Source organism: Phyllobates terribilis, unplaced genomic scaffold (genome assembly GCF_046119375.1).
Source record: "Phyllobates terribilis strain yellow unplaced genomic scaffold, ASM4611937v1 Scaffold_7__3_contigs__length_470593459, whole genome shotgun sequence".
Taxonomy (NCBI): Eukaryota; Metazoa; Chordata; class Amphibia; order Anura; family Dendrobatidae; genus Phyllobates; species Phyllobates terribilis.
The window spans coordinates 267,820,691-268,062,906 of record NW_027362767.1 but is presented as its reverse complement, the minus strand read 5'-3'; the positions used below and the strand labels follow the sequence as shown (position 1 = coordinate 268,062,906).

At 47.9% G+C, this 242,216-nt stretch overlaps 5 protein-coding genes and 2 non-coding genes across 28 annotated transcripts; 5 read left to right on the top strand and 2 right to left on the bottom strand.

The window, feature by feature from the left end:
- Positions 1 to 49,426: 49,426 nt before the first annotated feature.
- On the top strand, positions 49,427 to 97,232 carry PRRC2B (proline rich coiled-coil 2B). Of its 9 annotated transcripts, none has more exons than XM_073640695.1 (32): positions 49,427 to 49,646; positions 69,553 to 69,718; positions 69,878 to 70,055; positions 70,190 to 70,292; positions 71,131 to 71,203; positions 71,353 to 71,520; positions 72,409 to 72,653; positions 72,928 to 73,055; positions 73,150 to 73,298; positions 74,753 to 74,843; positions 74,932 to 75,130; positions 76,239 to 76,566; positions 76,676 to 76,839; positions 77,430 to 77,637; positions 77,885 to 78,086; positions 80,026 to 81,972; positions 82,180 to 82,355; positions 82,429 to 82,541; positions 82,618 to 82,741; positions 82,957 to 83,033; positions 83,309 to 83,497; positions 83,738 to 83,932; positions 84,064 to 84,150; positions 84,455 to 84,559; positions 84,762 to 84,954; positions 85,647 to 85,744; positions 86,302 to 86,429; positions 86,517 to 86,757; positions 86,832 to 87,011; positions 92,275 to 92,366; positions 92,888 to 92,963; positions 93,850 to 97,232. In XM_073640695.1, the coding sequence occupies exons 2-32, from the start codon at positions 69,604 to 69,606 to the stop codon at positions 93,988 to 93,990; spliced, it is 6,513 nt and encodes a 2,170-aa protein (XP_073496796.1). In that variant the 5' UTR covers positions 49,427 to 49,646; positions 69,553 to 69,603; the 3' UTR covers positions 93,991 to 97,232. The 9 variants fall into 9 exon arrangements, with proteins under 9 accessions (XP_073496796.1, XP_073496799.1, XP_073496797.1 ...); XM_073640698.1 differs by having other exon boundaries at positions 49,429 to 49,646; positions 69,549 to 69,718; positions 71,353 to 71,496; XM_073640696.1 differs by having other exon boundaries at positions 49,429 to 49,646; positions 69,549 to 69,718; positions 83,738 to 83,920.
- Positions 83,087 to 83,170, top strand: LOC141155678 (small nucleolar RNA SNORD62). The gene has a single exon (XR_012247582.1). It is a non-coding gene; the product is annotated as a small nucleolar RNA SNORD62 (small nucleolar RNA).
- LOC141155679 (small nucleolar RNA SNORD62) lies at positions 85,209 to 85,286 on the top strand. Its single transcript, XR_012247583.1, has one exon. It is a non-coding gene; the product is annotated as a small nucleolar RNA SNORD62 (small nucleolar RNA).
- Positions 97,233 to 99,506: 2,274 nt separating the features above from the next.
- Positions 99,507 to 135,187, top strand: POMT1 (protein O-mannosyltransferase 1). Of its 5 annotated transcripts, XM_073640691.1 has the most exons (20): positions 99,507 to 99,610; positions 113,697 to 113,882; positions 114,249 to 114,355; positions 116,733 to 116,783; positions 116,876 to 117,022; positions 117,446 to 117,557; positions 119,282 to 119,347; positions 119,420 to 119,513; positions 119,586 to 119,741; positions 131,318 to 131,448; positions 131,557 to 131,652; positions 131,731 to 131,823; positions 131,891 to 131,987; positions 132,204 to 132,296; positions 132,440 to 132,560; positions 132,638 to 132,735; positions 132,831 to 132,944; positions 134,227 to 134,353; positions 134,444 to 134,621; positions 134,694 to 135,187. In XM_073640691.1, exons 2-20 carry the CDS (start codon positions 113,761 to 113,763, stop codon positions 134,863 to 134,865), a joined length of 2,175 nt encoding a protein of 724 aa, XP_073496792.1. In that variant the 5' UTR covers positions 99,507 to 99,610; positions 113,697 to 113,760; the 3' UTR covers positions 134,866 to 135,187. The 5 variants fall into 5 exon arrangements, with proteins under 5 accessions (XP_073496792.1, XP_073496794.1, XP_073496789.1 ...); XM_073640693.1 differs by lacking the exon at positions 119,586 to 119,741; XM_073640688.1 differs by having other exon boundaries at positions 119,420 to 119,741.
- A 669-nt stretch (positions 135,188 to 135,856) lies between these two features.
- UCK1 (uridine-cytidine kinase 1) lies at positions 135,857 to 142,717 on the bottom strand. The gene is made up of 7 exons (XM_073640687.1): positions 142,480 to 142,717; positions 140,636 to 140,795; positions 140,436 to 140,532; positions 140,103 to 140,245; positions 138,147 to 138,241; positions 137,635 to 137,683; positions 135,857 to 137,557 (listed from the first exon to the last, which is right to left on the bottom strand). The coding sequence occupies exons 1-7, from the start codon at positions 142,567 to 142,569 to the stop codon at positions 137,376 to 137,378; spliced, it is 816 nt and encodes a 271-aa protein (XP_073496788.1). The 5' UTR covers positions 142,570 to 142,717; the 3' UTR covers positions 135,857 to 137,375.
- Positions 142,718 to 147,056: 4,339 nt separating this feature from the next.
- On the top strand, positions 147,057 to 159,940 carry PRRT1B (proline rich transmembrane protein 1B). 4 transcript variants are annotated; one of them, XM_073640685.1, is made up of 5 exons: positions 147,371 to 147,622; positions 152,556 to 152,724; positions 155,377 to 155,708; positions 157,527 to 157,658; positions 158,716 to 159,940. In XM_073640685.1, exons 2-5 carry the CDS (start codon positions 152,718 to 152,720, stop codon positions 158,860 to 158,862), a joined length of 618 nt encoding a protein of 205 aa, XP_073496786.1. In that variant the 5' UTR covers positions 147,371 to 147,622; positions 152,556 to 152,717; the 3' UTR covers positions 158,863 to 159,940. The 4 variants fall into 4 exon arrangements, with proteins under 4 accessions (XP_073496784.1, XP_073496787.1, XP_073496786.1 ...); XM_073640683.1 differs by lacking the exons at positions 147,371 to 147,622; positions 152,556 to 152,724 and adding an exon at positions 147,057 to 147,160; XM_073640686.1 differs by lacking the exon at positions 152,556 to 152,724 and having other exon boundaries at positions 147,296 to 147,433.
- Positions 159,941 to 160,127: 187 nt separating this feature from the next.
- On the bottom strand, positions 160,128 to 224,587 carry RAPGEF1 (Rap guanine nucleotide exchange factor 1). 7 transcript variants are annotated; one of them, XM_073640681.1, is made up of 26 exons: positions 224,300 to 224,587; positions 196,178 to 196,320; positions 193,286 to 193,464; positions 192,977 to 193,133; positions 191,711 to 191,799; positions 191,461 to 191,610; positions 190,104 to 190,227; positions 187,325 to 187,508; positions 185,779 to 186,252; positions 184,906 to 185,108; positions 184,237 to 184,395; positions 182,024 to 182,275; positions 179,566 to 179,658; positions 176,552 to 176,637; positions 166,454 to 166,577; positions 166,175 to 166,250; positions 165,331 to 165,415; positions 165,039 to 165,131; positions 164,703 to 164,891; positions 163,871 to 163,955; positions 163,702 to 163,796; positions 163,535 to 163,613; positions 163,051 to 163,152; positions 162,877 to 162,974; positions 162,608 to 162,736; positions 160,128 to 161,508 (listed from the first exon to the last, which is right to left on the bottom strand). In XM_073640681.1, exons 1-26 carry the CDS (start codon positions 224,322 to 224,324, stop codon positions 161,358 to 161,360), a joined length of 3,624 nt encoding a protein of 1,207 aa, XP_073496782.1. In that variant the 5' UTR covers positions 224,325 to 224,587; the 3' UTR covers positions 160,128 to 161,357. The 7 variants fall into 7 exon arrangements, with proteins under 7 accessions (XP_073496782.1, XP_073496776.1, XP_073496778.1 ...); XM_073640675.1 differs by lacking the exon at positions 179,566 to 179,658 and having other exon boundaries at positions 224,300 to 224,586; XM_073640677.1 differs by lacking the exon at positions 182,024 to 182,275 and having other exon boundaries at positions 224,300 to 224,586.
- Positions 224,588 to 242,216: the final 17,629 nt, after the last annotated feature.

Below are 242,216 nucleotides of genomic sequence, written 5' to 3'. Positions count from 1 at the left end.
ACACAGCACTGAGCCCACAGAACACGGTACCGAACCCACAGAACACAGCACCGAGCCCACAGAGCACGGTACCCAACCCACAGAACACAGCACCGAGCCCACAGAACACGGCACCGAGCCCACAGAACACAGCACCGAGCCCACAGAACACGGTACCGAACCCACAGAACATTGCACCAAACCCACAGAACATGGCACCGAGCCCACAGAACACAGTACCGAACCCACAGAACACAGCACCGAGCCCACAGAACACAGCACCGAGCCCACAGAACATGGTACCGAACCCACAGAACACAGCACTGAGCCCACAGAACACGGTACCGAACCCACAGAACACAGCACCGAGCCCACAGAGCACGGTACCCAACCCACAGAACACAGCACAGAGCCCACAGAACACGGCACCGAGCCCACAGAACACGGTACCGAACCCACAGAACATTGCACCAAACCCACAGAACACGGCACCGAGCCCACAGAACACGGCACCGAGCCCACAGAACACAGCACCGAGCCTGCAGAACACAGTACCGAACCCACAGAACATTGCACCAAATCCACAGAACACGGCACCGAGCCTGCAGAACACGGCCCCGAACCCACAGAACACGGCACCGAGCCTGTAGAACACGGCACCAAACCCACAGAACACAGCACCGAGCCAGCAGAACACGGTACCGAACCCACAGAACATTGCACCAAACCCACAGAACACGGCACCGAGCCTGCAGAACACGGCACCGAACCCACAGAACACGGCACCGAGCCTGCAGAACACGGCACCAAACCCACAGAACACAGCACCGAGCCCACAAAACACGGTACCGAACCCACAGAACATTGCACCAAACCCACAGAACACGGCACCGAACCTGCAGAACACGGCACCGAGCCCACAGAACACGGCATCAAACCTACAGCACCGAACCCACAGCACATGGCACCGAACCCACAGAACACGACACCGAAGCCACAGATCACGACACCAAACCCACAGCAAATGGCACCGGACGTTTTTTTTTACGTCAGAAATCTGTAGCAAAACTGATCTCTGGCATGAAATCAGCTGCGTCAAAAACGCAGGTTTTGCTGCATTTTTTGATGCATTTTTGTGCGTTTTTTCAGCGTTTTTTTTTCACTGTCCTTCTGTCTCTATTTATGCATGTACATAAGGGTCTGTGAATCTGTGAAGAAAAAGAACCCCATTGTATTCTGCCAGCAAAAACGCTGAAAAAAACGCTGAAACAATTTGCATGCGTTTTTTGGTGCTTTTTTCAGCGTTTTTTTATCACCACCTGTTACTACCTATGGGTGAAAAAACGCTGAAAGAAGTGACATGCTCTATTTTCCAAAAACCCAACAAAGGCATAAAATACACAGGAAAAAAAAACAAGATTTGTGAACAGAGAATTATGGTTTCTCATAGACTTTGCTGGTACTGCAAAACGCAGCTGAAAATTTGCATAAAAATCTGCAGCAAAATACGCTGAAAAACCCAACATGTGTGAACATAGCCTTACAATAATGAAACTGTATGGGAAGGGGCACTAGTCCCTCTAGTGGAGAGGTCTGGAATAGACAGGTTACTACATGGGTAAACTTACACTTAGAGCTCTTTCACACATCCTGATAGCCATGTCCATGTGTCAGTGTGCACCTGTGAATCAGCGTACAGTTAGCTCTGTTCCCAAGCGCCGTTTGCTGAACGCTGCCCTCATTATTGTTCCCCGCTGATGCTGCGATCAGCACCAGCAAGGACAATGATGAGAGTAGTATTCTGCTCCCGCAGTGTCCAACTGTAAAAATAAGAATAAAATTAAAAAAACCTTATACTCACATGTCCTAAGTGTCCCCCACTGTAATCCATGCAACGATTACGCCGAGAAGCCAGGGAGAATGACTCCTGCAGCGAGCGGACCCACGGAGCTGCACTGAGCTCAGTGAGTGACAGGACACTGCTCACTGAGCGCATCTCTGGGGCCGCTCGCTGCAGGAGTCATTTTCCCCGGCTCCTTGGCGTGATTGGTCGCATTGATTACAGCGGGGGGCACATAGGACAGGTGAGTATAAGTTTTTTTTTTTAATTTTATTCTCATTTTTACACTGTGTCATCAGTGTGGGACGTTTTGCGGCCTGTGGAGTGGGTAAAAAAACGGACATGTCAGCGTGTGGAGCACACGGCCCGTGGAAACACACTGACATATGTGCACAAACACATTCATTTGAATGGGTCTGCGTGTGTCAGTGTCTCCGGTAAGTGTGGAAACTGTCACCCCACATACTGGACACAAGGACGTGTGAAAGAGCCCTTACAGATTGGGTATTATCTAAATAGCAATACCATAATATACCAAAACAGCAGCAGAGCAGGACAGGATTCACCATATTGTAAGCCCATTACAAGTAATAATAAACCCATATATGCATCATACACCGGATATTGCAGACATTATTATTAATAATAATAATCCCATATATGCACCATACACCGGATATTGCAGACATTATTATTATTAATAATAATCCCATATATGCACCTTTCACTGGATATTGCAGACATTATTAATAATAATAAACCCATATATGCACCATACACCGGATATTGCACTCATCACATGTCTATTGTACATTATACCAGAAAATGAACGTTTTGAGTAAAGTTGTACTTCACTATTATTAAGTCAATGTTTTATTTCCACCAGAATCCAGCAGGTGGCGCCATGTGCATGTGTTTCATGGCTCTCATTCTACCCACTTCCACCATCTACAGGCTGAAAAGGGGATTTCACCCTTTAAAAAAAATCCTAACACCATATACCTGCACTGATACACTGTAACAAACTCTCAGGACAAGAGGTCATAGGTGATAAAGGACTAACAAAAAATATAAAATGGAAAAATATTATCCCTATATAAACATTTTTCCCATAATGGGTTGAATAATGGGTGAATAATGGGAAAAAAACGAAAACACTAGAACTGCAGTATTTCAGTAGACACAATTCCCTCCAAAATGCATAAAAAAGTGATCAAAATGTTGTATGAACCCCAAAATGATATCAATAAAAACTACACCTTTGCACGAGACGAACAAGCCCCTATATAGCTAAACCAAGGGAAAAATAAAAAGTTATGAATCTCAGAAAATGGAACACATGGGGGAAATGATCAGGTTTTGTACTCCAGTCTTCATCCTCTGGCATGCTGAACTGAGGTGCCAAATTTATTAAGGGATGCCTGTTCAAAAAGCTGACGCATCTTTTGGCCGTCCGTTATGCTAGAGAAGGAAATTTACACGTAGATTTTAATTACGGGACTTTATGATAAAGTGTCAAAAATTGATTTAAAAGGGGCAAAAAGTTGCACAGTTTTTTGCATATGCCACTTGTGAGGCATTTTGAGATTTTTTTACATCAGTTTTCTGGCGTAAAGGTGAATATTAAGTTTCTCCGCAAAGTATTTAAAAAAAACCTTCCAAACACTTAGAAACTGCAAAAAAAAAATCTGTAATGGCGTTATCCTAGGCTGTAGATTGCAAATTATAGGGGGATTCTTACCTTTCACTTTTTTTTTAGAAATAAAAAACAAACATGTTCCTACCTGGACGATTCAATAGCGGCTGATAACAGAGAGCCTATCTGAAGACAGAACTGAAGAGTTCTGGAGGATTGTGACAGCAGAGTCTTTCAATTTCATTCAAATCCACGGACTGTGCAAAATCTGCCGAAACAGAGACGTTCGGAATAGAGTGTATGGACGGTTGTAAGTGCGCGTGGGCTGCTGTGTGGACAGTTCTTGTGTCCTTAGTTTAACACTGTTCTACAGCCAAATTGGGTCAAAGACTAAAACAGTTGAACCCAACTAATTTTGTTGTGCTGAAAATAAACATAATGCTTAAATTTGCTGATTGGGTCTAATTTTCAAGATCCAGAGGAGGTTGTAATTACTTATGTCATCTTTCATGCAGGCTTATAGACACATTGTGTCTTTATTATTTCATCATCATTATTGCATTATTAGTAGCTTGTCTATTACATCATCTATTTAACCTGTTGAGCCTACGTTTATAAATGCTCTTTGTGTAAGGTATACTGTTTTAGGATTTCTTAGATTAGTTTCTTAGCATATTGACATGTTTCTATGTTTTTCAGATATGCCTCATTCTTGCATTAACAAAGCGGATAGTTTTTGCTACATTTGCGGAGAAGTAAATTTTGCGTCACAAAGGCGAAACTTGACTACCATGATAAGGAAAGCCTACAACCTGTATTTTGGCTGCAGAATAAGAGATTAGGAAAACAGTTGGGATCCATATATATGCTGCAATAGATGTGCCTCACATCTTATCCAGTGGATGCATGGGAAGAGGAATCTATTCCTTTGTAGTCCCAATGATCTGGAGAGAGCCAACCGATCACACTACCAATTGCTATTTCTGCATGGTGCCCCCTTATTAGGAAAGGAGTTTCAAGGAAGAAGTGTGTAGCGTCGGCGTCTTTGCCTCCTGCCGGGCAGAGACGCCAGTCCCCTCACCGCAGCGGTCCCGGTCCGGCGTCCTCCAGCTTCCCTGCTGCTGCCCGGGGTGCGCGCACCTCGCGCAGTCTTCCGGGCACTGTACTTAGGGCGCGCTCGTGCTCCCTCCCTCTTGAAGGGGTCGCGCGCGCCGCCCTAAAGAGTCCCCGGCCAATGGCCGGAGGACTATCCTATTTAAAACACCTCCTCCAAAATGGAGGTGCCTGTGCAAGGTTGTTGTTTGTGTGCCAACACTCTCCTCAGCCCTCAGGTTCCAGTGCCCGCCAGTCTGTCTATTAGCTGTGCCCGCCAGCTTGTCTACCTGCCAAGCCCACCTGCTGGCCTACCCGTATCACCTGTCTGTCTACCGGCCGTGCTCACCTGCTGTACCTGTCATCTTCAGCCATCTGACCCGTGGGAGTCGCCTGCTCTCACACAAGGTCGGTCCCAGAGTGGTACCTGGGTCACCTTCCCGGTCCCTCCTTGGTTCACAGAGTCGACTAAGCCGCCATGTGGCCAGGGTCGGTCCGGGTAGGCACTTAGTTACGCCCCTCTGGTCCCTCCTTGCATCACAGCACAGAGGTTCCACCACCCAGATCCATAAAAGTTTGCACAGGCCATGGAATCTGGTGGCTCCCAGGCTCCTGCGCTCTCAGACCTGTACCAAGAGGTCTCTCGCCAGAGATCTCAACAGGATACTATCCTATCCTATCTACAGACAGTCAACTCCCGTCTGGACGCACTGTCAACCCCGACTGTGTCCGCTTCTCACCGAGCGGCATCCGCCCCGGCGACACCTCAACCCAGTGGCGCTGTGGCACACGGCTTTGGACCCCGGCTTTCTGCGCCTACACATTTTGGGGGTGATCCTGCCCTATGTCGGGGCTTCATAAATCAGTGCACGCTGCACTTTAAACTCTTGGCACACCAGTTCACATCTGACCGAGCCAAGGTAGCATTCATCATGTCTCATCTCCCCGGAGAGGCGGTGGTGTGGCTTAACCCTCTGTGGGAGAGAGGGGATCCTCTGGTTGTCCGATCTCCAGGCCTTCCTCGCGGCTTTCCGGAAGGTGTTCGATGAACCTGGACGAAGGTCTTCTACTGCCTCCTCACTTCTCCAACTCCGCCAAGGGAGTCTCTCTGTGGGACAGTATGCCGTGCGTTTCCGAACCCTTGCCTCTGAACTTGCCTGGAACAATGAGGCTCTGGTGTCCACTTTTTGGGAAGGCCTTTCCGGACGGATCAAGGATGAGCTAGCCGGTCGCGACATACCTTCCTCCCTGGACGACCTGGTGTCATTAGCTAGCCGGATTGACATCCGTTTTCTGGAGCGTTCTAAGGAGATGTCCCGTGAGAGAAAACCTCTGCGCCACGCTCCAACCTTCCTAAGTCCTGTCTCGCAACCAGCATTCCCCCGGGGGTCTTCTCCAGAGTCAATGCAAATTGACCAAACTAAGAAGGACCCGCTGCGGCGAGGGGAGTTGCTTCTACTGTGGAAATATAGAGCATCAGATCCGCTCCTGGCAGGTGAGACCGGGAAACTCCAGTGTCTAGGACCGCTCGGAGAGGTTGTCCTAGGCAAGAGTTCTTCCTCTCCGCCCTTGACTCTGTCCATTTCTGTTACCAGTGGTGAGACCCGCTTCTTCGAGACTGCTTATCTGGATTCCGGAGCCGCTGGGAATCTCATTCAACAGGCCATTGTGGAGCGATATCAGATTCCTACCATACGTCTGGCTGATCCTTTAGCGGTTTCCTCGGGGGATGAAAAGCTTCTCTCTGAAACCATCTTGCTTGTCACCGAGCCTCTGACTCTTCAGTTGGGAATTATGCACTCGGAGAGGATCTCCTTTCACGTGCTGTCCGGTCTTTCTCATCCCCTCTTGCTTGGCCTGCCTTGGTTACGGAGACATGAGCCTGTCCTGAATTGGAGCTCGGGGGAGGTGCTCCGTTGGGGTCCGGAATGCCATAAGTCCTGCCTGGTTCTGGTTCGTCCTGCTCGACCCCCGTCTACTCCTGCTAACCTTCCTGGCCTGCCAGCACCCTACTGGTCCTTTGCGGACGTCTTTGATAAAAAGGAGGCAGAGACACTACCACCTCATAGGCCGTATGATTTCCCCATCGACCTAATACCTGGTGCTTCACCTCCTCGTGGGCGAATCTACCCCTTGTCGCTGGCCAAGGCCCATGGTATGTCTGAATACATAGAAGAGAATCTTGCTAGGGGATTTATCCAGAAATCCACCTCTCCGGCTGGAGCAGGATTCTTCTTCGTCAAAAAGAAAGACAGCTCTCTTGGTCCTTGTATAGACTATAGGGGCCTAAACCAGATTACCATCAAAAATAAGTACCCCCTGCCTCTCATCTCGGAGCTGTTTGAGCGCCTAAAAGGCGCGAAGATCTTCACTAAGCTCGATCTTCGTGGGGCATACAATTGTCAGGGTAAAAAAGAATATATATTTTCTCTACTTTTATACTTTTATACGCTTTGCTTATGTACTAACCACCATTTTGTGTCTTATAACAATAAGCTTTCCTTGCTACGTGTTACTTAGATCGAAATTTATGCTAAGATGGCGCCAGTATCAGCCAGCACCTGTTTCAGAGAAATGAAACTGAATGATCAACTGACGGTTGTCTGCCCAGAGACTGAGTTAAGGAGACATGGACCAATCAGGAGTGGCCGGATACTAGACATTTATGGCTTACCCCGCCCCGAACAATGCATTTATGGCTTACCCCGCCCCGAACAACCCCTTTCCCCTCCCCATTATGTAGTGTATTTAAGTTTGTGCATGCGGAAATAAAGGGAACATTGCTGAGATCGTGGCTTGCCAGTAGCCTTCTGAGCATGCTCTGAGTTTGAACCAGCTTGTTGTCTGACTCATTATTTGAATGGTTGACCCATGCTCATAGCCTTAATTTGGAGTGACTGGAGGACGAGTGGAATGTCGCTACGACCCCGACAAATGGCGCCCAACCTGGGGCGTGGCTAGCGGTACGCCGCCCTCCCGGACCCATATTGTTGACTTCCCTGGTGGTGACCGCGGCGGCTGAATCTGAGGCCTGATCAACCTCCATCGAACACGGTAAGTCGAGATATATTTTATATGTCTCACTTGCCTGTGTGTCAGCCGCAGCGGTTCCTGTGGGGTTGTCAGTTTGGATCTGGGTGGATGACCGGTCGAGTGGTGAGACCTCGGGCGTCCCGCGCCACGTCCTGAACCAGCAACTGTGAGACCGAGTGACGTCGCATGCCTGCGCGTGCTCGTGTGCACACCACCTCCTCCTCCCCCGGTCACTGTACTTTTCTTAGATAGTTGCCTCCCGTGACTGATAGTCGATTCCAAGCCATCCCTGAATTGAAGTGTAAGGGAGAAAGAATCTGTGACGAATTGAGGAGTGCTCTTCGTCTACCACAGAGACTGCTGTAAAGTCAAGGTTAGGGAAGGGGATAGATTGAGGTGTCTCTCTATCTCACCAGTGTATTGAGGTGTGCTCTACACTGACGGGTGGTGACCTGTAATCAGGGTGCCGTGGTGAGTCACACTGTAAAGTCGCCATTCAAGGTTAGGGAAGGGGATAGATTGAGGTGTCTCTCTATCTCACCAGTGTATTGAGGTGTGCTCTACACTGACCGGTGGCGACCTGTGGACTGCACCAGTGATCTGAGTCGCGACAGATCATTGCATTCTATAAGAAAATGTTGCGTATGTTCAAATCTGAAAGACCTGGCAAGTTGCCGGATGGTGCAGTGGGAGTCATCCAGCTATTAGAGTCACGGGAAAGCAAGAAGGCTGTTAAGAATGTTAGGAATCTGTATTAAATGATAAGACTACCCAGTACGGGCAGACTTCAGCCTTCAGTGTAGAAGGAATGCGTTACAAAAAAAAAAAAAGGGGAAGTTGAGTGATGAAGGACTCCTGCACCAGGCTCAGACACATCTTAGAGTAGCAAGTGATTTATAGGTTGAGGGCTGGAAAGAAGTAGATGGTGCAGGGGGAACAGAGAATGCCGAGCCTTTGTTCGGATACATGAAAGCTGCAGAATGTGATTTGTTATGTGACCCTAAATCGGCCGTAACCCCGTTGATGCCTGTCACTACACCGAGCCCTCAACCACCACCCTATAATGGCGCCGACGCCAAATCATCGGAAGGATGGACGTGTCGTATGTGCGAAGAGCAGAACCCGCCCTGGGCGAAGTTCTGCTGTGTCTGTGGGGCGGGCCGCCCATGGCACGATGCCCAGCCTGTCTCCAAGAACAATCCCACCCCCACTCCAACTCCTCCCTCCAACGGCCATCTTACTACACCTTTTCCTGCCCCCAAGAACAATCCCACTCCCACTCCAACTCCTCCCTCCAACGGCCATCTTACTACACCTTTTACTTGTTGTGGGAGGCCCGGGAAGCCCCAATCCGGCCTATATCCACTACTAGATCCGACCGGTGTTTATTACCAGCCGCCAGCATGGGTGGAAAAGCCCGCAGTCCCAGAGCACCCATCTGAAACTAATGTGATACCCTCTGCTCCAGTCCACGATGCGGAGGCGCTCCCTCTGTTCCCCATGGGGGTCGCCCATAACTCTGGGGATATCCTCCTCAACTCCCCAGAATTTCAGGCCAGACTGATCTCGCTCCGCCAACATACTGTTACTCAAGACGATACGGAGCCAGATGAGGGATGGGCTCAAGATACTCCAGCGCCCTCCCCTTTACCCCATACGTCTCCTATGGCATCCTCCACCCCACATTCATTACCCATACTCCGGCCCTTGCTCCAAGCAACTGCTGAAAGAGCACCACCCCCCAGCCCCTCAGAAGTCTGGGACCCCTGCCGCTCCCGGAATCTAGTAGACCCATCAGGACGCCCTGTCACTCTGTCAATAGGCTATGGTGACATCCTTACACATCGGGTGGGGGCCATAGTCAACCCTGCAAATACTCGTATGAGCCATGCTGGAGGATTGGCTCGTAAAATTGCCCTTGCTGCTGGTTCCACTCTGGCTGCAGAATGCCAGGCTCACTTAGCCGAAAACGGAGAGCTTTGAAAAGACCATGGATTCCACAAAAGCAGGATCCCTTAGTACGTATGAATCCGGCCTAGAATACATGAAACAGTTAAAAGCCTGGGCTCAGGATCGCTTGTCAGATCAAGCTGGGTCTGTACAAGATGTTCAACAAGACTCTGATGAATCTGTGGAAAGATATGCTGCAAGACTCAGCATGCATTTTGAGGATCTCGGATACAGTCCTCACGTCAAGACGCAGGCCGCCCTGTTGGTTCAGGCCCTAGTAGATGGCCTACAAGACGCTCTCAGAGATGAGGTTCTGAGGGTACGCCCCGAGATTCGTTCTTCTTCTTTTAACGACGCGGTGGACATTATCAAAGCTTTCCAAAAAGCTATGCTAAAAATGGAAAAGGATACTAAGCCAAAGAAGAAAGTCGCTCCTGCCATGGTATATCAAGCTCAAGAAAGCTACCCCCTGGCAACCAACATGGAATCAAGTGGGTAATGGTTAAAGGCACAGGTGATGATACTCCTCCCACATATAGAAAACAAGACAGAAGAAATGACAGGGGGCCACCTAGAGACAAGAGACAATCTCGTGATTCTGAAGGACGCATGCTGTGTTGGGAATGTGGTAGCCCTAATCACATTCTCAGAGACTGTCCAACCCGCAGACAGTACCATGACCGCTCGTTTCATGACGGTCCACACAACCATGGACCTTCCCGTGAACCATCTCACCCACGCCAATGACGGCCCGGTCAACCAGTGTCCACTTTCCCGGCTACGCACCCCACGGCCGCCTGTGGGACTGTCACTTTACAGGTGGACCATCAACCATTGAAGTTCCTGGTGGACACTGGGGCGGCCACATCTGTCATTTCTTCCACACAGCTCCCTCCCTCGGTATCCCTATCACCGGATACCCTCACCTGTGTTGGGGTGGAAGGCCAACATATTTCCTCTCCACTCACAGTCCCTGTGTCTGCAGGACCATTCACTGGAGTACTCACAAGATTCTTGGTCTCAGAAACTTGCCCCGTTAATTTGTTGGGAGCCGATCTCTTAGAGCGGATGAAGGCAACTATTACCTTCGGAAACCATGGTATGGAGCTTCTTCTGCGAGACCCTCATTCCGAACAAGGGACTGAAGACCGCTGCGTTCTCAAAGCCTTCCCTCTCATGATGATGACCATACAACTTCACACTCTTCTTGATACCTCACAGTTCCCTCACTCTCTGTGGTCCAGCGGGCCAGAGGAAGTTGGCCTCCTGCAGGTTCCCCCGGTCCAAGTACACCTCAAGCCTGGACACAGGTACCCACGGTTGCCACAATACCCCCTCAAGGCGGCACAAGAACAAAGCTTGGGTACCCAAATCGCTTCCCTCCTGGAGTCAGGAGTCCTTGTCAGGTGTGTATCTCCATGCAATACACCCCTCTTTCCTGTAAAAAAGAAAACCGCTCCGGGAGAGCCTCCAAGATACCGGTTGGTTCAGGATCTCAGAGCCGTCAATGCAGCTACCATTTTAGAAACTCCAGTGGTACCCAACCCAAACACCCTCTTGTCTCAGGTGCCTCCAACGGCCACCTTGTTTACGGTGTTAGATCTGGCCAACGCCTTCTTCAGTATACCCTTGCATGAAGATTCGTGGTTTCTTTTTGCCTTTACCTTTCAAGGAGCACAGCTTACATGGACCAGGACTCCACAAGGAGCCCAGAACTCTCCTAACCAATTCATTCATTCTATGAAGTCTATTCTGGAGCCATGGGTTCAAGAGAACCCTCAGGTCACTCTTCTACAATATGTGGATAATCTTTTACTCTGCGGCACTGAAGAAAATTTGCCAGAGATGTCAGCATCCCTTCTCTGGTTTCTTCACTCAGCTAACTGTAAAGTCTCGAAAGGCAAAGTCCAATGGTGTCTGCCCAAGGTCATTTTCCTCGGACATTGTATATCACAAGGTGCTAGACATCTGACTGAAGAAAGAAAACAAGCCATCATGGATATCACCTTCCCAACCACCTACTCCGCTATGCAGACTTTCCTTGGTCTCATCACTTACTGCAGGCAATGGATCCCGGATGCCTCAAAGCTTATGCAACCCCTGTATGACTGTTTTAAGGACGAAGGCTCCGTCTGGTTTCATGCTGAAGATCCACGTGTCTCTCACCAATGCAGACTATGTTTTGACCGCCTTAAACAGGCTGTTGTCTCTGCCCCGGCCTTGGGCTTACCAGACTATACTCAGCCATTTCACCTCTTTGTCTCTGAATCGGAAGGTCTTGCCTCTGGAGTTCTAGCCAACGCTATGATCATAAGTATCGGCCTTTAGGCTACTACTCAGCCCGCCTGGACCCTGTCGCCCAAACTGCCCCCACGTGCCTTAAGGCGGTCCACGCTGCTCACATCCTCCTTGACAAGTCAGCTGATATCGTCCTTGGACATGATCTAGTTATACAGGCTGGCCATGATCTCTCGGCTGTTCTGCAACAAACCTCTCCGAAACATCTAACCAACCAAAGACAGCTGCGGCTGCAGTGTTCCCTATTGTTGCCCTCCAATATAACATTTACCAGATGTCTGACTATCAACCCTGCCACTTTGCTTCCACCTTCTAGGGGGGAAGAGGAACAGGTTGAAGGTCCATTGGTGGAACCTCATGATTGTATAAAAATTTTGCAGGAAGAGACTTCTGCTCCAGAGAATATGGTGGCACATCCGCTCGCACACCCTGCCTTGCACCCATGGACTGATGGATCCCGTTTCGCAGACCCTCAAGGGAAGTTCCACACGGGATATGCTGTCACAACAGACCTAACAGTCCTCAAGGCTGAAGCTCTACCACCATACATGTCTGCACAAGAAGCTGAACTTGTAGCTCTCACAGAAGCCTGCCACCTGGCAGCTGGAACAACGGCAAACATATATACCGATTCTAGGTATGGACATGGAATTTGCAATGATTTTGGACTCTTGTGGAAGTCTAGAGGATTCATCACAGCTGCAGGTACACCAGTGAAACATGCCTCATGGATTAAGGCCCTAATGAAGGCCCTGGAATTACCCATTCAGGTTGCTGTTATCAAGGTCAAGGCTCATGGAAGACTAGATTCCAGGGAAGCCAGGGGCAACCACCTAGCTGACCAAGCAGCCAAGACTGCAGCAGTGGAGAATGTGTCATCAAAGTGGCAGGAAAAGGAAGAAGAGATGGGGGAGACCCTGCAAACCGTAGCTGTGGCGCTCACTAGAGCAAGAGCCAAAGAACAGCCGGCGGAAGACCATACAAGTCCAGCGGAGACACGAGTGGAATCCAGGGGGGTCAGGATGCCTGAAGAAAAATTGTGTGAAGAACAAAGGAAGACCCTCACTGAAGAAGTCAAGCAATGGAAAGCGGCGGGAGCCGTGCTGGCAGGTCGCAAAGATTTAAAGGTCGACTCAACTCTTTATCAAGTGGACGGAAAACCTTGCTTGCCCAGGCGCATGTACTCAGCCGTGGCAGCATGGGCTCACGGGCCTACACACAGAGGAAAGAATCAAGCCTTGGCATGTATCAAGAAACTGTACTTTGCACCCGGAATCTCTTCCACTGTGACTGCATACTCAAAATCCTGCTCTGTCTGCGCTACCTGCAACCCAACGTGTACGGCACGGGTCCCTCTCCAACACCTGGCTAAACCAGACTACCCTTGGCAGAGAATACAAGTCGACCATATCCAAATGCCTAAAGCAGGAAAATATGAGTACGTTTTGGTAGCCGTGGATATGTTCTCAGCCTGGCCCGAGGCCTACCCGGTTGTCAACATGACTGCTAAAGTCACAGCCAAGAAACTGATCACTGAAATTGCCTGCAGATTTGGAGTTCCCCAAGTCATAGAATTGGATCAAGGACCAGCTTTCACAGCAAATATCTACAAAGAACTTTGGAACATGTTGGGAACAGATTTGGGCCTCCACACTCCATACCATCCTGCCAGTTCAGGCAAAGTGGAAAGGATGAATTCCACACTCAAGACCCAGCTCTTGAAAATGACCCAAGATCATCCCCTCCCCTGGCCCGACCTACTCCCTATAGTATTGTATCATATCAGACACACCCCACAAAGCTAAACATGGGCTAACTCCCTATGAAATTTTGTTTGGGACCCCACCTAACATAGGAGAAATTAGGCCCCAAGAGTTGTCTGAAACACATGATAGAGTAATAAAATTTGTGATTGCTCTGTCTAAAGAATTGACTAACACCCGCTCTACAGTATCTGCTTCTCTCCCAGAATCCACAGGTGATGCGGTACATGATTTCACCCCAGGCGACCTGGTGTACGTAAAGAAGTTTGTCCGGAAAGACTGTCTCCAACCCAGATTTGAGGGCCCCTACACTGTGATCCTGACTACTCCTACAGCTCTGAAGCTTGAGGGCAAGAGCACCTGGATTCACGCCTCCCACTGCAAGAGAGACAAAGCGAGCCTATAAAAGATGACTACCTTCTTCTATATCCTTTCCATATGCTTACTGTCTGTCCCAGGGTGGACAGCTACCACATTTTGGGTAGATACTCACGCAAAAATCCAGACGTATCGATTTGATTACTGTGACATAGTGAATTGCGCAGGAATGACATGGTATGCTGCATAGTCCCCTTATACAGGAAAGCTATAAACAATGCTGTTCCAACCCCCCATGACAGAGTCCAATTGAGAGATCTAGTTTAGGGTCAGTTGGGAGAACTCCATGTGTCATTTAGGGTAGGGCTCAATTGTTTGGGGGCGTCCCATAAGGGGGCAGCTTCTAAGATAATTGGGTGAAGAAATCCACCTCCCCTCTCCCCACACATGGACAGTCTCAAAGGCCCCGAAGCAAGGGAAAGCTTAGTGTTTAGGGGGGAATGTCAGGGTAAAAAAGAATATATATTTTCTCTACTTTTATACTCTTTGCTTATGTACTAACCACCATTTTGTGTCTTATAACAATAAGCTTTCCTTGCTGTGTTACTTAGATCGAAATTTATGCTAAGATGGCGCCAGTATCAGCCAGCACCTGTTTCAGAGAAATGAAACCGAATCATCAACTGACGGTTGTCTGCCCAGAGACTGAGTTAAGGAGACATGGACCAATCAGGAGTGGCCGGATACTAGACATTTATGGCTTACCCCGCCCCGAACAATCCATTTATGGCTTACCCCGCCCCGAACAACCCCTTTCCCCTCCCCATTATGTAGTGTATTTAAGTTTGTGCATGCGGAAATAAAGGGAACATTGCTGAGATCGTGGCTTGCCAGTAGCCTTCTGAGCATGCTCTGAGTTTGAACCAGCTTGTTGTCTGACTCATTCTTTGAATGGTTGACCCATGCTCATAGCCTTAATTTGGAGTGACTGGAGGACGAGTGGAATGTCGCTACGACCCCGACCCAATCTGGTCCGGATTCGCCAGGGAGACGAGTGGAGGACGGCATTCAACACTCGGAACGGTCACTACGAATACCGCGTGATGCCCTTCGGTCTCTATAATGCTCCAGTCGTCTTCCAGGAATTAGTAAATGACATCTTCCGAGATCTCCTGTATTTCTGCATAATGGTGTACCTGGACGATATCTTGGTGTTCTCCCCCAATCTGTCCTCTCACCGGAGGGATGTGCGTCAGGTCCTGGTGAGGCTCCGGAAGAATCGCCTGTATGCCAAGTACGAGAAATGCCTCTTTGAGCAGAGCTCCCTACCATTTCTGGGGTATATCATCTCTGAGACCGGGCTGCGGATGGATCCAGAGAAGGTGTCTGCCGTCTTAAAGTGGCCCCGACCTAAGGGGTTGAATGCTATTCAGCGGTTTCTGGGATTCGCTAACTATTACAGCCTCTTCACTCCTCATTTCTCCTCCCGGACTGCTCCCATCTCTTCTCTCACCCGTAAAGGAGTAAATCCCAGGGAATGGACTTCCAAGGCGGAGAATGCCTTTGTCTCTCTTAAACAAACCTTCTCCTCTGCTCCGGTGCTACTTCGGCCTGACTGCAATAAACAGTTCTTCCTGGAGGTTGAAGCCTCTTCCTCCGGGGCCGGAGCAGTGCTCACCCAGAAATCCTCGTCCGGGCGAATGGTGACCTGCGGCTTCTTCTCCAAACTCTTCTCTCCGTCCGAGCGCAATTACTCCATAGGAGATCGAGAACGGCTGGCCATCAAATTAGCGCTGGAGGAGTGGCGCTACTTGCTTGAGGGGGCTCTGCACTCAGTGGTCATCTACACTGACCATAAAAACCTCACTTATTTGCAGACTGCCCAAAGACTAAACCTGCATCAGGCCAGATGGTCTTTGTTCTTTGCTAGATTCTGCTTCACTCTTCATTACCGCAGATAAGAACATTAAAGCCGACGCTCTGTCCCGCTCATCTTCGTCCATCGATCAAGAGGAGGAACCTCTACACGTCATTGATCCCTCCAGAATAATGTCTGTTGCTCTGTTCGACCTGTCTCATCTACCTCCTGGTAAGACCTTTGTAGCGGCTCAGGATCTGAGGGTCTTACTCTGGGGTCATTCATCCAAACTGGCTGGTCATGCCGGCAAGAGGAAGACGCTTCTGCTCATCGCTCGACATTATTGGTGGCCCTCCCTGTGCAAGAATGTTGCGGATTTTGTCGCGGCTTGTTCCTCTTGTGCCCGTAACAAGATACCTAGGCACCTTCCAGCCGGTCGCCTTCTTCCTCTTCCCATGCCTTCCGCTCTGTGGCAACATATTGCAATGGATTTCATCACGGATCTTCCTGTATTGGCTGGTTGTACTGTCATTTGGGTGGGCGCTGACCGCTTTTCCAAGATGGCTCACTTCATCCCTCTACCTGGTCTTCCGTCCGCAACTGTGTTGGCTAAGGACTTCATCCGTCACATCTTCCGTCTTCACAGCTTACCCATCCACATTGTCTCAGACCGAGGAGTTCAGTTCACCTCCCGCTTCTGGAGAGCCACGTGCAAGCTTCTGGATGTCTCTTTGGATTTTTCCTCGGCCTATCAACCTCAGTCCAATGGTCAGGTGGAACGGATCAATCAGATTCTTACCAGTTTTCTTCGGCACTTTGTCAACGCTCACCATAGCGATTGGGTAGAGCTCCTGCCTTGGGCCGAGTTTTCCTATAACAATCATGTGAGTGAGTCCTCTGCTAAGTCTCCGTTTTTTATGGTCTACGGTCAACACCCCCGGATTCCGTTTCCCGTCTCCTCTTCAGTGGACAATCCTGCCGCGGAGTCTCTCGTCAGTGAATTTTCAGCAATCTGGGAGGACACTAGATCTGCGCTTCTTCAGTCCTCCGAGCGGATGAAGAAGCATGCTGATAAGAGAAGTCTGGATCCGCCTCTATTCCGTCCGGGAGACAAGATCTGGCTTTCCTCCAAATATGTCCGTCTCAAGATACCATCTTACAAGTTGGGTCCGCAGTTCATCGGTCCATTTGAGATTTTGAACCAAATAAACCCGGTGGCTTACAAGCTGAAACTCCCGGCCTCCTTACGGATTCCCAATTCCTTTCACGCGTCTCTCCTCAAGCCGGTTGTCCTTAATTCTTTCTCTGACGATCCAGGTACAATTCCAGCTCCAGTCTCCGCTGAGGACGACTTTGAGGTAGAAAACATTTTGGCCATCAAGAGGGTAAGAGGAAAGACTTTCTTTCTTGTGGATTGGAAGGGGTTTGGTCCTGAAGAGAGATCTTGGGAGCCCAGGGAGAACATCCATGCCCCTGGTCTTCTAGAAAAATTTCTTGCGGGCCTAAAGAAGAGGGTGTGTAAAGGGGGGGGTACTGTAGCGCCGGCGTCTCTGCCTCCTGTCGGGCAGAGACGCCAATCCCCTCACCGCCACGGTCCCGGTCCAGCGTCCTCCAGCTCCCTTGCTGCTGCCCGGGGTGCGTGCACCTCGCGCAGTCTCCTGGGCACTGCACTTAGGGCGCTCGCCATCCTAAAGAGTCCCCGGCCAATGGCCGGAGGACTACTCCTATTTAAAGCACCTCCTCCAAAATAGAGGTGCCTGTGCGAGGTTGTTGTTTGTGTGCTAACACTCTCCTCAGCCCTCAGGTTCCAGTGCCCGCCAGTCTGTCTATCAGCCATGCCCGCCAACCTGTCTATCAGCCGTGCCCACCTGCCTGCCTATCAGCCGTGCCCGCCTGCCTATCAGCCGTGCCCGCCTGCCTGCCTATCAGCCGTGCCTGCTAACCTGTCTATCAGCCGTGCCCGCCAGTCTGTCCCCCCCCCCTCAGGTTCCAGTGCCCGCCAGTCTGTCTATTAGCTGTGCCCGCCAGCCTGTCTACCTGCCAAGCCCGCCTGCTGGCCTACCCGCATCACCTGTCTGTCTACCGGCTGTGCTCATCCGCTGTACCTGTCAGCTTCAGCCATCTGACCCATGGGAGTCGCCTGCTCTCACACAAGGTCGGTCCCAGAGTGGCACCTGGTTCACGTTCCCGGTCCCTCCTTGGTTCACGGAATCGACTAAGCCGCCGTGTGGCCAGGGTCGGTCAGGGTAGGCACTTAGTTACGCCCGTCTGGTCCCTCCTTGCATCACAGCACAGAGGTTCCCCCACCCGTATCTGTAATAAAGTGGACTTTACAGTATCCAAACATTCCATCTGCAATACGCCCAGTACCACATACAGAAGAACTGCCGGTTCCAAAAGTACCAGAAACATTTTCCGCTTGGTGTCATGAAACATCTTCCTCTCATTACCCAGACTTTCTGTCACCAATAGTGTTGAGCGATACCTTCCGATATCAGGAAATATCGTATCGGATTGGATCGGGCCGATACCCAAAAAGTATCGGATATCGCCGATTCCGATACCGGAAACCAATGCAAGTCAATGGGACACAAATATCGGAATGAAAATAAACCCTTTCTTTCCTTGTAGGTTAATTCTACATGAAGTAAAACAACTAAGAATAATGTAGAATGACATGAAAAGCCGGCAATTCATCAGCGGCATACACCGGTACCCGACAATTTACAACAGAAAGAATAGAGCTTCACACATAGATTAGATAGATAGAAACATGTCAGTCACATATATATGAAGTACAGTGACAGTGTTGCTTACTGTACTTGTCATTTAGTGTAAAGGATTTATTAAAAAAAATATTAGTGTTTTCGTGCACCGTCTCTTTAAAAAAGCCGGCCGGCAATTCAGCAGCGGTACCCGACAATTTATAACAGACAGAATAGAGCTTCACACATAGATTAGATAGATAGAAACATGTCAGTCACATATATATGAAGTACAGTGACAGTGTTGCTTACTGTACTTGTCATTTAGTGTAAAGGATTTATTAAAAAAAATATTAGTGTTTTCGTGCACCGTCTCTTTAAAAAAGCCGGCCGGCAATTCAGCATCTGTACCCGACAATTTATAACAGACAGAATAGAGAATCACACATAGATTAGATAGATAGAAACATGTCAGTCACATATATATGAAGTACAGTGACAGTGTTGCTTACTGTACTTGTCATTTAGTGTAAAGGATTTATTAAAAAAAATAATAGTGTTTTCATGCACCGTCTCTTTAAGAAAGCCGGCCGGCAATTCAGCATCTGTACCCGACAATTTAGAATAGAAGGAATAGAGAATCACACATAGATTAGATAGATAGAAACATGTCAGTCACATATATATGAAGTACAGTGACAGTGTTGATTACTGTACTTGTCATTTAGTGTTAAAATAAAGGATTTATTTTAAAAAAAATTGGCGTGGGATCCCCCTTAATTTTAGGCTCTAGCGGAGGTTAAGCAGACAGCTGGGGCAGATGTTTGAAGCCTGGGAAGGGGGTAATACCCACGGAGCTTCCCAGGCTACTAATATCAGCCCCCAGCTGAATACCTAGCCTTTACTAGCTATTAAAATGGGGGAACCCCCCAAAAAAATAACGTGGGGTCCCCCCTAATTTAATAGCTAGCACAGGCTAGGCAGACAGCTGGGGGCTGATATTAATAGCCCAGGAAGGGTGCCATGAATATTGGCCCCCTCCCAGGCTAGAAACACCAGCCGTCAGCCGCCCCAGAAATGGCGCATCCATAGGATGCGCCAATTCTGGCACTTAGCCTCGCTCTTCCACGCTGCCCTGGTGCGGTGGCAGGGGGTAATAGGGTTGGGGTTGATGTCAGCTTATAATGCCAGCTGACATCAAGCTCAGGTTAGTAATGGAGAGGCGTCTATAAGACACCCCCATTACTAACCCCATAGTCAAAGTTAAAAGAAAACATAAACACCCAGAGTAAAGTCCTTTAATTGAAATAAAGACACAATTCTTTATTGTTCTAAATTAAACCATACTTACCATCACGCCCATTCCAGCTGAAGCCAACGATCTCCTGCAATAAAAGAAAAATAATAAAGCAACCTCATCCTTACCTTTCGATGGTTCCCAGGACAGCTCCAGCTCTGCTACATCGAGATGACAGGCTGGACCACAGCAGAAAGCTGCCATCCAGCCTGTCATCCCGCAGACACTGAGAAGCGCAGGCATGCTTGCGCTCCTCAGTGTCTCTCTGTGACGTCATCCAGATGAGCCGAGTTCATGTCCAATGAACTCAGCTCACCTCATGCACGTCACTGACAGCGTGGGAAAATTCTCCTGCACTCAGCGCTTCAGCGTGAGAATTCTCCCACGCTGTCAGTGACATACATGAGGTGAGGTCATGTCCAATGAACTCAGCTCACCTCATGCACGTCACTGACAGCGTGGGAAAATTCTCACGCTGAAGTGCTGAGTGCAGGAGAATTTTCCCACGCTGTCAGTGACGTACATGAGGTGAGCTGAGTTCATTGGACATGACCTCGGCTCATCTGGATGCCGTCACAGCTAGACACTGAGGAGTGGAAGTATGCCTGCGCTTCTCAGTGTCTGCGGGATGACAGGCTGGATGGCAGCGTTCTGCTGCGGTCCAGCCTGTCATCTCGATGTAGCAGAGCTGAAGCTGTCGTGGGAGCCATGGAAAGGTAAGGATGATGTTGCTTTATTATTTTACTTTTATTGCAGGAGATCGTTGGCTTCAGCTGGAATGGGCGTGGTGGTAAGTATGGTTTAATTTAGAACAATAAAGAATTGTGTCTTTATTTCAATTAAAGGACTTTTTTCTGGGTGTTTGTGTTTTTTTTAAATACTTTACTAGAAATTCATGGTGGTCATGTCTAATATTGGCGTGACCCCATGAATTTCGGGCTTAGGGCCAGCTGATAATGCCAAGCTGGCCTTAACCCCTTTATTACCCAGTGAGCCACCGCACCAGGGCCCTGGATGAGTTGGGTACAGCGCCAGAAGATGGCGCTTCTATGAACGCGCCATTTTCCGGGGCGGCTGCGGACTGCAATTTGCAGCGGGTGGGGCCCAGAAAGCTTGGGTCTCCCTGCGCTGCAGATTCCATCCCCCAGCTGCCTAGTTGTACCTGGCTGGACACAAAAATAGGGCGAAGCGCCACACATTTTTTTTTTTAATTATTTCATGAAATTCATGGAATAATTAAGAAAAAAAGGGCTTCCCTATATTGTTGTGTCCGGCTAGGTACAAATAGGCAGCTGGTGGTTGGGGGCAGCCCGTTCCTGCCTGCTGTACCTGGCTGGACACAAATATAGGGCGAAGCCCCACATAATTTTTTTTTAATTATTTCATGAATTTCCTGAAATAATTAAAAAAAATTGACGTGGGGCTTCACACTATATTTGTGTCCAGCCAGGTACAGCAGGCAGGAACGGGCTGCCCCCAACCACCAGCTGCCTATTTGTACCTGGCCAGACACAACAATATAGGGAAGCCCTTTTTTTCTTAATTATTCCATGAATTTCATGAAATAATTAAAAAAAAAAAAACGTGGAGCTTCTCCCTATTTTTGTGTCCAGCCAGGTACAACTAGGCAGCTGGGGGATGGAATCTGCAGCGCAGGGAAGCCCAAGCTTTCTGCCCCCCCCCCCCCCGCTGAAAATTGCAGTCCGCGGCCGCCCCGGAAAATGGCGCGTTCATAGAAGCTGGATGCTGTACCTGGCTGGCATACAAAAATATGGCGAAGCCCACGTCAAAAGTTTTGGGAAAAATTTATTAAAAAATAAATAATAATTTAGGGACTGCATCTTTATTAAGTCCTCAAATGTCATTTAGTGTTAAAATAAAGGATTTATTTAAAAAAAAAATGGCGTGGGATCCCCCATAATTTTAGTCTCTAGCGGAGGTTAAGCAGACGGCTGGGGCAGATGTTTGAAGCCTGGGAAGGGGGTAAAACCCACGGAGCTTCCCAGGCTACTAATATCAGCCCCCAGCTGAATACCTAGCCTTTACTAGCTATTAAAATGGGGGACCCCCCCCAAAAAAATGACGTGGGGTCCCCCCTATTTTAATAGCTAGCAAAGGCTAGGCAGACAGCTGGGGGCTGATATTAATAGCTCAGGAAGGGTGCCATGAATATTGGCCCCCTCCCAGGCTAGAAACACCAGCCGTCAGCCGCCCCAGAAATGGCGCATCCATAGGATGCGCCAATTCTGGCACTTAGCCTCGCTCTTCCACGCTGCCCTGGTGCGGTGGCAGGGGGTAATAGTGGTGGGGTTCATGTCAGCGCCAGCTGCCATGAAGCCCAGGTTAGTAATGATGGCCGTCTATATGACACCCCCATTACTAACCTACAAAGTGTTAAAAAGAAAAAACACACTACACCCAGAAAAAAATAATTTATTTGAAATAAAACACCATTTTATTTAATTCTTAGTTTACTAAAAAAAAATAGTTACCTGTCCACGTTCCTGCGCTGATCTCCCATGCACAGCTGTCACATCTGGAGATGGTGACAGCTGTGCATGGCTGCTGTAAGCTCACGCTGCCGGGAACACGTCCGCTCCCGGCAGCGGGAGCCACTGACTGAGGTCACCGGAGTGCATTCAGGCAGCGCAGCTCCGGAGACCTCCTTTACGGCAGTGCTGTACCGTGGGAATTTCTCACGATACAGCAGTGCCGTAAAGGAGCTAACCGGAGCAGCGCTGCCTGAACTCCGGTGAACCCTTACGGCCCCGTCATTCTAGCGGCGGCAGCGGTTCAGAGCGGTCACATTCTATGTGGCTGCTCTAAACTGGAGATCTTCGTGGGACACTCGTGGACTACTACGGAGGGGTAAGGATAAGGTTGTGGTTTATTATTTTATATTTTATTACAGGAGATCGATGGCTTCGGGGAATTAGGTGTCTAGGTGAGTATAGGTGTAGTTTTTTATTTTTTACTTTATTTTAGGTGGCGATCGGCGGGGACAGGTAATGTATGAACTAATTTCTTTTAGGTAACCACTGGCCACCAATGACATGTATTTAAAATTTATTGGGGACACAGTAGGGCAATTTAAATAGCAGGATCAGGCTGATGGGAACTACTGCTCCCATCGAGCTGATCCTGCTGGCACGAGTGGACGGGGGACAGACATAGGCCGATGGGAGTAGTAGTGTCACATCGGCCTATGTCTGCCTGCACGCACAGACACCGCGCACACACACCCGCACACACACACCCCGCACACACACACCCCGCGCACACACACCCCGCACACACACACCCCGCGCGCACACACCCCGCACACACACCCCGCACACACTAATCATGACGGGTCTGGGAGGAGTGGCTGACCTGTGCGGCCGTGGGAAAGTTGATGTGAGTTCATGCAGTCAAGCATGAACTCACATGAACCCTCTGAGGGCACCGCGGCGACTTCAAATGAACAGCTGATCGGCATCACCTGATACCTCAGCTGTTCATTTGAAATAACCGGCGGGAAAGCGCAGCACAGAACGGGAAAGCCGGCGGTGAAGTCTTTTCACTGCCGGCTTCCCCGCCCGGGTCCTTCGCTCCTTGGTGCTGCGCTCCCCGCCCGGTCCTAATTTACGATTGGGATTGGAGGTGGCGAGGGGAGCGGAGGATCGGGGTGGGGGGCTGCGGGGAAGCAGTATGGGGCTGCGTGATTGTTTAAAAGCCGGCGGCTTTTTACCGCGCGCCGGCTTTTAAACAATCAGGAGAATTCTCCCATGCTGGGATGGCATTCTGATGACAAGCTGGATCGCAGCTGAGCGCTGCCATCCAGCTTGTCATCCTTCACAGACACTGCAGAGCGCAGGCATTATGGGAACTTCCGATTCCGGTATTCGATATTGTAAAAGTATCGGAATTAAGTATCGGAATTCCGATACAGTGAATATCGGCCGATACCCGATATTTCAGTATCGGAATGCTCAACACTAGTCACCAACCGCAACTGAACCACACCTTATAACACAAAGTGATCAGAACGATCTTGTTAGACATTTGGATCTGCCCAAGAGTGAGGCTGAGCTCTTAGGCTCCCGGCTACAGCAGTGGAATCTCCTAGAAGACGATGTTCGGATGTCTATATTCCGCAACCTTGATAAAGATCTTGTCCAATACTTCTTCATGGAGGGCGATCTTGTGGCATGCAACACCATCAACAGTTTATTTTTCTCTCTGTCTCTTCCCAGTTCTCCTCTTTCGCTCTCTTTTTCTCTTTCTCTTCATGGTTCTCCTCTCTTTGTCTCTCTCTTTCATGCTCTCTCTTTCCCATTTTCTCTTTCTCTCTCCTCTGGCTTTGACAGTTTGTTACAATCAAAACGTACAAGAAACAAAACAAGTATATACTCTGCTGTAACTAAATAAGTAAAAAGCAAAAGTGCATTTAAATAACACAGTAACTTAGTAACACAGTTCTTAGCAACACAGTTTTTGATCAAAAATAGCATAAAAGCCATCCCACCAAGACAAGGTGACCCTATTTGTGACGTGTTACTGTTATGATCTGCAACATGTACTAAGGAAGGATATGGGAAAGCTGTCCCTACAGTAAGACTAAGCTGAATCCCTACGATGTAGCGGGTTGCCTGTTCCTAGTGAACAGATCCACCTTCGTCCTCGGCTAGTCTGAACGAAGACCTATAGAATTAAGGAAAGGGTCCCTAAAAGAACTAAGGACTGGGACAAAAATGGGACACCTCCTAAACAGAGAAGTTGTTGCAGAACACAAAAAGACAAACTGACAAAAAGTACTAGAGGTCCCAGAGGACCAAGCGAACTTGACAGAGAAAGGCATAGAAGCACCAGGCTAGAGAAACAGTCAAACACTGAAGTCCAGCACAGCCAGAAGGGCAAAGCTAGAATATAAAGGCAGATGGTCACGTGACCGCAAAACAAAAGATAGAAAAAAACAAACAGGAGGGTTCTAAGAGTACCCCCTCTTTTATGAGGATCCTCCGGATCCTCCAGGCCCAGACCTATCCGTAAACCTCCTGTGGAAAGCTTTAACAAGCCTAGGAGCAGAGACATCATCTGTCCTTACCCAGGAGTTGTCTTCGGGACCGAAACCCTTCCAGGAGACAAGATACTGTAATCTCCCTCTATGCCATCTAGAATTCAAGATACGAGAAATTTCATATTCGCCGTCTTCCACCACAGGAGGAACTGTGACAGTGGCGTCCCTATCAGATACGTCAGCCTTTTTCAACAAGGAAACATGAAACACAGGATTAATCTTCCAGGAAGTAGGGACATCCAACCTAACAGCAGACGGGTTAACAACCTGAAGCACTTTAAATGGACCCACAAACTTAGGACCCAGTTTTTTAGAGGGAATCCTCAACCGCAGGTTCTTTGAGGACAACCAAACCATGTCACCCACAGTAAACAAAACCTCTTTACGTTTCCTGTCAAAATACTTATTGGACTTCTTGTTAGCCTCTTGAAGGTTGCAACGTACATTAGTCCAAACTCTCTCCATATCACCGGAAAAATTCTCCTCCTCCGGCACCGCCGACCCCAATTTGGAGAACGAACCAAAAGACGTATGTCTCCCAGTACAACAAAAAAAAGGAGAACACCCAGCAGAGGAGGATGTATGATTGTTAAGAGCAAATTCTGCGAGAGGCAGAAACTCAGACCACACCTCTTGATTGTTCGCCACAAAGCAACTCAAAAACTGTTCAACATCCTGGTTCTTTCTTTCAGTCTGTCCATTAGACTCAGGATGATAACCAGACAAAAATGACAAATGGACTCCCAACCTGTCACAAAAAGCACGCCAAAAGCGAGCCACAAACTGAGGTCCTCTATCAGAAACAATATCCGTTGGAACGCCATGGAGCTTGACAATCTCCTTAACAAACGCCTTAGCGAGTGTCTTGGCGCAGGGCAACTTAATGAATGGAACCAAATGACACATCTTACTAAAACGGTCCACGACCACCCAGATGACAGTAAAACCCTTGGACACAGGAAGATCAGTAATAAAATCCATAGTGAGATGCGTCCAAGGCGCACTAGGAACCTCCAGAGGGCAAAGCAACCCCGCAGCAGGAGTATGTGAAGCCTTTGACCTAGCGCACACAGTACACTGACGCACCCACTTGATGACTTCCTTCTGCCATCCAGGCCACCAAAAACTGCGACTGATAAGTCTCTTAGTCTCCGAAATTCCAGGATAACCTGCCAACCGAGACTCATGACACTCCACAAACAAATCTCTCCTAAAGGCTCTAGGCACGAACAACCTCCCATGGGGAGTGTTAGATGGAGCATCATCTTGAGCTTTCAGAATCCTATTCTCCAAAACGGAGTCCAAAGCCGCCACCACAACTCCTTTCTGTAAAATGCTCTCCTCCTCCTCGGCACCGACCGTAGGAGAGAAGCTGCGAGATAAAGCATCGGCTTTAGCATTCTTAGTACCAGGGATATAGGTAACAGAAAAATGAAACCGAGAAAAAAAAAGTGCCCACCTAGCTTGACGGGCATTCAAGCGCTTGGCAGCATCCAGATAGATCAAATTCTTATGATCTGTGAAAACCTGAATAGGAAATCTAGTGCCTTCCAAAAAATGACGCCAATGTTCAAACGCAAGTTTAATAGCCAGCAACTCCCAATTTCCAACATCATAATTCAGTTTGGTTTCCGAAATGTTTTTCGAAAAGAAGGCAAAAGGATGTACTCCACCTTTGTTCTCCTGAGACAAAACTGCTCCGACCCCCACCGATGAAGCATCGACCTCGACCAAAAAAGGCTTGGTCTCATCAGGCTGCATAAGGATAGGGGCAGAACTGAACCTCTCTTTGAGATACTCAAACGCTTCAATGGCCTCAGTAGTCCACTGGACCATATTCGCACCTTTCCTGGTGAGATCGGTTAGAGGTTTAACAATTACAGAAAAATTCTTAATGAATTTCCTGTAATAATTGGCAAAACCCAAAAATCTCTGTATAGATTTCAAACCAATAGGCCTAGGCCATTCCTGCACAGCCTGAACCTTCACAGGGTCCATCTCAAAGCCCTCGCTGGAGACAATGTAGCCCAAAAAACTAATTTTCTGCACAGCGAACTCACATTTCTCCAGCTTAGCAAAGAGTGAATTGTCACTCAATAACTGCAAAACTTCACGTACACTCTGCCAATGGGACTCTAGATCTGGTGAATAAATCAAAATGTCATCCAAATACACAACCACATTCTTACCAATCAAAGGTCTCAGGATGTCATTAATAAGGTTCTGAAAAAATGCAGGTGCATTGGTAAGACCGAAAGGCATTACCAGATTCTCAAAATGACCTACCAAAGTGTTAAAAGCAGTTTTCCATTCATCACCCTCCTTCACTCGTAACAAATTGTATGCCACTTGGCTCCCACTAACTGGTTAAACAAGTCAGGAATTAACGGCAATGGGTAGGAATTGCGTACGGTAATCTTATTAATTTCACGAAAATCCAGACATGGACGTAAACCGCCGTCCTTTTTTTTAACAAAGAAGAATCCAACTGCCACAGGCGACTTAGAAGGTCTAATGTGACCAGCAGCCAGGCTAGTCTGTATGTACTCCTCCAAGGCCTTTCTTTCAGGGATAGTCAGATTAAACAAGCGACTTTTGGGAAGAGTAGCACCCGGAACAAACTCAATGGCGCAATCATAATCCCTATGAGGAGGTAAAATTTGCGACTCCTCCTCCGAAAAAAACCCTCCAAAAATCTTGAATAGGTACAGGTAATTCCCCTCTTTCCACAGCCGCAATGCGACCATTACAACATTTATCATAGCACTTCGGACTCCAAGACTTAATCACATTAGTAGACCAGTCCAGTAAAGGATTGTGCAGTCTTAACCAAGGCAATCCTAGAACAACTGGAGAGGGCAAATTATCCAAAACAACCAAGTCCAAAAATTTCTTGGTGAACTCCATTGATAGTGAGGGGAAATGCAGCAGTCTTGTGAGTAATACATTTCAAAGGAGTGTTATCAATTGCAACCACAGAAATAGGTGATGACAAAGGTTTGGATTTCAATTTAAGGTTTTCCAAAAACCCTTTATCAATCACATTAAGTGTTGAACCACAATCCACAAATACCTGAAATTCAATCAAATCTCCCTGCAGAGTAGTACTACCAGAAAGAAATACTCCTGCAGAGCGTAAACAAGCTATACGGGCGTAACTGACCTTTTTTTTCTCTTTACTTAAACGACGCTCACAATACTTAATCAAATGGTCAGCTTTACCACAATAAAGACACAATCCCTCAGCGAACCTCCGGTCTCTTTCCTGAGAGCGGAGTGACACCGCCCCAACCTCCATCGGTTCTCCTTCGTCAGAGCAGATTTTCTGGGGACTAGGAACTGACATTACAGGAGTCTTTACCTCATTGAGCCTGCACCTCAGTCTCCTGTCCACACGAACAGCTAACTGCATAGCATCCTGCAGAGTCTCAGGTGCAGGGAATGCAATTAGCCAATCCTTAACCCTTTCACTCAGACCAGCAAGAAATAAACATCTCAGCGCAGGATCATTCCACTTAACTTCTGAAGCCCATCTCCTGAAGTGTGTGCAATAATTGTCAACATCATCTGACCCCTGATTCAAACGTTTAAGTTCTGATTCAGCAGATGAGATTCTATCAGGATCGTCATATAATAGCCCCATAGCAGAAAAAAATTCTTCAACAGACCTTAAACACGGATCATTAGGCTGGAGAGAAAAGGCCCACCCCTGTGGTTCATTGCGCAAAAGTGACATAATAAAACCAATGCGCTGTGATTCATTCCCAGAGGACCTTGGTCTCAAACGAAAATATAACAAACAAGCATTTTTAAAGGAAAAAAAATCTTGCTGTTTACCATAAAAAACATCAAGCAGTCCTACCTTGGGTTTGACAAAATGCGCTCCAGAACAGCTACTCACGTGTTGCTGAATCTCGGCCACCTCCAGAGACAATGCTTGCAGGCGTTGAGCCAAATCCTGGATGGAAACCATACTGATCCCCGAATTTCTTTCCTTTTAGTTTTTTGGGCTGGACTTACTGTTATGATCTGCAACATGTACTAAGGAAAGATATGGGAAAGCTGTCCCTACAGTAAGACTAAGCTGAATCCCTACGATGTAGCGGGCTGCCTGTTCCTAGTGAACAGACCCGCCTTCGTCCTCGGCTAGTCTGAAAGAAGACCTATAGAATTAAGGAAGGGGTCCCTAAAAGAACTAAGGACTGGGACAAAAATGGGACACCTCCTAAACAGAGAAGTTGTTGCAGAACACAAAAAGACAAACTGACAAAAAGTACTAGAGGTCCCAGAGGACCAAGCGAACTTGACAGAGAAAGGCACAGAAGCACCAGGCTAGAGAAACAGTTAAACACTGAAATCCAGCACAGCCAGAAGGGCGGAGCTGGAATATAAAGGCAGATGGTCACGTGACCGCAAAACACAAGATAGAAAAAAACAAACAGGAGGGTTCTAACAGTTACACTGTCTAATATTAAAACCTTGCCATGTGTCAGAAGTGACCTCAGTGTGAATAAGGGCAGACAAAGAACTGGGTCCCGAACTCTGGGCATCTCAGCCTTGGGAAGCTTATTAATGTAATGTCCTGCTCAAAGAGGGGAGGCCAAACCCTCAAAACCTAAAAGAAACAAAATGAACCAATGACCAATGTGAACATGCGTTTATATGTTGCATGTATACCAACTCAGTGCTCTTCCAGCCTGATTTGAATATGACTACTACAGGGTCAGTGTGCAGTAGAATTGGCAGATGTTGCATTTTCAGACCATAATCCTGTAGGAAAATCAGCTGCATGAGGACGGTGTCATGCTAGGTATGGGAAGCACCCAGCATACGACAAGGGGAAAAGGAGGGGAAGCCCTGCAACTAGGGAAAGGGAGAGTGGAGACCCCTAGGTAGATCTTACAACACCCTGGCTCACCTATCATCCCTAAATAGGTTCCTCACCTATCGCCGAGCAGGATACCTTAGCCCTGGCTGTCCCTGGAGCTAGACCCTAGGTGGGGAGAGGTGAGCACTAGTCATCCCTACTGCAGCTAAAGACAAACAAGGTAAACAGACAAGGGGATACACTTAGCTTCGAGAAGACACCAGAGCGATCACGACAACAATCACAAAGGGACTCCAAGAAGAAACTAGCCGACTACTAGTACTCCAGGCCTGAACATAGGAATATACTTCTATCACCAGTGACAAAGATGCCACCTTTCATGCATCCTATGTCACAGCAACGCCTGGATCGCGATATGACCACATTCATCTACCATTATGGTGATGTGTGTGGTAGACAAATTTGCTCAATCTGTAAGGCTTGTTCACACATTATATATTTTATATGTTTTTTTTGTTGTTCAGATGGAAAAAAGGCAGTGTCTTACAGTGATGAATTGGATTTCTAAAATCTCACTAATGCACTTTTTTCACTTGCATTTTTTACCTGTAGTGCGTTTTTGAAAAAAAAATCTCTCTTACTGCAGTATTTGGCTGTTTGCATGGAGTTTTCCCAAGACGGTTTTTGGTGCAGATTCCGAGCCAAAATCCACATGAAAAAAAAAGCTTTAAATCTGCTTCGAAAAAACTTCCCATTCATTGGAATTAAAATCCGCACCTATCATGCATGTCACTTTTTTTTCCCGTGAGTTATAAAAGTGAACTGTCAATTCATTGGTGTGTTCTCCAGGTGTAAATCATGGAAAAACTTAAACTGAGTGAAATCTGCCTAAAAAAGACACCGTATGCACATAGGCTAATACGAATATTTGAATCAGTTTTTAATGTGGATTTTCAAGCCAATCTGCTCCAAAATCCACATAAATAAGCTTTTTATTAATATGAAAGCTCACCTATATGGTGCTGGGTTTATTCATTTATTTATTTTCAATGTTTTTTTACATATGGAAAAAGAAGCAACATGTCAATTCTTGAAAAGTTTCTGCTTGGAAATAAAAAAAATGCTCCAAATTTGACTACGGAAAATCAACTAAAGCAGAAAAAAAATAGTTTACATACAAAAAAACAAGTAAAAAATATCCCAACACTTTTTAAAACTTTTTTGTGTTTGTGTTTTTTTTTAGCTAGAAAATTCCATGTAAAAGAAACTCTGTGGACATAGAGTTTTCTGGAGCGGATCCTCTCCTGATTTCTCTTTAAAAAAATGCTTTAAACCACTTCTTCAGTTCTTCGTATTCATTTGTAAAGGAAATCAGCTTTGCTGTTCATTTAAGAAGGTTTTTTTTTTTTACAGTTTTTGAATGCATTTTTTGTGCTTCTGGAAACGCTCCTTTACTTGTGGAGTTCTTCATTAACGCTATGTGTGCACGTTCAGTATTTGCAGAAATTTCTGCATCTCTTGGCAGCAGAAACGCTGCAGCAAAAAAGTGCGTTTTGCCGCGATTTTGGTGCGTTTTTTTATGCATTTTTGTACAGTAATGAATGCTTTTTTGAGCTAAATAAAGATATTTGAAAAAAGAAATGTGGGACATCGCTTATAACCCTTGGATTATCTACGGACCTGGGGAGAGTATATTGGTTAATTTAAATGATTAAAGAATGTGTCTGTTTTATTTCAAATAAAGTGTTTTATTCTCAGTGTGTGTGTTTATTTAACTTTTTACTTACAGGTTTAGTAATGAGGGTGTATGGCTGACACCTCTTCACTACTAAAGCTAGAGTTAGGTGTCAGGGACATCTAATCCCATTAAACCTAATCCCATTACTCCTAATGCCGCACTTGTTTTGTCAGTACATGCGGATCCACCGCATGTAATGACATTTCAATCAGTTAAAATTGATACCTGCGTTTTTGCTGTGGATTTGACCAACTCAGTTGAAGTCAATTGGTGAAAAACGCTGCAAAAAACGCACAAAGAATTGACATGCTGCAGATTTAAATGCAATGACAATCCTGACAGGAAAATTCCTGATCATGTGTACAGCACTTCAGGAGTGTCATTGCATTAGCTGGCACAATATTCCCTAGCGTTTTTGGCCTATTTCTGTGTGGAAAAAATTCAGCAAAAGCGCAGCAAAAACACACCGTGTGCACCGTGTGCACACAGCCTTACAGTGTTTGTGGGGCACTTTTGTTGACATCATACTTTATGAATGGAATGAAAGGGGAATCTAGGGCTCCAGTAGGAGAAAAATTAGATGCACACAGTAGGAGCAGTAATAGGGACACATACGGCAGCAATGGATCAGTATTGGGGTATCAGCAGGATGAGGAGTTTGTGCAGGTTGGGGATAACGGTGCATGAAAGGTGAGAAGTCTGATGTGTCTGAGCTGTAATCTCTGAAGCCGAGTCCTGGCTGGAGAAGTTGTCATGTCGGTCTGGGCCAGATGGAAAAGACGGGAAAAGTGAACGACTCCACCAGAAAGAACGTCATCTGTAAGTCACTATCTGTAACTGTACTGTAATCTCTTATATGTTCTGCAGGACTGGTATCTACCACTATATGGTCACCATGTAAAATCAGTGTTGATCTTTGTATAGAGATTTTCTTTTAGTAACAGAGCGGTCATCTGCTGAGGTTCTCCTACATCCACTATTAGGGTGCGCCAGCACAGTTGTAATTAGGGTTACATGGTTAGGGGCCCACTTAGAAGTTTCTCCCCCCCGATCCAAACCCCTAGTTATGCCTATGTCACTTCCTGAAGCAATTTTTGAAGCGATTTCTGAAGTTTTTTCCTGACACGATCTCTCTCTTTGCAGCCTTCTGATTGGACAGCGCATATTTTGGGGAAGTGTCCCTCAGGATCCTTTTCATACTAATGACTTCCACTAAGCGATTTTTAAAATGTCTTCAGGAAAAAAAACACAAAAAACCCTCTTTGAAGGTAAGAGGATGTGTTTTCTGCCTCTTACTTAGAAACTCGCCTGTGAACCCGGAAACGTGTGAAAGGTAAAGAGCCATTGCCTATAATAATATAATAATTTTATTTCTATAGCGCCAACATATTCCACAGCACTTTATATTTCAAAGGGTACATATACAGACAATAAATACATTACAGAGTGTGACAGAGTCACTGGTATGATATACGAGGAGAGGTACAGTACAGACCAAAAGTTTGGACACACCTTCTCATTTAAAGATTTTTCTGTATTTTCATGACTATGAAAATTGTACATTCACACTGAAGGCATCAAAACTATGAATTAACACATGTGGAATTATATACTTAACAAAAAAGTGTGAAGCAACTGAAAATATGTCTTATATTCTAGGTTCTTCAAAGTAGCCACCTTTTCCTTTGATGACTGCTTTGCACACTCTTGGCATTCTCTTGATGAGCTTCAAGAGGTAGTCACCGGAAATGGTTTTCACTTCACAGGTGTGCCCTGTCAGGTTTAATAAGTGGGATTTCTTGCCTTATAAATGGGGTTGGGACCATCAGTTGTGTTGTGCAGAAGTCTGGTGGATACACAGCTGATAGTCCTACTGAATAGACTGTTAGAATTTGTATTATTGCAAGAAAAAAGCAGCTAAGTAAAGAAAAACGAGTGGCCATCATTACTTTAAGTAATGAAGGTCAGTCAGTCCGAAAAATTGGGCAAACTTTGAAAATGTCCCCAAGTGCAGTTGCAAAAACCATCAAGCGCTACAAAGAAGCTGGCTCACATGAGGCCCGCCCCAGGAAAGGAAGACCAAGAATCACCCCTGCTTCTGAGGATAAGTTTAATCGAGTCACCAGCCTCAGAAATCGCAGGTTAACAGCAGCTCAGATTAGAGACCAGGTCAATGCCACACAGAGTTCTAGCAGCAGACACATCTCTACAACTGTTAAGAGGAGACTTTGTGCAGCAGGCCTTCATGGTAAAATAGCTGCTAGGAAACCACTGCTAAGGACAGGCAACAAGCAGAAGAGACTTGTTTGGGCTAAAGAACACAAGGAATGGACATTAGACCAGTGGAAATCTGTGCTTTGGTCTGATGAGTCCAAATTTGAGATCTTTGGTTCCAACCACCGTGTCTTTGTGCGACGCAGAAAAGGTGAACGGATGGACTCTACATGCCTGGTTCCCACCGTGAAGCATGGAGGAGGAGGTGTGATGGTGTGGGGGTGCTTTGCTGGTGACACCATTGGGGATTTATTCAAAATTGAAGGCATACTGAACCAGCATGGCTACCACAGCATCTTGCAGCGGCATGCTATTCCATCCGGTTTGCGTTTAGTTGGACCATCATTTATTTTTCAACAGGACAATGACCCCAAACACACCTCCAGGCTGTGTAAGGGCTATTTGACCAAGGAGGAGAGTGATGGGGTGTATTTGGCTGTATTTGGGTGAAGCCAGAGAGCAGTAGCGGAGGACTGGTGTTTGCTCAGACTTTACTGTGCTACCCGGAGCGGGCAGAGCCTCGCTTGCTATTGGACTCTCTTATATCTTATGTTTTGTTTTCCCATTAACCCCGAGAGGGCCTGTTTATTTTTATGGGATTCTACTGGAGTTTATGCTACAGAATAAGCCAGCAGGAAGTTAACCCGAACCATGTGTCCTGTGTCTAGCTCTGGAGAGCTGAGCAAGTCGCTTTACCACAGTTGGTGTGAGAGTGCTGGCAACGATCCAGGAACACGTGTACCTGCCATAGAGAACGGTGGATGTCCTGGGTGGAGGAGCTTATTAAGCATTTAGTCCAGAGCCAGCAGCAGCAACATCAGCAGCACCTGCAACAATTACAGCAACACTGGGAGCTACAGCAGCAGCAGCAGATCCTGCAGCAGCAGCAAGCTCAACAGGAGATGACCAAACTTGTTACAACAGATCCAGTTGCAGCAAAAGACGCAGCAGCAGCAGCACCAGCAGCAACAACAGATACAGCTTCTGGCGGACGCCATCCAAGGCAGAGAGACCGCCCCAACCCCAGGGCCGACTGATGATTCACACATCATGAAGGCAGTTGATGATGTAGAAGCCTTTCTGACAGTCTTTGAGAGGGTGGCTGATCGGGACAGACTTCCTTCAGAAGAGTGGTCAGAGGTTCTGGCGCCATATTTGTCGGGTGAACCCCAAAAGGCATATTACGACTTGGCACTGCAGGATGCCAAAGAATATGCCAAGCTAAAGACAGAGATCTTGGCACACCTGGGAGCGAATATGGCAGTGAGAGCCCAACGAGTCCACCATTGAGCATATACCAGCGAACTACCCCCTCGCTCACAGATGTTTAACCTACTGCATCTCGTTCAGAAGTGGTTGCAGCCAGAGTCCTCCACTCCGGCCCAGATGGTCGAGCAGGTGGTGATTGATAGATTCGCGCACTGTCTTCCCAAGTCGGTACAGACTTGGGTTGCCCAGGGTAACCCCCAGAACACGGATGACTTCATTGGCCTGGTAGAGAGGTACCAGGTGGTTGAGAAATCCCTTGGGAAACCGGATGTAGTCACTTCCCCGTACTGGGATACCAAAAAGGGGGCGGGTTCACCACAGAAGGGAGCTAGAGCCACCACTGGGGGGTGTCCCACTCCCACTGAAAGTGCCACAAGGAATGTTGTTAAGGATATAGTCTGTTGGCGGTGTCACAACCCTGAACAAGTAGCCGCCCGATGTCATATGTCCCATGAACCCATGGACTGCAGCCTAGGCAGACGGGTCTCCTATTATGCTTATCCAGCCTGCAGCGTGGACTGTCGACCCAGTGTGGACTGTCGACCCGGCAAGGGGCCGCAGGCGTGTGCCGTATCTATTAATGGAGTAAAGGTGCTTGGACTGTTGGACTCTGGGAGTCTGGTGACCTTGATCAGAGCTACCCTTCCCCACCAATTGGTCCTTTCCAAAACTGTGGGTGTTTGGTGCATCCATGGGGACGCCAAGGACTACCCCGTGGCCACAGTGACAGTGGGAACAGACTGTGATGCCCAGTCCCAGGAGGTCGGGGTGGTTAAGGACCTGATACATCTCGTCACACTGGACTGTGATTTTTCTTTGTTTTGGGACTTGTGGGGGAAGGGAACCGGACTAAGTAGCGTGGGTAAAAACCAGGTCCCTGGAGAGGAACCCCCGACGAAGTCTCAAGTGGATGAGTTCCCACTGTGCGTCCTTGCCGGCAATGAGGGCGAGACGGTGACCGAGGAGGATGACCTCCCTGAGTTGGATGTGTCCAGAGAGAACTTTGGGACTGCTCAAGTTCGGGACATGACCTTAAAGGGGGCATTTGACCTGGTTACTGTATGTAATGGGGTTGCCCAAGAGCTGGGGGCCCGAGACACCAAGTTCCCCCACTTTGCAGTTCAGGGGGAGTTATATCGGTTTGCCAAACTAAGGGGCGGTGAGATAGTGGAACAACTGTTAGTGCTGGGGCCATACAGACAGATGGTACTGGATATGGCCCATTCATATGTTCTGGGGGGACACCTAGGGGTTCAAGAAAACTCAGGGGATGATTTTAAGAAGTTTTTATTGGCCGGGGTGTTACTGAGAAATTCTCCACTATTGTAGGTCCTACTAGGTCCTACTGAGTACTACTAGATCCCCTTTGAGAGGATTGCTATGGACCTAGTAGTACTCATCGAGTAAATGCATAGCTAGGGAACTTGTTCATATATTTACCAGGACCTGTCTGCCAAAGGAAATCCTAACGGACCAAGGGACCCTGTTTATGAGTAAGGTAATGAAGGAACTGTGCAAGGTCCTCCAGATTACCCAGCTGCGAACCTCTGTGTATCATTCGCAGACAGACGGCTTAGTAGAGCGCTTTAACAAGACCCTGAAAGCGATGCTCAAGAAAGTCGTAGAGAAGGATGGACGTGACTGGGACTACCTGCTGCCCTTCCTGTGTCACGCCAGGTGTGGGAAAGACTTGGAGCCCAGATACTAGGGAAAGGGGGAAGTGGAGACCTCTTAGACTGGTCTATTGTTACCCTGTCTCAACTACCATCCTTATATTGCCTCTTCAGCAATCGCCGCACACGTGCCTCGCCCTGTCTTTCCCTGGCGTATGGCTAAGGCTAGGGATGGGAGGAGATGAGCACTAGTCGATCTCCACTAAACTCTATAGACAACAGGGGTACACAAACAGGGGGAGAATGCTTAGCTTTAGACAACTCCAGACAAATGCGAACTCAGCCTCAAGCTCCAGAGAGGACGAAGTACTGCTCCTGCTAAGCCTTCACAAGTAGATATGAATACAGCCGGCACCTCTTGCTCAGACACACCAGGTATATATACACCCAGGCCAGGTAGCTAATTACCAGAGGGAGGTAGCCGCTAGGTCCTAGAGACAGCCTCTCATCTAAGAAGATGTCTGTAATGCCAAACGTAGAGATCTCCAGCAACCAACTGCAGGGCGACTGTCTGTCACCTCTGATACACCCGTGACATCCTGCTCTTCTCAGTAAGGGAGGTCCCACAAGCCTCTACCGTTTCTCTCTGTTCAAGCTCCTGTATGGACAACATCTGCGAGGGCTCCTGGATATCGCTAAGGAAACCTGGGAAACCAGGTTAATCCACACCGGAGCATCATAGAACACGTCGCCCAGTTGCAAGAAAGAATAGAGAAGGTGATGCCGATCGTGAAAGCGCATCTCCTCCAGCTGCAGGAAGCCCAGGCAAGGGTCTCTAACCAATTGGCGAGGCTGAGGCCATTCCAGCTCGGGGACCATTTTTGGTGCTAATCCCTATGTTATGATCTGCAACAAGTACTAAGGAAAGATAGGGGAAAGCTGTCCCTACAGTAAGACTAAGCTGAATCCCTACGATGTAGAGGGCTGCCTGTTCCTAGAGAACAGACCCGTCTTAGTCCTCGGCTAGTCTGAACGAAGACCTATGCCATAAGGGGAAGGGTCCCTAAAAGAACTAAGGACTGGGACAAAAATGGGACACCTCCTAAACAGAGAAATTGTTGCAGAACACAAAAAGACAAACAGACAAAAAAGTACTAGAGGTCCCAGAAGGACCAAACGAACTGACAGAGAAAGGCACAGCGTAGTATCGGCGACTCTGCCCCCTGACAGGCAGAGACGCAGTCCCTCTTACCCTCGCGCTCCCCGCCCGGCGTCCTCCGGCACTCCTGCTTCTGCTGCTGCCGCGTGCAGCTTCCTGGGCACTGTGCTTAGGGCGCACGCTCCCTCCCTCTTAAAGGGGCCTTGCGTGCCGTCCTAAGGAGTCCCCGGCCAATGGCTGGAGGACCTCTCATATAGAGGGCACCTCCTCCAAAATGGAGGTGCCCGTCCAAGGTTGTAGCTTTGTGTGTAAAACTCTGCTTCAGCCCTCAGGTCCCGCTGCTAGCCTGACTACCAGTCCAGTCCGCCAGCCTGACTACCAGTCCAGTCCACCAGCCTGACTACCAGTCCAGTCCGCTAGCCTGACTACCAGTTCAGTCCGCCAGCCTGACTACCAGTTCAGTCCACCAGCCTGACTACCAGTCCAGTCCGCCAGCCTGACTACCAGTCCAGTCCGCCAGCCTGACTACCAGTCCAGTCCGCCAGCCTGACTTCCAGTCCTGTCCTCCAGCCTGACTACCAGTCCTGTCCGCCAGCTTGTGTAGTCTCCAGCCCGACAGTCTGTCTACAGTCCAGTCCGCCAGTCTGTCTATGGGCCCTGCCCGCCTGCTTACCTGGAAGCACCTGCCTGTTACCTGCCGTGCCTACCAGCCAGCCTACCTGGAGGCTCCTGCTTGTTACCTGCCGTGCCTACCAGCCAGCCTACCTGGAGGCTCCTGCTTGTTACCTGCTGTGTCTGCCAGTCCGTTTACCCGGATCACCCGTTAGCCTGCCTGCCATGGAACCCGGTGGCCCCCAGGCCCCTTTGCTTGCTGACCTGTACCGGGAGGTTTCTCGTCAGAGATTCCAACAGGAAACCATCCTGACCTACCTGCGGTCTGTCAACTCTTGCCTGGACACGCTGTCTGTTCCACCTGTGCCCGCCTCGAGTCGAGCGACACCTGCTCCGGCAGCGCCGCTGCCTACCAATACCATGGCATCCAGCCTAGGACCCCGGCTTTCTGCGCCTCCTCGTTTTGGAGGTGACCCCATCCTATGTCGGGGCTTTCTGAACCAGTGCACGCTGCAATTTGAACTTCTGCCACATCAGTTTCCCTCCGACCGGGCCAAGGTGGCGTTCATCATGTCTCACCTCACCGGGGAAGCATTGGCATGGCTAAACCCTCTATGGGAGAGAGGGGATTCCCTGGTGTCCGATCTTCCGGCTTTCCTCACTGCCTTCCGGAGGGTCTTCGATGAACCCGGACGAAGGATTTCTACTGCCTCCTCAATGCTCCGTCTCCGCCAAGGGAGTCTCACCGTGGGCCAGTATGCCATACGGTTCTGTACCCTCGCTTCTGAGCTTGCCTGGGACAACGAGGCCCTGGTGTCCACCTTCTAGGAGCGTCTTTCTGGTCTGATTGAGGACGAGTTAGCCGGCCGGGACATTCCTACCACCCTGGATGACCTGGTGTCACTAGCTACCCGGATTTACATCCGTTTCCTAGAATGTGCTAAGGAGACTACCCAGGAGAGAAGATTTCCCTGTCTTGCTCCTGTTTTCCAGAAACCGGCTTCCCAACAAGCAACTCCCCGGGCACGCTCGCCCGAACCTATGCAGATCGACCAGACCAAGATGGTCAAGTCTCGCCAAGAAACACGCCGAGCCGTGGGGAGCTGTTTCTACTGTGGTAGTTTGGAGCACCTGATCTGTTCCTGTCCGGTAAAGCCGGGAAACTCCAGTGTCTAGGACCGCTCTGAGAGGTCGTCCTAGGCAAGAGTAAATCCTCTCCGTTCTTGACTTTGTCCGTCTCTATCTCCTGTGGAGAGAACCGCTTCTTTGAAACCGCACATCTGGATTCCGGAGCCGCTGGGAATCTCATTTCCCTGTCCCTTGTAGAGAAGTATCAGATTCCTACCAAACCTCTGGCTGAACCATTGGCAGTCGCTTCCGTGGATGGAAGACTCCTTCCGGTGACCATCTTGCTCGTCACAGAGCCCGTAACCCTGCAGGTGGGAATACTGCACTCAGAGAGGATCTCCTTCCATGTGCTTTCCAGACTCTCTCACCCCCTTTTGCTAGGTCTACCCTGGCTACAGAGACATGAACCCGTTCTGAATTGGCAATCCGGTGAGGTGCTCCATTGGAGGCAGGATTGCCATGAGACCTGCCTGGTTCCGGTTCGCCCGGCTCGACCTCCATCTACTCCGGCTAATTTACCTGGTCTACCGGCACCTTACTGGTCCTATGCTGATGTCTTCGACAAGAAGGAGGCAGAGACACTGCCACCTCATAGGCCATATGATTTCCCTATCGACCTGGTACCCGGTGCCACTCCACCCTGTGGGCGTATTTACCCGTTGTCGTTGGCCGAAACCCGGGCCATGTCGGAGTACATCGAAGAAAATCTGGCTAGGGGATTCATCCGGAAATCTTCCTCCTCGGTTGGAGCTGGACTCTTCTTCGTAAAAAAGAAAGACGGTTCACTACGCCCCTGTATCGATTATAGAGGACTCAACCAAATTACTATCAAAAACAAATACCCCCTGCCGCTCATCTCTGAGCTGTTCGACCACCTTAAAGGCGCGACGATCATCACCAAGCTCGATCTTCATGGGGCGTATGACTTGGTCCGGATCCGCCAAGGAGACGAGTGGAAGACGGCATTCAGTATCCGGGATGGTCACTATGAATACCGTGTGATGCCCTTCAGTCTCTGTAATGCTCCCGCCGTCTTCCAAGAATTAGTTAACGACATCTTCCGTGACCTCTTATATTCTTGCGTAGTGGTGTACCTGGAAGACATCTTGGTCTTCTCTCCGGATCTTCCTACACACCGGAGGAATGTTCGTCAGGTCCTGCTTAGGCTCAGGCAGAATCACCTATATGCAAAATTTGAGAAATGCCTCTTCGAGTAGACCTCTCTTCCGTTCCTGGGCTATATTATCTGTAAGACAGGTCTACGGATGGACCCCGAGAAGGTCTCTGCCGTCTTAAAGTGGCCCCGTCCGGAGGGGTTGAAGGCGATTCAGCGATTCCTGGGCTTCGCCAACTATTACCGTCTCTTCATCCCACATTTCTCTTCCCGGACTGCTCCCATCTCTGCGCGCACCCGAAAGGGAGCAAATCCTAAGGAATAGCCGTCCGAAGCGGAGGAGGCCTTCCTCTCCTTAAAACAAGACTTCTCTTCTGCCCCTGTGCTGCACCGTCCGGATAGCAACAAACAGTTCTTTCTGGAGGTTGATGCTTCCTCTTCCGGAGCCGGAGCGGTGCTCACCCAGAAATCTTCATCTGGGAGAATGGCAACCTGCGGCTTCTTCTCCAAGCTCTTCTCCTCGTCTGAGCGCAACTACTCCATAGGAGACCGAGAACTGCTAGCCATCAAATTGGCGCTGGAGGAGTGGCGTTACCTGCTCGAGGGGACTCTGCACCCGGTGGTCATCTATACTGACCACAAAAACCTGGCATATCTACAGAATGCCTAAAGACTCAATCCGCGTCAGGCCCGGTGGTCTTTGTTCTTCGCCCACTTCAACTTTACCCTACATTACCGCCCGGCGGACAAGAACGTTAAAGCCAACGCCTTGTCCCGATCCTTCCTGTCTTCCGATCAAGAGGAGGAGCCTATGCATATCATCGATCCCTCCAAAGTGATGAATGTGGCCCCCTTGGACCTGTCTCGTCTCCCACCCGGTAAGACGTTTGTAGCGGTTCCGGATTGTAAAAAGGTTCTTCACTGGGGTCATTCATCCAAACTAGCCGGCCATGCTGGCCAGAAGAAGACCTTCCTGCTCATTACCCGGCATTACTGGTGGCCTACCCTGCGCCAGGATGTGGTAGACTTCGTCACGGCCTGTTCATCCTGTGCCCGCAACAAGGTTCCCAGACATCTTCCAGCCGGCCGTCTCCTGCGTCTTCCCGTACCTGCTGCCCCGTGGCAACACATTGCTATTGACTTTATTACTGATCTTCCTGTTTCTGCCGGTTGTACGGTCATTTGGGTGGTCGCTGACCGCTTTTCTAAAATGGCCCACTTTATCCCTCTGCCTGGTCTCCGTCTGCATCTGTGCTGGCTAAGGACTTCATCCATCACATCTTTCGTCTCCACGGCCTACCCCTCCACATTGTGTCTGATCGGGGGGTCCAGTTCACTTCGCGCTTCTGGAGAGCTACGTGTAAGCTGCTGGATGTCACCCTGGATTTCTCCTCTGCTTACCATCCGCAGTCCAATGGCCAAGTGGAACGTATCAACCAGATCCTTACCAGCTTCCTCCGGCACTTCGTCAACGCTCACCATATCGATTGGGTGGAGCTCCTACCATGGGCCGAGTTCTACTATAACAACCATGAGAGCGAATCTTCTTCCAAGTCCCCGTTCTTTGTGGTCTCCGAGCGGACGAAGAAACATGCTGATAAGAGACGTCTGGATCCGCCTCAATTCCATCCGGGGGACAAGGTTTGGCTCTCCTCCAAACATGTTCGTCTCAAAATACCCTCCTATAAGTTGGGTCCACAGTTCATCGGTCCATTTGAAGAACATGGGAACCCAGGGAGAACATCCACGCCCCGCTTCTCCTTAAAAAATTTCTTTCAGGCCTAAAAAAGAGGGGGCGTAAAGGGGGGGTACTGTAGTATCGGCGTCTCTGCCCCCTGACAGGCAGGGACGCCGTCCCTCTTACCGCCGCGCTCCCCGCCTGGCGTCCTCCGGCGCTCCTGCTGCTGGCGCGTGCAGCTTCCCAGGCACTGTGTTTAGGATGTGCGCGCGCCCCCTCCCTCTTAAAGATGCCGCGCGCACCGTCCTAAGGAGTCCCCAGCCAATGGCCGGAGGAACTCTCATATAGAGGGCACCTCCTCCAAAATGGAGGTGCCCGTGCAAGGTTGTAGCTTTGTGTGTAAAACTCTGCTTCAGACTTCAGGTCCCGCTGACTACCAGTCCAGTCCGCCAGCCTGACTACCAGTTCAGTCCGCCAGCCTACCAGTCCAGTCCGCCAGCCTGACTACCAGTCCTGTCCGCCAGCTTGTCTACTTTCCAGCCCAACAGTCTGTCTACAGTCCAGTCCGCCAGTCTGTCTATGGGCCCTACCCGCCTGCTTACCTGGAAGCACCTACCTGTTACCTGCCGTGCCTACCAGCCAGCCTACCTGGAGGCTCCTGCTTGTTACCTGCCGTGCCTACCTGTCAGCCTACCCGGAGGCTCCTGCTTGTTACCTGCCATGCCTACCAGCCAGCCTACCTGGAGGCTCCTGCTTGTTACCTGCCGTGTCTGCCAGTCCATCTACCCGGATCACCCGTCAGCCTGCCTGCCGTGCTCATCTGCTGTACCGGTCAGTCCCTGCCTTCTGACCCATGGGAGTCACCTGCTCTCATACAAGGTCTGGCCCAGAGTAGCACCTGGTCCCTCTGCTCGGTCCTTTCCTGGTCATGGAGTCAATTGAGTCGCCGTACGACCTTGGTCAGTCCGAGTTGATACCTAGTTACGCCCCTCTGGTCCCTCCTTGCACCGCAGCACAGAGGTTCCACCAAACGGATCCGTAACACACAGAAGCACCTGGCTAGAGAAACAGTCAAACACTGAAGTCCAACACAGCCAGGAGGGCGGAGCTGGAATATAAAGGCAGGTGGTCAAGTGACCGCAAAACACAAAATGGAAAAACAAACAGGAGGGTTCTAACACCCTACAGTCGAGAGCAAGTTCCTGGCCAAATGGCAAGGTCCATAAGAGATGGTGGAGAAAGTCAGTGAGGTTAATTATAAAGTCCACCAGCCTGGCCGAAGAAGCCGCACCAAATATACCATGTGAACTTGCTCAAACCGTGGCGGGACCGGGAACCTGTGGAAACTCCTTGCCTGGGAGCCGCTCCCGAAGGCAAGGTGTAGGAGGTCACTATTGCAGAGACTCTATCGCCGGCCCAGAAGCAACAGTGTCGAGAACTACTACAGCGGAATCGGGAGCTGTTCTCTGAGTTGCCGGGTCATACTCAGGTGGTAGAGCATGACGTGCTAACAGAACCACATGTAAGAGTCAATCTGAAGTTGTACCGGATTCCGGAAGCACGCCGGGAGGTGATCTCGGTCGAGGTGAAGAATATGTCAGACCTCGGGGTGATAGAGGAGTAAAAGAGTGGGTGGTTGAGCGCACTCATTCTCGTGCCAAAACCCAACGGAGAGTGGAGGCTTTGTAATCACTGCCACCGGCTGAATGAGGTGTCCAAGTGTGACGTGTACCCGATGCCCCGCGTTGACGAACTCATCGAGAGGCTTGGACCGGAGAGGTACATCACCACTCTTGACCTGATGAAGGGCTACTGGCAGATCCCCATATCCCAGATGGCCAAGGAGAAGACGGCTTTCTCGACACCTGATGGGTGCTTTCAATACACTCGGATGCCGTTCGGACTACAGGGGGCCCCGGATCGGATCCTAGCCCCACATAAGAAATATGCCGCAGCCTACCTTAACGACATTGTGGTCTTTAGTCCAGACTGGGCTAGTCATCTACCTAAACTACAGGCTGTTCTGGATGCTCTAAGGAAGGCGGAATTTACCATAAATCTGAAAAAATGTGCCTTCGGAAAAGAGGAGGCCAAGTACTTGGGCTATGTCGTCAGAAGAAGCAAAATAAAACTGCAAGTTAATAAAGTGGAGGCAATCCAGACCTGGCCGCAACTGCTCTCCAACAAGCATGTAAGAGCGTTCCTGGGAATGGTAGGATATTACCGGTGGTTTATCCCAACTTTTGCCATGATGGCCACGCCACTAACGGATCTCCTAAAAGGCACCAGATCAACCATGGTGAAGTGGACGGAGGAAACAGAGACCGCGTTTCAACAGTTGAAGCTAGCACTGTGTAAGCAGCTGGTCCTGGTCTCACCAGACTTTAAGAAAGAGTTTGTGATCCAGACAGACGCTTCAGAGGTTGGTCTAGGAGCCGTACTCTCTCAAGAGATAAATGGAGAAGAACATCCCATTCTCTATCTGAGCCAGAAGCTTTCGTCCTATAAGAAAAACTACGCAATAGTAGAAAAGGAGTGTTTAGCCATAAAGTGGGCCGTAGATACTCTAAGACATTACCTACTAGGCCGGAAGTTTAAGTTGGTGTCAGACCATGCCCTTTTGAGATGGTTGAGGGAAAAGAGGGGTAAAAATGCCCCGGTAACTAGATGGTTCCTAGCTCTTCAGGACTTTAACTTTCACGTGGAGCATAGGCCTGGGAAGTTACACGGGAACGCTGATGCCCTCTCTAGGATTCCCTGTCTGGTATTGGAAGGTGCCCAAACCCCCGGCTTTGGGCAGAGGGGGGAATATGTGACAGAGTCATTGGTATGATATACGAGGGGAGGTATGTGTCACTCAGGGTGCTCTCATGTGTGAACTGAAACCTACTAAATTTCTGCCAGCATGTTATATGCTGGGGGTTAACTCTCTTAAAGGGTGTGATTTTATGGGAATGGCAGTGAGGGTGGGAGGCCATTCCCCTACCTCCCCTCAGGGTGTGGCTGAGCAGGGTTAAATGCTCAGTCAGTAGTTTGTTCTGTGTAGTGTGTGGCCTGGAGAGAGAAGTCTCCAGGCTGTGTTGGGCTGAAGCCAGAGAGCAACACCGGAGGACTGGTGTTTGCTCAGACTTTACTGTACTACCTGGAGCAGGCCGAACCTTGCTTGATATTGGACTCTGTTATACCTTATCTTTTGTTTTCCTGTTAACCCTGAGAGGGCCTGTTTATTTTTATGGGACACTGCTCGAGTTTATGTCACAGAATAAACCAGCAGGAAGTTAACCCGAACCGTGTGTCCTGTGTCCGGAGGGCCGAGCAAGTCGCTTTACCACAAGAGTTACACATAATTTAACAGATGCCAAGAGGAGTGAGGGTCCTGCTGCTCGCAAGCTACAATATATGAGGAAATAGGGGGGACAGGAAAGGTAAATGGTAAAAAGTGCTTGTATTATACGGTTCAGCAATCAATATAATAAATAGGGTGGTCACATTATGCTGCATGAACCGGTCACCAACCAGTGTGTGCATACCTCCCAACTTTTGAAGGAGAGAAAGAGGGACAGATCATGCAAATATTTTTGCCACACCCCAATCCACGTCCATTTACCATTTCTTTCTCCCCTGGCAGGAGGAGTTGTCATAGGGGCGCTAGCAGTGAGGGACATTCAGCAGACGCCTGAGACTGCAGGGTGTAGACCCAAATCCAGGACTGTCCACAGTATTCGGGACAGTTGGGACTAGAGATGAGCGAATAGATTCACAGGTCTCCAGTCCAGCGTTCAGGTCAGTGGTACCAGGCGGCTGGACAGGAGGCCGTGAATCTCTAACCATCCGGCGTCCCTGCCGGCTTTTAATCACCCAGGGCAGTGACGTCATCTGTGCGTCCTGCTCATCTCTAGTTGGGACCTGTGGATTATTTTTTGTTGCTTCATTCACAGTCTAGGTCGCCAGAACTTTCTCATTTTTATGTAGCTTCAGTTCATGACATCTGACTTTTATGTGTCTGTAAGGTCGTGTTCACACGGTGCAGAAATACTGTGATTTTTGTTTTCTGCAGGATCCGCACCAAACTACACAATAACAATCTTCTCGCCCTTATTTGATACGTTTTTGGTGCAGATGTGAAGCCGCGTTTTTAATGTGTTTTTTTATAGTACAGAAAAGCTTTGATTCTGCACTTAATAAAGTATCTGCAGTTTTTTACATGATTTTTTTTAGGCTCCACATAGAAGAGAAGACAGAAAAAAAACACCAAAACTGCCCAGTTCAGCAGCGTCCTTGGGCACACAGCGGGCGCCTTTTTTGTTAAACTAGTTTTTATTACGGATTTTTTACATATATGGGGTAAAGAAAACGGGGGAAACATATTATAAATACACAGTAATATAGAAAAAGGGGGGAGACATATTATAAATACACAGTAATATAGAAAAAGGGGGAGACATATTACAAATACACATTAATATATAAAAAGGGGAGACATATTATAAATACACAGTAATATAGAAAAAGGGGGAGACATTATAAATACACAGTAATATAGAAAAAGGGGGGAGACATATTATAGTAATATGATTACAGACATATTATAGTAATATAGAAGCAAACAAGAACAAAATAAATGCAAACAAGCGAAATTTAAATGGATGAAAGATATAGGCAAAATAAAGGGTGGAAAGGGTTAAGGATGCGAAGAGGGAGGGAAAAATATGGTTTAATAAGCGGAGTAGGAAAAAATGGAAAATAAAAAATTAAAGGGATAGAAGTAAAATGAAAAAGATTGGTAATATGTACAGGATAGGCAAGGAAAGGAGTTAGGATACACATATAAGATACCTTATATATAAAACATTTAAGAGGTAGGAGGGGAAGAAAAGGAATGGGAAAGGCAAGGAAAGAAAAAGGAAAGGAAGAACACCTGTAAAAACTGCTGAAGAGACAAGCATATAGAGAAATACTAACTTTTACATAATGTAAAATACTGTTTGTTGAATTCTAATAGTAGACACAGTTCTCATAACATCACATCCACTTTGCTTGGACAGTTAAACACAGCAAAATTTTTGTGCAAAAAAGGCAGCAGAAAATACGCAGCATTTACCCTATGTGTGAACACGGTCTAAATGTCTAAGCAAAGTGGATGTGATTCCATGAAATCTCCGCTCTTTGTGGTCTGAAGACGACGCTGAACTCTGCAGTTTTGGAGCATTTTCTCTCGATAAGCTTCTGAAAAAAAAATGCATGAAGAAAAAAAACGCCATTGCATTTTTAAGCGCAGAATCAAAGCTTTTCTGTACTATTAAAAAGCGTTAAAAACTCTGCTTCATATCTGTCCCAAAAACGCATCAAATAAGCGGAAAACGCATAAAAGAAACACAGCAAACACGCAATAATCATAAAAGATTGTTACTGCGTCGTGTGTTGCGGACACCTGCAGAAAAAAAGCAGCAGAAAGAATGAAGCCTTTAGGCTACGTGTGAACACGGCCTCAGCATTACAGTTTTATTACATTTTTTATGGGTTTAATGGAGAAACCCATGCCATTTTTTTACGTCAATTACCGATATCCGTAAATAATCTGATCGCTGTGTTGTGCGGATCGTTACGATTACAGGGACACCAAATGTGTCCCTGTTATGTGCTGATTTGTGATGTTCATTATTTTTTATAAAACGCATTAAAAATGACAATATTTTTTTCATTATCAAGTGTTTTCATTATTATTTTTTAGCAATTTTATAAGATGAAAAAATCTCCTATTCACCCTCTAGAATAAAAATACATACATTGTACACAGCAGTGTATTTCTATCAGAACAATAAGCCTATAGTCAGATCCTGCAGTACAGATCAAGTACACAGAATTCTCCTACAGATATCATTAGACCTTGTGGCTCTGCAGCTTAAGGATCTGTACCTGTAATGTAAAGCTTTGGAGGTTTGAGACCTGGGCCACTCACAGAAAAAAAAATACAGTTTTGTAATTGCTCATTAGTTTTACTACTTTTATAGGACCAACAAATCTTGTTCTTCACCTCAGTATACAGGCACCATAAGAATACACTGTTATACACAGGGACCTTAGTTTGGTAGCAGCACTCTAGTGCTGGGAAAAACCCCAAATCCTGAAGGAGACAGAAGGCATGCACAGAGCATTAATGAGAGCAGCATCTTTCATCATCGCGGATCCCACGGGATTTTTGCGCCTATTTTCATAGTACACAACTCCAGCAATTCGTGCCTGTGGAGCGTTTTCTGTTTTTAGGAGGATTTTGAAGAGGATCTGCTAAAAAACAACAAAAAATACTCAAAACTGCTGTGTGCTCAGAGGAAAAAATGTACTAAAAAATTAATTCAATAGATTTTATGAACCCCAAAATGACACCATCGAAAACCAAGTGCAAGAAACCATGGAAAGCGCCAGTATAGGTGATGTTATTGTAGCACCGCCAGGGGGCAGCAGTGGCCGCCGTTCCCAGTGTTGTGCTCACTATACTGTAATACCGCCAGGGGCCGCTCCACGCTGTGCTCATGCTAGTGTAGTGCCGGCAGGGGCCGCTGCTCTCTCTCGTCTCTTACTGTAGTACCCCTGGGGGCTGGCAGAGGCGGCTGCTCTCTGTGCTCTCTCTCGTCTCTTACTGTAGTATACCACTGGGGGCCGGCAGAGGCCGCTGCTCGCTCTCGTCTCTTACTGTAGTACCTCTGGGGGCCGGCAGAGGCCGCTGCTCGCTGTGCTCTCTCTCGTCTCTTACTGTAGTACCACTGGGGGCCGGCAGAGGCCGCTGCTCGCTCTCGTCTATTACTGTAATACCCTTGGGGTCAGGCAGAGGCCGCTGCTCGCTGTGCTCTCTCTCGTCTCTTACTGTAGTACCACTGGGGGCCGGCAGAGGCCGCTGCTCGCTCTCGTCTATTACTGTAATACCCCTGGGGTCAGGCAGAGGCCGCTGCTCGCTGTGCTCTCTCTCGTCTTACTGTAGTACCACTGGGGGCCGGCAGAGGCCGCTGCTCGCTGTGCTCTCTCTCGTCTATTACTGTAGTACCCCTGGGGTCAGGCAGAGGCCGCTGCTCCCTGTGCTCTATCTCGTCTCATACTGCAGTACTGCCGGGGACCGGCAGAGGCCGCTGCTCGCTGTGCTCTCTCGCCTCTTACTGCAGTACTGCCGGAGACCGGCAGAGGCCGCTGCTCGCTGTGACGTGCTCGCTCTCCTCTCGCTGGATGATTGACAGCTCGGTAAAGGGGAGGAGTTAACAGTGAAGAGAAAAAAAAAAACAGCAAGAGAGACGGAGGAGAGAGGCGCAGCCGGAGCTGAGACGCCTTGTATCCGCCGCCATCCCGCGCAGCGCTCGCCCGCCCCGACCCCGGCATCACTCCGGCACCAGCAGCACAGAGCGCTCCACCAGACCAGGTCGGTATTCCCAGAGGGACGGCTCCTGCCCCGGACAGAGGCGGGGAGGGAGGACGGGCCCAGGCCGCAGCTTTGTTCGGTCAGGCCCAGCAGCCATCTTCCTCCTCTTCCGTTTTCTTCTGTGTTGGGGGCGGAGGGGAGGCTGCGGCCTTCACCGGGGAACCGGAGAGAGAACGCCGAGGCCTGAGGCCTCCCCCTCGGTGACCGAATCCGGGGCGGCCCCTCAGTATTGTGGGCGATACCGCCCCCTCAGTGTGTAATGGTTTCTCCCGCTGTCACCCTGGGCCTGCGCTGCCAGGAGGAGTTGTCAGAGGGTTTGTGAGCGATTGTTTACGTGCTATTATGTGTATGGCGTGCAGTCCGCAGGCAGAGACTACCACCCTCAGCATCCTGACAGCTGTGCATAAAGTAGTGGAATGATCTGCAGCCAGGGCCCTGTAACTGTATTAGGATGATCACCCCCATCAGTCTGCCAGGTCTCTGAATACAGTGCAATGATCTGCAGCCTGGCACTAAAACGCTCAGCATCCTCTGATATTTTGGTGAATGATGATGTGCAATAATCTGCAGCGTATAACCTCTATACTGGGAGTAACAGTACCACCACAATTACAGTTTGCAGAGACACAATAACACAGACTTGTCAAAACGCTGAGAGTGGTGGTGTTAAAGGGCTCTGGTGGCAAATCATATACGACCTGTCAGAATGATAGGAGTGATACTCCCACTACACAGGTCTGCGTATATTGTGCAATGTAACCAGAGCCCTTTTATTGTAGTAGAACTATCACTCTCATCATCTGATAGGTCTGAAAGTGATGTAGGTTAATGATCTCTAGCCTAGACCCTCTTAATGGGACTATCACTCTCATCATCCTGCCACATCTGTTTACTGTATAGTGCAATATTCTGCATTGAGGTCCTTAGCATCTTGTCAGCTCAGTATGTATTGTGCGATGGTCTGCGGCTTTGAACGAACTACTATTCCCATCCATCCCTGACAGCTACGTTGCAGGCAGCTATATATTAGTGTCCGTTAACAAGTAAGATGCTCTGCTGCCAGTGACATCTTTTGTTGGAACTATGACTCCCAGCATGGCCTGTCAGGTGTAACAGTGAAAACACAAACGTCAGACTACAACTCTCATTACGCCCCACAACTGAGGATTGTAGTACATGAGCACGAGAGGTTGAAGCGTTGTGTAATTCTGACCTTGTGGACGACGTACCTAAAGCTTCATCGTCTCTACCATCTGCTTGTTGTCAGTGAATGGGAATGTTAAATCCCAGTCTGACATCTCACCAGGGCTGTGGAGTCGGTAAGCCAAACCTCCGACTCCCTCATACTCGGCTCATGTTTAAGTGATAAATTTACTGTAGCACAGATTCATCTCAGCTGTGGGAAGTATTCTGTTGGTTTGGGTATTCAGCCATGTTCACACTTACTAACAGCAAGCAGAGATGTTAAATAGCTGAAATACCAAGTCCATGTCAAAGTTTCGATTATATTAAAGGGATATTCCCACAATATGTTGCTATGATATGTCATCATAGGGGGTCTGACTGATGGGACCTTCTGTTAGTGACAGGCCCACATCTGCCAAAAAATATGCTGTGGTAAGGAGCGGGCACAGGAGCTAAGCCCGCACCATACCTGAGAGCTGCTGGGGGCAATCCCTTAATGCCGCTGTCCAGCTCTGATATCGGCGCCATGCTGATGTCATTGCGGGGTACCAGTGGGTTGCTGTAGCTGCTGGGGGGGCCTGCGGAAGGTCCAATGGCTGCCATGTTGGCACTGCTGGACCTCACAGAACATGCAATGGGCTTGTTACGGGGGTTGTCCAGGATTTTGATATTGATTCTCTATCCTAAGGACATCCCCTTTTAAGGAAAGAATCAAGTGTTCTTGTGTAGTGGGGATCATGCAAGCAAGCCTTGGACCAGCTGCTATCTATGGTGCAGGGCTGTGGAGTCTGTAAGCCTGACCTCCGACTCCACAGCCCGGCCTCATTACTGCCCGTGTACATAGAGTGCAGCACAGATTCATCTCAGCTAAAAGCCGAGATCAGAAACAGAACAGACATTTATAGAACATTTCATAACTTTCCCAAATTCTTAATGGAAACATTTACAGCTCATACTTCATTGAACTACTGTACCCAATTTATTATGTATTTTAGGAGTAGGTCCATTTTATACCGACTCCAACTCCACAGCCCTGGTGCAGGGGCATCTTTAGGACGAGTCTGTGTAAAATAATAGTTTCCATAGTCGCTACTATCTGTTCTAGACTGGTACTTCCAGCCACAACTGTTTGTGTACATCCTGACGGGTCGTACGGTGCGGGCGCAGTGCCTCAGGTGACAGTGCTGATATCCGCGCATCCTGGGACCTGGGTTTATTTTTGTTGCCTCGTACGGCTGGGAGTAGCAGTGATTTCTCAGCGGTTGGATCAAAGAGGACGACTGAGACCAATCCCGTGGATCTGGAGGTTTGGCTGCGGTGCTGACGCCTTGTTAATTGCCCCCCAAAGTGATTAGACAATTAGTTTTTTTTCAAGAAATAAACAAAATTCCTCGGAGGGTGCTCGGCTCTGCTCAGGTGCACAACGATGGAGGCTCCCGCGTGTGCTCAAGGTGAACGTTTTCTCAGAGTAACCCCCTTTTTTTTCCATATTTTCATCCTGGGGTCACATAATGATTTTTTTCCCCCTTATATTTTTAGTTGTTTTTTTTTTTTTTGTATTGCTGGGAAAAACCTTGTATGTTCACTAATGTAGGGACTTGAATGCCATCGCCCTCAGTCAGGTTGCCTCTGAAGGCAAATGCATTTCTAACAATTCTTAAATGTATTTCTATTACTCGATCTGAAGGAAATAGACTTCCCTGCCCTGCCATGCAGTGGGGCCAGGGAGAGCAGTCATGGGGAATATTCGTGCCTTCCCTACCCGACTCTGGGAGTGCGCTTCCTGCTCTGTTCAGTGTTTCTTTCCCCTTTGCATGTGAGGCTGAGTGACAGCTCTTTTCTAGGGGGTGTCACTCAGCTTCCAAGACCCTTGAGCCGCTGTGCACTGGCACATATCTTCTTGACTAGGAGAGCTGCATGGTAACCACTGTGGGGGCAGTAATGGCGGCCATATTGGTTGTCACCCAGCAATCTGCCGACTTTGTAAGCCATCGGTCATCCTTTCCTTGTATATTAGTAGTTGCAGTAATTGTGTGCTCTGGATACAGCAGCGTCTCCTGTTTCTGAGCTCTGGGGATTTTTGGCAGTAGTGATGTCCGGAGGGGGGACCCTGGGGTGAACACTATTGATTATACCTGCTCTGTACTCTCGGGACCTCTTTGCCCAACGTCTGATGCTGCTGGTTCTTGTACTGTTTTGTTTGGGAGCTTTTCCAGCAACCTGCCCTCTTATAGCATCACTAGCACTAAGTGTATAGAGAGGTGGCAAATTAGTGATGAGAGGAGAACCTCACGGAGGATGTGACATGTTGGGCAGTCGGTGGAGATGAGGCCACAGACTGGGCGCCCGCAGCAGATAGTGCCCTGCAGCGCTCGCCCCCTGGGGACGCTCTGGCGCCTCTTTCCTTCTGCTAATTAGATTTTTCTCTTGCTCTGTTTTCACTTACTGACATAGACATCGGCCTTGATTGCTGCGCCCAGCGCTGCATGCGTTGCAGGTGGCGTCTTCTAGGTTTTTTTTTTTTTCTTCATTGCATGTAATTAACCTTCTGCACTGCAGGGGGTGTGAACAGGCACATCCTCAGCTTTTGGGGACTGGAGGTTTGGTAATTTCCTGGGTGACCTCTAAGATGTCTCTGCTGGTTCTGGCTCCGCCATAACGGGGGTCATGTTCTGTGCCATGTACGTGTTTTGTTTTTTTTGTTGTTTTTTTTTTTTTGGTGGGAGGGGGATAATTTGCACTGAAAAATTGGTAGTTTAACCCCCAGTGTGCTCTGAATGGTCATATGACACAGGTAGGGGGAGGGGATGATGTTGGATGTGATCCATCGTTTGCACAGAGGCATTGCCTAGCAACAGCATGGAAGCCAAATATATAAGGGGTGGGGGGTATTTCTACAGTGAATCTGCTGCTATCTGGGTGCATTACATTGTTGCCCAGTCTGTATCCAATGGTATCAGTCTGGAGCAGATACATTGTAACAAGCCCTCAGATGTGGAAAGTATTGGGTCCTGCAGGTCTTCAGCTACTGGATGTAAACAAGGATGTTCTTATTCACTGACAGCAAGCAGAGGACTACAATTCCCCCATTTTCTCAGATTGGTTCTCCTGGACAGCTACTTATGCTTTTATGCTCTTCCTCTTCTAAGTCTCTCTGGCCATAAATCTGTTGGTCCAATAATCCAGGACTTGCCATGTCTCGAGTTTGCCCGGGATTGGTGGGATCAGTGGTCCTTTAAAAGATGCAGTACTTACTTCTGCTCCCTGTGTTGTCTGATCTCACTATATCTTACCAGACTGTCAGCTTCTGGACTATTGGAAGTGAATTTAAGGTCCTCCATAAGGAATTAAAAGGGAGAATGAAATTTTTAACTCCTCTGTGGCCCGTAATGTAGGAATGTGTATACTGTCGCTTTAAGAGTAGCGGCTTTCTTCAGTCCTGAGCCTCGTGTACCTGAGTGATCTCAGCCTTGCGCTTGCCGCTACCTCGGCGTGTATCGCGGCTGTGCTAGATGGAGCCGTTGCTTGGATACAGTTTGTACTTGGAGCAAGAATCCTACAGAAAATCTGTTTATGGTGTAGTTCAGATCGTGTCGCCACTTCTCTCAGGAAGTATGGCGTATTACGCAGGAGAAAGAACGTGAAAGCTGCCACAGGGATCCCCCGCCGCCACCTACACGCAGCAAACTGGTGGAATGAGTCCTTGTCAGGAGGGTTTTTTTTTTTTTAGGAAGAGGTTAGGACATGGTAACACTTTAAATTCCCTACCTGTGGCTTTGCATGATGGGAGTTGAAGTTCTGCAAGTGCTGAAGAGTTTTGGGTTGGATACCACCTACAGTGGCTTGTGAAAGTATTCGCCCCCTCGTCGCATTTTTCTTGTTTTGCTACCTCACAACCAGGAATTTCACTTTTTTTTTTTTTTTTTTTGAGGGTTTGCATCAGTTTATGTAAAGAACATGACTACAACGGTGCTTCATAATAAAAATAAAACCAAATATTCAAACAGCAAATAGGACAAAATAACTGAAAACTTCAGTGTGCATAACTATTTACCTCCCCTAAAGTCAGTACTTTGTAGAACCTCCTTTTACTTCAATTACAGCTGCAAGTCCCTTTTGGATAAGCCTCTGAGCTTTCCTCAACTTGCCACTAGGATTTTTGCCCGTTCCTCAAGGCAAAACTGCTCCAGCTCCTTCAAGTTGGATGGTTTCCTCTGGTGAACAGCTATCTTCAAGTCTGACCACAGATTCTTAATTGGATTAAAGTCTGGGCTTTGACTAGGCCACTCCAAAACATTTACAGGTTTCCCCTTCAACCACTCAAGTGTTGTTTAAGCAGTATGCTTTGGGTCATTGTCCTGTTGGAAGGTGAACCTCCATCCCAGTCTCAAATCACTGGCAGACGGAAACAGGTTTTGCTCAAGAATATCCCTGTATTTCGCATCATCTATCTTCCACTCGACTCAGACCATTTTCCCTGTCCCTGCTGCCAAAAAACATCACATCATGATGCTGCCACCACCATGTTTCACTGTGGGGATGGTGTTCTTTTGGTGCCATACATAGCTTTTACCTTGGAGGCCAACAAAGTTCAATTTTTTTTTTTTTTTTGTCTCATCTGACCACAGCGCCTTCCTCCATACATTTGGGGAGTCTCCCACATGTCTTTTTGCAAACTCGCACACAAAAATTGTAAGGCTCGTTTTAAGTAAAGGCTTTTTTTTCTGCCTACTCTTATATAAAGGCCACCTCTATGGAGTGTACAGCTTATTGTGGTCGCATGGACACATAATCTAGTCTCTGCTTGAGAACTGTGCAGCTCCTTCAGAGTTACCTTTGGTCTCTGTGCTGCTTCTCTGATTATTGCCCTCCTTGCCCGGGCTGAGAGTTTTGGTGGACGGCCCTCTCTTGGCAGGTTTGTTGTGGTACCATGTTCTTTCCATTTGATAGATTTGATGGTGCTCCGGGGATCATCAGAGATTGGGATATTTTTTTATAATCCAACCTTGACTTGTACTTCTCAACAACTTTGTCCCTGACTTGTTTGGAGATCTCCTTGGTCTTCATGGTATTGTTTGGTTAGTGGTGCCTCTTGCTTAACTCCTTTACCAATTCTGATCGGTGTCACTTTATGAGGTAATAACTCTGAAACGCTTCAATGGATCTCACTGATTCTGAGACTGTTTTTTCGTGACATATTGTACTTCATGATAGTGGTAATATTTATATGCAATGACTTTGCGAAAAAATCAGAAATTTGGCAAAATTTTAAAAATTTTCAAACTTTGACTCTTCATGCCCTTAAGTCAGAGTGATATGTCACACAAAATAGTTAATAACATTTCCCACATGTCTACTTTACATCAGCACAATTTTGGAACCAAATTTTTTTTTTTGTTTGTTAGGAAGTTATAAGATTTAAAAGTTGACCAGCGATTTCTCATTTTTCCAACAAAATTTACAAAACAATTTTTTTGGGACCACATCACATTTGAAGTGACTTTGAAGGGGCCTTTAGGAGAGAAAATACCCAAAAGTGACACCATTCTAAAAACTGCACCCCTCAAGGTGCTCAAAACCACATTCAAGAAGTTTATTAACCCTTCAGAGGAATTTTTGGAATGTGAAAGAAAGCAATGAACATTTAACTTTTTTTCACAAAAATGTTACTTTAGACCCAAATATTTATTAATTTCACAAGGGTAACAGGAAAAAATGGACCACAAAATTTGTTGGGCAGTTTCTTCTGAGCACGCCGATAACCCATATGTGGGGGGAAAACCACTGTTTGGGCGCACGGCATGGCTTGGAAGGGATGGAGCACCATTTGACTTTTTGAATGTAAAATTTGCTGGAATAATTAGCGGACGCCATGTAGCGTTTGGAGAGCCCCTGATGTGCTTCAACAGTGGAAACCACCCCCAAGTGACACCATTTTGGAAACTACACCCCCTCAGGGAACTTATCTAGATGTATGGTGAGCACCTTGAACCCCCAGGTGCTTCACAGAAGTTTATAACATTGAGCCATAAAAATAAAATTTAAAAATTTTTCCCACAAATGTTTTTTTTCAGCCACAAACTTTTTATTTTCAAAGGGGTAGCAGGAGAAAATGGAGCCCAAAATTTGTTGCGCAATTCCTCCTGAGCACGCAGATACCCCATATGTGGGGGAAAACTATTGTTTGGGCGCAGGGCTCAGAAAGGAAGGAGAGATATTTTGGAATGCAGACTTCGTGTTTGGAGAGCCTCTGATGTGCCTAAACAGTGGAAAACCCCCACAAGTGACCCCATTTTGGAAACTAGACCCCTCAAGGAATTTATTCAAATGTGTGGTGAGCACCTTGAACCCACAGGTGCTTCACAGAATTTTACAACGTGGATCTGTAAAAATGAAAAATATATATATTTTTTTCCACAAAAATGTTGTTTTAGCCCCAATTTTTTCATTTTCACAAGGATAGCAGGAGAAAATGGACTCCGAAATCTGTTGTGCAATTTTTCCTATGTATACTCCGATACCGCATATGTGGTCGAAAACTACTTTTGATGCACAGTGCAAAGCTCAGCAGGGAAGAAGCACCATATTGGAGTTCACATGTTTCTGGATTGGTTTGAGGGTGCCATGTCACATTGATAGAGCCCCTGAAGTGCCAGAACAGCAGACACCCCATCTTACAAACTACACCTCAATGAATTAATTTAGGGATGCAATGACCATATTGACAGCTCAGGTGGATCACATAATTTTATGCCATTGGGCAGTGAAGAAAAAAATAATTACATTTTTACCACCAAAATTTAGTTTTAGCCCCAGATTTTACATTTTCACACTGGGAAATGGGTAAAAATGGCACCAAAATTTGTCCCACAACTTCTGCTGAATGTAGAAATACCCGATATGTGGCTGTACAGTACTGCTTAGCCATACGGCGTGACTCTGGAGGGACGGAGCGCTGTTTGCCTCCTGGAGCGCAGATTTTTCTAGAATAGTATGTGGACTGCATATACAGAGCCCCTAAATGCTAGAATAGCAGAATCCCCCCTCAGGTGACCCCATTTTGGAAATTAAACCCCTTGGGAATTTATCTACAGGTGTAGTGACGATTTTGACTCCATGGGTCTTTTCCAGAAACAAGCAGCAGTTGTTGCTGAGTGAAAATTGCAAACTGCCGTTGTAGTGACCAGCTCATGCTTCTGGAGACGCGCACTCATCGGTCTCATCACTATAGAAATGTAAAACATGTGGACGCTAAATGTGGTTTAGGCACACACTGGAACTTAGAAGGGAGGGGGACATTTGGATTTAGGAGTGCAGAATTTGCTCAATTTTTTTTATAGGGGGCAATGAGCCATGGTGCTTCCCCAGAGCCTTTGTGCTACCAGTAATGTGGAAGCTCTTATATTTCCAATAACGGATGACGAACCTGAGTGGGGACTTGCTTTTTTTGTGGATTGAGTTGAAGCTTTTGTTAGGAACATTTTACATAACATTTTGGATCCCATTTATCCTGCGCTCTACACTGAGCACTTATATCGGGGTTTCCATCTAAATCTCCGAGTGACGCGATTCAGATGAAGCCCCGAGGGATCCATTCACTGTAATGAGGCAGCAGAGTTACTCTGGACTCCGTCTGACCTCTGTTTAGTGGTGTCCTTTTTTTTCAGAAGTGCACAAAACTGTGAGCGACGGCACTTTTATTCAAGCCTAGTAAAAAGATGGATTCCATGGGATCACAGGCCGGCGTCCACAGTGCCTCCATCTGCCTCATTACAGGGAATCTTCAGCCCGGGGGTTCTGTCTGAATCACGCATTTCACAGATTTACATAGAGACCCCGGTGTAAGTGCAGAGTGCAGAATAAATGTGAGCAGAGCCTTACTGCGATCTTCGGGAGGCAAAATGTACAAATCAGTAGCAGGTGAAGAATTGGTTCTATTTATTTTTTTATGCCGTTCTTTGTACGGTATAATTAATTAGGTGACTTTATTCTTCGGGTCGGTGCAATACCGGATTTATATCGGGTTTTTATGTTTGGCAGCTGTCACACACTAAAAAACGCTTTTTATTGCTTTGCCAAATTTTGAGAGCTACAATTTTTCCATATTCCCGGAGACAGTCATGTGATGACTTGGTTTTTTGCGGGACGACTTGACATTTTTATTGGTACCATTTTCGGGTACGTGACATTTTATGATCGTTTCTTATTCTGATTTTTGGGAGGCAGAATAAACAATAACCAACAATTCAGGAATTGTTTTAGTTTTTTGTTTCGCGTGTGGCAAAATTCTTCGGGTAAGTACGATTACAGCAGTACTACATTAATAGTGTGTGTGTGTGTTTGTTTTTAATGTTTTGGCCCTTATACACACAAACTTTTATAGAAGAAATAATTATTTTCTCCTCCCCCCATGACGGCACCATGGAGAGAGGGGATCCGCCCTTCAAGGACAGGAAACCTACAGCTAAAAAGGGCGGCACCTCTCTCCCACATCAGTTGGTTTCCTGTCCTTGACGTGAGACCTGCAGTCTTAACCGTGGTACCTGAAGGCACTAGACGTTAGAACAGGGGTCAGCCATGAACGCCACATATTTTAAAATGTAATTCCGTGAGAGCCATACAATATTTTTACAAGTAAATGTGTGCATTTTATGCAAGACCAACACTTTTAAAGTACAATAAGTCTGAATTATTTTTAATAACATTGTTATGCTGTTGCTAACCAGTGATGAATAAAGTACTTACCATTAATGTGATTTCTGGTGCTGCATGGTTTCGCTGATGGCTTTGTAGTCTGGTTGATACGTGGTGAGGTTGAGCTTCATGCAGGCGTTGAGACTTCCATCCTTTAAACGTGATCGTAGGTTGGCCTTCATGTTCTTTAGATGTGAGAGAGACTGCTTACATGCATATGTAGAGCCAAACATTGTCAGTACAGCAATACTCACGCTGTAGTGTGTGGAATGTGACGGGAAGTGGTTCCAAGTTTTGACAATCAGCTGGTCCGCGGGTTGAAGCTTTTTCATTTCTTGCCACTTGTGTTTGCTCACCAACTCTGCTTGCTGTCGTGCAAGTCTTTCCAAATCTTCATTCAGTGACTTGAGCTTATTCACCCACATGTCCGAGGCCTTCAGGTCAGCAGCTTGTAGCTCAAAATCTCTGACGGAGACACCGGGGATGTAACTCTGATCGGCGCTGTCTACTGCACACTCGTGTGGATGGGTGATTAACCTAAAAAGATGAGTGTGCTCACGAAATTCTCCAAAGCGCGCTTTGAATGACTGCTGGAGACTAGATGTGAAGCCCGCTAGCTGCTGAAGATCAAGATGTTGAGCAGGGTCACTTGCTGTGCATGAATCTTTAAACTCTCCCAGTTTTTCAAAGTGTAGTAAACGACCTGTTTCAATGTCGGCGATGAAGAGTTCTAGCTTGTTTTCAAATGCAAACACTGCTTGCTGAAGGGATAAGACTGTATTTCCAACGCCTTTTCACATTGAGCTGGTTCAGATGTTCAGTCATGTCCACGAGATAGTAGAACTTCAGGAGCCACTCGGTGTTCGCTAACTCAGGATGCTCGACGTTTTTCATTTCAAGAAAAGTCCGGATTTCGCTCAGACAAACCGCAAAATGGCTGAGCACCTTCCCTCTTGACAACCAACGCACATTGCTGTGCAGAAGCTGACCAGGATAATTATTCCCAACTTCATCCAGCAGTGTTTTAAACTGGCGATCACTTAAAGCTCGGGCAACAATAAAGTTGACCATCTGAATGACCAGCGACATCACCTCACCAACCTGCTCGCCACACATCTGAGCACAAAGCGCCTCCTGATGTAGGATGCAGTGAAAACTTAAGATAGGTCTCTTTTCATGTTCACGAAGAAGCGCTAGTAATCCTCTGTTTTTCCCCACCATGCACGGAGCACCATCAGTACACACCGAAATAAGTTTATCCATTGGTAGATTTATTTCTTTAGCAAGCTCAGTGAAAGACTTGAATAAATCCTCTCCTCTTGTCCCTTTCATAGGCAAAACAGCAAGACTTTCCTCACAGTGTGTCACCTGCAGCATACCTTTCAATCACACTGACCTGGGATAAATGGCTTACGTCTGAGTCATCCAATGCGAGAGAAAAGAATGGTGCTGCATTTATGTCCTTCACTTGTGTTGCCTCAATTTGCCATCATGATGGTTCGATTGTGAACAGTTCTTGCCGGCAGAGGCATGTCTTTTATTCATTTGATTATCTTGTCTTTATCCAAAAAATCATCAAAAAGTTCATTGGCAACATCAAGCATGAATGTTTTGGCATACTCTCCATCTGTGAATGGCTTTCCATTTCTCGCAATTGCTAAAGCACAAGCAAAGCTAGCCGAATTCCAGTCACCTTGTTGGGTCCAAACACGGAGTTGCTGCTGATTAGCTTGCACTCTGCACAGTAGCTCTTGCCATGCTTTCTTCCTGCTGTCCCCCGCAGGATATTTCGATGCAAATGTAGTATGGCGTGTGTCGAAGTGCCGCTTTATATTTGACCGTTTCATTGGTGCAATTTTATCATTCCATATTAGACACTGCAGAACCTGCTCTCTCCACAGAGGCGAATTCTTCTGTCCATTCCTGCTGAAAAGTACGATACTCCTCCATCTTTTTTTTCTTTTAGCCATCTTCTTCAATAAAAGGGTTTCTGCAATTAGCTAGCTGACTACTTGATTAAAAGGAGGGAAGTTTACTTCCATATGCTGGAGGTGTCCCTGGCTGATTCCATGTGGGGAACAGAGATGGCTCTTTGCTCTTAAGGGGAAGGGCAAACTGTACCCCCGCAGTACTGTGTATATAGGTAACTGGCGTCCCCCTAATTGACTGGTGGTATGAAGTAAGAGCATTGCCTGTATTCAGGCACTTTCTGACTGACTGATGAGGTTGACTATTTTTGCCAGTGGAGGTTTAAAATGGCGCCGCCGCTTCTGATCCGCACCACAGGAAGCAGTCACCCCTATAAGGCGCCCGCTCTCCTGACAGCTAGAGCGGCGCTTGAGCGAGTGGAGCTCAGTTGCTGCTACGCTGGGGTGAGGAGAACGATGGCTGACAGCGCGGGAACTCCCTATACCTGCTGGTGAGCTTGCCTCCGGTCTTCGCTTAATGATGACTCACCCCAGCGTAGCAGCAACTGAGCTCCACTCGCTCAAACGCCGCTCTAGCTGTCAGGAGAGTGGGCGCCTTATATCCGGGGTGATGGCTTTCTGTGGTGCGGATCAGAAGCGATGACGCCATTTTAAGCTGTCAGTGGCAGGTAGAGCGAGCCAGATGCAGCCTTCAAAAGAGCGACATCTGGCTCGCGAGCCATAGGTTCCCGACCCCTGCGTTAGAAGGTGCCTGATTCAGTATCTAGCTGCCACACAGGAGCATTGGAAGGATAGGGCTCTGTGTGCTTTCAGGGGTCGCAGAAGGGGTGGAAAGCCTCTAAAAGTACGTTGGCAAGGTGGATAAGAGACGCCATCACCCTGTCATACTCAGCAAGTGGGGAAACTGTCCCAAAGAATCTGAGGGGTCACTCGACAAGAGCAGTAGGAGCTTTCTGGGCAGAAAGAGCTGGCGCATCGATAGAACAGATATGTAGAGCCGCCACATGGTCTTCCCCCTCTACATTCTTTAACCTTTATCGGGTGGACCTAGCCTATTCCTCTGATCTTCCTTTCGGTAGAGTTGTCTTGGAGGCAGTGGTCCCCCCCTAACAATGCACTTCTCTGCAGTTCTCTGTGGTGCCGCATGGGGGAAGGAGAAAAACGAAGTTACTTACCGGTAGAGGGATTTCTCAGAGGCCATGACGGCACCTGTATATTCCCTCCCTTTTCGTGTGGGGTGCACACTCACTTCGCGGACATATAGTCGCACGGTGATTCTAATGAGCTTCATAGTAATGTTTAATTATTTTTTTGTCACTAACCCAGAGGTCCTCTCGTGCTCTCTAAACAACTGATGAGGGAGAGAGGTACCTTGAAGGGCGGATCCCCTCTCTGTGGTGCCGTCATGGGGGTAGGAGAAATCCCGTTACCGGTAAGTAACTTTGTTTTTTTGCTTCGCTATATTCAGAGAGCTATAATTTTTTTATTTTTCATCTGATGGAGCTGTATGGCGGCTTGTTTTTTTTGCGGGACAAGATGAGCTTTTAAGTGGTACAACTTTTGTTTTCATTAATCTTTTTGATCGCGTTTTATTCCACTTTTTGATCGGTGTTATAATAAAGCATTGTTTTTTGCCTCTTTTTTTTTTTCTTCTCACTTTATCTTATTTTACACTTTATCCCACTATGGGACTTTCACTAATTGCAGGCTGATCGCTTGTATAGTATAGGTATGCTGCTGCATCACCATACCATACCATACTATACAGTCAGTCAGTGCTATACTGACAGGCAAACTTGTTCGTTCGGCATCGAGTCACCATGGCAACGATCGGGACCCTGCGATGACGTTGCGGTGTTTCCGATCCAAAGGCATAGGGGCTTTCTTCCCTCTGCCTGCACGCTAAATGCAGCGATCACCGCAACATTTAGTGCCGATGTGTCAGCTATCAGTATCAGCTGACACCCGGCGGTGATCTCGCGCGCACTGGTAAGTACCAGGCCACAGGGACGTATGGATTCATCTCACGTCAGAAATGGGTTAATGGTGTTGCAGCCTCTGTGGCCTTTCAGAAAAGGTAAAGTGTATATACTGACAGACATGTGATACTTCGATTGTACACAGGTTGTTATTATTATTATTTATAAAGCGCCATTGATTCAATGGCGCTGTACATAAGGGGTTACATACAAAATAAGAATATCACTACAGTAAACAGAAAAACCAAGATAGACTGGTACGGAGGGAAGAGGACCCTGCCCTTGCGGGCTTACATTCTACGGGAATGGGGAGGAGACAGTAGGTTGGGGGGGTTGCAGTAGTAGTAGCTTCGACGTTGTTGAGGAGGCAGCGGGGTCACGGCAGGCTGTAAGCTTGTTTGAAGAGATGGGTTTTCAGGTTCCGTCTGAAGGATCCGGATGTGGTGGATAATCGGACGTGTTGGGGCACAGAATGCCAGAGGATGGGGGATATTCGGGAAAAATCTTGGAGGCGATTGCGTGGAGGAGAGAAGGAGGTCGTGGGAGGACCGGAGGTTACGTGAGGGAATATATCTGGAGATTAGTTCAGAGATGTACAGAGGAGAGAGGTTATGGATGGCTTTGTAGGTCAGTGTTAGTAGTTTGAACTGGATACGCTGGGCAATTGGGAGCCAGTGAAGTGATTTGCAAAGGGGCTTAACAGAGGAGTAGCGAGGCGAGAGGTGAACGAGTCGTGCAGCAGAGTTGAGGATGGACTGGAGGGGTGCGAGAGTGTTAGCAGGGAGGCCACAGAGGAGGATGTTGCAATAGTTGAGGCGGGAGATGATGAGGGCATGCACAAGCAGTTTAGTAGAGTTAGGGTTGAGGAAAGGACGGATTCTGGAAATATTTTTGAGCTGGAGGCGACAGGAGGTGGCGAGAGCTTGGATGTGGGGTTTGAAGGACAGGGCAGAGTCAAGGGTTACTCCGAGGCAGCGGATTGTCGGTACAGCGGAAAGAGTGATGTCATTTATTGTGATAGAATGATCAGGTGGGGAAGATATGCGAAATGGGGGAAAGATGATGAGTTCAGTTTTGTCCACATTGAGCTTGAGGTAGCGGGAGGAGAAGGAGGATATGGCTGCTAGACATGCTGGGATTCTGGACAGCAGAGAGGTGACGTCTGGGCCAGAGAGGTAGATCTGGGTGTCATCAGCATACAGATGGTACTGGAAGCCATAGGATTTTATGAGCTGTCCCAGGCCAAGGGTATAGATTGAGAAGAGTAGGGGTCCTAGGACAGAGCCTTCAACAGAGAGGAGGTGGGGTGAGGAGGTAGCGTGGGAGACGCTAAATGTGCGGTTAGAAAGGTATGAGGAGATCCAGGATAGGGCAAGGTCTTTGACGCCAGAGGAAGAGAGGATCTGCAGTAGGAGTCAATGGTCAACTGTATCGAAAGCAGAGAACAGGTCAAGTAGAAGGAGTACAGAGAATTGTCTGCTAGCTTTGGCTGTAAGTAGGTCATTGGTGATTTTGGTAAGGACAGTTTCGGTGGAATGGTGGGGGCGGAAGCCGGATTGTCGGTTGTCGAAGAGAGAGTTAGATGAAAAGTGGGAGGAAAGTTCAGCGTGAACGTGTTGCTCAAGGAGTTTGGAAGCAAAGGGGAGCAGCGATATGGGGCGATAGCTGGACAGGGCGGATGGGTCGAGGGATGGCTTTTTGAGGATGGGCGTGATTGTGGCATGTTTGAAGGCAGCAGGGAAAGTACCAGAGGATAGTGATAGGTTGAAGAGGTGGGTTAGGGATGGGACGAGTGTGGGGGTGAGGTTAGGGAGGAGGTGGGATGGGGTTGAGTGCACATGTGGTGAGGTGTGATTTGGAGAGGAGATGAGTAAGGTCTCTTTCCGTGATGTTGGGAAGGGAGGTTATAGGGGTAGGGAAGTGGTGTGGAAAACAGAGGGGTTGTGGTGGTCGGACAGTAAAGACTTGCCGTGTTTGGTCAATCTTGTTTTTGAAGTGTGTGGCAAACTCCTCAGCAGAGATGGAGATCGGAGGGGGCAGTGGAGGGCAGAGGAGAGAGTTGAAAGTGTTGAATAGTTGTTTGGGGTTGTAGGATAGGGAAGATATGAGGGTTGTGAAGTAGGCCTGTTTAGCAGAGGTGAGTGCTGATTTGAATGCGAGCGTTGCTTGTTTGAATGCAGTGAAGTCATCTTGAGTATGTGTTTTCTTCCAACGCCACTCCGCAACCCTGGACGCTTGTCGAAGCTGTTTAGTGAGGTTGTTGTGCCAGGGTTGCCTGTTGACTTGTCGCGCTCTGCCATGCATAAGAGGGGCGACCGAGTCAATAGCTGATGCGAGAGTGGCATTGTAGAAAGCTGTGGCGCGGTCTGTGTCATGGAGTGAGGATATGGATGTCAGTGGTAGGACAGAGTCAGAGAGTGTGTGAGTGTCTAGATGTGCAAGGTTTCTGCGGGGGTGTGCTAGTTGCTGGACATGGGTGACAGGTGAGGAGGACAGGGATGAGAATGTGAGTAGGTGGTGGTCAGATAGGGTTAGGGGGGAGGTTGTGAGGTTAGATAGGGAGCAGAGTCGGGTGAAGATGAGGTCTAGTGTGTGTCCGTCTGTGTGGGTGGCTGAGGAGGACCACTGATAAGTCCAAAGGATGAAGTAAGCGACAAGAGTTTTGATGCTGCTGACTGGTGAGTGTCAGTGGGGATGTTGAAATCGCCCATGATGATTGTGGGAATGTCAGCCGAGAGAAAGTGGAGAATTGATCGATAAAGGCAGTGACTGGGCCCAGGGGTCGGTATATGACAGCCAATTGGAGGTTGGAGGGAGAGTAAATGCAGACAGTGGACTTCAAAAGAAGGGAGAATAAGGGAGGGAAGAGGAGGAGTAGGGCTAAAGATGCAATTGTTAGAGAGGAGAAGACCCACTCCTCCACCATGTCTGTTTCCAGGGCGAGGAGTGTGGGTGAAGTGGAGGCCACCGTAACACAGTGCAGCAGGGGAGGCCGTGTCAGAGGGTGTTAGCCATGTCTCTGTGATGCCCAGAAAGGAGAGATGACGAGAGGTAAAGAGGTCGTAGACAAAGTGGAGCTTGTTGCACACAGAGCGTGCATTCCACAGTGCTCCAGAGAGAGGGAGCCGCGGGGTGGGCGTCAGGGGGACAGGTTTTGCGTAGGAGGGGTTGTGGTAGTTTGCAGTTGGTTTGATGCGACAGGTGGGAGATTTGGTGGAAGGTGCAAGCTGTGGGGGTCCAGGATTGGGAGATATGTCGCCAGCAGTGAGGAGAAGCAGAGAGAGGGAGAGCAGGTGGGAGAAAGAGAGTGTCCGGCTTGTTTTATGTTTTGGGAGGATTAATCTGAGGTTGAGAAGCAGGTCTGTAGATGAGGTTAGGTGGGGAGGTAGGAGGGAAGGAGAGATGATGATTTGGTTAGAGGGTGCTGGGGTGTGGGGATAGCAAAGAAGAGTGAGGATTAGAGGGGCCAAAACTGTAAAAGCATATGTAAGCATGTTGAAAGTGTAAGGTAGAATGAGAAAGAGAATCTAAGTACAAGTAGTAAATAGTTCTTTGTACCTTCTGGTCACTTCTGGCCCATTTCTGGCATATTTCTTTCCTAGCCCCTTAAAAAGCGACCCTTTGAAAGCCTGACCCGTCTGTCTATGCCAGACGTGGCTCCCTTGATTTATGTTGACGTCCTTTCACTAAGCCTGTGACTTATGAAGGGAATTGCTTGCTCCAGAAATTTTTAGGGGCTTCAATACTTGAATACTTTCGCAAGCCACTGTATATGGGGTCAGGTCAGATATATCCTGCAATGAGAGTACATGGATGACCCAACATGTAAAGGCAGCAGCATCCTGAATGCAGCTCTGGATGTGGCTGGAGTACAAGTATTCTGCAGTGAATATTTGTATCCTGTACTCCAGTTGCTTCCAGAGCTGCTTTTACAATGCTGCTAAATTTCTTGTGTAGGCTCCATTTTGTACTTATTACAGATCTTGTAATCCAGTCACATCCAAAGTGGCAAGACCTGAAACAAGTGCACACAGTTCTACAACCTTCTTAACAGCTCTGGATGAAACTGGAGTACAAATACTGGTCACTGCAGAAAATATCAGGTACCTATACTCCAGTCACATCCAGGGCTTCAGGTGTAGTAGGTTCATAATTCAACCTATGTAGAAAAACAGTAGGACCCTAAATACAGCCCTGGATGTAAGTGGAGTACAAGCACCTGACATTTTCTGCAGTGACGGCGACTTGTACTCCATTTCATCCAGAGCTGTTTAGAACGTTACAGGACTTGGTGTACTGGTTTAAGCTCTTGCAGCTTTGGATGTGACTGGAGTACAGGAATGATGCCACATAGAAGGCTAGCAGCATCCTTCGGATTATTATTTTTTTTCTCTGCTGCATGACCCAATTATCTTGAATGGAGCTGTGGTGCCGTTCTCTGCCCGGGGTGCTGCATTGCAAGTTTACTTGGTAAAGGAGATGGTGTTGTCCCTCTACATCTTCAGGACAGGCAGAGCTCCACCACAGTGATAGTGCATCTATTGCTGTTAGATCGGAGTACCCCTTTAATAAAGGGATGTGGTCTGTCAGAGTTGGATTCCAAGTAGAAGTAGTGTCTATCCTACAAGTGCAGCAGTCGCCGCCCCACAGCTCTCCAGCTATTGAACTACAACTTCCAGCATTAGTCCCAGGCTGGAGTCTTCTGGTCACCTGTTTCCCTCATGTGATGTATATACCATGACTTGATATATCCTCATCTCTGGATTGATCCGTCTTTACTCTCCGCAGCCGTAACCTGATTGCCGATGGTTACTTAGCTACCATATTGGTCCTCTGGGAGTCTCGCTCATTTGCTTGTCTCTTCCCGTCAGTCGGTCACTGGGGCGCATCCACTGCATCTTAATAGGACCCTGCTGATTATTGGATTGGTCGCAACTGCAGTTTCATATAGAGGGAGAGATAGGCGGCTGTCTGACTGTGGCACCTCTTATCCCTTCAAGACACAGGTCAGGTCAGTCCGTGCTATCTGTTGCAGGGCCAGGATATGGCTGGACACCATGCATCAGTGCACAAGACTGGGGTGCCGTGTAAGTTGTGTCCATCCAGCACTGACACCCCATCCTCCACATCCCAGGAGAAAATGCACACAGTTGTCAATTAAAGCTGTTTTTGCCGGGTCCATCTCTGTTGGGGGAGGGGGTAATTAATGCTTGGGCCGTCCCATGTATGAGCCAGAGGGTAATGTAGGTCCTGACATTCTGCTGCTGCCAGCTGCCATTGACTGATGGGCTGCAAAGACGACAATGCGGCTCCTAACCTGGACGAGTAAGTGGCAGGATCGCTGCAGTGACTGCACAAAGTAGGGGAGGTCGCTGCCATTGTGGGAGCGTAACGATTGTAGTAAGATGCCGGATTTTTATCCACTGTTACACAGCATCCACTCCGGTGGGCTGGAAGTTAATGTCTGACAGTCTTAAAGCTGCACAAAAACAAGTGTCGTTCCTCAGATGTGCAGGAGGTATGAAGTGTAAATGTGTATGAGGGAAGCGGAAGCACAGCAGTTGATATTAATGTACGAGTATCACTAATCACTGTACATAAGTTATTTATCCTGTATTATACTCCAGAGCTGCACTCACTATTCTACTGGGGCAGTCACTGTGTACATACATTACATTACTTATCCTGTATGATACTCCAGAGCTGCACTCACTATTCTACTGGTGCAGTCACTGTGTACATACATTACATTACTTATCCTGTATGATACTCCAGAGCTGCACTCGCTATTCTACTGGTGCAGTCACTGTGTACATACATTACTGATCCTGTACTGATCCTGAGTTACATCCTGTATGATACTCCAGAGCTGCACTCACTATTCTACTAGTGCAGTCACTGTGTACATACATTACATTACTGATCCTGAGTTACATCCTGTATTATACTCCAGAGCTGCACTCACTATTCTGCTGGTGCAGTCACTGTGTACATACATTACATTACTTATCCTGTACTGATCCTGAGTTACATCCTGTATTATACTCCAGAGCTGCACTCACTGCAATTTGGGCACGGTTTTAGTTATATTTGCCCCATTTTTTTTTTTTTTGCAGGCAGATCGGGAGAGGTGCAGAGAAAAATTTCCCTACTAGATGACATTTCATCGCAATGTCCGATCGTTTGGGGCAGATATCCAAGGGAAAGGATGGGAAAAGCAAGTACTCGTCTCTCAACCTGTTTGACAAGTATAAAGGGAAGTCAATAGAAGCCGTAAGATCCACAGGTGAGCGGGCTGAATACTGTGGGCGGGATAGTATTGGGGATATACTCGGCAGCTGCTTGTTGGGAGCATGTGACCCCGAGTTGTGCAGAATGTGTGGTCCCAGTGTTTTGCAGTCCCTATGCTATGCAGATGGTATATAATTTTTGTATCTTTCCCCAGTTATACCTAGACATGGCTTACAGAGTCTTGGGAAAGTTGCCGCTGCTCGGCGTATGCCTCCTCCTGCAAACTTGCCAAGCTTGAAATCTGAGAACAAAGGAAACGACCCCAATATTATTATAGTGCCCAAAGACGGGACAGGATGGGCAAACAAACAAGAACATCCAGACCAAAAGAGGTGAGTGCTGAGAATGGAGCCTCCTGCTCCTGCAGTGGGGTTAGTGAGTGTACAGCTTGGTGTCTGTTGTCTGCATGGTCCTGTGTATCCATCATGGCTACGCTGATTGTTTTACCCAGTTTCTCCTCCTGCAGTTCCAGTGTGACAGTTCCTCAGCCGCAGGAGTCGCTGCCGCAGCAGGGTTTGCCGAAATCTGTCTCCAATTTACAGAAGCCGACCACAGTGAACAGTCCGGAGGTGGGTGACCAACCCTGGCTTTCTGCTTTGGTGCTGGGATGTTCACATATCCCTGATTATCCTCTCCTCCACTAGTTCTTGTCCTTGGTGCAATCCTTCCTCTTATCTTGTGTTTTTGCATTTGGTGGCCTCAGAAGGAAACGATAATTGCTTCCAATGCTCAAACGACTGCTCCCTTGAGGCTCCTCCATGACATCATGGCTAAGGCTACCATTATTATTTTGAAAACAACCCCCCCCCCCCCTTTAATGTCAATGACGTCCCCGACACACATCAATGCCATAAAGGAGGTCAAAAGGCCTGTGCCAGAGGGTCTACTCTCTATCAATACTCTTGGCGTTGTGAAACACCATTTACATGGGGTATGTGATAAATGTCTGATTGGCGGGGCCCCAGTGGGCTAGAACGTCCCTGTTCCACCACAGTAAGTGAAGCATGCACAGTACCACTCCATTCAATGTGTCTGGGGCTGATAGAAACAGATGAGGGCCGCCCTTAGCCGTCTACATCCACCCCAGAGACAGAATTCATTGCAGGGACCCTGCTTGATCGCTGATGCCTCCTCCCTAAGGTTGAGAAACGAGGGGGGCTTGGGATCCCCTTTCTAATGATTGTGAATTCTCCCAGGAGTTTTATACTTTATCACATCCCCACTCTATTAATTTGCCTGCACATAAGGGGAAGCCGGAGCAGCGGCGATCACCTGATCATTCCTCACTGGCCTCCTTTTAAATAGGGGTCTCATATTTCACTCTATTTACGGGTTGGTGTAAATGTATTGCTCATTTACACTGTAGGCACCCGCTTAAAAACTTGATTTTTTTTTTTCCTTTTGCAGAATATAAATTTAGTGCCAGGTGGGCCAAAGTCATGGGCTCAGCTGAACGGAAAGCCAGCAGGACACGAAGGTGGTGAGTGACAGGGCTGGTGTTAATGCTTGCCTCTGCTTTTCTTGCTGTGCTGCCCAACACTAGAGTCGGTGCCGTCCATTTGTTGTGGCTTAGACTAGTAAAAGTGTGACCGCTGCTCCAAGCTGATCTCCAACCTGTCTCTTCTGCAGGTTCAAGGGGCTCAAGCCGACTGTTGTCCTTCTCTCCCGAGGAATTTCCAACGCTGAAAGCAGCTGGCGAGCAAGACAAGGTTGGCAAAGAAAAGAGCGGCTTAGATCCGTCGTATGGGCCCGGACCAAGCCTCCGCCCCCAGAGTAAGCCCCTCGCCCTGCTTCCCGGTAACCGCTCTGAACGTTTTATTGTCCGTCCTCCCTTTCCCCAGCTTTACCTGCAGCTTATGTGTATATAAGAGGAACAAATTATGTATATATGATGAACTGCATTGTCTGTGCTTGCATAGAGGTTGTGTTCAGCAGCAGATGGTGTTTAGAGGTGTATTCCACTTTTTACATATTTCGTGGTGCTTCCTCGATAATGCTTTGGCGAGGGAAGGATCTTATATACCACTGGCATCATTGCAACCCTGCATTAGCTGTGATGTCTGATGCCTGGGACGGCTGAACAGAGCTGAAGGGCCTTGGAGACTGTGGCCCTTTCTAGTAGGACTGTGCATTGCTCTTTCATGCAGCTTTGTATGTCCGCGCCCCCCCCCCTCTTTTTTTTTTTTTTTTTTTTTTTTTTTCTTAAATACTATGAATAGTTCAAAATATCTCATTTGCTGCAATTCCACTTCCTGCAAAAGCCCCATGAAGTAGGGGTGCGGCGGCATAATGGAAGAGTCACGCAGCCTTTGCTTCCTAATGGTGGCCGACTATTTAATGGGCGCAATATGGAAATCTATGACCAGTGCCCCGGAGCTTTGCTGCATGGTAATGTCACAGATATGTGTACTTTGTGTAATTATTCACCCCCCCCCCCCCTTTAAACATGGCACCAATATTTTTATGTAAACAATTTTTGCTTTTATTGAGAGCAACCAGAGATGTATTTAATAGTGATATATTGGTAGTCGGTGTGGAGCTCCCAGTTGTCTGCAGCCCTGGAGCACATGTCCATTTCGGCTTTGTAATAACCTGTAATAACCCCTCGTTGTGCAGTTCTGTTCTCCTGATCGGGCCGGGAAGCTTTGCGGTTAACTCTTCTTTCCTTTCATGCTCTTGTTGCAGATGTCACCAGTTGGAGGGAGGGCGGTGGGAGAAGCATCACTGGTGTCATCTCTCCAACCGTCTCTCCTGCTGAGTCGGGCAGCAAATCCACTGCTCCTGCAGATGGTGCCCCCTCCACAGCGCAAGCTAGTAGTGACCCCAAGGAACTTTCTCTGCGCCCGGCTCAGCCTACCCGTAAAGGGGCTTCACCGTTCATGGGAAACGCCTACCATCCACCTACATACCATGATATGCTTCCAGCTTTTGTGAGTATTAAAGTCCTATTTATGTATAAGCACTTGTTTTATTCTTCACTGTGTTATACTCCAGAGCTGCACTCACTATTCTGCTGGTGCAGTCACTGTGTACATACATTACATTACATTACTTATACTGTACTGATCCTGAGTTACATCCTGCATTATATTCCAGAGCAGCACGCACTATTCTGCTGGCTTCAGAGCTGAAATCTCCCAGCATCCCCTGCGTCTTTTGGCAGTTATTTGGCATGTTGTATAATCTCTGTACATTGTCTCACAGATGTGCTCTCAGCACCCTTCAGAACCCACTGGGACATTGGATCGAGCTTCCTTCCCCATCCTTTCCTCCCAATCTCGCCTTGAGCCTCGCGTTCCCTTTAGACAGTATCAGTTGAATAATCAGGACGGGTGAGTTTTGCTCTGGTGCATTCAGTAATCGTGACATCTTTTGTCCTGTCCATTAGATTTTCATTATCCTTTCCTTCTGTCTCCTAACCAACAGAAAAGAGATCAGGCCAAGCGGTGGCGGTTTACGACCAGTGCGTTCACAGCGCCCTCAAACGGAGAGGGCCCCTCGAGCCACCATAATCAACGCGGAAGATCTGAAAGAACTGGATGACCTAGACAATGACGCGGAAGACGGCTGGGCTGGTAGGCAAATAAGAAAAAAGATCTTCAGCTCACCTGGCCCAGCCTGCCCAGTCCTCCTTTCCATGATCTCGGTGCTCGGAATTAGTCCATCCCCATCTGGGAGAAAAATCCTCAATGAAAGTGAAAAGTAGTTTTCCAGCACACGATTTAGAAAAATTAAAAAAGCCTTATTTAATCCAACAGAGATAAAAGCGTATATGGGCCTACGCGTTTCGGATCATATTTGACCCTTAGTCATAGCATGAAATACTGAAATAAATGTTGCACTTTTCAAGGAAAACAGTCAAGGAAAGCCGCCAAGGGTAACACCCACCAAAATCAGCAGTGATATTAGCATCATTAATTCAAGGCTAGCCGTGATCTAGACACTAGTTTAACCCTATAGTACATCCATCCTCTACAAACGTTTTACAATGTGAACTGCCACTTAGTACTGCACTAATTATTTGATCACTTTTTACCCAAGTTTTTTATATATGTGAATTCATTGAATAAACAATTAATGCACTATTTAAATATATGTAACTACAAGAGCTTCTAAAGATATAATTACCTATTTTCTAAAAATTACTGTTCTAACATTTAATTTCAAGGACATACTTTTCCAATACAAATCTCCATTTTAAGACCATATGAGAATGGCTAGAAATTATTACAAAATGTAATTAGCATGTTTTGTATTATTTACAGTATCCCCTAGATTAATCGTGAGAATAAAAAACATTCTTCCTTTTGTTTGATACCTCAATTTGTCCCAACTTTATTCATATACTGTAGATACATCAATTCATGTCTTAGATTTAGTCCTGCTGGGTATCTGGTATTTAGTTTTAGAATCCATCGAGCTTCAGTCATCTGGAGCAGTTTAACCCTATCACCACCTCGCCGGGGAGCAGGAACAAATTCCAAAGCACTTACTCGCAGGCTACTTAAATCCCCCTTGTGTTCATACAAAAAATGTTTGCAAGCCCCCGAGAGACTGCTGCTAGTGACATTATTAATGTCATAAATGTGCTCCGACAGTCTTTTTCTTATACTACGGCTTGTAGATCCCACATATTGTTTTCTGCACATCGTGCAAAAAATGATACAAACACAGTGGTCAGTAGCACAGTTCATAAAAGTCTTTAGATTAAATACTTGACCCTCATTACTTATGACAGACTTGTTATTATTTATCATGAATTTTCATAAACCACATGACTTCTGCCCGCATCTAAATGAGCCCTTAGTGGACAACCATGTGCGACCTATTTTACCTGTATTTTCTCTGAGTTCACTCGGGGAGGTTACATTTCCTATTGTCAGGGATTTTTTTGGAACAAATTTACAACCATTTTTTAGAATTTCTCTATGGGTATGGTCAGTGGCTGGGCTGGTAGGTATGAGGGATTATCTGGGGCCTACGCCCCGGGATTCTTGTCCTTCCTGACTGGCGATCTCGCTGACTTCAGGTCTTCATGATGAAGTGGATTATTCCGAGAAGTTGAAATTCAGTGAAGATGAGGATGAGGACGAAGCCCCGAAGGACAGCAGAAGTAAATGGTAGGACGCAGCTGATGATTACCCCCGTTCTTGGCCAACCCCCTCATATCCCGCACAGGGTCATGTGATGATTATATGGGTTTTTCAGGAATGGCTGGGACTGCAGGAGGCAGCGCCAGGTCTCCTTCACCTCCACTGACAGCGCTGAAATGATGAAACACCCGGTGGAGGATGGGAAGGTATGGAGCGATCAAGTGGCACATCCACGGCCAACCAGAAGGGGGCAGGAGCCTGTGCAGGCAGCTCCACGGAAAGCCAACAGCTGGGCTGCAGTCGCCGAACACCCGGTAGGAAGGACAAATCCTGATAATGATGGAAAAGTAGTCATAAATTTAGGACTGCTAAAAATCCAGTCGGCTTCAACTAAAAACTAGCCAAAATCATACTCTATTATGTTTTATTCCATAGGGGGTAGTATTATAGTAGTTATATTCTTGTACATAGAGGACAGTATTAGGCTGTGTGCCCACGATGCGTTTTTTAAGCGTTTCCGCAGCGGCAATTCCGCCACGAAACGCTTAAACGCTTGGTAGAAGGTCTGCAATGTTCCATGAAATTTCCGGTGCGGATTATCATTGCGGAAAAATCCGCAGCACTACCATTAATTTTGTGTAATCACAGCGTTTTTGCCGCCACTGATTTGCATTGAATAGCATAATATCCGCATCACTACATGTGCACATGTGGATATTAAGCGATTCAATGTGCTGATGGTACCCGGGTCTGGAGAAGAGGAGGCTCTCCTCCAGACCCGGGTACCATAGAACCTGTAAAAAAATAATTAAAATAAAAAATATACACTATACTCAACTTCCAATGGCCCCCGGTCTCCGGTGCGCTGCGTCCTGGTGCGTCCTGGCTCCCCGGCGGCTCGCGATGGTCTAAAAGGACCTTCCATGACGTCATTTAGTCATGTGACAGGTCACGCGACCGCCAACGTCCTTTTAGACCATCACGAGCCGCCGGGGAGCCAGGACGCACCGGACCGGAGACCGGGGGGCCATCGGAAGGTGAGTATAATGTTTATTTTTTACCATTCTTTTTAACTATTAACTTGGTCACACTATATAAATCCATGCCGGTTGCATGAATTTTTATATAGTGTGACCAAGTTGTCAAGCACCTTTCCAAGTGATGCTAAAATCGGTTGGAAAGCGCTTGTCAACCCGCATGCGAAATCGCATGTGAAAAACGCGGGACATACTCTTGTCCCTGGCAGAAAACCGCATGTGTTTTTTCTGCCAGGGAGATGCACAAACGCTCAGGAAAAATCCGGAGCAATTCTGCATCGTGGGCACATAGCCTTATAGTACATAATATATTTTTTGCTGCATTCTTCCTTTTTGAGGTTTATCGTTGTGTTTTTAATATACACTTTTTTGTTTTCTCGTGTAGAAGTCAACGTCCGCTGCTGTTTTGCGTCAGGCTTCTGTTGAGGAGAAGGATGAGAAAGTGTCTTCAAGGCAGAAGTTTGTCACATCTGAAATATCGGAAGCAGTTGAGCGTGCTCGCAAGCGGCGTGAGGAGGAAGAACGCAGGACTCGTGAAGAACGACTAGCTGCCTGTGCTGCAAAACTCAAACAACTGGATCAAAAGACAAAACAGGTTTCTAAATCTGGGAGTGAGACGCCTAATCGGATGGAAAACAAGGAGAATGAGGACCCCAGGTCTCCAGTCTCAGACCGGAGTAGTGCTCAGGAGAACGCACAGAACTTTCAAAGAGGTACGGCCATATGGCGCAGAGGCCTGAGATGTTACATAGCCGTTGCCTTACCGAGGTAGGAGAGTGGTCATTTGTGTTATATGGCTGATCGTGGGTTTTATTCTTCTAGAGTTTTCCCAGGAATCTCCCCTTGAGTATTTAGATGAGGATCCTCCAGTAGCTCCACGAGGCGAGAGCAGCAGTGAGGATGACTGCAGAGAATCCGTATCTCCAGTGCAGGATTTCAGCAAACATCAAAAACTGATCCCACCTAGGTTCCAGAGACAGCAACAGGTAATGAAGGTAGAAATCTGTGATCAGTGGAACGTTTCTGATAGAGAGTACAGCTCTGAGGTAGAAGACTATTAGGGCTGCTCGCTCTCATCTGCATTTAAAAATTCGCTCTGATCTTGCTCCTGAAAAGTCGGAAGAGTGAATTCCATATAGCACTCATTATGTCATGCGTGTGCAATGCAATCCTGCGTTTTTTTTCTTACTCATTGACTTGCATTGGCAAGTCTCGTCCGATATAAACGGCCACTCGCAGCATGCTGGGATTTTTTTTTTTTTTTTTTTTTTTATCAGATTGCACTTGTCTGATTTATACGCAGATGAGAGAAAGCCCTTAGGCTGGTAATTTTTGGAAACTAACATCATTCTTGTTGCTATCCTCACCCATAGACTCGGAGCTCCTAAATTGCATAGGGTAGTTGCCCATGCATAATCGGATTACTCCATATTACCAGTGCAAGCTCTTGGCAGACACTGAATGCTGGGAAATTTTAAACTTTGTTGCTTGCAGAATTGTGAATGCTGCTCTGGCTCTTGAAGACGTCCATCTATAAATTCCTGCTGATATGTTTCCTTGCCCCTCTTGTCTTTAGGAGCAGCTGTATAAGATGCAGCAATGGCAGCAACAGCAAGCCTACATGGCATCTACCCACACCAACCACACGCGCCCCTTCTATTCCCACCACCCCCAGATGTTGGGGTTTGATCCTCGCTGGATGATGATGCCATCATATATGGATCCCCGGATGACTCAGGGTCGCACTGCTGTTGATTTCTATCCTTCATCTATACATCCACCAGGTAAGTGCTCTGCTTGCTCCTGCATTACCAGCCTGGTGTATCTGTGCCATGTGGGCACAATCACTGTGGGTTGATGTAAAGCTTACAAGGGACACAACAGTTGTCACCGGTCAGATTTTCCTGTGTGTGCTGCAGCAATGGGAACTGGTCAATATCTGGGTTAGAAAGCAGGGTTTTTGGTTGTAAGGTGCCTGGCGCAGGGCATACTCTGTCAGTGTCGCTTGCAAAATAAACTTTTTCTGGCTAGGTGTGATGAAACACATGATCCAGCAGGAATCTGTGGGTGGAGGCTGCCAGCCAGATGATTGCCAGCCTTCAGATTGCCGGCCTCCATCTGCTGAACCGGTGTCTGCCTGGAGCCAGGACAGCTATGTGCACCTGCAAAGCAAAGCCTACTGCCTGCCTCCACAGAAGCCAATGGAAGGCGCTGCAGATGCTGGATACAGCAGGTACTTGGCTAGAAAAAATATCCCCCCCCCCCCCCACACCCCCTGATCACCAACTTCAGCGCTAATGATCTGGCCACTTATTTCCTAGAAAAAAAAAGCTCAAATCATTTTTGTCAGGACATTTTCGTACAGTCCCCTCAGAGCCTGGATCCCCTTTCCTCCCGCACCTCAAGCTCACTTAACTTCTTCTTCCATAACAGGTTCAAAGATGGAATCAGGCTCCTGGTTTCTTCTTGCCCAATTCCCTCACAGCTCCTTAAATCTTTCAACCTGGCTGTCACTACTCGCCTAACTAAAATATTGTACCTCTTTCTTCCGCTATCTTGCCCTCTAACTGGAACGTTTGGTCCACCCTTGTCTAATCTGCTATCTTTCAGATAACTCTTTTCTTGACCCTTATCAATTCGGTTTCCGCTCCTCACATTCTACTGAAACTGTCCTCCCTAAAGTCTAATGATCTATTAACAGCTAAATCTAATGGTCACTGCTCCCTGCTGATTCTCCTGGATCTCTGCAGTATTTGACAATGTGAATTACCAGATCCTCCTCACTATGCTCCACTCTATCCACCTCAAGGATACTGCTCTCTTGGTTCTCCTCCTGCCTCTGTCCGCTCGTATTTTTTGCCGGCTTGTACTCATCCTGGTTCAACCATCACTCCCCAGCAGCACGCTCGCTGTCTTGGGGTCATGTTTGACGCAGAACTTTCCTCTAATTCCTATCTCAAATCACTCACTCATGTTGCCTGCATCTTAAAAACTTCTACAGAATCCGACGTTTTCTCACTTTTGAAACTGCAAAAACTTACGGTTGCTCTTATTCTCGTCTAGACTATTGCAACTCTTTTCTGGTCGGTCTCTCTAACCAAACTTTCTCCTTTCCCATCCATCCATCCTGAATGCGACATCCAGGTTCGTATTTCTGTTCAGCTGCTACACCAATGCCTCCACCTTGTGCCATTCATTACACTGGTTTTCAATTTGCTGCTGAATGCAATACAAACTAATCTCTCACCCACAAAGCTCTCCACAGTTCTGCACTGTCCTTCCTCTCCTCCCTCATCTCTGTCTACCACCCTACCTGTGCTCTTAATTCTGCAACTGATCTAAAATGAACTTTCTCCATAATCCGAACCTTGCACCTCCGTCTCCTAGACTTCTCTCGTGCTGCACCAGTTTTCTGGAATGCACTGCCCCAGACGATCTGATTAATGCCTAGTGCCCACACTTTTAAACATGCTTTAAAAACACAACTCTTTAGACAGGCCTGTCCCCACACTTCACTATTCTAGCTCTTCCCTGTTTCCTCTTTCTAAATTTTCCTCAGACTCTGCTCCCTCTTATTCAGCTGTCTCCACATCCTCCATGCCCCCAATAGCACACGGTAACTGCACTTAGATCCTGGCTGATGCCCTATTTATTATAGTTATGGCCGGACCGTACATGACGAGCACTTTCTACCCATTGTGCCCTCCCTATTTCCTTATAGATTGTGAGCAGGACCCTCACTCCTCCTGTAACTGGTCAACTATGTGTTACTCTGTGATGTCTTTGTCTGTACATGTCCCCGCTTAATTATAAAGTGTTGTGGCATATGTTGGCACTATATGAATTTATTCTTATATAATTATAGATGCATTTATATAGCTGGTCACAGGTGGAGTCAGCTGTGTGAGATGTATGTGCAGCATAATCATCGTATGATGAAACATTTATTGCATAGTGTAAGTTCTGCAGCTTTCTGTGGGACTTTTTGTTGTCATTCTTTACTAATTTCAAGACCTCTGCTTGTTCTCATTAAATAGAAGTATCCTCGCACGCATCCCTCCTTTTCTGCTCATGGATGCCTCTTGAAATATTGTCAGTGTTACTTGGGATGTAAATGTGAATCTTTTTTTTTTTTTTTTTTTTTTTTTTTTTCTTTCCTCACCCCTTTCAAGGAATGAAATGTCTTACTGCTCCTCAAGGGAGAGGTCCGACGCCGTGCATGCCCACCAAGAGGCTTTAGAAGAAAGAAGCGAGGAATATCTCACTGGCAATTACGAGAAGTCTGCAGGAAACTTCGGTAGCTGCATCTCCCCTCGAGGACAGGACGGTTCATACCCGCATTTGAACAGTGCCGCAGACTCTGCTGTCAGTCGGGCTCCAATGACCTGTGCACAGTGTAGACCGTCAGATTTCATGAATGAGAAGAAGCCTCAGTTTAATGGCTGGGGGTATGTGCACCATCAGAAGTCCTCCGATACCTCAAGTAGTGCAGAAGAGGAGTCTACTAAAGAAGAGCAGAATGTGGGTTGTGAAGCCTGGCGGAAAGAAGACCGAGGCAGCCAGGACTCTACTGGTGGAGCAGACTGGAGAAATGAGCCCACCACCAACTCCCTACAATCCCACTCTGAGCACCTGGGAAGGAGTCGTCGCACCGGTCCTATAAAGAAACCAGTGCTCAAAGCTCTTAAGGTGGAGGACAAGGAGCTGGAGAAAAGCAAACTTGAATCCAAGGAGCCAGTAAAAACCATAAAGGAGAAGCTGCTGGCAAAGCCAGAGAGCACGCCGAAGCTGGATCCCGCTCCTGTAAGCTCCTTGTCAAGCTCTACAACTGAGGAGAAGCCACAACCTACTGTCCAAGATTTTGAAAAAAATACCCAAGAGAAGGTGGAGAAAACATGGGGCATGAATTCGTCTTCTACTCGCGAATCAAACGCCCCACCCCAAACCAAAAGGAGCAACTGGATATTTATTGACGAAGAGCAGGCTTTTGGAAGTAGAACTCATGGCCGTGGAAGGGGCAGAGGGTTCAGAGACTTCACGTTTCGAGGCCGAGGTTCGACCGGCCCTTATAATGGTCAAAGGGTTAACAGAGGCAGAGGACTTCGAGAATTTAACCCCACTGAGGATTTCCGAAATAGGGTCCCCCGACGGCGTGGTGTTAGTGAAACGCACAGTGAAGGGTCGGAATATGAGGAGCTCCCCAAACGCAGACGTCAGCGCGGGTCAGAGAATGAACCTGTTGTGGAAAGAGAGGCTGATGACACAAGAAAAGTTGACTTCCAAGATTCCTGGCGCTCCAATAGAAATTACTCAGATGAGTCGAATAGTATGGACCCTAAATCCAGGGCCCCGAGGGCTTTTGGGAGGTCTCTTCCTCCCAGACTTAGCAACAGCTATAGCCGGCGGCCGTTCATATCCAAGGAGTCTTCACACTGGAGTGCCAAGTCTGGGGGGTCTAACTGGCAAGAGTATAGCGTACCCTCAGACTCCTATGTCACGCGGCACAATGCCGACAGAGAGCACGGGAATGACTACAGCTACTCCGACTCCTTCCATCACAGGAGAGGATTCGATGAAACCCAAGGAGATGATCGGCGGCCATTTTTCCAAGACGAATATTCCGATCGGGAGAGTCTGGATAAAAGATCGTTTGTGAGGAGACGACCTCCTCGCCAAGATAAACCCCCAAGATTTCGGCGTCTCAGGCAGGAAAGGGAATCTGCTGGGCACTGGAGCAATGAAGAGATGGGAAGCATTGTGAACAGTCATGAGGATTGGCAGACCCGTCCAAGGATGCCTCTTACCGAAAGATCCGGACCACCTGCCAGGCGGTCTCCTGACCGCTCTTACCACAACTCCGACCATGTGAACGAGGATTGGGAAACTGCATCAGAGAGCAGTGACTTCAGCGAGAAGAGGCCCGGAGAAGTGGATGGGGACGGAAACCTTTCCGGAAACGGCTTCTCCGAGAAAAGGGAACTGTCCAAAAGGAGCTTCTCCAGCCAGAGACCCCTAGTGGACCGACGCAAGGCAGAATCTTCTGGGTATGATGAGAAGCCATCAAGGGTCGGTGGGAGCTCTCGGGACTACCAGCAAAACCCCTCTTCTGGGAAGACCAGGTAAATGGGATCTACAAAGCCAGAGAGTGCTAGTGGAGGTTAGGGGAAGTTGGGTTTCGTACTGTTGATATTTCTCTATGCCCCAGGCAGATTATTAAAGGGTTATTAGACACTTATCACATGTCCACAGGCCACGAATATCTGATGGATGCATGCTTTTAGCTTTGTTTACACTTACATTTTTTTTTTCTCTCTCTATCCATCAAGTCGCTGCTCTGAAGACTCCTATACACAAGATGGTAGCCACCACCGCTATGGGTTAGAAAGGTCATCTCAGTGCGATATTGCAGAATGCATGAAGCCAGAGCGGGATTCCAGGCCGGCAGGGCTGAAAGTGGGCGACAAATCGGAAACTATGACTGCTTTTGAACTGAAATATGGAGGTAGATATTGTCTTTGTTCTGTATGACTTGCAGACAATATGAGAATGGTCATTAATGTCGCTGCTGCCTCCAGACTCTGTTATTGAGGATGACGTCGACCTGGGTGGAGAGCATTATTCCGACATGTCCAATAAACCACGACGAGCTCTGGATAAAGATCGCAGGAAAAAGGATCAGATGGTGCAGGTAAGAGATTTGTGTATCTCTAGTGTATCCCATAGGACTATTTAGGATATCTCAATCTGTCTGCTCTCCTGTATAGGTGCCCACCAAAAGCAGCAGCATACAGTCAAGGATTCCTCCTCGCTTTGCCAAAAAGCAGAACGGCATGTGCCTGGATCAAGCTGACGTTCCTGGGAAAGAGATCTGGGAAAGCGGCAGTCAAGGTTAATATTGGTCCTTTACTTCACTAATATAATTTATAGAGCTGAAGCATGTGGTGGTGACATTTGTTGACCATGTCCACGGCTTAAAGGGATCTTGTGAAGTAGCCTGTATAGTATTGCATCTGGTCTGTATATGCAACAAATGCGGCAAAACCCGTGCATCAAAATGATTCCAGATCTCAAGTGCCATGACCATAAGTTGTCCTCCTTTCTAGGCATTGCCGTCCAGTCGGGCAGTGATTCCTGGGGTAAGCCTGGCAACAGTTTCAGTACAGAGTCTGCGTCCTCTGAGGTGAGATCTCCGGCTTCTGGACATGCCTTCATCCCTGTAATAACTTTCTTTGGTCTCTATGATGTTCCAATAGATCCTGCCGACCCTTCACCATGTACTCAATAGAAGGGAAGTGAGGAGACTTATGTGCTGAGAGACTGCTCCTCCCCATCGGCCTTGGGGCTGCGGCACACAGGGATTTTCACCCCCCATTCTCATACAACAGTCATAGACTTATAGGACCCAGCAATCGTCCTGCAGACTTCTTGTAGTCTAACTTGTGACGTTATTCGTAGGGATTCAAAGGCAGCCAGGGTGACAGCGGCATTGACCTCAGTGCCGAATCTCGAGAATCGTCCGCCACTTCCTCACAGCGTAGCTCTCCATATGGGACAATGAAACCAGAGGAGCTGAATGGTGCCGTCATGGTTGAGCCGAAATCAGAGTGTCCTAAAGAGCAGGGTCAAAAATCGTCAGAAAAGAAGGTGTGTTCCATCTTGTATGATGAACTAGACTTATAAATGTGCTGTCCCAGTAGAGAGTGTGGGGATACGGAAAGTTTCTTAGTGGACTCCGTCAGTAGGGTGCTGCAACGCCATTCTCCTGCCGCTACCAGTATAGCCAACAAGGATCTGTCCGTTCTGTTACTTCCCCCCATGTCCTGGATGTGGATTCTTTTCTCCTCAGTCTATGCTTTCAGCTTATCTCCTGCTTTTCTCTTGCAGGAGCCGGATTCCAGTTCTGGAATGAACAAGGAACACAAGCCAGGCCCCATTGGCAACGAGCGTTCTCTAAAAAACAGGAAAGGTTCAGAGGGAGCGGAGCGATTAGAGGGCAGCGTGCCGCCTGTTAATGCCGTTGAGATCCACGTGGATTCTGTTCTTCCCGTGCCTCCCATTGAATTTGGAGTAAGCACAAAAGTGAGGATTGTCTTTCTATCCTTTCCTAGCCAACGTGCCCCTCCTGCTACTGCCGCGGCCATCCTGAGTGACTTCTAGCGGTCTTTTATCAATTTGTAAAAATAAACATTTTTTTTTTTTTGCCTGCTCAGGATGCCGATTACTCATTACCCCCTGGAGCTGCTCCTGGACCTGCTGCTAGCTCTGTTGCGAAACTTCAGGATGCCCTAGTGAACAAGGTGAAATATAGTTCATTTTGTCTTTTACACTTGAGAGGCATTGAGGGCAGGAGCCGCCTTTTATGATAATTATGGGGTCTTTATGTTGGATCTATTGCTTAGCAATACTTGCTGCAGCTGATGGGTGACCACTCCGTATCTCTCCATGTACAGGTGGAGGGGCGTGTAGAAAGCTGGGCAGCTGGTGCCTACTGATGCAGACTATTGTACTGGATTTATTACATCTGTAATGATAAATACTCCAGTGATGGGAATACTTCAATTGATATCGGACTTACTGTGGTTTTCTTCTTACTTATTGCAGGCTGGTCTATCACAGTCCATACCCATGCTGAGAAGAGACCACCACCTCCAGCAAGGGATGGGACTAAACCCCATGTCGTACCCCACTGCCGACCTCACACTGAAGGTAAAGATAAAATGCCCCTCCATGTGACTAAATTCCCACCACCCATCTGTGCACAACTCCTTTCTGGTGGGAGCAGACAGATTCACCTGCTGGACCATAAACCCTGTGGATTTCATTCCATCTCTCACTTTTCTATTGCTCCCTATAAGTGACTTTGGGGGTTTGCCGTGTCTGATTCATTTATTTCCTGTGTAATCTGCAGATGGAGTCTGCCCGCAAGGCCTGGGAGAACTCGCCCAGTTTGCCAGAGCAGAGCTCCCCAGCCGGCCCCAGCTCAGGGATACAGCCGCCCTCCAGTGTGGGAACTTCTACAGGTGTCAATTACAGCTCCTTTGGGGGGGTGTCAATGCCTCCCATGCCCATTGCTTCTGTGGCCCCTTCAGCTTCTCTGCCAGGTAACTTTTTTCTTTTTTTCCTTGCTTTATTTATTCTCAGTCCATATCTAGAGCTGCATTCATAATTGTGCATCCTATGAAGCAGTTTGGTTGGTACAGAATTTTACACTGTGCTGTAGGCTGATGACTCATTACACTGTATCAGGCTGCATCTATGGGGGAACCACTCTGAATGCAGCTCTAGGTGTAAGCGGAGATGTCGGGATGTTGCACTGGATCAGGCTTTATATTGTGCTGATGATGGTGATATTCTGTCTCTGTGATGCTCCAATAGAGCCTTCTGACCCTTCTAGTACTCAGAAGGGACCTGAGGAGATTCATTTACTGAGAGACTGTAATGGGAATTAAAGTTTGTTTTTTCTGGTACTGGACAACTAATTATTTATGGGTTCAGGGAGGTAAAAAAAAAACAACATTCTCCCTGCCACATCATCTGCAGTTGACCTCCACTGATCGGCTGCAGCGTTCACATTTTATCTGTGTGGTATGTGAACGCTGGTTCACTTTTGACTTTCCCGCTGGATGTTGGTCCCTGCAGACCAGTAGGGGAATGTGGCACTGGCTCAGGATGTGAATATTGTATTTTATATTCACCTGCCTGGACCCACCAATAAGGAAATGTCTGGTAATGGACAGCCCTTTTTAATCTTCTGATCTCAGGATTTCTTCTCTTCTTTCTGCATTTTTTTTAGGTAACCACATTCCCCCTCTCTACCTGGAAAGTCACATGTTTGCAGGGCAGCCGCGCCTGGTCCAGCAGACGATACCTCAGCAGCAAGGATACCAACAGGTCTGTACGGTCCATTGCTTCCTCCACTTGGCGGTTTTCTGCCTCCATGATGTCTTGATAGATCCTGCTGATTATTCACTACGTACTCACAAGAGAACTGAGGAGTTTTCGTGTCTTAGCGACTGATGCATAATGCACAATGATGGGATCCAGAAACTGGGCTGACATCCATCAGCAATCAACATGGGTCCTTCATGGACGGACTGTGGTCCTGGGTAGTGTAGATACAAGTCCTGCAGCTAGAGGGATCATTTAACACCTTTAAGTGATATATCCATCATGGAGCGGGTGGGGGTGTGTGGTGCTTGCTCAGGAGCCATTATACTGCCCGCATTTGTCCATTTATTAGGGGGTTAATATTGAATACAATTGACTTGGTGCGATGATAGCTGGATTAAAGGGGTTGAACCACTATAGATTCAGGTACTCTGTTTATTGCTTGGACCTTCAACAATTCCCTCACCTGTCCTGCCAGGAATCCTTATTTCTACAATGTCTGGTGCATTTATTCCTTCTTGGTGTATACAAAATTTTGCTTTTTCTGTGCTTTCTGACAGGCCGCAGCCGCCCAGCAGATTCCCATGTCTCTCCACACATCACTACAAGCGCAGGCTCAGTTGAGCATGAGAGGAGGACTTCCTGTATCCCAGTCACAAGACATGTACAGCTCCATGCCGCCCTTTAGGTAATGCCAGTGGCCGGTGTATGGCCCGATCCTGTCCCCTCTGTCTAATATTCTGCATGTCACACAAGCGTATCATCATGCCTCCAGGTCCCAGGTGTACATGCACCCCAGCCTGTCACAGCCCAGCGCCATGGTTCTGACCAGCGGCACCGGACTGAAGCCCCAGTACTCCCCGTTTCCCGGAATGCAGCCTCTGGAGATGGTGAAGACGCAGCCGGCGTCCCCTTATCAGCCTCTCAGCGGAAGTCAGCAGCTTGTGTATGAGAGTCCGCTGAACCAGGCGGCGGGCATGGGGGCCTCGCAGATAATGGACTCCCCTCTCACACAAGTGAGTGCGGAGGAGTCTCCTCATTTTATCCATATTGGCACACGCATGTCACACTAAACCCCTCTCTCTTATAGCTAACCATGCCCATGGCTGGCTCTCAGCTTGGGATGCCTCGCTATAACTCCGGACAGCAGCCCATGCTCCTACCGCAGTCCATTCAGATCCCACAGGGGCAGAACATGCCAGTGGGCGCTCCACGGAGGATGCAGCCCTCAGTCCTGACCGCAGGTCGAGAAGTGAGTGAGTGGCTTATGGTGGGTTTATAAACAAGGTGGGGAGGGAATCGTTATATAAACCGTGTGTGTGTGTGTGTCTGTGTGTGTGTGTATATATTATATAATATACAGGTGCATCTCACTAAATTAGAATATCATCAAAAAGTTAATTTATTTCAGTTCTTCAATACAAAAAGTGAAACTCATATAATACAGAGTCATTACAAACAGAGTGATCTATTTCAAGTGTTTATTTCTGTTAATGTTGATGATTATGGCTTACAGCCAATGAAAACACAAGTCGTTATCTCAGTAAATTTAAAATAATTAACAAAAAACACCTGCAAAGGCTTCCGACGCGTTTAAAAAGGTCCCTTAGTCTGTTTCAGTAGGCTCCACAATCATGGGGAAGACTGCTGGCTTGACAGATGTCCAGAAGGCAGTCACTGACACACTCCACAAGGTCCCAGAGTCTGGAGGAAGAATGAAGAGGCCACAATCCAAGCAGCTTGAGGTCTAGTGTGAAGTTTCCACAATCAGTGATGGTTTGGGGAGCCATGTCATCTGCTGGTGTAGGTCCACTGTGTTTTATCAAGACCAAAGTCAGCGCAGCCGTCTACCGGGAAATTTTAGAGCACTTCATGCTTTCCTCTGCCGACAAGCTTTTTGGAGATGGAAATGTCATTCTCCAGCAGGACTTGGCGCCTGTCCACACTGCCAAAAGTACCAATACCTGGTTTACAAACAACAGTATCACTGTGCTTGATTGGCCGGCAACCTCGCCTGACCTTAACCCCATAGAGAATCTATTATAGAGAATCTATGGGGTATTGTCAAGAGGAAGATGAGAGACCCCAGACCCAACAATACAGACGAGCTGAAGGCTGCTATCAAAGCAACCTGGGCTTCCATAACACCTCAGCAGTGCCACAGGCTGATCGCCTCCATGCCACATTGCCGCATTGATGCAGTAATTGATGCAAAAGGAGCCCCGACCAAGTATTGAGGGCATTTACTGAACATACATTTCAGTAGGACAACATTTCGGATATTAAGAACATTTTTCAAGCTGTTGTTCTAAAGTATTCTAATTTACTGAGATAATGACTTTTGTGTTTTCATTGGCTGTAAGCCATAATCATCAACATGAACAGAAATAAACACTTGAAATAGATCACTCTGTGTGTAATGACTCTATATAATATAGGAGTTTCACTTTTTGTATTGAAGAACTTTAAATTAACTTTTTGATTATCTAATTTAGTGAGATGAACGTGTGTGTGTGTGTGTGTATAATTTATATTAGTGTGTATAATATATAAGTATATGTGTGTGTATAACATATGTATATGTCATATACACTACTCACAGTTAGGGATATTTTGGCTTTCGGTCAAAATTTATGGAAAATGTAACAGGTTGACTCTCTAGTCATATTTTACATGACATCGGGCATTTAAGTAGAAGCAGCAATGGTGATTTCCTAATCTCCAAACAATTTGAATCAAAAGCCTACAACAGTGGTGAGACTTTGACGTTTTTTGGGATATACCCAATAACTTGTCATGTGGCCTTGAGCATCAATTACATCTTGATAATGACGTCTCCTGCTGTTCACAAGTGGTTTTATTCTCTGTTGAGGCATGGCGTCCCATCTTCTTTAAGCGCGGCCCCAGGTCATTGAGTTTTTGAGTGCAGAATTACGAGTCTCCTCCACGGCGACTCAGCTGATCCCATAGGTTTTCTATGGGATTCAGGTTTGGAGAAAGTGCAGGCTGCTCCATCTTAGGTTCCCCAGTCTCCAGCAGCTGTTCCCTAATGATGCGACCTTGATCAGCTGAAGCATTGTCAACCATGAAGATGAAATTAGACCTGTGTTGTTGGTGCAGAGTCACAATGACTGGAGTAACGATGTTATTATGTAGTAGGGGCTTGTCATTGTACTATTCACAAGGTGTAGGGCAGTTCTGTAGTGACTAGACATACCTGGCCACACTGTAGCACCAGCAAAGACTCATCTGGTGACAACAGTGGCTGATGCATAGTTCTCTCCTTGATGTCTCCAACATCTTTTGCAGCCATCATTTCTGTTCAGGGTGAATCAACTTTCATCTGTGAACAGTAAGGTGACCCACTGGTCCCTTGTCCAGCGTAGATGCTCCCTGGCCCATGCAAGATGATGATGATGATGCCTGTACCTGGTGGTGTGGTCAGGTTCCCTTGCAGGTAGTCTAGCATGCAGACCACACACACTTATGTTAATGGTTTCAAATGGTCTGACGTGACAATTGGGTGCCTCTCGCCTCCCTTATACAACCCCTGGCAAAAATTATGGAATCACCGGGCTCTGAGGATGTCCATTCAATTGTTTAATGTTGTTGAAAAAAAGCAGATCACAGACATGGCACAAAACTAAAGTCATTTCAAATGGCAACTTTAGGGCTTTAGGAAACACTAAAAGAAATCAAGATTAAAAATGTGGTACTCAGTAAGGGTCATTTTTTCAGACCAAGCAGAGGGAAAAAATGATGGAATCACTCAATTATGAGGAAAAAATGATGGAATCACCCTGTAAATTTTCATTTCCAAAACTAACACCTGCATCAAATTCAACCTGCTCGTTAGTCTGCATCTAAAAAGGAGTGATCACACCTTGGAGAGCTGTTGCACCAAGTGGACTGACATGAATCATGGCTCCAACACGAGAGATGTCAATTGAAACAAAGGAGAGGATTATCAAACTCTTAAAAGAAGGTAAATCATCACGCAATGTTGCAAAAGATGTTGGTTGTTCAGTCAGCTGTGTCTAAAATCTGGACCAAAGGCAGACATACTGGTAGACCAAGGAAGACATCAAAGCGTCAAGACCGGAAACTTAAAGCAATATGTCTCCAAAACAGGAAATGCACAACAAACAAATGAGGAACGAATGGGAGAAAACTGGAGTCAAGGTCTGTGACTGAACTGTAAGAAACCGCCTAAAGGAAATGGGATTTACATACAGAAAAGCTAAACATAAGCCATCATTAACACCTAAACAGAAAAAAAACAAGGTTACAATGGGCTAAGAAAAAGCAATCATGGACTGTGGATGACTGGATGAAAGTCATATTCGGTGATGAATCGCGAATGTGCATTGGGCAAGGTGATGATGCTGGAACTTTTGTTTGGTGCTGTTCCAATGAGATTTATAAAGATGACGGCATGAAGAGAACATGCAAATTTCCACAGTCATTGATGATATGGGGCTGCATGTCAGGTAAATGCACTGGGGAGATGGCTGTCATTACATCTTCTATAAATGCCCAAGTTTACATTGATATTTTGGACAGTTTTCTTATCCCATCAATTGAAAGGATGTTTGGGGATGATGACATCATTTTTCAAGATGATAATGCATCCTGCAATACAGCAAAAACTGTGAAAACATTCCTTGAAAGAAGACACATAAGGTCAATGTCATGGCCTGCAAATAGTCCGGATCTCAATCCAATTGAAAATCTTTGGTGGAAGTTGCAGAAAATGGTCCATGACAAGGCTCCAACCTGCAAAGCTGATCTGGCAACAGCAATCAGAGAAAGTTGGAGCCAGATTGACGAAGAGTACTGTTTGTCACTCATTAAGTCCATGCCTCAAAGACTGCAAGCTGTTATTAAAGCCAGAGATGGTGCAACAAAATACTAGTGATGTATTGGAGTGTTCTTTTGTGTGTTTTTTTCATGATTCCATAATTTTTTCCCTCTGCTTGGTGTGAAATAAATTACCTTTACCGAGTACCACATTTTTAATCTTGATTTCTTTTAGTGTTTCTTAAAGCCCTAAAGTTGCCATTTGAAATGACTTTAGTTTTGTGCCATGTCTGTGATCTGCTTTTTTTTCAACAACATTAAACAACTGAATGAACATCCTCCGATCCCGGTGATTCCATAATTTTTGCCAGGGGTTGTATATGCTTTCGGTTGTGTGGCATTCATCATTCAGTCCCGAAGGGCATTGCTCACAATGAAGTGGTCATCAGTGTGGGATGTGGCCAAAGGACGTCCACTTCTCGGCCTTTCTATGACTCTTCCAGCCTTTCTGTATCTCTGTTGCTCCTGCTGATGACACTCTGTGACATGCCAAGCTCAGTGGCCACTTCTGTCTGAGAACGTCCTGCTTGAAGCCTCGCAATGGCAAGGTACTGTGGATCAACTGTTGGGTGTCGTCTTGGTCTCATTATGTCAATGTAAACAGCATGATGAGGAGGTCTGATCAATACCAATTCTAATTGAGCCAGGCAATTTATTGGCCTATTCATGGATCAAGCGTCTGTTGTGAATTTTGCCATTACGCTCCTTGTTAGAGAGCAGCAAGTTTTTAAGAAAGTACTGAGACATTCAACAGTTAGACATGTGCCTTCAAAGGGTTAGAGAAGGTCACATTAAGTTCACCTGAAAAGGTTAGAGGGCATTTTAGGAACTTTTTGTGAGTAGTGTATATATTTATAAATGTATGTATGTGTTTTATATATAGGGTGGTCCAAAAGTAGGTGGACAGAAAGTGCAATAAGGTTATGAAAGGGGAGATTTATCAAACGCTAAATTGCAGCCGCCTGTCTGGATCATCCTCCAATAAACCATGAATTAGACGTGGACGATAAGCTTTCCACCCAAATAGATTTCAGGATTCGCATGATAGAAGCTCGTGAAATTCCCAATTCCAAACAGGCTCTTCTGTGGACTTTTTTGGACTCTGAACAAATGTTTCAGCAACAAGTTGTTTGTTATCTTCTGTACAGACGGTTTTGGGTCGAGCAGTTTTTGGAGCATTAAGGATTGAGCCAGTGGCATTGAATTTGTCACGAATGCGGTAAATGGTTTGTCTCTTTGGGGCTTGAGTACCAAATGTTTCAACCCAATTTGCTCTAACTGTTTCAGCATTTTGAGATTTCCAATACTCTGTTAAAATTCATTTTCTTTGATCTGTATTTAAATTATTTTCCATTATGTATTATCTGAAAAGAAAACAGATTTGGGGGAGATCTATCTGTGAAATCTAGATCTGTGAAACTGGCTCAGTTGCCCTTAGCAACCAATCAGATTCCACCTTTCATTTTCCAAAGAGTCTGTGAGGAATGAAAAGTGGAATCTGATTGGTTGCTAAGGGCAACTGAGCCAGTTTCACTTTACACCATGTTTGATTAATCTCCCCTTCATAATCTTATTGCACTTTCTGTCCACCTACTTTTGGACAACCCTGTATATTACACTCACTCACTCCAGATATTGGTGCAGTACTCATGTATTCATTGTCCCCTCTCCAGTCCTCTCAGATGGAGATGAAGGGATTTCATTTCACGGAAGGCAAGCAGAGTATGCAGACCGCCACCTCTGTGCCAGCACAGCACTCTTATCGGTAAGACCCCGGGCCTCTCACTTGCCTTGTGTGTTAACTACTGCGCCCCACATGGGGAGAGGGAACGGTCACAACAGAAGCTCATCTGTCTGCTCTAATTCTTCATTACTTGGTCCATGTTGAATGGCTGCTGCTTTTTTTGTGGTCTTTGTTTTTTTTTCCTTTAACATGTCTGTTATAATATGACTAGTAGCTTATAATAAGATCCTGTGTGCTCCTGCAGAATAGTGAGTGCAGCTCTGCAGACATGTTTTTCCGCAGTGTGTTGTGTGTGCGTCTGCTATTTTTGATACATGGCTCCTCTAAAGATTACGTAGCTCGTCTCTTCGCCTCATGCATTGAGCAGTGGTTTCAGGCATCTGGTGGATGTGGCAGGATTTGCCTCCACTTAGTCTTGAAGGTCGCACATCTCTGTATGTCCGCTCCATCTTTCTCCCTCCCATTAGTCCATGTTCTTCCAGGCACCAGTAGTTGTGGTTTTGCTCTTTACTTTCTCTGAACCGGTTGCCTTTCGTTTTAAGGCCAGCTTCAGCTAGCCCCAGTGGAATGTCACCCGGAGCGGGGCCATCTGCCAACTTGGGACGCTATCCTCAGCAGGTAAAACCCTGTGATCAGGTGGCCCGTACTCACCCCTACATGTGTAGACTTTGTCCATCACTGGGTTGGAAGCAGCGGGCCCATCCTATGGGGTACACGGGGCCCCTGCTGCTAGGGACATAGTGGATGGTGTTGAACAAAGCCTTATGTACTAGGCCGAGTGCTCGTATACCTGCCTGGTTTGCATGGAGATATTCCGGTGTTTTTTGTAGTAATTAGGAGACTCTTCCTGGAATGATGTCCCCGTGCTTTCTCCGCATCGTCTGCTGTCACTGTGACGTGTTTGTGGCCTGTGTGACTGTCTTATTGGCTTCTTCATTACTCATCATGTCTCTTCAGATGTTTGTGCCTCAGAGGTCTCGTCCAGTCCTGTATAAGTCAGTCTTGATCGCTGCATAATGTCGGGCTCTGCAACCTTATACCATGTGTCCCAATGCCTCAGCGTAGTCCAGATCTCTGCTTGTCGGTGCATCTGAAAACCACTGCATTCATCTGGACTATCTCAAATCCTTCTTCTCTCCCAGTATTTTGTTACAATGTGTCACAGCAGGTAAAGGGTTTTGGCCTGTTGCCTTATGATTGCTCAGGATAGATGCAACTGTAGCAGCTTCTCAGCTGTGGCAAGTGTTGGATATGTTTATTAGTTTTCCTCTCATTCTTGCACAACAAGCGGAGATCTTGAATATTTTCAGGAATTGAACCAAAGCCTTGGAAAGTTGCAGAACTTCTCATTTATTGCAGTGTATTTCCATAAAGACTGAGAACTCTGTTGCCCTCAGCTACATCCTGTACCTGGACCTCTACTCAAAGTTTGGGGTCTGCATACCCCATTGCCATTCAAGCTTTTTACCTACCTGACATTTTCCTTTGTTTTTTTTTCTTTCAGCAGGTAAAGCCGAGGACTGAGGAGACGTGCGGCCTTGTATCCCCCAATCTTCCTGATCAACCCACCGCCAGTCAGATGAAGCCGGCTCGGACAGGGGCCATAAAGCCTTCGGTTGCGAAAATGGAGGAGAGCACTGCGTGAGAAGCGGGCCACAGTTTTTCTTTTTGTAAATACCTACTTCTTATCTCTTCCCATTCACCTCCGTTTTCTCCTGCTCCTTTTTTTTTCGGGTTTCTCCCCTGGCTGAAAGCCTCTTGCGTTACCTCCGCAGTCACACTGACTGGCGGTGGATGGCGACCCCCTCCAAGAACTGCTTGAAGCAAAAAAGAAAAGTATGAGAGAAAAAACCAACTACCTGTATCTGCATCCGTAGACTTATTCTTGCTGAACGGACTCCTCCACTGACACAGGAGCGTGTTAAGCTTTTACTTCTGCTTCCCGTCTGTCATCATGTGACCACGCCGTCCGTGATTTCCACCTCGTTACTGACGCACGGCAGCGGATTTGTATCTCTTGTTTCTTAAATCTGTTTTTAAATGACACTTCCCCGACTGTATGCTTATTTAATTTTTTTGCCCCGTACATACATAGATATAATGACTTTTATCCCCTTCCTTGTATTCCATGATGGATCTGTTCAGTTTTGGGCGGTGATTGCTGCCATATGAGCACCGTTTTTAGGGTCAAGCAATTGGTCCTATGACAATTCCTCTCACTAGCTCCTGCGTCTCATAAGTGACTGTTTGCTGTGGTTTCTAACTTTTGGCTTTCAATCTTTGCAAAACTTCAAATCCCAGCATGTTAGCGGTAGTAGTTTTACAGCAGCTGCCAAGCCATAAGTTGGAGACTCAGACGTCTGTTGCAGAACTATTGCTACACATAACCCAGCCATTGCAGTCGTATATTTAATGGGACAGTTTTAGGAAACCTGTCTGAGTGCTGCATGCTGGACAAGACTGATTTACCATGTTATGCCTAGTGCAGGTCTGAGTGTGCGGAGCGTGACCTTGACATCTGTGTGTGAGCCTTGTCACTAATTCCCCATTGTAGGGTATCCTGCCATAACTTGCCAATAAAGTGCATGTTAACAACAAGGAAAGGTTTCACTTCTCATTCAGGAAGTTAGGAATATGGAAAAGAATAGATATTTGTAGGGTTTGGTGGATCGGACACTTTACTGGAGGCACAGTTCAGCCCTTTAATTTTCCGCACCCTGTGGGCCCATTCGTTTTGTGCTTTTCTCCGATAGTGGAGCCTAAGATATTGGTTAGATCGGTATTGGGCAACGTTGGCATCTCATAATTGCAGCTTCTAAGTTATACATCTGTAGGTGTCCGATGGCAGTGACAGCAGTCTGGTTTTATCAGAACCTGATACGGAGAACAATAGTCCCTGCAGATCATTATGTGGCTGAAGGAGACGTTGAGGGGTTTCTTTTAAGTTGTAATTGGAGATTATCGCACTGGGCTGTACAGTCTTTGCTTATGGTTGCATTGGTTTAGACCAGTGTTTCCCAAACCCCATCCTCACGGCCCCCAACACATCAGGTTTTCAGGATCTCCTTAGGATTGCCCAGGTGAGAGAACCTGTTGCAATGTCTGATGCCTTGATGATGATTTAATCACCTGTGCAATACTAAGGAAAACATGACGTGTTGGGGGCTGTGAGGACTGGGTTTGGGAAGCACTGGTCTCGACCATCATCCCTGTCCCGTCTGTTACAAATTGTTGGGTTATAGGGGGCATTCGTTTGGCCATTTATTGTATGTGTAGGCAGGGTGTATCAGTCTGGTCCTCTCTCCCTGTAATAGCACATCCAGGTTACACTATGTTGACATCTGAAATAACCAGGTTCCTGTGCCTTTCATAAACCAACCCTAAAGGTCCGCATCTTTCTAATATTCTCTCTCTGATTCCGTGCCTTGCCATTTTCAAGAGCTGTGAATGTGGCTGAGCTGCAATATCAGACTCGGCCTGTGGACAAGAATGGAGCTGTGCAGAATTATAGATGCCAGCAGGCACCACAAGAAACTGAGGAACCACAAGAAACAGACCGAGTCCCCCCCTCCCAGAGTAGCATAGCGTATAATATATTCGGGTTCTACCCCGTAGTTTACACATCATCCTATTTCTTGCAGGCGCTGGTGGGGTGGCACGATGCGGAATACCTCCCGTTACTTTCCAACAATCTGTTAGTTAATCTGCTGACTGTGTAGATGTCTTTCAGATATCTCCTCTGTTCCTAGCCTCCTTTGTGAGATTTGAGTCACACAGAGGCCTCCATTTGGTCCATGTGCTGGATATATAAGCTTAAACCTTTATGTACTTGCTCTACATGGTTGGTGCCAGAGCTGAAAGAATCTGCTTTTGTAAAGAATTCTGCAAACCCTGCTCCTGCCTACAGCAGACAGACCCCTCAGTTATTGCCCGTCCCCTTCCCTAAAACCATTTGCGAGATTAACCCTTGGCCCCAATCATCCCGTGCTCTGGCTCGATATAAGGATCGTAGTCTGGTTGTGTATATATGCGGTGTACAGTGTGTATGTAGTAGCAAACTGAATACTATCTGGACCAGCTTTACTTTGTTTCCGGTTCAGTCCGTGCTATGTCTTGTATATATTATAACTTTCCTCCTCGCTGGATGTCGTTGCTGCTCCTAGTTTATTGTTTAGGCATTTACATTGTGAGAGCACGGTCTACAGCAAATGCTCCGTTAAAAAAAAAAAAAAAAAAAAAAAAAAAAAGACAAAGCGTGCACCTCGTCTATCCACAGTGGAGGCAGCCATAACCCCCACCCCCAGGTATTTGTGACGTGGGTGGGTGGGTGGCCCCCTCTGGTTGATGTCGCTGAGTGGGGGGAGAGTCCTTACGGGGGTGGCCTGGGTAATGATATCATTAGCCCTCTTGTAAATGGCTCCTTCCATTCCACGCTGGTGAAGGGATGTGTACGCTTTGAAGTCAATAATTTGCAATCACATATCATATTTCTATAGTTTTACAACAAAAGTGTATTGGTTTGTAAGCCGGGGGTCCGCAAAGCAGAGCAAACACCAATGTCACTCTGAACCCAGACGTTCCCTGCAGGAGACCGCGGTGAGGTGATCGATACCAAGTGTTTTATATTTTTTTAAAAATCTATTAAAGAGAAATCTTTTTAAGTGACCCAAAAACAGAATAAAACCTCACTAGCGTCACCCACCGGGGATCAGACCAACACCCCCAACCCCTTATGTCCCCCCACTCCCCTCCAAGTTCCATTTCATTTTATCTCGGTCACCCCCTCCTTATACGATGTGATTGTACTTAGCTCTTATCATCTGGAAGAATTCTCATTTAAATAAAAATATAAAAAAAAAAAATAAAGCAAATTCTGCTTTTCTCAAATCTGTTTTTTTTTTTTACATTTGTGTGCAGGATCATTCCTTAGGGGGTATGTGAAGGGGCCATAAGGATGTAACCTCCTGGGTAGCAGCAGGCCCACAATCACACCAGTCGGGGGTTGTGTGAGCAGACAAAAAGCTGCAAAATTATTCACTTATTAATGCTGTTGTTTGCAAAATTCACAGACTTTCTGTTTTACATTGTCCTTGTTTTATTGGATTATTGCAAATAGCTGAACACACAAAATACCATTGTTTGGGACTCCTCCAGTCTCAGAATTGTTCCCCCAGGATAGAATCTCCCATAAGAGCCATTTGTCTCCAGCTCCGGATGTAATAATCCAGAGTTTATAACTGACCGTCAGATAAAACATCAAATACTCGGAGCGGCGAGGGGAGATGTGACTGCACAAGAGGGGGCTCCACAATGGATACAAGATGGCGCGGCAGAGAGTGTCAGTACAGATACAGCGGGAAGCAGAGGAGCAGCGGCTGCACTACCTGCAGGAAGAGGAGGCCGGCACCGGCTGCACTACCTGCAGGAAGAGGAGGCCGGCAACGGCTGCCACCAGATTCCTGAGAGGCCGGTGATCGAAAACCTGCAGCGAGGTCTCGGCTTGCACAGTAAGACATGTACTAAACACTGATTATCTCTGTGCCCAAACGCCAAGATGTCCACTCTATGGATCCAACAGCAAAAACAAAAAGTGGCCTCCAATGTACAAAACCCAAGGAAATAACAAGTTCTAGGATTCTGTACTGTGGAGTGAGGAAACTGGAACTTTTCATGCAAGTCTGGAGCTGGAAGAATGAAGCATCTGCTGGAAGAGCATGCCACCTACAGCCCTAAGCACGGCGGTGGCTCAGTGAGGCCTACAGCCCTAAGCACGGCGGTGGGCTCAGTGAGGCCTACAGCCCTAAGCACGGTGGGGGGCTCAGTGAGGCCTACAGCCCTAAGCACGGCGGGGAGTGAGTGAGGCCTACAGCCCTAAGCACGGCGAGGGCTCAGTGATGCCTACAGCCCTAAGCACGGCGAGGGCTCAGTGATGCCTACAGCCCTAAGCACGGCGGGGCCTACAGCCCTAAGCACGGCGGTGGCTCAGTGAGGCCTACAGCCCTAAGCACGGCGGTGGCTCAGTGAGGCCTACAGCCCTAAGCACGGCGGGGGCTCAGTGAGGCCTACAGCCCTAAGCACGGCGGGGGCTCAGTGAGGCCTACAGCCCTAAGCACGGCGGGGGCTCAGTGAGGCCTACAGCCCTAAGCACGGCGGGGAGTGAGCTAGAAACCTGCAGTGTGCGGTGGAGGACATGATGTGGTCTCTCACATAAGAGGAAATCCTAGGAGGATACGTCACGCCTTCTGTGAGGAGCTGAGGCTCGGGCATCATTGGACCTTCTGCCTGGACAATGATCCCAGCACCTCACACTCCAGCAAGACTTGGTGTCAGAAGTAGTCCTGGAAGATTCTGGAGCGGCCGTCAGTCACCTGACCTGAACCCCATACAAAATCTTTGGTGGGATGTGAAGAAGGCGACGGAGGCTGCAAACCTGAGACTATTACTGACCTGGAGACCATTACCAAGATTCCTCAGGATACCTGCCAGAAACCAGTGGCAGGAGATGTATCCTGTCTGCAGCAGGTTATAACAGCCAGAGAGGTCTATTACTAAAGTACATGAAGGGAAGGATAATCCTGAGCCTGCGGAGTCAGTAAGTGATATTTTGGAGAAACCTCCTGTAATTTTAGCTTTCTTCAGGTATTTACAGTGTTCTTGTTTCTTCGGTTTATTATAAACAGTTGGAAATTTTACTAATGAACAGAATTTCCAATGGAGGGGGGATTAGAAGAACAGATAAGTAACTGCTTTTCCCGATCAGTGATCCCTGTAGAGTTACTGTATGGACCGCCGGTGCCCTCAATATAATTTTGGGCTGAAAACATCTGGGATGTCTGCTCCAGCCTTGTGTGTAATGAGTTGCCTATAGCAACCAATCAGGTGGCTCCTTTAATAAGAAACAGCCCCAGGAGCATGATCTGGAAGATGATCTGTTGTTATGGGCAACAAGAACATTGTGTGACGATAATTTATAAAATGTGGTGCAAAAGAAGTGTGTGCCATTCATCCACAGCGACTCATTCCCCCCACTCGACCTAAGTTTGCACAGTTTGGATTTATTTCGTGCACCTATTTACTGCAGACGTAACTTGACGCCGACAATATGGCCGCTGCTCTACGAATAGGCGTCACATCACAATGTACGCCCGTGCGCGCCCTCTTGAGGCTGGATCGCACAAAGCCTGGATGAGACGTAAGCAGACTGTAGTAGCCGAGCTCCGCTCACTTCAGACCTTATGAGTCGCTGCTGGAAACCCGCCGAGTAGGTGAGAAACAGAACGAGCGCTTCAGGCAACTGTTTATACTCAGGAAGTGACCCGAGAGGAGGAGGGAGGTACAGTCACCGACATCATTCACTGCGCTGTGTGCACTTTCCACACCCGTCCAGGGAACCGTGTATATGTGTCTGTTACCCTTGTCCGGAGCCAAAAAAGGCAATTCACAGTGTGGTCACAAGTTCTACAGCTCTATAATATACTGCAATATGGCTGCACACAGTGACTGCACCGGCAGAATAGTGAGTGCAGCGCTGGAGTATAATACAGGGTGTAACTCAGGATCACTGCAGGATAAGTAATGTAATGTATGTATACAGTGACTGCACCAGCAGAATAGGGAGTGCAGCTCTGGAGTATAATACAGGAGAAAACTCAGGATCAGTACTGGATAAGTAATGTAATGTATGTACACAGTGACTCCACCAGCAGAATAGGGAGTGCAGCTCTGGAGTATAATACAGGATGTAACTCAGGATCAGTACAGGATAAGTAATGTAATGTATGTACACAGTGACTGCACCAGCAGAATAGTGAGTGCAGCTCTGGAGTATAATACAGGAGAAAACTCAGGATCAGTACTGGATAAGTAATGTAATGTATGTACACAGTGACTCCACCAGCAGAATAGGGAGTGCAGCTCTGGAGTATAATACAGGATGTAACTCCGGATCAGTACAGGATAAGTAATGTAATGTATGTACACAGTGACTGCACCAGCAGAATAGTGAGTGCAGCTCTGGAGTATAATACAGGATGTAACTCAGGATCAGTACAGGATCAGTAATGTATGTACACAGTGACAGCACCAGCAGAATAGTGAGTGCAGCTCTGGAGTATAATACAGGATGTAACTCAGGATCAGTGCAGGATAAGTAATGTAATGTATGTACACAGTGACTGCACCAGTAGAACAGTGAGTGCAGCTCTGGAGTATAATACAGAATGTAACTCAGGATCAGTACAGAATAAGTAATGTAATGTACAGTACAGACCAAAAGTTTGGGCACAGCTTCTCATTTAAAGATTTTTCTGTATTTTCATGACTATGAAAATTGTACATTTACACTGAAGGCATCAAAACTATGAATTAACACATGTGGAAATATATACTTAACAAAAAAGTGTGAAACAACTGAAAATATGTTTTATATTCTAGGTTCTTCAAAGTAGCCACCTTTTGCTTTGATGACTGCTTTGCACACTCTGGCATTCTCTTGATGAGCTTCAAGAGGTAGTCACCGGAAATGGTCTTCCAACAATCTTGAAGGAGTTCCCAGAGATGCTTAGCACTTGTTGGCCCTTTTGCCTTCACTCTGCGGTCCAGCTCACCCCAAATCATCTCGATTGGGTTCAGGTCTGGAGACTGTGGAGGCCAGGTCAACTGGCGTTGCACCCCATCACTCTCGTTCTTGGTCAAATAGCCCTTACACAGCCTGGAGGTGTGTTTGGGGTCATTGTCCTGTTGAAAAATAAATGATGGTCCAACTAAACGCAAACCGGATGGAATAGCATGCCGCTGCAAAATCCTGTGGTTGCCATGCTGGTTCAGTATGCCTTCAATTTTGAATAAATCCCCAACAGTGTCACCAGCAAAGCACCCCCACACCATCACACCTCCTCCTCCATGCTTCACGGTGGGAACCAGGCATGTAGAGTCCATCCGTTCACCTTTTCTGCGTCGCACAAAGACACGGTGGTTGGAACCAAAGATCTCAAATTTGGACTCATCAGACCAAAGCACAGATTTCCACTGGTCTAATGTCCATTCCTTGTGTTCTTTAGCCCAAACAAGTCTCTTCTGCTTGTTGCCTGTCCTTAGCAGTGGTTTCCTAGCAGCTATTTTACCATGAAGGCCTGCTGCACAAAGTCTCCTCTTAACAGTTGTAGAGATGTGTCTGCTGCTAGAACTCTGTGTGGCATTAACCTGGTCTCTAATCTGACCTGCGATTTCTGAGGCTGGTGACCCGGATAAACTTATCCTCAGAAGCAGAGGTGACTCTTGGTCTTCCTTTCCTGGGGCGGTCTTCATGTGACCCCGTTTTTTGTAGTGCTTGATGGTTTTTGCAACTGCACTTGGGGACACTTTCAAAGTTTTCCCAATTTTTCGGACTGACTGACCTTCATTTCTTAAAGTAATGATGGCCACTCGTTTTTCTTTACTTAGCTGCTTTTTTCTTGCCATAATACAAATTCTAACAGTCTATTCAGTAGGACTATCAGCTGTGTATCCACCAGACTTCTGTACAACACAACTGATGGTCCCAACCCCATTTATAAGGCAAGATATCCCAATTATTAAACCTGACAGGGCACACCTGTGAAGTGAAAACCATTTCCGGTGACTACCTCTTGAAGCTCATCAAGAGAATGCCAAGAGTGTGCAAAGCAGTCATCAAAACAAAAGGTGGCTACTTTGAAGAACCTAGAATATAAGACATATTTTCAGTTGTTTCACACTTGTTTGTTAAGTATATAATTCCACATGTGTTAATTCATAGTTTTGATGCCTTCAGTGTGAATGTACAATTTTCATAGTCATGAAAATGCAGAAAAATCATTAAATGAGAAGGTGTGTCCAAACTTTTGGTCTGTACTTTATGTACACAGTGACTCCACCAGCAGAATAGTGAGTGCAGCTCTGGAGTATAATACAGGATGTAACTCAGGATCAGTACAGGATCAGTAATGTAATGTATGTACACAGTGACTGCACCGGCAGAATAGTGAGTGCAGCTCTGGCGTATAATACAGGATGTAACTCAGGATCAGTAATGTAATGTATGTACACAGTGACTGCACCAGCAGCATAGTGAGTGCAGCGCTGGAGTATAATACAGGATGTAACTCAGGATCAGTACAGGATCAGTAATGTAATGTATGTACACAGTGACTGCACCAGAAGAATAGTGAGTGCAGCTCTGGAGTATAATACAGGATGTAACGCAGGATCAGTAATGTATATACACAGTGACTGCACCAGCAGAATAGTGAGCGCAGCTCTGGAGTATAATACAAGATGTAACTCAGGATCAGTACAGGATAAGTAATGTAATGTATGTACACAGTGACTGCACCAGCAGAATAGTGAGTGCAGCTCTGGAGTATAATACAGGATGTAACTCAGGATCAGTGCAGGATAAGTAATGTATGTACACAGTGACTCCACCAGAAGAATAGTGAGTGCAGCTCTGGGGTATAATACAGGATGTAACTCAGGATCAGTACTGGATAAGTAATGTAATGTATGTACACAGTGACTCCACCAGCAGAATAGTGAGTGCAGCCCTGGAGTATAATACAGGATGTAACTCAGGAACAGTACAGGATAAGTAATGTAATGTATGTACACAGTGACTCCACCAGCAGAATAGTGAGTGCAGCTCTAGGGTATCATACAGGATGTAACTCAAGATCAGTAATGTATGTACACAGTGACTGCACCAGCAGAATAGTGAGTGCAGCTCTGGCGTATAATACAGGATGTAACTCAGGATCAGTACAGGATCAGTAATGTATGTACACAGTGACTGCACCAGCGGAATAGTGAGTGCAGCTCTGGAGTATAATACAGGATGTAACTCAGGATCTGTGCAGGATAAGTAATGTAATGTATGTATACATTGACTGTACCAGCAGAATAGTGAGTGCAGCTCTGGGGTATAATACTGGATGTAACTCAGCATCAGTACAGGATCAGTAATGTAATGTATGTAGACAGTGACTGCACCAGCAGAATAGTGAGCGCAGCTCTGGAGTATAATATAGGATGTAACTCAGGATCAGTAATGTAATGTATGTAGACAGTGACTGCACTAGCAGAATAGTGAGTGCTGCTCTGGAGTATAATACAGGATGTAACTCAGGATCAGTACAGGATAAGTAATGTAATGTATGTACACAGTGACTCCACCAGCAGAATAGTGAGTGCAGCTCTGGAGTATAATACAGGATGTAACTCAGGATCAGTACAGGATCAGTAATGTATGTACACAGTGACTGCACCAGCAGAATAGTGAGCGCAGCTCTGGAGTATAATATAGGATGTAACTCAGGATCAGTAATGTAATGTACGTACACAGTGACTGCACCAGCAGAATAGTGAGCGCAGCTCTGGAGTATAATATAGGATGTAACTCAGGATCAGTAATGTAATGTATGTAGACAGTGACTGCACCAGCAGAATAGTGAGCGCAGCTCTGGAGTATAATATAGGATGTAACTCAGGATCAGTAATGTAATGTATGTACACAGTGACTGCACCAGCAGAATAGTGAGTGCAGCTCTGGAGTATAATACAGGATGTAACTCAGGATCTGTGCAGGCTAAGTAATGTAATGTACGTACACAGTGACTGCACTAGCAGAATAGTGAGTGCTGCTCTGGAGTATAATACAGGATGTAACTCAGGATCAGTACAGGATAAGTAATGTAATGTATGTACACAGTGACTCCACCAGCAGAATAGTGAGTGCAGCTCTGGAGTATAATACAGGATTTAACTCCTTATCAGTGCAGAATAAGTAATGTATGTACACAGTGACTGCACCAGCAGAATATTGAGTGCAATTCTGGAGGATAATACAGGATGTAACTCAGGATCAGTACAGGATCAGTAATGTATGTACACAGTGACTGCACCAGCAGAATAGTGAGTGCAGCTCTGGAGTATAATACAGGATTTAACTCCTTATCAGTGCAGAATAAGTAATGTATGTACACAGTGACTGCACCAGCAGAATAGTGAGTGCAATTCTGGAGGATAATACAGGATGTAACTCAGGATCAGTACAGGATCAGTAATGTATGTACACAGTGACTGCACCAGCAGAATAGTGAGCGCAGCTCTGGAGTATAATACAGGATGTAACTCAGCATCAGTACAGGATCAGTAATGTAATGTATGTACACAGTGACTGCACCAGCAGAATAGTGAGCACAGCTCTGGAGTATAATATAGGATGTAACTCAGGATCAGTAATGTAATGTACGTACACAGTGACTGCATCGGCAGAATAGTGAGTGCAGCTCTGGAGTATAATACAGGATGTAACTCAGGATCAGTACAGGATAAGTAATGTAATGTATGTACACAGTGACTGCATCGGCAGAATAGTGAGTGTAGCTCTGGAGTATAATACAGGATGTAACACAGGATCAGTAATGTAATGTATGTACACAGTGACTGCACCAGCAGAATAGTGAGCGCAGCTCTGGAGTATAATACAGGATGTAACTCCGGATCAGTAATGTAATGTATGTACACAGTGACTGCATCGGCAGAATAGTGAGTGCAGCTCTGGAGTATAATACAGGATGTAACTCAGGATCAGTACAGGATAAGTAATGTAATGTATGTACACAGTGACTGCATCGGCAGAATAGTGAGTGTAGCTCTGGAGTATAATACAGGATGTAACACAGGATCAGTAATGTAATGTATGTACACAGTGACTGCACCAGCAGAATAGTGAGTTTTGCTCTGGAGTATAATACAGGATGTATTCAGGATCAGTACAGGATAAGTAATGTATGTACACAGTGACTGCACCAGAAGAATAGTGAGTGCAGCTCTGGGGTATAATACAGGATAAGTAATGTAATGTATGTACACAGTGACTGCACCAGCAGAATAGTGAGTTTTGCTCTGGGGTATAATACAGGATAAGTAATGTAATGTATGTACACAATGACTGCACCAGCAGCATACTGGGTGCAGCTCTGATCAGCTGCTAGTCAGTGTGCTGACTGCAGATCCTGCTGTGAGCTCCTGATCTCTGAGAAACCAACACCTCTCCACCTGGGGACCTGCTTTCTCTCTTTCCCAGGGAGGGAGCGGGTTTCTGGGATGAGTGATGGAGCCAAGTCCCAGGCTTCTGCTTCCTGAACCAGGCCGGCGGGGGGCAGAAGAAACCAGCAACCGGCCTGCACATCAGAGGACTCAGGGGTGAGACGCTGCACCAGGAGTCGCAGCAATGTGGCTCCTACTCCCCCCGGGATTATGGAGACCCCCAGAAGCCGCAAGGCTTCCAGCATGGAGGAAAAGCCTGACAGCGGCGTTCAAGATGGCGCTCCTTCCGGAGGAAAGCTGAGTGCTCACGGAGGTGAGGCCGACCTCCCTGAGGGGGAATGGGCGCTGCAGGGACCCCGGGAGTCTGTGTCCACCTATGCCTCCCGGATCATGATCCGCCTCCGTGAGTATGAAGATGCCAGTAAGCTCATCAGGAGGCTCCGGGAGGAGCTGCGCTGCACAAGCGCCAAAGCTGCGGGGGCCTCCAAACCAAGGAAGGCTAAACGCCAAGCCGAGGTAAAAAGACTGAGCAGTGAAATTCAACGCCTGGAACTTAGGAAAGCCACCATCAGGGAGCAGAGTGGTCCTTTCAAAGAAAAACTTATAAATGAAGACCGCTACAGAGAAATGGCTGATACCAGAGAGCAAAGGCAGATAGGGCTGCAGCCTGAGAGCCAGGTGGATGATGAGAGTGATGATGACCAGCAGCAAGCCCCACCTGGCAGCCTGCAAAGTCACCCGCAGGCCACGTGCAGCGAGCTCCCTGCAGGACAGGCGACAGTGACATCCGGTCGCAGTTCTGCCGGCTCTGGGGAGGACAGTGACAGCAGCGGCCAGGGAGGGGCGCTAATGGCGGAGATTAAGCTCCTGGAGTCCCCAGTGTGCCTCCAAAACTTCCATCTTGGTGACGATCTACCAGAATAGGCACCTGGGGGCCACAAAAAGGCAAAGAAGACCAAGCCAAAGCTGCAGGAAGCGGTAAGATACGTATATGCCCCCCTCCCTGTACCCCCTGAGTCGGCGGCAGGCTCAGCTCGCTGTATAAGCCCCGTTGCCCAGCCCAGCCCGGGTTCTGCTGTGGATCCGGTGCAAAGGCGCGGGGAGATTACAGAGCGTGGTAGTGAGGCGCAGAGCTCCGTCTCTGCTTGTAGTAGTGGGGACGCAGCAGGAGGTGCATCAGCCGAGAGGCTGGACAGTGAGGGTGGCCCGGCGGCGGGCTTTCCATCAGGCCACGATGCTGTGGTGCGCTCCTCAGTGGGAGGGGGGAGCAGCCCGGTGTCGGGGGCAGCTCCGGTAGCCTCGGCACCTCTGAATGCTGTTGCCGCTGATCACTTAGTTGAGAAGCGGCGGCAGTGTGAGGGGGCAGTTGGGGCTGAGCGTTCCCGTCCTCCCACGAAAGTGCTATTTTGTGTTGGCGTCGCTGGTCCGGAAGATCCTGATGCTAAAGATCAGCGGCGCCTAACTGCAGCTAGAGATCAGCGGCACATTATACCAAATGCCAAACAGCGGAAATTACCAACCTATGATGTGGAGGGCACACATAAGACCGGGGGTGAGGTCGCCTCCAGCTCTATGGAGGTGACTGAGCCCCTTGTGCCTGATGCGGAGGTCAAAAGGTCATCCACCATTGTTACTGGTCCAGCAGGAATGAATGTGATGGTGGAGGTGAATGAGGATAATTCATTGTCTAGTGGTGTGGTTGCTGGTTTGGTGGAGGGTGAGATGGAGGTGGGTAATGGTGATACTGTTGGGGCTGATGTGGTCACGGGTCCGGTTGCCCCCCCGGGGGTGGCAACACCTGTCCAGAGTTATGCCAGTGTCACCTCCGGGGCAAATAGGGCATCCTCCTCGTCTCCGGGCTTTGGGGACAGCATGTTGCAACGGCGCCTTCTGGAGGCTCTAAAGAAGGGGGAGAGATCACTAATGGTAGAGGGTCGAGAGGTTGATCTATCCTTCTGGATAGAGAGGCATGGCCTCGGGGCCTTCCGAGAGCAAAAAGGGGGAGATACAGTGTGGTCCCTCCCAACAGCCGGGCCAGGCAGTGTGCGTAGGAATGTGGTCTGTCTTCGGTGGAGGGGCAGTGATGCCAAGGTCTAAAGTTGTGGAGCTCCTGCTGCGGATGGGCTTCAAGGCAATTGACATCTACGCCTTTATACATCCCTATTCCACGCCTGAGTTTGATGTCAGCTTTGTTCGGCCGGAGGGGCTTGAGCTCTTCTGGGCGAATTATGAGTTGGCAAAAAATGAGCCCGGCTGGCGAGACTTTGCCGTTCAGGCAGTGTCTCGCCAAACCAGATCAAGAAAGTGACCGTGATGACTCGTAACGAGTCGCTTTCTTGCTATGACATCATGACGTGGCTTGGTCGGTATGGAGAGGTGGTGGAGATGCCAAAGAAAAACCGCGACGAGTTTGGTATCTGGTCAGGGGCCTGGACGTTTATGGTAAAACTTAAGCGTTCAGGTGGTACGGTTGCCCACATTCCATCGTCTGCCTTCCTGGGTAGGGATCGTATCCTGGTCTTCTACCAGGGGCAACCGAAGCTCTGTCACAGGTGCGGCGACCCCACACACTTCAGTGCAAACTGCACCGTGCAGAAATGCGCGTTGTGTGGGGGTGTCGGCCATCTTGCCGCCTCTTGTGTGGAGATTAGGTGCCACCTGTGTGGTGAGTTAGGCCACCCATTCAGCCGTTGTCCTCGCTCCTTTGCTAATGCAGTCGAGACCCCGGTGGGAGTAAGCCGTGAGGCCGATTCTGCTGGAGAGGGGACTAGCAGGGGTGGGGGAGCTGAGGGGCCAGGGAAGAAAAGCAATAAAAAGACGCCTGCCCAGCTGAGGCGTCTAGACAAGCGCAGACAGGAGAGGGAGCGGGGCGAGCCCCAGACTACCGGGGCAGCCCCTGTCCTGGATGCCAGTGTTGCTGCTGAGGCCCCGAGGGATGATGAGTTGGATGAGGAGGTCAGGAGGATCCACAGGGAGGAAACTGCCTCTGCTTCAGAATCCTCCCATTATGAAGGTATGGATGAGGATAATAAGCGGTGGCTAGAGAACAAGCGTAAGCTCGGTACCAAAAAGAAGAGAAAGAAGGGAGATAAAACATCTTCTCCCGCTCTGACCAAGGTACCTAAGGAAGGTAAAACCGACTCCCCTCTAGTTGGTCTTTCTAACCGGTTCCAAGCCCTTGATAACATCTCTTCCTCTGAGGAGGAGGCTGAGGGTGAGGTTCCGGCTTCAGCGGAGCTTACAGGGGGCGCTGAGTCTCCTTCTCCTGGGGATGCAAGGTCCTTGGGGGGAGGGACTGGCCCAGAGTCCGGAGACGAGGACGAAAAAAGAAGGAAAAATGTGGGAATGGACACCTCTGTGTCATTAAAGAGGGGGAAGGATTCCTCCTCTGAGGCAGAGGATAAGGGGAGTGGGAAGAAGAAAGCCATCTAACTCAATCACCAATGATGGCGGTACCCACTCCGTTGACGCTGGCGTCCATTAATGTCGCCAGCATTAAGTCAAACATGGCTAGATTTGCGGCCTTTGATTTTCTCAGCCGGGTTGAAGCTGACATTTTCTTTTTGCAAGAGACCAGGCTGCCAAATATGGCAGAGGTGTTTATAGCTAAGAGGGAGTGGAGACTCGGGCCCTCCTATTGGTCTCTTGCGGCCGTGCCGTATAGCGGAGTGGCGGTCCTTTTTTTCCGCACCGGTAGAATGCCGACGGGTTATTGAGTTAGAAATGGGGAGGTGCCTGATATTAGATGTCCTCATGAAGGGACAAGAGCTTCGGCTCATTAACATCTATGGTCCCCAATCTAAATGGGACCGGAAGTGTCTCTTTATGAGGATCAAGCCCTACCTTTTTATGAGTCGGCAGGTCGTCTTTGGAGGGGACTTCAACACTGTCACGAGGCCCCGGGATAGAGGAGGTTCCAGAGACAAGCTGACTTATGATAGCGTCGCCCTTAATAGTATAGCACACCGCAGGCCACGAGGGGTTCACCTATCATAGAGGTAACTGTAGGTCCAGGATAGACAGGTTTTATTTAAAGGAGGAAGCCGTCTCTTCAGCAGTATCTGTTGTTGAGGTGGAGTTCTCCGATCACTGTTTGATTTTGTTTTCCCTGAATGTTACAGAGACCCCCCGGATGGGAAGAGGCTTTTGGAGGCTCAATTCGTCTCTCTTGGAAGAAGCGGAGATAAGACAGTCCTTTGAGGATTTTCTTCAGAGCCAGGTACCCTTACTGGATCTTTGTAGTAGTAAGTCAGAGTGGTGGGAGATGTTTAAGAAAAGGGTGGCGAGATTCTTCCGCCAGCTCTCGAGCCTCAGGAGCCTGGACAGGTATCGCCTGTATCAGGGCCTGAGGAGGAAACTCGAGCATCTTGTCTCAACTGGAGGTAGCCGCGAGGAGATCTCCAGAGTGAAATCTTTGCTAATGAGGTGTCAGTATGATAGACACGCATCTTTGGTTTTTGAGAGGGATTACGGGAAGTACCGCTCGCCCGACCCTTATAGAAACTGCAAGATGTCAGTGAATAGTAAAGTTGTTACAGGACTGGTTGACACTGCGGGGTCCCTGAAAAGATCCAGATCAGGGATCCTGGAGGTCGTCAGATCCTTCTACTCGCACCTCTTGGGGAAGAGGGATCTGGATTGGGATGAGATGTCGGCTTTTCTGGCTGAAGCCGTCCCCGAACCAGGGGTAGACCCCTCTCTTGGCGTTTTGACAGAGATGATCAGGGAAGAGGAAGTTAAGTTGGCGATTGAAGAGCTTGCCCTGAAGAAATCTCCCGGTCCGGATGGCTTAACATCTGAATTCTATAAGACCTTTAAGGACGCCTTGGTTCCCCTCTTGACTGAGGTATTCAATGAGTGTCTTTCCTCGGGCACTCTGCCAAAGTCAATGAGGAGGTCTGCCCTGATCATCTTGTCAAAGGGTAAGGACCCATCTTGCATTGAGAATTGGCGTCCCATAGCGCTACTCAATGCAGACAGGAAGGTTTTGGCAAAGGTGCTGTTTAATCGGCTGGTGAAATTTGCACCCCAGCTCCTTTCGGGGGCCCAGCATTGCTCTGTTCCGGGCCGCAGTACAATTAGTGCTGTACTCTGTGTCCGAGAGGCGGTGGAGCAGGGTAGAGCTGGCCACTGGAAGGGGTACATGCTGTCATTGGACCAGGCAAAAGCGTTTGATCGGGTTAATCATGAGTACCTCTGGTCTGTCCTTCTGAGGTATGGCCTGCCGGGGGGGTTTGTTGATTGGCTTAAGACCTTGTACTCTGGGGCAGAGAGTTTCCCGCTTGTGAACGGTTGGATTGGCAGCTCTTTTGAGGTTGGGTGTGGTGTTCGCCAGGGTTGTCCCTTGAGCCCGCTACTGTACGTGTTTGCGATTGACCCACTTCTTAGGAGGGTGGAGCGTGGACCGTTGGCTGGGATCGGGATGGACCGGGCAGCACCGGAAGCCAGTCTGAGAGTGGTGGCGTATGCTGATGACGTCACCGTTTTTGTTTCCTCTGATGGGGAGGCAGAATGGCTGATGTCAGAGGTAAATCGCTACTCGGAGGCATCCGGGTCTAAGATCAACCGGGATAAGTGTGAGAGTCTCTGGCTGGAAGGAGGAGATCCTGGTTTTGATCTCCCGGACACCCTTCCAGAACCCAAAGTCTCTGCAAAAGTTCTTGGCATCGAATTTGGCCAGGGGGATTACCCCAAACAAAATTGGGACAGCAGGCTAGAGATCGCCACTCAGAAGGTGAACCAATGGAAGGGTTGGTCTTTGACCCTAAGGGAAAGGGTAAACCTGATCAAAACTTATCTGCTCCCTTTGCTGATCTATCTGGGCAGTGTGTGCATCTTGCCAGAGCCTCTCTGGACTCGGGTCTACAGTTTGTTCTTTCAACTGTTATGGGGGAATAGACTGAACCTGGTCAAGAGGGAGGTTACTTACCGTACGAGGAGACTAGGAGGGTTGGGTATGGTCAACCCTGTGGTATTCCTTGTGAATACCTTCATTAAGATCAATATTGCAAACCTCTGGAAAGAGAGGGCTCCTCCGTGGGTATTCTCCTGTAAGGGATGGTTTCAGCCTTTCTTCCAGGAATGGGAGACAGGAGGGCAAGTGAAGGATCTCCGCACACCGCATGGACATCTCCCGGCTTACGCTACCGTGGTTCTGAAGGTAATTCGCCGGTGGGGTCTGGGAATGTGGGAGGTCAGGACTCTGCCAAGGAAGCTCCTTGACAAAAGGGTTCTGTTGATCCATTTTCAGAGGCCTCTGGCGCTCAGGGATTGCCCAAGTCGGGATCTTGGGGTGGGTCTGCATCTTTTGAATTCTATCAGGATCCCCTCGAAAGTTTGGGACTTGGCTTGGCGCTGCTTCCATGGGAAACTGTGTGTGAGGGACAATCTGAAGTGTAGGAGCTCTGAGGACAGGAACTGTCCTCGGGAGCATTGTGGTACCATGCTTGAAAGCATGGACCACTTCCTGCTTCGTTGTCCCTTTAACACAGAGGTGTACAACAGGGTGGGCGCCTCCATTGGCTGGTCCCGGCTGGCCGGTCTCTCTTATGCGGAATAGGCCTATGGAGCATTCGGGGACCTGGGTGGTCGGGACCGCTGCACCTTATTTCTAGTTAGCGCAGTGGTTAGGTATCACACGTGGAACGCACGGTGCTTAGTATCGACGCAGCGGAAAATCCTCCCAGTGGACGATGTGTTTAGGACCATACTCGGTGACCTGGTGAAGGTGCGTTCTCTGGAGTATGAGAGACTGGGTACACGGAGGGCCGCTCTCCTCTGGAGGGGCTTTTCTTTTAGTGTGCCCTAGTCTGGTCATCTCCTCTCCTGGTGGTGGGCTGCTGCTGACACCATAGATTTTTGTTTTATTGATCAGTAGACAGTGATGTAGGGCTGCAGGTGCCGAACTTGGGTTTTGTCAGTTGTGGTTATTGTATTGTTTGTTTCTGTATATATTGTATATATGGGTTTGGGTGTAGGTGTTAGGTTGGGTGGAGGGAAAAGGGGGACACTGGTTATTTGGGTGAAAAACTGGCACTGCCTGATCTGGCCTATGGACGTTGGACATGGACTGAGGCATGAGGCGCAGGACCAGCTCTCAGGTCAGTGCCGGGGAGGGACTGGTGGGCTCGAGTGTGGGGGGTTTTGTTTTGTCTTGTATATATTTGTATAGTTAGTATTTATTTTATTTAAAAAAAAAAAAAAAAAATGTATATATTAGTTTGTATATAATTTGTTGGTTATTGTTTATTATATTGTTATTATTTGTTTGGTAACCGGACCAGATGTCATGGTGTAGGTAGTTATTATTGTGTATATATGTATAATGTGTGTGTGAGGAGAGGGGGAGCGGCTGGACCAGTTTCATTACATTGTTTATTTTCTGGTTATTAATTTTATGTTTTTCATTTTTATAATAAAAGATCTACAGGATGTATTCAGGATCAGTACAGGATAAGTAATGTAATGTATGTACACAGTGACTGCACCAGCAGAATAGTGAGTGCAGCTCTGGGGTATAATACAGGATAAGTAATGTAATGTATGTACACAGTGACTGCACCAGCAGAATAGTGAGGGCAGCTCTGGAGTATAATACAGGATGTAACTCAGGATCAGTACAGGATCAGTAATGTATGTACACAGTTACTGCACCAGCAGAATAGTGAGTGCAGCTTTGGAGTATAATGCAGGGTGTATATACAAAAAAACCTGAAGGTCTGAACTGAAACGTAAGTAGATGTGCATGCAAAATGTAAATGCATGTTCACACAAGGCCATTAAACAGAGAGAAACCAAAGACAAGAAAAATACCCAAATAACTGAAAGTAAATGTATAAATCGCGACCTTCTGTTTTTTTCTTTGCAGTCAGTATGCTTTAGCGCATATAAAAGGGTGTGGCCGCCCTTTGTCTGGGCTGAGACGCCCATTCTGCCCCGGTCTTATGCTCACACTAGGGATCCAGTCTCTCTGCCCTTGTCCATATGTATGTCACTTGACAAATGGTAAGGTTTTTAATACTAGAGTTAGGACTGTCCCATAAGGGTTGCCGTGAAGTGGCGGGATGGCTTTCATATTATTTTGATCAAAATTATGTTAACTAAATACCCTTTATTATTTATCATTATTTTTGCACTGTGCTATTTATACATTTGCTTTCAGTTATTTGGGTATTTTTCTTGTCTTTGGTTCCCCCCCAGGGTGTATATACAGTATACACCGTGAAGTGTGATGGTGTTTGGCAGGTTGGTTTATATATGTGTATCTTTTTTATGTCTGTCTTCTAGGAGGTGACTGCGGCTTCCTCTCCCTGTTACACCTGGGTCCCCTGTGTACATCCCCTTCCACAATATGGCAGCTGTGAAGAAGTCTCCGTTCATAGTCACCTTGGAAATTAACCTTATCGTTGTGGCTCTGACTCTGTTGGGACTTCTGAGTCGACTCTGGAATCTTTGTCACCCGCCCGCGGTGGTGTAAGCCTTTCCTTTTCCCTCTTATATTACACGCTGAGGCGGTTTTGACGTCACCTATGACTTATAGAGGGGTCTCCAACTTGCAGCTATTGCAAAATTGCAACTATAAAATATTGTCAAAATCTGATACAGTGGAAACAAACCCTCAGCTGTAAGATGTATCAGGTCTGAGCTAATTTTCAGCCTCTGGATGTAATCCAGAATTTAACTGCACACTGACAGCAAGCAGAGATCTTATAAATGGTGTTAATTTGAAACACAAAGTCTGTGTAATAATCTGTTCTGCAGCTTTTCACCAGTGAGTCATTTCCATGGCTTCGGGGGGCTCCTTTCTTGTCTGTGATCTGTTCCCTTTCCACCCCGCAGGTTCGATGAGGTTTACTACGGTCAGTTCATCTCTCTGTACATGAAGCGGATATTTTTTCTGGATGACAGCGGACCTCCATTAGGGCACATGCTGTTGGCCCTGGGAGGTAAGAAGACACATGTTCAAATGCTGCAAGTGGTCATATAGGCAACCAGACTCAGGGGTGTACTTAGGAATCATGGGGCCCCATAGCAGAAGTTCTAATTGGGCCCCCCCCCCCCCCTAAAAAAAAATAAAAAAAAATAAAAAATCCTCCCCCATAAGGTATGATGCCAAACAAAGTGATACGCCCAAGTTGAATTCCTCCACATGCGCAGTATAATGACCCTACTGTACCCCATCTCAACTCCCAGGGCAAAGTATGCTGACCCCAACACAGTATGATCCCCTAACTGTGACCCCCTAGAGCTAGAGAGGATGGTAGGTAATAAGGGAATAAGGGAGGGTGTTATACATAATAAGAGATTAAACTAAATAATTAAGGACAACGCTATACATAATAAGTGAGTACACTATATACTAAGGGACTGTGCTATACATAATAAGTGAGTACACTATATACTAAGGGACTGTGCTATACATAATAAGTGAGTACACTATATACTAAGGGACTGTGCTATACATAATAAGTGAGTCCACTATATTCTAAGGGACTGTGCTATACATAAAAAGTGAGTACACTATACTAAGGGACTGTGCTATACATAATAAGTGAGTCCACTATATTCTAAGGGACTGTGCTATACATAAAAAGTGAGTACACTATATACTAAGGGACTGTGCTATACATAATAAGTGAGTACACTATATTCTAAGGGACTGTGCTATACATAATAAGGCTACATTCCTGCATCTGTGTGCAGTGTCGGTGTGCTGCCCTATTTTACAGACATATTGAGCATGTCCTATTCTAATCCTCAAAATCGGATCAGAACAGGACATTCTCTGACCCTCTTAGATCTCATTCTCAGATCCATGATTTTCATTGATGTGTGAATGGATCTATAAAACTCTACGAGTCCATGGACCATTCGATCAAAAAATCTGGACATTTCTCACACAAATGTGAGAATGCAGCCTAAGGGATTTTACAGATAACATTATCACTCCAAGTCAGACAGTGCAGATACAGAATAATATTTCCATCCAGGCAATTACGGCTGACGTCTCATATGATCAGAGTCGGTTTCTGCTGTTTCTTCTCCGTCTGGTTAGACCTTCATGTCGACATCTCCCAGCCACGACTTGTCGCGATGATCTCCAGCCTAGAAAATAACTAGGTCACATATATTGTATATATACATGTATCTCCCGCACTCTGCGCCCCTGAATAGAGATATGTACCCCCCACGATTAATCTACTATTAGCCACTTAGCAATCAATATATAAAGTGATAAGCAGCATTGTGCCCCCCATTAACTATAATCTCCTCCGGCCAAAAATATAAATTATTCAGTCTCTGTGACTCTCCCCAATTAACTCTAAGGCTATGTGCACACGGAAAACATACAAGGCTTTACAGTACAAGCAAAGTGAAACCCCCATGATTGCTCTGTCCCAGCACCCCCATGATTGCTCTGTCCCAGCACCCCCATGATTGCTCTGTCCCAGCACCCCCATGATTGCTCTGTCCCAGCACCCCCATGATTGCTCTGTCCCAGCACCCCCATGATTGCTCTGTCCCAGCACCCCCGTCATTGCTCTGTCCCACCAGCCCCGTCATTGCTCTGTCCCACCAGCCCCGTCATTGCTCTGTCCCACCAGCCCCGTCATTGCTCTGTCCCCAGTGCCACCAGCCCCGTCATTGCTCTGTCCCCATTGCCACCAGCCCCGTCATTGCTCTGTCCCCATTGCCACCAGCCCCGTCATTGCTCTGTCCCCCACCTCCCCTCATTCTCCTGTTACTCTCCCCAGCATTTCAGTAAAAAAAAAAATAAATACAACTTACCTCTCAGCCCGCTCCCCTGCAGCATCCTCTTCGTTCCCGGCAACTTCCTCCCTGACCCAGGCGCACGCTGCATGACGACGTCATCAAGCTGCGCGCGTCTGTGTCAGGGAGGAAGCGCCAGGCAGGAAGCAGAGGACGGATCCCTCCAGCTCCGTCGCTCAATAGTAGCCGCCCGGCAAGGGCCCCCCTGACCCTCCAGGCCCCGGTGCAGCTGCACCGGCGGTATGTCCGCCCCTGGACTGCTATGGGGCCCCCCCCGGCTCACGGGCCCCATAGCAGTCGCGTGGTCTGCCGCCATTGGCGGTACGCCACTGACCAGACTATTAGACTGTAAGCTCTTTGGCCAGGTCCCGCTTTCCTGCAGGCTATGACAGTGGTCTGGTGTAATCAGGCTTTTTCTTATGTCTGTCAGTCCCATGTAAGAGTAGTTAATGCAGGTTGCGCCTGTCAGTGGCGGCTGCTGTGTTTGTGGGCCGGGCCTCCTGTGGATCTTACAGTCCGGTCGTCTGCAGGTTCACCTTTTCTTTCTTGCAGGATATCTTGGCGGATTTGACGGTAATTTCATGTGGAACAGGATAGGGGCAGGTGAGTGACTTCTGCGGGGTCCTCATCCACGAGTCCCTGTCTGTTAGACCCCCGTCCGTCCCATTCTCACCATGTGACTCCTCTCCCTAAAGAATACAGCAGCAATGTTCCCGTGTGGTCGCTTCGTCTGCTTCCTGCCCTGTCCGGAGGCCTCTGTGTCCCCCTGGCCTATCAGATCGTGGTTGAGCTGGGGTACTCCACCTGGGCCGGAGTGGCCGCTGCTCTTCTCATTCTCTTTGGTGAGTTTTGCCGTCTCCTCTTGATGTTTAGTTAGGTTCGCACAATTTTGGTGTTATGTAGGCTTCCACCATCATTTTTTTTTATTGTCCCAGTGCATCTAATAAAAAATTGCAGCAGCAGTATGAATTGTGATGTTTGAAAATCTTCTGCTGTTTTGTGTACACAGCTCTTGTGCAGAGCTGTGTGTCTCCATGATGACAAGCTGTCACTGTGTGCTCTGCTCTGGCAGTTATGTGTTACTCCACCTCCACTTATTGGATAGCTAGTACTACTGAATGAGTGGAAGTGGAGAGGCGCACGACTGCAGGAGAACCCAACACACACAACCACTGATGTTTCTTGGTAGACCATTTGCAAAGGTAAAAGCTGATTTAATACTTTGCTGTTTCATAATCGCTTGTCCTGTCTTATCTCCGTTCTAGAAAACGCGCTGGTCACTCAGTCCCGGCTAATTCTTCTAGAGTCTCTGCTCATATTTTTCATTCTTCTGGGCATTTTGGCATATCTTAAGTTTCACAGTGAGCAGCAAACCAGGTGAGGTGCACTTAATATTGTAAGACAGGGATCACACGGGTCGAAGAGGACCTGCATAGGTGACATTGTGTTGTACTTTGCACATTACTTATCCTATACTGATCCTGAGTTACATCCTGTGTTATACTCCAGAGCTGCACTCACTATTCTGCCGGTGGAGTCACTGTGTACATACATTACTGATCCTGTACTGATCCTGAGTTACATCCTGTATTATACTCCAGAGCTGCACTCACTATTCTGCTGGTGCAGTCACTGTGTACATACATTACATTACTTATCCTGTACTGAACCTGAGTTACATCCTGTATTATACTCCAGAGCTGCACTCACTATTCTGCTGGTGCAGTCACTGTGTACATACATTACATTACTTATCCTGTACTGATCCTTAGTTACATCCTGTATTATACTCCAGAGCTGCACTCACTATTCCGCTGGTGCAGTCACTGTGTACATACATTACATAACTGATCCTGAGTTACATCCTGTATTATACCCCAGAGCTGCACTCACTATTCTGCTGGTGCAGTCACTGTGTACATACATTACTGATCCTGTACTGATCCTGAGTTACATCCTGTATTATACTCCAGAGCTGCACTCACTATTCGGCTGGTGCAGTCACTGTGTATATACATTACATTACTTATCCTGTACTGATCCTGAGTTACATCCTGTATTATACTCCAGAGCTGCACTCACTATTCTGCTGGTGCAGTCACTGTGTACATACATTACTGATCCTATACTGATCCTGAGTTACATCCCGTATTATACTCCAGAGCTGCACTCACTATTCTCCTGGTGCAGTCACTGTGTCCATATATTGCATTACTTATCCTGTACTGATCCTGAGTTACATCCTGTATTATACCCCAGAGCTGCACTCACTATTCTGCTGGTGCAGTCACTGTGTACATACATTATATTATTGATCCTGAGTTACATCCTGTATTATACTCCAGAGCTACACTCACTATTCTGCTGGTGGAGTCACTGTGTACATACATTACATTACTGATCCTGTACTGATCCTGAGTTACATCCTGTATTATACTCCAGAGCTGCACTCACTATTCTGCTGGTGCAGTCACTGTGTACATACATTACATTACTGATCCTGTACTGATCCTGAGTTACATCCTGTATTATACTCCAGAGCTGCACTCACTATTCTGCTGGTGGAGTCACTGTGTACATACATTACTTATCCTGTACTGATCCTGAGTTACATCCTGTATTATACTCCAGAGCTGCACTCACTATTCTGCAGGTGCAGTCACTGTGTACATACATTACTTATCCTGTACTGATCCTGAGTTACATCCTGTATTATACTCCAGAGCTGCACTCACTATTCTTCTGGTGCTATCACTGTGTACATACATTACATTACTGATCCTGTACTGATCCTGAGTTACATCCTGTATTATACTCCAGAGCTGCACTCACTATTCTGCTGGTGCAGTCACTGTGTACATACATTACATTACTTATCCTGTACTGATCCTGAGTTACATCCTGTATTATACTCCATAGCTTCACTTACTATTCTGCTGATGTGAGTCACTGTGTACATACATTACTTATCCTGTATTATGCTCCGGAGTTGCACTCAATATGTGTCTGGGTTGTAGATCTGACTACAGGTTACAATGTAGTAGGAGATTGGGCTTATTTCAGGCTGTCGGAGACACTAACGCTGAGTCTTCCCTCTGCAGTCCGTTCTCCGCTCGCTGGTGGTTGTGGTTGGTCCTGACTGGTGTCTCCGGCTCCTGTGCAGTGGGGTAAGTGTCAGGATTCTCCTCGTTCTCTCCAGCTCATGATTCACGTCTCTGATGTTCCTATCTCATCCTCAGAGTGAAGTACGTGGGCTTGTTCTCCTACCTCCTGATTTTGGCCCTCGCAGGAGTGCACGGTTGGCAGCTGCTCGGTGACCGGAAACTGTCTAATGTAAGTTACATGTTTGCTCTCTTCCTGATGCATTGTGAGTGCAGACCCCCAGGACGTTTTTTCTGTATGCAGGTGCTGGTGCTTTGTTATTTAGGTGCGCGCGGCCTGGCTTTGCTGCTACTCCCCATGTTCCTGTACCTGGGGATGTTCTACATACACCTGTCAATACTGTCTCACTCCGGACCCCACGACCACATCATGAGCAGCGCATTCCAGTCCAGTCTGGAGGTAACATGTCTGAATTACGCATTATGGCTGAATAGTGAGCACAGCTCTGGAGTACAATACAAGATATAACTCCGGATCAGTACAGGATGAGTAATGTATGTACACAGTGACTGCACCAGCAGAACAATGAGTGCAGCTCTGGAGTATAATACAGGATATAATGCACACTCTGTTATCTGCAGAACTCCCATAGGAGAGAATGGACAGCTGCACACCTCTCACATTGTGGCAGGGGCCTTATTACTGAGATGTGTAAATCTCACCATTGGGACCCGCACCAGTCGGACATTTATAGCACATCCTTTAGATGCACCATATATGTCATCCAATATGGGAATACTCTGTAATTTCGAATTACTTTATTTCCTTTTGGAAACTCTTTAACCCCTTTCCGACCAAGTCAGTAATAGGACGTAGCTGCGCCCTGGGACTTATGGACACGCTACGTACTATTACGCATAATGCGATCGCGCCCGAACACAAGCGGTGCGGGGCGATCGCCACCGGGTGTCAGCTGATTGTCACAGCTGACACCCGCTGCTATGTGCCAGGAGCAGTCCCGCACCGCTCCCAGCACATTAACCCCCGCAATGCTGCAATCAAAGTCGATTGCAGCATTGCGGGAGCAAGGGGGGAGGTAAGCACCGGTACTCCCCTCCTCTCCAGAGTCCAGCAATGTCTACGGCGGCTCTCGGATGTTGTCATGACGACCCGATGTCGTCATGATAACATCCGGGTCACCAGGATGCAGGAAGTTACTTTGGTTATGCGCAGTGCATGATCAAAGTAATGTCTGCCTGTGCAGCGCTGACAGGCTGCATGACACAGGGAGCTTCTGCTCTCCATGCTATACAGCTGAGCTGGCTGCAAAAAGTGAAAGTCCCATAGTGGGACAATGTGTAAAAGTTAAAAAAAAAAAAGTGTAGGAAAGTGGGAAAAAAATAAATAAAAAAAATTGTAAAATTATAAAAAAAAGAATTAAAAAAATAATCCCCAAAAAATAAAAATATATTGTACCCATAATATTTATTTATTATGAAAAAAAAAATAAAATAAAAGTACACATACAGTACAGACCAAAAGTTTGGACACACCTCATTTAAAGATTTTTCTGTATTTTCATGACTTTGAAAATTGTACATTCACACTGAAGGCATCAAAACTATGAATTAACACATGTGGAATTATATACTTAACAAAAAAGTGTGAAACAACTGAAAATATGTCTTATATTCTATGTTCTTCAAAGTAGCCACCTTTTGCTTTGATGACTGCTTTGCACACTCTTGGCATTTTCTTGATGAGCTTCAAGAGGTAGTCACTGGAAATGGTCTTCACTTCACAGGTGTGCCCTGTCAGGTTTAATAAGTGGGATTTCTTGCCTTATAAATGGGGTTGGGACCATCAGTTGTGTTGTGCAGAAGTCTGGTGGATACACAGCTGATAGTCCTACTGAATAGACTGTTAGAATTTGTATTATGGCAAGAAAAAAGCAGCTAAGTAAAGAAAAACGAGTGGCCATCATTACTTTAAGAAATGAAGGTCAGTCAGTCCAAAAAATTGGGCAAACATTGAAAGTGTCCCCAAGTGCAGTTGCAAAAACCATCAAGCTCTACAAAGAAACTGGCTCACATGAGGACCGCCCCAGGAAAGGAAGACCAAGAGTCACCTCTGCTTCTGAGGATAAGTTTATCCGAGTCACCAGCCTCAGAAATCGCAGGTTAACAGCAGCTCAGATTAGAGACCAGGTCAATGCCACACAGAGTTCTAGCAGCAGACACATCTCTTCAACAACTGTTAAGAGGAGACTTTGTGCAGCAGGCCTTCATGGTAAAATAGCTGCTAGGAAGCCACTGCTAAGGACAGGCAACAAGCAGAAGAGACTTGTTTGGGCTAAAGAACACAAGGAATGGACATTAGACCAGTGGAAATCTGTGCTTTGGTCTGGTGAGTCCAAATTTGAGATCTTTGGTTCCAACCACCGTGTCTTTGTGCGACGCAGAAAAGGTGAACGGATGGACTCTACATGCCTGGTTCCCACCGTGAAGCATGGAGGAGGAGGTGTGATGGTGTGGGGGTGCTTTGCTGGTGACACTGTTGGGGATTTATTCAAAATTCAAGGCATACTGAACCATCATGGCTACCACAGCATCTTGCAGCGGCATGCTATTCCATCCGGTTTGCGTTTAGTTGGACCATCATTTATTTTTCAACAGGACAATGAGTCCAAACAGACCTCCAGGCTTTGTAAGGGCTATTTGACCAAGACAGAGAGTGATGGGGTGCTACGCCAGATGACCTGGCCTCCACAGTCACCAGACCTGAACCCAATCGAGATGGTTTGGGGTGAGCTGGACCGCAGAGTGAAGGCAAAAGGGTCAACAAGTGCTAAGCATCTCTGGGAACTCCTTCAAGATTGTTGGAAGACCATTTCCGGTGACTACCTCTTGAAGCTCATCAAGAGAATGCCAAGAGTGTGCAAAGCAGTCATCAAAGGAAAAGGCGGCTACTTTGAAGAACCTAGAATATAAGATATATTTTCAGTTGTTTCACACTTTTTTGTTAAGTATATAATTCCACATGTGTTAATTCATAGTTTTGATGCCTTCAGTGTGAATGTACAATTTTCAAAGTCATGAAAATACGGAAATTTCTTTAAATGAGAAGGTGTGTCCAAACTTTTGGTCTGTACTGTATTTGGTATTGCCGCGTCTGGAACGACCTGACCTATAAAACTGTCCCACTAGTTAGCTCCTTTAGTGAACACGGTAAAAAAAAAAAAAAAAAAAACAAAGCAAAAAAACAATGCTTTATCTTCATACCGCCAAACAAAAAGTGGAATAACACGCAATCAAAAAGACGAATGTAAATAAAAATGGTACCGCTGAAAACGTCATCTGGTCCCGCAAAAATACAAGCCGCCATAGAGCCCCATCATCCGAAAAATAAAGTTATAGCTCTCAGAATAAAGCGATACAAAAAAATTCTTTTTTTCTTATCGCCACAACAGCACCCACTGAGAGAGGGGATCTGCCCACAAGGACAGGAAACCTACAAGTAAAAAGGGGCGGTCCCCCTTGCCTCCTCAGTTGGTTTCCTGTCCTTATGGGAACCTGATGCCTCTGTGCGGTACCTGCGAGGACGGCAGAGTCCGGGTCTCCAGTTGCAGCGTCGGGGGAGCCCTGCCTGTCAGACTCAAAGCCCCCCCCCTCCTCCGCTGGGAAGGATGGCATGATACCTTAGTCCGGGTGGTACTGCCATGGGTCGCGTGGGCGAGGTGCAGAGGATCTCCCTGCATACATCTGGAGGATGAAGGGTGTGGGCATCGGCCGCCCTGCGCATCGTGCAGGCCGGTTCCGGGTGCTTGATTGCGTATGTGCGCTGGCCTGATGATGCGCCCGATAACCCGGAAGTAGTGGATTGACTTCCGGGGGGACTGGGGAGGTGCATCAGACGGCGGGAAGGATCGGGGCGCTGCCTACAGATGAAATGGGCTTGCGTCCTAGCACACCCTATGCTTCACTATGTCTTCCCCCGGAGATGCGGAGGAGCTCCCGCAAGTGGCTAAACAGCGCAAAGGCAGCACAAAGCCAGCGCCAGGAGCAGCGATGGTGGTCACCCTAAAGGCAGCAATACCACCAGCAGGAGTGAGCAGTGCCATCAGTCGAAGCCCTCCAAATCCAGCTCTGTGCCTCCACCTCCAGAGACGGTATCCCATTGACAAGCTTCAGATGGTGAGTGTATCTATGTGATCACCTGGTGAGCTGAATCCCCCTTCTTTTCTATATGCCCTTAGGCTAAAAAGAAGCCGTCCAAGAATAGACATAAAGAGTGTGCTTTGTGTATGCAGCCCATCCCTGATGATTATCTCAAATGTTTATGTCAGACTTGCATCTCTCAGACCCTGGACAAGGAAACTCTTGTCCGTAATGCGGACCTAAAGTCATTTATTAGAGAAGAAATCAGGAATATCCTTAATAAAGTGCATAAGCCTGAGAAACAGAAGGCTAGCCAGAAAGCATATAATTCCGGGTCTGAATCCGTGCTAGAGATACAGGAGGAGGGAATTATTAGAATCCTCCCAATCATCGTCATCATCCGATGAGGGGATATCGTGTTTCCCTATGCAGGATATAGACTCCCTAGTAAAATCTGTTCGTTCTACTATGGATATAACAGATCTCAGGGAACCAAAATCAGCTCAGGAATTAATGTTTGCAGGCCTGTCTCAAAAAAAGCGCAGGTCCTTTCCAGTTTTTAACGCAATAAAGGATCTTGTGCGACAGGAGTGGGAGAAACAGGATACCTGTGGGTTCCTTCCCTCATCATCAAAATGGAAATACCCCTTTGATGATACCCAGCTGTCTGGATGGAGCAAGGTCCCAAGAGTCGATGCGGCTGTTGCTTCTTCCTCTAAAAGAAATGTACTACCCGTAGAGGACGGAGGTCTCCTTAAGGACCCATCAGAACGAAAAGCGGAAACGTTACTAAAGCGAGCCTGGGAGTCATCTTCAGGTGCTTTCAAACCGGCAATAGCCAGTACCTGCATTGCAAGATCTTTGCTGGTATGGATTGATCAACTGGAGGATCTAATTAAAACAGGAACACCTAGAGATAGCCTGTTAGCCTCTGTTCCCCAGCTGCGCAGTGGTGCGGCCTATCTAGCAGATGCTTCAGCTGATTCTCTCAGATTTGCGGCCAGAACTGCTGGCTTATCTAACGCTGCTCGTCAGGCTTTATGGTTAAAAGAATGTCAGGTGGATGCACACGCTAGATCTAAATTGTGCTCCATTCCATGCCAGGGTGAGTACTTATTTGGCTCTGTGCTCAGTGACATTCTGGCAAAGGCTGGTGATGTCAAGAAAGGCTTCCCTAAACCATCTGCTCCTAATTATAGGAAGGTCTTCAGGAAGCGGTCGTTTACACGGAAAAAGCCAGACTGCAGATGGGAGTCCACCGAGCTGAAGCAGAAGGGTGTCTAGTTCTTTTGTTTTGACGAGGAGAAACCACTGAAGAAGTATCACTAATCCAAACCCCCTAGGTGGTGGTAGATTAAAATATTTTTATGATAAATGGACTCGAATCACATCCAGTAGATGAATTCTCGACCTAATTTCAGCAGGGTTGAAAATAGATTTTCAGAGAATCCCTAGGCATTCCTTTCTTCAAACTTCTTTATCTAACCCTGTCCTGCAATGCGCTTTAGAGGCAGAGGTTAGAAGTCTATTAAAGAAACTGGTTTTGGTAGAGGTTCCTGGGGGCCAGGAGGGGAGGGGGTTTTATTCCCCTCTATTCCTGGTTCCCAAACCTGATAGTCCTAAAGGAACCATCATTAACTTACGGAAATTGAACTCCTTCCTTAGATCCCAAACTTTTAAAATGGAATCCATAAAGTCTACTATTCGGCTACTGTTTCCCAGGTGTTTCATGGCCGTCCTGGATCTAAAGGATGCATATTATCATCTTCCTATTCAGATTTGCGGCCAGTACCGCTAGTCTTCCTATTCATCAAGACCATCAACAGTTTCTAAGGGTTGCAGTGCATTTGGACGACCAGGTCAGGCACTTCCAGCTCACCGCAATGCCGTTTGGCCTGTCCATGGCTCCACGTATCTTCACAAAGGTGACTGCAGAAGTAATGCCCCATTTGCGAGAAAGGGATACTCTGGTTATCCTATATCTAGATGACTTCCTAATAGTGGGGAAGTCTGCTGCTCAATGTGCTTCCCGAATAAACCATATTATATTGTCCTTACAGGATCTGGGTAGGATCATAAACCTGCAAAAATCAAGACTGTCTCCAATCAACTTTGCAGAGTTTTCTGGGTCTCCACCTAGACTCAATGACTCGGCACTGTTTTCTACCGGAAGAAAAACTACTGAATATTATAAGCAAGGTCCACCGGGTAGTGCACAACCCAGAACTGTCTTTAAGAGACGCCATGTCCCTGATGGGATCCCTGACCTCTTGTATCCCGGCAGTCCAGTGGGCACAATTCCACTCCAGGGGTCTACAATGCGAGGTTCTCAGGCGAACAACATTTTGCAGGGACACCTAGAAGGGAAGATGCGTCTGTCAGCTTCCACAATAGACTCGCTATGTTGGTGGACAGATCCAGCTCATTTGTCCAAGGGGGTTCCATGGGTCATAACACCGGACAACATGGTGACGACAGATGCCAGCCCCTCGGGGTGGGGAGTTTATATAGGCGATCATATAGCCCAGAGGCGGTGGACAACAAGCGATGCAATAGGTTCCTCAAATCTGAAGGAGTTAAAGGCAGTGAAATATGCCCTCTTTAGATTCCTGCCCATCCTTCGGAATTCCCATGTGCGAATAAACACCGACAATATCACGGTAGTTGCCTATCTGAATCACCAGGGAGGTACACGGTCACCTTCTCTGATGTCCACGGCGGAAGAGATTTTCAAAATATCTCCTCTCCCTCTCAGCCCTGCACATCAGGGAGATAGACAATATCAGAGCAGACTACCTCAATCGCCTTCTCTACACCAAGGGGAGTGGGCTTTGAATTAACAGATTTTTCAGCAAATAGTTCGGCTATGGGGGGTTCCGGACATAGACCTCTTTTCAACCAGAAGCAACAGACAGGGCAAACGGTTTGCTTCACTACGGCCATCGGATCACCCAGAAGTAGTGGATGCTCTACAGACTTGGTGGTCTTAAGATCTAGCCTATGCCTTTCCCCCAATATGTCTGATTCCAATAGTCCTCAGAAAGATCAGGGAAGAAAGAGTGAGAGTGATCCTAATAGCTCCTTTCTGGCCCAGGAGGCCTTGGTTTTCGTGGCTGAAAGCCATGTCCGTAACCGATCCATGGATCCTGCCATCAGGTCCGGAGCTGCTCTCTCAGGGTCCATTCGGTCACCCTCAAGTGGAGGGTCTCCATCTGATGGCGTGGAATTTCAGAGGCAGCTGTTAAGGCAGAGAGGATTCTCTGAAGCTTTAGTGTCAACTCTTCTTCAAAATAGGAAAGAAGTTTACTACAAAAACCTACTGTAAGGTATGGAAAAAATTCCTACAATTCTATTCAGGCCCCCTTACTACCCAAGCGCCTTTCCCAGCTGTCCTAGAATATTTACAGAAGGGGCGTGAGCTGGGTCTATCTACCAGCACTTTAAAAGTGCAAATCTCTGCTCTGGGTGCATTGTACAACTGCAGTATAGCAGGGGACAGATGGGTCTCCAGGTTTATACAGGCTTGTGAGCGTAGCGACCCTGTACACATACCCAGACTTCCACCCTGGGACTTAAACTTTCTACTAGACGCTTTGATGGGTCCCCTCTTTGAACCTCTGGCTTCTGCCTCTATCAAAAATCTGACTATGAAGACAGCCTTACTGGTAGCCTTAACGTCAGCTAGAAGGGTGGGCGATATACAGGCTCTTTCAATAGATGCCCCCTTCCTTTTAGACTTTCAGGACAAGCTAATCCTGAAACCCGATTCAGCTTATCTACCAAAGGTTGCTTCCAGATTTCATAGGAGCCAGGAGATATGTCTACCCGCCTTTTATGAAAACCCGTCTACACCAGAGGAACACAGGTTCCATACGTTAGACGTTAGGAGAATAGTACTAGAATACATAGCTAGAACTCAGTCCTAGAGGAAGAGTAGAGCCTTGTTTGTCTCCTTCCAGGGTCACAGAAAGGGGTCTGGTATCACAAAGGACACTATCCGAATGGATACAGGACGCGATCTGCATAGCTTACTCGGCCAAAGGTGAGAGCCCTCCGGATGGCATAAGAGCCTATACTTCTCAGGCCATGGCTTCCTCCTGGGCTGAGAGAGCTGATGTCCCTATAGATTTAATTTGTAAGGCGGCAACCTGGGCCTCACCTTCCACCTTTTTCAGACACTATCATCTTGATTTGTCTTCTTCCTCTGATCTTGAATTTGGGAGATCAGTTCTCAATACTGTGGTCCCTCCCAGGTGATGGTCTCTGAAAGTCTCTCAGTGGGTGCTGTCGGGCTATAGGTAAATCAGAGATTTCTTACCGGTAATCGTATTTTACAGAGACCACCACAGCACCCACTCACTTACCTTCCCCCATTATTATTTACTCACCAGTTCTACACTTAGAAAAGGTGTTTATTTGCTTTTCACACTTATGGTGATAGTATTCTGATATGCTAGTTAAGATGTTCATGAATTTAAGCTGTTATGGCGGTTCCTCCTAAATTCTCTGTAGCCAACTGAGGAGGCGAGGGAGACCGCCCCTTTTTATCTATAGGTTTCCTGTCCTTGCGGGCGGATCCCCTCTCTCAGTGGGTGCTGTCGTGGTCTCCGTAAAATACGATTACCGGTAAGAAATCTCGGATTTCTAGAAAATAGTTTTCATTGTGTAAAAGCGCCAAACCATAAAAAAACGATATAAATGTGGTACCGCTGTAAACGTACTGACCCGAAGAATAAAGCTGCCTTATCAATTTTACCACACGCAGAACGGCATAAAAAAAAACCCCAAGAAAAAACAATTCCTGAATTGTTTTTTTTTATTCTGCCTCCCAAAAATCGGAATAGAAAGCGATCAAATAATATCACGTGCCCGAAAATGGTACCAATAAAAACAAGCCCTTACATAATTGCCGGCCAAAATATGGAAAAATGATAGCTCTCAAAACTCAAAATATGGTGATGCAAAAACTAGTCTTTGCAAAAAAAAAAGCGTCTTTTAGTGTGTGACAGCTGTCAATCATAAAAACCCAATATGAATCTGGTATCGCTGTAATCGCACCGACCCGAAGAATAAAGTCGTCTAATCACTTATACCGCACAAGGAAAGGCTTAAAAAAATAAACTCTAGGGCTAGGGTTAGGGTTGGGCTAGGGTTAGGGTTGGGCTAGGGTTAGGGTTGGGCTAGGGTTAGGGTTGGGCTAGGGTTGGGCTAGAGTTAGGATTTGGCTAAGGTTAGGCTAGGGTAGGGTTGCGCTAGGGTTAGGGTTGCGCTAGGGTTAGGGTTGCGCTAGGGTTAGGGTTGGGCTAGGGTTAGGGTTGAGCTAGAGTTAGGGCTAGGGTAGGGTTAGGGTTGGGTTAGGGCTAGGGTAGGGTTAGGGTTAGGATTTGGCTAAGGCTAGGGTAGAGTTGCGCTAGGGTTAGGGTTGGGTTGGGGTTGGGCTAGGGTTGGGGTTGGGCTAGGGTTGCGCTAGGGTTAGGGTTGGGCTAGGGTTAGGGTTGGGCTAGAGTTAGGGGTAGGGTTAGGGTTGGGCTAGGGTTAGGGTTGGGCTAGAGTTAGGGGTAGGGTTAGGGTTGGGCTAGGGTTGGGCTAGGGTTAGGAATGGGCTAGGGTTAGGCTAGAGTTACATAGTTACATAGTTTATAAGGCCGAAAAAAGACAAGCGTCCATCCAGTTCAGCCTATTTCTTGTGCACTGCAGCTATTTAGAGTTAGGGTTAGGATTTGGCTAGGGTAGGGTTAGGGTTGGGCTAGGGTTAGGATTTGGCTAAGGTTGGGCTAGGGTAGGGCTAGGGTTAGCGTTTTGCTAGGATTGGGTTAGTGTTTGGCTAGGGTTAGGGTTGAGCTAGAGGTTGGGTTAGGGTTTGGCTAGGGCTAGGGTTTGGCTGGGGCTGGGGTTGGGCTAGGTTTGGGATTTTTTCAAAAGTAAAGAAAAAAAAAATGATGACGATATGGCGACCAGTGTTGAGCTCAAGTGCTTGCTACTTGAGTTTGCATCGGGTGCTCGGGTATGCACTGAGTATCGCGGGTGTTCGAGTGACAAGCTCGAGTCTCTGCCCCATATGCTTCGCGGCCTAAAAAAACGTTGCTGGGATTGTCTGCCATGCACGAGCGATCCCCACATGTTTTTTTTCGGTGTCTAACAACCGTGAAACATGCGGGGCGGGGACTCAAGCACGCGCGATACATGGTGCATACCCGAGTACCCGATGCAAACTCAAGTAGCGAGCACTTGTGCTCAAGACTAATGACAACTTATTCAATATGATGACCTAATGTTATCAATTTCTATGTCATACCTCTGGGTTCAAAATGTACACTATACCCCTTGATAAAATCCTTGAGGGGTCTAGTTTCCAAAATGGAGTCAATTGTGGGGGGTTTTCACTGTTTAGGCGCATCAGGGGCTCCCAAAATGTGACATGGCGTCCGCTCTTGATTCCAGCCAATTTTGCGTTCAAAAAGTGTCACACAGCGCTCCTTCCCTTCTGAACTCTGACGTGCACCCAAAACAGTGTATTTTCCCCACATATGGGGTATTGGTGTACTCAAGAGAAATTGCACAACAAGTTGCATGGTGCAATTTCTCCTGTTACCCTTATGAAAATGCAAAACTGGGGGCTGAAAAACATTTTTGTGGGAAAAATGAAAATTTTATTTTCATGTCTCCATGTTATAAACTTCTGTGAAGCCCCTGGGGGTTCAGGGTGTTTACCACACAGCTAGATATGTTCCCTGAGGGGTCTAGTTTACAAAATGGTGTCACTTGTGCCTAAACAGTGGAAACCCCCCACATCAGGGGCTCTCCAAATGCAACATGGCATCCGCTAATTATTCAAGCAAATTTTGCATTCAAAAAGTCAAATGGCGCTCCTTCCCTTCCGAACCCTGCCATGTGCCCAAACAGTGTTTTTTTCCCCACGTATAGGGTATCTGCGTGCTCAGGGCAAATTGCACAACTAATTTTGGGGTCCATTTGTTCCTGTTACCCCCTGCAAAAATAAAAAAAAATTGGGTCTAAAATAAAATGTTTGTGAAAAAAGTTAAATGTTCATTTTTTCTTCCCCATTCCAAAAATTCCTGTGAAGCACCTGAAGGGTTAATAAAGTTCTTGAATGTGGTTTTGAGCACCTTGAGGGGTGCAGTTTTTAGAATGGTGTCACTTTTGGGTATTTTCTGTCATAAAGACCTCTCAAAGTGACTTCAAATGTGATGTGGTCCCTAAAAAAATGGTTTTGTAAATTTTGTTGGAAAAATGAGAAATCGCTGGTCAACTTTTAACCCTTATAGCTCCCTACTAAAAAAAAAAATTTTGGTTCCAAAATTGTGCTGATGTAAAGTAGACATGTGGGAAATGTTATTTATTAATTATTTTGTGTGATATATCTCTCTGATTTAAGGGCATGAAAATTCAAATTTTGAAAATTGCTAAATTTTCAGCAAATTTCCGATTTTTTTTTTTCACAAATAAACGCAAGTGATATCGAAGAAATGTTACCACTATCATGAAGTACAATATGTCACGAAAAAACAATCTCAGAATCAGGGGGATCCGTTGAAGCGTTCCAGAGTAATTACCTCATAAAGTGACAGTGGTCAGAAATGTAAAAATTGGCCCGGTCATTAACGTGCAAACCACCCTCGGGGGTAAAGGGGTTAATGTAAACCATCATGTTGTCGTTCATTATCCGCAAGCTGAGAATTGTAGGGAGTGAGGAGTGTGCGGCAGTTTGTCTCCTACACGTCTGATAGCTGTCAGTGAGTAGGGACATTCCTCCTAGGAGCCGTCCAGACTCCGGGGCTGATATGGGATGTGCGGGGCAGATGGTGTGTCCTTGTGCTACGCAATACGTGTGTCATGTGACTTCCCGCTTCTCGGCAGGGCGGCCTGTCTCGGATCACCCAGGGTCAGCCGCTGGAGGTGGCATTTGGCTCGCAGATCACACTCAGGAATACTCTGGGTAAACCGGTGCCCTGCTGGCTGCACTCGCACAAGCACAACTACCCCATCATGTAAGTGTTCCCTGAGAAGTCTGGCGGTGTACATTCTCTCTGCTTACATATATTTCTAAAATTGGTGGTCTCGTTGCTGCCCTCTGATCCTCCGTTTTCCGCCTGTAGATACGAGGGAGGACGCGGGAGCTCACACCAGCAGCAAGTCACTTGCTATCCCTACAAAGACGTGAACAACTGGTGGATCGTGAAGGACCCGGCGCGGTAATTGCAGGACGGGTTGCGGGGGAGGGGAGTGTCACTGAGGTGAAGGGCAAAGCTATTGTGTTATCACTTCTTCAGACAGGACATGGTCGTCAACTCGCCACCCCGCGCCGTGCGACACGGAGACACCGTACAGCTGCTGCATGGCATGACGGCGCGCTTCCTGAATACGTACGTGTCTGTTGTAGAGGCACATTGGGGTCCTCGGCGACTGTGTTACCCATAATTTCTTCCCCAGGCACGATGTCGCTGCCCCATTCTCTCCCTATGCTCAGGAAATCTCCGGATACATTGACTATAATATCTCTATGCCAGCACAGACGCTATGGAAGTTGGTGAGTGTCAGCTCTGGTGTCCTGAACACAGGGGATAAAACTGTTCCTGTGCAGCAAACCAGTCCAGCCCATGGTCATACTGGTACACTGTGACGACACAGGTTGTCTGCCCCCAAATATAAGTGTCCCCATACCCTGATAGCAAATGGAGATCATGAAAATGGTGAAGCTTTGTTTACGTAGCGCTGGTCTGTAACATTCATCTGCTCCTCACAGGAGATCCAGAACCGGAAGTCTGATGGAGACACGTGGAAGACGATCGTGTCCGAAGTGAAGCTGGTCCATGTGAATACATCAGCAGTACTGAAGGTAAGGACGGTGGCATGGAAAGGTTTATTCACAAGCCACAGCTACTCCCATATTCCAAAATTGCATACTTTTCGTTCAATTTGGAAATTTGTACAATTGCGAGGTGTGAATAAGCCCCTAAATAAGCACATCATCTGCTGCAGCTCAGTGGCTCCACCTTACCGGACTGGGGTTTCCGGCAGCTGGAGGTTGTGGGCGACAAGATGGCGAAAGGCTCTCATCAGAGCCTGGTCTGGAACGTGGAGGAGCATCGATACGGCAAGAGTAAGTCCACAGACAAGGCCCGGACCTGCCCATCTGCTCCAGTCCCAAAATGTCCTGAATATCACCGGTCCCCACAGGTCAGGAGCAGGCGGAGAGAGAGGAGGAGCTGCACACACCACCACAGATGGATGTTGGGAGGAACCTCAGCTTCATGGCTCGCTTCTGGGAGCTGCAGGTAATTTTCTATGCCAAGTGTTTATCCGCCGCATACCTTATGCAGACCCCAGATTATGGGCTGGACAGCAGCCATTGCCTTTCCTGTCTCCACAGTGGAAGATGCTGACCATGAGGAGCGAGAGCCCTGAGCACAAGTACTGCTCCTCCCCTGTGGACTGGGTGGCACTGGACACCAGCATCGCTTACTGGCACCATCCCAGGACCACGGTGAGAAGCGGTTTCATGATTTACTGTCACCGGGAGAGGAGGAGGGGGGCAATAGATGTTGTGAATTGCTTCTGCCCCCACTTCATGTTATCTTTGTCCTGCACCCACAAACTTCTCCCTATAGTTTAACCCCATGATGACGCAGCCGTTTTTAGTTTTTGCACTTTATTCCAAGAGCCATTACCTTTCATCTGTCACCGTACGAGTGCTTGTTACTTGTGGGACGAGTTGTAGTTTTGAATGACACCGTTCACTTTACCTTCTAATATCAGGTCCGCTGTTGTTTTGTTCCAGCGGTGATTGTGTTGTGCACATGACCCAGCAGCTTCCTCAGCTCAGCGCGATCATGACACCAAACTTGTATTTTATATCTTTGTTTTTTTTGATATTTCAGTGGCTTAAAAAAATTCTGAACCTTGTAAAACAAAACAAAAATATTTGGTTTGACGTCATTTTCTGAGAGCTGTAACTTTCATGTTCCTGTCATTTGGGCTGTACGGCGGGTTGTCTATTGCAGGCAGAGCTGACGTTTTATTGGTAACGGGGTACATATGGTTTGTGACTGCTTCATTTTGCATCTATTGGGGGTGGTGCAATGACCCCCAACAAAGAGGAAATTCTGGTATTTTGATTTTTTTTTTAAATTCTTTTTAAGGTATTTATCGTAGGGGGTTGAATCATTTTAGACTTTCATAGATCAAACTCATTAAGATGTCGTGACACTGAATGTATTTTTTCTATTTTTAACTTCTTTTTTTTTGATGGGGGGAATTGGAGATTGTCAGCAGCATTTAAGTGGTTAAACAGCTGGCACGCCCTGTGAATGGAGCAGGCTGGCTACACCCTCCCTGGGTTGTACAGCTATGTCCTGCAGAGGGTAGATTAAAGGGACTGTCAGCACAGACTGACTGTTCAAAGCAAGTACAGGCGCTCGGTGTATCATGACGTGGTCAATCCTTTATATACACCTTTCCACCTGCTTGGTTTCCCCCAGTCTCCACCCCACTTCTTTGATTGACAGCTCTGGCATCCTAGAGCCATTCTGTGCTGACAGTCCCTTTAAGGAATCCTTCAGATGCACAAATGTCCAGCCTGAGAGGGTGAGGTCTGCCACATAGTTAAAAAAGCATAAGAAAAGAGTGAATACATAATTTCCCAATCTCTACATTGTCTATGGTGTTCTCTTTTTGTTTCATCTGACTGTGACTGCCGCGTTTGAGGAGCGTTTTGGTCATCCATTTTCCCGTATATTGTAACGCGGTGGCTGTTTTGCTCTTTATAGGCTCAGATCCAGCTCCTGGGTAACCCGGTGATCTGGTATTCTGCCAATGCCGGTGCCATGGTTTACACTGTCCTCTTCCTGTATTACCTGCTGCGGCAGCGCCGGAGAATCCACGACGTTCCACCAGGTGATGGCTGTGACGTGTCCTCTATCAACACCCACAAAGTGTTGCCACCCCGATCACTAGACATCACCTGTCCATATGTTGTCTCTGCAGGTACGTGGCACACACTGCAGCTCACTGGGGCATTGTGCCTGGGCGGCTGGGCTGTCAATTACCTGCCCTTCTTTTTGATGGAGAAGACCCTCTTCCTGTATCACTACCTCCCGGCCCTGACCCTGCAGATCCTGTTGCTGCCCCCAGTTCTGGAACATGTCCACCAACATGTGCTCAGGTGAGGGTCTTGCGCTGTGCGCTGAGCCCCCTTTTCTGCAATCTCTGCTCATATGTCGGGTCTCTGTTCCAGATCTGACACCTTACAGAACACCTTCACTGCCGTCCTGCTGGTGTGGATGTCCTGCATTGTCCTGATCTTTGGTAAACTCTCCCCCATCACCTATGGGGAGCCAGCCTTGGAACCACAAGAGTTAAGAAGTTTAAGGTGGAAAGACACTTGGGACATTCTTATCAGAAAGTGACAATATCAGGTCAGGTAGAAGACCCTCATCCTGAATGTGTCAGTAAGAGAAGAGGTCCTGGTGTGTAGGAGGATAGCAAACGATAGATAGGAAGAAGCGGAGTCTGAAGTAAAGTGCGAGTGTCACTGCAAAGGTGCCCAGGAGATGGCGCTGTGGTCTGAGGTGGAGACCCTGGACTCTCTGCAGCAAGGTCTGAAGTACTGAGGTCTCTACTGCAGGGGGGGCAACACCAAGCACAGGCGGAAGCTCCAACCCCACTTGGTCCAGCTGAAGAGATTATGAAACCTGTGCCTCACCCCGAGAATAAAGGTATTTCACACAATGTACTGTTTGCAGTGTGAATGACTTCATCATCAGCGGCGCGTATATGTAATCTTCTATTTTCAAGCATTGAGTCCATTCCCTGACTACAAGTATTTACAGCTGCACATAAGACCTGATCCTATTGATCTAATGCAAATGATCAAAATACACTTGCAACGTAACTGAACTGCGCACCAGTGTGTGTATTTTTAGGCCCTTTTAATTGTCTGCAGAAGGTGAGGGTCCGAGTCCAGCACCAGATCACTGCAGACCCCTGAGAAGTGCATACACAGCCATGAAAGCTCATATAGCTGAATATGGATTCCAGAGATAGCCTGTCTCCTCATTCAAGGGTCTCTACAGCAATCAGTGAGGGTCTCGCTGATCTGCAGGCTATTAGGTGTTTGTACTCACTGACAGCAAGCAGAAATTCACTCTGCAAGTAGTTGTGATTAAAAATATACAACTATTTTGTGTCTACAGCTCCTGTGCAGGCCAGTGTGTCCCCATGGTTATTGCAGGATTAAACAGTAACCATGGAGGCGCACAGGACTGCAGAAATGCTGTATATATAAAATCACAGATACTTAAAGAGGTTGTCCAACCCTGAATATTTTTTGCAGTGTTAACAGAAGTGTATTGAACCTAAGACGGAGCTGATCTGTCATAAATAATGGGATAGAAGCAATTTTGTACAATAGTTTCCTTTTAATATCGACAAACAGAAGCTGCTGATAATACTGAGCGCAGGACGCCTCGATACAGAGGCATGGCCTCTCCCCCTGCGCTGGGAGCAGCCGCTAATCATAACAGTCATGGGTTACGGGTAGTGCTGGACAGACGGATGCATCATTATGTATCAGGGACTACAACCACCATCAGTGCACTGATCACCACGCTCTCGTCTTGTCAGTAAAAGGCAGCAGCCGCAACAAAAATGTGGAAACGACCTGTGAAATGTTGCATCGGATAATCTACAGCAGCAGCGGACCCCCAACTCCCAGCAGGGTACTATCCCAGCATGCTCCACGGTTGCCAGAGGTCCGCTCATGTGCATAAGCATAAAGTGCAAAATTAAGACAATCGAGATATAAAGGTGGGTCCAGAATATACAGCTGGAGAAGCTGACTTAGTAGGGGCTGTAAGCAAGGGAGCTCACATGGTAGAGATGCTCCCCTGTCGCAGGAAGATGACGCTGCAAACAGCTCCTTGTATCACAGCCTCCTGCACCTACAACCTGGGAAGCTGGACAAAGCCATCCCATACCACAGGTTCACATGCACCGGCCGCAGGAAAAAACATCCACATGTACTGAACCATTCCTGTACCAAATCTGCCATCGGAGAGGGGCGAAACGTGCGGCCACTGTATACATATATGTATACCCACAGCCGAGAAGGGCAGACATAAGCGTCTGTGCGGACCTTACTTCTCCAGTGTGGACTGTCCACCAGCGCAGGCAGCTCGGTCCCACTGCAGCCATGAGTGTCCTCGTATCATGGGCTGAACGGTTCTGAAACTTCCTTTGCAATTTAAAATAGGATCTCTGCATGTTGTCAGTGAATGGGAACACTTTCCCGACTTTCCTAGGCTTTTAGTGCAAAGAAGACTGGATATAACTGTGCCAAACCTCACCTGCAAGGAAATTCTAGGTCAGGAGGAGACCTTCAACTTCTAGAGGTAAACGGGGATGGTCTAATTCTAACAGGAAGCAGAGATCATCAAAATGATGAACTGAAAGAATATATTTTTTTTTTTAGTTGCGGGTCTACAACCCTCATCATTCTCTCTACAGCTGTATAACATTGGATAGAAAGGTGCCTGCTCTCTGGAAAAAGTATATTCTGCATTACTAAAATATCAGCCATGTCAGTGGGGGATGGGTGCAGCATGAATGATCAGGGGATCCCTTCTGACACAACACAAGGAATAACACATCAAGTACTGGACACTTCAATATCAGGCAGTGAGCCTGCAGTACGTTCACACGTCATCAGGGGGCGCCACACATCCTCATTAATGTCTCTTCTTACCATCATCTTCACTGATCACCAGGAAAATCATGAAAATTCTCCATAGAGAAATGCTTCTAAAATAATAAAAATCCAACATCCTGGCTCTTACTGGTCCCAATGCTGCCCCCCTGCATCCAGTACCTCCAAAATGTGGAATGATGGGGAATGAAGTCAGCTACCTGCAGGCGGGGCTCAGTGTGGCCGACTACTGGACTCCCGATGCGTGCGTTTGCCCGACACCAAAACTGCACCCGACTCTCCGGCGCCAGGGAAGCCTCGTTTCTGCGACCGCCCATTCACAGAACCGCGCTGCCACTTACAGATGTCTCCGTTCAGGATGTCCTGGATGTGCTGCACGATCAGATTAATTGCCACTGAAGAGGGAAAAGAAAAACGGTGAGCGCCCCCTGTGGGCAAAAACAGCACTGCAAGAATAAAGATCAGGACTCACCCATATTATCCACGCCCCGTGGAATGATCACATCCGCGTACTTCTTAGTCTATGAAAGTAAAAGAATGAAAATACTAATACAATGCAATGGAACCCTGCAGTGAGGTGGAGAACAGGGGGCTCAGTGGCTGCAGCGCTGGGGTCCTTGGTTCAAATTCCACCAAGGGTGAAACCTGCAATGAATTTGTATGTTCTCCCCGTGTGATCGCTACGGCAGTGCGTCCCGCGAGCGCGCGATCGCTACGGCAGTGCGTCCCGCGAGGGTGCGGACGGCGATCGCTACGGCAGTGCGTCCCGCGAGGGTGCGGACGGCGATCGCTACGGCAGTGCGTCCCGCGAGGGTGCGGACGGCGATCGCTACGGCAGTGCGTCCCGCGAGGGTGCGGACGGCGATTGCTACGGCAGTGTGTCCTGCGAGGGAGCGGATGGCGATCGCTACGGCAGTGTGTCCCGCGAGGGCGTGATCATTACCTCCATAAGAACTGGAGTAAAGTCAAAGAAAGAAATGTTACCGGGAGGGAAAATTCCTCAAATGCTGGCTTCACGAAGGTTGTGTACTGAGTGAGGATCTGCTCCAACTCCCTTCCCCGCTTCATGTCCCGCAAAACTGGAAAATAATAGTTCATATTACACATGTACAGTAATAATTCACTCCCCACCTATGTACATGAATATAACTGCTATAATACTGCCCCCTATGTACAAGAATATAACTACTATAATACTGCCCTCTATGTACAAGAATATAACTACTATAATACTGCTCCCTATGTACAAGAATATAACTACTATAATACTGCTCCCTATGTACAAGAATATAACTGCTATAATACTGCTCCCTATGTACAAGAATATAACTGCTATAATACTGCTCCCTATGTACAAGAATATAACTGCTATAATACTGCCTCCTATGTACAAGAATATAACTACTATAATACTGCCTCCTATGTACAAGAATATAACTACTATAATACTGCTCCTATGTACAAGACTATAATACTGCTCCCTATGTACAAGAATATAACTACTATAATACTGCCTCCTATGTACAAGAATATAACTACTATAATACTGCTCCTATGTACAAGACTATAATACTGCTCCCTATGTACAAGAATATAACTACTATAATACTGCTCCCTATGTACAAGAATATAACTACTATAATACTGCCTCCTATGTACAAGACTATAATACTGCTCCCTATGTACAAGAATATAACTACTATAATACTGCCCCCTATGTACAAGAATATAACTACTATAATACTGCCCCTATGTACAAGAATATAACTACTATAATACTGCCCTCTATGTACAAGAATATAACTACTATAATACTGCTCCCTATGTACAAGAATATAACTACTATAATACTGCTCCCTATGTACAAGAATATAACTACTATAATACTGCCTCCTATGTACAAGAATATAACTACTATAATACTGCTCCCTATGTACAAGAATATAACTACTATAATACTGCATCCTATGTACAAGAATATAACTACTATAATACTGCCTCCTATGTACAAGAATATAACTACTATAATACTGCTCCTATGTACAAGACTATAATACTGCTCCCTATGTACAAGAATATAACTACTATAATACTGCCCCCTATGTACAAGAATATAACTACTATAATACTGCCCCTATGTACAAGAATATAACTACTATAATACTGCCCTCTATGTACAAGAATATAACTACTATAATACTGCTCCCTATGTACAAGAATATAACTACTATAATACTGCTCCCTATGTACAAGAATATAACTACTATAATACTGCTCCCTATGTACAAGAATATAACTACTATAATACTGCTCCCTATGTACAAGAATATAACTACTATAATACTGCCCCCTATGTACAAGAATATAACTACTATAATACTGCCCCTATGTACAAGAATATAACTACTATAATACTGCCCTCTATGTACAAGAATATAACTACTATAATACTGCTCCCTATGTACAAGAATATAACTACTATAATACTGCTCCCTATGTACAAGAATATAACTACTATAATACTGCCTCCTATGTACAAGAATATAACTACTATAATACTGCTCCCTATGTACAAGAATATAACTACTATAATACTGCTCCCTATGTACAAGAATATAACTACTATAATACTGCCTCCTATGTACAAGAATATAACTACTATAATACTGCTCCTATGTACAAGAATATAACTACTATAATACTGCCCCTATGTATAAGAATATATAATTACTATAATACTAACACATTATTATACAACAGGTGAGGGAGGTTTTCCACAATTTTTATGGATTATTATGTCAGGTGTTTCATTTGGGATAAATGTGGCCATTAGGATGATTTGTTACATGCAATTGGAACTCCACCAACTCGTGTTGGCCATGGATGAATAGAAGCCAGTGTGGTCTCACCCTACATCTACAGCCCAGTGATGCCACTTACCCCTGCGTGACAACCTGACATCCGAATCTGTGTCCACAAACAGCTTCAGGTGGAACATGTCCCTGATCTCCTGGTTGTAGAAGGCCAGAATCCCCTCAAACAGCAGCACATCAGCGGGGTAGACGGTCGTGGTCTCTTGTAATCTGGAGCAGCAGCAGAATATAAATCATCACGGAACAATGGTGTAATACCGCCTTGCACCACAAGGTGGCACTTAACAAACAATTACAGAACGGTATGACCCCATGATAACACAGAGCTGTCAGAGGGCATGAAGTGTTTTCATGGGCACACCGCTGGCTGCAATGTCTGCCCCCCCAATCCATCCCATACCTAGAGTGAGTGACAAAGTCATACATGGGGACGTCCACGCTCTGCCCCTCCAGGATCCTGGTGAGCGTCCTGTACATCAGATCATTGTCAAACGCATCTAAGAGAAGGAGCACTATGGTCACATGGTGGACACAGAAAGGGGCCCCGAAGAGTGCCTAGAGGGTCCTGGGATGTCCCCTTCACCAATCATTAGGACCCACCAGGGTGATCGAAGTTGTACTGCCCCTTCAGGGCCCGCGCTTTCTGCTCAGCGGTCAGCACCTTGTAGAATCGGTCCTGGCTGAGTATCACCACCTTCCTCTGCTTCTGGTCGACCTCGTTCTGTCCCAGCAGCTCCATGATCTTCTCACAGACTGTGGACTGGAGCAAGGGAGACATGATACAGGGAGGACCGGGCCACCCCCACCAGCACTGACTGCCTGTGTCTGCTCCCTGTGATACAAGACACTGTGCCGCCACCTGGTGGCCAAAATACTTTACAAGCCTAAGTGTTCAGAAACCGTACTGCTGTGTGTCAGCGGGGGGCGCAGTGCAGGAGGTCAATTAATCCTTCTCCATAGGACACTGGACATGATACTGTTGCTCCAGAGCAGTGACATATTAACAGAGGTCAATGTGAGCAGAGGGCAAAGTCTGACCCCTTCCTGGCCCCGAGATCTCGCCAACATGTACCGCAGCTGCAACATTGCAGGGGTTCCTGCCGCATTACCCCTGAACAGTGTGTTAAAGGGGCTCTCCAAACTATACTTAATGTTCTCCTCTAATAATAAAACCACAACCAAATGTGTACGCATTCATTTATAGGTGTCTTTAGGGGTGTGGAGTCGGTGTCCATTATATTGGTATATTCCTACTATACATAATAAAGTGGGTACAGTAGTACAATGCAGGACATGCTGTAAATGTTATGTAATGTCCTATAAATGTCTGTTCTGTTCCTGATCTAAGGATCTCGGCTTTTAGCTGAGATGAATCTGTGCTGCACTTTATGTACACGCTCCGTAGTGAGGCCGGGCTGTGGAGTCTGAGTCAGGGAAATTGAGGAGTCTTGGCTTACTGACTCCACAGCCCTGCTACGAATACAGAGCTCCACATTCCCTTTACTTAGCTGCCAAAGGAGAGCACTCCCTGCATACAAAAAGCACCCCTGATCAGAATGATAAATGCAGGGAGTTCCCCCCAGTGGTGGCTGCAGACAGAATCTTATCATGTATCTCTGTATACAGGGAGCTCCTCCTAGTGGAGGCTCCAGCCAGAATCTTATGTATCTCTGTATACAGGGAGCTCCCCCTAGTGGAGGCTGCAGACAACAGGATATTATCATGTATCTCTATATACAGGGAGCTCCCCCTAGTGGTGGCTGCAGACAGGATCTTATCATGTATCTCTGTATACAGGGAGCTCCCCCTAGGGGTGGCTGCTGACAGAATCTTATCATGTATCTCTGTATACAGGGAGCTCCCCCTAGGGGTGGCTGCTGACAGAATCTTATCATGTATCTCTGTATACAGGGAGCTCCCCCTAGTGGTGGCTGCAGACAGGATCTTATCATGTATCTCTGTATACAGGGAGCTCCCCCTAGTGGTGGCTGCAGACAGAATCTTATCATGTATCTCTGTATACAGGGAGCTCCTCTAGTGGTGGCTGCAGACAGAATCTTATCATGTATCTCTGTATACAGGGAGCTCCCCCTAGTGGTGGCTGCAGACAGAATCTTATCATGTATCTCTGTATACAGGGAGCTCCCCCTAGTGGTGTCGCCCGTTTTGCTTCCTGTAGTCTCTCGTAGAAGCCGAGATCTGGGGGGGCTGTAGCTGAGATCTGGGGGGCTGTTTGCTTCAGGAGCTTTTCGCATTTGTAAAGTGTCCTTGAATAGCCAGCAGCTACAGCAGCTCCTCACATCTCAGCTCCTCGGACCCTGTGGTAGGCGGCGCTGCAGTCACAGAATACACAAACACACAGGGGGTCGCGGCTGTCATTCACGGCCCCTGGAGACCAAGCCACGGCCACCCCGTGCTGGCACTGGCAGCTCCCCCCCGCTCACCTTGCCGCTGGCCGTGCCGCCGCTTACTCCGATGAGGAAGGGTCTCTGGTGTCCACGCTCCGGGGTCTCCGTGCTCCCTGCTGAAGCCATGGTAAGGTCAACAAACTACAGGGACGCGGCCGAGACTACAACTCCCAGGAGCACTCGGGGTAAGAACGGCCATGAAGAGACGCACGGCACGTACCGCTCAGCATGCCGGGAATTGGAGCGCTGGTCATATGACAGTCAGGTATTACGAGCGTAGACACGTGACGTGGGGGGCGGGGCCGACAGTGACATGGCAGGGGCCTTTTTTCCTCTTATTTCTAATAACATTTCCTGCAGATTTTGTAAAATATAATAAAAAATTATAAAGAATTAAAAATAAATGAACAACAACATAATAAGGTCATTACAACTACTCCAAGACTGCAAATAACCGGGGATTCGATTATTAGGGGTCTGCAGGGGCGGGTGCAGACACTCCTGTGCGCAGGGTCTGCCCTGTGATACCCCAGAATGACGGCGGTGATAGGAACTAGCTCTGATCCCGGCACTTCGGCCTCTTATCTGCCTCCGTGATGGCTGACTGCAGCATCTAAGAGGTTAGAAATGGGGGAAGGCGCCTCCTGCAGTGAACGTCAGGCAGACGGCTGCGCTGTCATGGCGGCCGTGGACCGCACTGTGGGGTATAGGAGCTGCAGGGAGGAGATCATTAATAAGGCTGGGGTCCTGGCCAGGCCCTGATCCTGGATCAGAAATATCTGCGTTATCGGCGCGGGCAGAATGGGCTGAACTAATGAAAGGTCAGAAGATTTTTCGCACCTTGTGAACACTGAAATGGGAAAGAAAGAACGAAAAGGCGGAATCAGTGTTTTGGTCACTTTGACTCCCATAAAAAGGAAAGAAAAATAAATCAGAAAGTCGTACGGACCCCACCATGACGATGGTAAAACTGCAGCTCGCGCCGCAAGACCAGATACAACAATGTCACCCGGAAAACAAAAACCGTTATGGCTCAGGAAGTCAAGGAGGAAACACTGAAAACGAGCAAGAGAAGCGCGCTGGCATAAACCTGGAGCCGGCCACGACCAGTCACCATCAATAGTCACCGCCGTGGCAGCATTCAGCTTCTAATCAGTGTCTGAGACTCTGCATAGAGCAGCATGGCTCAAACTCCACAAGCAGCCCGAGCCCAGGACGGTGAGCCGGCTCCGGTGAGCAGCCCGAGCCCAGGACGGTGCGCCGGCTCCGGTGAGCAGCCCGAGCCCAGGACGGTGCGCCGGCTCCGGTGAGCAGCCCGAGCCCAGGACGGTGCGCCGGCTCCGGTGAGCAGCCCGAGCCCAGGACGGTGCGCCGGCTCCGGTGAGCAGCCCGAGCCCAGGACGGTGCGCCGGCTCGGGCGAGCAGTCAAAATCCAGCAGTTAATTTCTCATGGTATCATTTATCCAGTATAAATGCTTCGGCCAAGAATCTCTCTATGAACACAGATACTGTCCATTGTACAATTACAATTCCGTGAATACAATGCAGCGGAATAGTGAGGGCAGCTCTGGAGGTGTCTAGAGTATAACAAGCAGTAACTTGGGATCAGTACAAGATGCTGAAATCAATCCGTCGTTCCCAGACAGGAGATGTTGAGCTACTGTATGATCGGCACAAATACTAAGAAAATTGGGATAAACCCTGATCTTTCTGCCCCTTTAAGAGGGTGCCTTGTTCTCACCTCCTCCTCTGTCCTGAAAGCCATAAAGCAATAAATATCTGAGCTGTGCCAGCACCAGGCCTGAGATGAAGGCATTGCCCGGGCAAACGGTCAGATCTTAGAACCGGCGGCACAATGGAAAATGCAAACAGGCCGCGACAATTCTGGTTTCTAACCATTTATTTCCCTATAGATCCTCAGCAAGTGTAATACGTGGAGTTGTCAGGTTTTCAGTTTTGTCTATCTGTTCCTGGAAAGTTGGATGGCAATCAATATGGCTGCCACTGGAGCCTCTGTGGAGTTGGTACCCAGTTTTTAAAGAATAAGGAATGGCCAAACTGTCCAGTGACCGGCAGAGGGACAGAAGTGTCACTTTGGAGCCTGGGAAAGCAGAATGTTCCCGCAGGCGGCCTCCAGTCATCGCCCAGCAGACAACGACTCAAGGACTTGCCCCAGAGGAATTGCCCTTTAAATCGGAGCATTTGTCAATGTTCCTGCTCTGGATTCCAGCGGCTGCTCAGTTCTGACGCCGCTTATCAGCTCTGTGTGACCTTGAGAAAGCAATTAGTGCAAACTGCAGCCGGCACGGCGGATGTGGGAACTTCCATTATTCCCATCTACCGAGCGAGGTCAGCACTAGGATTAACTGGGCAAGGATTGGCAGGAGACTGGCAGCCATTAAAGGAAGACGGGAAGTCAGCGGCCAAGGAGCTCGAGACAAATCCAAACACAAACCCCAGAGGGATCCTAACAATGAACTGGGAACGTTGGGTGACAACCACTATGACCAAACGTCCCACAGGGGGTGGCACAGAGCCTGATGAAAGCTGAAGAGATAATGCGCCCACGTCACCCAGCTTTCTTTTGACCCCATGTGCTTTTATGGCCCTTCTGCAAGATCTTTTTTTCTGCCAATGAATAGTTTTTAGGTCCAGAGGTTGAAAACCTGAACAGACCTATTACTTCTCACAGCTGAGGGTCTGTTACAATGTATCAGCCTAGACGAGAGGAACAGTCTGGACTAGAGATGCAGTCCTGCAGGCAGCAGCACAAATTCAGCTCCTGTCCTGTTACCTTCTCTAATACATTGTAGCAAGCTGAAAATCTGAAGTCCACAGGGGATACAACTGTAACAAACCATCAGCTCTGGCGCGTCTCAACACAAGAAAATATTCTCATTCACTGACAGCAAACAGGGATTTTCAAAATGGTGATGAACCGAGGCAAGGTTTTAGGCGAAGGTCACATGAGCATATATTCTCTGCGAAAGAATCAGGTCAATTATGTGAGTGACACTCAGATCTCAAACTCTGATCAGGGTCAGCTTCGTATGATCTGATTCTCTCGGATGAGAAAATTGTAGCACAGGTGCGGAGAAGACTGAGAACTTAAAGGGGTATTCCCATCTCCAAGATCCTATCCCAATATGTAGTAGGTGTAATAATATTAGCAAATACCTCCGATTAGAAATGTAGTATAGTTCTTCTAATTCGCTATGTCGCTTATCTCATGTGCAGGCATTGCAGTAACTTAGGTATCCATGGTTACAACCATATAGTGACAGTTAGTTGTTAGTATTTGTAACCATGGATACCTAAACTACTGCAAAGGCCTGCACATGGGGTAAGAGACATGGCGAATCCGAAGAACTATACTATATTTCTAATTGGAGGTATTTGCTAATATTATTACACCTACTACATATTGGAATAGGATCTTGGAGATGGGAATACTCCTTTTAAAGGGAATCTGTCACCCCCTGGGACCTATCAGACCTCTACTATGGGCATACAGGTGATAGAAATGTGAATCTATACTTACCTGTATGGCCCATATTAGAGGTCTACTTGCTTTGTAATAGCTTTTTATTAAATTCGTTTTGACAAGCTTAGTGTCCGGGGCACGCGAAGAAATCCCCGCCTATTAGCTTCATTTCCAAACCCCCCGTCCACGTCACAGGGCCCTGGGACGTGCAGTTCCCGGCCGGATCCCGCGCCTGCGCTGTTTCCCCTGTATGGACGGTGCTCTTCTGCATGCAGTCTATGTATCCTTGTGGAGCAGAAAACTTGTGCGCAGGCGCCAGTGAGTCACTCTGCCTTCCCAGCGCCTGCGCACAAGTTTCCTGCTCCACAAGGCTACCCAGACAGCAGGAAGAAGAGCGCCGTCCATACAGGGTCAATTGTGCAGACGCGGGATCCGGCCGGGAACTGCACGTTACAAGGTCCAGTGACGTGGATAGGGGGGGGGGTGTTTGGAAATGAAGCTGACGGGGGGATTTCTTCGCGTGCCCCGGACACTAAGCTTGTCAAAACAAATTTAATAAAATATTATTACAAAGCAAGTAGACCTCTAATATGGGCCTTACTGGTAAGTGTAGATTCACATTTCTATCACCTGTATGCCCATAGTAGAGGTCTGATAGCTCCAAAGTGGTGACAGATTCCCTTTAATTTCTCCATCATCTGTACCCGCGGGTGTCGGACTGCACTTTGATGACATCTGAATGCAGTCCGATGTTTTACATGAAGCCATAGACTGATTATCAGATGCACTTGCAGCATGCTGTGATTGTTCTCCTATGCCAATTCAGTATGAAATCTGAGCTGCCTCGTAGTATAACACTGGGCCGAGTGCTGGCCGATAAAACATCAGAGCACACTCAGCCGATGTATACTGTGGTGTGAGCGAGCCCTTATAGTGAGAAGTGCTGTAACTTTTTAATAGGAGATTCCTCCCTGCATGGCCCGATGTTGGCGCATACCCCCTCAGCGAGGACGACCTGGAGGATCTGGGCAATGGGCACCTAAGGTTAAGGGTACGAGAACCTGCCACGTGGCCTTCACATTTTTGGCACAATCTGGATCAAAACTGCACCCAGACTTTGATCCTATTCTCTGGGCTCAGTGGATTTCTATAGGTCATGATACAGCAGAGTTGAGCGGGCAGTTGGCACTGCTGTATCAAGGTTCATGCCCGAGTCACCCACAACCCCGCCAGGTAAGTGGCATCTCCGCTCCTCACAGCTTGTATCCTGGTTAGCGATTAATCTGACCCTCACAAACATGGGGCAATGGTGACAACCCCGTACCACGCAGCTATCCCTTTGCACCATCATGGCATTGAGTAAGATGGTACTGCCAGCCTTCCTGTGAAATCAGCACCAGGAGCTGAGCTATTTGCACAGCCTTCCGCAAACAGATTTGTCAATTATTAATAAGGAGGCGAGAGCAGGAAACTGAGACCTGAGGGAGAGCAAGAGAGAGAAGGAGGGTAAGGAGCAGACAGGACGGATACTGCAAGGTGCGAGGGCAGAGCGCGGGGCAGCAGGGTGGGCACAAGTCACGATGAGCCGGGATGGTGACCAAGAGGATTAATGACAAGAGGAGGAGAACCCTCAGCAGAAGTCGCTCCAAGTCCTGGTCAAAGTGAGCAGAGACGCTGGGACCATGGCTACTACAGGTACAGCATGGGGCGCATCAGCTGTGCGGGGAGAGTGCAAGCTCTTAGGCCAAAACTGACCAGTGCTATCACCAGCTAAGATCAGCTACTTATATTGTATATCTGACAACCCTGGAGTTGTCAGCTAGGAAATAGATGTAATGGAGCAGCATGACACAATGTCATCACTGGAAGAAGCGTTCTGATCCCAGCTCCGCAGCCATGCTGAACTACAGCTCCCAGCATTCCCAGATCAAATGTGCAATAGCTTCTGATGCTGCCCTCTAACATACAGGAAAGTTCACCCTAAAAACTGCAGCTATGGGCGGTGAATGGGCTCGGTGATTACAGATCTTACCGACAACTAGAGGTTTTCTGATGTCTGACAATTATAAGCTCAGAAGTGACATCACTGGACATAAGTGACACACAGTAGTTGTCATGGGGGCAGGGAGTGTTCAACAACTCCTTTTCTTAGTCCCATTAAAAGCACTACAGTCACCTCTCCCCAGTAATGGCTGATAACAGGGAGTAATAGATTGTACTCACCTGTCCTACAGTCACCTCTCCCCAGTAATGGCTGATAACAGGGAGTAATAGATTGTACTCACCTGTCCTACAGTCACCTCTCCCCAGTAATGGCTGATAACAGAGAGTAATAGATTGTACTCACCTGTCCTACAGTCATTGCTACAGAACTGCATTTCATTGGTGTTATAAAATCATGATTTCACATGTCGTCCCTTGTTTCCATCTTCCAGTATGAGCCTATAAAATAGAATTCTCCTTCACCTATGTGGCCGCTATACAAGGTGAAAGGTTTACACTTCTCAGTACCTGCAGAAATCTCTCCTCCATGTTTTATCACTTCTCCCGTCAAACACAAGGCAGACAATCACTTCATATTATCTACTGGGAATCAGAGATAATAACTATAATAATCACTGATAGCAAGTGAGGAGGAAAGTAATGTGTACATAGAGGGCAGTATTATAGTAGTTATATTCTTGTACATAGGAGCAGTATTATAGTAGTTATATTCTTGTATATAGGGGTAGTATTATAGTAGTTATATTCTTGTACATAGGGGGCAGTATTATAGTAGTTATATTCTTGTACATAGGGGATAGTATTATAGTAGTTATATTCTTGTATATAGGAGCAGTATTATAGTAGTTATATTCTTGTATATAGGGGTAGTATTATAGTAGTTATATTCTTGTACATAGGGGGCAGTATTATAGTAGTTATATTCTTGTACATAGGGGCAGTATTATAGTAGTTATATTCTTGTACATAGGGGGCAGTATTATAGTAGTTATATTCTTGTACATAGGGGCAGTATTATAGTAGTTATATTCTTGTACATAGGGGGCAGCATTATAGTAGTTATATTCTTGTACATAGGGGGCAGCATTATAGTAGTTATATTCTTGTACATAGGGGGCAGTATTATAGTAGTTATATTCTTGTACATAGAGGGCAGCATTATAGTAGTTATATTCTTGTACATAGAGGCAGTATTATAGTAGTTATATTCTTGTACATAGGGGCAGTATTATAGTAGTTATATTCTTGTATATAGGGAGCAGTATTATAGTAGTTATATTCTTGTACATAGGGGGCAGTATTATAGTAGTTATATTCTTGTACATCAGGGGCAGTATTATAGTAGTTATATTCTTGTACATAGAGGGCAGCATTATAGTAGTTATATTCTTGTACATAGAGGCAGTATTATAGTAGTTATATTCTTGTACATAGGGGCAGTATTATAGTAGTTATATTCTTGTATATAGGGAGCAGTATTATAGTAGTTATATTCTTGTACATAGGGGGCAGTATTATAGTAGTTATATTCTTGTACACAGGGGGCAGCATTATAGTAGTTATATTCTTGTATATAGGGAGCAGTATTATAGTAGTTATATTCTTGTACACAGGGAGCAGTATTATAGTAGTTATATTCTTGTACATAGGGGGCAGTATTATAGTAGTTATATTCTTGTACATAGTGGGCAGTATTATAGTAGTTATATTCTTGTACATAGGAGGCAGTATTATAGTAGTTATATTCTTGTACATAGGGGGCAGTATTATAGTAGTTATATTCTTGTACATAGAGGGCAGTATTATAGTAGTTATATTCTTGTACATAGAGGGCAGTATTATAGTAGTTATATTCTTGTATATAGGGAGCAGTATTATAGTAGTTATATTCTTGTACATAGGGGGCAGTATTATAGTAGTTATATTCTTGTACATAGGGGGCAGTATTATAGTAGTTATATTCTTGTACATAGGGGGCAGTATTATAGTAGTTATATTCTTGTACATAGGGGGCAGTATTATAGTAGTTATATTCTTGTACATAGGGGCAGTATTATAGTAGTTATATTCTTGTACATAGGGAGCAGTATTATAGTATATTCTTGTACACAGGGGCAGTATTATAGTAGTTATATTCTTGTACATAGGGACAGTATTATAGTAGTTATATTCTTGTACACAGAGGGCAGTATTATAGTAGTTATATTCTTGTACACAGGGGGCAGTATTATAGTAGTTATATTCTTGTATATAGGGAGCAGTATTATAGTAGTTATATTCTTGTACACAGGGAGCAGTATTATAGTAGTTATATTCTTGTACATAGAGGGCAGTATTATAGTAGTTATATTCTTGTACATAGGGGGCAGTATTATAGTAGTTACATTCTTGTACATAGGGGGCAGCATTATAGTAGTTATATTCTTGTACATAGGGGGCAGTATTATAGTAGTTATATTCTTGTACATAGGGAGCAGTATTATAGTAGTTATATTCTTGTACATAGGGGGCAGTATTATAGTAGTTATATTCTTGTACATAGGGGGCAGTATTATAGTAGTTATATTCTTGTACATAGGGGGCAGTATTATAGTAGTTATATTCTTGCACATAGGGGGCAGTATTATAGTAGTTATATTCTTGTACATAGGGGGCAGTATTATAGTAGTTATATTCTAGTGCATAGGAGCAGTATTATAGTAGTTATATTCTTGTACATAGGGAGCAGTATTATAGTAGTTATATTCTTGTACATATGAGCAGTATTATAGCAGTTATCTTCTTGTACATAGGGGCAGTATTATAGTAGTTATATTCTTGTACATAGGGGGCAGTATTATAGTAGTTATATTCTTGTACATAGGGGGCAGTATTATAGCAGTTATATTCTTGTACGTAGGGGCGGTGTTATATTCTTGTACATGGAAGCGGTATTATAGTAGTTATATTCTTGTACATAGGGAGCAGTATTATAGTAGTTATATTCTTGTACATAGGGGGCGGTATTATAGTAGTTATATTCTTGTACATAGGGGGCAGTATTATAGTAGTTATATTCTAGTGCATAGGAGCAGTATTATAGTAGTTATATTCTTGTACATAGGGAGCAGTATTATAGTAGTTATATTCTTGTACATAGGGGCAGTATTATAGTAGTTATATTCTTGTACATAGGGGGCAGTATTATAGTAGTTATATTCTTGTACATAGGGGCAGTATTATAGTAGTTATATTCTTGTACATAGGGGGCAGTATTATTGTAGTTATATTCTTGTATATAGGAGCAGTATTATAGTAGTTATATTCTTGTACATAGGGGCGGTATTATAGTAGTTATATTCTTGTACATAGGGGGCAGTATTATAGTAGTTATATTCTTGTACATAGGGGCAGTATTATAGTAGTTATATTCTTGTACATAGGGGCAGTATTATAGTAGTTATATTCTTGTACATAGGGGGCAGTATTATAGTAGTTATATTCTTGTACATAGGGGCAGTATTATAGTAGTTATATTCTTGTACATAGGGGGCAGTATTATTGTAGTTATATTCTTGTATATAGGGGGCAGTATTATAGTAGTTATATTCTTGTACATAGGGGGCAGTATTATAGTAGTTATATTCTTGTACATAGGAGGCAGTATTATAGTTGTTATATTCTTGTACATAGGAGCAGTATTATAGTAGTTATATTCTTGTACATAGGAGGCAGTATTATAGTAGTTATATTCTTGTACATAGGAGCAGTATTATAGTAGTTATATTCTTGTACATAGGAGGCAGTATTATAGTAGTTATATTCTTGTACATAGGGGGCGGTATTATATTAGTTATATTCTTGTACATAGGAGCGGTATTATAGTAGTTATATTCTTATACATAGGGGGCAGTATTATAGTAGATATATTCTTGTACATAGGAGCAGTATTATAGTACTTATATTCTTGTACATAGGGGCAGTATTATAGCAGTTATATTCTTGTACATAGGGGCAGTATTATAGCAGTTATATTCTTGTACATAGTAGCAGTGTTATAGCAGTTACATTCTTGTACAGAAGGGGCAGTATTATTGTATTGTTGTAGTTATTGTTGTAGTTATTTAACTCGTAATTGTCTAGCACTGTGCTGTATGATGCGGACCCAGAACAGGATATGTAAATGGGTAAATGACCAGAATAAATTGATGATTTTTTGCTTCTGTGAAGAAACAAGTTCTCTTCCTCTGGTGACTCATGAGACACTTTATACCCGAGGAAAACTAAACATAAGGCGAGGTGCAGAGATTATACTGGATTATGTAACTCTCCACTGATCCTGTATCTCTACTAACAATGATAATCCCAGCAAATATTAGGCTGGAATCGTTCTGCAGGCTGTCGGGCATGCTGGGAATTGTAGTTTCACAGCAGCTGGAGTGTTTCGGGTTGCTGACCCCTGCTCTAATGCAAGTCACTGCAATCTGGTGGCAGTAAATGATGGAATTGCAGCGATGCGATTTCCTGGCAGAGAAGTAATTGCGGTTCATGCAGTTCGCCCTTTGGCGCACACCCGGAGTCTTTACTGTAAACATGAATCACATCTCGTGGAAAGCAGTCACTCGTGTTTATACAACGCAAACAGCAGGAGAACAAACAGCAAAAATATCAGCAGAGCAGCGAAAATAACCCGTCCTGAGAGCAAAGGTAGCGGCCATAGAAAGTTACTACCACTGTCAGAGCTGCACGCCACAGGGAAGCGACAAAGAACAAAGCGAAAAAGTCACAACCTCAAGATGGAAACGGCATGAAGAGTAAGTTCTGACACTTTCAAAAATTCTGCTTGCTGACACCGAATGAAGACATTGCTATTAATATCAGAGGGCTGACAATATTTCCTATTGCTTCTCATAGATGAGGGTTTGTATCTGGTCTGTAGCTAAACAAATTGCAACTCCAGACTGATGCACTGTAACAAACCATCAGAGCAGGGGAGAGACTGATGTGTTCAGAGGATTGCCCAGTCCGAGTGGTAGAAATAGAAATACTAAAAATACAGTGGCATGTAAAAGTTTGGGCACCACTGGTCACAATTACTGGTATTACGAATAGTTAATCAAGTTGAAGATGAAATCATCTCTAAAAGGGCTCAAGTTAAAGATGACACATTCCCCTTGTATTTTAGGCAAAGAAATTATAATTTTATATATATATATATATATATATATATATATATATATATATATATACACACATACATACATACATACACATACACGCGCACACACACATATATAAAATGTATTTATTTTTCCTTCATCTTTTACATTTTAAAAAGGAAAATGGGCTGATGCAAACATTTTGGGCACCCTGCATGGTCAGTACCTAGTAGCGCCCCCTTTTGAAAGTATCACAGCCTGTAAACACTTTTTGTAGGTAGCCAAGAGTCTTTCATCCATTCTTCCTTGGAAAATTCTTCCAGTTCTGTGAGATTTCTGGGTCGTCTTGCATGCACTGCTATTTTGGGGTCTACCCACAGATTTTCAATGATGTTCAGATCAGTGGACTGTGAGGGTATTTGTAAAACCTTCAGCTTGCGCCTTTTGAGGTCGTGTTTAGGGTCATTATCCATTTGTAGAAGCCATCCTCTTTTCAACTTCAGCTTTTTTACAGATGGTGTTATGTTTGCATCAAGAAATTGTTGAAATTTCATTGAATCCATTCTTCCCTCTACCCGTGAAAAGTTCCCCGTGCCATTGGCTGCAACACAACCCCAAAGCATGATTGATCTACCCCCATGCTTAATGGTTGGTGAGATGTTCTTTTCCTAAAATTATGTGCCCTTTTTTCTCCACACATATCTTTGATCATTGTGGCCAGAGTTCTATTTTAGCCCCATCGGTCCACAGGACTTGTTTCCAAAATGCATCAGCCTTGTTTAGATGTTGTTTTGCATACATCCTGAATTTTATTGTGAGGACGCAGGACAGGTTTTCTTCTGATGACTCTTCCATGAAGGCCATATTTGTGCAGGTGTCTCTGAACAGTAGAACAATGTACCACAACTCCAGAGTCTGCTAAATCTTTCTAAACGTCTTTCGCAGTCAAGCGGGTTTTCTGATTTGCCTCTCTAGCAATCCTATGAGCAGCTCTCACTGAAATGTTGCTTGGTCTTCCAGACCTTATTTTGACCTCCATTGTTCCTGCTAACTACCATGTCTTAATTACATTTCAAACTGAGGAAAGAGCAACTTGAAAACGCTTTGCTTCCACCATTTTCAGTGCTAGGCAGCGGCTTAGAAGACTCCATGGCTGCTGTTTTTTGGCACAAGGTTAGAGGAGGCTGGGTTTTTATAAAGCTGGGAAATTTGCATCACCTGGCTTTTCTTAACGAAGATAGAGAACAAATCATAACCCTAACAGGCTAATTAAGGTCTAAAACATTGGTAAAAGTTATCTGAGCACACAAATCTCCAAGGGTGCCCCGAACTATTGCATCAGCCCATTTTTTTTTTTTTTATAAATACATGACAGACTATTTTTTTTTTGCCTAATACACTAAGGAAATGTGTCATCTTTAACTTTAGGCCTTTTACAGATCATTTAATCTTCAACTTGCTTAAAGAGGTATTCCCATCTCCAAGATCCCATCCCAATATGTAGTAGGTTTAATAATAATAATAATAATAATAATAATAATAATATTAGCAAATATCTCCAATTAAAAATGTACTATAGTTTTTCTGATTTGCTATGTCTCTTTCCTCATGTGCAGGCATTGCAGGACCTTAGGTATCCATGGTTACGACCACTGATATAGTGACAGCTAGTTGCTAGTGGTCATAACTATGGATACCTAAGGTCTTGCACATGAGGAAAGAGATAGCGAATCAAAAAAAACTATACTACATTTCTAATTGGAGGTATTTGCTAATATTATTATTACACCTACTACATATTGGGATAGGATCTTGGAGATGGGAATACTCCTTTAACGGTTCATAATAAACAGTAATTTTGACCTGGGTGCTCAAACTTTTACATGCTACTGTACATTCAGCTGTCACGCTCTAGTCAGGAGAGCCGCCGGCCAGTCCGAGCGCTGCACTGCGATCATGGTCAGTGTTATACAGCTGTCTGACTGCGCCCTAATTGTAGCAACGCTCTGCAGAGAGAAGTATTAGATCTGCATGATGGAAAGTAATGATATTTCTATTCACTGACAGGAAGCAGATCTTAAAAACAGTGAGAGATGGAAAACTTTCAGACATTTTGTGCATTCAGTTCCAGTGCGATACATCTCATTGCTGTCAGTCAATGGCACATTTCTGTGTAGATTCAAATACTAGAATGAGACTGATACAATGTAGCAAACCATCAGGACAGCAGAGACTATAAACTCTGAGGATTGCCTGACACTGTTCTCATGGTTGTGATACTAATGACTGTGCCCTTGATTTTTTTAGGATCTGCAGAAATGGAGGTAGCCATCCAAGAGGAAGTGGAGGGCAGCGGCGCTGCGGCAGAAATGAGCCAAAGAGCTAACACTCCGGGAAGCATCCCGACATTGGTGCAGCCCAAGGAGTCGTCAGAGGAGCCTAAAGGAATAGAGAACAGCGGATTTGTCGGAGACCCCCCACCTTATTCCCCCCCTGACCCAAAGATCGCCCATCTCCTGTATCCAAGTTATCAAGCAAACTTCTCAGGGAACATGCCCGTCTACTACCAATCTGGGCCCACCCTGTCCAATGTGTACACTCAGCAGAACCTGCCGCCTGGATCGTACCCCTATATCATGGTAAGAGTGCAGAGGAACCGCCCTTACATCTGTGCCTGCTGTAGCCGCATGACCACCAACACACAGTGGATATAAAAAGTCAAAACACACCTCAGTTAAATACCAGGGTTTTGACATGTAAAAAATCCTACCAAGAAGAAAAATTTCTCTTTTTTTACCTTCTTTAAGATCACCCATGATCTGTAATAATCCACTGAGAAAGAAATTGAAATTTTTTTGGGTGGAAAAAGAAAAATAAAGAAGTAAAATAATATGGTTCCATAAATCTGCACACCCTTAAACTATACTTTGTTGCAGTCCCTTGGCAATTTCTGGCAACAATCAGTCTTTTTGGGTCACAGTCTATCAGCACAGCACATCTAGAATGGGAGAGCTTTGCCCACTCCTTCTTGTAGTAACTCCAAATCTGTCAGATTGCGGGGGCATCTCCAGTGTACAGCACCCTCTTCAGGTCACCACAGATTGTCACTTGGGTTCAGGCCTGAGGCTCGGCAATTCCAGAACTTCCATCCTCTTCTGGTGAAGCCATTTTTGGGTGATTTGGAGGTCGGTTAGGGCCGTCATGCTGCAAGGTGAAATTCCTCTTCATTTCTTTAGCACAGGCTAAAAAGGTTTTGTTGTAAAATAGTCTGATATTTGGACTGTTCATCATTCCCTCCACCTTGACCAAAGCCCCAGTTCCATCTGCTGAAAAACAGCCCCAAAGCACAATCCTGCCTCCACCATGCCTCACTGCGGGGATGGTGATTTTCTGGTGATGCGCAGTGTTGGCTTTACACTATTAAGGATTATAGCCAAAAAGTTTTCTTTCTGTCCCATCAGACATAACACGTTTCCTGCTTTTGGACAATTTAATGTCAGTTCCTGCAACACATAGCCAGCATGGATATTCTTCTTTGTATGAAAAAGCTTCTGTCTTGCCCCCCAAGCCCACAGGCCAGACATATGATGAATTTGGGAGATTTTCACTTACAGAACACAATCAGTACTTGCCAGAAATTCCTGCAGCTCCTTTAATGTTGCTCTCAGCCTGTTTGCAGTCTCCTGGACCACTTTTCATAATTTCACTAAACTTTCTCTGGGGTTTATCAGAATCCCTGTAAATGACGACGACCATGCACAGACTACTATGTAACATGAGGGTAAATTGTGATCGGCTTATTCTAAACACAACTACATCCCCAATTATAGGAGGGTGCTCACACTTACGCAACCGCATTATTTTAGTTTTATTTCAGTTTGTTTCTCAATGGATTTGTAAAGAATATAGACGACAAACGTTCTGAAATTATTCTTCGTGACAAAATTATTCTTACATGACAAAAACCTGGGATTTTATCAGGTGTGTGTAGACTTTATATTTGCTGTACGTGCCCGAACTAATGGTTTAAATCTGGATCCAACATGGCAGCCATGATCGTTCAATGCTGGATGTCATTCATCAATGTAATTTCCCCGGATGCAGGATCCATTATGGCCGCCCCCCATTGGCATTCATTTATAAAAGTTACATCATCAGATTTGTTTGCACCTCAGGTACATGAAGGGTTAATCACGCATCTTCCTTAAGACGTATGGAGTAATAGGATCTCGGCGCCAGCTTCGCTTCAGCTCCTTGTCCTCAAAGAGCGTGAATTATTAATGCCGAAAAAGGATCCTGTGCCCCCTCCATCCCATTAACCTATGCAAAGCCCCCCTATTGTCCATATTATTCCATGCCCCAATAAATAGAAAAATGTTGCGCCATTTTTTATGTTGACGAGCGATACTTTTCCACATTTATGGGGTTTTGCTGATGCCGCCATTGCTTCTCTGCAGAGCGACAGCTCGCTGGGGATGCCGCCTCCGCAGCCGGAAGCGAGGACTAAGGACTACATGGTGGAGTCGGTGCTAGTCACGTTTTTCTGCTGCTTCCTGACGGGAATCATCGCTGTGGTCTATTCTCATGAGGTAAGATACAGGCGTGTGCCGGACCCATACCCATTTTGAGTCGCCTTAAAGAGGACCCTCATTTTGACACTGAGCTCGCCATGGTGAAGCCGCCCCCACAAGAAGCAAAGTACTGCGATCAGAGTCAATAAAGGAGAAACCTTTTGAATCCCGGTCCAGAGATATTTGCTGACTGCTCCGCCAAATGCAGCACCAAGCAAATCACAGACCAGACGTTAATTATTCAGCACGGAAAGAGCAGACGCAGAGGAATAATGTACTACATGTAATATTAATGGCAGAAATGGGATATGGGCCGACCCACTGGAGGCATTAACCCCATAATGACTCGTTATCATGGGTCTTAAAGGGACTGTTCAGTTTGACAACCCCAGCCCCTTATCAGGTTCCCCTAGTGGTAGAAGAATCTGGCAGCTAGGGCGAATTAAGGAATACAGAGCACCCACTAAATATAATGGTTGATCCCCATAATATATAGATGTGCCCGGTCCTGACAAGCCGCACCTTTTATTACATGCCCTCTGGTCATTATGATGCCCCCAAATAACTCAGAATGCCCAGACTTTGATTATTACCTATCATGTGGATTCTGCATTTTACCTGGAAGCAGTCAGCAAGCTGCTGTTGATAGATCTGCTCAATACTAGATGCCTCGTGGCGTCCTGCTGTGGGGCAAATTGGTTTAGCTTACACATTATGACATATACATATATAGCAGACTATGACCCTTCACTCGTAACACCCAGAGTGCACTGCTTCAAGTGGAAACCATCATCAATTTTCTTACATTATTTATTTATTATGCATTGCTTATATAGCACTATCATGTTCCACAGCGCTTTACAGACATCATCGCTGTCCCCAATGGGGCTCACAAATTCCCTATCAGTATGTCTAAGGAAAAGGGAGAACAGGGAAGAAAAGCACACACGGGGAGAACATACTAACTCCGTGCAGATGTGGTCCTTGGTGGGATTTGACACCACTGTTATATATAGTCATGTAGCAGAGCACTGTGAACAGCCCAGTATCACCCACTTGTGTCTTTCTCCTCCAGACCCGCTCAGCGCTAAGCAGAGGCGACATCCTGCAGGCTCAGGAGTCCTCCCGCCGGGCTCGCTCCCTCGTCCTCTTCAGTCTGCTCTTTGGGGTCTTTATCTCAGTCAGCTGGATCATATACGTGGTGGTGACCATCTTCTTATGATGAGAACTGTAATAAGAACCTTCCACAGAGACTATCCGCCTTCGCCCTGCTGACCCAGGATGATCCGTCATACCGCTATGTGTATATGTACAAAACTAAATACAACACAGCTTTTTTTTTTTTTTTTTACATCTTTCTCCATTTTATTTTTACTTGGAATTATAGACTAAACTAAAGATCTCGGCTTGCCGTTAGTGAATGTTCTCGATGCTGCTTAAAAGGCTGGAAGCATCATAACAAATTAATTAGCTGCAAGAACGATTAGGTGCAATCCGATGGCAGGTTTCCATTCACCGACACCAAGCTAAGTACTTGGAAAAAAAAGAGTTGGAGAATTTCAAACCTTTCTACATTTATGTAATAACTAATGAGGGCGAGTGTAAAATAAGAGCAATCAGAGAGCGACACCTACTGGAATAGATATGAACTTCGACAACAGGGTGGTGGAAATAAACTTAGGGGAGACTTATGAAACGAATATCAACGTTTTAGATGTGACCCAGGCAGATACATTGGCAAATATACTGCACTAGGATTGTACACTGGAGCACCACAGAGCGGCAAGTCAAGGCTTAACACCTAATTCCCATTGCATTTAAGCTCAGGGGATGGGGTAGATCTGCTCAGACAAGGGAGGGATGATGCTTAAGGGGGCGAAGCAGCAACAAGAGAGTTCTGTTGCTGCAAGAAGTTGCTTTACAGCCAGACACGGGAGCTTGTTAGGTTTACAGTTTCTTTTCCACAGTTAACATACCCCACACTATTCAAATTTTAGAAAAAGCTTGTGGACCCATAGACTTCAATGGAACTATTGGCACATCCATTAGTCTAGTTTCCGATCACATCCTATTCTGACCAGTTTTGGCAGCTCAGTCGGCCATCCAATATATCAGGCTCTGGTAAAACACAAGACACAGGGAAAACTTTTGATTTAAATTAATCAGGTTTCTTTCCCCTTTGAAAAAAATAGCCATGGCCATCAGTGTGCTCAGGGCTCATTCACACCAGTGTATCATAGATCCATATTAATTTTTTTATTAAAAATGCCGCCAATACATAAAAGATTTATTCAAGTTTCCATTTCTCTATTTTTTTTTTAAATATGAACGTGCAGCTTGTCCCAACTGATCTTTACACCGTAGAAGTCCATGTGCTTTACTTGAAAGTGCAGGTTCCGTGTTTGTGGGGTCCCAGGTGTGCATAGGGTCTTTTTTTTATTATTTGTATTGCTGCATCAGAGCAAAAAAAAAAAAAAGTTATGAATATGGGTAAAAATTTGAAAAAAAGAAAAGAAAAAAAAAAAAAAAGGTGAAAAATAGAGCATCAGAATTTGATCTATTTTTTTTTCATCCCGCAGTGTGAATAAGCCCCTACCTCCAGCAGTCTAATAGCCCAGAGGTACTTGCCTGTTACGCCACGGCCACCGTGTAACCTTCCTATAAGCCTACCGTGGGATTGGCTTCCTCTTTGAACTGGAATAGTGAAACACAGACTGGGATGTGATTATTTAGGGTGGCCATAGATAGAAGAGGCGCCTACAGCAACGCCAAGCCATTCAATGTTCCTACCTCCTGATGTAATACTTATCTCCCTCCATGAGGTGGCACCAGTGAGACAGCCAGGAGGAGAGCTCATTTACATATATTTTCCAGACAGCATTGCTCAGCTTGCATGTCTCCCTAAGTCTGCTGGGGATCTCAACAAGGAGAAACTGTATCCCCCTCCCTACCTCCAGGCATGAAGCACGGATTCTCTTCTTTTTAGCCAATACTCATGAAAGCCCCAAATTTGGTGAAGACTTAGAAAAAAAAGTGAATTCCTTTTTATTTAATTTAAGTATTTTGACATTTGGGGGCAATGATCACGAGGGGAGGACAACAGGTGGTGAGAAACCAAGCAGCGAAGAACTAGAGCCGTTTTTGACATTTATTTGACCTCTATTGACAGACCCCCACGGCCCCTGGATACTTTCCTGGTGCACTTATTGTTGGTCCATCAAGGTTCCTTTATGTACATTACACGCTCAGTCTGTATACTTGTCATGCAAAAGCATAAAAAAAAAATATAATAATAATTATAATCATACATGTCACATTGCGCCGAATCCCCCCTGAAAACAGAACGCTGCTATTTACAAGAGCTGCAGCACCCTCTGCTGGGGGCGAGGGGGAAAACGTCCAAAATAAAACTAAAAGAAAAGTAATGAGTAGAACTTTGGGCTCCAAGTTCGGTCAGCCATGTTTTTTTCTCTGGGGAGATCCGCGCAAGTCACCGCACAAAATCCAATATGTCTACCCGTCCATGGCTGTGTAAACGGATGGCACAGAGCGTTGTGATTGGCGAGGACAGAAGACAGCAGCAGGCAGGGCTAGCTGCATCCCTGGAAACCATAATAAATGACCCCCGTGTCCCTTACCAAACTCTTATCTTCCCCTTCAGTTGGAGATCCCCTATATTCAGTGTCCGTCGGGCAGCATAGCCCGCTTATCCTTACTTTAGGTTTTCTCGTCTCGCTCTGTCTTTCGCCTCGTGACGTTGCGAGGTTTGATTTTCAGCGACAGCTCCCATAAAGCTTCCTCGGCCAGGTGGTCGCTGAAGTCATTGAAGAAAGAGATGATGTCATCATTCCGCCGGATCTCATAATGACTGGAGAGAGAAAGTCGTCATAAATGCATCAGACGCGATGACCACAGTGCCACAAATGGGCGCAACGCATTCCTTACAACAATTTCTGAAACTTTGTGCTGCCTTTTTTGGGGGCATTCTCAAGATCTCTGCTTGCAGTTTGGTGTATGAAAACATCACTGTACAAACCTAATACTTCTCACAGCTGAGGGTTTGCAGTCTGGAAAAATTCTCTGAACTAAACCCATCAGCACAAATCTTTAATATCTTGATACCTTTGCTACAAGGTATCAGTGCAGAAAACAGAAAACCCCAATTAGAAAACTAGTGACGTGTCAGGTGTTTTAGTTGGTGGGCGTTACGTTTGTGAGACCCCCACTGATTGCACCACAGAAAGTTTGTGGCATATGTCTTCAATCTCAGAGAACAGTGATTGGCAGATCACTTGTGTTCCTTCACGAGGGTCTCAGGATTTGGACCCCATCTTACTTCTGCTCTTTCACGAGGGTCTTTGGATGCGGGAACCATGCCGCTCTTCTGCTCCCTCACGGGGCTCTCAGGATACGGCTCCACCCCCCCCACTTCTGTTCATTCATGATGGTCTCCAGATGCAGACCCTCACTACTACATGAGGGTCTCAGGATCCGGACCTCCACTCCTACTTTATGAGGGTCTTGGCGCCCAGACCCCAATGAGAAGTGTCTATGATGTGTGAAAAGTTTTCTAAAAGTGCAGTTGCATGTTAAGCCTGTGAATGTCATTAATGATCACATTCACTGACTGCAAACAGAGATCTTGACCACCACTGAATCACAATATTAAAAACGTGCTGAACTTTTCATTGCGTGTCATTTAAAACAGAAAACCCCTCTACCTGTTTATAGCGACCTAGGGAGGATTAATGTAACATCTGAAGCCAATAAGGATTTAGTTACATGTTGCGGTCCTTGCACTTTTTGCGACATTTTTTTGCAAAATTACTGCATTCTGAAAAAATGTCTGCTAAAGAAAAAAGCAACATGTGAGTAAATCCAGACAATGCAGAGATCACCTGTGCTTTAACCCTTAATCATACCGTGTCAGTACTATGGGGCTCTGGGGGTTGGGGTCGATCACTTACACCTGCTGGAATCGCCTCATGCTGTCCAGGATGTTGAACTGCTGCCATCTTTTGGAGAAGTTCACCTTCCCATCAATGTGGTCTGGATTGCCCAGGTGCACGAAGGTGAGATCCTGCAAGATCAAACCCCTGGGAACAAAGACCATGAAAAATGAGTTCAAGCACTTCCCAAAATGTGCAGGTAACGTCCACAGCGCCATCACCAGCGGGTGACGTCCCTCCTTACAGCTAGTGGAAGTTTGTAGAGAGCCTTTAAATCAGTCACTTACAAGTAGGGTATACACGGGGGCTCAACGTCCGAGAGCGCGGCCCGGTATGCCCGGAAGGAGGAGGAGCTGTCTATCAGGGTGCAGTACTCAGCAAGTCCCTGCGGAAAGGAACATGGGATTAAATGCAGAAAGGGGGCACACGTCACAGTCTTCGATGGTCCCCCGGAGCCTCACCTCAGATGTCTGCTTCTGCCACTCCAGCCGGCGGATGGGCGCAGAGTCCAGCGCGGACAGGATGGCGAGGTAAGAGTTGAAGTTGTTAAGCTTCCTCAGATGCTGGAGAGCAGAAAAATAAAGCCACGAAAATAAAGATCTGTCTATAACTAAAGTTTAACCTAAAAAGTTCTGAAACTTTCTAATGGACTTTGTATTTCAACTACTTGTCACGCTCAAGAGCACTGCTAACTGACGGTGAAGAGGAAGAGTCTTGCTATTATCCAGAGACTGAAAACCTATGCAGATGTAAAGTTTCTTAAAGCTGGGGGTTTGCTATAATTGTATCCAGTCTCGGCAATCCTGTGTATAGAGCACGGAGAAGGGTGGGTCATGGAGGTAACACAAGGAGAAGTAATACGCCGGGCCATTGATCACACCCAGCCTACCCATATAAATCAGCGGCCATGTCCCTGAGGTCATGGGATCACAAATGGTCTCTTACCTTCATAATTTTGATGAATTTTAGCAGTAGCCGCTCACGATCCTGTGCCTTCTCTTGCAGCATGATGATGGATCGCACCCTGGGAAGGAAGGTGTATGATGACCTGCACCCACATTACCTACATGCGCACAGCGCCCATCCTCCACATCACCACCCACAGCTCTCACCAGTAGGACATGTTGTTGAAATGCTCAGTGAACTGGGTCAGGTTTGGGCTCTTCTCCTCATTTTGTTCTTTTGCCCATAGTAGAACCTCCGGAATCTGAAGTGAAGGCGGACGGTTACACCCGGTGACAAGGGGTGACGCTGCAGACCCCCATTATCCCTGTTCCTTACCTCAATCTTGTAGAAGAGTTCTGCGTCCAGAAGTGTCAGCTGCTCAGCAATTTCATGACTGTGGAAGTCGTGCAATGTCCCGGGTCTGGAATAGGAAGCGAGAAATTACAAGACTGAAGCCCTGAGAAGATCCGTTTTAACCCCTTATATTTTTCTCTTTATTTTTAAAGGGGGCAGTGAATCAAACTTTTATATATTTTTGAAAACTTTTTCTTATCTTTATGTTTTAGTCCCCTTAGGGAACTTGAAAGTATGGGCGTTGGAGCCTTGTTTTATGAACTGCAATATGTAAGTCCTATATTATGTCCTATGTCAGGAAGTTGTTAAAGGGGTTGTCCAGCGTTGCTTCACTTCTTGCCCACAACTGCTGGGATATATCCCCAATAGGTTTGTGAAGAAGCATCATCATATACTCTGCTTACCTCCTGATGTAAAAGTGAGCGGTGCTGGAGCCTTTTAAGACAAGTTATATTAAAGAGTTAAAGACCCCTGGTGGTAAAGCCTGTGCAGCTCAATAGGAAACAAAATGAACTGCACTAAATCGACCTTCAAGGCAATGATCTCCCCCAGTCACTGAATAGATGCCAAGCTTGTGTTTGACAATCAGAACAAGCAAAGCTGCAGTGTAGAGCATGAGGAACAGCGGATATTGATTTCTATAAATCACTTATCACAGCTGTGACCTAATGGATCAAAGCTGGAGTGTACAACATGAGGGAAACAGTAATGCAAGAAGCATCTGTAAAGGGGCCAATACACAATTGAGAATAGCGCTTTGCCAAGTCCATATATATATAATAGACTGCGGCTTTTGGTTAGCAGACGATCGTACCTCGCAGCCACTCCCCGGGAAGCGAGCGGTCTCATGGCGGAGTTGCAATGGTGTTGCATTCTCTTGTTGTCCACTTTCTCTAGGATGTTCTTCCGCAGCACCCGGGCCAGGCTGAGCTCCCCCTTACACACCAGCCGAAACACCAGCTCCATCAGCAGCTTCAGGATGTCGTCTATGAGCTCCACTAAGCTGGAGGGAGAACAGAGGAGGAGGAAACTGCAGGGTCAATCCTTGTACATGAAGAGTTCAGCCACTTCCTAATATACTTCACATGGAGCAAAATTAGCAATAGAGGGGAGACGCTGGCTGCAGCCCCACACTCAGCGTGTCACTTACCACAGCTCGTCCACCACTCTCACCAGCACGAAGAAGGTGTTCTTGCTCACTCGCTGCTTGAACGTGTCCTGGAAGTGGCAGAATCTCTCATATGTTCACAGTGGTCAAAGAAAAAAAAAAGATCAAAAGTATCTGATCATGTATAAAAGGGACCCTGGTATGATGGGAGTAGTAGTCTCAGCTCATAATGGAGCCAAGATGTATCCCAAAGACTCATACCGAGGTCCGTCAGGTTTCCAATATGTGAAGAAAACCTGACTGTATACTGTGGTAAAGAAACTGGGAAGGATATCTATACTGGAGCTTCTGTATCAGCTCCTCGGGTGAGATGAACGTCCGGTAGGTGGTCAGGAAGGCCTCGCAGTACAGAACCAAATCTGTGGGGAGAGAGGGAAAGTCTCAACATAAGAAGTGACTATAGCAGAATAGTGAGCGCAGCTCTACAGTATATACAGGATGTAACTCAGGATAAGTAATGTAATGTATGTACACAGTGACTGCACCAGCAGAATAGTGAGTGCAGCTCTGGAGTATAATACAGGATGTAACTCAGGATTAGTACAGGATAAGTAATGTAATGTATGTACACAGTGACTGCACCAGCAGAATAGTGAGTGCAGCTCTGGAGTATAATACAGGATGTAACTCAGGATCAATACAGGATAAGTAACGTAATGTATGTACACAGTGACTGCACCAGCAGAATAGTGAGTGCAGCTCTGGAGTATAATACTGGATGTAACTCAGGATCAGTACAGGATAAGTAACGTAATGTATGTACACAGTGACTGCACCAGCAGAATAGTGAGTGCAGCTCTGGAGTATAATACAGGATGTAACTCAGGATCAATACAGGATAAGTAATGTAATGTATGTACACGGTGACTGCACCAGCAGAATAGTGAGTGCAGCTCTGGAGTATAATACAGGATGTAACTCAGGATCAATACAGGATAAGTAACGTAATGTATGTACACAGTGACTGCACCAGCAGAATAGCGAGTGCAGCTCTGGAGTATAATATTGGATGTAACTGCGGATATAAACCTGATGATCTTACACACAGCATTCTGCAGACATTGGTCATTTTAGTCATTTTTCTATGTGGACAGTGGAGATATCTGGAAACTTCTCACCTTTGCGATCTGTCTCTGTGGCATGGACAAGTAAGATGTCCCCAGAGCCGCCCCTCACATCTGGGCCATCGTCACCCTGCAGAAATAAGAAAAATAGTGTCGATGATCAAATCGATTTTCTGGATGGTATTCCTGCAAACCTCCTATCTGCAGCTAGTCTTTTTATTATTTGGCCTGGCACGATGTCATTGTGGTGGTGTGATACATGACATTGTGTCAGGCTTGATTTGTATATCTCTATATAACCTATTATACCGGCTCCTGCCTCACCACATTTACCTCCTGCTTCAGCGTGAGCCTGGCCATGATTTCACTGTGATCAACCAGCGACAATTCGTCTGCTTCCTCACTCTCTTCAGCCTCCTGCTCCTCCTCATTGAGTCCTTCGGTAGAATTTGATGGTCTAACGAAAACCAATGCACATTAATAAAACATAAATCTCAAATATTTTTCAAGAACTCTGCTTTTATTAATGAATGACATCCTGAGAGACCGCTTCTCACAACTGGATCCTGTCCAGACAATCCTCTGTGGACTGCAGACTGATACAATGTAACAAATTATCAGGATGGAGGCAGATCAGAGTCGCTGTGTGGTGTACGTCTCTTTAAGGTCTCCTTGGTTATATTCTTTGTACTTGTTAGCTTATATTTCGGGAGATGCTCACTGACTTTGCCCCCTTACTCCTCCCTGCATGCATCAGTGCAGACAATGGTGCAATGCGGAGGTGACAGGAGATACAGAGTACTATGTTCTAGATAACACGTTGTCTGCAGAGTCCGGGACGCTTGCATTCCTTTGATGTACATACAAAGGCTGCCTTGGTCACCACCTTCAAGTAGGGGCTTATTAAGGAGCTATAATTAGGATGTGCCGCTGCCTGGGAAATAACAGTAATTATATCTGACGCTCGGCGGTGATGAGAAGCCGGCGCTGTCATGGCAGCTTACAGAACGAGGGGCACGGTAAATTAAAGATCTGAATATCTTCTGGAAATCTGCGAATGTACTGTCCTCATTACTCTGCAAAAAACGCACATAAGGATCACTGAATACAAAAGGTAATATACAAGTTGGCCTTAAAGGGGTGTCAACAATTGAAAAAAACACAGCTGCCTTTATACAAAAAAAAAAAAAAAAACAGAAAAAAAAAAACCACCCTTTCCAAAAAATACTGCAGTTCTGCACCATTTACATCAATGAAACTGAGATGCAATACCCGGCATGACATGTAGACAGGGGAGGCGCTATGAAAAGTGGTCATAATTTTCAAATCTTTGAAAACCCTTTTAATAAAACTTTCCAAGTTTTTGTTAATGAGTAGTATTGAGCGAACATGCTCGACACTGCTCCGTACTCGCCCGAGCATCACGCTACTCGGAATGTTCGGCGAGCACCGATCATTTCCGGGTTACTTGGGCGGGAGCTCAGGTCTCCGCCCTGCATGTTTGGTGCTCTTTACAGAGCCAATGAACATGCAGGGATTGCCAGCCAGTCACTGTAATGCCGCAGCCATGTTGTTTGTGGGGATTACAGTGATTGGCTGGCCGCACAGCGTCACCTCCCAGACGATCAGCCCGTCATGATTGGGGTGCCTGCGCGAGTGTGCGCGGTGCCTGCGCGAGTGTGCGCGGTGCCTGCGAGTGCGCGCGCGGTGTCTGCGAGTGCGCGCGCGGTGTCTGCGAGTGCGCGCGCGGTGTCTGCGAGTGCGCGCGCGGTGTCTGCGAGTGCGCGCGCGGTGTCTGCGAGTGCGCGCGCAATGTGCGCGCGGTGTCTGCGAGTGTGCGCGCGGTGTCTGCGAGTGCGCGCGCGGTGTCTGCGAGTGCGCGCGCGGTGTCTGCGAGTGCGCGCGCGGTGTCTGCGAGTGCGCGCGCGGTGTCTGCGAGTGCGCGCGCGGTGTCTGCGAGTGCGCGCGCGGTGTCTGCGAGTGCGCGCGCGGTGTCTGCGAGTATGTGCGGTGTGTGTGCGCGGTGTCTGCGAGTATGTGCGGTGTGTGCGCGGTGTCTGCAAGTGTGCGCGGTGTGTGCGCGGTGTCTGCGAGTGCGCGCGCGGTGTCTGCGAGTGCGCGCGCGGTGTCTGCGAGTGCGCGCGCGGTGTCTGCGAGTGCGCGCGCGGTGTCTGCGAGTGCGCGCGCGGTGTCTGCGAGTGCGCGCGCGGTGTCTGCGAGTGCGCGCGCGGTGTCTGCGAGTGCGCGCGCGGTGTCTGCGAGTATGTGCGGTGTGTGTGCGCGGTGTCTGCGAGTGTGTGCGGTGTGTGTGCGCGGTGTCTGCAAGTGTGCGCGGTGTCTGCGCGGTGGGTGTGTGCGCGGTGGGTGTGTGCGCGGTGGGTGTGTGCGCGGTGGGTGTGTGCGCGGTGGGTGTGTGCGCGGTGTCTGCGAGTGTGCGCGGTGTCTGCGAGTGTGCGCGGTGCGCGCGCGGTGTCTGCGAGTGCGCGCGCGGTGTCTGCGAGTGCGCGCGCGGTGTCTGCGAGTGCGCGCGCGGTGTCTGCGAGTGCGCGCGCGGTGTCTGCGAGTGCGCGCGCGGTGTCTGCGAGTGCGCGCGGTGTCTGCGAGTGCGCGCGCGGTGTCTGCGAGTGCGCGCGGTGTCTGCGAGTGCGCGCGCGGTGTCTGCGCGGTGTCTGCGAGTGCGCGCGGTGTCTGCGAGTGCGCGCGGTGTCTGCGCGGTGTCTGCGAGTGCGCGCGGTGTCTGCGAGTGCGCGCGGTGTCTGCGCGGTGTCTGCGAGTGCGCGCGGTGTCTGCGAGTGCGCGCGCGGTGTCTGCGAGTGCGCGCGCGGTGTCTGCGAGTGCGCGCGCGGTGTCTGCGAGTGCGCGCGCGGTGTCTGCGAGTGCGCGCGCGGTGTCTGCGAGTGCGCGCGCGGTGTCTGCGCGGTGTCTGCGAGTGCGCGCGGTGTCTGCGCGTGCCCGCGGTGTCTGCGAGGTGTCTGCGCGGTGTCTGCGAGTGCCCGCGGTGTCTGCGAGTGCGCGCGGTGTGTGTGCGCGGTGTGTGCGAGTGTGCGCGGTGTGTGCGAGTGTGCGCGGTGTCTGCGCGATGTCTGCGAGTGTGCGCGGTGTCTGCGCGATGTCTGCGAGTGTGCGCGGTGTCTGCGAGTGTGCGCGGTGTCTGCGCGGTGTCTGCGAGTGTGCGCGGTGTCTGCGAGTGTGCGCGGTGTCTGCGAGTGTGCGCGGTGTCTGCGAGTGTGCGCGGTGTCTGCGAGTGTGCGCGGTGTCTGCGAGTGTGCGCGGTGTCTGCGAGTGTGCGCGGTGTCTGCGAGTGTGCGCGGTGTCTGCGAGTGTGCGCGGTGTCTGTGCGATGTCTGCGAGTGTGCGCGGTGTCTGCGAGTGTGTGCGGTGTCTGTGCGATGTCTGCGAGTGTGTGCGGTGTCTGTGCGATGTCTGCGAGTGTGTGCGGTGTCTGTGCGATGTCTGCGAGTGTGTGCGGTGTCTGTGCGATGTCTGCGAGTGTGTGCGGTGTCTGTGCGATGTCTGCGAGTGTGTGCGGTGTCTGTGCGATGTCTGCGAGTGTGTGCGGTGTCTGTGCGATGTCTGCGAGTGTGTGCGGTGTCTGTGCGATGTCTGCGAGTGTGTGCGGTGTCTGTGCGATGTCTGCGAGTGTGTGCGGTGTCTGTGCGATGTCTGCGAGTGAGTGCGGTGTCTGTGCGATGTCTGCGAGTGTGTGCGGTGTCTGTGCGATGTCTGCGAGTGTGTGCGGTGTCTGTGCGATGTCTGCGAGTGTGTGCGGTGTCTGTGCGATGTCTGCGAGTGTGTGCGGTGTCTGTGCGATGTCTGCGAGTGTGTGCGGTGTCTGTGCGATGTCTGCGAGTGTGTGCGGTGTCTGTGCGATGTCTGCGAGTGTGTGCGGTGTCTGTGCGATGTCTGCGAGTGTGTGCGGTGTCTGTGCGATGTCTGCGAGTGTGTGCGGTGTCTGTGCGATGTCTGCGAGTGTGTGCGGTGTCTGTGCGATGTCTGCGAGTGTGTGCGGTGTCTGTGCGATGTCTGCGAGTGAGTGCGGTGTCTGTGCGATGTCTGCGAGTGAGTGCGGTGTCTGTGCGATGTCTGCGGGTGTGTGCGTGCAGGCAGACATAGGCCGATGTGACACTACTACTCCCATCGGCCTATGTCTGTCCCCCGTCCACTCGTGCCAGCAGGATCAGCTCGATGGGAGCAGTAGTTCCCATCAGCCTGATCCTGCTATTTAAATTGCCCTACTGTGTCCCCAATAAATGTTAAATACATGTCATTGGTGGCCAGTGGTTACCTACAATAAATTAGTTTATACAGTCATATGAAAAAGTTTGGGCACCCCTATTAATCTTAAGCTTAATGTTTTATAAAAATTGGTGTTTTTACAACAGCTATTTCAGTTTGATATATGTAATAACTGTTGGACACAGTAATGTTTCTGCCTTGAAATGAGGTTTATTGTACTAACAGAAAATGTGCAATCTGCATTCAAACAAAATTTGAAAGGTGCATAAGTATGGGCACCCTTATCATTTTCTTGTTTTAAATACTCCTACCTACTTTTTACTGACTTACTAAAGCACTTTTTTTGGTTTTGTAACCTCATGGAGCTTTGAACTTTATAGCCAGGTGTATGCAATCATGAGAAAAGCTACTTAAAGTGGCCACTTGCAAGTTGTTCTCCTGTTTGAATCTCCTCTGAAGAGTGGCATCATGTGCTCCTCAAAACAACTGTCAAATGATCTGAAAACAAAGATTATTCAACATAGTTGTTCAGGGGAAGGATACAAAAAGCTGTCTCAGAGATTTAACCTGTCAGTTTCCACTGTGAGGAACATAGTAAGGAAATGGAAGAACACAGGGACAGTTCTTGTTAAGGCCAGAAGTGGCAGGCCAAGAAAAACATCAGAAAGGCAGAGAAGAAGAATGGTGAGATCAGTCAAGGACAATCCTCAGACCACCTCCAGAGAGCTGCAGCATCAACTTGCTGCAGATGGTGTCACTGTGCATCGGTCAACTATACAAGGCACTTTGCACAAGGAGAAGCTGTATGGGAGAGTGATGCGAAAGAAGCCGTTTCTGCAAGCACGCCACAAACAGAGTTGGCTGAGGTATGCAAAAGCACATTTGGAGAAGCCAATTTCTTTTTGGAAGAAGGTCCTGTGGACTGATGAAATCAAGATTGAGTTATTTGGTCATACAAAAAGGCGTTATGCATGGCGGCAAAAAAACACAGCATTCCAAGAAAAACACTTGCTACCCACAGTAAAATTTGGTGGAGGTTCAATCATGCTTTGGGGCTGTGTGGTCAATGCCGGCACTGGGAATCTTGTTAAAGTTGAGGGACGCATGGATTCCACTCAGTATCAGCAGATTCTTGACAATAGTGTTCAAGAATCAGTGATAAATATGAAGTTACAAAGTGGATGGATCTTTCAGCAAGACAATGATCCAAAACACCGCTCCAAATCTACTCAAGCATTCATGCAGAGGAACAATTACAATGTTCTGGAATGGCCATCCCAGTCCCCAGACCTGAATATCATTGAACATCTGTGGGATCATTTGAAGAGGGCTGTCCATGCTCAGCGACCATCAAACTTAACTGAACTGGAATTGTTTTGTAAAGAGGAATGGTCAAAAATACCTTCATCCAGGATCCAGGGACTCATTAAAAGCTACAGGAAGCGACTAGAGGCTGTTATTTTTGCAAAAGGAGGATCTACTAACTATTAATGTCACTTTTCTGGTGAGGTGCCCATACTTATGCACCTGTCAAATTTTGTTTGAATGCAGATTGCACATTTTCTGTTAGTACAATAAACCTCATTTCAAGGCAGAAACATTACTGTGTCCAACAGTTATTACATATATCAAACTGAAATAGCTGTTGCAAAAACACCAATTTTTATAGAACATTAAGCTTAAGATTAATAGGGGTGCCCAAACTTTTTCATATGACTGTACATTACCTGTCCCCGCCGATCGCCACCTAAAATAAAGTAAAAAATAAAAAACTACACCTATACTCACCTAGACACCTAATTCCCCGAAGCCATCGATCTCCTGTAATAAAATATAAAATAATAAACCACAACCTTATCCTTACCCCTCCGTAGTAGTCCACGAGTGTCCCACGATGATCTCCAGTTTAGAGCAGCCACATAGAATGTGACCGCTCTGAACCGCCGCCGCCGCTAGAATGATGGGGCCGTAAAGCAGCCCCGTCATTGCATAAGCGGGTTCGCCGGAGTTCAGGCAGCGCTGCTCCGGTTAGCTCCTTTACGGCCCTGCTGTATCGTGAGAAATTCCCACGGTACAGCAGTGCCGTAAAGGAGGTCTCCGGAGCTGCGCTGACTGAATGCACTCCAGTGACCTCAGTCAGTGGCTCCCGCTGCCGGGAGCGGACGTGTTCCCGGCAGCGTGAGCTTACAGCAGCCATGCACAGCTGTCACCATCTCCAGATGTGACAGCTGTGCATGGGAGATCAGCGCAGGAACGTGGAAAGGTAACTATTTTTTTTTTAGTAAACTAAGAATTAAATAAAATGGTGTGTTTTATTTCAAATAAATTATTTTTTTCTGGGTGTAGTGTGTTTTTTCTTTTTAACACTTTGTAGGTTAGTAATGGGGGTGTCTTATAGACGCCCATCATTACTAACCTGGGCTTCATGGCAGCTGGCGCTGACATGAACCCCAACCCTATTACCCCCTGCCACCGCACCAGGGCAGCGTGGAAGAGCGAGGCTAAGTGCCAGAATTGGCGCATCCTATGGATGCGCCATTTCTGGGGTGGCTGACGGCTGGTGTTTCTAGCCTGGGAGGGGGCCAATATTCATGGCACCCTTCCTGGGCTATTAATATGAGCCCCCAGCTGTCTGCCTAGCCTTTGCTAGCTATTAAATAGGGGGTACCCCACGTCATTTTTTTGGGGGGGTCCCCCATTTTAATAGCTAGTAAAGGCTAGGTATTCAGCTGGGGGCTGATAGTAGTCTGGGAAGCTCCGTGGGTATTACCCACTTCCCAGGCTTCAAACATCGGCCCCAGCCGTCTGCTTAACCTCCGCTAGAGCCTAAAATTATGGGGAACCCCACGCCAATTTTTTTTTAAATAAATCCTTTATTTTAACACTAAATGACATTTGAGGAGTTAATAAAGATGCAGTCCCTAAATTATTATTTATTTTTTAATTAATTTTTCCCAAAAATTTTGAGGTGGGCTTTGCCATATTTTTGTATGCCAGCCAAGTACAGCATCCAGCTTCTATGAACACGCCATTTTCCGGGGCGGCTGCGGACTGCAATTTGCACCGGGGGGGGCAGAAAGCTTGGGCCTCCCTGCGCTGCAGATTCCAGCCCCCAGCTGCCTAAATGTACCTGGCTGGACACACAAATAGGGAGAAGCCCCACATATTTTTTTTAATTATTTCAGGAAATTCATGAAATAATTAAAAAAAAACTGATGTGGGGCTTCGCCCTATATTTGTGTGCAGCCAGGTACAGCAGGCAGGAACGGGCTGCGCCCAACCACCAGCTGCCTATTTGTACCTAGCCGGACACAACAATATAGGGAAGCCCTTTTTTTCTTAATTATTTCATGAATTTCATGAAATAATTAAAAAAAAAAAAATACGTGGGGCTTCGCCCTATTTTTGTGTCCAGCCAGGTACAACTAGGCAGCTGGGGGCTGGAATCCGCAGCGCAGGGAGGCCCAAGCTTTCTGGGCCCCACCTGCTGCAAATTGCAGTCCGCAGCCACCCTGGAAAATGGCGCGTTCATAGAAGCGCCATCTTCTGGCGCTGTACCCAACTCATCCAGGGCCCTGGTGCGGTGGCTCACTGGATAATAAAGGGGTTAAGGCCAGCTTGGCATTATCAGCTGGCCCTAAGCCCGAAATTCATGGGGTCACGCCAATATTAGACATGACCGCCATGAATTTCTAGTAAAGTATTTTAAAAAAACACAAACACCCAGAAAAAAGTCCTTTAATTGAAATAAACACACAATTCTTTATTGTTCTAAATTAAACCATACTTACCATCATGCCCATTCCAGCTGAAGCCAACGATATCCTGAAATAAAAGAAAAATAATAAAGCAACCTCATCCTTACCTTTCCATGGTTCCCATGACAGCTTCAGCTCTGCTACATCGAGATGACAGGCTGGACAGCAGCAGAACGCTGCCATCCAGCCTGTCATCCCGCAGACACTGAAAAGCGCTGGCTTGCTTGCGCTCCTCAGTGTCTCTCTGTGACGGCATAAAGATGAGCCGAGGTCATGTCCAATGAACTCGGCTCACCTCATGCACGTCACTGACAGCGTGGGAAAATTCTCCTGCACTCAGCGCTTCAGCGTGAGAATTTTCCCACGCTGTCAGTGACGTGAATGAGGTGAGGTCATGTCCAATGAACTTAGCTCACCTCATGCACGTCACTGACAGCGTGGGAAAATTCTCACGCTGAAGCGCTGAGTGCAGGAGAATTCTCCCACGCTGTCAGTGACGTGCATGAGGTGAGCCGAGTTCATTGGACATGAACTCGGCTCATCTGGATGCCGTCACAGAGAGACACTGAGGAGCGCAAGCATGCCTGCGCTTCTCAGTGTCTGCGGGATGACAGGCTGGATGGCAGCGTTCTGCAGCGGTCCAGCCTGTCATCTCGATGTAGCAGAGCTGAAGCTGTCCTGGGAACCATGGAAAGTTAAGGATGATGTTGGTTTATTATTTTTCTTTTATTGCAGGAGATCGTTGGCTTCAGCTGGAATGGGCGTGATGGTAAGTATGGTTTAATTTAGAACAATAAAGAATTGTGTGTTTATTTCAATTAAAGGACTTTATTCTGGGTGTTTGTGGGTTTTTTTTTAACTTTGACTATGGGGTTAGTAATGGGGGTGTCTTATAGAAGCCTCTCCATTACTAACCTGAGCTTGATGTCAGCTGGCATTATAAGCTGACATCAACCCCAACCCTATTACCCCACTGCCACCGCTACAGGGCAGTGGGAAGAGCGAAGCTAAGTGCCAGAATTGGCGCATCCTATGGATGCGCCATTTCTGGGGCGGCTGACGGCTGGTGTTTATAGCCAATATTCATGGCACCCTTCCTGGGCTATTAATATCAGCCCCCAGCTGTCTGCCTAGCCTTTGCTAGCTATTAAATTAGGGGGGACCCCACGTCATTTTTTTGAGGGGGTCCCCCATTTTAATAGCTAGTAAAGGCTGGGTATTCAGCTGGGGGCTGATATTAGTAGCCTGGGAAGCTCCGTGGGTATTACCCCCTTCCCAGGCTTCAAACATCTGCCCCAGCCGTCTGCTTAACCTCCGCTAGAGACTAAAATTACGGGGAACCCCACGCCAATTTTTTTTTTAAATAAATCCTTTATTTTAACACTAAATGACAAGTACAGTAATCAACACTATCACTGTACTTCATATATATGTGACTGACATGTTTCTATCTATCTAATCTGTGTGTGTTGTTCTATTCTTTCTGTTCTAAATTGTCGGGTACCGGTGTATACCGTTGATGAATTGCCGGCTTTTCATGTAATACATTCTACATTATTCTTAGTTGTTTTACTTCATGTAGAATTAACCTACAAGGAAAGAAAGGGTTTATTTTCATTCCGATATTTGTGTCCCATTGACTTGCATTGGTTTCCTGTATCGGAATCGGCGATATCCGATACTTTTTGGGTATAGGTCCGATCCAATCCGATACGATATTTCCTGATATCGGAAGGTATCGCTCAACACTATCCTTAACATATTTCACAGGAAAAAAGTTTTAGTTTCGTTTTTGAACGTTTTATTGTGAGCCTGTAAAAGTGGCTTAATACCTCTGACCACGTTGTTGACAGCAGTGACCTGGGGGTCAGAAATGCTTCCAGGGGCGATCCCCATGCTGTCCCATGTCATTTGAGCACTGTCACTATCGTTTTGGGCACTTGTTAGGCTTTTAAAAGACTGCCGGGGGAGCCGCCGCAAACATGCTCGAGTCTCCCATAGACTAACATTGGGCTCGTTGCTCGGGTCAAGCACCCGAGTATCACAGCGAACTCGGCACGAGCTTCGAGCACCCGAGCGTTTTAGTGCTCGCTCAACACTATTAATGAGGCATAACAATAGATTCAGCAAGCCTCTGAGCTGACTATATCAATATCTCTGCTTGAAACCCATGGAAAGATTCCATGCAGTGAATAACAACAATCGAGTTTCATTGTAGAAAAACCATAAGATAGAGACACGTGCTGCTGATGAGTTTAGCTCATCCTAGGAGGACTCTCAGCTTTGGAAAGCATCAGGTCTGCAAACTCTGGGTGAAATGGAAAAAAAAAAGCAAGCAGAGATTTTGAGAAGGGTGTGGATTTGAAACAGAATTCCCCCCCATATAATCAATCTGAGACCTCCTTTAACAAGAGTAGGGCACTGCTGCTCCAGGTACCTTTCTGTAGACTCGTGGTTCTCGCTGCCGGGCACACAGGGCTGCAATGAGGCTTTTTGGAGTCCTTCTCCAGGCAGAGGCGATTCCTACAGAAGAACAAGAGTCAATGAGTTAAGGGAGTTCTGGCAAGAGCTGAACTCCTCCCTGCTCCCTACAGATGAGATGGGAACAGAGCATATTCATCATGGAACTCCTTAAATTATCGCAAATGTTTAGGGTACTAAAATAGACTTCAGCGCCGCCAGCAGTCTGGGACGCTAATTGGACGTGCACCATTATTCATGGAAGACGCTGGCATCGTAGCAGAACAGCACGGGTGTCATACCTAACACTACGTACATCAGAACCACTCTCCCCTAAAGATGCAGACTACAGGCTGCTGTTTATGCCAGATTCCCGTCAACGGTTTGTGGACAGTTCTGCATCAACTACATCAATGACCATCAGCATGTTACCTAGTTGTTGCAAACTACCACTCACAGCATGCTGAAAAGTAACAAGTTGCATGTCATTAAGCAGTGACTACCCCCTAAAGACTGTTATCCAAGACATCCCCCGCCTTCCACTTCCCATGCCACCCCAAAAAATCCAAACAAGCTACAAAACCCACAAATATATAATGAATGACACGCGCGGCTGCAAAATAGATGATGAAGCACGAGAGCCCTGCAAGCGTCATGTTAACAGAAGCAGTGGGTAGTGACAGATCTGCACACACAAGCAAGCACAATCACAATTAACAAGCGGTGTCGTCAGATGATGGGAGTGGAACTGCAGACGACCCCCAACTCCAATCAGGTGGAGATGCAACAAGAGCAAGGTGACAGGGTAGTATCTGGACCGTCCACCTAGTGCAGGATCCTCCAGCCCAACCTGACCCTCGGCCAGACCCCTTCTCTGTGTGGTCGCAGTCCCCACCACAGACCTCTCAGCAGCCCCACAGGAGCATTACGGATCATTAGAAGTAAGGTTATAATGCATTGCTGTGAGGCCATTTTCAGCATTATAGCCGTCTGATTGTCATTCTTGCCTTTGGTTACTTGACTATGAGGTGCGAGGCGCTGTGCCTCAGGTGGATAACCTCTGCATTGGAAGGACCTCTCAAGCGGCAGAGTCCATTCCCACAGCAGCAATACAGATAGGTATAATTGGCTGCAGCTGGAGCTACGGATCATTAGTACTCCCAGGATGGAGCCTATTAACTGGGTGTGGGGTGGCGAATAACAATGGGCAATCCTACAGGGAGAACAGCATCATCTTACAAGCTCCTGTGGATCTGCAGGTTGCTATGGGATACAATGGAACTCTGCTGCACTGGATACAAATGTATCAGAGTGGTAACCGGGGGCAACATAGAATGTGGGATCTATCCTGCTGCCAAACAGCTAGCATCTGCATGAAGCTGCCGCCACAGGGCCATCATGTATGGAAATGTCACATCTGGATCGGATCACATCGTAGAATTTCTAGCAGGGCCATTTTTGCAGTGAAAAACCTTGGTGGAACCGACTGACCATCTATATCAGTAACCCAAAACATGTCTCCACTTTTTGGAAAAATACAATTTCCAGGGGGGTTATGCTGGGAATTGTAGTCTTAGAGCAGCTGAAGAGTCACAGGTTGTGGGATAAATTACCTACATTAACCCCTTCATGTTCAGGCAAGATTCCGGATGTTTTCTTTATTTTTTTACACTGTTCCAACTCCCTTTCCCAAGAGCAATTTTCTTTTTTCCATTTTTCTATTGATGTAGCCATATGAAGGATTTTTTGTTGTTGGGCAAATTGCAGTTTTAATTGACGTCACATTTACCATATAACGTACAGAAAAAAAAGGAAAAAAATACAATTGGGGTGAAATTGTGAAAGTGCAAATATCCACCATTGTATTTAAGGCATTCGTTGTGCAATAAGAATAACATGGTAAAGCGATTCTCCAAATCAGCGTGATTATGGCGATACCAAACTTAAGGGTTTATTAGTGATTTAAAGAAAAAAAATTGGTTTGTGTCCCATGTGAGGGCTTCATTTTTGCATGCCGAGATGTATGTACCCCCAAAAAGGCATCAATAAAAACTACAAACATTTTGATTGCTTTGCATTGCATTGCATTTTTTTACGTAACTACAGAGACCATAAAATAGCAGTTCTGGAGCTTTTATTTATTTTTTTCTTTTACGTACCCAACATGCAGTTTAAATAATTTTACATTTTGATAGATAGACTTTTACGGACATAAAGATGCCAAACACTTTTTATCCTCTATTTCTGAAGTGGTATAATGGGGGTTACTTAAATATATTTTTTTCTTTTACTTTTATCCGAGTTCCCATAGGGGAATTAAACCAGCAATCATTTGAACCCCTTACACTATACACATCAATTCCATAGTATTCCACTATATATAGTCTACAGCCGGGCTTCATAGGAGCACCAAGATGGCAGCGACAGGAGCCTTCAGCAGGCGCCCGACTGCCATAATAAACCATCGGCTCCCTGTGATTGCAAGGCTGAGCCCCTCACTGTGGTAGCTGCTGTATAACACAGCTGGCATCTGCCCAGTAGGGAGTGGGCTCAGTGCCTGAACTGGTTTCATACACCCCGCAGGTGACTTGTGATGAAAATGTACGTCACAGATCGTTACAGGCCCGATGCCCCCACAGACACTACTCAGATCAGTCTGGATGTAAATATTGATATGGACAGGATATGGCGCAGCCTCTAAAACTGAAGAGAAGTTAAGATCACACTTCTGATCATACAATGGTGCTTGTCATATATATGGATAGAATGTGCACAAAAAGGTTAATTATATTAAGTGCATGGGGGTCTTATAAACCTGAAGTCCGAGGTTAGTGTAGGGGTAAGGTTGGCAGCTGGGGAGGGTAATGCGATGCAGAGGTCTTGCGCAGCAGGAGGCCAGAGGGGCATGCGTAAATACTGAGCATGCAGAGGACGGGGGTTTTAGTTTTAATCCACTCCTGTGCCCCTTTTTCCCGCTCATCTTTTACTTACACCATCACAGGACTGAGGGTCTCCGTTGCTTTGCCCAGAGGAATACAGGTTGACGTATTCCCCATCTCCCGTCTCATCACTTGCATTTTCACTCTACGGTGGGAAGAGGGAATGTTTGGCGGACGTCTCTATTACATGTCTGTGGGGTTCATGATAATTGCAACTCCTACCAGACAAGGAAACGTCGCCTGCACACAAACCCGAGAGAGGGCCCAGCTTTATAGAAGATTAATGTATCTAAAATGTACCATAACTGTGTACATATTATTACTACCTTACTTATCCTGTACTGATCCTGAGTTACATCCTGTATTATACCACAGAGCTGCACTCACTATTCTGCTGGTGCAGTCACTGTGTACATACATTAGATTACTTATCCTGTACTGATCCTGACTTACATCCTGTATTATACTCCAGAGCTGCACTCACTATTCTGCTGGTGGAGTCACTGTGTACATACATTACATTACTTATCCTGTACTGATCCTGAGTTACATCCTGTATTATACTCCAGAGCTGCACTCACTATTCTGCTGGTGCAGTCACTGTGTCCATACAATACATTACTTATCCTGTGCTGATCCTGAGTTACATCCTGTATTATACTCCACAGCTGCACTCACTATTCTGCTGGTGCAGTCACTGTGCACATACATTACATTACTGATCCTGTACTGATCCTGAGTTACATCCTGTATTATACCCCAGAGCTGCACTCACTATTCTGCTGGTGCAGTCACTGTGTACATACATTAGATTACTTATCCTGTACTGATCCTGAGTTACATCCTGTATTATACTCCACAGCTGCACTCACTATTCTGCTGGTGCAGTCACTGTGCACATACATTACATTACTGATCCTGTACTGATCCTGAGTTACATCCTGTATTATACCACAGAGCTGCACTCACTATTCTGCTGGTGCAGTCACTGTGTACATACATTAGATTACTTATCCTGTACTGATCCTGAGTTACATCCTGTATTATACCACAGAGCTGCACTCACTATTCTGCTGGTGCAGTCACTGTGCACATACATTACATTACTGATCCTGTACTGATCCGGAGTTACATCCTGTATTATACCCCAGAGCTGCACTCACTATTCTGCTGGTGCAGTCACTGTGTACATACATTACATTACTTATCCTGTACTGATCCTGAGTTACATCCTGTATTATACTCCACAGCTGCACTCACTATTCTGCTGGTGCAGTCACTGTGCACATACATTACATTACTGATCCTGTACTGATCCTGAGTTACCTCCTGTATTATACTCCAGAGCTGCACTCACTATTCTGCTGGTGCAGTCACTGTGTACATACATTACGTTACTTATCCTGTACTGATCCTGAGTTACATCCTGTATTATACTCCAGAGCTGCACTCACTATTCTGCTGGTGCAGTCACTGTGCACATACATTACATTACTGATCCTGTACTGATCCTGAGTTACATCCTGTATTATACTCCACAGCTGCACTCACTATTCTGCTGGTGCAGTCACTGTGTACATACATTACATTACTGATCCTGTACTGATCCTGAGTTACATCCTGTATTATACCCCAGAGCTGCACTCACTATTCTACTGGTGCAGTCACTGTGTACATACATTACGTATCCAGTACTGATCCCGAGTAACCGCCTGTATTATACTCCAGAGCTGCAATCACTGTGTGCATACATTACTTATCCTGTACTGATCCCAAGTTACATGCTATATTATACTCCAGAGCTGCACTCAATATTCTGCTGTTTGTTCATGGAAACAGCCTGTGGACACACACCACTAACAGCCTATTATACAAAGCACAATCAATACTACTTTCCAGTAAGCCCCATAGTGCTATGTTGGGGGACATGACGGTCGTGCTGAGCACAATTTCAGTGGATTTTAGGAGCCCTATAGGGAGTTAAACATTGCATCACTATAATCATGTGATATATATATATATATATATATATATATATATATATATATATAGATCTATCTCATGGTAGCAGGCCACAGATCTCTTTATATATGTGTTGCCTGATGCAAGTGTTGAATCTAGAGGAGCAGCTCCCAGAATAATCCTAAGACCACCCTGTAGTGTGAATGTGGAGCAGCCATAGTATTGCAGAGGGCTCAGTGACATATCCCAGGGCAGCGCAGATAACAGAGGCTGTCCAAGGATGTGAAGCATTCAGTACCAGCTGCCGGCTGACATTAGGGTCTTCACTATGAATGCCCTTGCTGGGTCCACACCACGACACTGACCCGACCTGGAGGTGACGATGCACATGGTTATTACATGACAGCAATGAGCAGGCACAGACACACGGCATGGCGGAGCGATGACAGCGGCAGCACAGGGGTGAGGACACTGACAGAAGCAGTACTGCCATTCACAAATGCCCCCCACACATAAACCCATCCGGTCGAGCCCCCTCCCGTTCTCACCGCTGTTGTCCGCAGAGAGCTGGAGAAAGGAGGCTCAAAAGGAAGGCAGGCAGGAGGGGTCCCGCAGGAGCTGCCACCCTGAGAGGAGGGCAAGGTAAGAGGGCAGGGAGGAGCCGGAGGAGGGGGCACTGCATCCGGGAGGACCGGGGAGAAGCGGGAAGAGTAAAAGATGGCAGGATTCAGCAGGGGCAAGGCAGGTGCTGGGCTGTGGGGGGCAAAATCCTGGGAGTAGGAGCGGAAAACAGACTTGTACTGGTGGGGTGGATGGGGTGTTAAAGGAGAACAAGGAAGAAAGAAACAGAAAAGGTAAAAAGAAAAGCAGATTAGTAAAAAGCAGGTTTAGTATCCGATCCTTGCACTAAGGCCTCGCTCACTCGAGCATATAACATGGCCGAGTGCGCTCTGATGTTTTATCAGACAGCACTCGGCCTAATGTTATACTATATGGGGGCCTAATGTTATACTATGGGGGCAGTGCAGATCAGTGATTATTTTCTCATGACGATTTGGCACGAGAAAATAATCTCAGCGAGACTCGGCTTACGCATACAAGTCTATGGGTGCGTGTGAAACATTGAACTGCAGTAAGATGTCATCCCAGTGCAGTCAGATTACTGTGGATGTCAGCAATGGAGGAGATGGAAAAATTATATTCTCCGTTTCCTCCACAGCTGTGCTGCGATTCTGTCATATGAGAAGACCGGAGCACTGACACTCTGATCACACTAGCAGCAGAGCTGGAGCCGAGTGTCATTAGCACATCACATTCGATGCCTTACGCTAATGTGATTCCAGCATAATGGCACCTACTGCCATAAAGGATCACCGGATCCCCATCTGACACGCCCACCAGAACACCACTAACCCCAGCAGTAGATGTTTGCCCATACATCGGTAGAAACTCCCACTATCATCAGATCCGAATCATCCAGACTTCTCCTACCTACTCTGCATCCCCCTCCTCTCTGATTACTACCATTTCCAGACGAGGTTTGTAGAGCTCGCTGATGAGTCACATGGAGTCTCTTATTCCTCACCTAAGACAGAGGCTGCATCCCCCTGCAGCATTCCTCTTGTCAATGCTTTGCAAAAGTGAATAGTTGCAATGCCGTGCGGCAGATCCCCATTGTGTCTGGCATCGCTGCAGACACATACGAGATGGTGTCTGCAGGGTAACACAGAGTGGCGCTGCCCACAGTCATTCTTATGTAACACTGGGTAATTGCCCTTTATGCAGCTGTCCGTGTTATTCAGTCAGTTTAGTCGTGGAAGTCCAGATAACATGAATACTCTGTGCTATCCATACCAGGATGGAGCGCCGCAGCCATGGCCATCACCACCTAGCGACTCTGCCAACTTGGTAGTACCTGGGTGTGTGTGGTATTACATTAGGGTTGCATCCTGATATTCTAGCCCAGAGTTACACACTTATTCTGCTCTGCCACAGCCTTTTCCTGCATCGCCCCCTGTTCCTTCCCTTCACACATCTCCTCCTTTCCTTCCTTCCTCGGATTCTTGCATGCCACAGTCTGCCTGAGGAATCCCAGCTATGTACTCGCACAGTAGGGAGCTGGTATGCAACCGCACCCCCCCACACCCCTCCTATTAATCTGCTTTCCATATGGTCCTTATGACATCTCCCCTGTCCCCCGCTGGGGGCGCAGTATGACCACCACAGTCTCCTGTGACTGCAGAGTGAAAACTGAGCCTGCCGACCCGCTCATACCACCCGGGTTATTTTTTACCGCTTTCTGTGGGATGTGGAGGGGGAAGTCTGGGGATGAACAGGCGAGAGTCTGAGCCTGGCGGTCTGAAAGCTACAGCTCTCCCTCCATCGATACAGCACGGAGAGGGGGAGCGGCACGGGAACGTCTTCAGGGTTACAATCTCATGTTTTCTAGTCATAGTCTGATAATATCGAATGTAACAGGTGCTTTACTAAACATTTCCAAGAATCGAGGCCCCTCTGATGTCCAAAAAGGAAGCACAAACGTGACAGATCTTCACAGCAGGAGAACTGCAGATCTGACCTGCTTATGACAGGCGTTGTATCACATGCGCCGCTCCTGCACATGTCGGCACTACATGAAAGTAATGTCAGTCATAGACACAGGATCTAATGATGCTACATAGTGGATTCTCATCTCACGCACACACTACGGTCTACAACTCGCATTCCACACCAAAGATTGAGCAATGAAGCGGACACTCACCGAAGGCACAGGGAAAGAGCCGTGGCGGCTCAGAAAGCAGTTAGAGACGGACAGACTGATGCCCTGAGGGTGGCTGCCGTCCTCAGGTACGAAGACCCCTTTGGTTGGCTGTGCACAGTACGAGACAGAGGAGAAGGAAGAAGCAGCAAAGGAGGCCTGCTGGAAGAATTACATATACAGAGAGGGAGGTGGAGGAAAACAAAAAAAAGAGAGAACTAAGGAGCACACGGACATCGAAGACCTCACCACCGCCTGACACATTACTGCCCCTCGTACTGGAGCCCGCTATATAATGGATGCGGTATCCCGTCAGATCCCTAATAGGCTTTAATTCTTACCTTGGGGCTAAATGCATGATGACAACTGGTGATACTACACAACAATTCCTTACTGAAGTCAGATATGGGTGGTCTCAGTTAAAAATTAGGGCAAAATTTGGGGTCTCCCTCCTTCATCAAGGCCTGTGTCACGCTGCATATCCAATAAATGGATGTCCGCTGAGCGGCATAACGTTACCTGATCTACACAGAGAAGATTCCCTTTTTCTGACCCCCCCTGTACCTCAACAATGTCCCCGTTATTGCCTTCAAGCAAAATTATGGAATGCAAAAACCCAACATGAAAAGGGCCTGAGAGCAGAGAACACTACACGTATACAGTGTTTCTTACCAGCTGTCTCTGTTTAGGGGGCAGAGCGGGAGGAGGGGCTCGTTCGATCCCCGTGTCCGAGCCGCTAAACGAGTCGTTAAAGCCGTAGACCTCACGCAGGTGTTTGTTCTTCTGCTGATAGATGTGTTCATTCTGTGGTGTCTGGTAGAAGACCGATGGCTGCGGCTCTGAGTAATCCTCCACGAAGCGCATGTATGTCATCACTGAAACAGAAGGAAACGGGAAATAAATGGGGAGAAATGGTGAAAGTCCATCAGCGACATTTACCTAGTAGCATTAAAGAGACAGGAACTTAATGAAGTAGAATGGGCAAGACAGTGTTTTGGTCCTCATCCAGATTTTGGACAATTTTCACTTTCTGGATTCCTTTGAATACATGTACGGTTGCACCCTCATGTGTGATGCGATATACTAGTACAATAAGAACCCAGTAGTTCTGTGGGGGCAGCACGGACTTCCGTGGGAATGTTTGCTAGAATTACAATGACTGGCACCATGCACCATCCTTATTGTGATGGAGGAGAGGAAGTGAATGGGCGGCCGGGGAGAACAGCTGCAGGCTTAGATTCCTCCTCCTTTACAAGACAAAGATGACTTTCCTCTTGCAGCATGAGAGTAATGGGTGTGGGGTGTAGAGAGGAGAAGAGGGTGGACAGAAGAGAACAAAAGCCAAATCATTTCTCTAGTCTCTCCCGTTGGGCAGTTGTCACAGATCTGACATGCATGGATTAGGTATGGACCGGCCGACGGTCTTCTGACCTGAACTCTGCAACTTCTAATATGCCAATGAAGCGGTGAACGTCGAATGTGCGACTCCGGCCTCACCACCATATCACACTGACGTAGTCATGTGGAGGAGAGGCTGGCACTTACTGTGTTTGTTCTTCTTCTCCGGCAGAGGCGGTGGTTTCTCCGGTATGTCGTCGCACTCCACTGCCCCAAAGTCGGCCAAGAACTCCACCTGCGAGGTGTTCCCAGCCTGGAAGGGTGAAACGGCAGCAAAGGGTGTAGAAGAAGGCGGCAGCAGCAGGTCGTCCTCGGAGATGTTGTCATACTGGGAAGGGTGACGATCGTAGCAGATGCGGGAGCCGTCAGAGGCGTGGGACACTGCACTCCTGCGTTTTTTTTCCGGTAGGGCAGGGGGCATTTCTATGGCCGAGGAGGGGTAAGAGTCTTCTGAGTTTTGGGGGGTGATAGAAGGCAATTGAAAATTCTGTCCGTGAAAGGGGGAACCAGACTCTCCAAGGGATTCGGGTAGAGGACTGAGGATGCCGGGTCCTTGGCCCAGCACTTGGTCGGTACTGGACAGGTCCTGCTGCAGGAACTCGTAATCTGGGTCATAATTATCTGCAGGGAAAAAGGAAGACGATAATCAGTCACCTTAAGGAATTCACAGATTCACCACCAGTAAATGCAGCTCCGGAAGTCCTCACTTCTGTCAAGGCAATATCCAATATGACCCCATCCCATCAAACTGTCCTTACACAGAGGTTCCCATCATTAATGATCACGTTGTTCAGGTGAGGCTTTCCTCTGTTTTATCTGTCACTAGGAAAGCTGGGTGACAACGAATATTATAGAATTTCAACTACACCAGAGGTGGTCACCCCTCTATCAGACCTGGGAGTCCAATGTGCAAAGCTTTTCTAGGAAATAGCAGAACCCAGGAAAGATGGGCAACAATCCCGGTGGTTGTGCTGACGAGAGCCAGAGGGGTTGTCACTCAGCTTTCTGAGAGCGAAGACAGTCAAGGTAGTCTGTCTAGTCTTTCCTTAGGTATATCTGGATATGGGAAAGGTGTGTGACAGCTATATGTGTACCACCGCTCACATTAGTATATTTGTCATTATGGATGGATATAGAAGTGAATGGCAAATCACTGCAAAAGATTAACCATTCAGAAATTTGAGAAAGCTAGATGAATACTCCAAAGACAGCTATAATGGAGGGAGATGAGCAGGGTCTCCCTGTTGATCTCTGGTCGCTGCCCTCCGCCTTTATTTTATTTATTTTTTTAACCAAAAGGTTTTCTTAAGAAACTTGGTTGTTAAATGTGTTACATGGTGCAGCAGTCAATGGAAGCTCCACAGAGAAAACCACAGACAGGAAGCTCCTGATAAGAACAAGGCCATCACTTCCAGCTGCTACAAAGAGGCGACATGAGAAAACATCTCCACATCTAACTTTTCTTTTAAGAAGGGATTGGAAAATACTCCTCCCCTATTCAGCAAAATAAACAATTGCGTTTAGAGCCTCCATACATGACCGGTGAAGCTGTGCACACAGTGTATAACCGCCACACTGTGCACGCCTTCTCATCTCATGTATAAATGGCACAATCAGTGACAGAAAACCCTGTATTGTCAGATACTTTTTATGCAGTTACTTTACAAAACCACTTATGATCTTCCCTTCTTACCTAGTGTCTCACAGCTGGTATTTCGGGAGCACTGCCCACTGTCCCGATCAAGGGAGGAGAGCTGCTCATCAGATTTACTAAGTTTTCCTATACTACTACATGGTGAGAGACGCGGAGACTCTCCTCCATAAGATTGGCTTCCCCCAGATAAACGGCGATGTGCATAACAATTCACTTCAAAATCCTTGAGGGAAAAAAAAGGAGAATATTACTTATCCTGTACTGGTCCTGAGTTACATCCTGTATTATACTCCAGAGCTGCACTCACTATTCTGCTGGTGCCGTCACTGTTTACATTCATTACATTACTGATCCTGTACTGATCCTGAGTTACATCCGGTATTATACTCCAGAGCTGCACTCACTATTCTGCTGGTGCAGTCACTGTGTACATATATTACATTACTTATCCTGCACTGATCCTGAGTTACATCCTGTATTATACTCCAGAGCTGCACTCACTATTCTGCTGGTGCAGTCACTGTGTCCATACAATACATTACTTATCCTGTGCTGATCCTGAGTTACATCCAGTATTATACTCCAGAGCTGCACTCACTATTCTGCTGGTGCAGTCACTGTGTACATACATTACATTACTTATCCTCTACTGATCCCGAGTTACATCCTGTATTATACTCCAGAGGTGCACTCACTATTCTGCTGGTGCAGTCACTGTGTACATACATTACATTACTGATCCTGTACTGGTCCTGAGTTACATCCTGTATTATACTCCAGAGCTGCACTCACTATTCTGCTAGTGCAGTCAGTGTACATACATTACATTACTGATCCTGTACTGATCCTGAGTTACGTCCTGTATTATATTCCAGAGCTGCACTCACTATTCTGCTGGTGCAGTCAGTGTACATGCATTACATTACTGATCCTGTACTGATCCTGAGTTACATCCTGTATTATACTCCAGAGCTGCACTCACTATTCTGCTGGTGCAGTCAGTGTACATGCATTACATTACTTATCCTGCACTGATCCTGAGTTACATCCTGTATTATACTCCAGAGCTGCACTCACTATTCTGCTGGTGCAGTCACTGTGTACATACATTACATTACTGATCCTGAGTTACATCCTGTATTATACTCCAGAGCTGCACTCACTATTCTCCTGGTGCAGTCACTGTGTACATATATTACATTACTTATCCTGTACTGTTCCTGAGTTATATCCTGTATTATACTCCAGAGCTGCACTCACTATTCTCCTGGTGCAGTCACTGTGTACATATATTACATTACTTATCCTGTGCTGTTCCTGAGTTATATCCTGTATTATACTCCAGAGCTGCACTCACTATTCTGCTGGTGCAGTCACTGTGGACATACATTACATTACTTATCCTGTACTGATCCTGAGTTACATCCTGTATTATACTCCAGAGCTGCACTCACTATTCTCCTGGTGCAGTCACTGTGTACATATATTACATTACTTATCCTGTACTGTTCCTGAGTTATATCCTGTATTATACTCCAGAGCTGCACTCACTATTCTCCTGGTGCAGTCACTGTGTACATATATTACATTACTTATCCTGTGCTGTTCCTGAGTTACATCCTGTATTATACTCCAGAACTGCACTCACTATTCTGCTGGTGCAGTCACTGTGTACATACATTACTGATCCTGCAGTGATCCTGAGTTACATCCTGTATTATACTCCAGAGCTGCACTCACTATTCTGCTGGTGCAGTCACTGTGGACATACATTACTGATCCTGCAGTGATCCGGAGTTACATCCTGTATTATACTCCAGAGCTGCACTCACTATTCTGCTGGTGCTATCACTGTGTACATACATTACATTACTTATCCTGTACTGATCCTGAGTTACATCCTGTATTATACTCCAGAGCTGCACTCACTATTCTGTGGGTGCAGTCAGTGTACATACATTACATTACTGATCCTGTAACTGATCCTGAGTTATATCCGGTATTATACTCCAGAGCTGCACTCACTATTCTGCTGGTGCAGTCACTGTGTACATATATTACATTACTTATCCTGTACTGATCCTGAGTTATATCCTGTATTATACTCCAGAACTGCACTCACTATTCTGCTGGTGCAGTCACTGTGGACATACATTACTGATGATGCAGTGATCCTGAGTTACATCCTGTATTATACTCCAGAGCTGGACTCACTATTTTGCTGGTGCTATCACTGTGTACATACATTACATTACTTATCCTGTACTGATCCTGAGTTATACCCGGTATTATACTCCAGAGCTGCACTCACTATTCTGCTGGTGCAGTCACTGTGTACATACATTACTGATCCTGCAGTGATCCTGAGTTACATCCTGTATTATACTCCAGAGCTGCACTCACTATTCTGCTGGTGCAGTCACTGTGTACATGCATTACATTACTGATCCTGTACTGATCCGGAGTTACATCCTGTATTATACCCCAGAGCAGCACTCACTATTCTGCTGGTGCAGTCACTGTGGACATACATTACTGATCCTGCAGTGATCCGGAGTTACATCCTGTATTATACTCCAGAGCTGGACTCACTATTCTGCTGGTGCTATCACTGTGTACATACATTACATTACTGATCCTGCAGTGATCTGGAGTTACATCCTGTATTATACTCCAGAGCTGCACTCACTATTCTGTTGGTGCAGTCACTGTGTACATACATTACATTACTTATCCTCTACTGATCCAGAATAACATTGTATTCTACTCCGGAGCTGCACTCACTATTCTGCTTTTCTACTACCCTGTATCCCCTTACCTGGGTACTTGTGCCAAGGGGTATACTAGAACCACTGGTTGCACGGCTCATAGGAGCTACAACGGCAACGCGAGTGGGTGAAGGTGCAGATTGTCTTTTCTTTGGAGGTAATGCAGGAGGTGGACTGTAAGAGAGAAGTACAAGTTGTCAGCACTAGGATTGCTAACACTACAGGAAGGCAGAAAGAACTAACATGGATGAAATCTACAATTAGACTACACTGAGCAGAGCCCCCTACAGAAAGGATCCCAAATTATATTTCAGCTCACATGAAGATAAAAGTACGGGATTAAGGAAAATCTTAAAATAGAGTTCAGTGTATACAGAGACACATGATAATATTCTCTCTGCAGCCATCAATAGGAGGAGCGCCGTCTGCAGCCCCCACTAGGGGAGCTCCCTGTATATAGAGATACAGGATAAAAATTCTGTCTGCAGCCCCCACTAGGGGGAGCTCCCTGTATACAGAGATACATGATAAGATTCTGTCTGCAGCCACCACTAGGGGGAGCTCCCTGTATACAGAGATGTATGATAAGATTCTGTCTGCAGCCTCCACTAGGGGGAGCTCCCTGTATACAGAGATGTATGATAAGATTCTGTCTGCAGCCACCACTAGGGGGAGCTCCCTGTATACAGAGATACATGATCAGATTCTGTCTGGAGCCACCACTAGGGGGAGCTCCCTGTATACTGAAATATTAACATAGTAACAGTCTTCCTTCAACCTTAAAAACTAAGTCCATCTAGCTCAACCCATAGCCTAACATGTTGATCCAGAGATCAAATACATGATAAGATCCTGTCTGCCGCCACCACTAGGGGGAGCTCCCTGTATACAGAGATACATGATAAGATTCTGTCTGCAGCCACCACTAGGGGGAGCTCCCTGTATACAGAGATACATGATAAGATTCTGTCTGCAGCCTCCACTAGGGGGAGCTCCCTGTATACAGAGATACATAAGATTCTGTCTGCAGCCTCCACTAGGGGGAGATCCCTGTATACAGAGATACATGATAAGATTCTGTCTGCAGCCACCACTAGGGGGAGCTCCCTGTATACAGAGATACAGGATAAGATTCTGTCTGGAGCCACCACTAGGGGGAGCTCCCTGCATACCGAAATATTAACATAGTAACAGTCTTCCTTCAACCTTAAAAACTAAGTCCATCTAGCTCAACCCATAGCCTAACATGTTGATCCAGAGATCAAATACATGATAAGATCCTGTCTGCCGCCACCACTAGGGGGAGCTCCCTGTATACAGAGATACATGATAAGATCCTGTCTGCCGCCACCACTAGGGGGAGCTCCCTGTATACAGAGATAGATAAGTTTCGGATGCAGGACATACCTATTATCCATCACTCGTATACCAGGTAATGGGGGTTTGGGAGGAGCAAGCTCATCAGTTTCTACACAGTCTACAGGGACTTCTTTAGACGGCTCGGGGGTCTTGTTTAGAATCTCCAGTTCTCGCTCTGACAAAGGCAAGTCTTGTGCGCTGGAAGAGAAGACGACTTTGAGCCTCAGAAGTGCTGGAGACCATAGAATGGACCTGCAGGTGAAGGAGATTTACCCCTCTGTGAAACCCCAGAACACACCTGTCCAATTTGCACGCAGGAATGGTTGGCTTAACGGGGCTGGTGGGAGACGGGCGCTCCTGCTTCTCAATCATCAAGCGTACCAACTCCTGAGAGAGAAAATTAGGATATTAAATACACAAAACACATACAGAGAAGTGACGGCTATTTACAAGGCAGCAATATAGGTACACAGTGTCTGCTCCAGCAGAATAGTGAGTGCAGCTCTGGAGTATAATACAGGATGTAACTCAGGATCAGTACAGGATAAGTAATATAATGTATGTACACAGTGACTGCTCCCGCAGAATAGTGAGTGCAGCTCTGGAGTATAATACAGGATGTAACTCAGGATCAGTACAGGGTAAGTAATGTAATGTATGTACACAGTGACTGCACCAGCAGAATAGTGAGTGCAGCTCTGGAGTATAATACAGGATGTAACTCAGGATCAGTACAGGATAAGTAATGTATGTACATGGTGACTGCAGCAGCAGAATAGCGAGTGCAGCTCTGGTGGATAATACGTCCATTGCACAGCCCACAAGCTTCTTCACATGACATCCCTCATTAGCTCTTCTGCATTGGGTGTAATGGAGCTGACCCGCTGGATCGGGAGTGGTTGTGAGGCTTTCGGCAGTGGTAATGTGCTGCGCTCTGGGCGGGATGTGATGAGGAGGGTGGCCGAGGCCCTGACAGTTCATGCACAGAGAGCTGGAAGGTGAAATCACAGCCGTCAATCTGTGCACATGGATGGAGGGAGGGGAGGCCTGGAAGGCTCCCAAATATCTGACTTCATTCGCTGGATGACCTCACGGATGCAGACTGCAGCTGTGTCTCCCCAGAGGGGACGGGACGACCTGCCAGATGTATGGCTGGGATTAACCCCTTAGCTACTGTGCTTAATCAAGGACTGGACAAATTATTCACAAGAACGATTCCAGCAGCGTCTCCAACCTATAGCTCTCCAGCTGCCACATTACCCAGCCCTGTAGTAGTCCGCACATGCTGGAGGGTCCACTTTATTATAGTAAAATATGACTAAATGAAAACCTTATTTCTATTGTGCATTGTCGTCACTAGATGCAGCATGCAGTGTAAAGAATGGAAGTTTCATTCTGGTTGCCAGGACAAAGGTCCAGTAAGAACTCAAGGAAAAAGTTCCATTTAATATATACTGGAACACGAATGTAGTAGTGTCAACAAAAAAAGGACACCCTCCATTCTTTACACTGCAGGCTGCATACAAAGAATGATCAGAACAAAGAAGTTAATTGTAATCCTGACCTTGACTCCGTCCAGCACGGCCTTTATCACGTCCTTCACGGTAGACACCATTTCCTTGTCCTCGCAGTTCACACCTTCCAGCATCACTTGATCGGACCAGCGGATGAGGTTGGCAAGAGACTGGTAGACCCGGCTGTAGCAGGAGGAGATTGCAGTGCTGAGAAAGGGGCGGAAAATGATTAAAACAGGGAAAGCAATCTCCTATCTGGCACTTGTTTCACTGACAGCAAGCAGAGATGTTGAAAAGAGAGGAAAAAAAAAAATTAACTTGACATGTTCCGTGATTGACGCCGAAGATCATGCACCAACCTTTGCTGCGAGTGAGTGTCCGCCTGAACCAGGGGCAGGATGGCTTCCAGGACCTTGCTGGCAGAGCCGGGGAGCATCACCAGCACCATTTTATCTACCGCCATCTTGTCTACGATAGTCTTAAAGTAGCGCAGGGCATTGACGACTTCCTTCTCCTGCTCCTCCAGCCGGCTCAGGATCTGCAATTGTTAAAAAGCAGAAGGAAAAAGGTAAAAAAGATATCGATTTCCGTCTGACATCTCATAAGGCTAAGGACAAGCCACAATGATAGAAATCCCAGAGGAGCATCATGGCATGGTTAAAGCATTTAGGAGTCTGGGAAAGCTGGGTAATAACTGTACAAGCCATCACTGCAAACTTGCTGCTTGTCATTCAGCTTTCCCAGGTGCAGATCAAGCAGGAAAATACTCAAAATTGCAAGGGACAATTCAAGTGCAACCTGGTTTGGTTTCATAATAAGGCGACGTGACAGGAAGAGAGGAGGATGAGAGTCTCTGTACTTTCCCCAACTCATAATGAGAGAAGATTTCCTGAATGACAACCGAGACGTTAAACTCATCAAATCCACCGCACGACTGCAAACGATCAAAGTGAGAGTCAGCACCACCGTCAGCTACAGATCGAGGCACTGGCCCTTTAAAATGTTTCCACTAGAAGAGGGAGAATCCTGATCCAGGCGCATTATTGACCTAGTGAAGGTTATGAGGGGTCGTGGAGGTGGCAGCAGGGGATAGCATGCGGCTTGTAGTACAGCTGTGAGGTGTGGTGGTGGCAGGGGATAGCATGCGGCTAGTAGTACAGCTTTGAGGTGCGGTGGTGGCAGTGGATAGCATGCGGCTTGTAGTACAGCTGTGAGGTGTGGTGGTGGCAGGGGTTAGCATGTGGCTTGTAGTACAGCTATGAGGTTTGGTGGTGGCAGGGGATAGCATGCGGCTTGTAGTACAGCTGTGAGGTGCGGTGGTGGTGGCAGGGGATAGCATGCGGCTTGTACAGCTGTGAGGCGCGGTGGTGGTGGCAGGGGATAGCATGCGGCTTGTAGTACAGCTGTGAGGTGCGGTGGTGGCAGGGGATAGCATGCGGCTTGTAGTACAGCTGTGAGGTGTGGTGGTGGCAGGGGATAGCATGCGGCTTGTAGTACAGCTGTGAGGTGTGGTGGTGGCAGGGGATAGCATGCGGCTTGTAGTACAGCTGTGAGGTGCGGTGGTGGCAGGGGATAGCATGCGGCTTGTAGTACAGCTGTGAGGTGCGGTGGTGGCAGGGGATAGCATGCGGCTTGTACAGCTGTGAGGCGCGGTGGTGGTGGCAGGGGATAGCATGCGGCTTGTAGTACAGCTGTGAGGTGCGGTGGTGGCAGGGGATAGCATGCGGCTTGTAGTACAGCTGTGAGGTGTGGTGGTGGCAGGGGATAGCATGCAGCTTGTACAGCTGTGAGGTGCGGTGGTGGTGGCAGGGGATAGCATGCGGCTTGTACAGCTGTGAGGTGCGGTGGTGGTGGCAGGGGATAGCATGCGGCTTGTAGTACAGCTGTGAGGTGCGGTGGTGGCAGGGGATAGCATGCGGCTTGTAGTACAGCTATGAGGTGTGGTGGTGGTGGCAGGGGATAGCATGCGGCTTGTAGTACAGCTGTGAGGTGCGGTGGTGGCAGGGGATAGCATGCGGCTTGTAGTACAGCTATGAGGTGTGGTGGTGGTGGCAGGGGATAGCATGCGGCTTGTAGTACAGCTGTGAGGTGTGGTGGTGGCAGGGGATAGCATGCGGCTTGTAGTACAGCTGTGAGGTGTGGTGGTGGCAGGGGATAACATGCGGCTTGTAGTACAGCTGTGAGGTGTGGTGGTGGTGGCAGGGGATAGCATGCAGCTTGTAGTACAGCTGTGAGGTGCGGTGGTGGCAGGGGATAGCATGCGGCTTGTAGTACAGCTGTGAGGTGTGGTGGTGGTGGCAGGGGATAGCATGCGGCTTGTAGTACAGCTGTGAGGTGTGGTGGTGGTGGCAGGGGATAGCATGCGGCTTGTAGTACAGCTGTGAGGTGTGGTGGTGGCAGGGGATAACATGCGGCTTGTAGTACAGCTGTGAAGTGTGGTGGTGGCAGGGGATAGCATGCGGCTTGTAGTACAGCTGTGAGGTGTGGTGGTAGCAGGAGATAGCATGCGACTTGTAGCACAGCTGTGAGGTGCGGTGGTGGTGGCAGGGTATAGCATGCGGCTTGTAGCACAGCTGTGAGGTGCGGAGGTGGTGGCAGGGGATAGCATGCGGCTTGTAGTACAGCTGTGAGGTGCGGTGGTGGTGGCAGGGGATAGCATGTGGCTTGTAGCACAGCTGTGAGGTGCGGTGGTGGCAGGGGATAGCATGCGGCTTGTAGTACAGCTATGAGGTGTGGTGGTGGTGGCAGGGGATAGATAGCATGCGGCTTGTAGTACAGCTTTGAGGTGTGGTGGCGGCAGTGGATAGCATGCGGCTTGTAGTACAGCTATGAGGTGTGGTGGTGGCAGAGGATAGCATGCGGCTTGTAGTACAGCTGTGAGGTGCGGTGGTGGCAGGGGATAGCATGCAGCTTGTTGCAGGTGTCAGCAGCTCACGTCGCCCTCCTGCAGGATGAGACCACACGGACCAAAGTGGTTCAAGCAGCAGAAGAGGGTGTGAGAGTAAATTGGGAAGTCATCGCGAGATATCACGGCAGGGAGACACTGACAGATGACAATAAGGCCTCCGTATTACACAACATGATGGCCGCACAGGCGGCAGCACGTCTGCCCCAACATGTGCCAGTTACTGTACAGGAGGAGCGATCCCCGGCGGCACCAAGAGAAAGAGCCGCAACATGATGGGGAGAAGGTTCGGGGTGGGGTGTCAGATGTTACACATAAAGGGGTGCTCCTACAATGCAGCATTTACCTTATTAACGGGCTTCTCCTCTGTTTTCACCGTGAGGTCGGCTGACTTGCCTTTCTTGGAGGGAGTCCTCTTGATGATTTTAGGGGAATGGAACTTGTCTTTCAGTTTCATGGTGAAGGAGGAGAGGTGGGAACGCTGACTGTCTGCAAAGGAAGAACAGGTGGGAGAATGTTAGACGAGCAACAAAAATGAAAATTACATTACCCACTCCCACAATAGTCTACAACCAGATGTCTCTAGCATCACTGATAATTCATTGTAAGTCCAAACATTACAGCACTGATCCTGAGTTACATTCTGTATTATACTCCAGAGCTGAACTCACTGTTCTGCTGGTGCAGTCACTGTGTACTGTAATGCAGCGGCTTGCGGCATTACTCTAATGGTCTAGGGGGTGTGTTCTGGCTGACCAATGTACCTCTCCCTCAGGTGACTGATCACATGACTGACATCATCACAGGTCCTGTGCACACAGAAGGATATATAAATCCTGGTGGTTTTGAAACAGAGGTAGAGAGCGAGGCCACTAGAGAGCGAGGCCACTAGAGAGCGAGGCCACTAGAGAGCGAGGCCACTAGAGAGCGAGGCCACTAGAGAGCGAGGCCACTAGAGAGCGAGGCCACTAGAGAGCGAGGCCACTAGAGAGCGAGGCCACTAGAGAGCGAGGCCACTAGAGAGCGAGGCCACTAGAGAGCGAGGCCCGGCGAGGCCACTAGAGAGCGAGGCCCGGCGAGGCCACTAGAGAGCGAGGCCCGGCGAGGCCACTAGAGAGCGAGGCCCGGCGAGGCCACTAGAGAGCGAGGCCCGGCGAGGCCACTAGAGAGCGAGGCCACTAGAAAGAGAAGCCCGGCGAGGCCACTAGAAAGAGAGGCCCGGCGAGGCCACTAGAAAGAGAGGCCCGGCGAGGCCACTAGAAAGAGAGGCCCGGCGAGGCCACTAGAAAGAGAGGCCCGGCGAGGCCACTAGAAAGAGAGGCCCGGCGAGGCCACTAGAAAGAGAGGCCCGGCGAGGCCACTAGAAAGAGAGGCCCGGCGAGGCCACTAGAAAGAGAGGCCCGGCGAGGCCACTAGAAAGAGAGGCCCGGCGAGGCCACTAGAAAGAGAGGCCCGGCGAGGCCACTAGAAAGAGAGGCCCGGCGAGGCCACTAGAAAGAGAGGCCCGGCGAGGCCACTAGAAAGAGAGGCCCGGCGAGGCCACTAGAAAGAGAGGCCCGGCGAGGCCACTAGAAAGAGAGGCCCGGCGAGGCCACTAGAAAGAGAGGCCCGGCGAGGCCACTAGAAAGAGAGGCCCGGCGAGGCCACTAGAAAGAGAGGCCCGGCGAGGCCACTAGGAAGAGAGGCCCGGCGAGGCCACTAGAAAGAGAGGCCCGGCGAGGCCACTAGAAAGAGGCTGGATCCCCCTGTGTTTAGGATGCCAGTAGCCTCGGAGGGCGAGAGGCCTGGTCCCTGTGTGGGACTCCACTAGCCTGGAAGGCAGAGGCTGGATCCCCCTGTGTTTGAGATACCAGTAGCCTTTGAAGGTACGTAGCTTGGAGACTACGTCTGGTAAGCCTTAGAGCCTCAGCTGTGGCAGAACCGAGCTGACAGAAGAGCTACGACCCGGCAAAGGTAAATCGACGCTATAAGTGAATATTGTTGCTGTACCTTGCTGAAGGCTGTATCTGGAGCCAAGTGGGCATGTCTGTCACTGGAAAGACTCTTGGACAATACATGTGTAACATGTCGGCGAGCCACTGAGATGGACTATGTTATGAGTGGTTTATGAGATGTTGAGCGGTTTATGAGATGTAATAAACTGCTGGACTGTGAATTACCGGAAAATGTTGCATGTGTGCTTTAATTGACCCGGTGAAGCGAGTGCCCCCCCAGCGTGATGAATAGCGTTACCTTACAGTACATACATTGCATTACTTATTCTGTACTGATCCTGAGTTACATCCTGTATTATACTCCAGAGCTGCACTCACTATTCTGCTGGTGCAATCACTGTGTACATACATTACAGATCCTGAGTTACATCCTGTATTATACTCCAGAGCTGCACTCACTATTCTGCTGGTGGAGTCACTGTGTACATACATTACTGATCCTGAGTTACACCCTGTATTATACCTCAGAGCTGTACTCACTATTCTGCTGGTGCAGTCACTGTGTACATAAATTACTTATCCTGTACTTATCCTGAGTTACATCCTGTATTATACTCCAGAGCTGCACTCACTATTCTGCTGGTGCAGTCACTGTGTCCATACATTACATTACTTATCCTGTACTGATCCTGAGTTACATCCAGTATTATACCCCAGAGCTGCACTCACTATTCTGCTGGTGCAGTCACTGTGTCCATACATTACATTACTTATCCTGTACTGATCCTGAGTTACATCCTGTATTATACCCCAGAGCTGCACTCACTATTCTGCTGGTGCAGTCACTGTGTCCATACATTACATTACTTATCCTGTACTGATCCTGAGTTACATCCAGTATTATACTCCAGAGCTGCACTCACTATTCTGCTGGTGCAGTCACTGTGTACATACATTACATTACTGATCCTGAGTTACATCCTGTATTATACTCCAGAGCTGCACTCACTATTCTGCTGGTGCAGTCACTGTGTACATACATTACATTACTTATCCTGTACTGATCCTGAGTTACATCCTGTATTATACCACAGAGCTGCACTCACTATTCTGCTGGTGCAGTCACTGTGTCCATACATTACATTACTTATCCTGTACTGATCCTGAGTTACATCCAGTATTATACTCCAGAGCTGCACTCACTATTCTGCTGGTGCAGTCACTGTGTACATACATTACATTACTGATCCTGAGTTACATCCTGTATTATACTCCAGAGCTGCACTCACTATTCTGCTGGTGCAGTCACTGTGTACATACATTACATTACTTATCCTGTACTGATCCTGAGTTACCTCCTGTATTATACTCCAGAGCTGCACTCACTATTCTGCTGGTGCAGTCACTGTGTACATACATTACATTACTTATCCTGTACTGATCCTGAGTTACATCCTGTATTATACTCCACAGCTGCACTCACTATTCTGCTGGTGCAGTCACTGTGTACATACATTACATTACTTATCCTGTACTGATCCTGAGTTACCTCCTGTATTATACTCCAGAGCTGCACTCACTATTCTGCTGGTGCAGTCACTGTGTACATACATTACATTACTTATCCTGTACTGATCCTGAGTTACCTCCTGTATTATACTCCAGAGCTGCACTCACTATTCTGCTGGTGCAGTCACTGTGTACATACATTACATTACTTATCCTGTACTGATCCTGAGTTACCTCCTGTATTATACTCCAGAGCTGCACTCACTATTCTGCTGGTGCAGTCACTGTGTCCATACATTACATTACTTATCCTGTACTGATCCTGAGTTACATCCAGTATTATACTCCAGAGCTGCACTCACTATTCTGCTGGTGCAGTCACTGTGTACATACATTACATTACTGATCCTGAGTTACATCCTGTATTATACTCCAGAGCTGCACTCACTATTCTGCTGGTGCAGTCACTGTGTACATACATTACATTACTTATCCTGTACTGATCCTGAGTTACCTCCTGTATTATACTCCAGAGCTGCACTCACTATTCTGCTGGTGCAGTCACTGTGTACATACATTACATTACTTATCCTGTACTGATCCTGAGTTACATCCTGTATTATACTCCACAGCTGCACTCACTATTCTGCTGGTGCAGTCACTGTGTACATACATTACATTACTTATCCTGTACTGATCCTGAGTTACCTCCTGTATTATACTCCAGAGCTGCACTCACTATTCTGCTGGTGCAGTCACTGTGTACATACATTACATTACTTATCCTGTACTGATCCTGAGTTACCTCCTGTATTATACTCCAGAGCTGCACTCACTATTCTGCTGGTGCAGTCACTGTGTACATACATTACATTACTTATCCTGTACTGATCCTGAGTTACCTCCTGTATTATACTCCAGAGCTGCACTCACTATTCTGCTGGTGCAGTCACTGTGTACATACATTACATTACTTATCCTGTACTGATCCTGAGTTACCTCCTGTATTATACTCCAGAGCTGCACTCACTATTCTGCTGGTGCAGTCACTGTGTACATACATTACATTACTTATCCTGTACTGATCCCGAGTTACCTCCTGTATTATACTCCAGAGCTGCACTCACTATTCTGCTGGTGCAGTCACTGTGTACATACATTACATTACTTATCCTGTACTGATCCTGAGTTACCTCCTGTATTATACTCCAGAGCTGCACTCACTATTCTGCTGGTGCAGTCACTGTGTACATACATTACATTACTTATCCTGTACTGATCCTGAGTTACCTCACTTGTGGAGAAGCTGTTTCTGTAGTGTACAGAAGTGCAGCTATTGGCGTCAGACATGAAGATGAGACTGAGCGTTAATGCCACAAAGCGAGCAGCTGCTTCTTCAGGACAGGACCGCGCATGAGTAACGTCAAGAAGCTTCTTGCAGAAACCACAACTAGAAATAGTCAGAGAAGAGTTGGAGGGACAGCGCAGCGGCTGCCGACCACAATCCTGCGCGAAATATCACTTCTCAGTGACCGCAGAAGCAGCTGTCACATCCGACAGTGCAAGATACAAGGGAGGGGCAAGGCTGGTGAGCGGCACCAGATACATGTGTGATATTACCAGTGCACAGCTGGGCATACTGGGAACTATTTTCTGGTGTCATGTAAATGCATGTAAACCCAGCCTCTCACGTCCTCCCACTCCAGATTGAGGTTTCAAAATCTGTGCTTGCTGCCAGTGTATGAAATTACCCAGACAAGAGCGTGTGATACAATTGTATTCTTTGTGGAGTCCAGACTGATACATTGTAACAAGCTATCAGGACAGGAGAGACCTTATGTTCACACATTGCTTTTTTGGGGGCTTTTTTTTCCTGCAGACAAAAAGCAGGTTTTGCAGGATCCTAAAGTTCAGCTTTGCGTCCACCATACAAGCATTAATGATCAAATTATTTAGTGGAAAAAGTTTTTTTATGTCTAAAAAAATAGTGACTATTCTGTACAAAAAAGTTCATGAAAAAACACACCATTGTAAATGTAAAATCAGAGGGAGGGAGTGGGGGGGTCGTGTTGGTCAGGCCCAGCTTACCTAACACATTGGCCACTGAGGAGGTCGGGCATTGAGATGATCAGGCTTAGATTACTTTAACACATCACTAATTTAATTAAACTGTACTAATCCTAATATCTATGCTCAGGTGAGGAGACCAAGACATTTTGGTTTAAACGTGGGTGGTGGGGGGGGGGGGGGGAATCACAAAAATAAATGGGTTTCACATCATTCTGTATCTGCTTTTTTTTTTTTTCACTAAAAGCGCTTACAAAATCTGATGACCATGTTTATTTGTTGCTTTTTTGCCCTTACTCATTGCTTTCTGTGGGTGAAAGAAATGCAAAAAACACACTGAAAAAATTTACTTGCTGTAATTTTCAAAAAAGAAGTTTTCCAAAACTCAGCTTTTGACAGTGCTGTAAAACGCAGCTTTTAATTTGCATAAAAAACACAGCAAAAATGCAACATGTGAACATAGCCTAAAGGAGCAAATGCAGAATTACAAAAACATGGCTCCTGTCTTCCTGAAACAGCGCCACACCTGTCTACCTGCCAAAATTACCATGGCCGCTATTACAGCAGCGCTGCGATCTGTGACTCCAGCTTAGCTGCACTGCCCATTGGAATCTAAGGTAGTCAAAAAAAAGGAAGAAAACTGGCAGCCTGTCTCATTAGAGACAGACTGATGCTGTCTCTCCTCCATGCTTTAGACTGCATATCTGCTTGTTTAGATTTACATTAAATCAAGAACGAACAGATAATAAATCAAGCAGATAAAATATTAAGGGGAGGAGCCTAGAAGGAAAGATCAAGGATGAGAAGTCTCCAGCACTGGAAAGGTTAATGTCAAAGCTTAATAAATAATTGGAGGTGACGTACCCTGGCTCACTCGTCATGTAAATAGGGAACGGTGCAAATCCCCATAAGATGTAAAATCCCTAAATACAAAAGATAAGCAGTAGCAAGATCGGCTCCACCTGCTGGGACGATGGCAGGTTCCTCACCACGTGGAGCCGGAGCAAAAACAAGAAAAACCAAAAGGAGGCAAGAACCTGCCTGAGTCACCGGGGAAATATTCAGAGCTGGAGGGTCAGGTGACGACACCACCCAGGATAAGGTGACACCCCAGCTGATACAAGGAGGTGCAGACATCACCCTCTGCCCAGAACAACCCCCATCTACTTCACTCTGCAGTCGTACAGCAATAACCCCCAACTGCAAAAAAAAGCTGGAGAGAAAAAAATAGCACAGGGATAGGATCTTATCTGGTTGATAAATATCAGACATTATATCAATATATGCTGACCTGATCCAGGGTTGAAAGGCTGCTGCAGATCCACGGGCGATTTCACCAGAAAAGCAACTAAAACATGGAAAGTTTGTGGTCCATATCCGCGCTGCCAGCTGCCATACTTCTGGCGTCCAACGTTTCTTCACAAGCTGGCAGCGCAGATATGGACCACAAACTTTCCATGTTTTAAATAACCACCAACTATCATTCAAGTGGTGCAGCCTTCTAGACTTTGTGCACCAATGTGTCGCCATTTTTACAATCTCTGTTTGCGGTCAGGAAATGGGAACAATCAGAGGAAGCAAACCCCAGGCCAGCAGGGGAGATTAGACAGAGGCTGGGAGATGAGAGGGGGGCCGCCGCCCCGGCTAGCAGGAGACGAGAGGGGGGCCGCCGAGACAAGTAGTGACCAGGGCTGTGGAGTCTGTGTCGGAGTCCATTTTGGTGGAGTCGGTATAAAATGGACCAACTCCGACTCCTAAAATATATAATAAATTGGGTACAGTAGTTCAATGCAGTTTGTGGGGAATATTTTTTCCATAAGAATTTGGGAAAGTTATGAAATGTCCTATAAATGTCTGTCCTATTCCTGATCTAAGGGTCTAGACTTTTAGCGGAGATGAATCTGTGCTACAGTAAATGTATCACTTAAACATGAGCCATGTATGAGGGAGTTGGAGTCGGGAAGTTGGAGGTTTGGCTCACCGACTCCACAGCCTTGTAGTGACGGCCTTGGAGGCCTGGCTACGATCTGTCTGGGCCTGCACCAGTTGCACTGCGCAGTCCTAGTAATGGGGGTATTTCTATGCAGAGGGATGCGAAGCAGTGGAATGCGACCCATTTTTAGTGAGACTACAACTCCCAACATGTCCTGACAATTCCAGCAGCAGGACAGCGACATGCAGCAGAACAGGGTAACAGCCAGTCTTACTGGCCCACATCCCCCATGGTTCCCCCAGGCGCCGCTGTGTCCGTGCACCAATGCCCTGAATGCCAATCACAGAATTACAGCAGCCATGACGCAGGGCAGCGTACACACCCACAGGATGGCGCCACTTTTACACATGATCCCAGGCAGGTTGCACAGAGAGCCCGGTTTATAGGTTTCCATAGAAACAATGGGGAGTGATGTCATTGGCTACTCCAGCTGTGTGATATGTAATGGAGGAGAGGCCTTGGGCTGGGAACGATCAGTACAGGAACGCACGGCGCGGGCCAAAGGCGTCCCCCAATGTGCACCGACCCCCTCTAATGCATCAGTCTGCAGCGAGCTGCGTACAGCTCCACGCAGCGACATGAAGACAAGGGTGGAGAGAAGGGCAGGCGGAGGTCAGGAACACGCAGAAGGAGGCATTTCAATGTCCATCTGCATTAATGCAGCATTAAAGGAGAACTCCAATGGAATCCTGTCGTGCCGACAACAAGAAGTGAGCAGGAACGGCCGGGCTAAACCTGTGGTGTAACTGGGGCTGAACTTCACGCTCAGCGCATCCTCTTATCAGCCACTGATCTAATGGAGGCAGCGGAGCAGAAGCAGGAGGGCCCCTCACCTGTGGCTCTGCTGCCTGGTCATTACACAATACTAATTAGGCTGATGAAGTGATGCAGGCGGCCATGAACTCGCATCCCAACTAGAGGAGTGGCCGGAGACAATGGGCTCCACATTTATCACCTCACGGAGAGGTCACAGGCCAGGCAATGACAAATGATTACATCCCCCCCTCTCCACTACAATCTATGGACTGGACACACGCAACCAAACGCCGGTCCAACGTCTCAAGTAAGAACTGGCGCCATGTTTGGAGACGACGCTTCTTATATCTGCACTGTCTGGAAAAATAACCCAGATCAGTATCAGATGCAGAATAATGGATCCGGCCCCAGAGGAATGGCACCTGCGGGATTGCTCACCAGGGGTCCACCCGATGACTGGACCACCATTACTGGATCATCGCACCTCTATCATGTACAGTCTGCAGTAAATGATGATGATGGTGGTGGTACAGCAGTGGTGCACCACAGAGACCGATTAAAGGAATAAAAGCATTGTGGTCCCCCAGGCCCCTATAAGAGTCATCTCCAGGGGGACAGACCTGTCTCATCCACAGCTGGAAGATGGCAGCAGATGGTAGATTCAGGGGGCAATGGATGGTAGCACTTGCTTGTACTTACCCCTAGGTTGTGCCGCTGCTACTTTATAACTGTCAATTATATTTACTAAAGTCCTTTACTCCAGAATCTGATCGCCTAGAACGCTCTTATGTGAAAGTGACGATTGCCCTATGGCCGGGCACAGAGATGCCATACTCAGACTTTCCTATATCCTGACAAGCTGCGGAGCCCGGCAGTAAGTCACTGGTGATGCAGCCTGTTTTGGGACAGTCAGAAACTAACTTGGGTGAGGTCAGGACGGTCATCCATGACCAAGGTTCCTAATATAACCCATGGTAAAGCTTTGCAGCTAGTGGTGTGACTAGTGACGTGAGTCACAGTATCAGCGGCTGGCGGAGTGCTTGCTGCGACAGCTGCATTGTGCGATCTGTACTATAAACAGCTCCACATAGTTGCTGGCGAGCTCATAGTGACGGCCTAATGGACAGGATATTTGGGGTACAGCTACGGTGGGATCCGCAGGCACCCCAATACTAAAAAAAAAGAGGGGTAAGAGCAGCACGTGTCCTTCTGGCTCCTTCACTCCGGTCCGCCACAATAGACCTAGAGGGTCCTTAAGCCCCGCTGGTGGTCGGCGCCGTGACCATAAAGGCACAATACCACAATAGATGCAGCCACGCTCCTTTTGCTACATTGCAGGTTCCCTTTAAGAAGTTGGAATATCTGGTCCTTTATAAATGATAATTCCAGAATATGGACCCAATCCGGCTGTGACGTGACAGATTTACACAATTTTCTACGTCTTAACATTCCTGAGCGTCCTGCAGAGCGTTGCACCGCGGCGGTCACCACAAGAGATAATTATAGGAGTCAGAAATTCTGATGGGGAAATTGCAGGGAGCAGCGGAGACAAAGAGGTGCGGCAATTATCCCCCCATATACAGTGCCAGACAAGTCCTTGCAGGGTGCACAGAGGTTGTCAGTACAGTGGTAATAGGCACTGCAATACACTCCCTGTACATTGCTATGTATACAACACCACCACCATTCACAAGTGGTAGGGTACAGCGACTGCCAACATGTAGGGGGCTATACTTCCAGGATTCAGCAGTGTGCTGTCACTCAATCCTATAGCGTTCAATACGCCAGAACTGAGATATCAGACGCAGATTCCCCCCGCGCATCACCCAGATGCCGAGAGAGCTCAGCAGCGACACGAAACTGAGCAGCCGCCCCACGACTCTACATTGTAATGTGCTGTATTAACGGGAAGCGAGTCCAATAAACAGCACATTAGTGGGACTACTCCACCTAACATCCTCTACACAACAGTCATAATGGATGCTCAGACAGGAGGGTCTCTGCACTACTACTCCATCAGACAACAGTGCACAGGCTACATCACATTCCCCAGCCTAACAGACCCGGAATATGGGAAACAGCCCCCCAATCCAGAACCACCCCCAGCTGCGTCTCTAGGCAAGTGGTGACACCGGGTGGTCCAGGCCACATGAGACCCCCAGGGGCACACTAACCTATGCGATACAGTACATGTATGTAGAGCTGTCATAGTAACAGTCTTCCTTCAACCTTAAAAACGAAGTCCATCTAGTTCAACCCATAGCCTAACATGTTGACCCCCAGAATCCCGAGAACAGCAGTCCTGGGCCCAGTTATAAACGAAAATCTCTGGAGTATTTTGGGGGCTTAGCGTCACTTCCCTCCCTGCACAAAGAAGTGAAAGTGGTGGCCAGAAAATCTGTCTGATCCGAGAGCTGTGAATAAATGACAAAGGTCTATGAGAAGTCTGATCGCCTGACACACTGTAACAAACTGCCAGAAATGGAGACATCTGTGCTGCTGACATGTCTGACAGCTGGGGGTTTGTTACCATTGTATCTAGAAGATCCCCACTGTATCAGAGTGGCGAGATAACGAGTCAGCGGCATCTATTCTCTGTTATCAGCCACATTTGCCCTCCAGCAGAATCAATGCTGCTCACACACCAGGCCCTGCACATTGCCCTCTCCAGACTCCTAAAGGCGACCTAAAAATTCTACCCAGTGTCAATCTATTGCTCCCTGTTATCAGCCATTACTGGGGGGAGGTGACTGTAGGACAGGTGCCCACAATCAGTTTCTCCCTGCTGAGAGTAGCACCTGCCTCGTGAGCTCCAGGACTTCCAGGAGGAGGGTCGTCGTCTGCCTCTCTTCTCCCCAGGGAGAGGCAGGCTTACTGGGAGGCCGGCATGGCTTCCCAGCCTCCTATCCCCCGGTCTATGCCGGCGGGGGACAAGGAGCCACAACAACCGGCCCAGGAGGGAGTGAGGAGATCGGGTAGGGTGAAGAAAAACATACCCACCTACTCCAATCCCGAGACGGTTCATCGCCCGCCCAGAGAGGGAGACCGGGGCACCGAAGGGCACCGGGAACAAGAGTCCAGCAAGATCCTGGGGGGAGATGAGCTCCAGCGAGTCCACAAGTTACTTCTCCTCCCGAGTGGTCGCCACGTTACGAGAGTACGAGGACGCCGGCAAAGCACTAACCCAGCTGAAAGAGGAGCTGCGGGAGGCCCAGATCCTGAACACCCGGGCGTCCAACAAGGAGAGACCCGCGACCTCCCAGAGGTTTAAAGCCCTCAGAGACGAGGTGGTCAGGTTAGTGCTCCTCCGGGAGGGGATTGAGAAAAGCGCAGGTCCCTTCCTGGAGAGGTTTAAGAACCAGCGGCGGTTCTCAGAAATGAAGGGGTTAAGCACCTCAGGAGAACCGCCAGCCGGCGTCCTTAGTGAAGAGGAGGGGGAGGATGAAGAGGTGACTGGAGTTCCAGGTGCTGGAGCCAGTGAGGGGCAGAGCCGGAGTTCCAGTGGTCTCCCTGCAGGGCAGAGGACTCCCAGAGCAGAGGCTGGAGTGTCGGTGGAGGAAGAGGAAGGAGGACTGCTGAGGGAAATCCGACTGCTGGAGTCTCCAGTGGACCTGACGCGGTTTTCCTTCGGGGAGGACGATCCAGTGGAGGAGAAAAAAAAAGGAGGAGGAAGAAGACCGGAGGAGCTGCACAGGAGGTGGTGAGTTACAAGTATGTACCAATGTCTGATGTTGCGCCTGCCACCTCCTGTGTAAACCCCACCAAACCTAAAGGCACGGGCTCTGCAGTGGGCTCGAGCAGGAGGCAAGGTGGGGAGAGGAGAAGGACGTCCGGCGATGCTGCCATCTGTGCGGGGAACAGTGCAGGGGGCGAGGCTGTGGAGGTACTCACAGCGCCGGACATAGGGAGTTCTGTGGAGTTTCCCTCCCTGCCCTCTGCGGCTAAGCCGGTTATCACCGGGGCCGGGGAGGCCGGGAGGGATGTGAAAAAAACATCCGCCAAGAATACTGGGCGCACTGCTGCGACAGGGGGGCAGTGTGCCCCAGCGCCCAAAAAGGACAGTAAGGCCCCAAAATCTGTGGGTGCAGGGCGGGCAGCGGTGCCCAACAAACAGTCTGGCCAGCTCAAGGAACAAAATGCTGCAGTAGGGGGGCGGGGCGCTCCAGCAGACGACCTGCAGAAAGCCAGCAGCAACCAAAAGAAAACGGGTGTGGTGCTACAGGGAAAGGAGTCTCTGGGAGTGCTCCCCTCCCCCAGCCCAGCAGGTGTGAGTGCAGAGACACCAGACACAAGGGAGGAAGGAATGGAGGTGACTGTGGAAGGTGCAGACAACAGCAGAGGTAATGGGGTGACAAGTAAAGGGAATGGAAGTAGTGGTGCAGTGAATGATGGGAGTAATGGTGCAGTGAATGATGGGAGTAATGGTGGAGCAGAGGGTGGGAGTAATGGTGGAGCAGATGGTGAGAGTAGTAGGAATGGTGGAAGTAGTGGTGCAGTGAATGATGATGCAGCAAATGGTGGGGGTAGTGGTGCAGTGAATGATGATGCAGCAAATGGTGGGGGTAGTGGTGGTGTAGCAAATGGTAGGGGTAGTGGTGGAATGAATGGTGGGAGTAATGGTGTAGCAAATGGTGGGAAAAGTAGTGGAGTGAATGATGGGAGTGGTGGTCCTGCGAATGGTGGCAGTAGTAGTGGAGTGAATGGTGGGAGCAGCATTGGTGTTGGTGGGGGAGAAGTAGGCGATGGTCCCGCTGCCCCCCCAGCATTGGCTGGGGCTTCAGCCCAAAGCTATTCAGGAGCTGTCAGTGCTGGGGGTAGTAGTGTGCCCTCTTCTGGTGGCCCTGGGGATGGTGACTTGCAACAGCAGCTCCTGGACGCCCTGAGGAGAGGGGAGAGCTCCATCACTGTAGAGGGGAGGGAGGTTGATCTGTCTTTCTGGATAGAGAGACATGGTCTTTCAGCCTTCCGAGATAGAGGGGCAGAGACTGTCTGGTCTCTGCCGACAACGGGGCAGAGGAGTAACCGTAGGAACGTGGTCCATCTCCAGTGGGTAAGCAAGGATGCATGTCCTGATAGGTCGAAGGTGGTTGAGCTCCTGCTGGGGATGGGCTTTGCGGCATATGACATCTTTGCCTTGATCCATCCCTACGGGACCTCCTACTTCGATGTCAGCTTCGTGAGACCGGAGGGCCTTGAGCTTTTCTGGTCTCGCCATGAGCTGGCTCGGAGTCGCCCCGAATGGCATGGTCTCTTTCCCCTGGCAATAACCCGCCAAGATTCAGTCAGGAAAGTGACCGTTTTGACTAGTAACGAGTCACTTTCCTGTATGGACATTACCACCTGGGTAAGTCGATACGGAGAGGTCACCAATATTCCCGAAAAGAATCTGGATGACCATGGTATCTGGTCAGGGGCCTGGACCTTCATGGTGAAATTGAAGGTTTCGGGAAACACTGTTACCCAGATCCCCTCCTCAACCTTTTTGGGGAGTGATAGGATCTTGATTTTCTACCGGGGGCAGCCTAAGGTCTGTCACAGGTGCGGTAGCCCCACACACTTCAGTGCGCAGTGTACCACCCAGAAATGCGCACTGTGTGGGGATCTCGGTCATCTTGCTGCTGCCTGTCGCAGGATTAGGTGTAATTTGTGTGGTGACCTCGGTCACCCGTTCAGTCGCTGTCCGCGTTCCTTCGCCAATGCGGTCCTGAAAGCGGCGAGTGCGGGACAGGCGAAAGCCGGGACTAATCTTGCCGGTGAAGGGACCAGCAGAGGCGGGGGAGGCAGGGATCCGGTGAGGAGCAAGCTGCCGCCATCCACCATCAGGCGGCAGGAGCAGCGCCGTGGGGACAGGGGGCAGGGAGTAATGTCCCTAAACTCTGACCCAGGTACTTCACTTGCAGCTGAGGATCCTAAAGATAGCGAATTGAGTGAGGAGGTCAAGAGACTTGAAAGGGAAGAGCGAGAGGACGCCACGTCTTCCCAGGAACCCTCTTCTGGTGACAGTCTAGATGAGGGAGAGGGGGAGTGGTCACAGAAAAAGAAAAAGGGTAACAGGAAAACGGCCAGAGGTAGGAGGGGGACCAGGTCTTGAGCTGCCTCTTTGGAGTGCGACCCCTCTGACTCTCTGGCCGTGATCCAGGCGCCATTGGAGGGTTCAGCCGCCCCCCCTCTGGTGGATCTCTCCAACCGGTTCGGGGCTCTCCAGGACCTCCCTCTGGAGGGGGGAAGTGGGGACCCGGGGCCGGAGGTTGCGGACAAGGTGGTTGGGGCTCAGGAGATGGCTGGGTCTTCCTCTCGGGGGGCAAATACAAAGCCCTCTGAGGGGACGACTAACCCAGGACCACCAGACAAAGGCAAGAATGTATGTAAGGAAAGAATGGACGAGTCTGTTTGTCTTAAGCGCACTAAAAACCCGTCGTTATCGGAGGAAGAGGTTGGGACTGTCAGTGGTGGGAAGAAAAAGGCTATCTAATTCAATCAATCATGATGGCGGCACCCACCCCGTTGACGCTGGCAACTATTAACGTTTGCAGCATAAAGTCAGATGCGGCAAGGTACACAGCCTTTCATTTTCTCGGCCAACTTGACGCCGACATTTTGTTTTTGCAGGAGACCAGGTTGACCGATATATCAACCTTGCATAAAGCAAGGCGGGGGTGGAGGCATGGACCCTCCTACTGGTCTCTTGCGGCCGAGCCGTATAGCGGGGTGGCGGTCCTTTTTAAGACGGCAGCGGTTGAATGCAGACGAGTGATCGAATTAGAAATGGGGAGAGGCTTGATCCTAGATGTCTCCATGGGGGGACAAGAGCTTCGGCTCATTAACATCTACGGTCCCCAGTCCAAGTGGGACCGCAAATGTCTCTTCCTGAAGATCAAACCTTTTTTATTTTCGAGTCGGCAGGTGGTCTTCGGAGGGGATTTCAACAACGTCACGAGATCCTGTGATAGAGGAGGTTCCGGAGACCAGCTGGCTTATGACTGCGTCGCGTTAAACAGGATAGTGAGTGAGGCTCGCCTGGTGGATGTCCACATCCGGCACAACCCGGGATTCACCTTTTTTAGAGGTAGTCAGTGCAGGTCTAGGCTAGACAGGTTTTATTTGAAGGAGGAGGCCGTCTCTTCACCGTTGTTGGTTGTGGAGGTGGAGTTCTCCGATCACTGTTTGATTATGTTTTCTCTGAACGTTACAGAGACTCCTCGGATGGGAAGAGGTTATTGGAAGCTGAATTCGTCACTCCTTGAGGAAGAAGCTGTAAGACGGTCTTTTGAGGAATTCCTTCAGAGCCAGGTACCATTGCTGGGCCTAAGTAACACTAAGTCGGAGTGGTGGGAGATGTTCAAACATCGGGTGGCGAGATTCTTCCGGCAGCTCTCGAACCTCAGAAGCCTGAACAGGGATCGCCTGTATCAGAGCCTGAGGAGGAAACTCGAGCATCTTGTCTCGACTGGAGGTAGCCGCGAGGAGATCTCCAGAGTGAAGTCCTTGCTGAAGAGGTGTCAGTACGATAGGCACGCATCTTTGGTTTTCGAGAGGGATTACGGGAAGTACTGCTCGCCCGACCCTTACAGAAACTGTAAGATGTCAGTGAATAGTAAGATAGTGACGGGGCTGGTGGACAGTACGGGGTCCCTGAGAAGGTCCAGATCAGGGATCTTGGAGGTCGCCAGTTCCTACTACTCGCACCTCTTGGGAAGGAGGGAGCTGGATCGTGACGGGATGTCGGTTTTCCTGGCTGAATCTGTTCCTGAGCCAGGGGCTGACCTCTCGCTGGGCGGTTTGGCAGAAGCGATCAAAGAAGAGGAAGTGAGACTGGCGATCGATGGGCTTAGGCCCAAAAAGTCGCCAGGTCTGGATGGCTTAACATCCGAGTTCTTTAGGACCTTTAGGGACTCTTTGGTCCCCCTCTTGACTCAGGTGTTTAACGAGTGTCTCTCCTCGGGCACTCTGCCGAGATCATTAAGGAGGTCAGCTTTGATCATTTTGTCAAAGGGTAAGGATCCGTCACGCATTGAGAACTGGCGTCCCATAGCACTTCTCAATGTGGACAGGAAGATTTTGGCTAAGATACTTTTCAACAGGCTGGTGAAGTTTGCACCCCGGCTCCTTTCGGAGGTTCAGCACTGTTGCGTTCCTGGCCGTAGCACTTTTAGTGCTGTTCTAGGTGTCCGAGAGGCCGTGGAGCAAGGCAGGGCGGGCCTTTGGAAGGGGTTCTTGCTGACCCTGGATCAGGCAAAAGCCTTTGATCGGGTTAACCACGAGTACCTCTGGTCCACTCTTTTGAGGTATGGTCTGCCTGGAGGGTTTGTGGACTGGCTTAAGACCTTGTATGCAGGGGCTGAGACTTTCCCTCTGGTGAATGGGTGGATTGGACGACCTTTCGGGGTAGGGTCCGGTGTCCGTCAGGGCTGTCGTCTTAGCCCTTTGCTTTACGCGTTTGCGATCGATCCCTTCCTCAGAAGGATCGATTGTGGACCGTTGGCGGGGGTGCGGATGGGTGGGGCGGCGCGGGAGGCTATCCTGAGGGTGGTGGCCTACGCGGACGATGTCACCGTCTTTGTTTCTTCGCAAGAGGAGGCAGCGGCGGTGATGTCAGAAGTGGAGCGCTACTCGGAGGCATCCGGGTCCAAGGTCAACCAGGATAAGTGTGAGTCTCTGGCTGGGAGGCGGAGATCCCGGTTTTGATCTTCCGGACACCCTTCCCGAACCCCAAGAACATGCCAAAGTCCTGGGCATCGAATTCGGCCAGGGTGATTACCCCACGAAAAACTGGGAAGGCAGAATCAAAGGTGTCGCCCAAAGAGTGGACCAATGGAGGGGTTGGTCTTTGACCCTGAGGGAAAGGGTTGGCCTGGGCAAAGCTTTCCTGCTCCCCTTGCTAATCTACCTGGGCAGCGTCTGTGTCTTGCCAGAGCCTCTCTGGACACGGGTCTACAGTCTGTTCTTCCAGATGTTATGGGGGAACAGACTGAACCTAGTCAAGCGGGAGGTCACTTACCGCACGAGGAGACTAGGGGGTTTGAATATGGTGAACCCCGTGGTGTTCCTACTGAACACCTTCTTGAAAGTGAACGTGGCAAACCTCTGGAAAGAGAGGGCTCCTCCGTGGGTATTCTCCTGCAAGGGATGGTTTCAGCCTTTCTTCCAGGAATGGGAGACAGGGGGAAGAGTGAAGGATCTCCGCACACCACACGGGCATCTCCCGGCTTACGTTACCCCGGTTCTGAAAATGATCCGCCGGTGGGGTCTGGGAATGTGGGAGGTGAGGTCCCTCCCGAGGAAACTCCTCGATATGAGGGTCTTGCTTTCTCATTTTCAGAGTCCATTGGTCCTCAAAGACTGCCCAAGTCGGGATCTGGAGGTTGGGTTGAGTTTGTTAAATTCTAGCAGGATCCCCAAGAAGTACTGGGACTTGACTTGGCGCTGCTTCCATGGTAAGCTGTATGTGAGGAACAATTTGAAGTACAGGAGCTCCGAGGACAGGAATTGCCCCCGTGAGGCTTGTGCTAACGTGCTGGAAAGCATGGAGCACTTCCTGCTTCATTGTCCCTTTAATACAGAGGTGTACAACAGGGTGGGGGCTTCCATTGGTTGGCAGCGGCTGGCTACTCTGTCCTACGCCGGGTGGGCCTATGGAGCGTTCGGAGACCTTGGGATAAGGGACCGAGACACTTTATTCATAGTCAGCGCAGTGGTCAGGTATTTCACGTGGAACGCACGAGTTTTAGTTTCGACGCAGAGTAAAATCCTCCATGTAGATGAAGTCTGTAGGAACATCCTAGGTGACCTGGTGAAGGTACGTTCTCTGGAGTATGAAGGACTGGGTACCCGGAGGGCGGCCCGTCTCTGGAGGGGCTTTTCCTTCAGGGTGCCTTAGTCCGGTAGTACTCCTATATCCTGGTGGTGGGCTGATGTCTTTCCACCCTAGATTTTTGTTTTTGTATTTCTGTCTCCTGAATAGAAGGTTTGCCGGCATCGAACTTGAGCCTTGGATGGTGAGTGTGTAGGTTGTGTTCTGTATATATTGTATATAATGTATAATAGGGGGTTTTAGTTAGGTTGGGTGGGGGATTTGGGGGGGGGGGGGGGGGGAGTTCTTAATCAGCGGTGATAAGAGGACTGATCTGGCCTGGTCCAGGCCCCGCCTGGGGAAAAACTTTGGGGCCTGATCCTAGCTCGGAGTAATCCTGAACTTTGTGGCCAGAGCTGGATCAGGGGTGGCGGGATAGTTAGTGTAGGTCTGTGTTTTATGTATATATTAAAAAATTACAAAATTTAAAAAAATTATATATATATATATATATATACAAAAAAAAAAAAAGGTTTAAAATTGTTCATGTCACTATTTTATTGTTATTTTTGGTTTTCTGTGGTGTGAATGAGGTGCGGTAAGGGTGTGACTAAGGTCAGGCAGTGGGACCGGTAGGTTAGTGTTAGTGTCCGGTTGTATATACGTTATATTAGGTTTAGTGTTTTATTGTATATAATCTTGTATATAGGACGGTGTGAGCGTTGTGTGGGATTGTATATAGTAGTATGAATGAAGCTGGGCCGGGGGTTTTATAGGTTTTATAATAGTTATTTCTTCTCTATGTATATATTGCTGTGGGTGATGGGGATTTTGTTCTTTCTCTGTAGGTCGGATCTTATATTTCTGTGATTTGTGTCGGGTTTTTGTCGTCTTGTTCTGCAGTTTTGTTCTTATGTTTTGTGTCCTGTAATGTTTTCTTCTATAAATAAAAAAGACCTACAATCTATTACTCCCTGTTATCAGCCATTACTGGGGGAGGTGACTGTAGGACAGGTGAGTACAATCTATTATTCCCTGTTATCAGCCATTACTAGTGTAGAAACCTCCCTGCCCTCATGATCATTGTTTATATCACATATCCGCAGGGCTAAGACATTTCCATCATGTGATGAAAATCGACTGCTTCTCTTATTACGCTCCCGCACTATTATAAGCTGGTGCTCTGCTTATATCAGTGCAGCTCCAGACTCCTCACAGACATCAAAGCTGCGCCCAGGCGGGTGATGAGGGTGAAGGAGACATTTCCGCTCCTGACCTCAGATTACTGCTGGTTCCTGAAGCAAAACATCCTCTCAGATAATCACAGTGGAAGCAGAAAGACACAGGGGCCAAGCCCAGAGCAAGTGGTCCTCAGAGCAAGCAAGGGTCAGGGTCTTCAAGGGCAGCGATTACCTCCGGCTCCTGAGATGAAATAAATGATATAAGATGTTCTTCTATCAAGTCTATCTTCACATGTCGTCCCGTAATCATCCGTCAGAACAGATGCAGCAGCAATCCTTTGTCAAAAAAAGTTGCGCAGACACAACAACTTTTTTATTAATTTTTTAAAAAATCTGATGATTTCAGCTTGATTTGTTTTGTTTTTTTTTAACATTGAAGTCTATGGAAAATGGAATTTTGATGACGGATTGCTACTGGATCCGTCCCAGCGGATGATTACATGTGAACATAAATTTAGTGTCCAAAAAACACAAGGGATATCAATTGCTTGACATTTCGATTCAACATTTATAGTTGTAAGGCGTCGAGTCTCCCTCGCCCCGAGGCCGTTTCGCTGTCGCTTGTTCCAGGGGGTCTCACACGCAGCGGGCCTTACTACACACCCCTGGTCCATAGGTAATCTTGCACTCAGGTGCTCTCCTTTGGCACTATGCACTTTATTTGCTGTTACCACCTGTCAATTTAGCCTACAATGAAGTTGTCAATCATTTGCACAATGCACCTTATGAACAAACAATGATAGATTGTATTAAGCATTTCTGGTGACTCTTCAATATTTTGGGCATTTTGCTAATATAAAATACAAATGGATATTTTACACCTATAAAAAAAGGTAGACAGGCATCAGAAATTTACTTTGATACTGCTGGAATTACCCATTTTTAAGCACCAGGGAAAAGGTGAATATCTGTCTCTCGTCTGTTGGAGCCCCCCCCCCCCATTTCTACCCTTACTCTATTCCTGATTTTAATGATTTTGTAAGTTTTACTGCATCTTAATAAATGAAATATATTTGTATACTTCTGTGAGCTGGAGTCACTTTCTATCCCAGAGCCTACTACATGGCTAATAGGGATCTAGGCTATAAAAATAGACATGTGAACATAGCCTAATAGCAGCTCGCTCAGCTTTCTGCACAAATCATAGATTGTACCCTCTTGCGTCTAGGGCCCTCATTCCTTTAATCGTCTGTCCACGTCCCCTCTGAACTTCTGAAGTATTTTTAGCATTGGGTTGCCTGAAGTGCTGCGGTTAGTGTTGAGCATTCCGATACGGAGTTCCGATACTTTTAGAATATCGAATACCGGAATCGGAAGTTCCCATAATGCCTGCGCTCTGCAGTGTCTCTGAAGGATGACAAGCTGGATGGCAGCGCTCAGCTTACTGTACTTGTCATTTAGTGTTAAAGGATTTATTAAAAAAAATAATAGTGTTTTCATGCACATTCTCTTTAAAAAAGCTGGCCGGCAATTCAGCAGCAGCATACACCGGTACCCGACAATTTACAACAGAAAGAATAGAGCATCACACATAGATTAGATATATATGTGACTGACATGTTTCTATCTAAGAAGTACAGTGACAGTGTTGGTTACTGTACTTGTCATTTAGTGTAAAGGATTTATTCAAAAAAATAATAATGTTTTCATGCGCCGTCTCTTTAAAAAAGCCGGCCGGCAATTCAGCATCTGTACCCGACAATTTATAACAGACAGAATAGAGCTTCACATATAGATTAGATAGATAGAAACATGTCAGTCACATATATAAGAAGTACACTGATAGTGTTGGTTACTGTACTTGTCATTTAGTGTTAAAATAAAGGATTTATTAAAAAAAAAAAATTGGCGTGGGGTTCCCCGTAATTTTAGGCTCTAGCGGAGGTTAAGCAGACGGCTGGAGCAGATGTTTGAAGCCTGGGAAGGGGGTAATACCCACGGAGCTTCCCAGGCTACTAATATCAGCCCCCAGCTGAATACCTAGCCTTTACTAGCTATTAAAATGGGGGACCCCCCAAAAAATGACATGGGGTCCCCCCTATTTTAATAGCTAGCAAAGGCCAGGCAGACAGCTGGGGGCTGATATTAGTAGCCCAGGAAGGGTGCCATGAAAATTGGCCCCCTCCCAGGCTAGAAACACCAGCTGTCAGCCGTCCCAGAAATGGCGCATTATGGATGCGCCAATTCTGGCACTTAGCCTCGCTCTTCCACGCTGCCCTGGTGCGGTGGCAGGGAGTAATAGGGTTGGGGTTGATGTCAGCTTATAATGCCAGCTGACATCAAGCCCAGGTTAGTAATGGAGAGGCGTCTATAAGACACCCCCATTACTAACCCCATAGTCAAAGTTAAAAAAAAAACCACAAACACCCAGAATAAAGTCCTTTAATTGAAATAAAGACACAATTTTTTAATGTTCTAAATTAAACCATACTTACCATCACGCCCATTCCAGCTGAAGCCAACGATCTCCTGCAATAAAAGTAAAATAATAAAGCAACCTCATCTTTACCTTTCCATGGTTCCCACGACAGCTACAGCTCTGCTACATTCACATGACAGGCTGGATCGCAACAGAACGCTGCCATCCAGCTTGCCATGCCGCAGAGACTGAGAAGCGCAGGCATGCTTGCGCTCTGCAGTGTCTGGCTGTGACGGCATAAAGATGACCTCGGCTCATCTGGATGCCGTCACAGCGAGTCACTGAGGAGCGCAAGCAAGCCTGCGCTTCTCCGTGTCTGCGGGATGACAGGCTGGATGGCAGCGTTCTGTTGCGATCCAGCCTGTCATGTGAATGTAGCAGAGCTGGAGCTGTCGTGGGAACCATGGAAAGGTAAAGATGAGGTTGCTTTATTATTTTACTTTTATTGCAGGAGATCGTTGGCTTCAGCTGGAATGGGCGTGATGGTAAGTATGGTTTAATTTAGAACAATAAAGAATTGTGTGTTTATTTCAATTAAAGGACTTTATTCTGGGTGTTTGTGTTTTTTTTTTAACTTTGACTATGGGGTTAGTAATGGGGGTGTCTTATAGAAGCCTCTCCATTACTAACCTGGGCTTGATGTCAGCTGGCATTATAAGCTGACATCAACCCCAACCCTATTACCCCACTGCCACCACTACAGGGCAGTGGGAAGAGCGAGGCTAAGTGCCAGAATTGGCGCATCCTATGGATGCGCCATTTCTGGGGCGGCTGACGGCTGGTGTTTCTAGCCAATATTCATGGCACCCTTCCTGGGCTATTAATATCAACCCCCAGCTGTCTGCCTAGCCTTTGCTAGCTATTAAAATAGGGGGGACCCCACGTCATTTTTTTGGGGGTCCCCCATTTTAATAGCTAGTAAAGGCTAGGTATTCAGCTGGGGGCTGATATTAGTAGCCTGGGAAGCTCCGTGGGTATTACCCACTTCCCAGGCTTCAAACATCTGCCCCAGCCATCTGCTTAACCTCCGCTAGAGCTTAAAATTACGGGGAACCCCACGCCAATTTTTTTTTTTTTTAAATCCTTTATTTTAACACTAAATGACAAGTACAGTAATCAACACTGTCACTGTACTTCTTATATATGTGACTGACATGTTTCTATCTATCTAATCTATGTGTGATGCTCTATTCTTTCTGTTGTAAATTGTCGGGTACCGGTGTATGCCGCTGCTGATTTGCCGGCTTTTCATGTAATACATTCTACATTATTCTTAGTTGTTTTCCTTCATGTAGAATTAACCTACAAGGAAAGAAAGGGTTTATTTTCATTCCGATATTTGTGTCCCATTGACTTGCATTGGTTTCCGGTATCGGAATCGGCGATATCCGATACTTTTTGGGTATCGGTCCGATCCAATATTTCCCGATATCGGAAGGTATCGCTCAACACTAGCTGCGGTATATGTCGGTGCTATAGAAAAAGAATTCATTCTTATTACTCTGCATGTCATATACGTCTAGGTCCATGACTGCTTGTGACAGTCTTCACTGTACAGTGGCTTCTGTTCATAAACTAGGTGGCTCTGGATGAGCAGAGCTATACACGCACCTTCCCCTGGTGATTGTTAGGATATGATCGCCCTGAGATGTAAGATCTGTGTACACGGAGTCTGTAATACACATTACATAAATATCAGGCAATTCCACTGACCACCTGATATGTATGGGTGTCACCAACTCTTCCACGACCTAAGGAGCATGGGGGGTTGGGTCGCTGAATTTTAACACTCGGTCCTTGGTGATGGGGGGGGGGGGGGAGCCAGAGGTGGCACGGCAGTGGGGAAAAGCACCGGAGGCAGCCGGACAGGGGGCTTTAAGTGAGCTTGTAATGTCAGGGAAAGCAGCAGCAATATTACTAATCTTCTCTCTCCCATCATCGCCTGCCACTTACACACGAGAGCGTCAGCGCTCACAATGTCAGACGATGGCATTGGGCAGGCGACAAGCGGCCATCAATACACAGAGGGGTCCACAGGAAAGAACCAGGAGCTACAGGGAAACCATCAACAAGCAGCTGTTAATGGATCACAGTCTCCTAATTGGAGTAATAGGGTCTTGCGCTTCCTTGGCTCATTAAAGGGCCGTTGCCAACTGGACATGTGGATGTCAGAGAGAGAGAGACCCCCACATCACTCCCCTTGGTCGCTACATGGGTTACCCAGCGAGCCATTCACTCTTCATTTACCAGTTAGGACAATACGATTAACAAACCATCGGAGATGGTTTCTTCCATTCACTAACTGCACATTTTTACTTTCCAGGGATTTCTGCCTCCGAACTCATCGTATGGTTAAAATGCTAATTTTCTCAGACTTTGTGCATCAATTTCTTACCATTTTCAAAGATCTCTGTTTGCGGTCAATGAATATAAAGATTCTTGTGTAACCTCAGAAGTACAAGCAGAATACCTTTCACAGTTTGGGGGTTAGCTACAATTGTATCCACTCTGCTTTCCTGCCTGCATAGTTTGTTACAATGTATCAGTACAGAGGATTGTCCACACTGGATACAATAGTAACAGATCCTCAGCTGTGGGAAGTGTTGGGTCTGTTGGGGGTTTTAAGCCTCTGAGTATAAACAAGAATGTTATCATTCACTGACAGCAAGCAGAGATCTTGAAACGATGACTGGAAATTGTCTTTATATCTTAGCTCTTTGATGAACATGATTGGAGGAAAATCAAAGCAGACGTCTTATGGCAGAAGAGAATCTACACTGGACATCAGCAAGGACAATCACTCCCAGTATGTCCTGGATGATGAGCTCAGGTGTCTTTCAGTCTAGGCACTTCATCATCTCCTCAGAAAAATGCTAAACAATCCATGAAATCTGCGGCTAATTCGCGACATTCTCCAGCCACCAGGAATGCAGAACAGGAAGCTTCACATCTGTCAGAGGAATGAAAAAAGGGCTCCGGGTCCGTGGACACTGCGCTGACGGCACCGCCACACATGTCTGCCCTCTATGCCAGGTGCCAATCACTGACTGCAACCATTCACCAGGAGCGGGCACATGATTCACTACTGATAAAACGTCACACGGAGAGCGGGGGAGGGGGAATGCCACTGACATGGCCAGATGAGGAGGAAGTCCGACCGCTGCCAACTGCATTGTGGAAACCAAGAACTCAGCTCGTCCTAATCTGAGCGCCGCCGCTTCCTCCTCCAATCCACAAAACTGCGTACAGCCTCTAGGAGAAAGCATCTGTCTGATCCTGGGAAAGCTGAGTGCCATCCAACATGGCCGCCCTTCCCAGAAAAAAACATCCTAGTAATGGAACAATGGAGTGAGGGATGTACAGCTGACAAGTCATCTACGTGGCTGAAAACCAAGTGCAACAGCCTGCACATTATAGGTCACACTATGGGATCACCATTTACTTCTGGGTCGGGAGTGAAGGGTCCCGACAGGCTTCATTCTGGGCGCGGCCAGGATCACGAACGGCAGATGCACCAGTGTTTACCATGGAGTCACTGTCAGGTGCCAACATCTGGCGGCCACATGTCAGCCCACAGAGAAATACTGAACAACAACCTGCAGACGAGCAGAGACTACAACTCCCAGCAGAGGAGGGACACTCATAGCATTGTGCAGATTACGGGAGTACTGCTCCAGTCTTAAGGAATTGGTGGGGGTGGTGGGGTGAAGACCTGCCTTAACTTGTATTCTATTCTACCTGAAATCCTCCGTGCTGCTGGGTACACTGATCCTTTCAGGATGTGACCTCCAGCACAATCTTCTCCTGAAAGAGAACAGTCTGTCTTGAAATACTCTATGCTGCTGTGAAATATGCACGATCCACCATGTAACCTACTCAAAATCAGCACACTCCTCTCCTGACATACTCTGTGCTGCTGGGGAACCCTTCTCCTTTAGTTATGTAAATCTCAGTCTGCAACCTATAACAGATCAGTCTATCCTGAAACACTCTGTGCTGCTGGGACACTCGTTCCTCACTTCGGAGACACTGGACCTGTTGGATTCTTTGCTCTCCAGCTTCTTTTTCTCTTGAATAAACCAAAAACTATTTTGATCCGTCTGATTTGTACTGTGATGTCACCTCTCGGGCTCTAGAGATGTCCCCGCTCCTGAGGCCATCCCCATCATCATTTACCGGAGACGTCATAACCTGTCATGTCCCTTTAAATCCCTGGCTCACAATTCCTGCAGACATCACACTTCTAAATATGCGGGGTATTTTTCAAATGTTTAGAGAGATGACTACTGAGCCACGGCCTGTCCACTGACTGCGCTGACCACTGGGCCAGATAGGGGGTGCTGTAATGGACAGATGACCAGTACAACCATCACATGTACTGGTAGCGATCTGCGTCACTGGTCACAGGATGAGCTGTCAGTGAATGGAAACGTCCTAGTTTATACTCAGAGGCCATAAAGGCCTAAACTGGGGGTTTATTACAATTGCTTCTAATCTAGACAATCCTCTGTAAACTCAAAATATCGGCAACAAAATCCTTCTGTTCTCTACAATGTATCCTCGCAGGAGAACTGTATCCGTCTGAGCTGGTACATTGTAGAAAATGGTCCAAACAGGCGACATGTGATGTGCTCAGACAATTGTCCAGACTGATAGATACATTGTAACAAACAGCTGCAAGGACTAGATCTCTACAGGTTTTCTGCTGAATCTGGGATGTGAACGAGGAGGTTTCCATTCACTGAAAACAAGCAGAAACATTACATTCATTACAGCTCCGTACCCCAATACAGGGACCCCACAACAAACTACTTCATGTCAGGGGGGACAGAATGCACAAGACTTCAGGGGCCAAACAGAAGTAACCTTGGGCCACAATGACTTCTCCGAGTGCCCGGAGACTCCAAGATAGAACAGGCTGTAATAAGACCCCTCTCCCCTCCGGGTGCATAAAGTCCCTGCAGCTTCCTCTAGTCTCCTGGGCAATAACCAATGTAGCCGTCAGTACCTCTCCGACAGAGCAGGCGGGTGCAGACCTTATGGCGACCATATTGGTGGTCATACAGCTTTCCCGGGAACAGAGAGATCTTGGTAGAAAATAACAGAAAAAGTGGACAGTGGGGTACAGCCTGAGAGAAGTATACGGCCCCCCCAAAAATGAGTAAAACCAGATAATGTATCATCATATGACTACTAGACTGGAACCTGCCGACCCCGTAACCTACACACACCCACCGTCACTGATGGGGAGATCCTGCCGTCACCAGAGCTGAGGGGGGGAGCCCGCCGTCACCCCAGAGAGGGAGGGGGGGGGGGGGAGCCCGCCGTCACCCCAGAGAGGGAGCCCGCCGTCGCCCCAGAGAGGGAGGGGGGGGGGGGGAGCCCGCCGTCACCACAGAGAGGGGGGGGGGGGAGCCCGCCGTCACCACAGAGAGGGAGGGAGGGGGGGGGGGAGCCCGCCGTCACCCCAGAGAGGGATGGGGGGGGGGGGGGGGAGCCCGCCGTCACCCCAGAGAGGGATGGGGGGGGGGGGGGGGAGCCCGCCGTCACCCCAGAGAGGGATGGGGGGGGGGGGGGGGAGCCCGCCGTCACCCCAGAGAGGGATGGGGGGGGGGGGGGGGGGGGAGCCCGCCGTCACCCCAGAGAGGGATGGGGGGGGGGGAGCCCGCCGTCACCCCAGAGAGGGATGGGGGGGGGGGAGCCCGCCGTCACCCCAGAGAGGGATGGGGGGGGGGGGGAGCCCGCCGTCACCCCAGAGAGGGATGGGGGAGGGGGGGGGGGAGCCCGCCGTCACCCCAGAGAGGGATGGGGGAGGGGGGGGGGGGAGCCCGCCGTCACCCCAGAGAGGGATGGGGGGGGGGGGGGGGAGCCCGCCGTCACCCCAGAGAGGGATGGGGGGGGGGGGGGGGGAGCCCGCCGTCACCCCAGAGAGGGATGGGGGGGGGGGGGGGGAGCCCGCCGTCACCCCAGAGAGGGATGGGGGGGGGGGGGAGCCCGCCGTCACCCCAGAGAGGGATGGGGGGGGGGGGGGAGCGGAGCCCGCCGTCACCCCAGAGAGGGATGGGGGGGGGGAGCCCGCCGTCACCCCAGAGAGGGATGGGGGGGGGGAGCCCGTCATCACCCCAGAGAGAAGGGGGGGGGGGAGAGCCCGCCGTCGTCACTAGAGAGGAGGGGGGGGGGGGGCCGTCACCAAAGAGGGAGGGAGCCCACATCCTGGCCTGTTTCGACCCTTGTCTCCCTCACTTATATGCACCCTCTAATGTCACCTCTTCACTTTGTTCAACGAACCCCCACAACACGAGCCCCCCAAACCATCTCTGTCCTCCCTGAGATCTTTTCACTTTCACATCCCCCGGGTGAGGCCCCTCTCCACCCCTGATGCCCCCCCCCCCAAAGTGCCCCATCTCTCATCTTCAGTGGCCCCTCAGTCCCATCCCCTGTTCCTGGTGATCCCTTCACCTGTGCATTCTCTCAGGCCCCGACCCCCATCTCCCCCCTCTAAACCGAGGGGACCCCCAAACTCTGTTTCTCCTAGTGTCCCCACAATTCTCACCCCCAGGTCTCCGCCCGCTGTCAGTAGTTCCCCTGTGAGCCTCATCGCGTTCCCGGGTTCCCCCCTCGTCACTCTCCCCCGGTCCTCCTCTCATTCCCCGGCCGCTGTCAGCGGTTCGGGGCCTGTACAGAATGCGTGCCCCGGGGCTGCAGGGAGCGGCCGCTTTCCCCCTGGCGGCGGCGGCGGCGCAGTTTCCTCCCCGGTACCTGCTTTCTCTATTCTCCCGGACATCTCCGCTGCTCATAGGCCGCTCCCCGGGGCCGCGCTCTCCGGTACCGTGTGTCCGGACTCCAGGGAGGGAAGGCCCCGGTTCTTGTCCCTCCGGATTACCAGCCTAAACCAACTGCAGCGACTTCATGACCGGAGTGATGAGTCCAGTGAAAGGCTCCGTGTCCTCCGCCGCCGCCGCCGCTCTATCTCCTGCGTGTGAGGAGTCGCCTCCTGTACCGACCGCCGCACAGCGCCCCCGGGGGCCGAACCGAGAACTGCAGCCTGACCGAGCGGCCCCAAGTAAGGAGGAGCAGCCCTGTGTAATGAGACAGAGGCCCCATGTAAGGAGAAGCAGCCCTGTATAATGATATCATGAGATAGCGGTCCTATGTAAAGAGGAGCAGCACTGTGTAAGGAGAAACAGAGTCGACCGATGTAGTGAGAAAGAGAGTGGACCTGTGTAAAAAGAGCAGGCCTATGTAAGGAGAGAGAGGACCTATGTAAAGAGATAATAGACTCATGAATAGAGAGTGGCCCTTATAAAAAGAGAGCCAGTCTATGTAAGGAGAACAGCCCTATGTAATGAGAAAGCAACACCTTGTAAAGATAGTGTCCCCATGTAAAAAGAGACCAGACTCATGTAAAGAGAGAGCAGAGACATGAATAGAGAGCAGCACCACATAAAGAGACATCGGCATCATGTGGACAGAGAGAAACCCTATGTAAAGAGAGAGGCAATGTGTAGAGGAGCTCCTATGTAAAGAGAGAGGAGCTCCTATGTAAAGAGAGAGGAGCTCCTATGTAAAGAGAGAGGAGCTCCTATGTAAAGAGAGAGGAGCTCCTATGCAAAGAGAGAGAAGCTCCTATGTAAAGAGAGAGGAGCTCCTATGTAAAGAGAGAGGAGCTCCTATGTAAAGAGAGAGGAGCTCCTATGCAAAGAGAAGCTCCTATGTAAAGAGAGAGGAGCTCCTATGCAAAGAGAGAAGCTTCTATGTAAAGAGAGAGGAGCTCATATGTAAAGAAATAGGTGCTCCTATGCAAAGAGAGAGGGACTGCTATGTAATGAGAGAGGAGCTTGTATTTAAGAGAGGGGCTCATATGTAAAGAGAGAGTGGCTTCTATCTAAAGAGAGAGGGGCTGTATGTAAAAAGAGAGGGGCTGCTATTTACAGAGAGAGGGGCTCCTATGTAAAGCGAAAGGTGCTCCTATAGAGAGAGAGAGAGAAGCTCCTATGCAAAGAGAGAGGAGCTCCTAGACATAGGGGCTGCTATGTAGAGAGAGGAGCTGCTTTGCACAGAGGGAGGAGCTCCTATGTAAAGAGAGGGGCTGCTATTTAAAGAGAGAGAGAAGCTCCTATGTAAAGAGAGAGGGGCTGCTATGTAAAAAAGAGAGTAGCTGCTTTGCAAAGAAAGGAGCTCCTATGTAAAGAGAGGGACTGCCATGCAAAGAAAGGAGCTTCTATGTAAAGAGAGAGGTGCTCCTTTGTAAAAATAGGAGCTCCTATGCAAAAAGAGAGGTGCTCCTATGCAAAGAGAGAGGAGCTCCTATTTAAAGAGAGAGGAGCTCCTATGTAAAGAGAGATGTTACTATGTAAAGAGAGAGGAGCTCCTATGCAAAGAGAGAGGTGCTCCTATGTAAAGAGAGAGAAGCTCCTATTTAAAGAGAGAGGAGCTCCTGTGCAAAGAGAGAGGCGCTCCTATGCAAAGAGAGAGGAGCTCCTATGTAAAGAGAGGAGCTCCTATGCAAAGAGAGAGGTGCTCCTTTGTAAAAAGACATGGGCTATGTAAAGAGAGATGCTCCTATGCAAAGAAAGAGGTGCTCCTTTGTAAAGAGACAGGGGCTGCTATGTACAGAAAGAGGTGATGCTATGTATGGAGAGAGGAGCTGCTATGTAAAGAGAGGGGCTGCTATGTGCAGAGAGAGGGGCTGCTATGTAAAAAGAAGGGCTATGTACAGAGAGAGGGGCTGCTATGTAAAGAGAGAGGAGCTCCTATGTAAAGAGAGGGGCTGGTATGTAAAGAGATAGGGGCTGCTGTGAAAAGAGAGAGGGGCTGCTGTGTAAAGAGAGAGGGGCTCCTATGTAAAGAGAGGCACTCCTATGTAAAGAGAGAGGTGCTACTATGTAAAGAGAGAGAAGCTCCTATGTAAAGAGAGAGGCGCTCCTATGCAAAGAGAGAGGAGCTCCTATTTAAAGAGAGAGGAGCTCCTATATAAAGAGAGATGCTACTATGTAAAGAGAGAGGAGCTCCTATGCAAAGAGAGAGGTGCTCCTATGTAAAGAGAGAGAAGCTCCTATTTAAAGAGAGAGGCGCTCCTGTGCAAAGAGAGAGGAGCTCCTATGTAAAGAGAGGAGCTCTTATGTAAAGAGATAGGGGCTGCTATGTACAGAAAGAGGGGCTGCTATGTATGGAGAGAGGGGCTGCTATGTAAAAAGAAAGGGGCTGCTATGAACAGAGAGAGGGGCTGCTATGTACAGAGAGAGGGGATGCTATGTAAAGATAGAAGCTCCTATGTAAAGAGAGAGGGGCTGCTATGTAAAGAGAGAGGAGCTCCTATGTAAAGAGAGGGGCTGGTATGTAAAGAGAGAGGGGCTGCTGTGTAAAAAGAGAGGGGCTGCTGTGTAAAGAGAGGGGCTGCTGTGTAAAGAGAGAGGGGCTGCTGTGTAAAGAGAGAGGGGCTCCTGTGTAAAGAGAGAGGTGCTCCTATGCAAAGAGAGAGGAGTTCCTATGCAAAGAGTGGCGCTCCTATGTAAAGAGAGAGGTGTTACTATGTAAAGAGAGGCGCTCCTATGCAAAGAGAGAGGAGCTCCTATGTAAAGAAAGGAGCTCCTATGTAAAGAGATAGGGGCTGCTATGTACAGTAAGAGGGGCTGCTATGTATGGAGAGAGGGGCTGCTATGTATGGAGAGAGGGACTGCTATGTAAAAGGAGAGGGGCTGCTATGAACAAAGAGAGGGGCTGCTATGTACAGAGAGAGGGTCTGCTATGTAAAGATAGAAGGTCCTATGTAAAGAGAGAGGGGCTACTATGTAAAGAGAGAGGAGCTCCTATGTAAATAGAGAAGAGCTCCTATGTAAAGAGAAGGGAGCTCCTGTGCAAAGAGAGGCACTCCTATGTAAAGAGAGAGGCGCTCCTATGTAAAGAGAGAGGCGCTCCTATGCAAAGAGAGATGAGCTTCTATGTACAGAAAGGGGGGCTGCTATGTACAGAAAGGGAGGCTGCTATGTACAGAGAGAGGGGCTGCTATGTACAGAGAGGGGCTGCTATGTAAAAAGAGAGGGGCTGCTATGCACAGAGAGGGGCTGCTATGTACAGAGAGAGGGGCTCCTATGTAAAGAGAGAGGTGTTACTATGTAAAGAGAGAGGTGCTCCTATGTAAAGAGAGAGGAGCTCCTATGTAAAGAGAGAGGAGCTCCTTTGTAAAGAGAGAGGTGCTCCTATGTAAAGAGAGAGGAGCTCCTATGTAAAGAGAGAGGAGCTCCTATGTAAAGAGAGAGGAGCTGCTATGTAAAGAGAGAGGAGTTCCTATGTAAAGAGAGAGGAGCTGCTATGTAAAGAGAGAGGAGTTCCTATGTAAAGAGAGAGGTGTAACTATTGTTACACGCATGCCGCTAGGTTCAGATGGGGGCGAGACAGGTTACATGAATTCTTTGGAATCCTGGGGAAATCGTTACTCAGGGCAACCATAGACAATGTGCTGCAGCTTCTCTCAGGCACACAGGGGTATGGACCCTCAGGCACAGACACATAGGTTGTTTCACTTGCTGACCAGACACACTTGACAAAAGTCCTCATAAACGGTAGAACAGCAGCATTTAATAAGAAGCCGCACAGCCAGTGCAAGTTAAGTCTTATGAGCAACAGGCTCCAGTGACAAACAGTACAGTTTCCTTAGCAGCCGCTCACAGTCTTCCCAGTAGTACAGGACAGCACAGTTCTAATGCAAAGGCACATTAATGAACGCAGCATTCTTTACAGCACAGTGAGATGGAGGAGGGGGGGAGGGTATGCTGAGGGAGATGATCCCTGTGACTCCATTTCTTACAGTCCTTATCGTTCTGCTTGACAATACTCTGCACTTCTAGTTCAGGAACTCTACCTGACATGTGCTTAGCTTCACTCCTGACTTGAATCCTTTTCACTTACATGGGCGCTTCTGTGAGATGCAGAACACACACACACCACCTTTCTCTTCAGCTCCAGCCAGACAGTAAACAACTTCCCCACAATCCCCCTGGGGCTCTGCTGAAACACTCCTCTTCTCCTGTGACTGTGCTAACCCCTCTAGTTGCTGGACGCTTCTGGAGCACAACACTTCCTGTCTCATGTGCTTGTGTTACTGCTAATAGTTGCTGAATGCTTTTAAAGCAACAGCACTACTTCTGCATGTCACACTCTTCCCTCCTTTTTGAATGCCGTCCTCGACATACGTCTTAATTGGTCAGTCTGACCAATTCTAAGACAGTGGTGAAAGTTGGATAGTTTTATATACAAATTGGCATTGACAAATTGGCATAACGTTCATAAACATTGATAACGACCTATTCTTACGACCTTTCTCTTGTAGGAAGCCTGTAAGAAATAAACAATTAACACCATTAAAACAATCAGCATCTCTTCAGCTGGAGCTTTTCGTACGTCTTCAACCAGCTCTATCTATGCTATAGCAGTTCTTTGTTTCTACAAAGTCTTTTAAGAAAAATCAAAGCATGAAAACAAGTCTTACCACCAGGCAACATCTTCCATACTACCTCTTGGTGGTCAATACCACTCAAGTGGGCTTACCTGGTCCGCAGGCAGAGATACCTGCTTCCAGTTGATAGTCCTTGGCACTTGACTCGGTTCACCAAGTGTCTCATACATCAGCATCACGGGTGTGATGAACCTGTAGCCGCCATCTTGGTAATGATAAATCATATCCAGGGATGGCCACACTTCAGCAGCCCCCACCCTTGGGACCTTCTGTTAAAACGTCAACTAGATAGTTTCCCCCCATCCAGGCTCCTGTAAGATAAGAAGCCTACTTAACACTTGAATGCTAGGAGCTTCAAAGACTTCGAGAGGAAACACAGCCAGCAGGGGGGGGTGCTTCGTCTATCTGTACCTGACCATTTGTCCCATAGGACTAGTTTCTTTGTCTGTCACAAGCATGGAGGCATAAGATATAGAAACATGAATAGTACACGCATGTTGCGTGGGATGGGCCAATAAAAAAATATCACGGCGTCCCGGAGCCATTGCGCACACAAGCCTCCGCGGTAGACGTTTGTACGTGCTCTGGAAGCCAAGATATAGCGCGGAGCCATTCCTGAGGACCGTATGGTATCATAATTGATATCAAAAGGTCGGTTACGGCGGCCCGAACCCATGGGAACCCCTGGGGGTATCATGAGACCATCCCAGAAGAAGTTATTGGGTTCCATAGAATTTGGGCTTCTGATCGAAGTTAGACCTGAGGGTGGAGACTGAGCCAGCTGACCTCACCAGCAGTGGGCGGGACGGGGCAGGTAAGATAGCAGGACAGACAAGAGATAAGTCAGTTTTTGACCCAAGAGTGGTGTGCTGAACATCTGAGCACCAGCTGAGGCCACCAAGGGGAGGAGCAGTTTGACCATGCGGTGGTAGGCCTCAGCCTGTAACAAAGAACCGTGCCTGCGACCGCAGAATCCTCTCCCTGCGTCACAAGAAAATCAAGAAACCGGTAACTGATATGCTGTGGTGATTCTGTGTGTTGTATTCCATTGTTGTATAGTTTAGCCTGACCTTATACCTGTGTATATTTAGTTGTATATCGTGTATCTAGTGTATTATTATAATCAATTACCTCAAGTAATTGTGGGCCTGCCTTTTATTCTGCATAACGAACGCACGTCCGTGTGAGCTCGGCTCAAGCCAAAACGCTACCCAGGGTTGGTTCCTGACCCGATATAGGCCCATTCACGGACTGGGCGTATATCTAAAATAGGGACTGGTGGCAGCATACCAACTGGGGATTGGGGAAGGCTGGTAGTGACGGTCGGAGGTTCAGATATATATATTCCTGGCGCGGCCAAGGAAGATATATATACCGCCCTCACTACAGAGGGCCCCGATACCCAGTAGGTTACAGGACAGTCTCCCTGGCGACCGCTTATCCTAGGTGCAGTTCCTTGACTGACCTGAGGCTAAGAGGGCGCTAGCGAGTTGTGCTGTGTAGTGACGTTACGGTTTAGTGACGTTGAAGGGATAACACACTACCGTGTTCCCTGCGCTGGTTGCAGCTTCCTGGCACTACTTTCTCTAGGTGCAGTACCTTGACTGACCTGAGAGGTAAGGGGGCGCCAGAGAGCTGCACCCACCGGCCGGCTTTCATCACATTGGTGGCAGAGCGGTGGGATTGCAGAATAATAGTGTTGTGGGACCCCTACTCCCAGGCACTAAAGACTGCCAGTGGTAACTTCCACTGCTGGAGTCTTAAGGTCAGCCCAACGTTAGACGGTCAGGCTAAAAGTATAACAAGGTGTGTGCAAACTCAGGGTTGCAGCGGTGTCGGTTACCAAGATGGCAGACGGCACCAGGAGCAAGACCCTGCAGGAGGCTAATGCTACGGTCCGTGTGGCAGGAGGGGAGGACATTGTTACTCATGGCGAGGAGGAGTCCAGCCCGGGCACCTCAGGGAGCCAGTCCCCAGTATACGGTCCCGCAGTGGGCTGCCCACCACCTACCCAGCCCAGCCTGTCCAGATCACAAGCCCTTTTACAAGCGGCTATGGCAAGTCTCCAGTCTCATGGCGATGCCGTCTACAAAACCCTCCTGGCAGCATCAGAGAAGGCAGCGGAGGAGGAGCGCGAAGCTGCGGAGCGCCGGGAGGCTGCGGAGCGTGAAGCTGCAGAGCGCCGGGAGGCTGCGGAGCGTGCAGAGCGAGCTGCGGAGCGCCAGCACCAACTGGACCTGGCCCAGCGGGGGCTTCCGCTAGAGCAACCAACCCATCAGGAGACCAAGTCGTCCAAAGTCCGAGCTGAGGACTTCCCTCTACTGGAGAAGGATGGGGACCTGGACTCCTTTCTGGTGGCATTTGAACGGACCTGTCTTCAGCACCATCTGGCCCGGGATCAGTGGGCCAGATACCTGACCCCCCGTTTGAGGGGTAAGTCCCTGGATGCCTTGGGGGACTTACCTGCCGGGGAGGTACAGAACTACGACTGCATCAAGCGGGCCCTGATCCGGCAGTACAACCTCACTCCCGAGTCGTACCGCCAGAAGTTCCGGAGCCTGCTGCGTGGCCCCAAGGACACCTGGACCGATCATATGCGGGCGCTGTTGAGAGCCGCAGAGCACTGGACCTCGGGTCTAGCGCTTACTACCCGCCAGGAGGTCCAGGAACTGTTCGTCACGGAGCAGTTCTTGTGGAACTGCCCAGAGGACCTCCGACAGTTCCTCCGTGACCGAAAACCAACAGGGGCTTCTGCTACAGCCGCCCTGGCAGACGAGTATGCCAATAACAGGGCGCCTGAGCTGAAGAAGTCTGCCAGCAGCACCTGGAGAGGGGGTAAGCCCAGTCATGCCCCTGTTTCCCCGGCCCCTAGAACACAAGGGGTGTATCCCCCTGTTGCCCTCTCCAGGCAAGGACCAGACGTAAGACGTTGTCATCTATGCAACAAACCAGGACACTTTAGGGCTGAGTGTCCCCAGCGCCAAAAGACCCCATCCCAGTCCCAGAGAGCGCCCAATGTTTTGTGTGTGGGAGGGGGTGGTGGTAGGTCCCTGGACAACATCCAACCCGTCACCATAGGCCGTTCTGCGGTCATGGGACTGCGGGACACGGGCGCTGAACGAACACTGGTACGGCCTGAGGTGGTGTCCCCCCAGGACTTGGTACCAGGAAAGACTCTTTCCGTCTCTGGGGTTGGAGGCGTGGAGCCGGCACTTCCCGTTGCCATGGTGTATTTGGACTGGGGTGCCGGAAGGGGGATGCGGGAGGTGGGAGTAACGCCAAATATTCCCGCAAATGTTTTATTAGGGACCGACTTGGGGCGTCTAGTATCGCAGTATGTACCCTCTGAACCCCCAAGTTCGGCCCCCCAAGAGTGTATTGATTTGTCTGCTGCTAATGCCAACCATGTTGTATGTAGTGTGTGTCCTGCTGAGGAGGAGGGAGTGAAACCTGAGGGTAACACCTGCACAGACACAACACAAACAGGGTTAGTGAAAGCAGGTGGGGAGTGTGGGGATGCCCGCAGAGGTGCTCAGCCGGCGTGCCGTGACCTCTTGTCCTCCGGTGAGGGAGGGGGCGGGCAGGATTCTGTAGAGGGAAGCTCAGGGATGGAGAGGGGGGCAGCTACCGGCAGTGTAGGGCTCCCAGGGGTATCCAGGCTGCTGAGTATAGGCCCACTGCAGGGGGAGGAACAGGCCATGGGAGGTGGGGGTGTCCCAAGAGAGGAGCCGCCAGGTAAGACCCCAGGGCAGGAGTTCCCCACATCCGAGATGTCCAAAGGCCTAGGAAGCCTGCCTGATCGGGCGGCTTGGTCAGAAACAGAGGGGAAGCAGGCACTACCCACGGTCACAGCGGTCATAGCCGCTGTCACCAGGAGTGGGAGCGCCGGAGCCCAAGGAGCCTTGCAGAGGTCCGACGGCTTCCCCACTTCTGACCAAGTGTCTGCCGGGTCAGACAGCGGCCAGGTGACATGCCCGGAGGGGCTGACAGAGGATGTGGCAGTTTCGTCGATTCTGGCCACATCAAGTCAGGAATTTCAGGCTGCGTTGGAAGCAGACGACAGCCTGAAAGCTCTCAAGGAACAGGCGGCACAGCCTCCCATGGAGTCAGACTGCGAGCGTGTGGTCTGGGACCAGGGACGGCTGTACCGGGTAACGGTCCAGCAGGGTTCACCGGAGGCGTGGCCCAGGGACCGACAGTTAGTGGTACCCTATCCGTTCAGGGCGGAATTGTTGCGGATCGCACACGAGATTCCGATGGCCGGACACCTAGGGATCGCTAAAACCAAGGCCAGGATAGCTCAGCATTTCTACTGGCCTGGGATGGGAGCCGCGGTGGGTGCCTACTGCCGTTCGTGTGACACCTGTCAGAGGGTGGGGAAGGCGGGGCCGCGCCCCAAAGCCCCACTGGTAACTCTGCCAATCATCGAAGAGCCTTTCTCGAGGGTCGCTGTGGATCTTATTGGACCTCTGTCCACTCCCAGCCACTCCGGGAAATGCTTCATACTCACGGTAGTGGACTATGCCACCCGGTACCCGGAAGCGGTAGCTTTGTCGTCCATTCGGGCCGACAAGGTGGCTACCGCCTTACTGGAGATCTTCTCCAGAGTGGGTTTCCCCCAAGAAATGCTCACCGACCGAGGGACCCAGTTCATGTCGCGGCTGATGGAGTCCCTCTGTAAGCAAATGCAGGTGCAACATCTGGTGGCCAGCCCGTATCACCCACAGACTAATGGCCTGTGTGAGCGGTTCAATGGCACCTTAAAGCAGATGCTTAAGATGTTGGTCGACTCCCACGGGAGAGACTGGGAGCGTTACCTCCCACACCTCCTATTTGCTTACCGGGAGGTTCCGCAGGCCTCAACGGGGTTCTTCCCCTTTGAGCTCCTGTACGGGCGACGGGTACGGGGCCCCCTGGCTCTGGTGAAGGAAGCATGGGAAGGGGATTTGGCCACCCCCGAGGTGTCGGTCATCGAGTATGTCGTGCGCCACCGGGACAGGATGATGGCCTTGGCAAAGCTGGTGCAGGACAATATGGCCCAGGCCCAGGCCGACCAGAAGCGGTGGTACGACCAGAATGCTTGTGAGAGGACCTACCAGGTGGGTCAAAAGGTGTGGGTACTGGTCCCCGTACCACAGAACAAGCTTCAGGCAGCCTGGGAAGGTCCCTACTTCGTGCACCAGAAACTCAATGCCGTCACCTATCTGGTCACCCTGGATCACGCCCGTGGAAGGAGGAAGGCCTTCCACGTGAACATGATGAAGGCTCATCATGAGCGGGAAGCGACTGCCCACCCAGTGTGCAACCTTCCCGAGGAAGGAGAGGTAGAAACCCTCCTGGATCTGCTCACCCAAGCCAAGGCGGGTGGGTCCATCGAGGATGTGGGGGTTGGCCACCAGCTCACGGAGGACCAACGGTCCCAGCTGGGGACCACCCTGCACCCCTTCCGGGGGCTGTTCAGCAGCCTGCCCGGAAGGACTGAGATGGCTGTCCACGACGTGGACACTGGCGATCACCCGCCGATCCGGCGTTCAGCATATCGGGTCTCTTTCGAGGTGCAGGGAAACATGCGCCAAGAGATAGACGAGATGCTGAAGCTGGGGGTGATCCAGGCATCCAGCAGCGCGTGGGCCTCGCCTGTAGTCCTCGTACCAAAGAAGGACCGAACTACACGGTTCTGCGTGGACTACCGGGGGCTCAACGCTGTAACGGCCACCGATGCGTTCCCCATACCACGCATCGATGACCTGCTCGATCGGATGGCCGGGGCTAAGTACCTGACCATCATGGATCTGAGCCGGGGGTACTGGCAGATTCCTCTGACCCCCGCGGCAAGGGAACGCTCTGCCTTTATCACCCCTTTTGGACTGTACGAGTCCACAGTGATGCCATTCGGCATGAAGAATGCCCCTGCCACTTTTCAGCGGATGGTCAATACGCTGCTTGAGGGACTTGAAGGGTACGCGGCTGCGTACTTGGACGATATTGCAGTCTTCAGTCCCACTTGGGAGGATCACCTAGAGCACCTGCGGCAGGTGCTCGGTCGGATCCACCGGGCAGGCTTGACCATCAAGCCGGAAAAGTGCCAGCTGGGCATGAGTGAGGTCCTCTACCTGGGTCACCGGGTAGGCGGGGGGGTTCTGAAGCCAGAACCGGGGAAAGTGGATGCCATCGCATCCTGGCCCACTCCTAGGACCAAAAAGCAGGTGATGTCCTTCTTGGGGACCGCCGGGTACTATAGGAGGTTCGTCCCACACTATAGCACCCTGGCCAAGCCCCTGACGGACCTCACCAAGAAGAAGCTGCCCGTCGCAGTCGACTGGACAGTCGCCTGCGAGACAGCTTTCGGGGCACTCAAGGCCGCCCTAAGTAGCTCCCCTGTACTGCAAGCTGCCGACTTCGACCGGCCGTTTGTGGTACAGACCGACGCCAGTGACTTTGGCCTCGGTGCTGTGCTAAGTCAGGTCAACACGACAGGCCAGGAACATCCTGTCTTGTACCTGAGCAGGAAGCTACTGCCCCGGGAGGTGGCTTACTCCACGGTGGAAAAAGAATGCCTGGCAATTGTATGGGCCCTGCAGCGTCTGCAGCCCTACTTGTACGGGAGCCATTTCACCGTGGAGACGGACCACAACCCCCTCAGCTGGTTACACACGGTCTCTGGGTCGAATGGCAGGTTGCTACGCTGGAGCCTCGCTCTCCAGCAGTACCACTTCTCCATTCGCCACAGAAGAGGCCGTGACCACGGTAACGCTGACGGGTTATCCCGGCAAGGGGAGGGTGCAGAAGGACGCACGGGGGAACACAGGAATGTGCTACCCCCTCGCGCCCTCGTATAGGGGGAGGTGTGATGAACCTGTAGCCGCCATCTTGGTAATGATAAATCATATCCAGGGATGGCCACACTTCAGCAGCCCCCACCCTTGGGACCTTCTGTTAAAACGTCAACTAGATAGTTTCCCCCCATCCAGGCTCCTGTAAGATAAGAAGCCTACTTAACACTTGAATGCTAGGAGCTTCAAAGACTTCGAGAGGAAACACAGCCAGCAGGGGGGGGTGCTTCGTCTATCTGTACCTGACCATTTGTCCCATAGGACTAGTTTCTTTGTCTGTCACAAGCATGGAGGCATAAGATATAGAAACATGAATAGTACACGCATGTTGCGTGGGATGGGCCAATAAAAAAATATCACGGCGTCCCGGAGCCATTGCGCACACAAGCCTCCGCGGTAGACGTTTGTACGTGCTCTGGAAGCCAAGATATAGCGCGGAGCCATTCCTGAGGACCGTATGGTATCATAATTGATATCAAAAGGTCGGTTACGGCGGCCCGAACCCATGGGAACCCCTGGGGGTATCATGAGACCATCCCAGAAGAAGTTATTGGGTTCCATAGAATTTGGGCTTCTGATCGAAGTTAGACCTGAGGGTGGAGACTGAGCCAGCTGACCTCACCAGCAGTGGGCGGGACGGGGCAGGTAAGATAGCAGGACAGACAAGAGATAAGTCAGTTTTTGACCCAAGAGTGGTGTGCTGAACACCTGAGCACCAGCTGAGGCCACCAAGGGGAGGAGCAGTTTGACCATGCGGTGGTAGGCCTCAGCCTGTAACAAAGAACCGTGCCTGCGACCGCAGAATCCTCTCCCTGCGTCACAAGAAAATCAAGAAACCGGTAACTGATATGCTGTGGTGATTCTGTGTGTTGTATTCCATTGTTGTATAGTTTAGCCTGACCTTATACCTGTGTATATTTAGTTGTATATCGTGTATCTAGTGTATTATTATAATCAATTACCTCAAGTAATTGTGGGCCTGCCTTTTATTCTGCATAACGAACGCACGTCCGTGTGAGCTCGGCTCAAGCCAAAACGCTACCCAGGGTTGGTTCCTGACCCGATATAGGCCCATTCACGGACTGGGCGTATATCTAAAATAGGGACTGGTGGCAGCATACCAACTGGGGATTGGGGAAGGCTGGTAGTGACGGTCGGAGGTTCAGATATATATATTCCTGGCGCGGCCAAGGAAGATATATATACCGCCCTCACTACAGAGGGCCCCGATACCCAGTAGGTTACAGGACAGTCTCCCTGGCGACCGCTTATCCTAGGTGCAGTTCCTTGACTGACCTGAGGCTAAGAGGGCGCTAGCGAGTTGTGCTGTGTAGTGACGTTACGGTTTAGTGACGTTGAAGGGATAACACACTACCGTGTTCCCTGCGCTGGTTGCAGCTTCCTGGCACTACTTTCTCTAGGTGCAGTACCTTGACTGACCTGAGAGGTAAGGGGGCGCCAGAGAGCTGCACCCACCGGCCGGCTTTCATCACAACGGGCCTCCTCACTTCTCGAGTCGACATCCTCCTGGTGGGTTGTTCCTCAGATACCACGGGTTCTTCGGTCACAGGAGTTACTTCCGCTGCACTCATTTCCTGTGCTTCCTCAGATGCTCTTGGAGCTGCCTCTGTAAGCTCATGTACTTCTCCTGAGTCACCTGTTTCCGCACGGTCTGGTAATTCCGCTCCTCCTGAGTGTCGATCTATCTCTTCAAGGATCGGAGTTCGATCATCAGATCTGAATTGGACTTCATCTGTACTCCTTGGTGCGAACTCTGGAGCCTAAGGACTTCGTTCACTCTCCTGAGGATGGTACATCCCTCTCTTTGCCGGTCCGAGAAATACAACGGTGTGTTTTTCTCCATCGGAACTTTCAAGGTCACTATCCACCTCCGGAGCTTCAGTCTGTGGTGGACCCTTAGTCGATCTCGGACGATGTCGGTTGTAATGGGTCTGGGAGGCGGAACCTCTGTGCTACTATACAAGGGGGCGGTCCTTGTAAGGGAGCGGGTGGCGACCAGGGAAGACGGGCAGGCAGTCACAGCAGGTGACCGGGACAGTCTCTGAGTGAACGGGCTGGAGGTCACGGCAAGTGACCGGGGCAGTCTCTGGATGAATGGGCAGGAGGTCACGGCAAGTGACCGGGGCAGTCTCTGGATGAACGGGCAGGAGGTCACGGCAAGTGACCGGGGCAGTCTCTGGATGAACGGGCAGGAGGTCACGGCAAGTGACCGGGGCAGTCTCTGGGTAAAGGGTAGGTACGACCTGTGATGGCAGAGCCTCCAGGTAGGCTAGCAGGCAGATGGTAGATGAGTGCTCCCAGGTGAGCAAGCGAGAGTCTCTGGAATGGCAGGTGGTCACAGCACGTGACGGCGGAGCCTCCAGGTAGGCTAGCAGGCAGGTAACAGGTGTGCGCTCCCAGGTGAGCGGGCAGGAGTCTCTGGAAAGGCAGGTGGTCACAGCACGTGACGGCGGAGCCTCCAGGTAGGCTAGCAGGCAGGTAGCAGATGTGCGCTCCCAGGTGAGTGGGCAAGCTGGTCCATAGACAGACTGACAGGAGTTGGAGGGCAGACCGTCGGACCTCAGGCTAGCAGGCAGGTAGCAGAAGAGCGCTCCCAGGTGAGCGGGCAAGCTGGTCCTTAGACAGACTGACAGGAGTCGGTAGGCAGACCGTCGGACCTCAGGCTAGCAGGCAGGTAAGCGGAATATCAGGCAGGAATCAGACAGCAAACTGGCAGGAATCTGGCAGGTAACTGGCAACGAGACCTGAGGGCTGAAGCAGAGTAGTGAACAGTGCAACAACATTGCTCGGGCACCTCCATTTTGGAGGAGGTGCCTTATATATGGTGAAGTCCTCCGGCCATTGGCCGGGGACTCCTTAGGACGGCGCGCGCGGCCCCTTTAAGAGGGAGGGAGCGCGCGCGCCCTAAGCACAGTGGCCGGGAAGGAGCGCGCGCTGCCAGCAGAGCGGGAGGAGGACGCCGGGCTCGGAGCAGAGGGGTGAGGGGAACAGCGTCCCTGCCTAGCAGAGGGCAGGGACGCCGGCGCTACATCGGTCTACTTCTGGGAAGTATTGTTGTGGTGGGAGATAATCACAGGTAGTAGTAAATTCCGATGGACTATTCTGTTTTTTTTGTCTCCTGTTTCCAATCGGATTTCATACACTGGGCTGTCATCAGCTTTCCTCCTTACGACCACGTACACCTTGTCTTCTCAGTATGAATGAAGTTTTCCTGGACCGCCTTTCTCACGTACGTTCTTGACTAGCACCCGGCTTCCCAGTGCCAATTCTGCTCCATAACATTTTCGATCATAGTACTCCTTACTCTTGCTCTGTCCTTGCGTAACCACTTTGGACGCTATGTTGTATGCCTCTGCCATTCGTTCCTTCCAGTTCTGAACGTACTCCAGATAAGTTCTGTAAGTCTCTGACACCGGAGTATCGAACATGATGTCGATTGGCAGTCTTGGCGATCGTCCATACAATAGGAAAAAGGGTGAGTAACCCGTTGCATCGCTCTTTGTATAGTTATAGACATGTACCACTTTTGACAGAGAACTCTTCCAGTCTTTCTTCTCATCAGCTGTTAAACTGCGCAACATCGACAATAATGTCCGGTTAAAACGTTCCACTTGTCCGTTACCCTCTGAGTGATAGGGCGTTGTGTGGGATCTCTGAATTCTACAGTACTTTCCTAGCTTGGCAAAGAGCTGGTTCTCAAATTCTCTTCCTTGGTTATGGTGTAACCTTGTAGGGAACCCAAATCTCAAAGCAAAATCTTTGAAGATCTTCTCTGCCGCTGTTCGACCTGATTTATTGGTGGTGGCATATGCTTGAGAAAATCTAGTAAAATGGTCCATCACCACCAAGATGTATTCGTAACCACCTTTGCACGTCTCGAGATGTAGAAAGTCTATTGAGACCAATCCAAACGGATACTTAGTTTAGATGTTGCCCATAGGTGCCCGGCTTGATGTGTTGGGACATTTATCTCTCAGACACTCACACTCCCTGGTCATGTACCTCTCAATATCTCTCTGCATGTACGGCCAGAAGAAACGTTCACAGATCAAGTTGGTTTCTCCTTTCCACTCCCAGGTGTCCCATGTTTTCATGGAGTTCTTTGAAGACCAACCTACGAAATACTCTGGGTAGTACCAACTGCCGATTTTGTCCTCGTTTATGATACAGGATAATGTCTTCACTGAGGTAGAGCTTCGTCCATTCTTTAATTAAAACAGATACTGCTGGTGACTCATTGTCTCTCTCTCGTTTACTTGGAAACCGATTTTGGTCCACATAATGTAGTATTGTACCAATTATCTGATCTTCCCTTTGTGCTCTACAGATTTTCCCTTTTGGTAGCTGTTGAATAAACCAGGGGGTGATCTTGTTCTCTTGCTTTTATGGTGGTTTCCACTGTCAACGGACACCACAATGGTGTGTCTTCCTCCTGATAAGCTTGTACTGCTTGGGTAGTTCTCTCAATTGCTTCCAAACTGACTTCCTCCGAGTATTCTCGCTTGAACTCCTCAGGCTCTAGTGGCATTCTTGACAATCCGTCAGCATCCGCATTGCATTTTCCTGGCCTGTACTTGCTGCTGAAATTGAAGTCAGCTAGTTCAGCGACCCATCTCTGACCCGTTGCATTCAGTTTGGTTGTAGTCAGGACATAGGTCAAAGGGTTGTTGTCAGTGTATACCTCACACTCTTTGCTGTAGTAGAGATAATCTCACAGATAGCCCATTTCAGTGCCAGAAACTCCAATTTTCCGTAATGTAGATGGTAATTCTTCTCTGCATCTGTCAATGTTCTAGAACCGTAACTGATGACTCTCAATTTTCCATCTTGATGCTGATACAGGGCAGCTCCCAGTCCAACTTGAGAAGCGTCACAATGAAGAACAAATGGTTGTAGCATCGGCGTCTCTGCCCCCTGACAGGCGGAGACGCCGTCCCCCTTACCGCCGCGCTCCTGGTCCGGCGTCTTCCAGCTCTCCTGCTGCTGCTGCCAGCGCGAGCAGCTTCCCCAGCACTGTGCTTAGGGCGCGCACGCGCTCGCTCCCTCTTAAAGGGTCCGCGCGCGCCGTCCTAAGGAGTCCCCGGCCAATGGCCGGAGGACTTCTCATATAAAAGGCACCTCCTCCAAAATAGAGGTGCCCGTGCAAGGTTGTAGCTCTGTGTACTAACTCTGCTTCAGCCCTCAGTTCCCGCTGCTAGTCTGACTACTAGTCCAGTCCGCCAGCCTGACTACCAGTCCAGTCCGCCAGCCTGACTACCAGTCCAGTCCGCCAGCCTGACTACCAGTCCAGTCTGCCAGCCTGACTACCATTCCAGTCTGCCAGCCTGACTACCAGTCCAGTCCGCCAGCCTGACTACCAGTCCAGCCCGACAGTCTGCTAACAGCCCAGCCTGCCAGTCTGCTAACAGCCCAGCCTGCCAGTCTGTCTATGGGCTTGGCCAGTCCGCTTATCCGGAGCCACGCTGTCCGTCCCACCTATATCCGCCTCGAGCTGAGCGGCATCCGCTCCGGCGTCGCCTCAGCCTACTGGTGCCATGGCATCCAGCTCTGGACCCCGGCTCTCTGCGCCTCCTCATTTTGGGGGTTACCCCGTCTTATATCGGGGTTTTCTGAACCAGTGCACGCTGCACTTTGAACTCCTGGCACATCAGTTTCTCTTCGAGCGGGCCAAGGTGGCGTTCATCATGTCTCACCTCACTGGGGAAGCATTGGCATGGCTAAACCCTTTATGGGAGAGAGGGGATCCCTTGGTGTCTGATCTTCCGGCTTTCCTCACTGCCTTTTGGAAGGTCTTCGATGAGCCCGGACGAAGGACTTCTACTGCCTCCTCATTGCTCCGTCTCCGCCAAGGGAGTCTCACCGTGGGCCAGTATGACATACAGTTCCGTACCCTCGCATCTGAGCTTGCCTGGAACAACGAGGCCCTGGTGTCCACCTTCTGGGAGGGTCTTTCTGGACGGATCAAGGACGAGCTAGCCGGCCACGACATTCCTACCACCCTGGATGACCTGGTGTCACTAGCTACCCGGATTGACATCCGTTTCCTGGAACGAGCTAAGGAGACTACCCGGGAGAGAAGATTTCCTCGTCTTGCTCCTGTTTTCCAGAAACCTGCCTCCCAACCAGCAACTCCCCGGGCACGCTCGCCCGAACCCATGCAGATCGACCAGACCAAGATGGTCAAGTCTCGCCAAGAAACACGCCGAGCCGAGGGGAGCTATTTCTACTGTAGTAAGGAGCATCTGATCCGTTCCTGTCCGGTGAAGCCGGGAAACTCCAGTGTCTAGGACCGCTCTGATAGGTCGTCCTAGGCAAGAGTAAATCCTCTCCGTTCTTGATTTTATCCGTCTCTATCTCCTGTGGAGAG

What these genes read in the sequence shown, in the direction of transcription:
- PRRC2B (XM_073640695.1), top strand. Translation starts at nt 69,604, where the DNA reads ATGTCCGATCGTTTGGGGCAGATATCCAAGGGAAAGGATGGGAAAAGC. An exon ending in CGCACAGAACTTTCAAAGAG is followed by an intron (nt 76,567 to 76,675) that starts GTACGGCCATAT and finishes TTATTCTTCTAG; the next exon opens with AGTTTTCCCAGGAATCTCCC. An exon ending in AGGATGCCCTAGTGAACAAG is followed by an intron (nt 84,151 to 84,454) that starts GTGAAATATAGT and finishes TACTTATTGCAG; the next exon opens with GCTGGTCTATCACAGTCCAT.
- POMT1 (XM_073640688.1), top strand. Translation starts at nt 113,761, where the DNA reads ATGGCAGCTGTGAAGAAGTCTCCGTTCATAGTCACCTTGGAAATTAAC. An exon ending in GTGGAACAGGATAGGGGCAG is followed by an intron (nt 116,784 to 116,875) that starts GTGAGTGACTTC and finishes CTCTCCCTAAAG; the next exon opens with AATACAGCAGCAATGTTCCC. An exon ending in AAGCACAACTACCCCATCAT is followed by an intron (nt 131,449 to 131,556) that starts GTAAGTGTTCCC and finishes TTCCGCCTGTAG; the next exon opens with ATACGAGGGAGGACGCGGGA.
- UCK1 (XM_073640687.1), bottom strand. Translation starts at nt 142,569, where the DNA reads ATGGCTTCAGCAGGGAGCACGGAGACCCCGGAGCGTGGACACCAGAGA. An exon ending in GCGGCACGGCCAGCGGCAAG is followed by an intron (nt 140,796 to 142,479) that starts GTGAGCGGGGGG and finishes CCCTTGCTCCAG; the next exon opens with TCCACAGTCTGTGAGAAGAT. An exon ending in ACGGGGCGTGGATAATATGG is followed by an intron (nt 137,558 to 137,634) that starts GTGAGTCCTGAT and finishes TTCCCTCTTCAG; the next exon opens with TGGCAATTAATCTGATCGTG.
- PRRT1B (XM_073640683.1), top strand. Translation starts at nt 147,133, where the DNA reads ATGCCCGAGTCACCCACAACCCCGCCAG. An exon ending in GTCACCCACAACCCCGCCAG is followed by an intron (nt 147,161 to 155,376) that starts GTAAGTGGCATC and finishes TGATTTTTTTAG; the next exon opens with GATCTGCAGAAATGGAGGTA. An exon ending in GATCGTACCCCTATATCATG is followed by an intron (nt 155,709 to 157,526) that starts GTAAGAGTGCAG and finishes GCTTCTCTGCAG; the next exon opens with AGCGACAGCTCGCTGGGGAT.
- RAPGEF1 (XM_073640681.1), bottom strand. Translation starts at nt 224,324, where the DNA reads ATGTCCGGGAGAATAGAGAAAGCAG. An exon ending in CCCTTGGCACAAGTACCCAG is followed by an intron (nt 187,509 to 190,103) that starts GTAAGGGGATAC and finishes TTTTCCCTCAAG; the next exon opens with GATTTTGAAGTGAATTGTTA. An exon ending in TCCCGGGGAGTGGCTGCGAG is followed by an intron (nt 163,956 to 164,702) that starts GTACGATCGTCT and finishes TTCCTATTCCAG; the next exon opens with ACCCGGGACATTGCACGACT.